Source organism: Lampris incognitus (assembly GCF_029633865.1).
Source record: "Lampris incognitus isolate fLamInc1 chromosome 5 unlocalized genomic scaffold, fLamInc1.hap2 SUPER_5_unloc_1, whole genome shotgun sequence".
NCBI classification, from domain to species: Eukaryota; Metazoa; Chordata; class Actinopteri; order Lampriformes; family Lampridae; genus Lampris; species Lampris incognitus.
This window is the reverse complement of record NW_026611071.1, coordinates 1-220,000: the sequence shown is the minus strand read 5'-3', so window position 1 is coordinate 220,000 and position 220,000 is coordinate 1. Positions and strand designations below refer to the sequence as shown.

Here is a 220,000-nt window from a genome sequence, read left to right as displayed (position 1 = left end):
AACAACAAAAAAAACCTGTCTCATCAAAATGTATGAGGTGAACAGCTCGTATAAGTATTTATATTTGGTATAAGTACTTTGTATGAACCTCTCTAACTTGTGTATCCACAGCTGGCCATGCTGGAAGTAGTCAGCAGTCTTGATCCAGACACTCATAACATCGTCCGCTTCCATGAAGGCTTTTTCTATCGCGGACTCACGTGTCTGGTGTTTGAACAGCTACACATGAGTCTCCTCGACTACATGAGACAGACACACTGTAAACCTCTGTCTCTGAATGAGATTCGTCCCATCACAGTACAGGTACAGTGACACGTTAAACTCTCGGGTTGTTCGTCTTGCACACCTTGAATCTACTAGGAAAATGAATGACAGAATATGACACGGTGCCCAACATTCAAAACTCTGCCAATGTGTGAGTGTGGAAAGTCACCTCTTATTTCTGCCTCTCCGTCTCCAGCTGGCCACCGCCTTCAAAGCTCTGAAGAGCATCGGGCTGATTCACACAGACCTGAAACCAGACAACATCATGCTGGTGGACCAAGTCAATCAGCCGTTCAGGGTGAAGCTGATTGATTTTGGTCTGGCTGTTCCCTCCTCTGAGGTTCAGCGTGGCAGCATCCTTCAGCCTATTGGTTACAGGTGAGTAGTGCTGAGACCTGAACTGTCCAGCAGTGTGTCTGTAGTTCTGCTGGAAACCAGAAGCTACAGTTGTGCTATTCTTCCATACTAATGAGGAGAAATGTTAGATCTGATCATTCTCAGCCGGTGAGGACATTAAGCACTGATTTTTGTTCATTTATTTATTTAACCTTATTTGACTAGGAAGGTCTCTTGAGATGGAAAATCTATTTTTTGAGGGAGACCTGGCCAAGACAGCACACCACAATCACAAAGTCATGTTAAAACATACAGCGGATACACAAATGGAGAAAATAGAAATATATCAAGCTTAGGAAAAGCAATTTCACTCTTCCCTACACCGTCTTTTATTACAGGTGTGAGTGATGGGTGAATTCATCTACAAATGTGTGATTTTGTTTTGTGGGTCCTTGGTAATGTTTGCTGTCTTTGGTCCTTGTCTCCCCACCTTTAGGGCACCAGAAGTTGTCTTGGGCCTCCCCATCTCAGAGGCAATAGACATGTGGTCCCTTGGCTGTGTAATGGCAGCGATGTTCTTGGGAAGAAACCTCTACCCTTCTTGGAAAGAATTTGACATGGTAAGTCACCTGGTGTCCCTCACCAGCTGCTTCATCACACAGACAGAATCTCACAAACCCATTGTTGAAGCTGAAGGTGGGTTAATGTGATGTTGCGTTGTCTCTCCAGATGAGAGCCATTGTGGCGACACAAGGCATGCCAGCAGATCACTTGTTGGATGCTGGTTTGAGGACGAGGTGTTTATTCACCAGGGACTCAAAACATCAAACCTGGAGGCTCAAGGTAGTGCATCATAACAACTTCCTGCTTCAGCCAGTCAGAAAACACATTAGATAAGTAACAAGTGAAATTGTTGAAAAGGTTTCAAAGACTTGTCACACGTTTGTTATTTCTTTTAGCTGCCATGGGAGTACTTCCGGGACACAGGAAAATCGCCCAGGTGCCCCAGCAGGTTTAGGTTGGGCTCCCTTGATGTCCTGTTGAAGGTAAGTGGTACCGCTGGTACCGGTTTATTCTACAAGTGATGACTCAGTTGAGAACCGTCACTTTGCTCCTTTAACATGAGCCAGGCATTTTCTTTTGACTTGACTGACTTGTGGTTTGTGTGGTCTCTAAATCCAGTGCAAACCTGAGGGGGCAGACGAGCACGAGGAGGAAGACATCCAGGCATTTGTTGATCTGCTCAAAAGAATGCTCAACCTGGATGCTGCCCAGAGAATCACCCCCAGCCAAGCTCTGAGACATCGCTTCCTCAGCATGACCCACCTTGCTATGGGCTACCACCACAGCTCCTAGTGAGTGACTGTGTGTGTGTGTGTGTTTGTGTGTGAAAACATATGTCCATTTTAAATGCTAATTCTCTTTCTTTTATAACACGGGTCTTATTTGTCTAGTTTGCCATCGTGCATATCAGTTGTGATATTTTTCTCACCAACTTCATTGTCAAGGTTTTGAACACGGGGCCACCACAGGCCTCAGCTTTACAACAGCGTCTTATGGGGCAAGTGAATATGAGCGCCAGACATGTTTTAACAAGTCCAGTTGAACCCGGTTATCTCACCACATATTCAAAAGTTAAAACTACCCCGAGATCCCAGAAAGTTGAGTCAGTTATTCTGGACACAAAGTTAGCAGGAGAAACGTGTCACCACTCATCTGATGCCGGGATCAGACTACACGAATTCAGCCCGATTTTGACACGACTCTGTCGTTGCCAGCAAGTTTCCAGCATCAGGCCTGATTATGAACATTGGGAACGACGAACAGGGGTCTTGACCCCGTGTAGTGTGACATGATGGAAGAACAGCGACGTGGCTTCTGGACGCTCCACGACACGCCGACATAAAGTCTAGCATGTCAGAATTTATTTTATGTTCCTGCCTCGTCTGACATCTCCTACCACGTGTTCCTTGAGTGTCGCCAGTCTCCGGGCTTTCAGGAATGACCAGCCTATTTAAATACCCTAGGTAGCAGTAACCATCAACTAACTACGCTGCCAGTGCAAATTAAAAGTCATAGATAATGGGAAATCATGAACACAGTGTAACTCAGGCACTAGGTCTTCTTTTGTTTTTTGTTTTGTAGCTTAAAGGACGGGTTCAAGCTTGTGTTCAGTTGTATCATAAGTGGCTGTTTTAAAGCTGCGTCTCGCTGTGGTCCCGTGTCCAAAATCACAAAAATGAAGCCGGTGATTAAAATATCATAACTGATATGCACAATGGCAAAAACTATAAAAGTAAGACCAGAAAGGATTGATCCTTTAAGGTGTTTAATTCATAAAGACATATTGATGTGGATTCATTCACTGATTTATTCACCAGTTGATTCATTGATTGATTGATACATTATTTGTTTTGTATCCAGCGTGATGGACTCCTTTAACATCATGTACATCTGCCCACTCTCGGAGTCGTCTTGGGGGTCTGAGATCGCTGAAACCTACAGCCAGCAAGACCAGGACCCCATGACCTCCCTCCCATATGCTAATGGAGGAGGAGATGATAAAGAGGAGGGTGACATCAAAGGAGATGATAAAGAGGAGGGTGATATCGAAGGAGGAGATGATAAAGAGGAGGGTGACATCAAAGGACAAGATGATAAGTTGGAGGGTGACATCAAAGGAGGAGATGATAAAGAGGAGGGTGACATCGAAGTAAGAGATGATAAAGAGGAGAGTGACATCGAAGGAGGAGATGAAAAAGAGGAGTGTGACATCAAAGGAGGAGATGATAAAGAGGAGTGTGACATCAAAGGAGGAGATGACAAAGAGAAGTGTGACATCGAAGGAGGAGATGATAAAGAGGAAGGTGACATCGAAGGAGTTGATGATGAATTGGAGAGTGACATTGAAGGAGGAGATGATAAATTGGAGGGTGACATCGAAGGAGGAGATGATAAAGAGGAGGGTGACATTGAAGGAGGAGATGATAAAGAGGAGGGTGACATTGAAGGAGTTGATGATAAATTGGAGGGTGACATTGAAGGAGGAGATGATAAAGAGGAGGGTGACATTGAAGGAGGAGATGATAAAGAGGAGGGTGACATTGAAGGAGTTGATGATAAATTGGAGGGTGACATCGAAGGAGCAGATGATAAAGAGGAGGGTGACGTCGAAGGAGGAGATGATAAAGAGGAGGGTGACATTGAAGGAGTTGATGATAAATTGGAGGGTGACACCGAAGGAGGAGATGATAAAGAGGAGGGTGACATCGAAGGAGGAGATGATAAAGAGGAGGGTGACATTGAAGGAGGAGATGATAAAGAGGAGGGTAACATCGAACGAGTTGATGATAAATTGGAGGGTGACATTGAAGGAGGAGATGATAAAGAGGAGGGTGACATTGAAGGAGATGATAAAGAGGAGGGTGACATTGAAAGAGTTGATGATAAATTGGAGGGTGACATCGAAGGAGGAGATGATAAAGAGGAGGTTGATATCGAAGGAGGAGATGATAAAGAGGAGGGTGACATTGAAGGAGGAGATGATAAAGAGGAGGGTGACGTTGAAGGAGTTGATGATAAATTGGAGGGTGACACCGAAGGAGGAGATGATAAAGAGGAGGGTGACATTGAAGGAGGAGATGATAAAGAGGAGGGTGACATTGAAGGAGGAGATGTTAAAGAGGAAGAGAACATCAAAAGAGATGGTGGTGTAGAGGAAGGGAACATCGAAAGAGAAAATGATGAAGATAAGGGATACACTGGGGACGGTGACAAAGAGGGGCTCACCCAAAGAGAAGATGATCAAGAGAAGGGAGACAGAAGAGAAAATGGTGGAGGGGAGCAGAAGAGAAGTGAAGGAGCAGGATGTAGAGACAAAATTGGTGGAGAAAAAGATGAAGGGTTGAAATGAGAAAGAAAAAGAAAAGGAGGAAGAGGAGTGATAGGAAGATGGAGAAAGGGTTGGAGAAGTAGGAAGAGGACAGGAAAAGATGAGGAGGAGGAGAAGGAGGAGAAAGCAGAGGAGGCGGAGGAGCAAAACAAAGAGGACAAGATGAAACAGAGCACATTGATATCCCCACCAACAAAAACTAATATTCTTCCTCCTCCTTCCCCCTCCTCACTTTCATCCCCTCTCCGTCGCCCCTCGGCCTGTCCTCCATGCTGCACACTCCTCTGACCCAACAGACATGTAACATAAATGTATAAATGTTAAATGTAAATATTGAGCCTACATATAAATGTTAAATAGTCATGTGAATGTTGGAGCTAGATGTGCTCGGTGTCAGCACTCTCATCAGAGCTCCTGAGTCTTCTTCCTGTGAGGACGTCCTCTGACATACCTGCACTGAGACAGCTGGACGCAGGACGCTGTATGTAAGAATGTCCAGTCAGTCCTGGCTCATCCTGGCCACCGCCTGTCCAAGGGCTTCAAGTTGCTTCAGTCTGGCCACAGATACAACCTGCCAACACGCAGGACCAATAGACTCAACAACTCATTTGTCCTGGCTACAATTAGCCTTTTATTTACTGTTATTTGTCTGATGGACAATTGTTTATAAACTGTATATAAGATAAATATGATGAATTAATTGATGAGTAGTGCAGAAAGGGTAGGCTTAAATAAGTTTACGCTTCCTCCTACTCCTTTGTGAACATGTTATATTTAATTTGTGTTGTTTATGATAATTTATTTATTGATTTTGTTGCATAGGTTTATTCATTTCACATTAATATTATTTTGCTTATATCCTTTTTGTGTTTTTTTTTGTTGTTGTTTGTAGAGAAAAGCACTTTACTGTTGTTTAATATTTTCATTCATGATTTTAGAAAAAAAAAGACTGGCCTGTTTAATTTCTTTCCTGTACTTATTCAGTCTATCCTTGTAGATTTCATGGTGAACCTGAAGTTTAGTCTTTCTGCACCGTCTTTCTGCCTGGCGACACGCTCTCTTGAGCTGCCTAACAACCATTCCATTTCTCCAGGGGGCTTTTTGTTTTACTATGTTTTTAGTTTTAACCGGTGCAATGTTGTGAAAAGATCTTTCGTATTTTTGAGTTGAAGTTGTTCACAAGATCTTCAGTTTGTGATGCCATGAACAGTGATAACTCATTTACAGTTTTCTTAAAGGTTTCAATTGTATTATTGTCAATGAAACGTTTTTTGTTTTTGGATTATTCAAGTGGTCTCATGGCACAAGATACATTAGAGGAAGTTAGAAAAATTAGGAACGAAATGAGTTAAATCCTGTTATACTCCCCACCCTGAACTGGGCTTTAAAAAAAAAGCGCAAATGCCACCTAGCTGGAAGGAGGCGATAATCTCAGCTATACCAAAAGAAGGCAAGGATAAAATGGAATGGGGGTCTTTTATGTCAATGTCTGTTCTTAATGTAAATTATAGACTATTTACCTCCTTCATGGCCAAATGATTAGAAGAGTTCCTACCCACACTGACACATAATGATCAGACAGAGCGATACACAATGCCCTACAAGACATTTTTAAATGTGAAATTCTTCTAGATAGTAAGACCATATATTTTGGGTATATACCCCAAGAATGGTTGAAAGGAGAGAAATATTTAATGAATATACTACTGGTGGCTAGTAAAAAGACTCTTACCAGGAAATGGTTATCACAGGAGAACCCAACTTTAAACACATGGATGGAAATTACAGTGGACATTTATAAAACGGAGAGGATAACAGCATCTGTCGATCATAAATTGGAACAATTAGCCTTATACTGGAAAAATGGTTTGACTATGTAGCACCCCATGGGCCTGATTTTATTTTCACAAATCAATGATTATGTTGTAAAGAAAAAAATCCCTCCCTACCTGTACATAATTTTTTCCTGTGTTCTGTTCTTCCTTTTCTATAAGTGGATAACAAAAAAATGTATAAATATATATATTTTAAAAAAAAAGTACCAGCATATAGACATTCCCATAAATGCTTTCCTAAATGAACCTGGTAAAGAATATTCACATCTATTTAATTTGTCAGACCAGCCTGGTTAAGGTGTGTCGTGGAATCTGTGTGGATGCATTGTTGCCCCAAAGCAAAACACCAAAATATGGAAGTCATTCTGGATGTTTAGCTGTTTGTACCAAGATTATTCACGGGACATTCAAGGACGTCTCTTGGGTTTCCAGATTTGAGCTGTAGAATGGGTCACTTGCTGACTCCTTCGAGGACTGATGATGTGCTGACGGACTTTACAATCATTAATGTCGCAAATGCTGCGCTGTGCTTTTGTTAATTCATTGCTGTTTTAGTTCTTGTTTATGTTTGGTTTTGTTTCTTCTCTTTTTTTTTTCTATTTTCCTTTTTTGGTCTTTTGTACTTTATCATTTGTATGTATGTTCCTTAAAGAAACTCAATAAAAACTTAAAAGAAAAGAAAATAAATCAAGTTCTCTTCTGTTGTACAGGAAAAGCAGACATCAAAAAACATGCAACAGTGACCAGAAATAGCAACATCCATGATACAGGGTACAGTAATATTAAGTTCTTTTGATATGACTAAGTCTATAGTATGCCCCCTATTGTGGGTGGGTCCAGAAACATGGTGAGTGAGAGCAAATGCCTCCAATAAGCCTTTAAGGTTTCTAGCATCAGGGTCTGTTTGATTGTCAACATGAGCATTAATGAAGCCGGGGGAATTACACACGGGACATTCAAAGATAAGTTTAGGGTCTTTATTCCAATAGTAAAACTATGGATAGATAAAAGGTAAGGGGTTCACGACATCACAACATCCCACTTTAGCTCTGTGGGAGTGAGAGGGTTTGTTTGTTTTTTGGAGGGAACAACCGCTTCAATTCAATGCAGCTCAAAAAAATACAAATACGAATAAATACGGCAGTGGCAGCCTCTATGGATAAAAATAAACAGTATTCTACACCACTCTTTGTATTCACAAATGAAAATACAAGGAAAAAATATAAAAATAAAACAATCTCTGTTACACTGTTGTATTAGCATTAGCCTATTCTCAAGGCTCAGCGTTTTTACCAATTTTCACCAAAAATACCCAGATTTTTTTAAAAGGAGCAGATCGGTTTAGAGTGATTTTCACCCAGATTTTATGTTTCCACGGATCCAAAAGTTGTTCCTGTTCATGTGAGGTTATGTAACAGTGTCCTCTTGTGGCGAAATTCGGCGTGCTGGATGGCTTTGAAAAATAAAAAACTGAAAACGCTGAGCCTTGCCTATTCTCTTGAAGTCTACAACAGCGAAACCAATTCGCCAACTCTTGTTCTTATGCACAAACATACATATGCGCCTCAAAGTTATACAAATAAACAAAACAAACTCTTATCGTTTGATTCACATTTGTAAACGGTTTTAACAAACCTCAAAGGTTGAAAGAGCTTATGGCGGACACAAAACCCTCGCCGCCATCTGGTCTGCCTTCTCTCACGTTGTGCCTGCTCTGTTCTGCATGGTCCAAAAAAAGCGTGTTCACAACAACCATTGTTCATGTCCTGACAGCGCGACACAATCAGCGATACGCGTTCCATACTTAAAGCGGCAGTAACATAAATGTCAATATAACAGAAATAGGGACTTAAACCGTGGTTCCCGAGTTTCTTTACATTCTACACTAACACTTCTTTACCACCGGGTTACACCACTCGCTCCTGCTTAATTATCGACGTCCTCGGTGACTGGATCAGTAGTCTTCACCTCTTTCAAAGCTTCTCTAAGGAACACTGAACCTATATTCGCTAGGATCTGAGATACAACTGCTGAACTTAGGGACAGTGACTCTAAAGCTGATTTTGGCTCAATCTGCGGGTTTGTATGCACAGCAGCATCGATTGTCTTACTCCTGCGAGGAGCAGAGATGGGAACCTGTACTACAGTTACAGGGACAGGTACGGGCTCTGAATCAACAGTTACCAACTGTCCCAGTTCAGGGTCCAAAGTATCAGTCTCCATAACACTGGGCTCTACATCAGACATTACTGCCTCAATAGACTGAGGGTCAGCAACAGGTAGGGGATTGGTTTCTGAATTATTCTTTACCCTAAGAGAAACCTCTTCAATCACAATTCCATCATCATGTTCTCCCATCTGACCTCTATTATTATGAACCTCCAGACTGAATAAACTCATGGACTGGTCTGGTAATCTTCTTTCTAAGCATAGAGCTAGGGAGAGTTGGATTTACACATGGCCTAATGTCTACACTGTTCACTCTCTTAACAGGCCCTCCCTCAACAGGTTGAACTGTGTACGTAGTTCCCTGTATCGCCAAAATCTGATACACAGTTGCACCCCATGCATTCTGTATTTTGTTTCTCCCCAAAGGTCTATGTCTTAAGTACACATGCTGACCTTCCTCTACCGGGGGGACAGGACACATTGTCATTGTGAACAGCAATCTGTTCAGCAGCTTTCTGCTCTGAGTATTCTTTTGCTCGTGCATGTGCATCTCTTAGCCTTTGATGATGAACAGCCAACCAGTCAAGTTTCTTATCCTCAGAATGCTCCTGTCCAAACAGGGCATCAATTAGGAGATGAGGATCCACACCATACAGTATGTAATGAGAATAACCTGTCGTTGAGTGTGGAGTCACATTGTATGCATACACCAATTCTGGTAAATGCTCAGGCCAATGCCTCTTTCTGTCAGCGGGCAGTGTGCGCAAAAACTCATGTACATTTCTATTAAAACGCTCACATTGTATAAAAACTTTAAAAAAAAACATTCACATTCTGCATTTCCCTTAGGATGATGGGGAGTAGTTCGCATTTTCTTTATCCCATACAACTTGAGAAGTTCACCTATTACCTGGCTCTCAAAATTTCGGCCCTGATCCGAATGCAACCGTTCAGGCACACCATACTTCATGAACCATTCCCTTATCAGCACCTATGGTGTCTGCCTTTTGGTCACGTGTGAAAAAACGTGTGTGAACTTTGTAAACACGTCTGTAATCACAAGAACATTTCCTCTGCCATCTGTAGCTGGCTCAAGCACTGTGAAATCTACAGCTACAACCTCCAAAGGTCTCGATGCAAGGAAGGATCTCATAGGGGGGTGAATTTTTGGATGCGGCATTTTAGTGAAACAACAGCGCTGACATTTTTTGACCCACAGCTCCACATGCTCATGCATCCCGATCCAAGAAATGTGGCCAACTGTGCTACCAACCTTTGCTCTTTGGCCCCTAGTTTTGCACTTTTGAGATCACATAAGGGGTTGTTGTCAGTCACTACCTTGAATTTTGAATCAAGCAGATATCCAGTAGTTCGAGCATCATGCTACTTTAGTTCGTGTCATTCTTTTCTGCATTTCTCAGCCTCCAACTGGCATAACGCAATTACCCTTTTTCTGTCATCCTGTTGCTGATATAGGACCGCTCCTAAGCCATGACTACACGCATTGGTCTCTACTATGAATGGACAGGTAAAATTAGCATAATCAAGTATGGGTGCACTGTACGTTTTTCTTTCAAGGTGTCAAAAGTATTTTGACATTCTGTGTTCCATAATGCACAAAGCATTTAGTTGACTTTAGTTGGGCTGCCAGTGTTAAGACACAAATTCACAACATCATGAAGTGGACCGGAAATCTTTGAAAAGCCCTTAACATATCTCCTATAATAGCTACAAAACCCAAGGAATGATCTAAGTTCCTTCAATGTAGCAGGGGCTGGCCATTGTTTTACAGCTGCTACGTTTCCAGGATCTGTTGCTATACCATCTGTGGAGATTTGACGCCCCAGTAACTTGACTTCTTTTTGAAGGAGATGCCATTTCTCCAACTTCACCTTCAGTCCTGTCTCTTTAAGGCATTTTAGCACTGTTTCTAGCCTCTCTTAAGTGTTTCTGGAAGCTCCACGAATACACTAGTATGTCGTCTAAATATACTACCATAATCTGGAAGACCAGGTCACTCATGGTTGCCTGCATTAACCGTTGGAACGTTGCAGGTCCATTGCAAACACCCATGGGCATGCAAAGACACTCAAAGAGACCAAAAGGCATTGCAAATGCTGTCTTATGCCTGTCACGTTCATCAATTGCCACCTGGTGGTATCCATTGGCAAGATCAATGGTTGAGAAAAACTTTGCGCCTTGTAAAGCATCAAAGCTCTCATCGATGCGGGGTGGGAACACATCTTTCTTTGTCTTCTGATTTCGCTTTCTGTAGTCTACACACAGACGTATAGTGCCATCAGCCTTTCGTACTATCACCACAGGAGAAGCATAAGAGCTGTCACTATCCTGAATGACACCTTTCCGCAATAGCTTTGAAATGTGCTCTTGGACCTCTCTGTACAGTTTCGGTGGAATGTGATGGCACGGTTGTGCAACTGGTTCCTCGTCAACCACCTTAATTTCATGCTTAACCTGATCGGTATAGCCAAGGTCATTATCATCATCTGTGAAAACACCTATGTACTTAGCTAGTAACTCACATTGTTTGTTTCTCTCTTCAACTGTGCCACCAATACCAAGATTGTCAATGACTGACTGTACTCTACTCTGAGCATCAGAATTATTTGTCTCTACTGTGACCAGCTAAACATCAGCAGAGATGCGTTGAAAATTTACTTCACAGGTCTGTTCACTGTCAACACTCTCAACTCGAGATACAAAACCCAGCCGGGTTCTCGGGCAGAGCCAACATCCTCTTGTGAGAAATTCACAACTTTGACTGGGACAGTTGGACGCTGACCACTCACCACTGTTGGAATGATTGCGAGACCTTGAGGGAGCGTTGTGTTTCCAGGTTCTACCAGCAGTTGAGCATCTTTCTCAGCCCCCTTAATGGTTCCTTTTACCATGACAGTGGCTAAGGATGATGAAGGTATGTGTACCTTATCTTTACCAGTGACTCTGGCAATGGCTCTCTTATCAACATTGCATTTCTGCATTTGTCGAAACACATTTCTCCATTCCGAATCTAATTTCCCACCCAGTGTAGTATCAAATTCAGGTTGCACTAACTGCCAACACTTGCGAATGATATTCATACCAATGATACGGGCTTCTGTCATCTGGGAGCTCTTAGAGTCCTTCATAACCAAAAAGCCACAATCTGGGATTTTCATACCCATTGCTTCAACTTCCAATTCAAGGTAACCTAGATAAGATATCTCTAGTCTATTTGCAGTAGTTAGTAGTTATTCAAAGCCAACTAGATATGGAATACACATCCTTCTGAAAGAACTTTTCAGTGATGGTGCTTACATTGCTACCAGTATCCACTAAACAATGTGCTGTAGTACAACCGATATTAAGCTCTTTTACTTGGCATTTTCCTATTGCACGCTCTATCACCTGCTTTCGTGTTTGGTTGTCCTGTCTGTGAGTTGTCTATCTAGCCCAAACTGTCCGACTCTATACAACCCGGGGAGGGGGGGGGGGTCTCGTTTCCCTGAGCATAGCTTCTGTCTGCAATTCTTGGTGATACGTCCCGCAGTCTTGCACTTTAAACATATCGGCTTACCATCGTCTGTGAATTTAGGCTGAGCTCTAGGTTTGCTATTTGAGAAGGCACCAGTGCCCTCCATTTTTGTGCTCTGTAGTGGACATAGCGTTTTTGCTCATCTCTCTCATACTATACATGCCACTGTATACAGTCCTGTTTTCCCTTAAAGAGGACAGGACAACTATGCCCTTACAATGACGTCACGTGTGTGTGTGTGTGTGGGGGGGGGGATTGTACACTACAGTGGACATGTTGTAACATTTGAAACAAATCAAGCTTGAATTTTTTTTGCAATGTGTTTTTTTTACCACTCAAAATTTAATTTATGTAAACAAAAAAAAAGAGAAAGAAATTAAACATTATTTTTCCTGGGTCTCATATTACAGAAATAGGGACTTAAATCATGGTTTCCGAGTTCCGAGTTTATAAGGATTTAAATGAGTTTCTTTACATTCTACACTAATATTCCTTTACCACTGGGGTACATTAACATCACCTGAGATGATGAACCAATCATAATAAGTGGAAACCCTAGACAGTACCTCCAAAAATTCATCAAGAAAGCCATGTTTAGATTTTGATGGCCGATAGTAATTTTTGTAACACCCGTCCCATATAGCTATATAAAAATCTGCTATGTGTAGTAGTACTGTGAGCGGGGCCTGGGTACGTTTTAAAATAAATGGCGCTATTACCTGTATGCTCTTAAATTATTTGAGTGGTTCTCTCTTTTAAACTAAAATAACTGGCGGTGCCTCCAAATAAATTTATGATATATAATAAAGACATATCACTTGGATTTTGGTTTTGTCTCTTGTCCTAATTCTATCTATCCTTTTAACAGTTATTAAATATGAATAACCTGTGACACAACAAGGTTTCTTGATGTAATGCCAAATTATGGTAGGCTATTTATTTACATTAAACAGAACTTCTCAAAATCACATTCATGAATAAAGACAAGTAGGACTAAATCCCAAATATGAATAAACACCAAATGATATCAAATAACATCAAGCATAGGTGCACACATACACACTCACACTCACACTCACACACACACACACACACTCTGCAACCTATGGTCAACCGGGGTCAGCCCTATGTTCCCACAGCCCAATGGTCCCACAGCCCTATGTTCGAACATTCTAAGAATTTTTTTTTCACTGAAACTGTTGAAAATTAGGCCCTATGTTCCCACAGCCCTATGTTCCCACATTTCTAAGATTTTTCTTATTTCTAAGATTTTTCTCAAATGAAACCCTATTGTCCCACATTTCTAGGACATTTTCAAAATGAGGTCTTGTGTTCCTACATTTCCCTTCAATGTAAGCCCTATCCTCCCACAAGATTTTTTGGAAGCACTTTATAGTAAATGAATGAGTAATTTTTTTCCACAATATTTGGTGAAGAGCTATAGCGGACAGGACCGACCCCCTGGTCCACAGTGTATGCTCAAATGGCTATTTTCATGGAGGTGAGTTAAATTTCGGTATGAGGGTTCATCACTCCACAGCAACCCCATGTTGGAGTAGCGGTGTTGAGCTCGAGAGAGAGTTTGGAAGCTAGCTCTCTCCTTCAAATCGCCAGCCGCGGGATTGAGTGGCGAACCCTCAACTACCAGGGGTAGAAATGTGGGAACATTGGGCCTAATTTTTTTTAAAAAAATCTTAGAAATGTGGGAACATAGGGCTGTGGGAACATAGGCACGCTCCTGGTCAACCCACTTGTAAACCAAACCCCCGTTGCAGGCCTGAGTCGTGGCTTGGGAGCGTAGAGGCCTAGAAACTGTAGTGGCCGCGTCACTTGGCCACACAAGCAAAATAAAAAAACAGGTGGTCAGTACTCACAGATCCAGGGGACATTTAGAAGGGGAGGACGAGGGGAAACTGGGTGATGGGCGCTCGGCAGGGCGCAGAAGAACAGCGGCGGAGAAAGAAACAGCAGCGACAGTCAACTAGCGCTCCAACAGGAAACAGTTCTCCAAAGGGGTCCAACGGAGCTGTCCTCTCTTACAGCCACACATCATCAGTCTCCTGAATCAAATAAATCAGCTAAGCAACAAGTCCATACACTATTTCGTGGCGAGCTAGTGATAGCTTGTCTTAACCAATTCTTCAAAGCTGAGCTAATTGTTATTATGCTAATGCTAACAGCTACTCGCGCTTAGCAACACGATGCGTTTTTACACCATAACATGTAGTCACAGTATGAAAAGCAATACACAATCTCATATTTACCTCTTGCAGATCACAAAAATCCAAACCCTTTGGATAACTGTTCGTCAACCACTAACATTTTGCTCTCGAACAATCTGCACTGTTCACTTGACGGTGACCATTCGCTTTTTTCCCCCCGTTCTCCAACACACCAGACCTAACAGCTTACAACCAAGCCCCGCCCCCTACCTGAGAACAGAATCTGGATTGGCTGTCATTTAAGAACATGACAATTAAACCAAAGGACAACATAGATTGACATAATGCGGCTAATTAAGTTAGGCTGTTAGACTGACTACACGTGCTTGGTCCTGTACATATTATGCAAACTATGCTCATTTGGATAAACTCTAACCCTTTAACTGCAAAGATTATGACTTCTCTATTTTATCCTTCCTCATATATCTTTAACATATTTAAACATTATGAACTTAATTTTTAAAACTATTTATATCCTAAATGAATTTTAACCAAATGTCTAAATGCATTTTAGCCAGGGCTACATTAGCGAGCTACCTGTAACTAGATGATGTACCACGGTTTGCCGAAACGTTTGCATTAACCAAACGGTCCAAACTCGACAAAGGCTACAAATTCTTCATCGAACGGTACCTGTTTGATTATGCTAAATAACTTATGTTAAAGGCAATAACTTTAAATCATAGTCAGAAAGAGAGAGATCTTGAGAGAGAGAGAGAGAGAGAGAGAGAGAGAGAGAGAGAGAGAGAGAGAGAGAGAGAGAGAGAGAGAGAGAGAGAGAGAGAAAGAGAGAGAGAGATCTTGAATTCAACTAAATAACTTATGGAAAGATCGCGCCATCTCAACCAATCTGAAAACTACAAACAGTCGTATGGCCAGTCATGTTATATGGAAGTGAAGGATGGACTTTGCCTAAAACAGATGAAAAGAAAACCAATGCTGCCGAAATGTGGTTTTGCCGCCGTTCGCTGAGAATAGGTTGGATAGAAAAACGAACAAATGAAAGTGTGCTACAGCAACTTGGAACAAATATGATCCTTCTGTCGACCATTCAGATACGACAACTAAAACATTTCAGCCACGCTATGTGTCATAAGACCTGCACTATTATGAAAAATAGAAAGATAGATACATAGATAGATAGTGATGGTGGTCGACAGTTGGACGCTGCCTGCCATTCCCCTCATCACCTTTTCTTTTTATTAATCCATATAATTTTATCATTATTATTTTTACATAATGATGCTGGTCGCGTGGCTTGGTCCTGGACTGTTCCGGCGACGTCTGGAACTGCTTGGCATCCTGCGTATCATATTCTTCATACTGTCGCGGGCTGATATTTACACCTCAGTGATGACGAGCGGCGTGGGCGAATACACGATGCCGCGACAGACCGGGTGGCCGTTAGCTACTGTTAGCTAGCAATAGCGGCTAGCGACCGCGCTATGCTAACCTGCTGTCCTGACGCTCGGTAGCATAACGTTAACTTTGTGTTGTAGACTCACCTTTTTGGTGTTCAGCGACGAAAGGGGGTCTAGCTGATCCCTCTCTGTCTCTCTGGCTCTTTGCTGGTACAGGGGTTTGCTTGGGCCTGTAACCTGGCGGGAGGAGCAGCTCGACTCACGTCTATACTTGTAGGACTCCAGATAACAACTGCCTATGCTTCCGGGTCAAGCTGGCTATCCCCGCGATAGCGCGTGCCCCCCACTCAATGGCAGCTTCCCTCTCTAGTAACCCTGACAACAGCCCCTGTCCTGACATCTAGCTCGGTATTCGCCACACTACCCCCCCCCCCCAGACTGCTGAGTCCCTTCAGCACCAAATCACTAACTTATTAAAATAACAGAACACGCTGCCTAGTAACTGCAGTAAATGTAAAAGTAAAAAGTCTGGCCTGAACCGCCAGCTATCTTCAATTGCCCAAACATAACTAACAGGGCCTCTCAAATATAAAAAAAAACAAACACTTAACTTATCTAACCCCAACTATCTCTGCAACTGACCTGACTAACCCTTAACTAATGTCAGTCAGTCGCGGTCTCCGTCAGTCAGGAGTCGTCTTGGTAGCGGGCAGGCCTGGTTATGGACCTGCCCCTCCTAGTAAGTTGGGCTGGGTTGGCAGCTTCTTCGTCTGACCCAGAGCTGGAGCCACTCGGGGGTGCCGGTTGGGTCTTTGCTCTTCGTCGGTGAAGACGTGCAGCAGGCTGTCCACGGCTCTGCGTCAGTCGAGGAGATATCCCGGGGAACGCTCCGACCTCCGGCGGTCGCTTCATGGAGAGGCCGGGGGCATCTGTGTCGTCCTTGGCTGGATTCCCAGGATGAGTGGGGGTACTTGCAGGAGAGCTGGTGCAGACAGGCGGTGTATGTGCATCCTCCACTGCGTCCTTATCTTCATCTTGGAACCCAAGTGGTGTGCAACGTGTAGGTTGTCTAGCAGGCTGTCCATCACCGGTGTCTATCCTGTGTTTGACTACATAGAACTGGCCAAGGTCTCCATCGGTTGCCGCAAAGATGGACTGGTACTTCAGGAGAAGAAGGAGAAATGCCTCTTGCTGTTCTTCACTCAGGCCCCCACTTGCTGAAGTGAACAGTTCAAAGATGGAGAGGCAGGTCTAGCACACTTGCTGGCTTCAGACATCGTATCTGCTGCGAGAGCTCAGGAGGCGGTGGTGGGGTTTTGGAGAAGAGATCAGGGGTTTCCTCCATGGCTTTGATGAGGATTCCAAGGCAGGTGCCTCCCGGAAGGTTCGTGGTGGAAGGAGACAGGTTGCAGATTCTTATAGGCACCCTTTCATCCATGTCTACGATGACGCTGCCTGGGGACACGCCGTCCACTAGTCCAGCTGGCTCCAGGACTGCTGTCACTCCAGGTTTGGGATCCTCCACCACACCCCATACGTTACATTCACTTTCCGGAGGAAGGGTTGATGGGTTCAAGAGAAGCACTCTGGAGACGGCATAGTTCTCCACTGACCTCCCAGCGATGAAGCTTGGCACTGGCTCGCCCTCGATGAACACCTTGCCTCCGCTGAGTACTGTCACATCTGCCGCCAGCATGAAGTGTAGTCCCATGAGGAGGGAGTCGCGGATAGGTGCTACGTACACATCCCAGTCCCGGCTTTTGCTGCCCATCTTATTTGTCACACTGTATCCTTGTGCAGTCCCCATCGCCTTTCCAGTCTCGGCGTTCAAGAGGCAAGCTGGTTTACCGTTCGAGTGGTCCGCTAACTGGAGCTGCTGGAACACTTCTTGTGACATTACAATGGCTTCCGCACCGGTGTTGATGACGCACTGGACAGGGATGTGATTAACTGTGATCGGGACCATTAGGCTGGGGCCTTCGCCCTTGGCTCAGGCTATATTGATGACTTATCGATGCTCAGCTTTTTCATTCTTGGGGGACTCCGTTTGGCCGCTTGTGGAGCTGGCCAGGTCCGGGCCATTGGACCTGGCCAGTTCTAGTTTCCAAATCCTCCTGGGGCTGGGTGACCTCGAACAGTCCCTCTTGAAGTGACCAACCTCCCCACAGTGGTAGTATGCGCCCTTTTGAGTGGTAGATGGGCTTGGCGATCTGAGTCAGGTTGTTGTGTTCGTGGAGCCCGGCGATCGTGTGGGGGACCTCCCGCGCTCCTGATCGACCTTGGTGTGGAGCCTGGAAGGGCTAGCTGCAGCTGTCGTTTCATTTCTTTAATCAAGTCTGCTACCAGGGCCTGCACTTCCTGCTGTAGCTGAGGAGCTTGTGTTGATGGCGTGGCCGAGGCTATCTCTCTTCCAGGATTCTCATCAGCCAAGGAAATGCGCCTGACTTTCCCTTTCCCCTCCGTATCTCGACCCAGGGTTGCTTTGAAGTTATACTCATGGGCCTCCGCAAGCTTCTGGGCTTCTGCCAGTGTTTTTGGATCAGCGTTCATGACTTCATAGGCAACCTGCTGATTTAGGAGCCCCTTGAGGAACGCATCCGCTTCCAGCTGTTCCTGGAGCTCTAGGTCGACCCCGGGGTAGGCTAGCGTGATGAGCTGGTGGACCTCTTCTGCGAACTCAGCCGAGGAGGCCTCCTTCTGCTGACGGACCTCGTTCGGGTTACGCCGCGTGGTGGAAGGTGGAATGTGCTTCCCATAGTGCTCTCAACTGCTCTGTGAGTCTTCTCTGGTATGTTCTGGCAGAGAACTGATAAACCGTACTGCAGGGCCTCTCAGCCGCTCGTGAAGCCTGTCCAACCAGTCTGCAATGGAACGCATTCCAGTCCTCACTTCCGTCGAAAGGGGCCAGAAGCTTCGTACTGGGGCAACATGCAGACGGATGGGGTTGACCAGTTGGGGGTGACTTTGGAAATGGCTGTTACTGCTTGGCGCAGAGCTGTGGTTTCCCAGACCATTGTCGGCCCGCCTATTAGCTGTGCTGGCAGGGAAGTTCACGTTGACAGGGGTGGTGATGAACCTATTAGATGTCGGATAATCAGCTCTTCTGTCTTTTCTGTGCCGTCGGCAGCCAGCTGATTCCACATCTGTGTATTCTTCTCTGTCCCAACTAACCAATGATGTGCTCTGGGAGTGTCGCTGGATCACGTCGAGGACAGGAGCGAACTCAGGGGCTTGTTGGGAAGCTGGGGTCGACAGCCCTCCAGCTGCAGTGTCCCCTTGGTGTGGGGTGCTGTTTGGAGAGAGGTCAGGAGGGCCCAGGACGGACGCAGACGCCGCTCCCAGGTGTACACTCACATCTCCACCACCATTGTCTGCGCCAACAGGTTGCTGTGTTGCGGTTCCAGCCCCCTCCTTCTTCATTATCCCCACCTGCTCCGTCCTTAGCTGCTCATGCATTTGTTGCACTTGCTGCATTTGCAGCATAAACTGCGTTTGTTGCGTTTGCATAAACTGTTGCTGTTGCGTTTGCATGCGTTGCATGAACTATTTCATTTGCAACATCATTGGCTGTAGCCATACCGGTGCCTGCTGCTGCGGCCTCCCTTCCCCTTCAGCTAGCTCTCCCTGGTCATTCTCTCCGTTCTCCCCCATCTTCTCTTTGCCTTCCCTCCTTTTCTTCCTCCGCGTATCCAGGTTTGAACCGGCGCCCGCGCGCGCGATAAAAGGCGCCGACACGCAGTGTTAGCGTTCCGAAGCTAGCTAGCTAACTAGCTGTTAGCACAAACGGCTAGGCTACTGGACTGTTCCGAGACTTCTTCTGACAGACACAATCCAGTTTCCTGGCACCATTTGTCGCGGGCTGATATTTACACCTCAGTGATGACGAGCGGCGTGGGCGAATACACGATGCCGCGACAGACCGGGTGGCCGTTAGCTACTGTTAGCTAGCAATAGCGGCTAGCGACCGCGCTATGCTAACCTGCTGTCCTGACGCTCGGTAGCGTAACGTTAACTTTATGTTGTAGACTCACCCTTTTGGTGTTCAGCGACGAAAGGGGGTCTAGCTGATCACTCTCTGTCTCCCTGGCTCTTTGTTGGTACAGGGGCTTGCTTGGGGCTGTAACCTGGCGGGTCCCGGCACAGACGGGAGGAGCAGCTCGACTCACGTCTGTACTTGTAGGATTCCAGATAACTGCCTACGCTTCCGGGTCAAGCTGGCTATCCCCGCGACAGCGCGTGCCCCCCACCCAATGGCAGCGTCCCTCTCTAGTAACCCTGACAACAGCCCCTGTCCCGACAATCTAGCTCGGTATTCGCCACAATACATTTTATAAGTCCATTATAATTGTGTTATCCTCTTTCAGTGTTGTATTGTGTAAATTGCGTAAACACAACATCCATTGCACGTTGTGCGTCTTGGGAGAGAGACCCCTCCTCTGTTGCTCCCCCCGAGGGTTCTTCCCATTTTTTCTCCCTGTTAACGGTTTTTTTAGGGAGTTGTTCCTTATCCGGTGAGAGGGTCTAAGGACAGGATGTTGTGTTGCTGTTCAGCCCACTGAGGCTAATTTGTAATTTGTGATACTGGGCTATATAAATAAAATTGATTTGATTTGATTTGATTTGATTTAGATAGATAGATAGATAGATAGATAGATAGATAGATAGATAGATAGATAGATAGATAGATAGATAGATAGATAGATAGATAGATAGATAGATAGATAGATAGACAAGACAGACAGAATCATAGCCATAATCATATGACTATGATTAGCTAGTCTTAAAGTTACCTTTACCAGTGGCCCTGATTGGTCTGCTGCGTCCTGTGGGCCCAAGAACCACGGCCTTGCCTGGAGCAGCGCCCGAGAGGGACGCACCGATCGAGGGCGTTCTGACAGGACGCGGAAGCGGAGCAAGCTAAGCTAACTGCTAGCCCATACAGACCGGAAGTTCCGACAGTCACGCTGCTTGGCTTCATTATCCAGACAGCGGAGTTTTTGGACTGTGTTGCACTGAACACACTGTGTTGTTAACTCCGTGTGTGTGTGTTTGGCTTTGTTTTCTGGTTTTGGTGCTTTTGGAAATGTGGATGTTTTTATCTTTTGTGTTGCACTGCTGTGGGCTGGTGAAAGGAACTTCCGTTACATGATAGAAATGACAACACATTGTTCTTGATTCTTCATTGATTCTTGTTATCTTTGTTTTTATTCATGTTGAAACAGATTATATGTTTCATATTCAGTAAATATGCATGTTTCTTGTTTTTGTAAGGAACGTCTAACACGTGGCGCTAATGAAACAGAAGATGACACGTTTCCTTCTTGAATGACCACCTTGTTCCTGTTGTGATGAAGAACAATATGTGGAGCCAGTTTCGTCCTCCATGAAGAGAAAAGGCAGGTAAAACGCTGACGTTGCTTTAAGCTGCTCCGATGGCGGTGAGCTTTCAATGAAGTGTGTGGGCGGCACGGTGGCGCAGTGGTTAGCGCGGTCGCCTCGCAGCAAGAAGGTTCCGGGTTCGAGCCCCGGGGTAGTCCAACCTTGGGGGTCGTCCCGGGTCGTCCTGTGTGTGGAGTTTGCATGTTCTCCCCGCGTCTGCGTGGGTTTCCTCCCGCAGTCCAAAGACCTGTAGGTCAGGTGGATCGGCCGTACTACATTGTGTGTGTGTGTGTGTGTGTGTGTGTGTGTGTGTGTGTGTGTGTGTGTGTGTGTGTGTGTGTGTGTGTGTGTGTGTGTGTGTGTGTGTGTCTGTCTCTCTCGGCCCTGTGATGGCCTGGCGGCCTGTCCAGGGTGTCTCCCCGCCTGCCGCCCAATGACTGCTGGGATAGACTCCCGCGACCCCAGTTGGATAAGCAGTTTGGATGCTGGATGGATCACTTCCCCCCCCCCCCCCACACACACACAAGTGTTCGCAACCACAGACAGTTGTCCCCCCCCCTCTCTCTCCCCTCTCTCCCCCCTCTCTCCTTCGACTGTTGCTGTTTGTGTTGTCCAGGAGGTGCTGCCCTGACTTCTGCCATTAGATATCTCCAGATGATTTCAAACCTGTGAGCATCTGCATACAGACCAGTGCCACTGCCACACATGACTTGACTTGTCTTTCACGTGGGGACAGACGAAACATTACAGCTGAAGATAAAATGGAGTTCGACACCTTCAGGTTCGGCACTTTGTACAAAAGGCTATCACCCTTTCCCAGAGCCACCTCCAAGCACCCCCTTAGATGCTCTTTTAGGATTTAACATTAGTCTCACAGGCGCCATCTCCTGGATGCATGATGTAATTAACACTTTTAACCCACAGTCTCTAAACAACCTAAGGACAGTTGGGGAACAAGACCTCGGCCTGTCTTTTGCAGAGGACCGGTGGACTTCAGTTCTCGACCTAGTGCACTCCTCATCTCCTTGTGCTAGACTCGGTCTAATACAATTCAAGATAGTTCACCGTCTTCATCTCACTAAGGAGAAACGGGCAAGGATGTACTACCCAAACACTGATCCCACCTGTGACCGGTGGAAGACCACCACTGCAAACTGGCTGCACATGTTTTGGTCACGCTCAAGCCCTCAGACTTTTTGGGAAAAGGTCTTTGAATCCCTTAGTGACGTGTATAATATGACAGTTGTCCCTCAGCCCATTAGTGCCCTGTTTGGACTAAGGCCAGAGGACGCAGTGTGGTCGACTGAAATGTGCCATGTGGTTGCCTTTACTACCCTGTTAGCTCGCCGTCTCATCCTCCTCAACTGGAAGAGAGCGGGGCCACCATCCCAGACCAGATGGCTTAAAGAGATGATGTTTCACCTGAAGCTCGAAACAATCTAGTTTACATTGAAGGGGAAAGCAAATACATATGAAAGAGTCTGGAGGCCTTTTCTTACCTACTATGAGAACCTAACCCAAATAACAGACTGGATAGTTCAGAACCTAATCTTTTCTTGGTTGGAGCAGAGCTGCAGCAGTCTAATGAAGAATTAGTTTAAAAAGATAAAAATTAGTGTATTTTTATTTTCTCCCTTGTGTGTTTATGTGAATGAGGTCATTGTATATGTCATATATTTATTTGTACTTGATGTTATTTCGAAGGATGTTGGTTGGGGGGGGTAGGAGACATGTTAGGGAGCAGAGGAGGGATGGGAATTATACTGGATTTATAAAACGCCAAGTCCAATAAATGTAAGTTTGAAAATGGGGTTATGGCTCCCTCTTGTGGATACTCTTGGTACAGCAGCGGTTAGACAAAATTGAAACTAATGCCTTGCATAGATGGTCCCGAGGAGTGAGTTGAGTGGTTTGTTTTGATATCAAGCAAGCAATCAAAGTGTTATTTATACACCACTTTTAATATCCTATCAGACACGGAATAATCAGCACGCCGACACACAAATTCATGTAAACAGTTTAATTCATTTCACGAGGTGAAAATGACACGTGACTGCATTTTCAATCATCAGCCATGACAAGTTAAATACAACTGTAATGTTTTAGTATTTGTGTTACTCTCTGCAATGTAGAAAGCGGCGAAAGCTGCGATGACAAATTGCCAATATGCACATTACTACACCAGATATGACACTGAAAAACTAATGAGATGACATAATTTGTTATACTCCGTCCATGCGTCCATTCATCCATCCACTGTCCAGTCACTGTCTTGACCTTATTCGGGGTTCTGGCTGAGGGTGGAAGTCAGAGAGGAACAACGGACACGTCCATTGTCACACACGCACATCCCACACACAATTAAGAGTTTCCACTTCATCTAAAATACACACCTTTGTGCAGCGGGAGGAGAGCATGTGTAACCCAACCCCGTGCACACACAGGGAGCACGTGGATCTCCACACAGATGGGCTGGGATACACAGGGGCCCTCTGGCTGGGTGGAAGCGGTGCTGACCACTTGGTGTCCACGTCACTAAATCAAGCTGAGTAGTATTGAAAGACAGGTCCGGAGAGACCGGAGTGGTCTAAGAGGGGTCTGGACTGAGCCGTTGTTGTTCTGGCATAAAGATGTGAACAACCCTCGAGTTGTCAGGCTGTTCTCCACTGAAGCGGGTTCGACTGTACAAGATGGAATTACTGAAATCAGCTTACATGAACAAACATCAAGAGAATGGGTAAACTTTATATATACGTATATATCTGCCCGTTAAAAAGGAAAGAAAAGGAAAGAAAAAAAATCCACATTTCCGGCCATAGACAGGAATCCGTTGGATCTGTCTTGGGATGTCATTTAGTCTGAAAGGAAAAATATATATTAAAAAATGTAAATGGTCTTTTGTAAGATATGTGCAGAAATGAACTAAAAATAACACATTTTTTGAAGTCACACACACTTTAGATATCATAAGACACCATATCAACATCTTGTTTGTCTTATTCTGATTTCATCTTGGTTCTGGCACAAAACTGAACAGCATGTGTAACTGCTGTGATACCAGAAAGTTCCAGCAGGCTGGAAACACATCAGGATGGGTGCTGTCTTACGTTTTAGACCATAATGAATATGGATAAATAGTTTACCTGCATATAACCAGCATGTATTCATGTTAACAGAGGTAAATCATACCAGTGACACAAAATGCTGCCAAAGCCCTTCAGAGCCGCTGCTCATATGCTCACCTTTATGAGGGTGACTGTCACTCCATAGAGAAGGGAAATGAAGAAGAGCAGGAGGAAAGTGAAGGCCATGTACCAGTCTTCTTCCTCCACATCTTGAATAACAACATCATGCTGGTTCTGGTCAACGTACACATGGTCTAGAAGTTCTGTAACAGTAGATGATGTTTGCTGAATTAAAGACCATCTTTAATGAAATGACTGCACCACAGACATAAAACCCCTGCCCAGATGTTTCTGAAGGGACATTTTACCCCTTGCAGGGGTAACATGCTCTCACAATGCAAGTCATCTGTCATGCAGCACACTGGTGTATGTACGTAGTCCATGTGTATAAAGTGGACGACATCGCCCGTCAGAGGCCTGGACATTCTGCAGAGCTTGCAGACGGGGTCTCGGTGTGTAGAGGGTCTGGAGTAAAATGCAGAACCCCTGAAACTCTGTGGTCATAAGTGCACCTTTCCATGTGGTCCAAGTGTGTCCTACATCTGAAAAGCGTTCAGCCTACAGTCCACGTGACCGACACTGGGTGCACCCTGATGCTGATACCGCTCCAGAACAGTGTCCAGAGTCACGTGTAGCCGCCATGTTGCTGCCGGTGTTGGAGGAACAATGGCTGCCGAAACGACGGACAAGAAGTGTTTTTAATGTAGGCTATCTTTTTAACACCTGTTATCATCTTAGCACAGCTTATTACACATTTACTACACCTCATTGTTGAATATTTGATGACTAATCAAAAAAATGAGGCTGAGGTAACAAACTCAGCCTTCCGAGCCGTCCCGCTTGCTGCTCCACCCTTCTGCTGATGCAGGGAGGGCTGCAGACTACCACATGCCTCCTCCGATACATGTGGAGTCCCCAGCCGCTTCTTTTCACCTGACAGTGAGGAGTTTCACCAGGGGGACGTAGCGCGTGGGAAGATCACACTATTCCCGCCAGTCACCCCCCCCCCCCTCTGAACAGACCAACCACAGGAGGCGCTAGTGTAGCGACCAGGACACACACCCACATCCAGCTTCCCACCCGCAGACACGGCCAATTGTGTCTGTAGGGACGCCCGACCAAGCCGGAGGTAACACGGGATTCGAACCGGCGAGCCCCGTGTTGGTAGGCAACAGAATAGACCACTACACTACCCAGACGCCTCGTGAGTCAGTAAGTGTGTTAAAGTTGAGAGCAGATGTCACTGAATAATCTTGAAGTCAGCAGCCCACAGCTTGCCGGTGGCTAAAACAAGTGTTTAGCTGTAGCGTGAGTGACGTGGTGACAACAACACCTCAGTGTGCGACTTTGTTTCACAAGTTCTGCACAGCCTTGGTCCACACTTGCCGTCTTACCACAGACAGGAAAATGCAAGTCAAGTAGGGCCTAGCTTACTAGGAACCCTGGTAACTTAGGTGCGGGTAATGGGACAGGCCCAGTATGGTCACGTGATCATTACAATGATCTGTCCTTGTCCAAGCAGTTGTGTGCTGGTGTGCCGGTGAAGTCCAGAAGCCACTAAGCAGCAGAACAAGAGGCGACGACAGAAGGAGAAGGCAGCAAGTGACCGCTGCAAGTCCCACTCCTGTCCATGGTGAAGTCCTGTGGTGCAAGATGTGGTGTTGTTACAGTAGTGCTGAGCCCATCGTCCCGTTAGAGAGCTCATTATTTTATAGAATACTGAGTTTGTCCTTTATCAGGTCGACTGTGTTAAGTCCACCCAGTCTCTAAGATTTGAAGCCCTTTTTGGAAGCATTTTAACATTTTATGATTGTTTTTATTGTCTTGTTTACATTTATTATACAACGATATCTTGTAAGAAACTGGTAAAATAAGTAAAAACTTAAATTTAGACAGTTAATCAGAACCAGCACTACTTTCTTCACCCCCGAGGGGACATGGGACAAGTGGCAGTGATTAAATGATTAAATCTATACAGTTAAACAAAGAAGAAAAGAGAGAATCCAGGAAAAAAGAAAACCGGAAATCCCGAAACTGGGAAAAAATAAAAGGGAATGGAGAAAAAAGTAAAATGGGTTTTATGAGGCCCTACTACCCCACAGTGCAGAAACCCACATCTCCCCCTTTCAACTCAGAGCAAGAAGAGTTCAAACTACCGTGGCTCACGGCCGGGGGCTACAGGGACCACATGGCGCCAGTGCACGAGACATCTTTCTGGTCGAGCTTTGATATTTTGTGGGAGAACCGTTTTATCTTCTTGTGTGACGTGTCAATGAGTCGTTTACTTACTTGGTTTGGTGAAATTTAAGGCCAGTGTCAGGGTAACATGTGTCACCCTGCAAGTGTAGACTGCCCCGAGTGGCCAGTCAACAGGGGGCAGGCGGAGTCGGCTCTGGACGCTGAAGTCCCCCTGTGGTCCTCTGTGTGGCTCACTGGTGTTGTAGCTCCACAACTCTGTAGTCTCATCAAGGAACCAGCTGATGTTCACCGGTGCAGGCCTGAAACCATTTGCCAGACACACAAGCTCGCCAGGGCCATGGAGGAGGGTGACTGAAGGTGGACTCGGTGTCACTGGAGCTGGGGAACACGTGTCACTTTTATAAATGTTCTTTGAATATAGAGAATTAAGATCAACTATGTATGACACCCATGAGAAAGTATGTTCAACCCAGTGAAATGAAACCTTCCGGCTGCTCCGGGAACGCCTTTTAAACCTGATGTCTGAGTCAATAAACCTTCACCTGCACCTGCCAGCAAACGGGTGGAAAGGTTCAAGTTGTACATATCCAGTTACGTCCACAATCCCGTCCGTCTGCTCGTCCTCATAATGGTGGCCGTAACTTGATATGTATTAAGTTTAGAAATCACGTCAGGACACAGCGCTGTCGCTTGACACAACCTCTCCGTGGCATTCTTTATTTAGACTGACACAGCATCAAAGGCAGACCCGATCAAACAACCCAGAGCCCGCAGGCATCACCAATCGATCCCAGCACAATAGAACAGCACCAAATCAAATGCAGCACTGTCGATGTGTGCATACATAACATTCCCCCCCCCCCCGGCAGGATTTCAAACATGAAAGGTTGACACAAAGTCCTCTAGGTGGCCAGGGCGTAAACGTGTGCGAACAGGTCGCGGGGCGGCCTGAGGTTGGGCAGGCCGAGGTGGGGAGGGGGAAGGCAGGGGAAGCTGAGGCCCAGGAATGTCTGGGGCCCGTGTAGGAGCTGCATGAAGCCCCGGGGCGTCTCGCCATGCTGAGGGAATGGCTATGGTTGTGTCACCAGCTGTGCGTGGCGGAGCTGACACCTTCCGTAGACGACTGGAGTGCCACCGAGTGCCATCGCTGAGGAGGTAAGTGGCTGGGCCCAGCTGACGGGTGACTTGGAGAGGAGAGGACCAGTATGAAGCCATTTTATTGTCCCTGTGGGGCCTGCGGACCCTGACCCAGTCTGACACATTGATGTCTGGCACCCTGGTTCGTTTTGACTGGTCAAACCGTTGCTTCATCCGCGTCTGCTGACGAGTGACTGAGGCTCTGACCCCAGAGGGAGGTGCCTGAGGTGTGGAGGGGCGGAGCCTGTCAAGGGGCATGCACAGTTCCCGGCCTAGCATGAGAGAGGCTGGGGAGACGCCTGTGGTCGAGTGCTGTGTGGCCCGATAGTGTAGCAGAGTGTGACGGATGGCCTGCGTGAAAGAGCACCCTTGGGCCATGTGTGCTCTGAGGCCGTTCTTCAGTGACTGGTGAAAACGTTCAACGCCGCCATTGGCCTGGGGGTGGTAGTACGCAGTGCGTATATGACGGATGCCCTTGCTGTCGAAATAAGCAGTGAACTCAGCAGAGACCAGCTGAGGGCCGTTGTCAGTGGTGATGGCCTTTGGGAGGCCCCAGCGAGAGAAAAGAGAGTCCAGGAAGTCGATGATGATCTGTGAGGTCACAGTGCCGGAAGTGGTGAGTTCAGGCCATTTTGAGTGTAGATCGTAGGCGACCACCATGAAGCGTTGGTGGTGGGGAACTCCATGGATCTCACCACAAATGTCCAACTGCAGGTGTTCCCAGGCCTGAGAGGGCCAGGCGAGAGGTTGCAGGGGAGGGGGAGCCTGGTGGCCGGTCTTGCCACTCACAAGGCAGGCAGAACAGTCCTTCACCAGAGCCTCAATATCTCTGTCTATCCCCGGCCACCACACCAGGTCTCGGCAGCGCTGTTTCAGTTTCACAATGCCCAGGTGGCCTTCATGCACCGTATTCAAAACACGTGCACGGAGAGCAGCTGGGACCACTGTGCAAAACCCACGTGCCACGCAGGTGTCGTTCCAGCAGGAGAGCTCCTGTCTGACTCGGGCGAACGCAGCCAGCTCCTCTGGGACCTTGTGAGGCCAGCCGTTCTGGATGTAGGTGCGGAGCTGGGAGAGGACAGGGTCCTGTTCGGAGGCTGCCCTCAGCTCCTGCAGAGAGACAGTGGCCTGGAGGGGTGTGTGTAGCATTTGGACAATGTCCTTTTCCACACAGTCAGTGTCCGTCTGTGGAGCTGGGGTGGAGACAGAGCGAGAGAGCAGGTCGGCGACAACATTGTCTCTGCCTGGGGTGAACTGCAGGCTGAAGTTGTACTGGCGGAGGCGGTCAGACCAGCGGTGCAGCCTCAGGGGTTTGTGGCCTGTCCCAGATGTGGACAGCAGCGCTGTCAGGGCCTGGTGATCTGTCCTGAGGGTGAAGGAGCGGCCATAGAGGTAGAGGTGCCACCTTTCACAAGCCCAGATACAGGCTAACGCCTCACGCTCACCCACGGAGTACCGCTGCTCGGTCAGGTTGAGGGCACGGGAGGCGAAGTCAATGGGCTTCTCCACACCGTTCTGGGTTTGAGACAGCACGGCCCCTATCGCTGTGGCTGATGCGTCACAGGTCACAAAGGTGGAGCTGGAGATGTTGAAGTGAGCCAACACTGGTGGTGAAGTCAGTTGAGTCTTGAGATCACGCACAGCGTCACTGCATGCCTTTGACCACACCCATGGCTCGTCCTTACGCAGCAGCTGGCGCAGGGGGGCTGTGGTCGCAGAGTACTGGGGAAGAAACCTCAGGTAGTAACTTGTCATACCCAGGAAGGAGGCGACCTGGGCGGCCGAGCTGGGCTCAGGTATGGCCTGAATGGCGTCCACGTTGGATTGTAGTGGAGTTACACCGCTCGCTGACAGCCGGAACCCCACGAACTCGATCGCTGGCACAGAGAGGACACATTTCTCAGCATTGAGAGTTAGCTTGTGCTTGGACAGGGCTGCGAAGACCATGTTAAGGCGCTTGTCGTGGATTTCACTGGTGGGCCCGTGTACCACTATATCGTCCAGATAAATGGCCACGCCCAGTATGCCAGCCAGCACGGAGACCATGATTTTCTGGAAGCAGCTAGGGGCGGAGCTGAGACCGAAAGGCATCCTGGTGTAGCGAAACACTCCTGCATGTGTCACAAAGGCTGTGAGGTTTCGGCTGCTGGGGTGGAGGGGCACCTGTAAGTACCCCTGTCTGAGGTCGAGCTTGGAGAACACCTCAGAGCCATAGAACTGAGCAGTGAGTTCTTCTGAGGTGGGCAGTGGATACTTATCCGGGACCACTGCCTTATTTACTGCACGTAGATCGACGCAGACACGCAGGCCCCCCGACTTCTTCTTAGCCACCACGAGGTTTGAGACCCAAGGTGACGCGTCCACCGGTTCAATGATGCCAGCTTCCAGCAGTTGTTGCAGCTCGGCGGAGACCCCATCACGGAGAGCCAACGGGATGCGGCGCAGTGGTTGGATGACAGATTTCACAGCAGGGTTGAGGAGAGGTTGATGGGTGAAGGCGGAGAGGCAGCCCAGCCCCATAAACAGCGATGGCCACTTCTGCTGCCAAGGTGTGGCGACAGTCAGGATTGCTGCCCCCCTTGTGTCTAAGAGGGAGAACCCCAGAGCGGAGAACAGGTCCAGGCCCATCAGGTTGGCCCCACGGCGTGCCACATGAAAAACTGCATTAGGCACCAGCTTGGTTCCATAGCGGACAGTCAGTTGGAGAGAGCCAACCAGATCGATTTTGGAGTCACCATACCCACAGAGGACAGCTGAGGGTGCGGACAGTGGCAGTGAACCGAAAAATTGACTGTAGGTATCAACATTCAGGAGAGACACACTTGCACCGGTGTCCAACAGCAGGGGAATGCACACATCATTAATGTTGACTGTGCATGATTTGAATGACACTGGCGCAGAGCTCACCTTGTGAATGACGGCGGTTGAAGACTGGGGGGTGTGGCCCTCTGACCCAGCCGGGGAAGATCGACAGACGTTGGCAAAGTGATTGTGCTTACCGCAGCTACAGCATGTCTGGCCACGGGCAGGGCAGTTCTGAGCCCTTGAAACATGAGACCGAGATCCACAGTTACCACAGGACTGTTGAGGGCGGGGCCGAGAACGCCGTCGTTGCAGTTGCAAGACGTCCCCAGTGGAGTCGGCGCCCGCCTCGCTCTGGCTGGGTTGCGTCCCGAGGGGCAGCCGTGAGTAGAGGGAGGAGTCGTTGGCAGCTTGACTGGAGGTGGCCACTTGCTGTGTATTTAGCATAGCAGCACACTCAGCTGCTACCTCAACCTGTAGTGCGATGGTAATTGCTGTGGACAGCAGCAGACCGTCTTTTTCCAGCAGGAGAGTCTCACGCACCTTTGCGTTGTTGGTGTGTTCGATTAGCTGGTCGCGAACCATCTCGTCCTGAAGCGCGCCGAACTTGCATGAGCTAGCTAGCCCTCGCAAATTAGCTACGTACTGCTGCACAGACTCACCAGGCAGTTGGTGTCGCTGACGGAATATAAATCGCCGAAGGAGGGCACTCTGTGGAGCAGCGAAATGGGTGCTCATAAGTCCCACAGCTTCATCAAAGTTTGTGACGTTTCCCAGAGTCCCGAGCACACGATGACCCTCTGCTCCCAAGCAGTGTAGCAACAGAGCCGTCTTCCTAGCCTGGCTCACGTCGTCGAGCCCTGAGGCGATGATGTAATTTTCAAAACTATGTAGCCAGCGAGTCCATGGTACCGGAGGCTCGCCAGGTAATGCCAGGAAGGGGGCAGGTGGTGGGAGGGAGACATCAGCCATCCTCGTCGCCAATATTAAGTTTAGAAATCACGTCAGGACACAGCGCTGTCGCTCGACACAACCTCTCCGTGGCATTCTTTATTTAGACTGACACAGCATCAAAGGCAGACCCGATCAAACAACCCAGAGCCCGCAGGCATCACCAATCGATCCCAGCACAATAGAACAGCACCAAATTAAATACAGCACTGTCGATGTGTGCATACATAACAATATGTACAACTTGAACCTTTTCACTCGCTTGCTGGGAGGTGCAGGTGAAGGTTTGTCGACAGTTGTGTGCATGTCGTTGACATTGATCCATGGCAAATCTTGCAGGCATCGCGGAAAATATGCCACTGTCAATAGCACGTGCCAACAAACAGGAAACTAGTATGACCACTGCAGTAGAAACCGGAATCGGCACTGTGCAGCTGTCCAGGTCGCTGCTCCACCCCCTCTGCCGATCCGGGGAGGGCTGCAGACTACCACATGCCGCCTCCGATACATGTGGAGTCACCAGCCGCTTCATTTCACCTGACAGTGAGGAGTTTCACCAGGGGGAGATAGCGCGTGGGAGGATCAGCTAATCCCCCCAGTTCCCCCTTCCGCCTTGACAGGCGCCCTGGCCGACCAGAGGAGGCGCTAGTGCAGCGACCAGGACACACACCCACATCCGGCTTCCCACCTACAAACACGGCCCATTGTGTCTATAGGGACGCCCGACCAAGCCGGAGGTAACACGGGGATTCGAACCAGCAATCCCCATGTTGGTAGGCAACGGAATAGACCGCCATGCCACCCGGAGGCCCTGTTATATCTGCGTGTAGTTTGAAGGTACGTTGAACGGTGAGTTTAGCCTAGCTTAGCTCAGCTGATGGATATCTACTTGGACCATTCGTAGAATGAAGAGAAATGGTGAATGGCAGGCTAGCGAGTAACAAGTATGAACACTCGGTTTCAGAGAAAGTGTGTTTCCCTTCTTTTAAGAGGATCCCGGTAGACCTGCAGCAGCTGAGCTCAGCGAGGCCAGACTCCCTGTCAACCTACCTTCACCCTGCAAGCACAGCCACATGCACCCACGAGTTGTCTGACTTTGTCTAAGTAGGATACACAATAGAAACCCTGGAAACCCAACTATTCTTTTAGACAACTGTACATTACAAGTGCTGATGCTTCCTTCTACTAAATGTTATTATTTACTGCTTACCAAACACAGGTTGTACTGTGCTTTTGAATAGTTCCTCATATGACTCGTGTTTTACTACACAGGAATATGCAGCTTCCTGGTCCCTCTCGGACCGCCGGGATATGTTCAGTCTGCTGTTCAGTGAGAAGGTGTTGCTGTCTGTGTATTTCCAGACAGGGCTGATAGTATATTGTAATACTGGCAGCCTCAAGGCGTCCTTCTCCCAAAACACTAAGATGCCAGAGGGGGAAAATCCAGTCACAAGGCAAATGAGCGTTTCCATGTTTGAGCCCGGCAGGTCCGTGTCATTCAGCCTTGTTATCTTCACAAATGGTGGCTTAGGATCTTTTGAAAGGAAAAAGGAAGACAACAATGAGCAGAGTATTTTGCTCTTTTCATTTCCATCATTTCATTTATGGGAGCACAAGCGACAGTTTAGATAATGGTGAGGTATTAATGCAGGGTTGATTATTGATGCCACCCGTTTGTCCTGCAATATTAAGGCCCTGGTCACACCAGCATTTACGACAGGGATGTTTCCCGCCAAAACCAACTACTCTGAATGAAACTGTTGCTATCAGTGGATTTGCATCCGGTAGCAAAGTAAATTTCTCGATGACGTCACGTAGAGTTCAGCTTTGGGGAACTCTGACATGCAAATTCACACCGTCAACCAGTAGCAGAACTGCTTGGACTGCGTTGGCATCTGATGGGGCAGTGGCTAGTGAGGATCCAAAATGGAGGAAGCTCCCTGTTTCACTAGCGTTAAATCATCCAGTTTTAACTATTGTGCTCTGCCAGAAGATAAATTACTACACAAGATTAATGCAGCGTGGTTTGCAGTTGGTTGTGAAGCAAGACTGGATGGTCTCACCATGTTCCATTCATTTCACTGTGCCGAGTGTTTTTTGGTCAGCAAGTTTGTTCCCACAGGAGCACGCAACATTCTTTTGCACTGCCAGTTTCTGGTGTGACCGGGGCCTGAGGCTGCAGGTCAACTGTATGCTTGTGTTGGTAAGGATACCTCTACTTCTGCTTATGTGCGTCTCGTAACCCTGTGTGGAGCATAGGTGCTTCCCCTCACAGGATACTTGTGTATATGTGAGCCAAGCCTTTGCTGATACGTTCAGGAAGCTACGAATGGTCTCCGTCCCATTGTCGTGACTCAGCCGTGGTTCAGTCAATGCCCTCTGAGACTTATTTCCACCAACTTTCCAAGTGATGGAGAAATCTTCAAGATTTTGACCAACCAGAAGACAGGTGAAAGCCAACTGTTCATCTGTCTGCAGTTCCTGGAGAGCTGGACCCTGAATGAAGACACCAGCTTTCCGAGATGATGCTGCTGTTATTGAAAATAAAATAAAAAAAATGTTCCTTGTCAAAGTGAACAAGACTATGATGTACATGTCTGACTGGCATATCATTAAATAAAGACCAAATTATATATAAAATACAGCTCCTTAATAATGGATGACTCATCGTGGAACTCTTATTGATCATGAAAATACATTTAGAAATATTCTGAATGTACAGTTATAAGTGGAATTATAAACACTATATTTTCATATTTACTTCGGGGTAGTGACTGTTATTCTACAGTTAGTGTAGGTTTTTACTTCCCTTTTTGTTTCACTTTACCTGAACAGAAGCCCATTTCATCGCGGACAGTTTTATTTAAAACCTTGTCAGAGACTTCACAAGTAAAGACCACTGCTTTTGTCCACTCGTTTTGAGGCACACTGAGATGACTGATTACTGCCACACGACCGTCTTCACCTAATAAGATGTCTTTAGTTGATGCCGATCTGTCCTGAGACCCAGAAAGCCATTTGATTTGGGGACTGAAACCCCAGCCAATGCACAAGAGTTTCTGTTGTCCTGAGTCTTTACTGGGGACCAGAAGAAGCTCCATTGACAGGTCACCTAAATGTCCCCACACAAAGTCATAAATTACTATTGAAAGAGTTTGACAAAGAGACATTGGACACCAACAGACTAAACACAACTGACAACAGAAGTTCAGCTGGTCACCTACCAAAAATCCGTCCGGTTGAGTCTGATACCGAGCTGTTGACGAAGCCTTGGTTCACTTTGCAGGTGAACGTGTTGTCTTTTCCCTGGTGGGTTTTTGGAACTGAGAACTGGAGAGTGGTTGAAGTGAGGCCTGTGGCTTTGGAAAGATCAACAAATTGTTTTTCAGATATGTCACTTCCGTTGGCCTGAAAGGTGACGTAGAGGTCGCTAGAGGAGAGTTGTCTGACATCACACTCCAGCACGGCATCGTCTCCATGAAGCAAGTGTGGCAGAGATCTTCTGATCAGCACCGACGGGGCCCTGTCCGCTGTAAGCCCTTTGAAACAAACACAGGGGTTGCTGCAGAGTTCAGTTGTATCAAATATCACATGAACATCATTTGGTACAGGTGACTTACTTATATCCACCGTCTTTTCAGCTGGAGGGGAGCAGGGGTGTTCAGCCCTACATGTCACGCGACTGTACGTCATCCACTTGTCTGTGGAAACAGTCAGGTTGCTGCTGAAATAGGTCTTGCTGCCGGTCCGGTTCGGCACGGTTCTTGTGGCTGAGATTTCTTCCCCATCGACATGCCAGGTCACCTTGGCATCATAGACAGTCTCAACCACACACGTAGCCGTCACCTCAGGCTTTGCCATCATCACTGTTTTGAAGCTGGGGGTCTCCAGGTGAATGCAAGGAGGGGAGGAAGGGTAAACTGCCAAAAGATCACTTGTTTAGCGAAGTCGTGTTTATCTGACTCCATAACAGCCATATCATATCTTTAAATCTTTATATCCAGTGGCAACATCTCTCATGATTATCGTTCAAATCATTTGCTGGTCAAACGAGTCAAAAATCAAGTTAATTTAACTTGAGAGCATTGATCAAGTCAGACCAAACATCCTGGATGTTACTTCTTGTAACTTCTTATCTTTAACTTCATCAATCAAACATGCATTTGCCAAGCTCAACATCTTCTCTCTGAATGTTTAGACTTTTGTCATCAGTTGTGTTCTGCTGACGCCCCTAAATGTACATTTTAAAGGAGTTGTAGTGTGAAACGCGTATGTTGAGAGGAGTGATGGAGCAACGACACTGCTGCATCGTCACTGAGAAGTAGCCGCACTTACTTGCACAAATACTGATTGATTTGCTCAACTCGGCGTCGTGGTGTTTGGACTTGCACGTGACATTTGAGCCATTTGTCCAGTTTTTCCGGTCCAACTCAATCTGGCTGCTTAGGCTGAACGTTTTTTCCTCCTTTTTCCCAGCTTGAAACTTCTTTTGGACCGGAACGATGTCGACAGCACGGCTGTCTATTTGCCACTGCACCTCTAGGTCGTCTGGGTAGTAACCGCTGTAGGTGCACACAAGGCTCACTTCTGCGGCCCCAGAGACCCACCTCCAGTCAGGGGACATGGTGACGGTCGGATGGACAACCCGCTGCACTGAGACACAGGAAGTATGTATAAGATAAGCGTTTCTTTTCATCTAGAGTGTTCAACGTGAATGTTTGATGGCTCGGGCCCTTTTTCAGAGCCGCTGGAGATACACATACCTGTTGTGACGTGTGTACATGTCACCAACTCTACCGTCAGTACTAAGTCTGTTGTCTTGTTACCCAGGCTAGAGGGCGCAGATGTACTGTCACAGTGGCAGGAGCTTAGTTTCGGGTGGAGCTGGATGGCTGTTGCACAAAAGCTAGAGCAGGGCAGGGCTGAGCGAAACAGGCAGGAAGCAGGCGGAAGCGTTGGATAACATGCTGGTACCAAAAAAAGCTCCCGAAAAACAGAAGTGAAAGACTGAACAGAGCAGCGGTGCGTCGCCAACAGCAGGTGTGAAGTTTGGCTCTGCCAGATAGGGAACTAAACTGTAACTCTAAATATCTCAGAAGTATTTACATGTGGGCTTCTCTCTCTGTTGTGCTGCTTGACTGAGTTCTCTGGCCTGTTTTTACCACCACACCGCAGTAACGGTCCATTTGAATATGGAGCTGGACATGGTCTGGTAAGTCCAGCTGCGGGGCGGTGCAAAGTAAAATACACATTTCAAAGCAAACAAGCTGCAGTTAAACACGTTTCAAAGGCAGAACCAGCACCAATATGAGAGGCAGATATTAAATTAGATCTGATCATTTAAAAGCCAACAGGACCCCAATGAGAACCTACTCGAAGAAGTAGGAGAGAAAAAGTACCAGTTCCCTAAATCATTTTCTTCAGTTACACATTTATTATTTTCAATGAGAATACAAAGCCGACATAGTGAATGAGAGAAATGACGGTTGTGAACACTTACATTCTGAACAAATGAGTAGACAAAGAACCAACATGTGAAACATTACTTTTTAAAGCAATCACTCGTCACCTTTTCCACGTTTTCATTTAATCTGGAAAGGAAAAAGAAGAGAAATACTGACTCAGAAACAGAAGAAGAATCACTATGTTGTGTCTCTAGTAATGACATGTGTTGTGTCTCAGCCATCTTTTATAACATCATCCTTCTTCTTTTCCTCACTGCCACAGGACAACAGCTTTGTGTGTTTTCATTCTTGATCGTTTCTCTTTGTTTAATTTAACCTTATTCAAACCCTGTTGTTGTGTGTAGTTGTACAGGATTGTGTTGCATTACCACATCTCCCGGACCACAAGGGAATCGCAGTATAAGTCTCACTCAGAGAGAAAAACATGTTGTGAGGGAACAACAAGTCTCTTCGGTGTCTATGTATACTCGGGGTGTAGACCCCTGCACGGCACTGTTTTCTTAATCCTGCTCCCACTGCATTTATTCCTTCCTTTTTTCTCTTTTGTGATTTCCCCCCTTTTCTCCCCAGTTGTATCCGGCCAATTACCCCTCTCTTCCGAGCCGTCCCGGTCTCTGCTCCCCCCCCCCCCCTCTGCTGATGCGGGGAGGGCTGCAGACTACCACATGCCTCCTCTGATACATGTGGAGTCACCAGCCGCTTCTTTTCACCTGACAGTGAGGAGTTTCACCAGGGGGACGTAGAGCGTGGGAGGCTCAAGCTATTCCCCCCAGTTCCCCCTCCCCCTGAACAGCCACCCCGACCGACCAGAGGAGGCGCTAGTGCAGCGACCAGGACAGCGCCGTGTGTATAGAGAGAGTCTGGCCATCCTTTGATCTTTGCAACACGCGCTGTGATTGGCTGAGATTGGCCCCTTTGGTCGAGCGGTTAGCGATTCCGCCTCGTGGTGCAGTACAACGCTGGTTCGAATCCCGCAGCGGGCGGAAGATATGCTCGGTTACATTAGTGGCAGCTGTGGTGTCCGGAAGGGTGCAGATCCTCATAAGTCTCTTCAGAGCGCGCGGGAAAAACTAAGCGCGAGGGCGCGCTTCCGGGAGAGGGGGACTACTGTAACCTACAAGAAGACTCGACCTCCTGCATCTGTGGTGTTACAGGACTGAGGTTTATTTGCTTCGGTTACATGTTCAGGTGTTCTGCTTGAAAGAGGGAGATGTGATGTGTAGTAACTAGGCTTAGCCTGTGGTGGCGCTGCTGCTGTAACGTACCTGTTGAATGACATGTAACACCACAGAAGAAGACCTTCAGTAAAAAGACAGTCAAGCTGAATCAGCGTGCTATCCGTCTGAGTTATTGTGTCGCCTCATTGTTAATCTAATTAACAATACGACTCTTTTTATGACTGCTGGGATAGGACCTTGTGATGGACTGGCGGCCTGTCCAGGGTGTCTCCCCGCCTACCGCCCAATGACTGCTGGGATAGGCTCCAGCATCCCCGCCACCCCAGTTGGGACAAGCGGCTTGGATAATGAATGAATGAAATGGCTTTGGAATATATATCGCAGGAGCAGCCAGACGAGTAAAAGAACAGCGACTTATAGTCCGGGAAATATGCTAAATCCAAGTTGCATGATATACCAATGCCAGATATTGAACTCTTAACTTATCAAACCATGCTGTCTCAGAAACTATTTCATCCTTAATGTTTTGTAATGGAGGCTCACTACCTTGATGGCAGTGGTTCCGACGCTATAGAACAGAGTGATGAGGAAGAGGATGATGAAGGTAATGGCTGTTTTCCCGGTGCTATCTTGCTCCGTCTCTGTGGTGTGACCCCACTGGTTGTCTGTCAGAAAAATAAATTCTGCATGAAGAGATTAACGTGGTGTTACATTGGCAGTTTTACCTTTGTCCTCCACTGAATTTCAAATAAATTAAGATTTCATACAATAGCCACCATATAGAGACTACACATCCTTACACGACCCAATATTATTACTTGATAGCTGTTCCTGGTGCCCTTTGTACACTCGCAGAAAATATACCCAGAAGCTGTCTTCTCATTCACACTGATTCTGTTGCCTTACAAAGAACATGGTTTATTCTGCAGCTTTAACGAGTGCACATGGTGTAAGGGTTTTGTGTGCTTCTTGTGTGCTTATTCTTTGGACTTGACTGTATTTGAAACTAATACTCAGGTGTGCAAGAGGCAGTGACCAGACTGCCTTACGTCTTTTCATTCCCAGCTCTCCAGTTGTGTATTATGGATTACTAACTGAACAATACGTTTGACCTTAGTCCTAAGTCCACAATACATATTTGTATAATAAAATGGAGATGTTGGCAAAAACAGTGATTCCTGACTTGCTCTAGAAAGACCCTTCTTTACAAAAGAAAAAGAAAAAGAAAAGATAATGGCATGCATGTGGCTTGGCTTGTGGAGTACTATTGTGAGTCCTTAAAACACAGTGATGTATTGGGAGCCCAGGCTAAGTGATTTAGTTCTTGAAAAGATATCTATTTTGACAGGCTGAAACCAAGAGGTAACACAGGCACATGAGACAAGACAATACAGTACAAATAAATGCACCATAACAACAGAAAACAACAACTAATAAGTTATTATTAGTCATCTAGTCATGTAGTTGTTAAGATTAGTGTCATTTAGGCTTTACTTGTTAGGCTGTTTGGGGGATTTTTCATTTTTATGGTCAGTGATGAGTATCAGACGCTTCATTTTAGAGCATTTAATTTTGCATATAAACATGTCTATGGCCTACTGGTCACTATACTTTAAGCTGCTGGTATGCTGATACCTCCATCTGATGTGTACTTTCTTCAACTTGTATGTTAACTAAACATATGGCATTGCAAAAATATTGAAATGAGGATACAAACTGAATTGAACATACATCAAAACAGTCCTGAAGTAAATCTTTTTTATTTTGATTTTAGTTCTGCATTTAAAGACAAACAGCATGTCATATCACAGGCAACAAACAAAACACACACATAGCAAAACACACATGGACACAACATCACATCTACTCGGCCTTGCAAATTTGAGGGATGTTAAGGCTGACGTTAACCAGGTTGGGTTTTTCATTGGTGTTTTGTACAAAGGACCTAATAATGACTCCTGTTGTTTTCATCATAGACTCGTGGTAGACAACGCAGCTGAACACCTTGTCATTTTTCTTCCAAAGGTCCAAGCTCAACGTAAGCTCACTATATACAGAGTAGAATCCGCTGTTTTCTAAAAGATTTGTGGTATTGAATGTATAGGTAGCTGGATCTGCTGCCACATCATCAACAAGCCAAGACACTACAAGCTCCTTGGGGTAGAAATCTTTCACATAGCAAGTCAGGATCACCACGTCATTACTAGTTTGTTCTACTGGACTCAGCAGAAAAACAGATGGACGCTTAATCGTTTCTCCTGCAAGCATGAGAGAACAATCACAACTTAGTGCCAGAACTGAGAATGCTTCACACAAACATATATATGTGTGTGTGTGTATATAAATAATCCAGTGATTCAAGTAAATTCTTTATGAGACAGACAGCACAAGCCTGTTTCCTGCCATAAGCAATCTTGTGTATATTTTATAGATATGTTAACATATTTGACATTTAATATTAAAATATATTATATGTAAAACATGCACTAAATGACAGCACAATACATTGTTAGTCTTTCATGTACTGTAACCAAAAACATTCTCACCTTTGTCCCTTTGAAAACGCTCCATTACAGGTTTAAATAAGTCTTTGTGTTCAACAACACAATAATATTCCATCCCCTCGCTCCACTCCTCAAACAGGACATCCACTTCAATTCTGTAGAGGTTGTGGGGTCCTCGGCTGCTCTTATGACTGTCCTTGTTTAAAGGTTTCCCATCTTTGTCCTGCCACTCAACAGACTCAACGGATCCTTGTTTTTCCAGCACTTCACACACAAGTTTTGCTTTTTTGTTCAGAAACAGGTCTTCCAAACTGAGGGGCAAGATCTCAATGTCAACATATACACATGGGTCAGTACATGTGGTGGAACCTGTAGAGAGAGGAGTGGTTAAGCAAGACTGAACTGTTACAGCTGGGAAATCATTAGAATTGCAATTATGATCATTTCTGCTTTCCATAGGTTTACTCACCCGGTGTGGTATTATAGGGCACAGATTTGTTGACATTTTCTTCTTTTTGCTTAAACACACATGTAATCTTGGCTTCCGATTCCGTCCAAGCACTTTTATCAACCTGGAGATAGTTTACGACACTGTACAAAGTCCCATTCTCATTACGTTTGGGCTCAAAGGAGGTCTGGATCTCAGAGATTTTGTCACGGATTTCCTCATCGTCTCTGAGCCATTTGATTTCATGAGCATTTGGTGAAAAATCAGTGGCAAAGCAGGAGAAGGAAGCTGATCTCTCATTCTTCATCTCAGGAGAGATCAACACGTTAAGAGTTGGCAACTGATGAAACTCGACTGAAAAACAAACATACACAGATATATGTATGCAGAAGCAGAGAATGATATATATGCAGAAGCTAAGGGCAATACATGTGCTAAAGTGGAGAGTAAGAGACTAAAACTATATTCATTAACTTTTTATGCCGTGTTAGTAAGAGCTTAAACTGGTCACCCCCCCCCCAACATGTTTGGTTGTCACTAGAGTGTAAATGTGGATTTTTTTTTAATTTACAACATACAAAATCAATAAGGGGGTGGGGCTTCAGTACATGCTTCTGCATATCCATTGACTGTACATACAAGCTAACACTGACAGAGTCCCACACAGCTGAAAACCTGCCCTTGACTAAACAGTCGGCCTGCAACAACAACCTCATCACCATCCTAGCAGCCTTTCCCATATTCTCTGAGAGCTTCACTGCCCAACATTGTGCACAATCTGCTCTCTTTGTCCTCTCAGTGTCCCTCATTCAGTTAACACTAAGAGGCTCAACTTCCTCTGAAACTACAACAGACAAACCAAATAGAAACCACAACTAAATGCACATCTGTGAGGAGGAAAAAAAAACAAGTAACAAGTCAAATTCAGCCTAACAACTAACTGTACCACATGCTTTTACATTATTGTGTGGTGCATTTCAACTGGACTACTTTAGCCTTCTGGAGAACTGGCTTGCCAAGCGGCTCCAAATACTTTCTTGACTTAAATCACACACTCCCCCAGTAAACATGGCTTTACTTTTTAGGCAATGCGATGCAACTGACGTACTAATTTGTTTTTACGATTTGCAAGTTTGATACCAACTGACTGACTTCTTGTGGTAGACCTGTTAAATATTCAGCATTTTGTGGTGTATTTGAGTTGCGCGTGCCATGAACACGCTTGTCGAATTATGACCAGAAAGTCCATCAGTTAGCCTGATAATCCCCTTTTGAATGGGGTCAAGCAGGGGGCAGGTAACACACATAACACAACTCCAAATCACAAATGATCTCTGCAATTATAAGAAATTACTGGGCCTCCCCAAAAATTAAAAGCCCCATGTGAACAGAATATAAATGAGCGGGTAAATAAGTATTTAGCTTAAGCCCGCTTGTTGTTGACATTCGATAGCTATCTTCTGCCTATTAACATTTCTTAAAGAGGGATTTTGACACTTGTTGATGTATGTGTTGTACATTCGTTGTACGTGTTGGTGTAAACGCGAGTCTGGAACGGCTGCACTGACCCCCCCACGACTTGTAATATTATTAAACCTGCAATATTACTCTCCTCTAATACTGCGGTAAGAAGATTTCCATGCCATGGCAGCTGTACTAAACAGGATTTTGAACTGTGATTGTTGGTGAAACAAAGTGCAGGAAGACAACAATAAGAAAACCAAAGGATTATGCAAGTAGATGGAAGGAAGCAGACATATTACTACACGGTGCATATGTTAAGTGCAGATGGCCTACGTTAGGATGGAAAGAGAGGAAAAAATACGAGCCAGTATCTCGGTTTGCATGGGCAAGCTTAAGCCTTTCCTTTCCAGCAATGTTCAGCTTGCCACAACCTGCCACTGTCGTAGTACAACTTGCTGCAACTTGTCACTGTCGCAGTACAACTTGCTACTGATACAGTACAACTTGCTGCAACCTGCCACTGTCGCAGTACAACTTGCTACTGATACAGTACAACTTGCTACTGATACAGTACAGCTTGCCGCAACCTGCCACTGTCGCAGTACAACATGCCGCAACCTGCCACTGTCGCAGTACAACTTGCCGCAACCTGTCACTGTCGCAGTACAACTTGCCGCACCCGGCTACCGATGTAGTAAAACTTGCCGCAACCTGCCACTGACACAGTACAACTCGCCGCAACCCCGCCACTGACGTAGTACAACTTGCCGCAACCCCGCCACTGACGCAGTACAACTTGCCGCAACCTGCCACTGTCGCAGTACAACTTGCCGCAAACTGCCACTGACGCAGTACAACTTGCCGCAAACTGCCACTGACGCAGTACAACGTGCCGCAAGCTGCCACTGACGCAGTACAACGTGCCGCAACCTGCCACTGACGCAGTACAACGTGCCGCAAACTGCCACTGACGCAGTACAACTTGCCGCAAACTGCCACTGACACAGTACAACTTGCCGCAAACTGCCACTGACACAGTACAACTTGCCGCAAACTGCCACTGACACAGTAAAACTTGCCGCAAACTGCCACTGACACAGTACAACTTGCCGCAAACTGCCACTGACGCAGTACAACTTGCCGCAAGCTGCCACTGACGCAGTACAACTTGCCGCAAGCTGCCACTGACGCAGTAAAACTTGCCGCAAGCTGCCACTGACGCAGTACAACTTGCCGCAAGCTGCCACTGACGCAATAAAACTTGCCGCAAGCTGCCACTGACGCAGTAAAACTTGCCGCAAGCTGCCACTGACGCAGTACAACTTGCCGCAAGCTGCCACTGACGCAATAAAACTTGCCGCAAGCTGCCACTGACGCAGTAAAACTTGCCGCAAGCTGCCACTGACGCAGTAAAACTTGCCGCAAGCTGCCACTGACGCAGTACAACTTGCCGCAAGCTGCCACTGACGCAGTACAACTTGCCGCAACCTGCCACTACACAGTACAACTTGCCGCAACCTGCCACTGACGCAGTACAACTTGCCGCAAGCTGCCACTGACGCAGTACAACTTGCCGCAACCTGCCACTACACAGTACAACTTGCCGCAACCTGCCACTACACAGTACAACTTGCCGCAAGCTGCCACTACACAGTACAACTTGCCGCAAGCTGCCACTGACGCAGTACAACTTGCCGCAAGCTGCCACTGACGCAGTACAACTTGCCGCAAGCTGCCACTGACGCAGTACAACTTGCTGCAACCTGTCACTGACGCAGTACAACTTGCTGCAACCTGTCACTGACGCAGTACAACTTGCTGCAACCTGCCACTGACGCAGTACAACTTGCTGCAACCTGCCACTGACGCAGTACAACTTGAATAACATGGAATTACAATTATCATGAGGTTCTTTGTGTTTCCTTTGTTCCTGTTCCAATCTTTCTTACAACAACATAGCTTTGTAACTTTGCAGATATTTCTAAGACACCTAAATCAGTTATTGATTTCAATACTGAACCTTGTTTTTACTTTGGTCACTTAAAAAAACAACTGGATGACATAAGATATTCTGTTTGTTACATTTTTTTCTTATATTTTGTCAAATCCAATATATCTATGAATTTTTTCTGCACATACACTTTTGCATTAGAAATCATTTCTGTTTAGAAACATAGAAGACAATTAAACATTTCTGTAAGGAAAAGATAATTGTAAAAAATACTTAACAGAAATTTCTTCATTATATGCGAAGTACTGATCTAATAAATGTAATTTAAACCAACTCACATGTTGGATTAAAAAAGTGTTTGAGTTTTTTATCATCTACAAGTAACTCACCTTTCTTCTGAAGGCGGCATTGTTTTTGTCCTGCTGAATGCTCAACAACACAGTTGACAACTTTCCTGGCGTCCCAGTAGTCTCGCTGCACGCGGACCCGACTGACTCCAAAGTAAGCCCTGTTTTTCTCAACAGCGGGGTACTGAAGTACATCAGTCAGGGCAACTCCCTCGGCGTTGGTGCATCTGAAGCCCAGTGAGGCGGGTGTAAAGTCGGTGGCGAGGCAGCCGAGAGTCACGGTGTCTCCGGTCTCGGGGCCACATTGCTCCAGAGGAAACACAGTAGGGGCCTTTGGTGTGGCTGACAGAGGAGAGACAAACCGTCCTTACAACAGCAATACACACATTACATGTCTCTCTTACTGACAAGTCCTCCTGCAGGAAGTCACACACATTCTAGTGTTGCTCGACTAGAACAGGGGCACAACAACCTCCCTGTGATAACAAAGGTCGTGTTAGTTTCACACCAGTAAGCAGTATATTGAAAGTAATATTTTTTACCATTTATGTACTCAACAAAGTCCCCTGAACATTCCTCAAACTACATAAAAAGTGTTGGTTAACTCAGGCTTTGGAAAACCAGAGAGGAATCTGTGACACTGTCAAATATTGGCTTAGGCATTGCTGTAGCTTATACTGCACATCACACAACCCATTTTAATTTCCACATTTTACACGGCTGAAACACTGCATTCTGCTTTTTAAACTGAAGTTTCCCCTGGATAAGCTCGGCTTTGGTGAAGGCTGTCTGGTAGCAAATACACAGAAAATACCTTTTGCTTTGATTTTACCAGCAATTAGATATAAAAGCGGAATATTTATCACTGCAAAACGCTTGCTAGAATATATTTAAAAAGAACTGTGAAAAATTGAACATTTATATGAGAAATGACACTGACTAAATTAATATCTAATTAAAATATTTGTTTGAATATTGAAATATTTCCAGACAACTATTTACTGTTATTTTTCATTATTATTTCTATCTGTTTGTATATTTTACTGTTCTGTTCATATCTTTTTAAAAACTTAATTGAGAAAAAAAAGAAAAACGCTTGCTAGTTCGTACTTTCCTAAGTAAGCTATTCTATAACGATAATAGTGATAATAATGACAGCACTGTGCTGCGTATCTTTACACTTAATTAACATTTTAAACACATTACGTTGCAACGGCAGAAATCTGGACCTGACATTTGCCAACTCAACACAACCAAACTGCCTCTGGCCGCTCAAACACAAAGTAGAGAAATCTAAATCCTGAGCAAATAATCAGTGTGGGTTTCAAACTGTGCATGATGTTAAAAGTCTTACCTGATGAAACGGTTACTAGTGAGTAGTTAACACCCAGCTATCATCATTACACAATTCATTTCACACGGCCAACCAGAACTACCGTTACCGGCATTATCACTACCTAGTATCCACATCGGTAGTGCCGTGGACCGGCAACTATAACAGCACAGAACATTTTGCAACTGCTGATAAATGAGATTGTAAATGAGCAGTAAAACTACTGTTTTACAGTAGCAACATGTGACCGCCAGATTATATAGGTGCAGTCGTTTCATTTCATCTCTACTTAATCCCAACAGAAAAACACCACAAATTCCAAACTTGCTTCTACCCTAAAATGTGTTATGTTGAAGAAATGAAGATGTGTGTGTGTTATCAGAAATAAGAGTTTCTCTTACCTGATGAGACCGTGACCACCGTGCCTTTTCCCCAGTAGTCAAAATAAGTGTCACAGTGCTGTAACGTCACAGTAACTCTGTACAAAAACCAGTGCCCACAAAAGACTCGACTCTACGTTATCCGTGGCACTTGGCCATTTCAGGAATGTGTTCTCGTTTACTTCTGTGTCTCTGATTGGGTCTATTTAGACACGTCACAAACTGATGTTTAACAAAATACAGAAAAAACACAGAACTAGAAAAACCCACACTGGATGTGCTAATGGCTTATTGTACAAAATATGAAGCTTTGAGGAAATTAACCGGTTTATTCCCAAATGTTTCTTTGCAATTTGAGTACATGTATTTTACTCCTTTGACCTCCCCAACACACAAACTTGATGCCCTTTTTGATTATTTGTTGGTTAAGTTGCTGAAATATTAGGTTTTATACTCGGTCACAATAGTGACCGGTGGAAAACAGTGTAGTCAGAATTCATACAAACTGTTCAGTTAGACCTATTTACACATTTAAAATCATAACAGCAACATATGCAACACAGAAGAATGAGACATGGTTAGAATTTACTTCATAACTATTACTGTTGTTCACGTAACACGTTTCAACTTACAATAACACAAAAACTGCCGTTGGCAAGCTCATGTGAGGGTGGCTCATTGATTTATGACCAACAGAAGCCGGGACATGGAAACTAGACACCACGTACAATCCAACACTGTAACAGTAAAATAAAAGGTGTCATCCATTATCCATACCGCTTATCCTGCTCTCAGGGTCGCGGGGATACTGGAGCCTGTCTCAGCAGTCATTGGGCGGCAAGCAGGGAGACACCTTGGACAGGCCACCAGGCCATCACACAGGGCCGATACACCCACATTCATACCTAGGGACAATGTAGTACGGCCAATTCACCTGACCTACATGTCTTTGGACTGTGGGAGGAAACCGGAACATCTGGAGGAAACCCACGCAGACACGGGAAGAACATGCAAACGCCACACAGTGGATGACCTCGGGCGACCCCCAAGGTTGGACTACCCCGGGGCTCGAACCCAGGACCTTCTTGCTGTGAGGCGACCGCGCTAACCACACCCCTTTGGAGCAATAAACAGTAACCCAAAACCCGAATAAACATTAACATTGAAATAGGCTACTACAGTCTGAAATTGTAAATTAGCTTACTTCTGATGATTACAGCAGGAGATGACGGGGCTTCGTATTGAACACTGAATTTATGTCATTATAGTCCAACGAGTCTGTCAGGATTTTTTTTTTGGAATTTTCTGCTTTCATTGGATAGTGATAGTAGAAAGAGAGGGGATGCCATGCAGCAAAGGGTGCTAGGCTCCACAATTTATATCCAAACCGGATTGTTTTGCCCCTGATGAATTGCTTGCAACATGCCTGCCACAATAAGTATCATAATTTCGTCAACAGATAACCATTTTGACTATGGCATCGTTTTATAAGACTCATTGAGTGCACTGAAGATAGGCTGTACTTTGTAGGAAGGGTCGCTGTTGGCCTTTGAGTCATCTATCAGATGGATTGACTGCAGGAGTGGGAGGTGGGGAACACCAATTAGTTCTCATGGACATCTGTCTCATCCTCCAGATGAGATACACCCGCCGGTCCAACGTCTCAGGGTCACGGTTTGCCTCGCTCAGGCGTGAAAAGTACACGCGTGTCTGAAGGTGCAGTGCCAGCAGGGGGCGATGATTAGGGTTAGGGGTCGACTCTCTACCGCCAAATGAAATGTAATTAACATGACAACACTCATAAGCAACAGAAAACATATTAAAAAAATATAGCAGCCAGGTATACCTGATGGGGAGGGATTTTGGAAAATGCTGCATGCTTCTTTTCCTCCGTGGGGAGTTGCTGGCATTGTGCTAATCATCGCCCCCTGCTGGCATTGCACCGTCATATACGCGTGTACTTTTCACGCCTGAGCGAGGCAAACCGTGACACTCACACGTTGGACCGGCGGGTGAATTACATGTTTTGGCGTGATACTGGGCTGCGGTCACAATTGGGACCATTAACAAATTTACACCTCTTACGACCAAAATATATATGCAGGAGTACAATTCTCAATATATTTCAGTAGTACAGCCTTTAAAGAATATATGTACCAAATATTATAGTTCTATCTGTTAATTAAGGTGTTTCACTTACTTCCTTTTGTAGAAGTCTGAGGAAGACATCTTCTTCCTGAGGCGCAAGCAGGAAGGGTAGAGGCTAGTTCCCATCGATGCAGAGAACGGAAATGGAGTAGAGAACGGTCAACTGAGCATGCGCGAAATGCCTCTACCATGCCTCCACACACCCCGCGTAGCATCCAGGCGCTAGGATTCTAGGAAGACCCACCCCTACTCTGCGTCTGATTAGTTAACTTTAACCCTAACCCCGCCCTAGCCCTAACCTTAACCTACCCAAACAACGGAGGCAACGAGTACTTGCGCATGCTCAGTTGACCGTTCTCTGCATCGATGGGAACTAGCCTCTACCAAGCAGGTAGTAAGCTGGTCTGGTCATGTGACCTTTCACACTCGTCACATGACATTGATAAGTTTTAGTCAAGACAATCTATTTTCCATTTAAAAGTTGAATTTCTTGCCCAAAGCCAACAACAACAGCACTTTTAGAGATTCCAGAAAAACAAAATCAATTCATGTTAACCGGGGCTGCAAGGCTGAACCCAATATGCCGACACAGACAGACTAACGACCGGAGACAGGGGCTGGGCAGAGCAGGCAGGACTGTGGGAAACATGGGGAGCCAGGTCTAGATGAGGAAACAGGTAATGTCGCAACATAAAGGCCAGAAGTGTAGGCTGAACTGCGCAGGCACTACGGTCTGACAAGGTGGATGTGGCAAGGCTGGGTACATAAGGGGTAGGGTTGATTGCTGTAGATGACATGCAGGTGGTGTACCTCTGCTCTGCTTGCCACACACCTGCCTCCAATCCTGAAGACACATACACACACAAACAGGAGACAGCGAAACTAGGGCAGGGGGAGTAGCCAAGATAAGGGAGACAATTAGGGAGACTGGGTCAAAGAGGGTGATCCTGGGAGGGCCGCACCCCACCCCCCCACAGGCTTGTCACCCCCCCCACGGGGTTGTCAGGATGGAGCTCATGGAAAGCTTGGATGAGCGGAAGGTCCAGGATGTGATTTTGAGGGACCCAGCAGCATTCCTCAGGACCATATCCCTCCCAATCCACCAGGTACTACAGGGTGGCCCCAATTGAGTACGTCCAGAAGCCACCGGATGGGATATACTAGGCTGCCATCCCATGCATGGAGGGGCCACTGCTGGGGGGAACAAGGGACTGGAGAAGACGGGCTTCAGATGGGAGACATGGAACATGGGGTGCACCTGAAGGAAGGCTGGGAGTTTGAGCCGTACTGCCACTGGGTTAATAACCTTGTCCACTGGGAAAGGACCAACGAAGTGGTGAGAGAGCTTCTTGGATTCCACCTTCAGCAGCAGGTCCTTGGTGGAAAGCCACACCTCTTGATCAGGGACATATGCAGGAGCTGGGGTGCGGTGACAGTTAACCTGGGACTGGGTGGAGACATGGAGCAGGGCAGCGCGGGCCTGATTCCAGATGCGCCAGCAGCCTTGTAGGTTGGCCTGCACCGATGGCACTGCAACTTTACCCTCCGACTTTATCAGGACTTGGAACACAGCAGGTGCATTCATCGGGCCGAATGGCATAATTAGGTACTTAAAGTGTCGGAGAAGTGTGTTAAATACCATTTTTCATTCATCCCCCTCTCGCATGCACACAAGGTAGTAGGCATTGCGGAGATCCAACTTAGAAAGAAAACACCACGGCACCGTGGAGGGAGAAAAAACCAGAGCTGATTAGTGGCAACGGATATTTGTTCTTAACGGTAATCTGATTAAGGCTGTGAAAGTCAATGCATGGTCTAAGTGGGCCATCTTTCTTACTTACAAAGAAAAACCCTGCATCCACTGGAGAAGAAGAGGGGCATATAATCTCTCCAGCCAGGGAGTCACAAATGTATGTTTCCATGGCCTCTTGTTCCGGCCAGGAGAGGTTGTAAAGCCAGCTGCTGAGCAGAGGCACTCCAGGTTGCAAGTCTATGGCACAGTTATAGGGCCGGCAGGGAGGTAAAGACAGAGCCTGGTGTTAGCTAAAAATTGAGGATAGATCATGATATACTGAGGGAACTGTGGAGAGGTCTAGTGGCTCAGGAAGATACTGCAAACTGGGGAGAGTTGGAGCAGAGGCTGAGTGCAAAAAGTTACGGTGGCAAAATTAACTCCATGCATTAACCCTACCCATGATCCAGTTGAAGTTTGGGCTGGGGAGTTTCAAGCACGGGTGCCCAAGAACTACAGGAAAATGGGGGCTGTCAATGATGTGAAAATTGATCTTTTCCTGGTGGTAGCCGGAGAGATGGAGGAGGACAGGAATGGTCTTCTCCGTGACGTGGGCAAGGCCATTTAGAGAGTTGGCCTCCAGAGGCGGGTCGATGGGAGTGGTGTCCAGAGTGAACTGCCTGGCCACTTGCTGGCCTAAAGAAACTCGCATCAGCACTGGAGTCAAGAAGAACAGACAGAGGACAATGCTGGCCCCGCCACACCAAAGTGGCATCCAGTTGATGGCGAGAGAGGGAGGAGTAAGTGGTTCAGCTCAGCAGTATCTCTCCCACAACTGCCGAGCTGACTCTTGCTGGGTGCACCGGCCAGCGGCTATAGACAACAGTATAGACAAGCAGTATAGACAACTCCTCAGGTTGAATGACCACTGACATTGCTCTGTGGAAAGGCGAGTCCGGCCCAGCCGCATGGGTTCCTGGTTGGGTGGAGTCTGGGGAACTGAAGCAATCAATACAGATGAAATAGGCATGGAGGAGACAAAAGCAGACTGCTTTTGCCTTCTCCCTTTGGTGCTCCTGAAGGCGGTTATCGATTCGGATGGCTAAAGCAATGAGTTCATTGAGCCCACTAGGCTCCTCCCGGGACATGACTCATCCTTGATGTTTTCTTTAAGCCCATGTTGAAACGTCTCCTGGAGAGACTCATGGATCCAGCTTCTCTCCACGACGAGAGCCCGGAATTCAATTTCGGCCACACTACAGTTACCCTGCCGGAGAGACATGAGCTGCCTTGTTGCATCCTTACCTCGAACTGGATGATCAAAAACCTTCCTCATCTCCAGAGTGAAGCTGGCATACATGGCGCAGACAGTGGTTTGCCTCTCCCACACCGCGGTTGCCCAGGCAAACTTGGGACCTCGGAGCAACCCAATCACGTAAGTGATTTTTGCTCTCTCTCACTGGCATACATACGTATGAGGTTGTTGTTCCAAAACTAGAGAACACTGCAACAGAAAGGCTTGGCAAACCCCTGAGATCACCATCATATCGCTCAGGAGCAGGGATAGATGGTTTGCGAGACAGGGGTGTGGAACTGGACACTACAGGGAAGTTCAGGGCAGCCACATTGCTTTGGAGGTCAATGAGGGACTGCACAATGGCACTGATTTGGTCCATAACAGGTCTCAGGGTCTTGTCATGCTACCCGAGTAGTATGTCCTGATTGGCGAGCGCTTGCTGGGGCCCGTCTGTGGTGGCTGCGTCCATACTGACCAGATCGTACCGTTAACTGGGGCTGCAAGACTGAACCCAATATGCCAACACAGACAGACTCAAGGCAGGGTTTCAGTAAAACAAGTCTTTTAATGCCAGGCAAGATGAGAGGCTGGCAGAGTGAGGAGCAGACAGGAAACATTGGGTCCACGGCAAGAGCTCATAGGGGAGGGGACCTTGACCAAACCGGGAAGCAGAAAGCCAAGCGGTGTTCCCTGGAAACAGACCAACGACTGAAGGCAGGGGCTGGGCAGAGCAGGCAGGACCAATATTTGATAAATAAACTGTGAATACCTCTCCTTGAATACCAATCTTTTCAAGATGGAGAAATTTAGTAAAATGCTTGGATGCCTGTAGCACACTAAGCTGTGCTAATATTTTGGATTTGCAGTCTGTTTATTATTACCTGAAGTTACATTTTAAAGGTTTATCTAATGGTTTTGTATGTTTACTCAGTCACTGCCCTCACACTCATGTACAATACACTGGTTGTGCAAACTCACTGCTTGCTAAGCTGACTGATAGTTTTGACAGGACTCTCTATACTAGTAGTTTTCAATCCATTCTTCAGCGATCTCCAGTACTGCTAGTTTTCTATTCTGCCCGGTGGTTAATTTGATTCAGCTGTAGTGTCAGGTATTCCAGTTTTCAATTAGGTAGATTTTAGATTTGGCACAAAGGCAATTAGCGAGAAAAGAAATCATAGGGATGCTTTCCAATAAGGCAACACAACCGATCATGTTACATGGAGATGAACTGCTAATGATCACTACGCTTGTGCAAAGAACTGAAATAGTTCAACTCACCAAGTCAGAGCACACTGCAGAGGCTTTAATTAATACATTTCCTTAACCCCCCAAAAAAGTCTTGTTTTGCAAAAGCCAGTCACTATAGCCAGTTAAACTGAAACTTGTAGATGAGAATGACTATAGCTACTCCACCACAAAGTTATTTAAAACAAATATTGCAGCAGAGTATGGGGTGAAACATTATCAAACGATCTCAAACTACGCCAGCTACTGAAATGAACGTATTTAGGTCAAGCTGTAGTAACAAAGCCAAAAACAACTGCACCCCTGTGGACACATTTTGGTTTTAAGCCAAATAAAAAAGGAGAGCTCAATAACTTGGAGGAAGTAATATGTAATTTCTTTGTCTAGTTCAGTAATGGGCTTTGTCTACAAAAGTGATTACAAAGCCTAAAAGGCAAAGAAAAATGTCATATATTTATATGTCCCAGTGTTTGATGTCAATAAATGGTTGTTCCTCGTAAGGTGTATGTGTATTATTACATTGTTATTAGGGTTATACCATAATCATTGCATAAAATGGATAAAAGACAGTTATCTGAACGACAATCAGTCGTCAGCTAAAACGTCATGATGGTGAAAGCACTAGTTAGAGTTACCATTAACAGTTAGCATGGACAGCAACCAGAGTAGCGCTAGTTAGAGTTAGCATTAACAGTTAGCATGGACAGCTAGAGTAGCATTAGTTAGAGTTAGCATTAACAGTTAGCATGGACAGCAACTAGAGTAGCACTAGTCAGCGTTAGCATTAACAGTTTGCATGGACAGCAACTAGAGTAGCACTAGTTAGCGTTAGCATTAACAGTTTGCATGGACAGCAACTATAGGGGAAAAGTATTGAATCATTGTCATTGATACCTGTCTCTAAAATCATTGTTGTCTTACAGTATATTGTCTTTCTTATGTGTATCCTGTTTGATGCACCTGACTTGAAAAACAATTTACTTTCAAGGACAATAAACCAACTATCTACTCAGGGCTCATATTGGTGTCCAGGCTATATCACACTCCTGTAGTCAGGGCATTACAGTTTAAGTGGATACGATCAGGTATGCCATAATATATTAACATGGTGATTTAACATACCTTATATAGTGAAAAGAACAATTGCAAAAAGTGACATAACATAAACAACCCACTAGCTTGCCTGTTGCAACAATGTGATTGGATAATTAAAATCACAATAAACTTGGTTGAGACAGATATTTGTAATATTTTCTGGTGTTGCAGCATTTTCAGTCTCGGAGTTAGAACCCTTGGTTGCTGCCTTTGTTTCAACGTGAAGTTCCAATTTGTTGACATGGAGCGGAAGCACCTGGTGTGGTGAAGATTGTTTCCTGTCTGTTACATAAACATTAACCAGTGAGGAAGTTGCCTTATGCCTTGCTCCCACAACCACAACGTATGCACACTTTATTCAGTTTCTGTTCCGAGACTCCATCATGTTTTGCCTGTTTTGACTTTGTAGCTTATTGCTTATGTTTCACTTAATATGCAGAATTGATATTGCACCTTCATACTTATAAATAAGTTAAACCTCATATACATATGAACATAACTTATGCATTTATTCCTCCCAGCCATGGCTGGGAGAAATAAATACAAAATAAATACAAGAGAGAAAGAAAGAAATACAAACACTCCTTCTTCAGCAGTTACTGTTAGGGTGACCACAAGTGATACCCAACAGCCCTCCAGCAGGGCATCATTGTAAATATGTTGCATGCTTGGTCCACATTCCCTGCATAAAAAAGCTAAAAATAAAACTTAAAACCTAAAAAAGATACGGATCTGTGCACTTCATGTTATTTTTGGTCATTATGGCATTTCAGTGTTTTCCACGGGTTGACCATTTACTTGTGGTGGTGGTTGTCTGACCTGTGGGATGGGGGATGGGGTTTGGGGGGATGCTACTGTAGTTTAGACAAGTAAAACACAAGTTTATGAATTACTCAGTAGTATTGTATGGATATTCATACAGATAAACAACTTCTAAGGCTGGGCCCGAATATCGATGTATTTTTCAATTATTATTATTTATTTTTTTGCTAAATGTAGGCTATCAATAAAGGTGAACTGCAAAATGTACACTCACTGGCCACTTTATTAGGTACACCTTGCTAGTACCGGGTTGGACCCCCTTTTGCCTTCAGAACTGCCTTAATCCTTCGTGGCATAGATTCAACAAGGTACTGGAAACATTCCTCAGAGAGTTTGGTCCATATTGACATGATAGCATCACGCAGTTGCTGCAGATTTGTCGGCTGCACATCCATGATGCGAATCTCCCGGTCCACCACATCCCAAAGGTGCTCTATTGGATTGAGATCTGGTGACTGTGGAGGCCATTTGAGTACAGTGAACTCATTGTCATGTTCAAGAAACCAGTCTGAGATGATTCGAGCTTTATGACATGGTGCGTTATCCTGCTGGAAGTAGCCATCAGAAGATGGGAACACTGTGGTCATAAAGGGATGGACATGGTCAGCAACAATACTCAGGTAGGCTGTGGCGTTGACACGATGCTCAATTGGTACTAAGGGGCCCAAAGTGTGCCAAGAAAATATCCCCCACACCATTACACCACCACCACCAGCCTGAACCGTTGATACAAGGCAGGATGGATCCATGCTTTCATGTTGTTGACGCCAAATTCTGACCCTACCATCCAAATGTCGCAGCAGAAATCGAGACTCATCAGACCAGGCAACGTTTTTCCAATCTTCTATTGTCCAATTTTCGTGAGCCTGTGCGAATTGTAGCCTCAGTTTCCTGTTCTTAGCTGACAGGAGTGGCACCCGGTGTGGACTTCTGCTGCTGCTGTAGCCCATCTGCCTCAAGGTTCGACGTGTTGTGCGTTCAGAGATGCTCTTCTGCATACCTCGGTTGTAATGAGTGGTTATTTGAGTTACTGTTGCCTTTCTATCAGCTCGAACCAGTCTGGCCATTCTCCTCTGACCTCTGGCGTCAACAAGGCATTTTCGCCCACAGAACTGCCGCTCACTGGATATTTTCTCTTTTTCGGACCATTCTCTGTAAACCCTAGAGATGGTTGTGCGTGAAAATCCCAGCAGATCAGCAGTTTCTGAAATACTCAGACCAGCCCGTCTGGCACCAACAACCATGCCACGTTCAAAGTCACTTAAATCACCTTTCTTCCCCATTCTGATGCTTGGTTTGAACTGCAGCAGATCATCTTGACCATGTCTACATGCCTAAATGCATTGAGTTGCTGCCATGTGATTGGCTGATTAGAAATTTGCGTTAACGAGCAGTTGGACAGGTGTGCCTAATAAAGTGGCCGGTGAGTGTATTTGTCTGCCCATTCTTTTCTCTTTTTCATTTTTGAACCCCCCCCTTTTCTCCCGAACTGTACCCATCCCCACTCTTTCCCCACCTTCTCTGCCGATTCGGGAGGGCTGCAGAATGCCACGTGCCTCCTCCGATACATGTGGAGTCACCATCCGCTTCTTTTCACCTGACAGTGAGGAGTTTCGCCAGGGGGACGTAGCACGTGGGAGGATCACGCTATTCCCCCCAGTTCCACTCTTCATCCTCTTCATAGCTGCCCTCACTTCTTCCTTGCTAATCCAAAGCACTTCCTGATTCACTATCCCCTCATCATCCAACCTTCTCTCTCTATCATGTTCTTCATTCATCAGCCCCTCAAAGTACTCCTTCCACCTCCTCAGCACACTCTCCTCGCTTGTCAGCACATTTCCAGCTCTATCCTTGATCGCTCTAACCTGCTGCACATCCTTCCCAGCTCGGTCCCTCTGTCTAGCCAATCGGTACAAGTCTTTTTCTCCTTCCTTAGTGTCTAACCTCGCATACGAGTTACCATACGCCTTTTCCTTTGCCACCTCTCTCTTCACTTTACGCTGCATCTCCTTGTACTCCTGTCTACTTTCTTCATCTCTCTGACTATCCCACTTCTTCTTTGCCAACCTCTTCCTCTGTATACTTTGCTGTACTTCCTACTCTACTGACCCACCTAAGCAAATCCCATCCTGCTCAACAATCCTCACAAAACGATAGCTTTTCACCATTCAAGTGCCACATTTGCAACAACAATCTTCTTTCTACTGAAACTATTTCGACACATTGGGAAACATTTGAAAATCATGACTCGGTCAGTTGTATATTGGCTGGTTGCTCATACCAAACAAATCCTAGTGGCGCTTTCAATACTCACAAATGGAGAAAACATACCCCCAAGGCCGGATTAAAGTAACATAAATATATATATATATATATATATATATAGAGAGAGAGAGAGAGAGAGAGAGAGAGAGACAAAGAGAGAGAGAGAAACAGGCATGTACTGTCTCAGGGAATTTACTTGAATCGCTGGATTATATATAAATTCTCATACACACACGCACACACACACACACACACACACACACAAACATATATATATATATATATATATATATATATTATTTTGTTAAAATAAATACTTATCAGTAGAGAAAGTGCTCAACAAATAAGGAGGAAAGTAAAAAAAATTGTTTACTTGACTCACTAGCATGTATATATATATATATATATATATATATATATATATATATATATATATATATATATATATAATGTTATCTAATAATTGTTGATATACAGCCGAAGCATGTACAGATCTTGGTCTCTCATGTGAGGTTTTTGTCATGGTGTTTATCACTGTGTGTATCCCCCAGTTCACAGTGATAAACACCATGACAAAAACCTAAGCTGCTGCAGTCTGTAGCATCCACAGGCTTTTCTGAGCAACCTGATCTGAACAACTTGTTATTTTTCTCATAAATCAGCCGGCCTTTACCTACAACACATTTTATACATTTATGCATAGACAAGAAAAACACAAAATCAAGGAAATAGTAATATAAAAACAAGTAGAAAATAATCAATACCAGAGCACTGAAAGATTATAATCAACCAAACAAGAAGAATAGGCTACGGAGTTTCAAGATTAAGTTAAATAAGAAACAGAGCCAATCAAAAGTCCCACTAAAATGTCACTGAGTGAAATCCAGACTGAAAAGTTTTTAGTTAGTAGTGAAATTCTGGCTCAGTGTTAAAGCAGCTCCACCTTACTTTTTATTTATTTATTTATTTATTTATTTATTGGAATATTAAGAAAAAGGGAGTTTACAGATATCAGTGACATACAGCAACATATTCTGGGAGCATATTATTTGTATCAACAGATCCATAGAGTAATATTAAAATGTATTTTGACACAGCTGGTAACTAGTATAAAGAGTATAAGACATGAGTCATATGGTCTCTCTTCTTCTTGCCAGTCTAAACCTTTGCAACTAAATTATGTACATGTTGTAGTTTTCCTATTTTCTTTGTGGGGAGGCTTGAAAGCAACACATTTTAGTGGTCCATTCTGCTCATAAAGAACAAAGTGTTTTGTGTCAGTGAGGCAGAAAATTTGAATTACTTCATTGATATATTTCATGTGGTAAAACACACTTTTGGTGGTATTTTCATCTGGTTAACCTCTGAAACAGTCAAATTGACAAATTGTTTGAAACAGGGATCAAGCAATAGCTATGTTCAAAAATGACTGAAAATTAGCCTTCTTCCACAAAAACCAAACAAGAAGACAAAAAAAAGCTCATTGGCTAGGCCTTAAAGAGGGCTTCCTTTTCCCCTCATCAGCTGTCAATCAATCAATCAATCAGTCACTCAATAAATAAATATATACATATCTATATATAATGTTATCTAATAATTGCTGCTATACAGCCGAAGCATGTACAGATCTTGGTCTCTCATGTGAGGTTTTTGTCATGGTGTTTATCACTGTGTGTATCCACCCCCCAGGTCACAGTGATAAACACTATGACAAAAACCTAAGCTGCTGTAGTCTGTAGCTGCCACAGGCTTTTCTGAGCAACCTGATCTGAAAAACTTGTTATTTTTCTCATAAATCATTCGACCTTTACCTACAACACATTTTATACATTCATGCATGGACAAGAAAAAAACAAAATCAATGAAATAGTAATATAAAAACAAGAAGAAAATAATCAGTACCAGAGCACTGAAAGATTATAATCAACCAAACAAGAATAGGCTATGGAATTTCAAGATTAAGTTAAATAAGAAACAGAGCCAATCAAAAGTCCCACTAAAATGTCACCGAGTGCAATCCAGACTGAAAAGTTTTTAGTTAGTAGTGAAATTCTGGCTCAGTGTTAAAGCAGCCCCACCTTACTTTTTATTTATTTATTTATTTATTGGAATATTAAGAAAAAGGGAGTTTACAGATATCAGTGACATACAGCAACATATTCTGGTAGCATATTATTTGTATCAACAGATCCATAGAGTAATATTAAAATGTATTTTGACACAGCTGGTAACTAGTATAAAGAGTATAAGACATGAGTCATATGGTCTCCCTTCTTCTTGCCAGTCCAAACCTTTGCAACTAAATTATGTACACACTGTAGTTTTCCTATTTTCTTTTTGGGGGAGGCTTGAAAGCAACACATTTTAGTGGTCCATTCTGCTCACAAAGAACAAAATGTTTTGTGTCAGTGAGGCAGAAAATTTGACTTACTTCATTGATATATTTCAGGTGGTAAAACACACTTTTGGAGACATTTTTCATCCAGTCAACCTCTGAAACAATCAAACTGACAAATTGTTTGAAACAGGAATCAAGCAATAGCTATGTTCTAAAATGACTGTCTTCCACAATAACCAAACAAGCAGACAAACAAATGAAAAAAAAACCAAACAATGTTAATTGCCTAGGCCTTAAAGAGGGCTTTCTTTTCCCCTCATCAGCTGTCAAATTTTTATATATATATATATAATCCAGTGAGTCAAGTAAATTATCTTTTATTTTGCTCCTTATTTGTTGAGTACTTTCCCTACCATTGAGTGTTTCTTTCAAATTATATATATATATATATATATATATATATATATATATATATATATATATATATATATATATATATTCAATTTATTGTCATTAAAAACAATGGCAGGCACCTGTTAAAAATGAAAATATATATGTGTTATCTAATAATTGTTGATATACAGCCAGAGCTTGTACAGATCTTTGTCTCTCATGTGAGGTTTTTGTCATGGTGTTTATCACTGTGTGTTCCCCCCAGCTCACAGTGATAAACACCATTACAAAAACCTAAGCTGCTGCAGTCTGTAGCTGCCACAGGCTTTTCTGAGCAACCTGATCTGAAAAACTTATTTTTCTCATAAATCAGTCGACCTTTACCTACAACACATTTTATACATTCATGCATAGACAAGAAAAAACAAAATCAATGAAATAATATAAAAACAAGAAGAAAATAATCGGTACCAGAGCACTGAAAGATTATAATCAACCAAACAAGAAGAATAGGCTATGGAGTTTCAAGATTAAGTTAAATAAGGAACAGAGCCAATCAAAAGCCTCACTAAAATGTCACTGAGTGAAATCCAGACTGAAAAGTTTTTAGTTAGTAGTGAAATTCTGGCTCAGTGTTAAAGCAGCCCCACCTTACTTTTTATTTATTTATTTATTTATTGGAATATTAAGAAAAAGGGAGTTTACAGATATCAGTGACATACAGCAACATATTCTGGTAGCATATTATTTGTATGAACAGATCCATAGAGTAATATTAAAATGTATTTTGACACAGCTGGTAACTAGTATAAAGAGTATAAGACATGAGTCATATGGTCTCTCTTCTTCTTGCCAATCCAAATCTTTGCAACAAAATTATGTACATGTTGTAGTTTTCCTATTTTCTTTTTGGGGAGGCTTGAAAGCAACACATTTTAGTGGTCCATTCTGCTCATAAAGAAGACTTTTTTGTGTCAGTGAGGCAGAAAATTTGATTTACTTCAGCAATATATTTCAGGTGGTAAAACACACTTTTGGAGACATTTTTCATCCAGTCAACCTCTGAAACAATCAAACTGACAAATTGTTTGAAACAGGAATCAAGCAATAGCTATGTTCTAAAATGACTGTCTTCCACAATAACCAAACAAGCAGACAAACAAATGAAAAAAAAAACCAAACAATGTTAATTGGCTAGGCCTTAAATAGGGCTTCCTTTTCCCCTCATCAGCTGTCAAAATTTTTTTATATATGTATAGATAATTATATATATATATATAAATAATCCAGTGAGTCAAGTAAATTATCTTTTATTTTGCTCCTTATTTGTTGAGTACTTTCCCTACCATTGAGTGTTTCTTTCAAATGAGATATATATATATATATATTCAATTTATTGTCATTAAAAACAATGGCAGGCACCTGTTAAAAATGAAAATATATATATGTTATCTAATAATTGTTGATATACATCCTGAGCTTGTGCAGATCTTTTGTCTCATGTGAGGTTTTTGTCATGGTGTTTATCATTGTGTGTATCCCCCAGCTCACAGTGAAAAACACCATGACAAAAACCTAAGCTGCTGCAGTCTGTAGCTGCCACAGGCTTTTCTGAGCAATCTGATCTGGAAAACTTGTTATTTTTCTCATAAATCAGTCAACCTGCACCTACAAAACATTTTATACATTTATGCATAGACAAGAAAAAACAAAATCAATGAAATAATATAAAAACAAGAAGAAAATAATCGGTATCAGAGAACTGAAAGATTATAATCAACCAAACAAGAATAGGCTACGGAATTTCAAGATTAAGTTAAATAAGGAACAGAGCCAATCAAAAGCCTCACTAAAATGTCACTGAGTCAAATCCAGACTGAAAAGTTTTAGTTAGTAGTGAAATTCTGGCTCAGTGTTAAAGCAGCCCCACCTTACTTTTTATTTATTTATTTATTTATTGGAATAGTTAAGAAAAAGGAGTTTACAGATATCAGAGACATACAGCAACATATTCTGGGAGCATATTATTTGTATCAACAGATCCATAGAGTAATTGTAAAATGTATTATGACACAGCTGGTAACTAGTATAAAGAGTATAAGACATGAGTCATATGGTCTCTCTTCTTCTTGCCAGTCCAAACCTTCGCAACTAAATTATGTACATGTTGTAGTTTTCCTATTTTCTTTTTTGGGGAAGCTTGAAAGCAGCTCATTTTAGTGGTCCATTCTGCTCATAAAGAACAAAATGTTTTGTGTCAGTGAGGCAGAAAATTTGACTTACTTCATTAATATATTTCAGGATGTAAAACACACTTTTGGGGACATTTTTCATCCAGTCAACCTCTGAAACAGTCAAACTGACAAATTGTTTGAAACAGGAATCAAGCAATAGCTATGTTCAAAAATGACTGTCTTCCACAACAACAAAACAAGCAGACAAACAAAAAACAAACGTTAATTGCCTAGGCCTTAAAGAGGGCTTCCTTTTCCCCTCATCAGCTGTCAAAAAAAAAAAAAATATATATATATACACACACACATTCAATTTATTGTCATTAAATCAATATGCAGGCACATTTTAAAAATTAAATGAATACATATGTATACATATGTATATATATATATATATATATATATATATAGATGTTATCTAATAATTGTTGATATACAGCCGAAGCATGTACAGATCTTGGTCTCTCATGTGAGGTTTTTGTCATGGTGTTTATCACTGTGTGTACCCCCCAGGTCACAGTGATAAACACCATGACAAAAACCTAAGCTGCTGCAGTCTGTAGCTGCCACAGGCTTTTCTGAACAACCTGATCTGAAAAACTTGTTATTTTTCTCATAAATCAGTCGACCTTTACCTGCAACACATTTTATACATTTATGCATAGACAAGAAAAAAAAATGTCTCTAAATTCTGACTTTTTTATAGAAGGCTGCCCTGTGTCAGACAACCATCGCTGAAACACCTTCCCTCTCAGCTGCACACACTTGTTATTTCATATCCTTATTATTAATAGCTCTCTATACAATTATTTTCTAGATGTTTTAATTCAAGTATCATTGTTCATTTTTACAAATCTATACAAATGTAGAGTTCACAAAGGTATGCAACTGTTTGTGTAGCTGAACTGAAGTGTTTAGTAATGGACTTTACAAATCTACAACATGTGAATTGATATTTATTGTTGAGTTTTAGACCTCTACTTTGCAGTGACATTTTTTGTTCATTTTTACAAACCTATACAAATGTAGAGTCCACAAAGGTGTGCCACTGTTCTTACATTCATGCGCTTTTGCGATTGTGTAGCTGAACTGAAGTGTTTAGCTGCAGTGGATGCTTGCATGCATGCTGTGCAGCCAGTATCATGTATTATGCTTTTGTCACTTTGTGTTTTCTAAGATACTGGCTAAATGTGAAATTGAGTACCGTTAGGTGCAGGAAAATAACTTTGTAGGTTCTGGTGACCATTCCACTACTGTCGACAATCCATTATCTGCATACCGACTAAGGTCTGTCACTGGTCTGCTTAATGTCAGTAGTCTCAAACAGCCCATGTCAAATCTTTTTGTAATACATGTGTGAATAAGTTAATCGTTGTAAATCACATTTCGGTGGCCTTGCAATACGACATAGGCAGCGATTGTACAGAAAATGGCTTGTAACAGGTGTCTGAAATTCAGACTTGACCAGAAATGAAAAGCGCTTCCAGTGGCTGTTGCAGCTAGAAAAGCGCTATATAAAATGCAACTTGATTGACTGATTGATTGATACTGTGAATGACATGAGTACATGGGTCATATATGGCTTCCCAAGTCACACTTTTTTTTTTACTTGTAGTTTTGCAGTTTTGTTTTGTTTTTTCTTTTCAGGCTGGCTCAAGGCATCATGTCACGTTTTCTTTTCATTGATTGACAATTCATCTCTCACTAATACATCAAAAACAGCCCTGAAAGTTGTCAACCATTTTGAAGTCTATACAGATTTGTGCAAGTCATCTCAGTTTGTCTTCCATTTCTACAAATCAGTGCAGTTACTCATAAATAATATTTACTGTTCACTTTCACTATACAACGTTTGTGATGATGTTGATCCACTTTTTAAAAGGTTTACAAGTTGTTACATGATGTAGTTGAACTGGACTGGGGTCTAACTGCACAGGAGAAGCATTAGTGATGGGATACATGCTGTTATAGTATGTTGACCTTCTCACCATTTGTCTCCCAATATGCTGTTGACACTTTGTTTCTTATAAGTTTGCTTCTAAATCGTTTTGGGTAAAAGCATGCCCTACGTGACTAACTGCTATTTTCACATTGCCCAAAAAATTAGCGTTTTAATTGATCTGTAGGTGACCTCAATACATATGATCTCATTGTTCTGTCACCTCAGCACCCAGTTTATTTGCATGAATTCACTCTCAGCTCTGCTATCAGTCATTTTATTATACATCATAATACTGGACATGAATTAATGAAATGGTACATCATTTAAATATATTTTACATATATAAATTACATATTTTTACCACAAATGTTGTGTCTTTGTGTGTGTTTGTGTTCTTCTTTTCAGGTGATGTTCCAACAATATTTACAAATAGTATCTCATAACTGCTGTTTGTAGTGAACACAATTAAATCCACAATGGTTTGGGAGCTCTGAGGAAAGGCAGCGGTGTTACTTGGTCAGTTCACAGCTATGATATGAACCAAGAAAAAAAGTACTTCATATATACTTTGACGATATTTGTGTTTAGGTTTTCATTTGGAATGTAGTTCAGCCAGGGGGCCACAGTATTCTAGAATTCTGTGGCTTTTGGAAGAATGAAGAAGGATCAGATTGTTATAAAACCTTAGCGAGCACCAAAGGATGTAATTTGGATTTGGGAATGCCCACTGCCTACCCAGCCACTGACCTCCCTCCACCTCACTGGACTGAACGCTGGATTGTTTAAATAAACACAGGCATGTTGCTACCTGTTCATACTCATACTCCCACCTGGTCATTTGCAACTAAAGCAGATACTGTGCCATACATCGCCCAATCATGAATCTGGGACAATTCAGTTTGCATATTGAAGGTTAAAAAAAATTAGGCCATGCCCCTAAGGAAAATCATGTTGAAGGAAAATAAATCCTGCAAGGGAAAATAAATTCTGAGATGACAGTGAACAACAAAATAAATAATGTGAAATAAATTAATTTACACATTTATAAATGTACTCAATTTCTTTGTGTTTTATTTATTTCCCAATTTATTGGAGCTTTTTTGAATGCGTGAAATATTTAATTAATTATTGCATTAACTCATTTACTTATTTCTCAATTTTTTTGAGCATTTTAAAAATTTAGTCATTGGTGGATTTATTTCCTAATAAGTCAGGTTTGGTCAACCATGTTACATAAGTTCACCACGTCATGGCTCTGGCACAAGGGAGAGCTGTTCACCTGTGGCTGGAGGGGCAAAAGACTTCTGAAACGCTGCTGACTCAATCACATTTGGGATTTAGTTGGAGTGGCATAGTTTTACTGGAGTCACAGAGGATGGGAAGTGTATCCCATGGTCTATAGCTGGCCAGTTTGTTCCCCCACTTAATTCTCCAGCATGTCTGTATCAAGAACAATGACTGAGTTATCCTTCCTGATAATCCTTGCCAGTTTCTTGGTGTCATCTGTGCTGATGTGTCACCCTCCCATCGCACAGCAACACATAATAAACACTTGCCAATACAGACAAATAAAGTGTAAAACATGTTTTACATAACATTGAAAGACTTGAGACAGGGGGCAATTGAAAAGATTCCATCACTGACATGTTTGAGCCAACATTCCAAAAGTTTAAATATAGACAAGTAACTTAGAAAAAGGTCTATAATCTGATGCCAAGGTATTAAAACAACCAGCCCATTCTAGTTGCAACAGGCTATAAAATGCCCTGGGTTTAAAATGTCTAATAATACTGCATAGACAGTTACTTTTCACTAGACCTCTACAATCAAAGAAATGTACTTTTTTGTCCTCTACTGTTGTTCCCCATTTCTAAATACTTCATGGCTTGATAAAGTCCCATAACAAGCCTTCCACCATTCATTTACACATTCAAAGATGCAACCACAACTCTACCCCACTAGATGCCAATGTTCACTTGTTAAATTTGTTAGATGTAGATTTTACCACTGACAATGTCAACATTGTGAAATCTCTTTCAAATTAAGTAAAGATACAGGTCATGGACATTTTTTTTCCAGTACATCACTGCGTTTCGGTGTTTATTGGGTAAAGTTTTGAGAAAGCCTCCTCAGCAACATACTAAAAACAACACCTTTTTCTTGATTTTGCTGTTTGGTTATAATAACAACAGCAAAAGTCAAGTCAGATTTGTATCGGTCATGGATGTAATAGTGGAACCGGATACGGCGGCGCCGCTCAGCCTTGCAACCAAGTTCTTTTCCAGTGGTCACTCGCGGTATTGCAGCGAAAAATCCTCTGCAGCCCGAAAAGCATTTTCCCTATAGACCACCATTGTAAAAGAGACGCCTGTAAAGCTGTTGACAGGACACTTGCAGCTATAATCATGGCCAATTATTACTCTTTGTACTGTATATTTTCAAGCCATGGGGTTTTAATCTTTTTAAAAATTTCCAAAGCCCAGAATGTTTTTCTGCATGACGTCACGGCTGTGTACGAGCACTCGTGTTGCCGTCTGTATAAATACATCCATGGTTTCAACTCGCAAATAAGTCCCGTAGTAGTCTTATTATGCACCCATGAAGTCCGCTCGCACAGCATTCATGAACGCGCTGCACCGGATCCTGAACGCGGTTCGCTCGTTCTCATAGCCTAGAGCAGGGGTTTTCAAAGTGTGAGACGCGCCTCCCCTGGGGGGCGCCAGAGAGCTTCAGGGGAGGCGCAGCGTGAGAAAAAAAACGTGAAGAAAAGGTAACCGTAAACATCTAGCTAAGTTTAGTTAAATTCAGCAATGCTTGGAGCAAAATGGATCGATTTTTAGTAACAGTATCTACAACATTTGAAAATGTTTGATAAAGGTGTTTATAAAGATGTTTAAAACGTTTAAAAATATGTTTAAAACATAAAGATAAAGATGTTTAAAAATGTTTGAAAAAGATGTTTAAAAAAAATAAAAGATCATCTTCAAAGATATATCATTTATTGTTGAAACCCGTTTTTATACCTGAGTGGAACATACATTATAGCAACAACAATAACAGTAATAACAGCAATAATAATTAGGAGGGGGGGGCGCAGGCGTTTTTATGTTCTCTGAGGGGAGGCTCACTTTCCTACACTTTGAAAACCCCTGGCCTAGAGGCATGATGGGAGTAACACTACTGCGCATGTACCCGGAAGTAACCCAGAAGCCAGAAACTTTTTCGGCATATGCACCAGGCGAGCAATTCTTATAGGAATGAACAGGCGCCATTTTTAGATCTGGCATCTTCTACTATAATTCATCCATGGTATCAGTCTAAACCATAATTCTGTCCCAGAGGGCTTTACAATCACATTACATTCTGTGCAATGAACAACGGCCTCTATCCACAGACCCTCAATTCAGATGAAGAAAAACTCCACAGAAAAAACCTTAACAGGAGAAAAGAAGGGCCATAACATAAAGGAGCCTTTACAAGATGCATCAGTCCTGTAGACATACTCTTGACAATTTTGTCATATTCCTTCTAAGAAAGGTCTGCACCAGTTTTTTGCATAACATCCTCATAACTGTAAAGTCGACCCTGGGAATTTATCAAATCCAATTCAAATATTATATCATTGTCCATCCAGTTCTCAAAAACTATAGACTTGTTTCTAAATACCACATACTGGTTGTTCCAAATAGTGTGGGTATGGGGGGGAGAAATTATGTTTGAATGCTAATTTCCAGGCTTCAAGAGTTTTTTTTTAAGTTTGTTAGTTTAAGGGGCAATTTACTACATTTATAATTGCAGGAAAGTAAAAATTTTAAACCACAACATTTCTGAAAAATCAGGTTGGGCATATAATACCATGGGGAATCATTATCAGCAAGGCAGTGCTTTATCCGTATGATTTTAAAGATATTATTAATAGTAATGAAGTCCAGAGCATCAAAGCCAATTTCAGAGTATCTTCTAATGATTGTTTTCCTTTTTACATAGTCAGTCTTATTTTTCCAAATACATTTAAATAAGAGTGAATTAATAGCTGCACACATTTTATTGTCAACATAAAGAGACAATGCCGGGTACACAAGCCTGAAAATGCCTTCCGTTTTAGATAGCAACACTCGGCCTTAAATAGTAAGATCTCTCTGTAACCAGCAACAAAACATGTTTTTTGCTTTTTCTAATTTGGGCCTGACGTTCCCTAAAATTCTATCAGAGGACACGTTGTCTGTCTTAATACCAAGGCATTGAACTGATTGTTTTACTGTTAACCCACATATAGATGTTTTGTCAGTGTCATGTACATACATTACTTCACTCTTGTTCTGACTGATAATTAGACCAGAGGGATTTGAAAAAACCTTTTAAAGACTCTAGGATGACTGGAACCTGATTTTCATTTTTTAGAAAAAGACATGTATCATCAGTCAGTTGGCTTGTCTTTACACAATTATCCCCAATTTGTATACTCTCAATATCTGAACAGTGAACAACATATAAACTAAAAAGTTCTGCAACTATCAAAAATAAATAAGCGGCTATTGGGCATCCCTATCGCATTCCTCTTTGAAATTCAAAACGCAGAGAGGTGCCTTTAAGCAGAGAGACATTACTATCGATGTTTTTATACAGAGTTTGGATTATTTTTTTTAAATTATTTTTTACCAAAACCAAAATGAGCTAAAGCTTCAAAAATAAAGGGGTGCTCAACAGTATCAAAGGCCTTGTAAAAATCTAGGCGTAAGTGTTACAGTTAAAATACAATAAGGTACATGCTCATGCATATAAAGGGCAGCCTGACACAACACTTGGGTCTTAACATTTATGATGAGAGAAATTATTTTCTTGCCATTGCTGACGAACCATACGGAGATTATTTCTTACAATAAAAGGTTTTCAAGTGCTGCATATATTATGTTAAAGGTCCATAATTGACGTCTGTAGCCAAAGCAGACAATCAAAATAAACTTTCAAAAGACTCTCAAGTACATAAGAACGGCCAACGAGTTCTCACAGACACAGGTCGGCTCTGTGAAACGGGCGTGACTGTCTGTGTTGTCGTGAAGACAGCTACAGTGAGAACTCGCCTGCTCAACACGGGTAGGAGAGACGACAAGATTGCAGCGGGTAACGACGCGACGAAGATCCAGCATATCAGATAAGCAAAGCAAATAACGCATTGTCAGCATAGCAACTGCAAGCAACGGTGATTAGACTGTGTTGAAAGCGCAACTTTTCATGCCAAATCCAAGAAGTGCTCCGCCGCAACCGTTAAGTTAAGGTGTTGTGAGAAGTGGTTCAACTTGGAAATTGCAACTAAGGACTCAAGTCTATTAACCTTGCATACTGTGCTTAGCCTATATGTTTGGGGATAAATCTAATGTGCCATTGTTCGTGGTTGTTACATGTCATAAGGTTTAAAGGGGAACGCCACCCCTTAAGCAAGGTATAATAACAATTTAACCCCATAAGCAAGTAAACACATTTTTAGTAAGGGTTAAAGAAAAGGACATTATTATAAATTGAAATTTAAGAATTGTTCAAATGTTGTATTTTATGAAAAGTAACCGAGCTTAAAAGGCAACTTAAGTGAAGCTTACCATTGATGTGAAAACCTTTCTTATGTAAAGGATAAGTGACTTAACGCATTTCTAAGCATATTCTCTCTGCAATTAAGGTTTATACTTGCATATTTGTGCCAAAGTAATTCCCAATCTTCTTATTTTTTGTTTTGAAATTGAAGTCAACTCGAAGTCTAGATAATTTAAATAATGGTAGTTATCTTGATGCAATATTGAAGTCTATATTTAGGAAATTAGGTTCCCCACATAGTCTTCACACAGTTGTCAAGGAATTCATAGTTATTAATAACCTTCCTAGCGACTCACATTTAGGCCTACTGTAGCTTACATTTACACACAGCCTAACAGAAATCCAATTCAAGCTCAATAGTTACATACGTTTGATAGCCATTCAAGTTATCTTAAGATGTCTGACACAAGCACTGAGACCTGCCGTGAACATGCCAAACCACCTGCTCAACCTGAAGCTACTGACACCAAATCTACAGAAGAAGTGGAAAGGCTACATAGAAGTGAAAGAACCCGAACCCTAACAGAAAAGGGAAAAGAGCTTCAAAAAGAAAGGCTGAAGAGTGTACAACGTCGGTATAGAATCATCTATGAGAAATTGAGGTATCATGTAAGAATAGGTAAGGAAATACTGACTGATGAGGCCTCCGAAGACGAATTGAATGAGCTGACTGAGAATATGAAAAGCACCTGTTCTGATGTAAAGGTCATTTATAAAGCGTTACGTCGAATGCAGACTCCTGAACCAGACCAGCAGCGCAGAGTTGACACGTGCATATCACTTTCAGCATTCATTATTTGAAAGGCAGAAAGGCAACTTGAAGGGCGTACAACAGATGAAGAGGAAGAACCACCTTGGCCTGATGTTGGATCGATCCTAGACTCACTGAGTTCTTTATCAAAGCCATTGTCTCATCGATCAAAATATGGTTCTATCCACTCTAGCATCCACTCAGTCAATAAAAAGGAGGCTCTGGCTGAAGCTGCCGCATCCCATGATGTTTTGGCAGTGTTGGGTGAACAAGAAAGGGAAGCGACAGAACTTCAAAGGCTAGAGGCTGAAGATAAACAACGGCTGGCACAGTTTGAATCTGAGAAGCTAGTTAGACAACAAGCAATGCAAGACAAGCGTAGAAAGCTTAAACGCCTAGAAGAACTGAAGAAGTTGAACGCTGCAAGAGCTCGAATAAAGGCCTACGATCAAGTCGAAGAAAATTTTGAACCAATCGATTTGCTGCATGATGTTGAACCAGCAGGAGAACTTCAAGTTCTTAACCTCACAATTCCTCCAGTTATTCCTCAGTCTCTGCCAGTCATAACCCAAGCCCTCCATGCATCAAATCCCCCATTCATTCCTCAATCTCTACCAGTTACAAGTCAAGCTCCTAGTCCCCAGAGTCTGCAACTGGTACCTCAAGCTCCACCAACTTTGATGCCTATGCCCCAAGTACAAAACATCTCTGATTTGGTCAACATACTAGCAGAAGCTATAAGTGCCAATCGTCTTCCAACACCAGAGCCTGCATTATTCACTGGAGATCCTTTGAAATTCAAAGACTGGCGACTATCTTTCGAAACATTGATGTTACGGCTTGCCCATCCCGCGCCTGCAGCCAATCAGCTCGTCAGGGCTGGGCTTAAGTTTGCTGGTCTCCCGGAGCCCATTGCCAGTTCGTGCCGTAACATCCTCGTTGAAGTGGTTACGCTTCCCTCCCTGTGTATTCTCTCCGAGTTTATCTCGACCCGTGGATTTGCCATTTTCTCTGCGGAGTTTTTTTCCCTGCGGAATCATCCTGCCGCGTCCGTAATTTGGATTACCTGTGAGTTTTCCCGTATTTTCTCTGTTTGTTGGTGACTACCCACAAAGCAACTCGCCAGACTTTTTGTTGCCGTGCATGTTGTCCCGTTGGACCTTTGTATGAACTGTTAACAAAGTACGCCAGTTTCGGCGAACTCTATCCCTGCTTGGTGTCGTGCGCTTGGGGTCTTCCAGGGTCACGCCATGGTGGACTGGCCCGATCCCACATCCCGGAAGGAATTGCAGAGCTTCCTCGGGTTTGCGAACTTCTATAGGAGGTTCATCAGGAACTACAGCCACGTGGCAGAACCTCTCACCAGGCTGACCTCCCCCTCCCAGCCGTTCATCTGGTCCCCAGCTGCCTGCTCGGCGTTCCAGTCCCTCAAGGAGAGGTTCACCAGCGCCCCGGTCCTGCTCCACCCCGACCGCAAGAGGTAATTCATCGTGGAGGTGGACGCTTCGGATACCGGGTTGGGGGCTGTCCTCTCCCAGTAGTCAGCATCTGACCAGAAGGTCCATCCATGTGCCTTCTTCTCTCGCCGGTTCCTCCCCACCGAGGAGAACTACGATGTCGGGAACCGGGAGCTGCTGGCAGTGGTGGCTGCTCTGGAGGAGTGGCGCCATCGGCTGGAGGGGGCGGAACAGCCGTTCACCATCTGGACTGATCATAAGAACTTGACGTTCGTCCAAGCAACCAAGCGTCTCAATGGTCGGCAGGCATGGTGGGCCAGCTTCCTCAGTCGGTTTGACTTCAGGCTGACCTATCGCCCCGGGTCTCACAACACGAAGGCAGACTCCCTGTCCCGACAACACCCGAGGAGGGAGCCAGCTACAGTGAAGCCGGCTCCCATCCTTCCTGAGGCCAGGGTGGTGGGCGTGGTTACCTGGGGCATCGAGACCGTGGTCGGGCAGGCGTTGCGCTCCCATCCAGCCCCGAGCCACGTGCCTCCACGCCGTATGTTCGTCCGGGACTCAGTCCGGCCCCGGGTTCTTCAGTGGGGCCATGCCAGTCAGTTTGCGTGCCACCCGGGTGTCCACCGCACCTTCACCTTCCTGGCTCAGCGTTTCTGGTGGCCCACCATGAAGAACGACGTCAGGGACTTCGTAAAGGCCTGCTCCGTCTGTGCTCGCAGCAAGGCCTCTCACCAGGCAACCGCGGGTCTGCTGCAGCCACTCTCAACTCCAAGCCGGCCCTGGTCCCATGTGGCGTTGGATTTCGTCTCTGGACTGCCTCCCTCCTAGGGTAATACTGTGATCCTGACAGTGGTGGACCGGTTTAGTAAGGGCGTGCACCCGGTGGCCCTCCCCAAAGTCCCATCGGCTTCTGAGACGGCGGATTTCCTGATGAGCCACGTGTTCCGTCTTCACGGCCTTCCCCTGAACGTCGTCTCGGACCGAGGGCCCCAGTTTGTCTCCCAGGTATGACGGGCCTTTTGTAAGGGGTTGGGTGCCTCTGTTAGTCTCTCCTCTGGATATCACCCACAGACTAACAGGCAGACGGAGAGGATGAACCAGAGCATGGAGTCCGCCCTCCGGTGCGTTGCCGCCAAGAAGCTCAAATCATGGAGCCGGTTCCTCCCCTGGGTCGAGTATGCCATCAACTCCCTGGTCAGCTCTGCCACCGGCCACTCACCTTTTGAGGCATCCCTGGGCTACCAGCCGCCTCTCTTTGCTGCGCAGGAGTCGGAAGTGGCAGTTCCCTCCGTGCAGGCCCACCTGAACTGGTGTCGTTGTATCTGGGAGGTGACTAGAGCTGCTCTGCTCCGGGCAGCTGAGCGCGCCAGTCGGGGAGCCAACCGACGCCGGTCCCCAGCGCCTACGTACCAACCAGGCCAAAGGCTGTGGCTGTCCTCCAAGGACCTCCCGCTTCAGCCCACCGCGAAGAAGCTGAACCCCCGGTTCGTCGGGCCCTTTGAGATCAGGAAGGTGCTCAGTCCCGCGGCGGTGAATCTGAAGCTTCCGGCTTCCATGAAGATCCATCCTGTTTTTCATGTGTCTCGGGTTAAGCCTGTCTCCCACAGTCCTCTGATGCCTCCGGCCCCAGCTCCGCCTCCCCCTGAGATTGTGGATGGGCACCCCCAGTGGAAGGTCCGCCGGCTGATGGACGTCCAGAGCCGAGGACGGGGGTTCCAGTATTTGGTGGACTGGAAAGGCTACGGTAGCTGGGTATCCCGCCAGCTCATCCTGGACCCTGGGCTGCTCACTGAGTTTCATCGTTCCCATCCCGACATGCCTGGCAAGTCACCTGGTCGCTCCCGTGGAGGGGGGGGTACTGTTACGGCTCGCCCATCCCGTGCCTGCAGCCAATCAGCTCATCAGGGCTGGGCTTAGTAGTCAGGGCTGGGCTTAAGTTTGCTGGTCTCCCGGAGCCCATTGCCAGTTCGTGCCGTAACATCCTCGTTGAAGTGGTTACGCTTCCCTCACTCTGTATTCTCTCCGAGTTTATCTCGACCCGTGGATTTGTTATTTTCTCTGCGGAGTTTTTTTCCCTGCAGAATCATCCTGCCGCGTCCGCAATTTGGATTACCCGTGAGTTTTCCCGTATTTTCTCTGTTTGTTGGTGACTACCCGCAAAGCGACTTGCTGGACTCTTTTCGTTGCCGTGCATGTTGTCCCGTTGGACCTTTGTATGAACTGTTAATAAAGTACGCCAGTTTCGGCGAACTCTATCTTTGCTTGGTGTCTTGCGCTTGGGGTCTTGCACAAACCCTAACAATTGATAGGCAGGAAAAACATTCCAAAGAATGAAAACTGTATTATCTAAGAAAGTACTTACGTGGCGCTGCAAACAAAGCCATTGAAGGATTTTTCCTACTAGGCACCGAAGCAGCATATGACTCAGCCTGCCGGCTGTTGGAAAAACGTTTCGGAGACCCATTTATTATTGGGAAGTCCTTCAGAGACAAGCTGCATGGATGGCCAAAAATACGCTCTAAGGATGGTTGTGAAATAAGAGAATTTGCAGACTTCCTCAAGAGCTGCGAGGCCGCAATGCCCCACATCAAGACATTGGAAGTCCTCAATGACTACAATGAGAGTCAAAAAAATTCTACTGAAATTGCCAGATTGGTTGGTATCCAGATGGAACCGCAAAGCGATAGAAGCTAGACAAGCAAACGCTGGGTACCCACCATTCAATGAGTTTGTAGACTTCCTATCGAAGGAAGCAGATCTCGCTTGCGATCCCATATCCTCAATACAAACGCTCAAGAGTGTGGAAAGCGAGAAAACAAAGCATGTACAAAGCCAACCCATTCAAGCAAAGACACTGTCCACAAACACAACACAGAGTAACATCCCACCATGCATGTTCTGCAGAAGAACAGGACATATCCTTGCCAAGTGCAAAAGGTTCTGTGAAAAGACAGTTCAAGATTGTGTCAAGTTTGTACATGCAGAGAAGCTTTGCTTTGGCTGTTTGAAGACTGGTCATCACTCATGAAGTTTTAATAACAAGAGCACATGCGAAAAGTGTCAGAAGAGACACCCTACATGTTTGCATTATGACAAGTTCAAAGAACATCAAATGTCGACACCTATGAAAGGAGACGACAACTCAAAGGATAGAGCAGACACCCAAGAAATGGCTGCAACAGCAACTACAAACAGAGTCATACAAGAAGGCCTAAGCACACAAATGTCCTCAATCATACCAGTCTTGGTCCCATCCACAGAACAACCAGATCAAGAAGTTCTTGTCTACGTGCTCTTAGACATGCAGAGTGATACGACTTTCATCCTAGATGATGTGGCCAAAGACCTCAACACAAACGAAGAGAATGTCAGTTTGCGGCTATCAACAGTCATACCCTGTCAGAAACTGTCAAATCTACAAGTGAGAGGATACAACTTAGAGAAAAGGATTCCATTGCCATCAGTTTTCACACAAGAGTTCATTCCAGCAGACAGGTTGCACATTCCAACTTCTGAAACGGCTCTGATATGGCCTCATCTGGAACAATTGGCAGACAAGATTCCACCACCATTGGATTGTGAAGTAGGCCTTCTGATAGGCTATAACGGCCAACAAGCACTTCTTCCAAGGGAGATCCTGTCCAGTGAAGGAATTCATCCGTATGCACTGTGAACTGATCTCAGCTGGAGCGTCATTGGCTGTGTGACTCCAGCAAGTGACTATGGCAATGCAATAGGAACCAGTCATAGAATCATAGTGCGACAAGTAACACCTGCTGTGCTGTGCAGACTTCATGTGCAGAACTCAAGTCAAAGAGCTCAATCCAACAGACATAATCAAGGCTCTCGAATCTGATTTCACAGATATCACTGCAGATGATAATCCAATTTCTCAGGAAGACCTTCTCTTCTTGTCCAAAGTGAAAGAAAACATAAGGCAGAAGGAAGATAGCCACTACAAACTCCCACTTCCTTTCAAGATGGACAGCCTAATCTCCCAGATGATAAACAAAGTTCAGTTCAGCTGAAAGAGTCTAATTGGTTGAAAGGGCCCGACTTTCTTTGGCAGCAGAATCTTCCACATGAAGAGGAAATGGCGGGAGAAGTAGAAATGACTGACCCTGAGGTTCGCAAAGCCCATGCTCATGCAGTCAAGACAAAACTGAAGCTACTAATCAGTGACACTACACTAGATAAGGGAAAACCACTTACTGGATCAGTTCACCTCGAAAGACCTATTCACATGGTAGTTACCTTACTTGAAGCCAACTAAATCACATACTTAAAGTCAAATTCATTCAGACTTAAACCATTTGATAAATTCCTTTCATAATCTTTGTTTAAAAGTAAATCCCACATTCCAAGTTAATGAGTGATTTTGGTGGCAGCGTAAGTGTGACAATGAAAATACAATAAGTCGCACGCTCAGGCATATAAAGGGCAGCCTTACACAATACTTGGGTCCTAACATCTACGATGAGAGAAAAGCTTTTCTTGCCATTGCTGACGAACCATATTTTATTTCTTAGAATAAAAGGTTTTCAAGTGCTGCATATATTATGTTAAAGTTCAATTACTGACATCTGAAGCCAAAGCAGACAGTCAAGAGAATCTTTCAAAAGACTCCCAAGGACGTAAGAACCTCTTTTCATGACAAGCGGCCAACGAGTTCTCACTGTATCTCTCTTCACGACACCACAGACACAGGTCGGTTCTTTGAAACAGGAGTGACTAAGGCGTGGATGTATCAGAGAAACAAGACGTGTCCAAGCAATAAACGCCCGTTTCAAAGAACCGACCTGTGTCCATGTTGTCGTGGAGAGAGCTACACTAGGAATAGTATAATAGCATTGTCATGGATTAGATCTGGATTGTCGATAATATCCAGGACCAGGCGGATATTGTTTGCGATGTGTCTACCCTTCATGAAGCCTGACTGTAACAGAAATTATTTCTTCCAAACAAGGCTTTAATCTATCGGCAAATAATGCAGCAAACCATTTGTAATCTGAGTTGTGCATTGTTAATGGATGCCAGTTATCTAAAAATAGAATATCTTTGTTAGGTTTTGGTATTAATGTAATAAATCCTTGCTTCATTGACTCAGACAGTTCACCCTTTTTGGAACATTCCTCAAACAAATCTAAAACCAGCTCTCTAATATCATCCGAGACAGTTTTGTAAAACTCCAGGGGTAGACCGTCAGGGCCAGGGCTTTCATTAAGGGGGGTCCTTTTTGACTACTTCATCTAATTCTTCTAAATTATGTGGGCACTCACAAAAGTCAACACTGACTAATTCTAGGGATAAATGATTTAACTTTATCAAAGAAGGACTTTTTCCTCTAATTTAAAAAAAAGTAAGCAGAATTATTTTCTCCAAATTCTAGCCACTTTGCCCTGGACCTTATGAAGGCACCTTTTGCTTTCTCAACATAAAGATTATTCAGATTCCCCTGTAGTGAATATAGTTCTGTTTATCATCTTCAGTGGGTTGATCTAAATATAACATGGAACTTATTTCCTTTAAAATGTTAGAATTTCTAGAAGCATTCGTTTTTGAGAGTTCTTTGCTATATTTACAAAACAATACGGCATTCAAATTTTAATAGTTCCTATTTCAAAACAGGAGATATATTCTTAAATACTATTATTTTTTTCCTAATATTTTCACAGTAAGAAGGCTGCTGTAAGAGCGAGCGGTTCAATTTCCAACACCCCGGATGTCTACGCCATCTATTAGCTGAATTAGAAATAACAAGGTCAATGTAGGCATGATCTGTTAAGGGAGCATGAGAGATTTCACTGGAAAGTAGCAAGGGTGTAAGACAACCACATATAAGCCAAAAATCTATCCGTGACTTCTTTGATAAATCTTTCTTAAACCATGTAAATGAATCCATATTGGTTGGATGAGTACATCTATAAGCATCTAACAAGGAAAGGTTTCCAACAAAACTAATTACTGGATAAAGGTTGTTCACACTATCTCTTGGGGGGGAATCTGTCTAAATATAAATTGGGTGCCTCATTTGAGTCCCCACCTGCAATTACTGAGACAGAGACATATTTTTGTTTTAAGGAAGACATTTTGGCGGGTACATTCTCAGGAAATACAATGTTCAAAGGAGATCTATTAAACTCATAAATACTTGCTAAAATAAAGAAATAATCCTCACTTTGTAAAACCAAAATTATCCATCTTCCTTCCCTAGGAAAATGTGTTTCAACCGAGCTTCCACTAAAGTTGCCATCAAATAAAATTGCTCCCCCACCAGAGTGATTTGATCCATAAAAAACAATATTTTACCTCCCCACTGACTTCGCCCGAATTTTTCATCACTTTGGCATGAGTGAGTTTCCAGTAAAAAATAAATATCCCTTTTCTAAGATTTGCAAAATAAAAACAAAGCTTTGCATTTAGTGACTTCACGAATCCCCCGCACATTAAGAGAAAAACAAGAAAAAATATTAAAAATGGAACAATATGAAATTGAATTGAATGAAAAGAGAATTAAAAAAAACCTACCCTTTTGGTAGATATGGAATATGTTTAAGTTTGAGAGTTAGAGAGAGAGAGAGAAAAAACAAAGCGCAAAATATAACTTAATCTTATACCCTTTCAAAAACAATAACTTTTGTCAGCACTGGGCTATCTCAACATGGACCCAAAAAAAATTTTTTTTTAATCACCCTAAAACTTACACTGTAAATTCTAAAAGCCAAGTCCACCCAAAAAAAAACAATAACCAGGAAACTGACCACACCCGGGAAAAGCAAGCAAATTAATCCAACCGTGCCAAATTAATTTCACATAAAATAATTTCACATAACTTGACACAATTAAATTCATTCAACCCCCCGACCCCCAGTGCAATCGGCCCCTCAAGTAAACTCAACCCCCAGACCCACAGTGCAAGGGGATAAACTAAATCAAGAGCTTGCTACAGTATAAAGGGAGATAAAGATTTTTTTATAAGTGACAATGGAACTGAACATACAATAACGCACCCCCGTTGTTTTGCACTCAAGAGGTAAAGCAAGCAAGCGAAGGGGAGCGAGAAATCCTTTAAACCCAAACCAGCACAACATGGAACTTATTAGCATGTGAGAGGCATACCAAACAACATTATGTTTGAAAATTTACCTGCCTACCAAGTAGTAATAACTGGAACATTTGTTCATCATTTGAAGGCAGAAGCCATAAAAATGTTAGATATCGTCTGCCGAGACTCTTTTCCCAGCGATGATTGCATAAGGTCCACTGCAGCCAGCCTGCTTTCCCTCCTCCCTTGCTTGCTCCAAGAGCGGCCATAGTTTGCTTTGGTCATCCTTTGTACGCTGAGTTAGGTCTTCCATGATCCTGATCTTCTTTTGTTTGAGCGCTTCAGAGTTCTTGGCATCTTTCCAAATGCGATCGCGGTGAGACCGTGAGGTGAATTGAAGAATGATGCGACGTGGCTGCCCATTACCATTCTTTGGTCCCAGTCTATGGACGACACCAACGGATCCCTGAAGGGTGTCGGCTAATCCAGGGGACACACACATGTAAATACACCAATCATAGACATTTTCACATTTTCTCCTTCGCGCTCTGGGATACCTGATATTCGTAGGTTCCATCGTCTTTTGCAGGCATCCAATTCGTCCACTCGGTCCTGAAGCTTTTTGTTCGCTCCCTCCAACTTTTTAACTTCTCTTCTAGAATAGCAACTTTATTGCCAGCATCAACTGCCTGCTTTCCTGTCTCATACACCAAGGCGGTAAGATCCTGGATGGTCTTGGTATTGGCCCCCCCAGTAGCTTCGATTGATTGCAGCCTCTCTAGAAACTTGTTCTGTCTTTCACCAATCTGTTCAATTGCGGCAAGGAGCATGGAGTTTGTCAAGTCAGATTGATTGTGATCAATTTTACCCATTTTTTCAGATGAGTCCTCAATTGAAGTTGAGGTACATTCAGTAACATTAAATCTGAATGCAATACCCTTGTTGCTGAGCCCTAATCAGAGTTTCATCAGGATAGCCAATAGATGGTCCTCGAGGGTCAGAGAGCCACGCACAACCTCAACACTGTCTTTAACTGTTTGGAGCAACCACTCAAAAATGACACTGGTCAGACTTGTGAAAAACAGAACCCGTGCTGCTTTGCATTTGATAGCGCTAAAGGAAAACTGTGTGTTCCTGAGTGTTGCATTTAGTTGTTCATTCTCGGCTTTGAGTTTGTTGATGTCCAAACGCAGGTTATCACATTCGGTAGAAAGTTGGCTGTACTTCTGTTTGAGGTCATCATGGAGAGCCTTCGGGACCGTGGCTTCTGAAAAAGAGATTAGCTACAAAGATAAATAGAAATTTCACAGTCCTATTTTTCATATCTGGGAAACGGCTATACTCTGGGTGATCATTCAGAGTGTGCCAAACAGAATCATGGCCAAATACTTTTTCACAACAAATATATAAACAGGACAACCTGATTAATCCTGGTAGTGCATGTCCTACTGTACAATAGTTAAGATGTTAGAAGTTCTTACCCGTGCAAGGACCAGCACCAGGCTCCATTCCGCAATCATTTGGGGAGAGGGAAGCGCGTGTGGATTCCGATGCAGCCTCATAAACAACTTCTGTGGACTTATGTCTATTGTCTGGCTGTCTGGGGGGGGGGGTTATCCCTTCTACTTTTTCTCTCATATCTAATACACACAGAAGAGAGCAAGTAGTTAGTACAAAAACAGTTAATTTACTCAGCTGACCACAGGTTTATCACATCCTCAATTCAAGTCAGTGGAAATCACATAGCACGCCTCAAAGGGCTTCATGAGATAATAAATACATAACAGAAACTACCTGGCCTAACAGATAATCCTTACAAAAATATAGCTACATTAAATTACTCACCATTTCTTCATTTCGACTACTTCGAGTTATGCTAGATCGAGTCACGGTGGGTGATCACAGTGAACAACAAATCACAAGGAAGTGACCATATTTACCTTTCATGTTTTGCATCACCTTTGCTGGACTGGGTTGAGTAGACGACAGACGGGGCAAAGTCAGGACTGTCGAAGTCCTCAGATGCCTCTTCTGTACAAATAAAGTGTGACTAACAGTAACTTACAGTAACGTTAACACACCAAAACAGGTCATTGGCCTACCATTACTACGTTAACAGTTACTAACAACACAACTTTAGCAAAATTGAACCAAGGTACACTAGCTTCTAAGCTAGTTCAACTCAAACTTGAACATAATTACTCTATTGCTTGCAACCATTGTTAGTTATATATGCACATGACTCAATAATTACATTATTTAACGTTTGTTGTTCTAAGTTAAAACAAGCGATTTAACGTTATGTCTGATTAGCCTGTTAGCTGAGGCCTAACGTTAACTTACCTGTTATGATGTGATCACTGTAAATGTAGGCATTTTTAATTAGTTCCTCGCTCCAATCGCCTCTTCTGGTTGCTTGCAACCAAAGACGTCTCCGGTTAGTCTTAAAAGGGGTGTGAGTTGATGGAATTCGGTAAAACTTGAGCGTTTTGTTTGTCAAAATGATTCTGGCAACCGACTGCACAACACAACACGATGATGCCGGCCGCTTCCTTGCTGCAGCCGACATGCGCAGTAGAACCTGCGTGACGTTAGAGTGACGTAGACTGATAATTCCCCCCTAGGTTCTCTCACTCACTGCCAGAAATGCTAAACACACAGAGAAAAGCTGAAGAAGGAACTCAAGACATTTGGGTGGGAGTATTTAATCTTAGAAATGTATTCAGCATTGAGGGGGAGAAATATAAGCCATTGTTTGTGTTCTTAAAAGAAATTGGCATAATGAAGAGGATCTAGCGCTATAATTATTTATTATTATTAGGGTTTTTTTTCTCTCTCTCTTGCCTTTCATCCTTTAATATTCTGGCTCACACTCCAGCATAGTAGGTGGCAGTAATGCACCTTAAACGCTAGTTGCCACCCGCCATTAAATACAAAAAGGAGGAGGAGGAGGAGGGGGGGTTCTCTCACTATAATCCAATACGCCCATTTCACGCCGTGGCCATCTTGGATTAAAAAAAACCAAGTGGTGGTAACTTAGCCACGCCCCCTTCTTAATCAATGGGAAATCAGTGCAGCCGGGGCCAGCAGCAGTAAACATGGTTTGGACTACCAACCTCGAGCACCTACCGTCATTTACCACAATATGAAAACTAAGCTGGATCTTTTCTTTTTCGAGTACTTTCTGCCTCTCCTGTGCCAGTGAGGAGAGACACACACAGGGCTGTATTCAACGAAGCTGTTTAATCACAATAAAATAAAAAATAAGATACATTTCATTTTTATACTGTACATTCAATATTTATACATTAGATTGTCCCACCTACAATATTTTCATTCTTTGTCCTTTAACTTTAACAAAACTGTTGGTTCATTTTAAACTAAAATATGTTCGGTCAACTGTCATTTTGTTGTAGCAAAAAACTGGAACTCGCTAAAAAAATGGGACTGTACTGAAATGAAGTTAAATATGTTTCAATCTATCTAAGGTTTGTGTGCACTATTTTCTTGTCAGCTGAATTTAACAAAGGTTTAAAACATGGGTCCCTGAAAATGTGTTAGGAGAGCACACACAGTCCACAGTTGGGTGACTGTTCCACTTAGTGGAAGGGGTATGACTCCATCAAAAATGTGGTAATCCTTTACGCGTCTTATTGACCGTTCGACGTGTATTCTCAAGCCAGCAGTACTCTGTGTGTCTGTGAGCTCATCACAGCTAAACTGTCCACTTGGGCCTAAAAATGCAGGGATGACAAGTTTTACATCTATTTCATCGAGCAGGTCTTTGATAAGGAAGCCCTTATCGGCCATGACCTCATTACCTGACTCTAAGAGGTCCAGAACACCTGACCTCTTAGTTATCTCCTTATCAGAAATGCATCCTGTGTATAGATTACTTACCAGGCTAACTGACCCTGAGGGAGTGATCCCAATTAGGGATTTCAGTGTAGTGTTACTTTTATGATGGGAGTATATCATGGTGTTCAAAACCTTCAAACTAGCTCTCTCGATGTGGATCTCTGTGCAGTCTAGTATCACTCTTGCGTTTGGGTTGAATTCCCTGAATACTGGTGGCATTAGCTCATCTACTGCTGCTCTACTAGGCCATATTGGGAGGGTCCCTAACATAAAGAGCAAATAGTTGGCCCACGTCGTACAGTTCCTGCTGACTGTGGCCGGCGACACATTGAATCGTACAGATAAATCCAGAGCAAAAAAGCCCTGCCTCACACGGCACAAGAACAGGAAAAACTGATCAATCAGCGATAAATGCTCTGCATGGAAGCCAGACACAGAAATGTGTTCTAGGTTATGGCTGTTCCTTTGCATTTGAGTCCATCGCACCATGGACTCTGCAGTAGGCTGTAAAGCTAGGAAGAGTGCTTTGAGGGTGCGGTAATCCTTAAAACCAGTGTAAAACCTGATCAGATTGGGTGCACACTGGAAGCGTTCTAGACCGAAACGCTCACTTTTCAGCTTTTTATTTTTGTCCTCCAGGAGAGCGACACGTTTCTTCACTGCGTCAAGCTGGTCTTCCACAGAAAGGGGCTTCACGTCGTAGTCATGATCAGGTAGAGTCACCCAAACCTCACTGGACACATGAGGATATGTCATACATGTGGGAAGCAATATAAATCCACACATTTTCCTGTTATCAAGATGATGTGTCAAAACAGAGCTATCCACTATTGAAAGATTAGTGAATATATATATACATATTATACAATGCAGTAATCTACATGTTTGAAAAATTGTATTGTACTGACAGTAACAACTCACCTATCTCCCTCATGTTCCTCTTCATGTTCCTCTTCATCTTCTTCCGCTATTAAGTCACCAATGTGACTACAAACGGGAGCAAACATTTTTCAACGTCAAACTTCTGTCTCCCTTGTAATGTTGTAGTCACAGTGAAACTGGTCACCCCAATATTATTTAACTGGCTGTACATGGTGCAACCTCTGCAGCTCAATGCATACAGTAGGCCTACATGTACATAATGTCTGTTGCAATAATAGCAGGAGGAGTAAACATTTAGCCATATGGCATCTTAATGTGGAATTTAGTTGTAAACATGAGTGCACAACTGTAAACGTTACTCACTCATCTGCTGACTCAGGTGTCACCTCCCCAGCAGGTTGACCACCACGAACAGGAACCCTAAAAATACAAGCTATTAATGGCAGGTATTATGTTTCATTTCATCAACATCCTAAAATCATTTTCATGACAACATCCAGCTAACGTTATTATAGCTCTGCATGACCTACCGTGATGTCTGTCTGCTAGTAAAGTTAGTAAACTTAGCTACCTCCTCGGCGTAGGTTGATTTGACCATGGGAAAATGGTCGGTAGAGTTCCGGGTTTCAGTTTTGTCAGCCCAACAAACGTCTTGCGAAAACAGTCCACGGTGAAGTGCTATGAGCACACCCTGGTGTTGTCTGTGATCTATAATGACAAATTATATCTGACGTTACTGTCAGCAACATGTTAACTGTCATGGTCGTAGCTAGCTAACAACGTTGCTAGGGCGCTAGCTAGCTAGCTATCCAGCCAGCTAGCTAGGTAAAGGTGAAGGTATTGGTAGTTACCTGAAAATGTGGCCCTGTATCCCTCTTCATTTTCACCACCCATGCCTTACGGGTGTGCAGGCGTTTGGGGAAGCGGTGAAACGTCAAGGATTTATCTCTTTCCCTTCTTTGATAGGAGTTGCAGGATGGTACACAGCAGTACGACATGTTGCTTCCAGCAGCGTTTTCAACGAAGTAAGAAGGGGGCGTGGCTAAATTCCCACCGCTTGTTTTTTTTTTAAAAAAATCCAAGATGGCCGAGGCGTGAAATGGGCGTATTTACATTAATCTTAGTTTGGGTTCCCTAAACATACAAATTCCCATGAAATTAATAACCTTTAGATGAATAATCAAACAAGACAAAGTTGCAACTCGAAATGTTTAGTTATTGCAACAACAACAAAAACCAACACAACAAAACAAAACAAAATAAATAGTGCACTTTCACTATATCAAGCTCAATACGGTTCAAATACAAAATTAAAGTAGGGACCTTTTTCAGTATTCCAAACCAAGCACATTAAACATTAACTAAACTAAAGCCGGCATCTATCAAACTAATGAAGAGGTCCTCAACAACCCACCCTCGCTGCAGGTCTGGTTTCACGTGTCCCACCGATGTTACCGTCCCTCTTGCGAGCTAAACGGACAACCGTACTCACTCAGGTCAGGAGAAGGGCAGTTCCGCAATGGTCAGGAGGTGGCGCTGCGCACGAATGGCCCAGCAGGCGCGGTGGGGACGAGACAAAGGCCTGCTGCTGGTGACTTGTTCCAGCGTGAGAACCCCACGTAGCCGGAGGAAGGGGGAGCAAACCCTGGCGGCGGCTCCACCCGCTCTCTGGTGTGTCTGATCCCGTACGAGTCTTCTTTTAACAGCTGCGTATGTTCACGGAACTAGCAAACAAGGCTACTATAGCAGCTGCTAGCTTAGCTACCTAGCTGGCTAACGAGTCACGGCGAACTGGAGAAGGACGCAGCAACATCTAACCGACGTCCACTTCACATCCACCGGTATCACACTTACAGCTTACGCCTTCGAATATTGTGCGATTAAACTTGTAAATTATAAAACTGACGTTTGCTACGTTTTCCAACTATCTCCTCTTCACCGGCCTTGAATCTCTCGTCTCCCCGCTTCTCTTCTTCTGCGTTTTCTTCTGCTCCTTCTTCTGCGTCTTCTTCTTTTATAAATGCTATGTAGAGGATTTGAGGCCGCTTATGCAACAAACAGCTGTCAAAGCTGGAAAGGTCCTTTCCCGAGGAGCTTTATTGACAGCTGGCTGCTTATGGCATGATACAGGCTTGTACTGTCTCATAAAGAATTTGCTTGACCCACTGAGTTATTTTTCTCTTTATTTGTTGAGCACTTTCCCAGCCGTTGAGTGTTTGTTTTAACAGTTGTATTTATTTTATGGCGAATGTGAAAATAGTGACAAAGGTAACTTTTCAGTCTCCTATATTGAACTCATGCAGACAGGAACTTGACAGAAACACGAAACAATACATGGGGGTCATCTACCTGAACAACAATGTTGATCATGGTTTCAGTACCAACGTTACACAACATAACAGAACGATAACTACAGTTATACTACACTAAATAGGAATCACATAAACACATAAAACCACATAAAACACTTGCAAAACATTTAATAACATAACTGACCATCTGAACGCAGTACCTGATGGGTGAAACAGGAGGGCACAATTCTAACGGGGTAGCCTCTTCGCTACATTACCCCCCTTCAGCGTGTCGCCTGTCCTCAGCCGACAACAAAGTCCCTATAGCGAAGGGGAAGGCACGGGTCCCTGTTCCCCACTGTCCGTCCGGTTGGTAGGGCCTGTGGGTGTAGGAGGGACCGTCCCGGGTTGGCTAAGCTGATCTGCAGGTTCTTCAGCCAAGGGGCGGTAAGGTGCCAAACGGTCCCGGTGCAGAACTACCACCCGCCCCCGGACACACATTTTCACCCGGTACACAACACCCGAAAGCTGCTCCAACACCTCACAGGGCCCCACCCACTGGCTGGCGAGCTTGGGGGAGACTCCTCTCTTCCGAGTTGGGTTGAAGACCCACACCTTCGCTCCTGGGGTAAAGGAGCGGCCCTGTCAACGAGTGTCATACGCCCGCTTTTGTTTGCCGAGCAAAATCGTGTGCCTTGGCCAGACGTTGTTGGAGGTCCCGCAGGTACTCGAAGCCAGATATCTTGGGAAGGTCAGTGCCAGGGGGCGTGCCAAAGGCTAAGTCCACAGGGGTCCGCAGTTCTCTCCCGAACATGAGCGCGGCCGGTGAACACCCAGTACTTTCTTGTATTACCGACCGGTACGGCCACAGGACCAGGGGGAGATGACAGTCCCAGTCTCGCTGGTGCCGTGAGGTGACAATCGCAAGTTGTGTTGTGAGCGTACGATTGAACCTCTCCACCAGTCTGTCGCTCTGGAGGTGGAGGGTCGTTGTCCTGGTCTTCTTCACCCCCATGCGTTGACACACCTCAGCGAACACCTGTGCCTCGAAGTTCCGCCCCTGACCGACAGAACATCTCACACACCAGCCACTCGGCTGTAGTGGCAGCGCTCTGGTCTGGGACCGCATACGCCTCAGGCCATTTGGTAAAGTAGTCCATGGCCATAAGGACGTAGCGGTTTCCATTGTCTGTGGTGGGAAATGGGCCAAGAAGGTCAACACCGACCCGCTCCATGGGGCCCCCCACCTGGTATTATTGTAGAGGGGCATGAGAGCGTCTGGTTGGTCCTTTCTTGGTGGTGCAGGCATCACAACAGTGCACAAAAAGTTCAGTGTCGTACCTGCATCCGGCCCAGTAGAACCGTTAGCGCAGTTTGTTCAGCGTCTTGGCCACCCCATAGTGACCCGCCCCCACCGAGCCGTGGGCCACCCGTAGCACTCGTTGACGCTAGTCCTTGGGCACCAGTAACTGCCACACACTTCTTCCCCGGCCCGGCGCTTGCCAGACCCGGTACTACAGTCCAAGGTGGCCCACTGGGAAAAGTAGGCCTTGGTCTCCACTGACATGGCAGAGACAGCTTGCCAGTGGGGGCGTGCCTTGGTGTCGACCCACTATCCTGCGCTGCTTGCCACTCCTGGTTGTCAATTGCCATCAGCCACGCCTCCTCTGGCTCAACCTGCCACATGGTGGACACTTGGAGGATTGCTTTGTCTTGCTCCTCTTGGCACTCACAGTGTCTGCAGTCCTTGCAGGGATGACGGGAGAGGGCAACTGCATTGCTGTGCAGGTGCCCGGCTCGGTGCTGGGTCTCGAAAACGTAGCTCTGCAGCTCCTCAATCCACCTAGCCACGTGGCCTTTGGGCTCCTTAAAGCTGAGCAGCCAGATCAGGGCCGCATGATCCGTCTGCAGGAGAAAGGCCTGGCCACAGAGATAGGGGCGAAAATGATCGAACACCGCGACTACCGCCAGGAGCTCGCATCGTGTAACGCAGTAATTGCGTTCGGGGCAGCTCAAGGCACGACTGTAGTAGGCCACCACTCTCTCTCTCCCAGCAAACCTCCTTAGACAAGACGGCCCCCAGCCCCACATCTCTGGCGTCTGTGTCCACAATGAAGCGGCACTTAGAATCAGGAAGGGACAGGATGGGTGCAGTGATCAAGGCGGTGTGGAGCCGCGCAAAGGCGGCTGCACAGTTGTCGATCCAGTTGAACTCCCGTCCCTTCTCGGTGAGACGTTGTAGGGGACTGACAATGGAGGCAAAGTTGCGGACAAAACGTCGGAAGTAGGAGACGAGCCTCGTGAAGCTGCGCACCTCGCTGACGTTTCGCGGAACTGGCCATTTCTCCTCCACCTTAGTAGGATCAGGGGCCACGCCCTCTGTCCCCACCACATGCCCCAAAAACTTGGTCTCACGTCAAAGGAGGTTGCATTTCTTGGGGTGCAGGCGCAGACCCGCCCCCTGAATGGCTTGGAAGACCTGACGGATGTTCTCTAGGGCCAGCTCGAAGTCAGCGGCATGAACCAGAAGGTCATCAAGGTAAACCACGCACCGGTTGTGGGGGATGTTAGCCAGCACCCTCTCCATTAGTCTCTCGAACGTGGCGGGGGCATTGCAGAGACCAAAGGGCATCACGCGAAACTGCCAGAGTCCCTGGCCGATGGTGAAGGCTGTCTTGGGTCTGGCTTCTGGTGCCAGCTCCACCTGCCAGTAACCGCTCCGTAGGTCAAGTGAGCTGAACCACTGCGACCCTGCGATGTGGTCCAGAGCGTCGTCAATGCAGTGCAAGGGGTAGGAGTCCTTACAAGTTGCATTATTCAGTTGACGAAAGTCCAGACAGAACCTCCAGGTGTCATCCTTCTTTTTGGCCAGGATGGCAGGGGCGGCCCAAGGGCGGTTGGATGGCTCTATCATCCCGGCCGCAGCCATCTCTAGACTCATCCTCTCTGCAGCTTCACGCTTGGCAAGCGCTAACCAGTAGGGTCGCAGTCTAATGGGCAGAGTTGTGCCAGTGTCAATTGTTTGCTGCACCAGGTTGGTCTGGATGCACTCCTCCTCGTGTGCAGCGAAAATCTCAGTGAACTGTTGGAGCAGGTCTCTCAGCTGTTGGCTCTGCTGAGGGTCCAGCCCTTCACTGCTCCGCTGATACAGATCCTGGATGGTGGCAACAGTGTCCGATGAGGGTGTCTGAGGAATGGTAGCCTCAATAGGGGTTGTCGTCATTGCTGGTGGGCCGGGCAGTGTCGTCATCACCTTGGGTGGCAGTGGTGGTGACAGTGGGGGTGGGGGTGGGGGGGGCGGCGGCGTGGTGACAGGTGGAGTTGGCTGGATGTGGATACATCCCACCTTCCCTGGCCCTCCGGCGCCGTCCAGAGAGGTCTCTGTGCCGAGGTGAATGGCATTACTCGACACATTGACCAGAGCCCCCCAGCGAGTCAGCAAGTCCAGCCCGATGATGCAGGGTCTTGTATTTCAGCCAACCAAAACTCGTGGTTGGCTGCGGCTTTCCCTGCCTGCACCTGCAGTGCTCTCTTCCCCAGCATGCTGGTTAGTTCCCCAGTCACAGTTCTGATTTTACAGGTGGTGGGCCTCCACTCTGTCTCTGGCAGCACCCCTGGATGCACAATGGAGATGGTGGACCCTTTGTCCACAATGGCCCAGTAGTGGTGTCCATCAATGGAGCAGCAAAGATAGAGACCGTGTGCGTGGCCCACTCTGCCGATCTGGGAAGAGTTCTCAATGGGGGATATGGTCGGTTGGCTGGGTGGCATTCTCACTGCGGTTACACCCCACTCTAGTTTTCCGACTGGGGAGCGCTTCCAATGGAGGGAACCGTCGCAGCCGGGAGGCAATGCCTGTATATCCCACTCCACATCCCCAAGCTGGCCACCGAAGTCACTGCCATATATACAGTGCTGCTTGAAAGTTTGTGAACCCTCCAGACATGGTCACTGTTTTTGTAAAAAAACATTAAAATAAGCTTATTACACATACATCCAAATCCCAATTTGTAAAGCACACCTTCCAAATAATGGACACACACACACAAAGAGATATATTTTCATTATTTAATTCAACAAAGGTAGTTTATTTCACAAAAACTGAAAATTTAACATGTGCAAAAGTATGTGAACCCTTGTATTAGTAGCTTGTGGCTCCTCCTTTTGCAGCCATTACTTCAACCAAACGTCTTCTGTAACCACTAACCAGTCTCTTGTATCTGCTTATGGGGCTTTTTGCCCACTCCTCCTTGCAGAACTCAGCCAGTTGAGAGAGGTTGGAGGGACATCTGGTATGTACCAACTTCTTCAGGTCTCACCACAACATTTCAATTGGAGTAAGATCCGGACTTTGACTGGGCCTATACAGAGTACGAATCCTCTTTCTCTGAAGCCGTTCCTTTGTAGTTTTGCTGGAATGCTTTGGGTCATTGTCTTGTTGCATAATCCATTTTCGTCCCAGCTTCAACTCCCTGACTGATGGCAGGAGATTCTGGTCAAGAATTTGTTGATATGCCGGAGAATTCATGGTTCCTTGGATAATATGGAGTCGTCCAGGTCCAGAAGCAGAAAAGCAGCCCCAGACCTTCACATTTCCACCACCATGCTTCACTGTTGGGAGGAGGTTCTTTTCTTCATATGCAGTGTTGGCTTTTCTCCAAACATGTTGGTTTTGATTGTGACCAAATAATTCTATTTTGGACTCGTCTGTCCAGAGAATGGACTTCCAGAAGGTCTCTGGTTTGTCCAAGTGCTCTCTGGCAAAGTTGAAATGGGCAGCTTTGTTCTTTTTTGAGAGCAGAGGCTTCCTTCTAGCAACCCTCCCATGAATGTCATGGCTATTCAATTTCCGTCTGATTGTAGATGCATGCACATTTGTCCCAGATGCTACCAGAGAGGTCTGCAACTCTCTAGAGGTGATGTGTGGGTTGGCCTTTACCTGATTTATTATTTTTCTGGTGCTTCTGGGTGATATTTTTGATGGGCGTCCACTTCTAGGCAGAGTTGCTGTCATGTTGAAGGCCCTACATTTGTAAATTATTTGTCTTACAGTAGATGGATGGAGCTGGAATCTTTTGGAGATGGTCTTATATCCCTCCCCAGACTGATGGGCTGTCACTACCTTCTTCTTCATGTCCTCGGATATCTCCTTTGCTCTCGGCATTGTTGATTTGTATGGGACCACAGTGGTTTGGTTGGTTTCCTCTGTCTTTTAATTAGTGCAGGCCAAACCCTTTCCCAAGGATGTCTCATTTCATTGGCCTGCTTAAATGATTAATTAAGCACCCAAATGTGTTTCACCTCAGTCTGTTACCTGCTTGACTTAACCAGTGCAGCTGGGGGTTCACTTACTTTTGCACATACACTAATTCCATGTTTCATGTAGTTTTTGGGCTACTTAAACAAGTCCCACTAAACAAGTACATGCAACTGATAAACATATATCTGACATTTCATACATAAAAACTGGTGATGATAGAATAAGAAAATCATGGTAAAACAACAGAAACATCTAAACTGCTCAAGGGGATCACATACTTTCAAACAGCACTGTATATATCAACACAGATACAGGAAAAAAAAAGTTTTAATACATTGCAGTACAGCCCTGTTTCGTTCGTCGCGCACTCGCCAGCTGCTAATGAGTGCGCGACGCACGAAACGGGGCTGTACTGCAATGTATTAAAACCTTTTCTCCTGTATTTGTGTTGATATTCCGCTCCTCATTGTGTGTGTGTGTGTGTGTGTGTGTGTGTGTCACGGTGGGTAGCGCGCTCGCCTCACAGCAATAAGGTCCTGGGTTCGAGCCCCGGCATAGTCCAACCCTGGGGGGTCGTCCTCTGTGTGGAGTTTGCATGTTCTCCCCGTGTCTGTGTGGGTTTCCTCCCAGAGTCCAAAGACATGTAGGCCAGGTGAATCCAAATTGTCCCTAGGTATGAAATGAATGTGTGTGTGTGTGTGTGTGTGTGTGTGTGTGTGTGTGTGTGTGTGTGTGTGTGTGTGTGTGTGTGTGTGTGTGTGTGTGTCACGTCCCTCGGTCCGATGAGGGTGCAACAATTAGTGTACTGGGTAACATTGAGGTGAAGGTGCAACACATGAGACATAAACGTTTATATATAATAAAATATAAATATTTATTAACACCATGACAGGACAAGGGAACCGAACGGTTGCCAAAACAATACACTACTAACAAAAGTACCCCCCCCCCGACAGTGCTGAAAAGCACCAAGCCTAAAGACAAAAAGTGGCAGCCACTGCTAACCTAGTGTGTCTAACAGAGGTAAGCTACGTGATGGGGGGTTTGCTCATGGGCATCTTACCTTGACCCCCTTGCCCAAAAGAACTAAACAAATTAAAGGCTAAACACAACTCAAAATACTCAAGATTTAAACAATGCAAAACTTAAATGAAAACGGGCCAGACATTACAAACACAAAGTAGCTACAGAGACAAAGACATAAACACAAAGTAGCTACAACACACAAAAGAAAATCACACAAACTAAACCAGCTGGCCGGGGACCTGAAGACACGTGGGGGGGGGGGGGGGGTTTACATGGGACACTGGACAGCTGATGGAACTGGACGATTTGTTGCCCGGTTGGTGAGGTGAGGAGGAGCACCTGGAGGATACCTGGATGTAGAGTCAGAGGGAGGGTTAGATACAGGAGGCAACACAACACACAACTATACGGACACGGACACACCCGTGGCCGTAACAGTCGGCCCTGTGTGATGGCCTGGCGGCCTGTCCAGGGTGTCTCCCCGTCTGCCGCCCAATGACTGCTGGGATAGACTCCAGCATCCCCGTGACCCTGAGAGCAGGATAAACGGTTTGGATAATGGATGGATGGATGGAAGATATAAAACAACCCAGATATACACTAATATAAACATTTTATTAGGAATGTTTGCTGTTTGGAGATCAGTAAACCTTAGACAGGTAGCACATCTCTTCATCATGCCTATATCTCTTGATAATCACACCTTGGTGCTTCTTCTTGAACTGTGTAGTGTTTGTACGTTGTTTGAGTTCCATGCTCACACTGCTCCACAATTTTACCCCACAGATAGAAATGCCCATGCTCTTCAAAGCTGGACAAACAATAATGTCTTGAAGTTTAATTTCCCTCTCAAATTATATTCCCCTTCTCTATCTGGGAATATTTGTTGTACATTGCTCGGTAGTAGATTGTTTCTTGCTTTGAACATTATTTGTGTTGTGTTAAATTCTACTAAATCCCTGAACTTCAAGGCACTTGACTTTAAGAATAGCTTGTTGGTGTGTTCATGATATCCTACATTATTAACTATCCTTATGGCTCTTTTTTGTAGTGTACATAATGGTTGTAGGTTGGTGTTGTAGGTGTTACCCCATACCTCCACACAGTAGATCAGGTATGGTAAAATAAATGAACAATACAGAGTGTACAATGACTTATGATCCAGAATGTGTCTTGCTTTTCTCATGACTGCAATGCTCCTTGCCAGCTTTGCTCACACATATGTTATGTGAGGTTTCCAGCAGATGTTCTGGTCTAGTATCACACCTAGACATTTATTTTCATATACTCTTTCTAGCAGGACATTGTCTATCATTAATTTTACTTTGGTATTTTTTATTTTATAATTTCCAAACAACATAAATACATAATGTAGAGCAAAATATAAAGTTTCTTATAGTCCCAATATGGAAACCTTTTATTTGGACAACAATAAGATGCAAATCTAGTTAAGATTAGTAATTTTTTAGATATTTAGATATTTCTTCATGAATAGGGTTATATAGGAACTCTCAATAGAATGCTATTTTCCCTCCACTTTTTTTTTTTGGTCTAGTATCACACCTAGACATTTATTTTCATATACTCTTTCTAGTTGGACATTGTCTATCACTACCTTTACTTTGGTGTTTTTATTTTATAATTTTCCAAAACACATAAACTTTGTTTTGTCCAGATTTAACGATAATTTATTTTTGTCAAACCACAGTTTTAATTTTTCCATTTCTATTGTGGTCACCTCCAAAAGCTGCTGTAAATTCTCACCAGAACAAATATATATTCGTGTTATTCACAAATAAAACAAATATTAATATTTTTGGTATGTTGCATTTATCACTTAAGTAGAGAATGAACAGTTTTCGGCCTAAAACCAACCCCTGGGGTACACCACATGTAATAGCCATGCATGACAATTCATGTTTGCCTATCAAACTGCTGCCTGTTACTTAAATATCTTCTTAGCCAATTCTGTACCACCCCTCTGATACCCTACCTTTCCGATTTGTCTATTAATCTATTATGATAATTCGTGTCAAAAAGAATTTTTTTTTTAGATCTATAAATATTCCCTCAGCAAACTTGTTTAGTCTATGCAATTAGTTATTCCTTCAATTAATTCATTGAATGCCAGAGATGTCGATCTGTTTGGTCAAAACCTGTACTGTCTACCGGTCAACATATTGTGCTTCTCAATGAATTGAGGTTAAATGTGAGGTTTCCAGCAGATGTTGTGGTCTAGTGTCACACCTAGGAGTTTATTTTCATATACTCTTTCTAGTTAGCGATTGTCGATCACTTCTTTTACTGTGGTGTTTATCTTATAATTTCCAAACAACATAAATACATAATCTAGAACAAAATATAAAGTTTCTTATAGTCCGAATATGGCAACCATTTAGTTGAACATTAATAAGATGTAAATACGGATAAGATTAGTATATTTTTAGATATTTCTTCATAAATAGGTTTATCTAGATACTCTCAATAGAATGCTATTTTCCCTCCACTTTTTTACTTTTACATTTATTCAAAGGGTGTTTTTGTGTTTCATCAGGAAACAGTGGTTGAAGTTTTTAGTGAGTTGAGGTTGTGTCATCTGGTGGATCATCTCTTAACTGTTCAGGGACAGAGAGGGTTTTTGTACAGGTCTACCAGTGGTTTGTGTTACTGTGTGTCTCCGGCACAATAATACACAGCTGAGTCTTCAGGCTGCATATTCTGTCCTGTTAGAGTCACTATCTTACTGGAAGCTTCTAAAGAGATACTGAACTTGTTTTTTAGTGAATCTTTGTAGGATGTGTCCCCGGTATATATCATTCCAATCCACTCCAGTCCTTTTCCTGCAGGCTGTCTGATCCAGGCTGTCCAGTAGCTACTAACAGAATAAGAGACCTGACAGGTGATGGTCAGTGGTTGTCCTGGCTGGACAGTCAGAGACGCTGGTTGATTCAACTGCTGACTGTTCACACCTGTAGAAGAGAGAGAAAAAAGTTGAAAACTCAACTTTGTACCTCAGTGCAGAAAGGATAAACAGAAGAAGCTTTGTGGCCCTGAATGTTTCTCCCTCAAAGAGACTCACAGGATCCAGCTGCCAGCAGCAGCAGCAGCAGCAGAGCTACAGACAACATGGTTTGTGTTGAAGTTGAACTGCTGGGAGCTGCTCTTCTTCTGGTCCATCTAAGAGCCTGGTATGAACTTCATATAGTGGACTAACAAGGAAGTATACTTTGCATAGAAAATCACCCCGCCACAATAATGTATTCAAAGAACGTGGAGTACTTATTTACAAATATTAACAGATTGCAATTGCTGTATTTTATGATTAATCAATAAACACGTTTAAGAGAGGGTCATAATCATTCAAATGGTTATGTCCTGGTTTTGGAGTATATCCAGTATTGTGAACTATGGAGTCTAGTTTCACAAACAAAGTGTCCAAATTTTCTGCATTTAACAGCAAACCTTACATTTCTTTCTGAAGGTAGATGTGGACAGTATGCTAGTTGGTTAATTAAGATGAATATGGAAGTGCTCCTTTTGGTTTCATCAAATCTTTGATTTCGGTGAAAATTTCTTTGTCGCGATCATTTCATTTCCGACCATGAAAAAGTCAGTAGGAAGGTTTACTTTGTAGGTGGAGGACATTTGGGCTGTTTTGGTGCATTTGTCTCAGACAATAACAAGTCTGATTCATTCAGATAACTTAAAGGTGGAGGTCCTGACCAGCATGGTAAAAGAACAGGTTTTAAAGTGTTTTTGTTTATCTTCTACTGGATTATATATTGCAGTAAATCCTATACACTAATCGGTCACTCAGATGTACTCAGCAACTTGTACACAAAAGATAAGATCAGATTTGTGTCACAAGTTGGCTGCTTCTTTGCTTATTGTTGTTCTTGGTTTTCATACAATATTGCTTACAGTTATAAAAAATCAAATAAAATATTAGAGCATTAGAAATTAGAATTGTACTACACTAACTTTGCCATGGCCCAAAATTAGACAATCTAAAAGGTTAATGTAAGCATACTTTAAGGATAATTTAAGTTAATGGCATTCATAATTAAAACCAAATTACGACTTACACGAGCTTCAACTGGCTCTTTTAGTTGCCCTCTCTTTATAAATTAAATCACCAATGTGTGTGTGTCTGTGTGTATGTGTGTGTGTTGGGGGATTGGTGCCACTTATAGGTCCCAGGTATTTTTGTTCAGCCCTTCCACTCACTAGTACCAAAAAATACAGGGCAGTACAGTGGGACAACACTTGAGTTAAAAGTATGTCCACCTCCAGCAATGACTGTTATGCGACACAGTTTGCAGAGTATAGTTTTCTGTTTGGTGTTGGGTTTTCTAAATCCAAACCATGTCCACACAACAGAAGTTGCAACCCTTTTAGTAACAAATTCATCTCTCCCATCTTGGGTTGGTTTGGATGCCTCCTCTTGTTCTGTATTTGTAATTTCACTCACCTCCATGTTTCCTCGTCACGTCATCTACTTCGTCTTTATCATCTTAACTTTTATGGTGGTTGGGGAAGGACCAAGATAGCATCGTAGGAACATCTCTATTTGGTAGCTCTACAAAAATGTGCATTAATCTCTGCAACAGACATGTTACAATCTACTAGGTCAAGTCCAAGTACTTAACAATCAACGTTAACTACTTTTGCCCTATCAAAGCCCTATCAAAGTTTGGTTTCGTGGACTTCTTTTGTAAAACTATCAAACTCTTTATAATAACGGTAGTAGCTCAATTAAGTTAAAATATAGTACTTCTCCAAGTTCAACCTTTATCGCGGAGTTAGACAAGGCTGTCCCATTTCCCCTTATCGCTTTTTGATCACTGCACAACTTCTTGCTACTTACAGTTTCAACAGTGATTTGCAGGGTGTAGTGGTTGCGTACAAACAGGTCTTCATCAGTCAGCTGGCAGACGATACAGCCCTCTTCTTAAAAGATGCTACTCAAATTCCTCGTGCTTTGGACCTTATTAAGAATTTTCCAGTGCTTCCAGTTTATGTTTAAACACGTACAAATGTGAATTAATGCCTATCAAGACATGTGAAATGTCATCTGTATGTGGTATTCCAATTAAGAATCAAGTTACATATTTGGGTGTAAATATTAAAATAGATGAATCTGTAAGATGTTCTTTGAATTTTGAGCCAGTCATTGAAAGGCCAGGCAAAGAATGTAATATATGGTTACAGAGAGAGCTATCATTAAGAGGGAGACGTCTTCTCTCAAAAGCTGAAGGCATTTCAAGACTAACTTATGTCTCTCTTTCCTTCCCTGTTGAGAATTCAACTGCAAAAAATATTGATAACCTTTTGTTTGAATAACAAGACAGATTTTGTAAAAAGAACTTTTATTATGAATACTACTGATTGTGGAGGATTAAACATTTTGGATTTTACAACATTAAACAATACATTTAAGAGTAATTATATAAGACAGCTGGTGAAAAACACCCCTTCCTTATGGAATTTCATCCCTAATTATATTTTTTTCTATAATAGGTGGCCTGAAATTTGTTCGACAATGCAATTATGATATTCTTAAAATACCCGTAAAATTATCAAACTTTCATAAGCAATCTGTTGGCTTGGTCTCTCCTACATAAATACAACGTCTCTCCTCGTAAATACTTTATATGGAACAACAGGAATATCGTTTATAAAAATCACTCATTATTCTTTGGAAACTGGTTTAACAATGGTATTAGGTTGGTGGGTGAACTGCTTAACTCAGAAGGTCACTTGCTGAATTACTCTGAATTTTTATCAAAATTTAAAATCCCAGTAGCTCCAAAGGAGTATGCAGTTGTTTTTGATGCCATTCCTTCCGCTGCTCTGATGCTGATAAGAGACTCAAAATTAAGTGTTTTTGTTGTTCCCTCTATAGAGCTGGATGGATCTGTAATCAGTAAACTGTGTTTCAAATTATCGTAAAAGTAGAAATAGATGTGTTAGAGCTTCATTCCAAAGACATATAGTATCAATACCTTATGTAAAATATTTCTAGGAAAAATTTGTGGAGAACATTCCTTGGAAAAGAGTTTGGACTTTACCTCTCAAATACCTGTTAACTAATAAAGTGAGAGAAATCACGTTTAAACTAACTCATAGATTCTACCCTGCTAAATTATATCTTAAAAGGCTTAAAAATGATGTTGATATTGGTTGCTCGTTTTGTGTTACTATGCCTGAAACTGCTCTGCATCTGTTTTGGTATTGTACACAAACTAAAAAGTTTTGGTCTGACGTCCTTTATTTTATTCAAATACACATTATTGCTGATCTTTCCTTTACCTTTACCTCTCTGAGCATCACATATTGCGGCGGATGTGTTCAATTTAAAGTCAGGTGAAAGCCTGGTGCGTCTCACACAGACGCTAAGGGTGCGTCGTGCGTCAGTAATTGATGCCAAACATTTCCCATGACGCCAGCATCCTTCTTCTCGTAACTGGCTACATCTTGGACCCTGGCTGGTCTACATGGGACTCGGAGGAGGTCTGGCACCTAGACGTGCAGTACGCAGGCCCGCCGGGGTGTGTGGAGATTCCCTGATGCCCACCACCCCGCCCCCAGCTATGGGGCAAATAGTGCCACCTAGTGGATACCTCGGGTCTGTGGGGGTAAACCCCTACACAACATCAACGTCTACACTGCTGTGGTTTTTTGTTTTTCTTGCCCTTTTGTGAGTGTTTAAGTGGGAGAGTACTGCTGCTGCCGTGTGTGGCTGCTGCTTCTCCCTCTCGTAGCCCCCCTTCCCCTCCACCCCTGTATGTCTGTTGTGTTTATCTGTTGTCTTCTTTCACCCCGTTTATTGTAAAGCCACTTTGAGTGTTAGAGAAGCGCTATAGAAGTTTAACTTAGTGGTATTATTATTAAAATATAAAGTTTCTTATAGTCCTAATATGGCACCCATTTATTTGGAGAAGAATGAGATGTGAATTTAGATAAGATTTGTAAACCTTTATATATTTCTTCATTAATAGGTTTATTTAGATACTCTCAATAGAATGCTATTTTCCCTCCACTTGTTTACTTTTACATTTATTCAAAGGGTGTTTTTGTGTTTCATCAGGAAACAGTGGTTGAAGTTTTTAGTGAGTTGAGGTTGTGTCATCTGGTGGATCATCTCTTAACTGTTCAGGGACAGAGAGGGTTTTTGTACAGGTCTACCAGTGGTTTGTGTTACTGTGTGTCTCTGGCACAGTAATACACAGCTGAGTCTTCAGGCTGCATATTCTGCCCTGTTAGAGTCACTGTCTTACTGGAAGCTTCAAAAGAGATACTGAACTTGTTTTTTAGTGACTCTTTGTAGTATGTGCTGCCACCACTTCTTCCATATCCAATCCACTCCAGTCCTTTTCCTGCAGGCTGTCTGATCCAGCCTGTGTAATAGCTACTAACAGAATAAGAGACCTGACAGGTGATGGTCAGTGGTTGTCCCTGCTGGACAGTCAGAGACGCTGGTTGATTCAACTGCTCACTGTTCACACCTGTAGAAGAGAGAGAAAAAAGTTGAAAACTCAACTTTGTGCCTCAGTGCAGAAAGGATAAACAGAAGAAGCTTTGTGGTCCTGAATGTTTCTCCCTCAAAGAGACTCACAGGATCCAGCTGCCAGCAGCAGCAGCAGCAGAGCTACAGACAACATGGTTTGTGTTGAAGTTGAACTGCTGGGAGCTGCTCTTCTTCTGGTCCAACTAAGAGCCTGGTATGAACTTCTTATAGTGGACTAACAAGGAAGTATACTTTGCATAGAATAGGACACCTACATACTAAAGTGTTCCAGGAATAGTCACTAGTCTTATGTAAATATGAATAGAGCTTGATTGCTGGTTTTCTAATAATCTTCCCTGAACACACACAGCAAAACCTTACATTTCTTTCTCAAGATAGATTTGAATAACAACTTGGTGACCTGACACAGATACAGAAGTGGACATGTTCTTTGTGCCAGTCTTAGATTTCAGTGAAAGACTGGATTGCTGGATCATTTTAATTCCAGCTTGAGAAAGTGAATGTGAAGGATTACTTTGTATGTGGAGTACATTTGGGCTGTTTTGATGTGTCCGTCTTGCACAATAAAACACCTGCTTCACTCAAATAACTGACAGGTGGATGTCCTGAGCAGCAAAGCAGAGGAACTACAAGGTGTTTTGTACTGTATATACCAACTAGTAAAATGCTCCACACAAGTACATAACTCATGTGTACTTAGTATTGTTACATAAATGATAAGATCAGGTTTTACTGATCAGCAAGACTCTTTTTAGTCATCTTTTTTGTTCTTGCCTTCATGCAATAGTACCAGCACTTATTCTACTTTGGTCCCTTTTAGCCCATGGTGTTATCGACAGTTATTTTCTGCTATTTTCTAGTGTACTTCTCTTCTCCAGCAAATATTCATATTTACCCAAATTACTGTTGACAGCAGGTGTTTCCTTCACAGTAAATACTATGTGTTAAGTCCCCTTTGCTAACATTACTGACTGACCTCTTACTTCTTCAAAAAGTTGTCTTAGTGTCATGTGGGACATATTCCTCCCCACTACTGTCTGAGTGTACAGCAACAAAAAGACACAACACCCCATGCTATTTACAGTAACTTGAGACATTACCCATCTTTAATGCTCAGTATCATGTTTCTGCTTTGGCTGCTTCTGTCCACTGCTTGTATGTATTCTAAGAGGGGTTTATGCTCCATGTTTGGTGGATATAACGCTTTCACTATTGTAGACAGTAAGCGTATATATATATATATATATATATATATATATATATATATATATATATATATATATATATATATATAGCTGCACAGCAGTATGCCAACCAGCAATCTAAAAATCAAAATAATGCTTCCAAAACACTCAACATTCTATTTCTACAACTTAAACTACAGCTACATAGAGTCCAGAGACCTTTCGTTTGTTCGCTTAGGCTCCCATCTACAGGACTACCTGCGTAATAGCACTTAACTAGACTCAATGTTCGGGTCTAATCAGTGAATAGTGAAAATGAATCTGGTAAGTAAATAAACATAAATTAAGAAAGGAAAATAAAAAACGAAATTGAAGGGGGTTTGTTTTTATAACCCAATATTTCCCAGTCCTCTACATTAACACAACTCTTCATCATCCCTATATCTCTTGATAATCAGACCTTTGTACTTCTTGAACTGTGTAATGTTTGTACTTTCTTTGAGTTTCACGGTGACACTGTTCCACAATTTTACCCCACAGATTGAAATCCCCATGCTCTTCAAAGTTGTACGCACACATCATTTCTTAAAGATTAATTTCCCTCTCAAATTATATTCCAGAGGGTGTGCTCCAATTAACAGGGCATCACATTGTTCAGCTTCCCTGGGAAAGTGTACTCTAGGGTGCTGGAAAGGAGCCTCGAACCGATTGTCGAACCTCGGATCCAGGAGGAACAATGCGGACTCCATCCTGCCCTGGAACAACATACCAATTCTTTACCCTTTTGGAAGTGCTCAGGGAGGCATGAGAGTTTGAGCAGCCAGTCTACATGTGTTTTGTGGACTTGGAGAAGGCTTATGACCATGTACCCCAGGGCACTCTGTTAGGGGTACTGCGGGAGTATGGGGTACCGGCGCAGTTGCTACAAGCCATCTAGTCTTTGTATAACCAAAGTGAGAGCTGTGTTGTCCCTTGTCTCTCCGATTCCGTTTGAGATATTTGTGGAAAGGATCTCAAGGTGCAGTCAAGGTGAGGAGTGTGTAAATTTTAGGAACCTCAGAATTGCATCTCTGCTCTTTGCAGATGATGTGGTTTTGTTGGCTTCATCAGAACACGACCTCTGGTGCGCATTGGGATAGTTTGCAGCCAAGTGTGAAATGGTCAGGATGAGAGTCAGCACCTTCAAGTTTGAGGCCATGGTTTTCTACTTGAAAATGGTGGATTGCTGTGTAGGGGCTGGGGATGAGTCGTTGCTTCTAGTAAAAGAGTTCCAAGTATTTCGGGGTCTTAGTCACAAATGAGGGTAGGATGGAGCGAGAGATTGACACGCGGATTGGTGCAGCATCAGCAGTAATTCGTACGTTGTACCGGACCGTTGTGGTGAAGAGGAAGATGAGCCGGAAAGCAAAGCTCTCAATTTACCAGTCAATCTTTGTTCCAACCCTCACCTATGGTCATGAGTTTTGGGTAGTGACCGAAAAGGGGAGATCACGGATACAAGCGGCTGAAATGAGTTTCCTCTGTACGGTGTCTTGGCTCAGCCTTAGAGATAGGGTGAGGAGCTCGGACATCCGGAGGCAGCTTGATGTAGAGCCACTGCTCCTTCGTGTTGAAAGGAGTCAGTTGAGGTGGTTCGGGCATCTGATTAGGATGCCTCCTGGTGCATTCCTTTGAAGGTTTTCCGGGCGCGCCACCTGGGAAGAGACCTCAGGGAGACCGAGAACTCACTGGAGGGACTACATGTCCAATCTGGCCTGGAAATGTCTTGGTATCCCCCAGGAGGAGCTGAAGGACGTTGCTGGGGAGAGGGACGTCTGGAGCGCCCTACTTTGCTTGCTGCAACCGCGACCCGACCCCGGCGAAGCGGTTGATGATGAGATGAGATGAAATTATATTATCCTTTTCTATCTGAGAATATTTGTTGTATATTACTCAGTAGTAGATTGTTTCTTGCTTTGAACATTATTCGTGCTGTGTTAAATTATACTGAATCCCTGAACTTCAAGGCACTTGACTTTAAAAATAGCTTGTTGGTGTGTTCACAATATCCTACATTATTAACTATCCTTATGGCTCTTTTTTGTAGTGTACATAATGGTTGTAGGTTGGTGTTGTAGGTGTTACCCCATATCTCCACACAGTAGATCAGGTATGGTAAAATAAATGAACAATACAGAGTGTACAATGACTTATGATCCAGAATGTGTCTTGCTTTTCTCATGACTGCAATGCTCCTTGCATGCTTTGCTCACACATATGTTATGTGAGGCTTCCAGCAGATGTTGTGGTCTAGTATCACACCTAGACATTTATTTTCATATACTCTTTCTAGTTGGGCATTGTCTATCACTACTTTTACTTTGCTGTTTATTTTATAATTTCAAAATAACATAAATACATAATGTAGAGCAAAATATAAAGTTTCGTATAGTCCCAATATGGCAACCATTTATTTGGAAAAGAATGAGATGTGAATCTAGATTAAGTTAGTAAATATATAGATATTTATTCATGAACAGATTTATCTAGATACTCTCAATAGAATGCTATTTTCCTTCCACTTTTTTCTTTTTACATTTATTCAAAGAGTGTTTTTGTGTTTCATCAGGAAACAGTGGTTGAAGTTTTTAGTGAGTTGGGGTTGTGTCATCTGGTGGATCATCTCTTAACTGTTCAGAGACAGAGAGAGTTTTTGTACAGGTCTACCAGTGGTTTGTGTTACTGTGTGTCTCTGGCACAATAATACACAGCTGAGTCTTCAGGCTGCATATTCTGTCCTGTTAGAGTCGCTGTCTTACTGGAAGCTTCAAAAGAGATACTGAACTTGTTTTTTAGTGACTCTTTGTAGTATGTGCTGCAACCACTACATCCAGTTCCAATCCACTCCAGTCCTTTTCCTGCAGGCTGTCTGATCCAGGCTGTGTAATAGCTACTAACAGAATAAGAGACCTGACAGGTGATGGTCAGTGGTTGTCCCTGCTGGACAGTCAGAGACGCTGGTTGATTCAACTGCTCACTGTTCACACCTGTAGAAGAGAGAGAAAAAAGTTGAAAACTCAACTTTGTGCCTCAGTGCAGAAAGGATAAACAGAAGAAGCTTTGTGGTCCTGAATGTTTCTCCCTCAAAGAGACTCACAGGATCCAGCTGCCAGCAGCAGCAGCAGCAGAGCTACAGACAACATGATTTGTGTTGAAGTTGAACTGCTGGGAGCTGCTCTTCTTCTGGTCCAACTAAGAGCCTGGTATGAACTTCTTATAGTGGACTAACAAGGAAGTATACTTTGCATAGAATAGGACACCTACATACTAAAGTGTTCCAGGAATAGTCACTAGTCTTATGTAAATATGAATAGAGCTTGATTGCTGGTTTTCTAATAATCTTCCCTGAACACACACAGCAAAACCTCACATTTCTTTCTCAAGAGAGATTTGAATAACAACTTGGTGACCTGACACAAATACAGAAGTGGACTTGTTCTTTGTGCCAGTCTTAGATTTCAGTGAAAGACTGGATTGCTGGATCATTTTAATTCCAGCTTGAGAAAGTGAATGTGAAGGATTACTTTGTATGTGGAGTACATTTGGGCTGTTTTGATGTGGCCGTCTTGCACAATAAAACACCTGCTTCACTCAAATAACTGACAGGTGGATGTCCTGAGCAGCAAAGCAGAGGAACTACAAGGTGTTTTGTACTGTATATACCAACTAGTAAAATGCTCCACACAAATACATAACTCATGTGTACTTAGTATTGTTACATAAATGATGAGATCAGGTTTTGCTGATCAACGAGACTCTTTTTAGTCATCTTTTTTGTTCTTGCCTTCATGCAATAGTACCAGCACTTATTTTACTTTGGTCCCTTTTAGCCCATGGTGTTATCGACAGTTATTTTCTGCTATTTTCTAGTGTACTTCTCTTCTCCAGCAAATATTCATATTCACCCAAATTACTGTTGACAGCAGGTGTTTCCTTCACAGTAAATACTATGTGTTAAGTCCCCTTTGCTAACATTACTGACTGACATCTTACTTCCTCAAAAAGTTGTCTTAGTGTCATGTGGGACATATTCCTCCCCACTACTGTCTGAGTGTACAGCAACAAAAAGACACAACACCCCATGCTATTTACAGTAACTTGAGACATTACCCATCTTTAATGCTCAGTATCATGTTTCTGCTTTGGCTGCTTCTATCCACTGCTTGTATGTATTCTAAGAGGGGTTTATGCTCCATGTTTGGTGGATATAATGCTTCCACTATTGTGGACAGTAAGCGTATATATATATATATATATATATATATATATATATATATATATATATATATATATATACACATACAGAGAGAGAAAGAGAGAGCGAGAGAGAGAGAGAGAGAGAGAGAGAGAGAGAGAGAGAGAGAGAGAGAGAGAGAGAGATCCTTTCTTCGTTAAAAAAAATCATTGGTATCCAGTAAATATCCTAACAGACATACTAACATATCTAATGCATTAATATCTCAGTTGGGTATTTATCTTGACAGAATATAAAGTTTAAAAACCAGCCATCATTTGACCGCCCATGGTGGTTTTAGGTAGGAGTGAAATCCCGGTCGTTCTAGTGTTAAACAGGTAAAGTCAAACACTACAGGCAAGTATCCATGAGAAAGGTCCACCAATCAGCAAACACAATCCTAAACAATCAAACCCAAATACATTGAAAATAAACCAACACATCGTGCAAAGCATTAGTAGCCATTGGTCTCTCCTTTATCATGACAGTTACTTAACTGAACACACAAACGCATTAGAAGTTAATCACACACATAAACATAGTAGTATGTGTCTCCTACTGAGCTAAACGCCACCAAAATTCAGGTGATGCATGCTGCACCTCCGCTGGCCACATGCCACCCCACGCCGGCCACTGAGAAAACGGAGCCCAGCCAGCTGCACAGTAGTATGCCAACCAGCAATCTAACAATCAAAATAATGCCTCCAAAACACTCAACATTCTGTTAATACAACTTAAACTACAGCTACACAGAGACCAGAGACCTTTCATTTGTGGCCGCAGTCCCCCATCTACAGGATTTACTGTGTAATAGCACCTAAACTAGACTCCCTGTGCAGGTATAATCAGTGAATAGTGGAAATGAATCTGGTAAGTAAATAAACATAAATTAAGAAAGGAAAATAAAAAATAATCAGACCTTTGTACTTCTTCTTGAACTGTGTAATGTTTGTACTTTGTTTGAGTTCCATGGTGACACTGTTCCACAATTTTACCCCACAGATTGAAATCCCCATGCTCTTCAAAGTTGTACGAACACATAATTTCTTGAAGTTTAATTTCCCTCTCAAATTATATTCTGGAGGATGTGCTCGAAATATCGGGGCATCACATTGTCCAGCCTCCCTGGGAAAGTGTACTCTAGGGTGCTGGAAAGGAGGCTCGAACCGATTGTCGAACCTCGGATCCAGGAGGAACAATGCAGATTCCGTCCTGGCCGTGGAACAACATACCAACTCTTTACCCTTGAGGAAGTGCTCAGGCCAGTCTACATGTGTTTTGTGGACTTGGAGAAGTCTTACGACCTTGTACCCCGGGGCACTCTGTTAGGGGTACTGAAGGAGTATGGGGTACCGGGGCAGTTACAACAAGCCACCCAGTCTTTGTATAACCAAAGTGAGAGCTGTGTCAGCATTCTCGGCACAAAGTCAAACATGTTTTCGGTGGGTGTTGGACTCCGCCAAGCTTGTCCCTTGTCTCCTATTCTGTTTGTGATTTTCATGGACAGGATCTCAAGGCGCAGCCAAGGTGACAAGTGTTTCCATTTTGGGAACCTCAGAATTGAATCTCTGCTGTTTGGAGATGATGCTTTTTTTGTTGGCTTCATCAGAACGCGACCTCCAGCACCGCAGTGGGGCAGTTTGTGAAATGGCCGGGATGAGAGTCAGAACCTCCAAGTCTGAGGCCATGGTTCTCTACCGGAAATGGTGGGTTGCTCCCTCCGGGTTGGGGATGAGTTGTTCCCTCAAGTGGAGGAGCTCAAGTATCTCGGGGTCTTGTTCACGAATGAGGGTAGGATGGAGAGGGAGATTGGCAGGTGGATTGGTGCAGCATCAGCAGTAATGTTGACGTTGTACCGGACCGTTGTGATGAAGAGGAAGATGAGGCGGAAGGCAAAGCTCTCAATTTACCAGTCAATCTTCGTTCCAACCCTCACCTATGGTCATGAGCATTGGGTAGTGACTGAAAGGGTGAGATTGCGGGTACAAGTGGCTGAAATTAGTTTCCTCCGCAGCTACAAATTCTCTTAATGAGCGCACCAAATCAGCGGCGTGACATAGGTCAGGCTCCGCAGCCTGGAGGGAAGTGCTTGTCTTTTGAAATGGTTGGAGAAAAGTATTCCACAAGCTGCAAAGGAAAGCCGTCTCGAGACGTTCCATTTTCTTGTTGAGTGCTCGTGCCTCATTACGAGTGGTCACATTTTGGTTTGGGTCATCAGATATTTTTTTAATAGTCTGCTGGATATTAACATAATTCAGGCAGAGTGCCTTTGTAGCTTGGGCATGCGCGGACCACCGCGTATCGGACAGGCTGTTAAGCGTCTCAGTTGGCTTGTTATCGTCTGGCTGTAACCCCGAGGTAACCATCTGCCAGCGCGAGGTTGACTTGGAACAAACATGGAAAAGGCGCCGCACCAAAGACAAACACTCGTCTGTCTCAAGACAGCAGGTAACACGTGTTACTCCCCCTAAACTGAGCGCGTGGGCAGCGCACGGAAGCCACTCCACTCGTGGATTAATCTCCCGTATGCGTGACTGCAACCCTTTGTACGACCCTGCCATATTGCCATTATGGTCATAGCGCTGGGCTCTGCAGTTGGCTATATCGAGATCCATCTCCTGCAAAGCAGCGAGAACTGAACTGCACGACGCTTCTCCTGTGCGACTTGCTGTTGGTAAAACTTCAGGAAACGCTCCTCAATGGATCCGTCGGGCGACACGTGACATAACGCATAATGAACGTAAGGTGATCTACTGCGAAACATCCACACCGGTCTCCTCCTCTTTACGTGTGTATGGACACGCTTCTGCAAGTCACTTATACGTGTTCATTGACACGTATCTTACAGATGCCGCTAGGGGCGCCCTGTAGCCTACTAGGTCTGTCGTGACCATGGTCATGACGCAATAGAATGTCGAAAATGTTGAACAAAGATGGCGGAGCGAATGTTCCTGACTGCTGTCTTTGCCGACTTCTCCCAGAAAGTACAGCTGTTTAACCTCTTCAGTGACGCCTGTCACCGCTTTAGAGTGACATACACGCTCCCAATGTCCCTTTTTATGACAGTTGTTACACTTCCTGTTCATTGCAGGACACTTCCGCTCATCGGTGTGCTGCGTCTTGCCGCACCTCCCGCATTCGTCTACTATGTTGGTTGCAGGACTGCTGCCACCATGACGCTGTCCGCCCTTTTTGTTGCGCCCCCAGTGGCCAGAAGACGGGATTGCGGCCCCAGTGGCAACTAATACGTGTCCATATACACGTATTTCGGTCTCGCAAAAACGTGTCCTCTGACACGTACGTATTGCGAAACATCAGGAGTCGAGTCGACACTGATGGAGAAGTACTTTGCGATCTTCAGTTGACTTATTATTTCTGAAAGCACCTTTTGTCCCATCAGCCCGATAAATTCTTCACAAATATTTGAAGAAAGCTAGGAAGGATTTGCTCGGCCAGCGCTCCCGTATTTATTGATGTGTGCTTTTAGAAAAGGATCAAATTGGCTTATCACTTCTAACATGCCTAAATAATTGCCATTACTTGGAAGACCAAATAACTCGCTGTCACCCCTAAAAGGCAGCCCACGCTCAGATAAAAACTTAATAACTGCCACCACCCGTTTGAGCACATCTTTCCAGCAATCACATTCACTCTCCAATTGTTTTTTCAGGTCTGAATCGATCTGTCCTTTATCTGCCGTCCTAGCAATCCACGCAAGCATCGCCTTCCTGTGAGAGTCAGAGCCTTCATGCTCAACTAGGCCATCATGGGCATGTGTCCAATCATTATAGCCATTATTAACAAATGGCTTTGAATGTGATGTTATGTCCCCGAACAAGCGACGGACGAAACAAAACACCACTCCTTTAGATGGGGAGTAAAGGAGCCACTCACGGGGCACATATTCTCCATTAACAGGCCTTCGATTGAATAACGTTTTTGAAAAACACCGCTTTTGATGTTTATATTGTCTCTCAGAAGCTGAGAAATCCACGTTTTTATTCTGGCATGATTCTGGCCCTTTTCTCGCCCAATAAGTCCGCACATCTTCATTAATGTTACCCCAGCATGCTGCATCTGTACTGTATGGATCCTCATCCACGTTTGACCTGGCAGCTTGATCGGGGTGGCTACTAATGCTGCTGCTGCTGCTACACCATCAGCATTAGTAGCCAAGGGCTCTGCGGTCGATTCTCTAGGGTCGGCTGTTGTGATATTGAAGTCCGCGTTCTCGTCGCTAGGCTGTTTGACCGGATCTTCGCCTGGGTCGGCTGATGGTGTGCTATTGGGAGCAGCAGGGCTAGTGAGTGCTGCTGCTGCTGCTGCTGCTGCTGGGCCTGGAAGTGCTGCTGCTGCTGCTGCTGCTGGGCCTGGAAGTGCTGCTGCTGCTGCTGCTGCTGGGCCTGGAAGTGCTGCTGCTGCTGCTGGGCCTGGAAGTGCTGCTGCTGCTGCTGGGCCTGGAAGTGCTGCTGCTGCTGCTGCTGCTGCTGCTGCTGCTGCTGCTGCTGCTGCTGGGCCTGGAAGTGCTGCTGCTGCTGCTGCTGGGCCTGGAAGTGCTGCTGCTGCTGCTTCTTCTGCTGCTGCTGATTAGCAGCGCTGCCACTTGTAGCTGGGTCGAGCTCTTTGGCAGCGGCGCTCAATTTCTTCCCCACGGGCAACTGATCAGCAGGAGCCTTACCGAAATATCCAGTAAGTTTCGGAATCTTTTTAAGCAGTTCTTGCTCACGAAGCTCCTTGAGTTTCTGTGTCTTTCTTTTTTGATAACCACTTTCAAATTCACGCGGTGGCTGAGACTCTGACATTTTGATTGCATCGATTTGAATTGGTAAACTAGCTGTCGTTTACCCACAATCTCAAAACCAACGTGCACCTGCGCATTGCATACCACTTTTGAAGAGAACATGGCCCCTGATTGGTTATAAACGAGGTAGGCTAAGGTAGCATTTAGATACACGTACAACCCAGGGTCAGCTAAGGTAACGTGAACACGAAAGACACACATTGCCATTTCGACGATAGACTAAAAGCACCATTTGGAGGGGGGAGGGGGCTCGGATTCGGGGGAGATTTCGGACTTGGGGCCTATAAAAAAATTAAAGTATATATGTTTTCCCCTTCTATCATAGGCCCTCTCTCCTGATTGGCCCCTGGGCTCAAGCCCAGGTAAGCCCGTGCATAGTTCCGTGCCTGATCGCTCGGTAGTAGATTGTTTCTTGCTTTGAACATTATTTGTGTTGTGTTAAATTCTACTAAATCCCTGAACTTTTAGGCACTTGACTTTAAAAATAGCTTGTTGGTGTGGTCACTATATCCTACATTGTGAACTGTCCTTATGGCTCTTTTTTGTAGTGTACATAATGGTTGTAGGTTGGTGTTGTAGGTGTTACCCCATACCTCACACAGTAGATCAGGTATGGTAAAATAAATGAACAATACAGAGTGTACAATGACTTATGATCCAGAATGTGTCTTGCTTTTCTCATGACTGCAATGCTCCTTGCCAGCTTTGCTCACACATATGTTATGTGAGGTTTCCAGCAGATCTTGTGGTCTAGTATCACACCTAGACATTTATTTTCATATACTCTTTCTAGTTGGACATTGTCTATCACTACTTTTACTTTGCTGTTTATTTTATAATTTCCAAACAACATAAATACATAATGTAGAGCAAAATATAAAGTTTCTTATAGTCCCAATATGGCAATCATTTATTTGGAAAACGAATGAGATGTGAATCTGGGTAAAATTACTACATACATAGCTATTTATTCATGAATAGATTTATTTAGATGCTCTCAATAGAATGCTATTTTCCCTCCACTTTTTTACTTTTACATTTATTCAAAGGGTGTTTTTGTGTTTCATCAGGAAACAGTGGTTGAAGTTTTTAGTGAGATGAGGTTGTGTCATCTGGTGGATCATCTCTTAACTGTTCAGGGACAGAGAGGGTTTTTGTACAGGTCTACCAGTGGTTTGTGTTACTGTGTGCCTCGGGCACAATAATACACAGCTGAGTCTTCAGGCTGCATATTCTGTCCTGTTAGAGTCGCTGTCTTACTCGAAGCTGCTAAAGAGATACTGAACTTGTTTTTTAGTGACTCTTTGTAGTATGTGTATGAAGCACTTTTCTTTCCAATCCACTCCAGTCGTTTTCCTGCAGGCTGTCTGATCCAGGCTGTGTAATAGCTACTAAAAGAATAAGAGACCTGACAGGTGATGGTCAGTGGTTGTCCCTGCTGGACAGTCAGAGACGCTGGTTGATTCAACTGCTCACTGTTCACACCTGTAGAAGAGAGAGAAAAAAGTTGAAAACTCAACTTTGTGCCTCAGTGCAGAAAGGATAAACAGAAGAAGCTTTGTGGTCCTGAATGTTTCTCCCTCAAAGAGACTCACAGGATCCAGCTGCCAGCAGCAGCAGCAGCAGAGCTACAGACAACATGATTTGTGTTGAATTTGAACTGCTGGGAGCTGCTCTTCTTCTGGTCCAACTAAGAGCCTGGTATGAACTTCTTATAGCGGACTAACAAGGAAGTATACTTTGCATAGAAAATCACCCCGCCACAATAATGTATTCAAAGAATATGGAGTACTTATTTACAAATATTAACAGATTGCAATTGCCGTAGTTTATGATTAATCAATAAACACGTTTAAGAGAGGGTCATAATCATTCAAATGGGTTTGTCCTGGTTTTGGAGTATATCCAGTATTGTGAACTATGGAGTCTAGTTTCACAAACAAAGTGTCCAAATTGTCTGCATTTAACAGCAAACCTTACATTTCTTTCTGAAGGTAGATGTGGACAGTATGCTAGTTGGTTAATTATGATGAATATGGAAGTGCTCCTTTTGGTTTCATCAAATCTTTGATTTCAGCGAAAATTTCAGTGTCGTGATCATTTCATTTCGACCTTGAGAAAGTCAGTAGGAAGGTTTACTTTGTAGGTGGAGGACATTTGGGCTGTTTTGGTGCATTTGTCTCAGACAATAACAAGTCTGATTCATTCAGATAACTTAAAGATGGAAGTCCTGACCAGCATGGTAAAAGAACAGGTTTTAAAGTGTTTTTGTTTATCTTCCACTGGATTATATATTGCAGTAAATCCTATACACTAATCGGTCACTCAGATGTACTCAGCAACTTGTACACAAAAGATAAGATCAGATTTGTGTCACAAGTTGGCTGCTTCTTTGCTTATTGTTGTTCTTGGTTTTCATACAATATTGCTTACAGTTATAAAAAAAATCAAAATAAAATATTAGAGCAGTAGAAATTAGAATTGTACTACACTAACTTTGCCATGGCCCAAAATTAGACAATCTAAAATGTTAATGTAAGCATACTTTAAGGATAATTTAAGTTAATGGCATTCATGATTAAAACCAAATTATGACTTACAGGAGCTTCAACTGGCTTTTAGTTGCCCTCTCTATATAAATTAAACCACCAATGTGTGTGTGTGTGTGTGTGTGTGTGTGTTGGGGGATTGGTGCCCCTTATAGGTCCCAGGTATTTTTGTTCAGCCCTTCCACTCACTAGTACCAAAAAATACAGGGCAGTACAGTGGGACAACACTTGACTTAAAAGTATGTCCACCTCCAGCAATGACTGTCATGCGACACAGTTTGCAGAGTATAGTTTTCTGTTTGGTGTTGGGTTTTCTAAATCCAAACCATGTCCACACAACAAAAGTTGCAACCCTTTTAGTAACAAATTCATCTCCCCCATCTTGGGTTGGTTTGGATTCCTCCTCTTGTTCTGTATTTGTAATTTCACTCACCTCCATGTTTCCTCGTCACGTCATCTACTTCGTCTTTATCATCTTAGCTTTTATGGCGGTTGGGGAAGGACCAAGATGGCATCGTAGGAACATCTCTATTTGGTAGCTCTACAAAAATGTGCATTAATCTCTGCAACAGACATGTTACAATCTACTAGGTCAAGTCCAAGTACTTAACAATCAACGTTAACTACTTTTGCCCTATCAAAGCCCTATCAAAGTTTGGTTTCGTGGACTTCTTTTGTAAAACTATCACACTCTTTATAATAATGGTAGTAGCTCAATTAAGTTAAAATATAGTACTTCTCTAAGTTCAACCTTTATCGCGGAGTTAGACAAGGTTGTCCCATTTCCCCTTATCGCTTTTTGATCACTGCACAACTTCTTGCTACTTACAGTTCCAATAGTGATTTGCAGGGTGTAGTGGTTGCGGACAGACAGGTCTTCATCAGTCAGCTGGCAGACGATACAGCCCTCTTCTTAAAAGATGCTACTCAAATCCCTCGTGCTTTGGACCTTATTAAGAATTGTCCAATGCTTCCGGTTTATGTTTAAACATGAACAAATGTGAATTAATGCCTATCAAGACATGTGAAATGTCATCTGTATGTGGTATTCCAATTAAGAATCAAGTTACATATTTGGGTGTAAATATTAGAATAGATGAATCTGTAAGATGTTCTTTGAATTTTGAGCCAGTCATTGAAAGGCCAGGCAAAAAATGTAATATATGGTTACAGAGAGAGCTATCATTAAGAGGGAGAAGTCTTCTCTCAAAAGCTGAAGGCATTTCAAGACTAACTTATGTCGCTCTTTCCTTCCCTGTTGAGAATTCAACTTCAAAAAATATTGATAACCTTTTGTTTGAATAACAAGACACATTTTGAACTTTTATTATGAATACTACTGGTTGTGGAGGATTAAACATTTTGGATTTTACAACATTAAACAATACATTTAAGAGTAATTATATAAGACAGTTGGTGAAAAACACCGCTTCCTTATGGAATTTCATCCCTAATTATATTTTTTTCTATAATAGGTGGCCTGAAATTTGTTCTACAATGCAATTATGATATTCTTAAAATACCCGTAAAATTATCAAACTTTCATAAGCAATTTCTGTTGGCTTGGTCTGTCCTACATAAACACAACTTCTCTCCTCGTAAATACTTTATATGGAACAACAGGAATATCGTTTATAAAAATCACTCGTTATTCTTTGGAAACTCGTTTAACAATGATATTAGGTTGGTGGGTGAACTGCTTAACTCAGAAGGTCACTTGCTGAATTACTCTGAATTTTTATCAAAATTTAAAATCCCAGTACCTCCAAAGGAGTATGCAGTTGTTTTTGATGCCATTCCTCCTGGTGCTCTGATGCTGATAAGAGGCTCAAAATTAAGAGTTTCTGTTGTTCCCTCTACAGAGCTGGATGGATCTGTAATCAGTAAACTATGTTTCAAATTATCGTAAAAGTAGAAATAGATGTATTAGAGCTTCATTCCAAAGACATATAGTATCAATACCTTATGTAAAATTATTTTGGGACAAATTTGTGGCGAACATTCCTCAGAAAAGAGTTTGGACTTCTCAAACACCTGTTAACTAATAAAGTGAGAGAAATCATGTTTAAACTAACTCATAGATTCTACCCTGCTAAATTATATCTTAAAAGGCTTAAAAATGATGTTGATATTGGTTGCTCGTTTTGTGTTACTATGCCTGAAACTGCTCTGCATCTGTTTTGGTATTGTACACATACTAAAAAGTTTTGGTCTGACGTCCTTTATTTTATTCAAATACACATTATTGCTGATCTTTCCTCTATCTTTGAAAATGTACTTCTTGGCTTCTTTGATTTTAAGGAGTAAGCTGACAATTTTTTTATTATAAGTCTTATATTTTTACTTGCCAAATGTCATATTCATAAGTGTAAATTTAGAAATTCTAAGCCTTCTTTCACCACATTCAGAAACGAACTTGAACCTTATTTGGATGCTGTTAGGTCATCTACCAATGTGAAAGCAGTGAAAACTATACATCTGTACTTATCTGTGGTCTCATAATATTGAGTTGGTATTTGTGGCATCTTTATAATGTGCATTCCCCCCTGGCAAGTGTTTTAATTGTATCTGTTTATCAGATGTGTGTATTTTTGTGTATAAATATATCGGTTGGCAAACAACTTAATGGTGTGTATTATTACCACCACCATCTGGTATATGGACATGAGCTGCTGCCCAAATCACATGAACCAGCTCCCGTGGTTGAAACAAACACTTCCGGGTGACAAAGCGTCTCCTAATGCTGCGGTTGGGGTACTACTGGAGCTGCTGGATGGCCGGAGCAGTTGCTCTGAGCATCACATATTGTGGCGGATGTGTTCAGTTTAAAGTCAGGTGAAAGCCTGGTGCATCTCACACAGACGCTAAGGGTGCGTCGTGCGTCAGTATCAGACGCCAAACATTTCCCATGACGTCAGCATCCTTCTTCTCGTAACTGGCTACATCTTGGACCCTGGCTGGTCTACAAGGGACTCGGGGGAGGTCTGGCCCCTAGACGTGCGGTACGCAGGCCCACCGGGGTGTGTGGAGATTCCCTGATGCCCACCACCCAGCCCCCAGCTATGGGGTAAATAGTGCCACCTAGTGGATACCTCGGGTCTGTGGGGTAAACCCCTACACAACACCAACGTCTACACTGCTGTGGTTTTTTGTTTTTCTTGCCCTTTTGTGAGTGTTTAAGTGGGAGAGTACTGCTGCCGCCGTGTGTGGCTGCTGCTTCTCCCTCTCGTAGCCCCCCTTCCCCTCCACCCCTGTATGTCTGTTGTGTTTATCTGTTGTCTTCTTTCACCCCGTTTATTGTAAAGCCACTTTGAGTGTTAGAGAAGCGCTATAGAAGTTTAACTTAGTGGTATTATTATTAAAATATAAAGTTTCTTATAGTCCTAATATGGCATCCATTTATTTGGAGAAGAATGAGATGTGAATTTAGATAAGATTTGTAAACCTTTAGATATTTATTCATGAATAGGTTTATTTAGATACTCTCAATAGTATGCTATTTTCCCTCCAGTTTTCTACTTTTACATTTATTCAAAGGGTGTTTTTGTGTTTCATCAGGAAACAGTGGTTGAAGTTTTTAGTGAGTTGAGGTTGTGTCATCTGGTGGATCATCTCTTAACTGTTCAGGGACAGAGAGGGTTTTTGTACAGGTCTACCAGTGGTTTGTGTTACTGTGTGTATCGGGCACAATAATACACAGCTGAGTCTTCAGGCTGCATATTCTGTCCTGTTAGAGTCGCTGTCTTACTGGAAGCTTCAAAAGAGATACTGAACTTGTTTTTTAGTGACTCTTTGTAGTATGCGCCCCCAGTGTATTTCATTCCAATCCATTCCAGTCATTTTCCTGCAGGCTGTCTGATCCAGCCTGTGTAATAGCTACTAACAGAATAAGAGACCTGACAGGTGATGGTCAGTGGTTGTCCCTGCTGGACAGTCAGAGACGCTGGTTGATTCAACTGCTCACTGTTCACACCTGTAGAAGAGAGAGAAAAAAGTTGAAAACTCAACTTTGTACCTCAGTACAGAAAGGATAAACAGAAGAAGCTTTGTGGTCCTGAATGTTTCTCCCTCAAAGAGACTCACAAGATCCAGCTGCCAGCAGCAGCAGCAGCAGAGCTACAGACAACATGATTTGTGTTGAAGTTGAACTGCTGGGAGCTGCTCTTCTTCTGGTCCAACTAAGAGCCTGGTATGAACTTCTTATAGTGGACTAACAAGGAAGTATACTTTGCATAGAATAGGACACCTACATACTAAAGTGTTCCAGGAATAGTCACTAGTCTTATGTAAATATGAATAGAGCTTGATTGCTTGTTTTCTAATAATCTTCCCTGAACACACACAGCAAAACCTTACATTTCTTTCTCAAGATAGATTTGAATAACAACTTGGTGACCTGACACAGATACAGAAGTGGACATGTTCTTTGTGCCAGTCTTAGATTTCAGTGAAAGACTGGATTGCTGGATCATTTTAATTCCAGCTTGAGAAAGTGAATGTGAATTACAAAGTATGTACTCCACATACTTTGTATGTGGAGTACATTTGGGCTGTTTTGATGTGTCCGTCTTGCACAATAAAACACCTGCTTCACTCAGATAACTGACAGGTGGATGTCCTGAGCAGCAAAGCAGAGGAACTACAAGGTGTTTTGTACTGTATATACCAACTAGTAAAATGCTCCACACAAATACATAACTCATGTGTACTTAGTAGTGTTACATAAATGATAAGATCAGGTTTTGCTGATCAACGAGACTCTTTTTAGTCATCTTTTTTGTTCTTGCCTTCATGCAATAGTACCAGCACTTATTTTACTTTGGTCCCTTTTAGCCCATGGTGTTATCGACAGTTATTTTCTGCTATTTTCTAGTGTACTTCTCTTCTCCAGCAAATATTCATATTCACCCAAATTAATGTTGACAGCAGGTGTTTCCTTCACAGTAAATACTATGTGTTAAGTCCCCTTTGCTAACATTACTGACTGACATCTTACTTCCTCAAAAAGTTGTCTTAGTGTCATGTGGGACATATTCCTCCCCACTACTGTCTGAGTGTACAGCAACAAAAAGACACAACACCCCATGCTATTTACAGTAACTTGAGACATTACCCATCTTTAATGCTCAGTATCATGTTTCTGCTTTGGCTGCTTCTATCCACTGCTTGTATGTATTCTAAGAGGGGTTTATGCTCCATGTTTGGTGGATATAATGCTTCCACTATTGTGGACAGTAAGCGGATATATATCTATATCTATATCTATCTATATATACAGAGAGAGAGAGAGAGAGCGAGAGAGAGAGAGAGAGAGATCCTTTCTTCGTTAAAAAAAATCATTGGTATCAAGTAAATATCCTAACAGACATACTAACATATCTAATGCATTAATATCTCAGTTGGGTATTTATCTTGACAGAATATAAAGTTTAAAAACCAGCCATCATTTGACCGCCCATGGTGGTTTTAGGTAGGAGTGAAATCCCGGTCGTTCTAGTGTTAAACAGGTAAAGTCAAACACTATAGGCAAGTATCCATGAGAAAGTTCCACCAATCAGCAAACACAATCCTAAACAATCAAACCCAAATACATTGACTATAAACCAACACATCGTGCAAAACATTAGTAGCCATTGGTCTCTCCTTTATCATGACAGTTACTTAACTGAACACACAAACGCATTAGAAGTTAATCACACACATAAACATAGTAGTATGTGTCTCCTACTGAGCGAAACGCCACCAAAATTCAGGTGATGCATGCTACACCTCCGCTGGCCACATGCCACCCCACGCCGGCCACTGAGAAAACGGAGCCCAGCCAGCTGCACAGCAGTATGCCAACCAGCAATCTAACAATCAAAATAATGCCTCCAAAACACTCAACATTCTGTTAATACAACTTAAACAACAGCTACACAGAGACCTTTCATTTGTGCGCGCAGTCCCCCATCTACAGGATTTACTGTGTAATAGCACCTAAACTAGACTCCCTGTGCAGGTATAATCAGTGAATAGTGGAAATGAATCTGGTAAGTAAATAAACATAAATTAAGAAAGGAAAATAAAAAATAATCAGACCTTTGTACTTCTTCTTGAACTGTGTAATGTTTGTACTTTGTTTGAGTTCCATGGTGACACTGTTCCACAATTTTACCCCACAGATTGAAATCCCCATGCTCTTCAAAGTTGTACGAACACATAATTTCTTGAAGTTTAATTTCCCTCTCAAATTATATTCTGGAGGATGTGCTCGAAATATCGGGGCATCACATTGTCCAGCCTCCCTGGGAAAGTGTACTCTAGGGTGCTGGAAAGGAGGCTCGAACCGATTGTCGAACCTCGGATCAAGGAGGAACAATGCAGATTCACCATGACGCTGTCCGCCCTTTTTGTTGCGCCCCCAGTGGCCAGAAGACGGGATTGCGGCCCCAGTGGCAACTAATACGTGTCCATATACACGTATTTCGGTCTCGCAAAAACGTGTCCTCTGACACGTACGTATTGCGAAACATCAGGAGTCGAGTCGACACTGATGGAGAAGTACTTTGCGATCTTCAGTTGACTTATTATTTCTGAAAGCACCTTTTGTCCCATCAGCCCGATAAATTCTTCACAAATATTTGAAGAAAGCTAGGAAGGATTTGCTCGGCCAGCGCTCCCGTATTTATTGATGTGTGCTTTTAGAAAAGGATCAAATTGGCTTATCACTTCTAACATGCCTAAATAATTGCCATTACTTGGAAGACCAAATAACTCGCTGTCACCCCTAAAAGGCAGCCCACGCTCAGATAAAAACTTAATAACTGCCACCACCCGTTTGAGCACATCTTTCCAGCAATCACATTCACTCTCCAATTGTTTTTTCAGGTCTGAATCGATCTGTCCTTTATCTGCCGTCCTAGCAATCCACGCAAGCATCGCCTTCCTGTGGGAGTCAGAGCCTTCACTCTTAACTAGGCCATCATGGGCATGTGTCCAATCATTATAGCCATTATTAACAAATGGCTTTGAATGTGATGTTATGTCCCCGAACAAGCGACGGACGAAACAAAACACCACTCCTTTAGATGGGGAGTAAAGGAGCCACTCACGGGGCACATATTCTCCATTAACAGGCCTTCGATTGAATAACGTTTTTGAAAAACACCGCTTTTGATGTTTATATTGTCTCTCAGAAGCTGAGAAATCCACGTTTTTATTCTGGCATGATTCTGGCCCTTTACACGCCCAATAAGTCCGCACATCTTCATTAATGTTACCCCAGCATGCTGCATCTGTACTGTATGGATCCTCATCCACGTTTGACCTGGCAGCTTGATCGGGGTGGCTACTAATGCTGCTGCTGCTGCTACACCATCAGCATTAGTAGCCAAGGGCTCTGCGGTCGATTCTCTAGGGTCGGCTGCTGTGATATTGAAGTCCGCGTTCTCGTCGCTAGGCTGTTTGACCGGATCTTCGCCTGGGTCGGCTGATGGTGTGCTGTTGGGAGCAGCAGGGCTAGTGAGTGCTGCTGCTGCTGCTGGGCCTGGAAGTGCTGCTGCTGCTGCTGGCCTGGAAGTGCTGCTGCTGCTGCTGCTGCTGGGCCTGGAAGTGCTGCTGCTGCTGCTGCTGCTGGGCCTGGAAGTGCTGCTGCTGCTGGGCCTGGAAGTGCTGCTGCTGCTGCTGCTGCTGGGCCTGGAAGTGCTGCTGCTGCTGCTGCTGCTGCTTCTGCTGCTGCTGCTGCTGCTGCTGCTGCTGCTGGGCCTGGAAGTGCTGCTGCTGCTGCTTCTTCTGCTGCTGTATGATTAGCAGCGCTGCCACTTGTAGGTGGGTCGAGCTCTTTGGCAGCGGCGCTCAATTTCTTCCCCACGGGCAACTGATCAGCACGAGCCTTACCGAAATATCCAGTAAGTTTCGGAATCTTTTTAAGCAGTTCTTGCTCACGAAGCTCCCTGAGTTTCTGTGTCTTTCTTTTTTGATAACCACTTTCAAATGTACGCGGTGGCTGAGACTCTGACATTTTGATTGCATCGATTTGAATTAGTAAACTAGCTGTCGTTTACCCACAATCTCAAAACCAACGTGCACCTGCGCATTGCATACCACTTTTGAAGAGAACATGACCCCTGATTGGTTATAAACGAGGTAGGCTAAGGTAGCATTTAGATACACGTACAACCCAGGGTCAGCTAAGGTAACGTGAACATGAAAGACACACATTGCCATTTCGACGATAGACTACAAGCACCATTTGGAGGGGGGGGGCTCGGATTCGGGGGAGATTTCGGACTTGGGGCCTATAAAAAAATTAAAGTATATATGTTTTCCCCTTCTATCATAGGCCCTCTCTCCTGATTGGCCCCTGGGCTCAAGCCCAGGTAAGCCCGTGCATAGATCCGTGCCTGATCGCTCGGTAGTAGATTGTTTCTTGCTTTGAACATTATTTGTGTTGTGTTAAATTCTACTAAATCCCTGAACTTCAAGGCACTTGACTTTAAAAATAGCTTGTTGGTGTGGTCACTATATCCTACATTGTGAACTGTCCTTATGGCTCTTTTTTGTAGTGTACATAATGGTTGTAGGTTGGTGTTGTAGGTGTTACCCCATACCTCACACAGTAGATCAGGTATGGTAAAATAAATGAACAATACAGAGTGTACAATGACTTATGATCCAGAATGTGTCTTGCTTTTCTCATGACTGCGATGCTCCTTGCCAGCTTTGCTCACACATATGTTATGTGAGGTTTCCAGCAGATCTTGTGGTCTAGTATCACACCTAGACATTTATTTTCATATACTCTTTCTAGTTGGATATTGTCTATCACTACTTTTACTTTGCTGTTTATTTTATAATTCCCAAACAACATAATACATAATGTAGAGCAAAATATAACGTTTCTTATAGTCCCAATATGGCACCCATTTATTTGGAAAACGAATGAGATGTGAATCTGGGTAAAATTACTACATACATAGCTATTTATTCATGAATAGATTTATTTAGATGCTCTCAATAGAATGCTATTTTCCCTCCACTTTTTTACTTTTACATTTATTCAAAGGGTGTTTTTGTGTTTCATCAGGAAACAGTGGTTGAAGTTTTTAGTGAGTTGAGGTTGTGTCATCTGGTGGATCATCTCTTAACTGTTCAGGGACAGAGAGGGTTTTTGTACAGGTCTACCAGTGGTTTGTGTTACTGTGTGCCTCGGGCACAATAATACACAGCTGAGTCTTCAGGCTGCATATTCTGCCCTGTTAGAGTCGCTGTCTTACTGGAAGCTGCCAAAGAGATACTGAACTTGTTTTTTAGTGACTCTTTGTAGTATGTGTATGAAGCACTTTTCATTCCAATCCACTCCAGTCCTTTTCCTGCAGGCTGTCTGATCCAGGCTGTGTAATAGCTACTAAAAGAATAAGAGACCTGACAGGTGATGGTCAGTGGTTGTCCTGGCTGGACAGTCAGAGACGCTGGTTGATTCAACTGCTGACTGTTCACACCTGTAGAAGAGAGAGAAAAAAGTTGAAAACTCAACTTTGTGCCTCAGTGCAGAAAGGATAAACAGAAGAAGCTTTGTGGTCCTGAATGTTTCTCCCTCAAAGAGACTCACAGGATCCAGCTGCCAGCAGCAGCAGCAGCAGAGCTACAGACAACATGATTTGTGTTGAAGTTGAACTGCTGGGAGCTGCTCTTCTTCTGGTCCAACTAAGAGCCTGGTATGAACTTCTTATAGTGGACTAACAAGGAAGTATACTTTGCATAGAAAATCACCCCGCCACAATAATGTATTCAAAGAACATGGAGTACTTATTTACAAATATTAACAGATTGCAATTGCCGTAGTTTATGATTAATCAATAAACACGTTTAAGAGAGGGTCATAATCATTCAAATGGGTTTGTCCTGGTTTTGGAGTATATCCAGTATTGTGAACTATGGAGTCTAGTTTCACAAACAAAGTGTCCAAATTGTCTGCATTTAACAGCAAACCTTACATTTCTTTCTGAAGGTAGATGTGGACAGTATGCTAGTTGGTTAATTAAGATGAATATGGAAGTGCTCCTTTTGGTTTCATCAAATCTTTGATTTCAGTGAAAATTTCAGTGTCGTGATCATTTCATTTCGACCTTGAGAAAGTCAGTAGGAAGTTTTACTTTGTAGGTGGAGGACATTGGGGCTGTTTTGGTGCATTTGTCTCAGACAATAACAAGTCTGATTCATTCAGATAACTTAAAGATGGAAGTCCTGACCAGCATGGTAAAAGAACAGGTTTTAAAGTGTTTTTGTTTATCTTCTACTGGATTATATATTGCAGTAAATCCTATACACTAATCGGTCACTCAGATGTACTCAGCAGCTTGTACACAAAAGATAAGATCAGATTTATGTCACAAGTTGGCTGCTTCTTTGCTTATTGTTGTTCTTGGTTTTCATACAATATTGCTTACAGTTATAAAAACAATCAAAATAAAATATTAGAGCATTAGAAATTAGAATTGTACTACACTAACTTTGCCATGGCCCAAAATTAGACAATCTAAAATGTTAATGTAAGCATACTTTAAGGATAATTTAAGTTAATGGCTTTCATGATTAAAACCAAATTATGACTTACACGAGCTTCAACTGGCTTTTAGTTGCCCTCTCTATATAAATTAAACCACCAATGTGTGTGTGTGTGTGTGTGTGTGTGTGTGTGTGTTGGGGGATTGGTGCCCCTTATAGGTCCCAGGTATTTTTTTTCAGCCCTTCCACTCACTAGTACCAAAAAATACAGGGCAGTACAGTGGGACAACACTTGACTTAAAAGTATGTCCACCTCCAGCAATGACTGTCATGCGACACAGTTTGCAGAGTATAGTTTTCTTTTTGGTGTTGGGTTTTCTAAATCCAAACCATGTCCACACAAAAAAAGTTGCAACCCATTTAGTAACAAATTCATCTCCCCCATCTTGGGTTGGTTTGGATGCCTCCTCTTGTTCTGTATTTGTAATTTCACTCACCTCCATGTTTCCTCGTCACGTCATCTACTTCGTCTTTATCATCTTAACTTTTATGGCGGTTGGGGAAGGACCAAGATGGCATCGTAGGAACATCTCTATTTGGTAGCTCTACAAAAATGTGCATTAATCTCTGCAACAGACATGTTACAATCTACTAGGTCAAGTCCAAGTACTTAACAATCAACGTTAACTACTTTTGCCCTATCAAAGCCCTATCAAAGTTTGGTTTCGTGGACTTCTTTTGTAAAACTATCACACTCTTTATAATAATGGTAGTCGCTCAAGTAAGTTAAAATATAGTACTTCTCCAAGTTCAACCGTTATCGCGGAGTTAGACAAGGTTGTCCCATTTCCCCTTATCGCTTTTTGATCACTGCACAACTTCTTGCTACTTACAGTTCCAATAGTGATTTGCAGGGTGTAGTGGTTGCGGACAGACAGGTCTTCATCAGTCAGCTGGCAGACGATACAGTCCTCTTCTTAAAAGATACTACTCAAATCCCTTGTGCTTTGGACCTTATTAAGAATTTTCCAATGCTTCCGGTTTATGTTTAAACATGAACAAATGTGAATTAATGCCTATCAAGACATATAAAATGTCATCTGTATGTGGTATTCCAATTAAGAATCAAGTTACATATTTGGGTGTAAATATTAGAATAGATGAATCTGTAAGATTTTCTTTGAATTTTGAGCCAGTCATTGAAAGGCCAGGCAAAAAATGTAATATATGGTTACAGAGAGAGCTATCATTAAGAGGGAGACGTCTTCTCTCAAAAGCTGAAGGCATTTCAAGACTAACTTATGTCGCTCTTTCCTTCCCTGTTGAGAATTCAACTGCAAAAAATATTGATAACCTTTTGTTTGAATAACAAGACACATTTTGAACTTTTATTATGAATACTACTGGTTGTGGAGGATTAAACATTTTGGATTTTACAACATTAAACAATACATTTAAGAGTAATTATATAAGACAGATCGTGAAAAACACCGCTTCCTTATGGAATTTCATCCCTAATTATATTTTTTTCTATAATAGGTGGCCTGAAATTTGTTCTACAATGCAATTATGATATTCTTAAAATACCCGTAAAATTATCAAACTTTCATAAACAATTTCTGTTGGCTTGGTCTCTCCTACATAAACACAACTTCTCTCCTCGTAAATACTTTATATGGAACACCAGGAATATCGTTTATAAAAATCACTCATTATTCTTTGGAAACTGGTTTAACAATGATATTAGGTTGGTGGGTGAACTGCTTAACTCAGAAGGTCACTTGCTGAATTACTCTGAATTTTTATCAAAATTTAAAATCCCAGTACCTGCAAAGGAGTATGCAGTTGTTTTTGATGCCATTCCTTCCGGTGCTCTGATGCTGATGAGACTCAAAATTAAGAGTTTCTGTTGTTCCCTCTATAGAGCTGGATGGATCTGTAATCAGTAAACTGTGTTTCAAATTATTGTAAAAGTAGAAATAGATGTGTTAGAGCTTCATTCCAAAGAGATATAGTATCAATACCTTATGTAAAATTTTTCTAGGAAAAAATTGTGGAGAACATTCCTTGGAAAAGAGTTTGGACTTTACCTCTCAAACACCTGTTATCTAACAAAGTGAGAGAAATCATGTTTAAACTAACTCATAGATTCTACCCTGCTAAATTATATCTTAAAAGGCTTAAAAATGATGTTGATATTGGTTGCTCGTTTTGTGTTACTATGCCTGAAACTGCTCTGCATCTGTTTTGGTATTGTACACAAACTAAAAAGTTTTGGTCTGACGTCCTTTATTTTATTCAAATACACATTATTGCTGATCTTTCCTTTACCTTTGAAAATGTACTTCTTGGCTTCTTTGATTTTAAGGAGAAAGCTGACAATTTTTTTATTATAAGTCTTATATTTTTACTTGCCAAGTGTCATATTCATAAGTGTAAATTTAGAAATTCTAAGCCTTCTTTCACCGCATTCAGAAACGAACTTGAACCTTATTTGGATGCTGTTAGGTCATCTACCAATGTGAAAGCAGTGAAAACTATACATCTGTACTTATATGTGGTCTCATAATATTGAGTTGGTACTTGTGGCATCTTTATAATGTGCATCCCCCCTGGCAAGTGTTTTAATTGTATCTGTTTATCAGATGTGTGTATTTTTGTGTAAAAATATATGGGTTGGCAAACAACGTAATGGTGTGTATTATTACCACCACCATCTGGTATATGGACACGAGCTGCTGCCCAAGTCACATGAACCAGCTCCCGTGGTTGAAACAAACACTTCCGGGTGACAAAGCGTCTCATAATGTTGCGGTTGGGGTACGACTGGAGCTGCTGGATGGCCGGAGCAGTTGCTCTGAGCATCACATATTGCGGCGGATGTGTTCAGTTTAAAGTCAGGTGAAAGCCTGGTGCGTCTCACACAGACGCTAAGGGTGCGTCGTGCGTCAGTATCAGACGCCAAACATTTCCCATGACGCCAGCATCCTTCTTCTCGTAACTGGCTACATCTTGGACCCTGGCTGGTCTACAAGGGACTCGGAAGAGGTCTGGCCCCTAGACGTGCGGTACGCAGGCCCGCCGGGGTGTGTGGAGATTCCCTGATGCCCACCACCCAGCCCCCAGCTATGGGGTAAATAGTGCCACCTAGTGGATACCTCGGGTCTGTGGGGTAAACCCCTACACAACATCAACGTCTACACTGCTGTGGTTTTTTGTTTTTCTTGCCCTTTTGTGAGTGTTTAAGTGGGAGAGTACTGCTGCCGCCGTGTGTGGCTGCTGCTTCTCCCTCTCGTAGCCCCCCTTCCCCTCCACCCCTGTATGTCTGTTGTGTTTATCTGTTGTCTTCTTTCACCCCGTTTATTGTAAAGCCACTTCGAGTGTTAGAGAAGCGCTATAGAAGTTTAATTTAGTGGCATTATTATTAAAATATAAAGTTTCTTATAGTCCTAATATGGCACCCATTTATTTGGAGAAGAATGAGATGTGAATTTAGATAAGATTTGTAAACCTTTAGATATTTCTTCATAAATAGGTTTATTTAGATGCTCTCAATAGAATGCTATTTTCCCTCCACTTTTCTACTTTTACATTTATTCAAAGGGTGTTTTTGTGTTTCATCAGGAAACAGTGGTTGAAGTTTTTAGTGAGTTGAGGTTGTGTCATCTGGTGGATCATCTCTTAACTGTTCAGGGACAGAGAGGGTTTTTGTACAGGTCTACCAGTGGTTTGTGTTACTGTGTCTCTCGGGCACAATAATACACAGCTGAGTCTTCAGGCTGCATATTCTGTCCTGTTAGAGTCGCTGTCTTACTGGAAGCTGCTAAAGAGATACTGAACTTGTTTTTTAGTGACTCTTTGTAGAATGTGTATGAAGCACTTTTCATTCCAATCCACTCCAGTCCTTTTCCTGCAGGCTGTCTGATCCAGGCTGTGTAATAGCTACTAAAAGAATAAGAGACCTGACAGGTGATGGTCATTGGTTGTCCTGGCTGGACAGTCAGATACGCTGGTTGATTCAACTGCTCACTGTTCACACCTGTAGAAGAGAGAGAAAAAAGTTGAAAACTCAACTTTGTGCCTCAGTGCAGAAAGGATAAACAGAAGAAGCTTTGTGGTCCTGAATGTTTCTCCCTCAAAGAGACTCACAGGATCCAGCTGCCAGCAGCAGCAGCAGCAGAGCTACAGACAACATGGTTTGTGTTGAAGTTGAACTGCTGGGAGCTGCTCTTCTTCTGGTCCAACTAAGAGCCTGGTATGAACTTCTTATAGTGGACTAACAAGGAAGTATACTTTGCATAGAATAGGACACCTACATACTAAAGTGTTCCAGGAATAGTCACTAGTCTTATGTAAATATGAATAGAGCTTGATTGCTTGTTTTCTAATAATCATCCCTGAACACACACAGCAAAACCTTACATTTCTTTCTCAAGATAGATTTGAATAACAACTTGGTGACCTGACACAAATACAGAAGTGGACATGTTCTTTGTGCCAGTCTTAGATTTCAGTGAAAGACTGGATTGCTGGATCATTTTAATTCCAGCTTGAGAAAGTGAATGTGAAGGATTACTTTGTATGTGGAGTACATTTGGGCTGTTTTGATGTGTCCGTCTTGCACAATAAAACACCTGCTTCACTCAAATAACTGACAGGTGGATGTCCTGAGCAGCAAAGCAGAGGAACTACAAGGTGTTTTGTACTGTATATACCAACTAGTAAAATGGTCCACACAAATACATAACTCATGTGTACTTAGTATTGTTACATAAGTGATAAGATCAGGTTTTGCTGATCAACGAGACTCTTTTTAGTCATCTTTTTTGTTCTTGCCTTCATGCAATAGTACCAGCACTTATTTTACTTTGGTCCCTTTTAGCCCATGGTGTTATGGACAGTTATTTTCTGCTATTTTCTAGTGTACTTCTCTTCTCCAGCAAATATTCATATTCACCCAAATTACTGTTGACAGCAGGTGTTTCCTTCACAGTAAATACTATGTGTTAAGTCCCCTTTGCTAACATTACTGACTGACATCTTACTTCCTCAAAAAGTTGTCTTAGTGTCATGTTGGACATATTCCTCCCCACTACTGTCTGAGTGTACAGCAACAAAAAGACACAACACCCCATGCTATTTACAGTAACTTGAGACATTACCCATCTTTAATGCTCAGTATCATGTTTCTGCTTTGGCTGCTTCTGTCCACTGCTTGTATGTATTCTAAGAGGGGTTTATGCTCCATGTTTGGTGGATATAATGCTTCCACTATTGTAGACAGTAAGCGTATATATATATGTATATATATATGTATATATATATATATATATATATATATATATATACACTACCGTTCAAAAGTTTGGGATCACCCAAACAATTTTGTGTTTTCCATGAAAAGCCACACTCATTCACCACCATATGTTGTGAAATGAATAGAAAATAGAGTCAAGACATTGACAAGGTTAGAAATAATGATTTGTATTTGAAATAAGATTTTTTTTACATCAAACTTTGCTTTCGTCAAAGAATCCTCCATTTGCAGCAATTACAGCATTGCAGACCTTTGGCATTCTAGCTGTTAATTTGTTGAGGTAATCTGGAGAAATTGCACCCCACGCTTCCAGAAGCAGCTCCCACAAGTTGGATTGGTTGGATGGGCACTTCTTGCGTACCATACGGTCAAGCTGCTCCCACAACAGCTCAATGGGGTTCAGATCTGGTGACTGCGCTGGCCACTCCATTACCGATAGAATACCAGCTGCCTGCTTCTGCTCTAAATAGTTCTTGCACAATTTGGAGGTGTGTTTAGGGTCATTGTCCTGTTGTAGGATGAAATTGGCTCCAATCAAGCGCTGTCCACTGGGTATGGCATGGCGTTGCAAAATGGAGTGATAGCCTTCCTTATTCAGAATCCCTTTTACCCTGTACAAATCTCCCACCTTACCAGCACCAAAGCAACCCCAGACCATCACATTACCTCCACCATGCTTAACAGATGGCGTCAGGCATTCTTCCAGCATCTTTTCATTTGTTCTGCGTCTCACAAACCTTCTTTGTGATCCAAACACCTCAAACTTGGATTCATCCGTCCACAACACTTTTTTCCAGTCTTCCTCTGTCCAATGTCTGTGTTCTTTTGCCCATCTTAATCTTTTTCTTTTATTGGTCAGTCTCAGATATGGCTTTTTCTTTGCCACTCTGCCCTGAAGCCCAGAATCCCGCAGCCGCCTCTTCACTGTAGATGTTGACACTGGTGTTTTGCGGGTACTATTTAATGAAGATGCCAGTTGGGGACCTGTGAGGCATCTGTTTCTCAAACTAGAGACTCTAATGTACTTATCTTCTTGCTCAGTTGTGCAACGCGGCCTCCCACTTCTTTTTCTACTCTGGTTAGAGCCTGTTTGTGCTGTCCTCTGAAGGGAGTAGTACACACCGGTGTAGGAAATCTTCAATTTCTTAGCAATTTCTCGCATGGAATAGCCTTCATTTCTAAGAACAAGAATAGACTGTCGAGTTTCAGATGAAAGTTCTCTTTTTCTGGCCATTTTGAGCGTTTAATTGACCCCACAAATGTGATGCTCCAGAAACTCAATCTGCTCAAAGAAGTGCCCATCCAACCAATCCAACTTGTGGGAGCTGCTTCTGGAAGCGTGGGGTGCAATTTCTCCAGATTACCTCAACAAATTAACAGCTAGAATGCCAAAGGTCTGCAATGCTGTAATTGCTGCAAATGGAGGATTCTTTGACGAAAGCAAAGTTTGATGTAAAAAAAACCTTATTTCAAATACAAATCATTATTTCTAACCTTGTCAATGTCTTGACTCTATTTTCTATTCATTTCACAACATATGGTGGTGAATAAGTGTGACTTTTCATGGAAAACACAAAATTGTTTGGGTGATCCCAAACTTTTGAACGGTAGTGTATATATATATACACACATACAGAGAGAGAAACAGAGAGCGAGAGAGAGAGAGAGAGAGAGATCCTTTCTTCGTTAAAAAAAATCATTGGTATCCAGTAAATATTCCTAACAGACATACTAACATATCTAATGCATTAATATCTCAGTTGGGTATTTGTCTTGACAGAATATAGAGTTTAAAAACCAGCCATCATTTGACCGCCCATGGTGGTTTTAGGTAGGAGTGAAATCCCGGTCGTTCTAGTGTTAAACAGTTAAAGTCAAACACTACAGGCAAGTATCCATGAGAAAGGTCCACCAATCAGCAAACACAATCCTAAACCATCAAACCTAAATACATTGACTATAAACCAACACATCGTGCAAAACATTAGTAGCCATTGGTCTCTCCTTTATCATGACAGTTACTTAACTGAACACACAAACGCATTAGAAGTTAATCACACACATAAACATGGTAGTACGTGTCTCCTACTGAGCTAAACGCCACCAAAATTCAGGTGATGCATGCTGCACCATCCCTATATCTCTTGATAATCAGAGCTTTGTACTTCTTGAACCGTGTAATGTTTGTACTTTTGAGTTCCATGGTCAGACTGTTCCACAATTCCACCCCACAGACTGGAATCCCCATGCTCTTCAAAGTTGCACGAACACGTCATTTCTTGAAGATTAATTTCCCTCTCAAACGATATTCCGGAGGATGTGCTCCAATTACCGGGGTATCACATTGCTCAGCCTCCCTGGGAAAGTGTACTCTATGGTGGTGGAAAGTGTTGTGTTCAGTAATGTAGTTACCCTAGTGCTATGCTGCCAACCGCTAGGGGGCGCTGTATTATTAGGTCACTAGTAACAATAGGTTAGGTTGACTCTTTGAATGTTGTTGTGAGTTGCTGCTGAGAACCTGTCGGAGTATGTTGGAAGCTAACGGTCTGCCTTGCAATTCTTTTAGTAAGGTTATTAAGCAATACGTCGTGTGGTTATTCTACCAAAGAATAGAACAAATTGGCGACGAGGATGGGATGACTCGAGATCAGCTCGTGGAGCGTGTAGCTAACCCTCGCATTAGAGAGAGGTTATTGCTAAAGACAAGCCTGACGTTAGCCGATGCTATGACCATAGCTACTCAATGTGAAGCAGCTACCCTACAAGCTAAGTCTATGGCAGGTCAGCAGCAAATACCAGTACAAGTTGTGCAGACCCAGCAAACGGCACGCGGCCAGGGAAAGCCACACAAGGGTGCATATGCAAAGTCTGCTCAGAAATCTGCTACAGCCTCGTCCTCGCGTACCTGCTACCGGTGTGGTTCAGAGAAACACCCTGCTAACTCACAGGAATGTCCAGCTGCTAAAGCAACATGCAGAGGTTGCAATAAAAAAGGACACTTTGCCCGTGTGTGTAAACAGTCTCAGCAGACTCATTCAGTGAAGGAGGTTGAAATGCCTGAATATACACTCCTGCTTGTGGAAGGAACAGACACCCCTGATAAGATACAGTGTTCAGTGGACATTCAAACAGCGAAAGTGGTGAAGACAGTGAAACTAACGGTGGATACGGGTGCTTCAGTGTCTGTTTTACCTCGATGCATCTACGAGGAGCACTTCAAAGAAGCTCCTCTACAACAATCCTCAGTCCGTCTAGTGACATACTCACGGACCCCTATCAACGTGCTGGGCTGCATGGAAGCGACCGTTCACATGGATGGCATAAAAGGGCTTCTATGTAGTGGACTCAGGGACTGCACTTATGGGGAGAGACCTCATATCCGCTCTCTGCCTGCGCATCGAAGGTAACGCGGTATATCCACCATCCGCAGCACCTCCATCTCTGCCCGCTGCTGCAGTGTCAGTGGGATGTCTCACCACCCAACCAGCCTCACCTGCAACCGTAGGCTGTGCAAAAGGTTTCATGCATAAAGTGACAGTGTCACCGGACGCTGTGCCAGTGCGTCAGAAACTGAGACGCATTCCTTTCTCCGTGCGAGCTGATGTGTCAGCGGAGCTGAATCATCTCCTGTCAGCTGGTGTGATAGAGCGCATCGATGCTTCGCCGTGGATCTCACCTGTCGTGGTCACACAGAAGAAAACAGGAGGGGTTCGAATGTGTGTGGACCTTCGAGAACCCAACAAAGGGATTGTAGTGGATAGCTACCCCCTTCCTCACATGGAGGAACTACTCTCTACACTGACAGGTGCTACTGTGTTCTCAACTATTGATTTGGAGAGTGCATATCACCAAGTACCGCTGCATCCCGAAAGTCGGGATTTAACAGCTTTCATCACACATGATGGGCTGTTTCGGTTCTGCAGAGTTCCCTACGGCCTGGCTTCAGCCCCTTCAGCCTTTCAAAAGTTGATGGAGACAGTGTTGAAGGGTGTGCCTAATGTTCAGAACTACCTGGATGATGTCATCTGCTACGGGCGCACAGCACAGGAGCATGACACAGCTCTGGAAACTGTCCTACAACGGCTGGAAGGAGCAGGCCTGCGGCTGAACGAAAAGAAATGCCACTTCCGCCAAGCCGGTCTGAAGTTCCTGGGACACCTGGTGACAGCAAAAGCTATCGAGCCTGACACAGAGCACTTGCAGGCCATTACTCAAGCCCCAGCTCCCAAAGATGCGGGCAGCCTCCGCTCCTTCCTAGGTATGCTCTCGTGGTATGCAAAGTTTATACCCAACTACGCTACAGAGGTAGAGCCTCTCCGTGCCTGTCTGCGACAAGAAGGCACATTCGAGTGGACTGAAGAGACTCAGAAATGCTTCCTGAATGTGAAACAGCTGCTGCTGGACAGCCCGGCGCTTGCTCTAATCAATCCGGGCTTCCCAACCATAATTTCGACTGACGCCTCCGACTACGGACTGGGAGCTGTGTTCTCCCAGATGCATCCAGACCACACAGAACGCACAGTGGCGTTTGCATCACGTTCACTGACTTCAACAGAGAGGAAATACTCTACTGTAGAGAAAGAGGCTCTTGCGTGCGTCTGGGCAGTGGAGAAATGGAGGACTATGAGACTTCATAGAAGAAAAAAAAAACAAAAACATGTTCTTACTGTGAATGAAAAATATTGTGGTTATCTGGTAAAATGGGTGATGAAAAAATACTGAGATTATTTGGTTAAATGTGAGCACTTTTAGATAATTGTGATTGCCATCTGGAAACCCCTGGTTATTGTGAAAAAAAACTAATAAGCATTTTTGTTGTTAAAGCTTATACATTGTGATAGCGTAAAGAAATAATACAAGTAGATGTTATTATTACTGATACAGTGTTATGCAAAACCGAGCAATTATTTTAAGTAAAGGGGGGATGTTGTGTTCAGTAATCTAGTTACCCTATATTACATTGAGTTCTATACTGCCAACCGCTAGAGGGCGGTGGATTCTTAGGTCACTAGTAACAGTAGGTTAGGTTGACTCTTTGAATACAGCGCCCTCTAGCGGTTGGCAGTATAGAACTCAATGTAATATAGGGTAACTAGATTACTGAACACAACAGAAAGGAGCCTTGAACCGATTGCCGAACCTTTAATCAGGAGGAACAACGTGGATTCCATACTGGCTGTGGAACAACATACCAATTCTTTACCCTTTTGGAAGTGCTCAGGGAGGCATGGGAGTTTGAGCAGCCAGTCTACCTGTGTTTTGTGGACTTGGAGAAGGCTTATGACCATGTACCCCAGGGCACTCTGTTTAATGTCCTCCGACAGTCTGTGCTGATAAATGGCGAGGAGGGAGGTAGTGTTCCACCCGCTCTCTACTGCCAGCATGCGGAACTTGACGGTGTAGTCAGCTACTGTCTACCCCTCCTGCCGCAGGGTTTATAGTCAATTGGCTGCCTCCTGCCCCGTCACAGGTGGTCGAAAACTCGGCGCAGCTGCTCCACGAAGGTTCGGTAGGACTGGCAGGTGGGCATATGCTGCTCCCACAAAGCAGTGGCCTATGCCAAGGGAGGGCCAGACAGGAGATGTATAATAAACGAGACCTTAGCCGTCTCGTTTACAAACTTGGAGGGCTGAGCCCCAATGTTGTCTGTGAATGTTCTCATTCATCCAGGTCATGGTTATCCAAAGGAGTTGAATCAAGTGCAACTGGACTTGGTATATATCCGTGAAGACGTTTTGCCTCTCATCCAAGAGGCTTCCTCAGTTCGTGCCTTTCTGACTAGACCAAGCTAGCCCCAATGGCTAGCTCACATTGGACCAGGAACTGGCAGCAGGTCTCAGAGTTCCCAGTATACTTCTCTGGGGGGGGGGGCAGGTTCGGTTCTGGGCGTCGGGATGGAGTAGAAGGCTGTTCAGCAGAGGTGGTCGAGTTGGGCGTTGCTGACACAGGTGGTGCTGTCTGGGAAGGCTGTAGCTGCTGGAGAGCGGTGGTGAGGCTGGTGATGGCGGTCATCATCTGCTGTTGTTGAGCCTGGTCCTGCTGCAGCTGGGAGCAATCTGCTGTCAGCTGCTGAAGCACGAGGTTGATCTCTCCAATTAAACTGGATATGGAGTGGACACTCGCCTCCAGTGACTGCAGCTTGGTGTGCCGTTCACCAAGAACTGCACCTTGGGTTGTAATGGCAGTGCGCAACTGCTCTAACTCTGCTGGGTCCATGTCTGGTCGAGTCTTGCTGTAACACCGTGTATTTGGACCCAATTACAGAGAAGAGGCAGAGGCAGTTGCTAAGTACTAGTCGCTTTACTGGCATTCAGCACAGCACACGACAAAAGGCTACTGCCACACAGGGCAGGCAAAAATGCAAACTAGAATCTACTACTACTACTACTACTACTTTCGGCTGCTCCCGTTAGGGGTCGCCACAGCGGATCATCCGTTTCCATTTCTTCCTGTCTTCTGCGTCTTCTTCTGTCACACCAGCCACATGCATGTCCATCCTCACCACATCCATAAACCTCCTCTTTGGCCTTCCTCTTTTCCTCTTTCCTGGCAGCTTCATATTCAGTATCTTTCCCCAAATATACCCAGCATCTCTCCTCCACACATGTCCAAGCCATCTCAATCTTGCCTCTCTTGCTTTGTCTCCAAACCGTCCAACCTGAGCTGTCCCTCTAATATAATCATTCCTAATCCTGTCCATCTTCGTCACTCCCAGTGAAAATCTTAGCATCTTCAACTCTGCCACCTCCAGCTCCACCTCCTCTCTTTTCGTCAGTGCCACTGTCTCCAAACCATATAAAATAGCTGGTCTCACAACCGTCTTGTAAACCTTCCCTTTAACTCTCGCTGGTACCCTTCTGTCGCAAATCACTCTTGACATTCTTCTCCACCCACTCCACCTGGCCTGCACTCTCTTCTTCTCCCCTCTCCTGCACTCCCCGTTACTTTGGACAGTGACCCCAAGTACTTAAACTCATATGCCTTCGTCACCTCCACTCCTTGCATCCTGACCATTTCACTGTCCTCCCTCTCATTCACGCGTAAGTATTCCGTCTAGACAATAAACATACTAAACTAAACTATGCAAAATCCTCTCTCACAGAGGAGGCAGATGAGGGTCAGGATCCAAGCGCTTACACAGACCTACGTGAAGCCTTTCCAAGACTTGACCGGGAATGTCTGCAAAACACCCAGTCAAATAGTCCCCAGCACAGGTGCACAACATCTCAGGGCAATCAAGGAGCCTGGGCGCAGGTGACCGTAAGCACCATTCAGGAGACGGGAGAACCCAGATCACAGACCATGACAGGTGCACCTAATCACAGGCCAAGCAGTACGCAGGAGCCACTCATACTTGCTAATTGCATGCCGATAGGGAAATGTCACCTGTTGGCTGCTGATCGTGTCACAGAGTGTACAATGACTTATGATCCAGAATGTGTCTTGCTTTTCTCATGACTGCAATGCTCCTTGCCAGCTTTGCTCACACATATGTTATGTGAGGATTCTAGCAGATTTTGTGGTTTAGTATCACACTTAGGAATTTATTTTCATATACTCTTTCTAGCTGGACATTGTCTATCACTACTTTTACTTTGGTGTTTATTTTACAATTTCCAAATAAATAAATACATAATGGATGGATGGATGGAATATGTAAAACAACCCAGATCTATACTAATATAAACATTTTATTAGGAATGTTTGCTGTTTGGAGATCAGTAAAGCTTTAACAGGTAGCACATCTCTTCATCATGCCTATATCTCAAGATAATCACACCTTTGTGCTACTTCTAGAACTGTGTAGTGTTTGTACGTTGTTTGAGTTCCATGCTCACACTGATCCACAATTTTACCCCACAGATAGAAATGCCCATGCTCTTCAAAGCTGTACAAACAATAATGTCTTGAAGTTTAATTTCTCTCTCAAATTATATCCCCCTTCTCTATCTGAGAATATTTGTTGTATATTGCTCGGTAGTAGATTGTTTCTTGCTTTGAACATTATTTGTGTTGTGTTAAATTCTACTAAATCCCTGAACTTCAAGGCACTTGACTTTAAAAATAGCTTGTTGGTGTGTTCATGATATCCTACATTATTAACTATCCTTATGGCTCTTTTTTGTAGTGTACATAATGGTTGTAGGTTGGTGTTGTAGGTGTTACCCCATACCTCCACACAGTAGATCAGGTATGGTAAAATAAATGAACAATACAGAGTGTACAATGACTTATGATCCAGAATGTGTCTTGCTTTTCTCATGACTGCAATGCTCCTTGCCAGCTTTGCTCACACATATGTTATGTGAGGTTTCCAGCAGATGTTGTGGTCTGGTATCACACCTAGACATTTATTTTCATATACTCTTTCTAGTTGGACATTGTCTATTACTACTTTTACTTTGCTGTTTATTTTATAATTTCCAAACAACATAAATACATAATGTAGAGCAAAATATAAAGTTTCTTATAGTCCCAATATGGCAACCATTTATTTGGAAAAGAATGAGATATGAATCTGGATAAGATTAGAAAATATATAGATATTTATTCATGAATAGATTTATTTAGATACTCTCAATAGAATGCTATTTTCCTTCTGCTTTTCTACTTTCACATTTATTCAAAGGGTGTTTTTGTGTTTCATCAGGAAACAGTGGTTGAAGTTTTTAGTGAGTTGAGGTTGTGTCATCTGGTGGATCATCTCTTAACTGTTCAGGGACAGAGAGGGTTTTTGTACAGGTCTACCAGTGGTTTGTGTTACTGTGTGTCTCTGGCACAATAATACACAGCTGAGTCTTCAGGCTGCATATTCTGTCCTGTTAGAGTCGCTGTCTTACTGGAAGCTGCTAAAGAGATACTGAACTTGTTTTTTAGTGAATCTTTGTAGTATGTGCTGTAACCGATTCTTCCATATCCAATCCACTCCAGTCCTTTTCCTGCAGGCTGTCTGATCCAGGCTGTGTAATAGCTACTAACAGAATAAGAGACCTGACAGGTGATGGTCAGTGGTTGTCCTGACTGGACAGTCAGAGACGCTGGTTGATTCAACTGCTGACTGTTCACACCTGTAGAAGAGAGAGAAAAAAGTTGAAAACTCAACTTTGTGCCTCAGTGCAGAAAGGATAAACAGAAGAAGCTTTGTGGTCCTGAATGTTTCTCCCTCAAAGAGACTCACAGGATCCAGCTGCCAGCAGCAGCAGCAGCAGAGCTACAGACAACATGATTTGTGTTGAAGTTGAACTGCTGGGAGCTGCTCTTCTTCTGGTCCAACTAAGAGCCTGGTATGAACTTCTTATAGTGGACTAACAAGGAAGTATACGTTGCATTGAAAATCACCCCGCGACAATAATGTATTCAAAGAATATGGAGTACTTATTTACAAATATTAACAGATTGCAATTGCTGTAGTTTATGATTAAGAGAGGGTCATAATCTTTCAAATGGTTTTGTCCTGGTTTTGGAGTATATCCAGTATTGTGAACTATGGAGTCTAGTTTCACAAACAAAGTGTCCAAATTGTCTGTATTTAACAGCAAACCTTACATTTCTTTCTGAAGGTAGATGTGGACAGTATGCTAGTTGGTTAATTATGATGAATATGGAAGTGCTCCTTTTGGCTTCATCCAATCTTTGATTTCAGTGAAAATTTCAGTGTCGTGATCATTTCATTTCCGACCTTGAGAAAGTCAGTGGGAAGGTTTACTTTGTAGGTGGAGGACATTTGGGCTGTTTTGGTGCATTTGTCTCAGACAATAACAAGTCTGATTCATTCAGGTAACTTAAAGGTGGAAGTCCTGACCAGCATGGTAAAAGAACAGGTTTTAAAGTGTTTTTGTTTATCTTCTACTGGATTATATATTGCAGTAAATCCTATACACTAATCGGTCACTCAGATGTACTCAGCAACTTGTACACTAAAGATAAGATCAGATTTGTGTCACAAATTGGCTGCTTCTTTGCTTATTGTTGTTCTTGGTTTTCATACAATATTGCTTACAGTTATAAAAAAAATCAAAATAAAATATTAGAGCAGTGGAAATTAGAATTGTACTACACTAACTTTGCCATGGCCCGAAATTAGACAAAAATTAAAATGTTAATGTAAGCATACTTTAAACATAATGTAAGTGAATGACATTCATGACTAAAACCAAATTACGACTTACACGAGCTTCAACTGGCTCTTTTAGTTGCCCTCTCTTTATAAATTAAACCACCAGTGCGTGTGTGTGTGTGTGTGTGTGTGTGTGTGTGTGTGTGTGTGTGTGTGTGTGTGTGTGTGTGTGTGTGTGTGTGTGTTGGGGGATTGGTGCCCCTTATAGGTCCCAGGTATTTTTTTTCAGCCCTTCCACTCACTAGTACCACCACAGTATTGGTATTGAGTGGAAGGGCTGAACAAAAATACAGGGCAGTACAGTGGGACAACACTTGAGTTAAAAGTATGTCCACCTCCAGCAATGACTGTCATGCGACACAGTTTGCAGAGTATAGTTTTCTGTTTGGTGTTGGGTTTTCTAAATCCAAACCATGTCCACACAACAAAAGTTGCAACCCTTTTAGTAAAAAATTCATCTCCCCCATCTTGGGTTGGTTTGGATGCCTCCTCTTGTTATGTATTTGTAATTTCACTCTCCTCCATGTATCCTCGTCCCGTCATCTACTTCGTCTTTATCATCTTAACTTTTATGGCGGTTGGGGAAGGACCAAGATAGCATCGTAGGAACATCTCTCTTTGGTAGCTCTACAAAAATGTGCATTAATCTCTGCAACAGACATGTTACAATCTACTAGGTCAAGTCCAAGTACTTAACAATCAACGTTAACTACTTTTGCCCTATCAAAGCCCTATCAAAGTTTGGTTTCGTGGACTTCTTTTGTAAAACTATCAAACTCTTTATAATAATGGTAGTAGCTCAATTAAGTTAAAATATAGTACTTCTCCAAGTTCAACCTTTATCGCGGAGTTAGACAAGGTGGTCCCATTTCCCCTTATCACTTTTTGATCACTGCACAACTTCTTGCTACTTAAAGTTCCAATAGTGATTTGCAGGGTGTAGTGGTTGCGTACAGACAGGTCTTCACCAGTCAGCTGGCAGACGATACAGCCCTCTTCTTAAAAGATACTACTCAAATTCCACGTGCTTTGGACCTTATTAAGAATTTTCCAATGCGTCCGGTTTATGTTTAAACATGAACAAATGTGAATTAATGCCTATCAAGACATGTGAAATGTCATCTGTATGTGGTATTCCAATTAAGAATCAAGTTACATATTTGGGTTTAAATATTAGAATAGATGAATCTGTAAGATGTTCTTTGAATTTTGAGCCAGTCATTGAAAGGCCAGGCAAAGAATGTAATATATGGTTACAGAGAGAGCTATCATTAAGAGGGAGACGTCTTCTCTCAAAAGCTGAAGGCATTTCAAGACTAACTTATGTTGCTCTTTCCTTCCCTGTTGAGAATTCAACTGCAAAAAATATTGATAACGTTTTGTTTGAATAAGAAGACACATTTTGTAAAAAGAACTTTTATTATGAATACTACTGATTGTGGAAGATTAAACATTTTGGATTTTACAACATTAAACAATACATTTAAGAGTAATTATATAAGACAGTTCGTGAAAAACACCGCTTCCTTATGGAATTTCATCCCTAATTATATTTTTTCTATATTAGGTGGCCTGAAATTTGTTCTACAATGCAATTATGATATTCTTAAAATACCCGTAAAATTATCAAACTTTCATAAGCAATCTCTGTTGGCTTGGTCTCTCCTACATAAATACAACTTCTCTCCTCGTAAATAATTTATATGGAACAACAGGAATATCCTTTATAAAAATCACTCATTATTCTTTGGAAACTGGTTTAACAATGATATTAGGTTGGTGGGTGAACTGCTTAACTCAGAAGGTCACTTGCTGAATTACTCTGAATTTTTATCAAAATTTAAAATCCCAGTACCTCCAAAGGAGTATGCAGTTGTTTTTGATGCCATTCCTTCCGGTGCTCTGATGCTGATAAGAGACTCAAAATTAAGTGTTTCTGTTGTTCCCTCTATAGAGCTGGATGGATCTGTAATCAGTAAACTGTGTTTCATATTATCGTAAAAGTAGAAATAGATGTATTAGAGCTTCATTCCAAAGAGATATAGTATCAATTACCTTATGTAAAATTTTTCTAGGAAAAATTTGTGGAGAACATTTCTTGGAAAAGAGTTTAGACTTTACCTCTCAAACACCTGATAACTAATAAAGTGAGAGAAATCATGTTTAAACTAACTCATAGATTCTACCCTGCTAAATTATATCTTAAAAGGCTTAACAATGATGTTGATATTGGTTGCTCGTTTTGTGTTACTATGCCTGAAACTGCTCTGCATCTGTTTTGGTATTGTACACATACTAAAAAGTTTTGGTCTGACGTCCTTTATTTTATTCAAATACACATTATTGCTGATCTTTCCTTTACCTTTACCTCTCTGAGCATCACATATTGCGGCGGATGTGTTCAGTTTAAAGTCAGGTGAAAGCCTGGTGCGTCTCACACAGACGCTAAGGGTGCGTCGTGCGTCAGTATCAGACGCCAAACATTTCCCATGACGCCAGCATCCTTCTTCTCGTAACTGGCTACATCTTGGACCCTGGCTGGTCTACAAGGGACTCGGAGGAGGTCTGGCCCCTAGACGTGCGGTACGCAGGCCCGCCGGGGTGTGTGGATATTCCCTGATGCCCACCACCCAGCCCCCAGCTATGGGTTAAATAGTGCCACCTAGTGGATACCTCGGGTCTGTGGGGTAAACCCCTACACAACATCAACGTCTACACTGCTGTGGTTTTTTGTTTTTCTTGCCCTTTTGTGAGTGTTTAAGTGGGAGAGTACTGCTGCCGCCGTGTGTGGCTGCTGCTTCTCCCTCTCGTAGCCCCCCTTCCCCTCCACCCCTGTATGTCTGTTGTGTTTATCTGTTGTCTTCTTTCACCCCGTTTATTGTAAAGCCACTTTGAGTGTTAGAGAAGCGCTATAGAAGTTTAACTTAGTGGTATTATTATTAAAATATAAAGTTTCTTATAGTCCTAATATGGCACCCATTTATTTGGAGAAGAATGAGATGTGAATTTGGATAAGATTTGTAAACCTTTATATATTTCTTCATAAATAGGTTTATTTAGATGCTCTCAATAGAATGCTATTTTCCCTCCACTTTTTTACTTTTACATTTATTCAAAGGGTGTTTTTGTGTTTGATCAGGAAACAGTGGTTGAAGTTTTTAGTGAGTTGAGGTTGTGTCATCTGGTGGATCATCTCTTAACTGTTCAGGGACAGAGAGGGTTTTTGTACAGGTCTATCAGTGGTTTGTGTTACTGTGTGTATCGGGCACAATAATACACAGCTGAGTCTTCAGGCTGCATATTCTGTCCTGTTAGAGTCGCTGTCTTACTGGAAGCTTCTAAAGAGATACTGAACTTGATTTTTAGTGAATCTTTGTAGTATGCGCCCCCAGTGTATTTCATCTCCAATCCACTCCAGTCCTTTTCCTGCAGGCTGTCTGATCCAGGCTGTCCAATGGCTACTAACAGAATAAGAGACCTGACAGGTGATGGTCAGTGGTTGTCCCTGCTGGACAGTCAGAGACGCTGGTTGATTCAACTGCTCACTGTTCACACCTGTAGAAGAGAGAGAAAAAAGTTGAAAACTCAACTTTGTACCTCAGTGCAGAAAGGATAAACAGAAGAAGCTTTGTGGTCCTGAATGTTTCTCCCTCAAAGAGACTCACAGGATCCAGCTGCCAGCAGCAGCAGCAGCAGAGCTACAGACAACATGATTTGTGTTGAAGTTGAACTGCTGGGAGCTGCTCTTCTTCTGGTCCAACTAAGAGCCTGGTATGAACTTCTTATAGTGGACTAACAAGGAAGTATACTTTGCATAGAATAGGACACCTACATACTAAAGTGTTCCAGGAATAGTCACTAGTCTTATGTAAATATGAATAGAGCTTGATTGCTTGTTTTCTAATAATCATCCCTGAACACACACAGCAAAACCTTACATTTCTTTCTCAAGATAGATTTGAATAACAACTTGGTGACCTGACACAAATACAGAAGTGGACATGTTCTTTGTGCCAGTCTTAGATTTCAGTGAAAGACTGGATTGCTGGATCATTTTAATTCCAGCTTGAGAAAGTGAATGTGAAGGATTACTTTGTATGTGGATTACATTTGGGCTGTTTTGATGTGTCCATCTTGCACAATAAAACACCTGCTTCACTCAGATAACTGACAGGTGGATGTCCTGAGCAGCAAAGCAGAGGAACTACAAGGTGTTTTGTACTGTATATACCAACTAGTAAAATGGTCCACACAAATACATAACTCATGTGTACTTAGTATTGTTACATAAGTGATAAGATCAGGTTTTGCTGATCAACGAGACTCTTTTTAGTCATCTTTTTTGTTCTTGCCTTCATGCAATAGTACCAGCACTTATTTTACTTTGGTCCCTTTTAGCCCATGGTGTTATGGACAGTTATTTTCTGCTATTTTCTAGTGTACTTCTCTTCTCCAGCAAATATTCATATTCACCCAAATTACTGTTGACAGCAGGTGTTTCCTTCACAGTAAATACTATGTGTTAAGTCCCCTTTGCTAACATTACTGACTGACATCTTACTTCCTCAAAAAGTTGTCTTAGTGTCATGTGGGACATATTCCTCCCCACTACTGTCTGAGTGTACAGCAACAAAAAGACACAACACCCCATGCTATTTACAGTAACTTGAGACATTACCCATCTTTAATGCTCAGTATCATGTTTCTGCTTTGGCTGCTTCTGTCCACTGCTTGTATGTATTCTAAGAGGGGTTTATGCTCCATGTTTGGTGGATATAATGCTTCCACTATTGTAGACAGTAAGCGTATATATATATGTATATATATATGTATATATATATATATATATATATATATATACACTACCGTTCAAAAGTTTGGGATCACCCAAACAATTTTGTGTTTTCCATGAAAAGCCACACTCATTCACCACCATATGTTGTGAAATGAATAGAAAATAGAGTCAAGACATTGACAAGGTTAGAAATAATGATTTGTATTTGAAATAAGATTTTTTTTACATCAAACTTTGCTTTCGTCAAAGAATCCTCCATTTGCAGCAATTACAGCATTGCAGACCTTTGGCATTCTAGCTGTTAATTTGTTGAGGTAATCTGGAGAAATTGCACCCCACGCTTCCAGAAGCAGCTCCCACAAGTTGGATTGGTTGGATGGGCACTTCTTGCGTACCATACGGTCAAGCTGCTCCCACAACAGCTCAATGGGGTTCAGATCTGGTGACTGCGCTGGCCACTCCATTACCGATAGAATACCAGCTGCCTGCTTCTGCTCTAAATAGTTCTTGCACAATTTGGAGGTGTGTTTAGGGTCATTGTCCTGTTGTAGGATGAAATTGGCTCCAATCAAGCGCTGTCCACTGGGTATGGCATGGCGTTGCAAAATGGAGTGATAGCCTTCCTTATTCAGAATCCCTTTTACCCTGTACAAATCTCCCACCTTACCAGCACCAAAGCAACCCCAGACCATCACATTACCTCCACCATGCTTAACAGATGGCGTCAGGCATTCTTCCAGCATCTTTTCATTTGTTCTGCGTCTCACAAACCTTCTTTGTGATCCAAACACCTCAAACTTGGATTCATCCGTCCACAACACTTTTTTCCAGTCTTCCTCTGTCCAATGTCTGTGTTCTTTTGCCCATCTTAATCTTTTTCATTTATTGGTCAGTCTCAGATATGGCTTTTTCTTTGCCACTCTGCCCTGAAGCCCAGAATCCCGCAGCCGCCTCTTCACTGTAGATGTTGACACTGGTGTTTTGCGGGTACTATTTAATGAAGATGCCAGTTGGGGACCTGTGAGGCATCTGTTTCTCAAACTAGAGACTCTAATGTACTTATCTTCTTGCTCAGTTGTGCAACGCGGCCTCCCACTTCTTTTTCTACTCTGGTTAGAGCCTGTTTGTGCTGTCCTCTGAAGGGAGTAGTACACACCGGTGTAGGAAATCTTCAATTTCTTAGCAATTTCTCGCATGGAATAGCCTTCATTTCTAAGAACAAGAATAGACTGTCGAGTTTCAGATGAAAGTTCTCTTTTTCTGGCCATTTTGAGCGTTTAATTGACCCCACAAATGTGATGCTCCAGAAACTCAATCTGCTCAAAGAAGTGCCCATCCAACCAATCCAACTTGTGGGAGCTGCTTCTGGAAGCGTGGGGTGCAATTTCTCCAGATTACCTCAACAAATTAACAGCTAGAATGCCAAAGGTCTGCAATGCTGTAATTGCTGCAAATGGAGGATTCTTTGACGAAAGCAAAGTTTGATGTAAAAAAAACCTTATTTCAAATACAAATCATTATTTCTAACCTTGTCAATGTCTTGACTCTATTTTCTATTCATTTCACAACATATGGTGGTGAATAAGTGTGACTTTTCATGGAAAACACAAAATTGTTTGGGTGATCCCAAACTTTTGAACGGTAGTGTATATATATATACACACATACAGAGAGAGAAACAGAGAGCGAGAGAGAGAGAGAGAGAGAGAGAGATCCTTTCTTCGTTAAAAAAAATCATTGGTATCCAGTAAATATTCCTAACAGACATACTAACATATCTAATGCATTAATATCTCAGTTGGGTATTTGTCTTGACAGAATATAGAGTTTAAAAACCAGCCATCATTTGACCGCCCATGGTGGTTTTAGGTAGGAGTGAAATCCCGGTCGTTCTAGTGTTAAACAGTTAAAGTCAAACACTACAGGCAAGTATCCATGAGAAAGGTCCACCAATCAGCAAACACAATCCTAAACCATCAAACCTAAATACATTGACTATAAACCAACACATCGTGCAAAACATTAGTAGCCATTGGTCTCTCCTTTATCATGACAGTTACTTAACTGAACACACAAACGCATTAGAAGTTAATCACACACATAAACATGGTAGTACGTGTCTCCTACTGAGCTAAACGCCACCAAAATTCAGGTGATGCATGCTGCACCATCCCTATATCTCTTGATAATCAGAGCTTTGTACTTCTTGAACCGTGTAATGTTTGTACTTTTGAGTTCCATGGTCAGACTGTTCCACAATTCCACCCCACAGACTGGAATCCCCATGCTCTTCAAAGTTGCACGAACACGTCATTTCTTGAAGATTAATTTCCCTCTCAAACGATATTCCGGAGGATGTGCTCCAATTACCGGGGTATCACATTGCTCAGCCTCCCTGGGAAAGTGTACTCTATGGTGGTGGAAAGTGTTGTGTTCAGTAATGTAGTTACCCTAGTGCTATGCTGCCAACCGCTAGGGGGCGCTGTATTATTAGGTCACTAGTAACAATAGGTTAGGTTGACTCTTTGAATGTTGTTGTGAGTTGCTGCTGAGAACCTGTCGGAGTATGTTGGAAGCTAACGGTCTGCCTTGCAATTCTTTTAGTAAGGTTATTAAGCAATACGTCGTGTGGTTATTCTACCAAAGAATAGAACAAATTGGCGACGAGGATGGGATGACTCGAGATCAGCTCGTGGAGCGTGTAGCTAACCCTCGCATTAGAGAGAGGTTATTGCTAAAGACAAGCCTGACGTTAGCCGATGCTATGACCATAGCTACTCAATGTGAAGCAGCTACCCTACAAGCTAAGTCTATGGCAGGTCAGCAGCAAATACCAGTACAAGTTGTGCAGACCCAGCAAACGGCACGCGGCCAGGGAAAGCCACACAAGGGTGCATATGCAAAGTCTGCTCAGAAATCTGCTACAGCCTCCTCCTTGTGTACCTGCTACCGGTGTGGTTCAGAGAAACACCCTGCTAACTCACAGGAATGTCCAGCTGCTAAAGCAACATGCAGAGGTTGCAATAAAAAAGGACACTTTGCCCGTGTGTGTAAACAGTCTCAGCAGACTCATTCAGTGAAGGAGGTTGAAATGCCTGAATATACACTCCTGCTTGTGGAAGGAACAGACACCCCTGATAAGATACAGTGTTCAGTGGACATTCAAACAGCGAAAGTGGTGAAGACAGTGAAACTAACGGTGGATACGGGTGCTTCAGTGTCTGTTTTACCTCGATGCATCTACGAGGAGCACTTCAAAGAAGCTCCTCTACAACAATCCTCAGTCCGTCTAGTGACATACTCACGGACCCCTATCAACGTGCTGGGCTGCATGGAAGCGACCGTTCACATGGATGGCATAAAAGGGCTTCTATGTAGTGGACTCAGGGACTGCACTTATGGGGAGAGACCTCATATCCGCTCTCTGCCTGCGCATCGAAGGTAACGCGGTATATCCACCATCCGCAGCACTTCCATCTCTGCCCGCTGCTGCAGTGTCAGTGGGATGTCTCACCACCCAACCAGCCTCACCTGCAACCGTAGGCTGTGCAAAAGGTTTCATGCATAAAGTGACAGTGTCACCGGACGCTGTGCCAGTGCGTCAGAAACTGAGACGCATTCCTTTCTCCGTGCGAGCTGATGTGTCAGCGGAGCTGAATCATCTCCTGTCAGCTGGTGTGATAGAGCGCATCGATGCTTCGCCGTGGATCTCACCTGTCGTGGTCACACAGAAGAAAACAGGAGGGATTCGAATGTGTGTGGACCTTCGAGAACCCAACAAAGGGATTGTAGTGGATAGCTACCCCCTTCCTCACATGGAGGAACTACTCTCTACACTGACAGGTGCTACTGTGTTCTCAACTATTGATTTGGAGAGTGCATATCACCAAGTACCGCTGTATCCCGAAAGTCGGGATTTAACAGCTTTCATCACACATGATGGGCTGTTTCGGTTCTGCAGAGTTCCCTACGGCCTGGCTTCAGCCCCTTCAGCCTTTCAAAAGTTGATGGAGACAGTGTTGAAGGGTGTGCCTAATGTTCAGAACTACCTGGATGATGTCATCTGCTACGGGCGCACAGCACAGGAGCATGACACAGCTCTGGAAACTGTCCTACAACGGCTGGAAGGAGCAGAACTGCGGCTGAACGAAAAGAAATGCCACTTCCGCCAAGCCGGTCTGAAGTTCCTGGGACACCTGGTGACAGCAAAAGCTATCGAGCCTGACACAGAGCACTTGCAGGCCATTACTCAAGCCCCAGCTCCCAAAGATGCGGGCAGCCTCCGCTCCTTCCTATGTATGCTCTCGTGGTATGCAAAGTTTATACCCAACTACGCTACAGAGGTAGAGCCTCTCCGTGCCTGTCTGCGACAAGAAGGCACATTCGAGTGGACTGAAGAGACTCAGAAATGCTTCCTGAATGTGAAACAGCTGCTGCTGGACAGCCCGGCGCTTGCTCTATTCAATCCGGGCTTCCCAACCATAATTTCGACTGACGCCTCCGACTACGGACTGGGAGCTGTGTTCTCCCAGATGCATCCAGACCACACAGAACGCACAGTGGCGTTTGCATCACGTTCACTGACTTCAACAGAGAGGAAATACTCTACTGTAGAGAAAGAGGCTCTTGCGTGCGTCTGGGCAGTGGAGAAATGGAGGACTATGAGACTTCATAGAAGAAGAAAAAAAACAAAAACATGTTCTTACTGTGAATGAAAAATATTGTGGTTATCTGGTAAAATGGGTGATGAAAAAATACTGAGATTATTTGGTTAAATGTGAGCACTTTTAGATAATTGTGATTGCCATCTGGAAACCCCTGGTTATTGTGAAAAAAAACTAATAAGCATTTTTGTTGTTAAAGCTTATACATTGTGATAGCGTAAAGAAATAATACAAGTAGATGTTATTATTACTGATACAGTGTTATGCAAAACCGAGCAATTATTTTAAGTAAAGGGGGGATGTTGTGTTCAGTAATCTAGTTACCCTATATTACATTGAGTTCTATACTGCCAACCGCTAGAGGGCGGTGGATTCTTAGGTCACTAGTAACAGTAGGTTAGGTTGACTCTTTGAATACAGCGCCCTCTAGCGGTTGGCAGTATAGAACTCAATGTAATATAGGGTAACTAGATTACTGAACACAACAGAAAGGAGCCTTGAACCGATTGCCGAACCTTTAATCAGGAGGAACAACGTGGATTCCATACTGGCTGTGGAACAACATACCAATTCTTTACCCTTTTGGAAGTGCTCAGGGAGGCATGGGAGTTTGAGCAGCCAGTCTACCTGTGTTTTGTGGACTTGGAGAAGGCTTATGACCATGTACCCCAGGGCACTCTGTTTAATGTCCTCCGACAGTCTGTGCTGATAAATGGCGAGGAGGGAGGTAGTGTTCCACCCGCTCTCTACTGCCAGCATGCGGAACTTGACGGTGTAGTCAGCTACTGTCTACCCCTCCTGCCGCAGGGTTTATAGTCAATTGGCTGCCTCCTGCCCCGTCACAGGTGGTCGAAAACTCGGCGCAGCTGCTCCACGAAGGTTCGATAGGACTGGCAGGTGGGCATATGCTGCTCCCACAAAGCAGTGGCCTATACCAAGGGAGGGCCAGACAGGAGATGTATAATAAACGAGACCTTAGCCGTCTCGTTTACAAACTTGGAGGGCTGAGCCCCAATGTTGTCTGTGAATGTTCTCATTCATCCAGGTCATGGTTATCCAAAGGAGTTGAATCAAGTGCAACTGGACTTGGTATATATCCGTGAAGACGTTTTGCCTCTCATCCAAGAGGCTTCCTCAGTTCGTGCCTTTCTGACTAGACCAAGCTAGCCCCAATGGCTAGCTCACATTGGACCAGGAACTGGCAGCAGGTCTCAGAGTTCCCAGTATACTTCTCTGGGGGGGGGGGCAGGTTCGGTTCTGGGCGTCGGGATGGAGTAGAAGGCTGTTCAGCAGAGGTGGTCGAGTTGGGCGTTGCTGACACAGGTGGTGCTGTCTGGGAAGGCTGTAGCTGCTGGAGAGCGGTGGTGAGGCTGGTGATGGCGGCCATCATCTGCTGTTGTTGAGCCTTGTCCTGCTGCAGCTGGGAGCAATCTGCTGTCAGCTGCTGAAGCACGAGGTTGATCTCTCCAATTAAACTGGATATGGAGTAGACACTCGCCTCCAGTGACTGCAGCTTGGTGTGCCGTTCACCAAGAACTGCACCTTGGGTTGTAATGGCAGTGCGCAACTGCTCTAACTCTGCTGGGTCCATGTCTGGTCGAGTCTTGCTGTAACACCGTGTATTTGGACCCAATTACAGAGAAGAGGCAGAGGCAGTTGCTAAGTACTAGTCGCTTTACTGGCATTCAGCACAGCACACGACAAAAGGCTACTGCCACACAGGGCAGGCAAAAATGCAAACTAGAATCTACTACTACTACTACTACTACTTTCGGCTGCTCCTGTTAGGGGTCGCCACAGCGGATCATCCGTTTCCATTTCTTCCTGTCTTCTGCGTCTTCTTCTGTCACACCAGCCACATGCATGTCCATCCTCACCACATCCATAAACCTCCTCTTTGGCCTTCCTCTTTTCCTCTTTCCTGGCAGCTTCATATTCAGTATCTTTCCCCAAATATACCCAGCATCTCTCCTCCACACATGTCCAAGCCATCTCAATCTTGCCTCTCTTGCTTTGTCTCCAAACCGTCCAACCTGAGCTGTCCCTCTAATATAATCATTCCTAATCCTGTCCATCTTCGTCACTCCCAGTGAAAATCTCAGCATCTTCAACTCTGCCACCTCCAGCTCCGCCTCCTCTCTTTTCGTCAGTGCCACTGTCTCCAAACCATATAAAATAGCTGGTCTCACAACCGTCTTGTAAACCTTCCCTTTAACTCTCGCTGGTACCCTTCTGTCGCAAATCACTCTTGACATTCTTCTCCACCCACTCCACCTGGCCTGCACTCTCTTCTTCTCCTCTCTCCTGCACTCCCCGTTACTTTGGACAGTGACCCCAAGTACTTAAACTCATATGCCTTCGTCACCTCCACTCCTTGCATCCTGACCATTTCACTGTCCTCCCTCTCATTCACGCGTAAGTATTCCGTCTAGACAATAAACATACTAAACTAAACTATGCAAAATCCTCTCTCACAGAGGAGGCAGATGAGGGTCAGGATCCAAGCGCTTACACAGACCTACGTGAAGCCTTTCCAAGACTTGACCGGGAATGTCTGCAAAACACCCAGTCAAATAGTCCCCAGCACAGGTGCACAACATCTCAGGGCAATCAAGGAGCCTGGGCGCAGGTGACCGTAAGCACCATTCAGGAGACGGGAGAACCCAGATCACAGACCATGACAGGTGCACCTAATCACAGGCCAAGCAGTACGCAGGAGCCACTCATACTTGCTAATTGCAGGCCGATAGGGAAATGTCACCTGTTGGCTGCTGATCGTGTCACAGAGTGTACAATGACTTATGATCCAGAATGTGTCTTGCTTTTCTCATGACTGCAATGCTCCTTGCCAGCTTTGCTCACACATATGTTATGTGAGGATTCTAGCAGATTTTGTGGTTTAGTATCACACTTAGGAATTTATTTTCATATACTCTTTCTAGCTGGACATTGTCTATCACTACTTTTACTTTGGTGTTTATTTTACAATTTCCAAATAAATAAATACATAATGGATGGATGGATGGAATATGTAAAACAACCCAGATCTATACTAATATAAACATTTTATTAGGAATGTTTGCTGTTTGGAGATCAGTAAAGCTTTAACAGGTAGCACATCTCTTCATCATGCCTATATCTCAAGATAATCACACCTTTGTGCTACTTCTAGAACTGTGTAGTGTTTGTACGTTGTTTGAGTTCCATGCTCACACTGATCCACAATTTTACCCCACAGATAGAAATGCCCATGCTCTTCAAAGCTGTACAAACAATAATGTCTTGAAGTTTAATTTCTCTCTCAAATTATATCCCCCTTCTCTATCTGAGAATATTTGTTGTATATTGCTCGGTAGTAGATTGTTTCTTGCTTTGAACATTATTTGTGTTGTGTTAAATTCTACTAAATCCCTGAACTTCAAGGCACTTGACTTTAAAAATAGCTTGTTGGTGTGTTCATGATATCCTACATTATTAACTATCCTTATGGCTCTTTTTTGTAGTGTACATAATGGTTGTAGGTTGGTGTTGTAGGTGTTACCCCATACCTCCACACAGTAGATCAGGTATGGTAAAATAAATGAACAATACAGAGTGTACAATGACTTATGATCCAGAATGTGTCTTGCTTTTCTCATGACTGCAATGCTCCTTGCCAGCTTTGCTCACACATATGTTATGTGAGGTTTCCAGCAGATGTTGTGGTCTGGTATCACACCTAGACATTTATTTTCATATACTCTTTCTAGTTGGACATTGTCTATTACTACTTTTACTTTGCTGTTTATTTTATAATTTCCAAACAACATAAATACATAATGTAGAGCAAAATATAAAGTTTCTTATAGTCCCAATATGGCAACCATTTATTTGGAAAAGAATGAGATATGAATCTGGATAAGATTAGAAAATATATAGATATTTATTCATGAATAGATTTATTTAGATACTCTCAATAGAATGCTATTTTCCTTCTGCTTTTCTACTTTCACATTTATTCAAAGGGTGTTTTTGTGTTTCATCAGGAAACAGTGGTTGAAGTTTTTAGTGAGTTGAGGTTGTGTCATCTGGTGGATCATCTCTTAACTGTTCAGGGACAGAGAGGGTTTTTGTACAGGTCTACCAGTGGTTTGTGTTACTGTGTGTCTCTGGCACAATAATACACAGCTGAGTCTTCAGGCTGCATATTCTGTCCCGTTAGAGTCACTGTCTTACTGGAAGCTGCTAAAGAGATACTGAACTTGTTTTTTAGTGAATCTTTGTAGTATGTGCTGTAACCGATTCTTCCATATCCAATCCACTCCAGTCCTTTTCCTGCAGGCTGTCTGATCCAGGCTGTGAAATAGCTACTAACAGAATAAGAGACCTGACAGGTGATGGTCAGTGGTTGTCCTGACTGGACAGTCAGAGACGCTGGTTGATTCAACTGCTGACTGTTCACACCTGTAGAAGAGAGAGAAAAAAGTTGAAAACTCAACTTTGTGCCTCAGTGCAGAAAGGATAAACAGAAGAAGCTTTGTGGTCCTGAATGTTTCTCCCTCAAAGAGACTCACAGGATCCAGCTGCCAGCAGCAGCAGCAGCAGAGCTACAGACAACATGATTTGTGTTGAAGTTGAACTGCTGGGAGCTGCTCTTCTTCTGGTCCAACTAAGAGCCTGGTATGAACTTCTTATAGTGGACTAACAAGGAAGTATACTTTGCATTGAAAATCACCCCGCGACAATAATGTATTCAAAGAATATGGAGTACTTATTTACAAATATTAACAGATTGCAATTGCTGTAGTTTATGATTAATCAATAAACACGTTTAAGAGAGGGTCATAATCTTTCAAATGGTTTTGTCCTCGTTTTGGAGTATATCCAGTATTGTGAACTATGGAGTCTAGTTTCACAAACGAAGTGTCCAAATTGTCTGTATTTAACAGCAAACCTTACATTTCTTTCTGAAGGTAGATGTGGACAGTATGCTAGTTGGTTAATTATGATGAATATGGAAGTGCTCCTTTTGGCTTCATCCAATCTTTGATTTCAGTGAAAATTTCAGTGTCGTGATCATTTCATTTCCGACCTTGAGAAAGTCAGTGGGAAGGTTTACTTTGTAGGTGGAGGACATTTGGGCTGTTTTGGTGCATTTGTCTCAGACAATAACAAGTCTGATTCATTCAGGTAACTTAAAGGTGGAAGTCCTGACCAGCATGGTAAAAGAACAGGTTTTAAAGTGTTTTTGTTTATCTTCTACTGGATTATATATTGCAGTAAATCCTATACACTAATCGGTCACTCAGATGTACTCAGCAACTTGTACACTAAAGATAAGATCAGATTTGTGTCACAAATTGGCTGCTTCTTTGCTTATTGTTGTTCTTGGTTTTCATACAATATTGCTTACAGTTATAAAAAAAATCAAAATAAAATATTAGAGCAGTGGAAATTAGAATTGTACTACACTAACTTTGCCATGGCCCGAAATTAGACAAAAATTAAAATGTTAATGTAAGCATACTTTAAACATAATTTAAGTGAATGACATTCATGACTAAAACCAAATTACGACTTACACGAGCTTCAACTGGCTCTTTTAGTTGCCCTCTCTTTATAAATTAAACCACCAGTGCGTGTGTGTGTGTGTGTGTGTGTGTGTTGGGGGATTGGTGCCCCTTATAGGTCCCAGGTATTTTTTTTCAGCCCTTCCACTCACTAGTACCACCACAGTATTGGTATTGAGTGGAAGGGCTGAACAAAAATACAGGGCAGTACAGTGGGACAACACTTGAGTTAAAAGTATGTCCACCTCCAGCAATGACTGTCATGCGACACAGTTTGCAGAGTATAGTTTTCTGTTTGGTATTGGGTTTTCTAAATCCAAACCATGTCCACACAACAAAAGTTGCAACCCTTTTAGTAAAAAATTCATCTCCCCCATCTTGGGTTGGTTTGGATGCCTCCTCTTGTTATGTATTTGTAATTTCACTCTCCTCCATGTATCCTCGTCACGTCATCTACTTCGTCTTTATCATCTTAACTTTTATGGCGGTTGGGGAAGGACCAAGACAGCATCGTAGGAACATCTCTCTTTGGTAGCTCTACAAAAATGTGCATTAATCTCTGCAACAGACATGTTACAATCTACTAGGTCAAGTCCAAGTACTTAACAATCAACGTTAACTACTTTTGCCCTATCAAAGCCCTATCAAAGTTTGGTTTCGTGGACTTCTTTTGTAAAACTATCAAACTCTTTATAATAATGGTAGTAGCTCAATTAAGTTAAAATATAGTACTTCTCCAAGTTCAACCTTTATCGCGGAGTTAGACAAGGTTGTCCCATTTCCCCTTATCGCTTTTTGATCACTGCACAACTTCTTGCTACTTAAAGTTCCAATAGTGATTTGCAGGGTGTAGTGGTTGCGTACAGACAGGTCTTCACCAGTCAGCTGGCAGACGATACAGCCCTCTTCTTAAAAGATACTACTCAAATTCCACGTGCTTTGGACCTTATTAAGAATTTTCCAATGCGTCCGGTTTATGTTTAAACATGAACAAATGTGAATTAATGCCTATCAAGACATGTGAAATGTCATCTGTATGTGGTATTCCAATTAAGAATCAAGTTACATATTTGGGTTTAAATATTAGAATAGATGAATCTGTAAGATGTTCTTTGAATTTTGAGCCAGTCATTGAAAGGCCAGGCAAAGAATGTAATATATGGTTACAGAGAGAGCTATCATTAAGAGGGAGACGTCTTCTCTCAAAAGCTGAAGGCATTTCAAGACTAACTTATGTTGCTCTTTCCTTCCCTGTTGAGAATTCAACTGCAAAAAATATTGATAACGTTTTGTTTGAATAAGAAGACACATTTTGTAAAAAGAACTTTTATTATGAATACTACTGATTGTGGAAGATTAAACATTTTGGATTTTACAACATTAAACAATACATTTAAGAGTAATTATATAAGACAGTTCGTGAAAAACACCGCTTCCTTATGGAATTTCATCCCTAATTATATTTTTTCTATATTAGGTGGCCTGAAATTTGTTCTACAATGCAATTATGATATTCTTAAAATACCCGTAAAATTATCAAACTTTCATAAGCAATCTCTGTTGGCTTGGTCTCTCCTACATAAATACAACTTCTCTCCTCGTAAATAATTTATATGGAACAACAGGAATATCCTTTATAAAAATCACTCATTATTCTTTGGAAACTGGTTTAACAATGATATTAGGTTGGTGGGTGAACTGCTTAACTCAGAAGGTCACTTGCTGAATTACTCTGAATTTTTATCAAAATTTAAAATCCCAGTAGCTCCAAAGGAGTATGCAGTTGTTTTTGATGCCATTCCTCCTGGTGCTCTGATGCTGATAAGAGGCTCAAAATTAAGAGTTTCTGTTGTTCCCTCTATAGAGCTGGATGGATCTGTAATCAGTAAACTGTTTTTCCAAATGATCGTAAAAGTAGAAATAGATGTATTAGAGCTTCATTCCAAAGAGATATAGTATCAATTACCTTATGTAAAATTTTTCTAGGAAAAATTTGTGGAGAACATTTCTTGGAAAAGAGTTTAGACTTTACCTCTCAAACACCTGATAACTAATAAAGTGAGAGAAATCATGTTTAAACTAACTCATAGATTCTACCCTGCTAAATTATATCTTAAAAGGCTTAACAATGATGTTGATATTGGTTGCTCGTTTTGTGTTACTATGCCTGAAACTGCTCTGCATCTGTTTTGGTATTGTACACATACTAAAAAGTTTTGGTCTGACGTCCTTTATTTTATTCAAATACACATTATTGCTGATCTTTCCTTTACCTTTACCTCTCTGAGCATCACATATTGCGGCGGATGTGTTCAGTTTAAAGTCAGGTGAAAGCCTGGTGCGTCTCACACAGACGCTAAGGGTGCGTCGTGCGTCAGTATCAGACGCCAAACATTTCCCATGACGCCAGCATCCTTCTTCTCGTAACTGGCTACATCTTGGACCCTGGCTGGTCTACAAGGGACTCGGAGGAGGTCTGGCCCCTAGACGTGCGGTACGCAGGCACACCGGGGTGTGTGGATATTCCCTGATGCCCACCACCCCGCCCCCAGCTATGGGGCAAATAGTGCCACCTAGTGGATACCTCGGGTCTGTGGGGTAAACCCCTACACAACATCAACGTCTACACTGCTGTGGTTTTTTGTTTTTCTTGCCCTTTTGTGAGTGTTTAAGTGGGAGAGTACTGCTGCTGCCGTGTGTGGCTGCTGCTTCTCCCTCTCGTAGCCCCCCTTCCCCTCCACCCCTGTATGTCTGTTGTGTTTATCTGTTGTCTTCTTTCACCCCGTTTATTGTAAAGCCACTTTGAGTGTTAGAGAAGCGCTATAGAAGTTTAATTTAGTGGTATTATTATTAAAATATAAAGTTTCTTATAGTCCTAATATGGCACCCATTTATTTGGAGAAGAATGAGATGTGAATTTGGATAATATTTGTAAACCTTTATATATTTCTTCATAAATAGATTTATTTAGATACTCTCAATAGAATGCTATTTTCCCTCCACTTTTCTACTTTTACATTTATTCAAAGGGTGTTTTTGTGGTTCATCAGGAAACAGTGGTTGAGGTTTTTAGTGAGTTGAGGTTGTGTCATCTGGTGGATCATCTCTTAACTGTTCAGGGACAGAGAGGGTTTTTGTACAGGTCTACCAGTGGTTTGTGTTACTGTGTGTATCGGGCACAATAATACACAGCTGAGTCTTCAGGCTGCATATTCTGCCCTGTTAGAGTCACTGTCTTACTGGAAGCTTCTACAGAGATACTGAACTTGTTTTTTAGTGACTCTTTGTAGTATGCACCCCCAGTGTATTTTATTCCAATCCACTCCAGTCCTTTTCCTGCAGGCTGTCTGATCCAGGCTGTCCAGTAGTAACTAACAGAATAAGAGACCTGACAGGTGATGGTCAGTGGTTGTCCCTGCTGGACAGTCAGAGACGCTGGTTGATTCAACTGCTCACTGTTCACACCTGTAGAAGAGAGAGAAAAAAGTTGAAAACTCAACTTTGTGCCTCAGTGCAGAAAGGATAAACAGAAGAAGCTTTGTGGTCCTGAATGTTTCTCCCTCAAAGAGACTCACAGGATCCAGCTGCCAGCAGCAGCAGCAGCAGAGCTACAGACAACATGATTTGTGTTGAAGTTGAACTGCTGGGAGCTGCTCTTCTTCTGGTCCAACTAAGAGCCTGGTATGAACTTCTTATAGTGGACTAACAAGGAAGTATACTTTGCATAGAATAGGACACCTACATACTAAAGTGTTCCAGGAATAGTCACTAGTCTTATGTAAATATGAATAGAGCTTGATTGCTTGTTTTCTAATAATCTTCCCTGAACACACACAGCAAAACCTCACATTTCTTTCTCAAGATAGATTTGAATAACAACTTGGTGACCTGACACAAATACAGAAGTGGACATGTTCTTTGTGCCAGTCTTAGATTTCAGTGAAAGACTGGATTGCTGGATCATTTTAATTCCAGCTTGAGAAAGTGAATGTGAAGGATTGCTTTGTATGTGGAGTACATTTGGGCTGTTTTGATGTGTCCGTCTTGCACAATAAAACACCTGCTTCACTCAGATAACTGACAGGTGGATGTCCTGAGCAGCAAAGCAGAGGAACTACAAGGTGTTTTGTACTGTATATACCAACTAGTAAAATGCTCCACACAAATACGTAACTCATGTGTACTTAGTATTGTTACATAAATGATAAGATCAGGTTTTGCTGATCAGCGAGACTCTTTTTAGTCATCTTTTTTGTTCTTGCCTTCATGCAATAGTACCAGCACTTATTTTACTTTGGTCCCTTTTAGCCCATGGTGTTATCGACAGTTATTTTCTGCTATTTTCTAGTGTACTTCTCTTCTCCAGCAAATATTCATATTCACCCAAATTAATGTTGACAGCAGGTGTTTCCTTCACAGTAAATACTATGTGTTAAGTCCCCTTTGCTAACATTACTGACTGACATCTTACTTCCTCAGAAAGTTGTCTTAGTGTCATGTGGGACATATTCCTCCCCACTACTGTCTGAGTGTACAGCAACAAAAAGACACAACACCCCATGCTATTTACAGTAACTTGAGACATTACCCATCTTTAATGCTCAATATCATGTTTCTGCTTTGGCTGCTTCTATCCACTGCTTGTATGTATTCTAAGAGGGGTTTATGCTCCATGTTTGGTGGATATAATGCTTCCACTATTGTGGACAGTAAGCGTATATATATATCTATATATATATATCTATATATATCTATATATATATATATATATATATATATATATATATACACATACAGAGAGAGAAAGAGAGAGAGAGAGAGAGCGAGAGAGAGAGAGAGAGATCCTTTCTTCGTTAAAAAAAATCATTGGTATCCAGTAAATATCCTAACAGACATACTAACATATCTGATGCATTAATATCTCAGTTGGGTATTTATCTTGACAGATATAAAGTTTACAAACCAGCCATAATTTGACCGCCCATGGTGGTTTTAGGTAGGAGTGAAATCCCGGTCGTTCTAGTGTTAAACAGGTAAAGTCAAACACTACAGGCAAGTATCCATGAGAAAGGTCCACCAATCAGCAAACACAATCCTAAACCATCAAACCCAAATACATTGACTATAAACCAACACATCATGCAAAACATTAGTAGCCATTGGTCTCTCCTTTATCATGACAGTTACTTAACTGAACACACAAACGCATTAGAAGTTAATCACACACATAAACATAGTAGTATGTGTCTCCTACTGAGCGAAACGCCACCAAAATTCAGGTGATGCATGCTGCACCTCCGCTGGCCACATGCCGCCCCACGCCGGCCACTGAGAAAACGGAGCCCAGCCAGCTGCACAGCAGTATGCCAACCAGCAATCTAACAATCAAAATAATGCCTCCAAAACACTCAGCATTCTGTTAATACAACTTAAACTACAGCTACACAGAAACCAGAGACCTTTCATTTGTGCGCTTTGACTGCCATCTACAGGACTACCTGTGTAATAGCACCTAAACTAGACTCCCTGTGGAGGTATAACCAGTGAATAGTGGAAATGAATCTGGTAAGTAAATAAACATAAATTAAGAAAGGAAAATAAAAAATAATCAGACCTTTGTACTTCTTCTTGAACTGTGTAATGTTTGTACTTTCTTTGAGCTCCATGGTCAGACTGTTCCACAATTTTACCCCACAGATTGAAATCCCCATGCTCTTCAAAGTTGTACGAACACATAATTTCTTGAAGTTTAATTTCCCTCTCAAATTATATTCCAGAGGGTGTGCTCAAAATATCGGGGCATCACATTGTCCAGCCTCCCTGGGAAAGTGTACTCTAGGGTGCTGGAAAGGAGGCTCGAACCGATTGTCGAACCTCGGATCAAGGAGGAACAATGCAGATTCCGTCCTGGCTGTGGAACAACATTCCAACTCTTTACCCTTGTGGAAGTGCTCAGGCCAGTCTACATGTGTTTTGTGGACTTGGAGAAGTCTTACGACCTTGTACCCCGGGGCACTCTGTTAGGAGTACTGAAGGAGTATGGGGTACCGGGGCAGTTACAACAAGCCACCCAGTCTTTGTATAACCAAAGTGAGAGCTGTGTCCGCATTCTCGGCACAAAGTCAAACATGTTTTCGGTGGGTGTTGGACTCCGCCAAGCTTGTCCCTCGTCTCCTATTCTGTTTGTGATATTCATGGACAGGATCTCAAGGCACAGCCAAGGTGAGGAGTATTTCCATTTTGGGAACCTCAGAATTGAATCTCTGCTGTTTGGAGATGATGGTTTTTTTTTTGGCTTCATCAGAACGCGACCTCCAGCGCCGCAGTGGGGCGGTTTGTGAAATGGCCGGGATGAGAGTCAGAACCTCCAAGTCTGAGGCCATGGTTCTCTACCGGAAAATGGTGGGTTGTTCCCTCCGGGTTGGGGATGAGTTGCTCCCTCAAGTGGAGGAGCTCAAGTATCTCGGGGTCTTGTTCACGAGTGAGGGTAGGATGGTGTTGATTGATATTAAATATAATCCGAGTGTATTTTGTATTACTCAGTATGTAACCAATGTATGTAACCAGAACAGAGGGTGAAGAAGACACATTCATGTAGACCAATATATTACAGGTCTCCCACAAGAATGTGGGTAGGGGAGGGGGTTGCCCTCCCCTGGGGCCTTAGGAGAGACACCGTGTCTGGTACGAGGAGGACCCCCTGCTAAGATCAGTAGGTTAAAACAGGATGAGCACTTCTTAAAGCTCAACCACCAAAAGGTTCTATTGATAGGATAATCAAGACCAGAGGTGTCGTGAAGGAGAAGCAGGGGGGTCTATATAACCCACCAGGACACACAAAGAAGTCAGACACACACGACGGATTGGCAGTGTGTCTCCAGATCTGTACTCAATAAAATCATTTTAATCTCCTAAGACGTGGTGGCTGTTTTCTTCACATCAACGGACCCGGGGACGAGGACCACGAAGGTGATTCTCAATAAATTGGGGGCTCGTCCGGGATGTGAAGAAGCGGTCCTAATTGGACAGTGTGGCTGCCCGCCGACACCTCCCGAGCTTGGGGTCGACCCACAATACGAATAAGGTAAGCAGAACCTGTTTTAACGAAATCTGCATATTGGACTGAATTACTAATTTGTACTAAGCTCGGGAAGGAGAAGGCGGCCAGTTTAACAAAAGAGGAGGGGTTGGAGTCCCCTACGGTAAGAGTAAAAAGGAGATTATCGGTAGAAGAGGTTAGAGTCCTCTGTCTAAGATCCTAGGTAGTGGCGCACCCACTCACTCTCTGACGAGGGGGTGAGGTTAAGGCTGGGAAAGACTCTCCCGGGGAATTGAGGACCCCCAAAGGAGGTACACGTCAAATAGAGTAAAGGGTTGGAGTCCCTAAACAATAGGTTAAATAGAGTAAAGGGTTGGAGTCCCTAAACAATAGGTAAAGGGTTGGAGTCCCTAAACAATAGGTAAAGGATTGGAGTCCCTAAACAATAGGTAAAGGGTTGGAGTCCCTAACAGATAGACAGGAGACGTAAAAGGTAGAATGGAAAAAGAAGAAGGAGAAAAAAGCGGGGGCGGACCGCAGTGGAAGTCCCTGCAGAAGCAGAGCGACATACTGATACAAATGATGACGAACCAAAAAAATGAGGGTCCCAAGGCAAAGGCGAGACGAAGGGAGGAAGAACAAAGGAGGTTAGAAGAAGCTATTATATTGGGAGAGAGAAAGGCGGAGGACGCCGTTCCGTTGGGAAGGTATTTGTGGCGGGTGAAAAGGGTGAAGAGAAGCCCCGGTGGAAGTCCTTACGGGAACAAATAGATGTACTGGTCAGAATAATGTTGAATACTCGGAAAAGAAAGAGTGTGAAAGTAGGGAAAGAAAAAGCTACAGAGGACTATGACACAAAACCATTGGTACCCAACCGCACTTTGACTGACCCTGACTGACTTTTGTGTTTGACATGACTTGTCTGTGTGTGTGTTCATAGTTTGTTTTGTGGTGTTTGTCCATCTGGCCATTTTGTGTTGTTTAGAAGTTGCAAGTCCTTGAGAGTGGCTTAAATGGGGATATAAAAGCTGGGGGAGGTTTTGTTTTGGCTTTTCCAAACCTTTTGTTTTCCTGACAATTGGGGTGTGAGAGCAGTCTTCAGAGACCACCTCGTTTAGCATCCTTATCAGACCCAACCCTGTTTTTGTTCCTGTTTGATTGGCAACTGGCTTTAGAAAGTCACCAACCTAAAGCATTAATTATTTAAATCCTTTCAAGAAATCTATTTCTTTTCTTTCTGAGGTACCTCATATAAAATGTGATATATCCATTTGGTTTTTGTTTTTTTGTTTTTGTTGCACTGAAAAGTTTTTGTGGTGTATTTTTCACGTTAACTTGATCCTGTCCTCACTTCTTTTAGGATTCCCCTAAACCGAAGGATTTCCTGTCCCTATTTTATTTTCTGAACTGTTAAGCAGAACTCTATTATGTCCAACGCCACAGTTGCAATATTTTTGATTTTACCTATTCTGTTTTTCTTTCTGTTACTGGGATTTTTTTTAAAGAATAACTGGTGGGAACCAACTGCCTACCCACTTCACACCTTGGGGGGATGGATGGGGGGTTGCCTTGAGAGTAACAGGGACAGTGTAAACCACAGTTATGTTGTTTTAAGCTGTTGTTTTTCTTTCCATTAGAAGACACCCTAGGGTTCATTTGTTTTTATGTTGACTTTCCTCTGTGTTATATTGAACTTGTTTTGTTTTTCAACACTAAGGTGTGAATTTTATGATGTTGTTCTTTTTTTTTAAAGAGGGTATTCATTTCTTTGACAACTTCTTGTGAGGAGGACGATTACATTTTATTTGAATATGAATGAAACCTACTGAGTCCTGCGTTTTAAAGGTCTATGCTATGGCTATGTTTATGTTATTTTTTACCATGAGTTTGAGCCTCCTCATAAGACTCATTTTTGGTTTGATTTATTTGGTTTTAACTGATTACATCAATTTCTTTGTATTGTTAATTGAGCATTTCTTTTCTTTGAAACCCCACCTCCCTCTTTTTGGGGCCTTGAAAAGGGGCTTCTTGTTGTTTCATTTGGTTAAGGGGGGGGCATTTGTTTCTTGTCTTCAAACAGCTCATTGTTTCAATGATTTACAAGATACCTTATGATTTTATTAATTTAGGTTTTATTTGAACGTTCAGGATCTGAGACAACTATCTTTATCATCCCTCATCTGTTTTAGTTTTAAAGAGAATTTATTTCAGATAAGTACAACAGTACAGACTTCGGAACATTTGTGGACAGCTTGTATGGAATGAAAGTCCGATTCATTCGACTGCATGAAATTGTTTTTGGTTTACTAACAACTAACATACAAACTGATCATATCATATTTTCATTTTTTTTCTCTTCTCCTTCATGGTTAAATGGGTTGGCACAATGTGTTCTGTTCTTGTGTAAAAAGAGGGGTAGTGGGAATGAGGAATTGAAATTTAGAATGGTTGTGAGCCTTCTTCTGTACAGCTTTCTTTGATTTTTTACTTCATAAGAAACAAACGGATACAAACTTAGATCATAGCGGAAGTATCTGAAGAACACTGAATCAAGTTGACTACGAATCTTCAGAATCCTAGAATGACAGTGTTTTCAGTGTTGTGCAGTTTCTCTCTGAAAGTTTTTCCCTCCAGATATTGTCATCACCTGCTCCTCCCCCTCCTCCAGACGGGCTGAGTAACACCCCCACTCCCGTGGTACCGGGTCCAGGGGCCCGGGGTATGCTCCACGGGAAGACAACCTCCCGGCTGGACAGAACTAAGAGCAACCCGCCACATAACGTGGCTGTAGGAGCCGTGTCTGTGTAAGGATGGTCTCCATGGTGTCCCAGTTAGCTTCCGGGTGAGAGAGGAGGTGAGGGTGGTCTGCTCCTGGCCCAGCCAATCCTCCAACATGAAGACCCCTCTGGTTGTCTAGATGAGACTAGCACCAGCTTCCTAGCTCTGGAGACCATAGAATTGGGTTTGGCTTTGAGAGTCCGAAATCGCCTTGCCTCTGTGGAGTCTGTAACCAGTGACAACTTTGAACGTTTAACTGCAGCTGAGTCCACCATCAAAATGGTCCGAACCCAAAACCTGTCTCTGCAGGACAAAATCGACGACCTCGAGAACCGTTTTCGGAGGGCCAATCTCCATGTACTAAACATTTTTGACGGCAGTGAGGCCGGTAGAGATCCGGTGCAGTTCATGTCGGAGATGCTGATGCTAATACTGGGTCCTGATGTCTTTTACTCGCCTGGCCGAAGCAGCATCACTTTTCCTGGGTGTCCTGCTACTCCTCACCTGCTGCATCGTGCCCATAGTTCGGCGTGTGATACGCGGCCTTATTGCTACTCAGCTCGTGTATTATCACCTCCTTGCCCAACAGGACGGGGACCTTGTTTCGTCTTCCCCCTCTCCACCACTGATTTTCCTCGCCCCCCCACAAGGACTTCGGTTCTGAATCCTCCTACACATCCTCCAATGACAGCGACTCCCCCGTCTGAATGATACTTTATGACGAACACTGGTTAACCCTTTCGATTCCGGTTGTTCTCATGGCGGTTTCTTATTTCTGTATATGCATGTTATGTGTGCTGATTGGTATTATTTCTATGTTACCTTTTGGTGTTAAATGATGAACAAAAGGGGGGAATTGTGGAGTACAAATAGTACTCCATGTGCACTCCGTAGGTACTCTGTAGTTTTCCACTTCTCTGTGTGTATGAAACTTCTCATTCACTGCAGACACACACACATGGCCACTAAATCCCACACACTGCAGACGACAAATGGTCACTAACACATGAGGGCCTCCCCAGCCTTGGGCAGTAAAGATAACAACTAGGGGTCACTAAAACATGAGGGCCACTCCGGCCTGGGGCAGTAAAAGAATACATCTACTGACACTCACCAGGCACAGAACATGACTGATGTTTTCCTGCATTCCTTTGTAAGACAACACCTTGGTTAATGCAGGAAACTGTTAGAAGACTAGGCTAATGCTTTATGTCTATCTCTGCGCAGATGAAGTGGATTATTAAACCGTTATAAAGAATCGTACTGACTACCGAACTTCTGCTGGAGGGAAAAATGCAGCCTTCGTTTATTCGGTAGTTTTGGGAGAAGAAGAAAATGAACAGCGTCTCAGTGACGTAATCAATCCGCGCATGCAAGCGCAACACCGCCCACTTGTGGACAAACAAAGTCGTAAACAAAATAATAGTACACAGTAACACATAGTCATACAAATACACTGGTGTTATATCTCAACACTCCCACTTATGAATCATGAGCTTACTGTATACCTTTTCATATTTATAGAACAAAATAAAAAAAACTTGGTATAACCCATACCACTCACATTTCACACACCAAACATTGCCTTAGCAAATGTCTTCAGTTTTACCTTGGATGCGGGCTTCGTCATTACATCCGCAACCATTTCGTCTGTAGGGCAATACACCAATGACATCCTTTCCTCTCTTATGGTAGACCTTATAAAGTGGTATTTGATATCCACATGTTTGCAGCGTTGCCTACACACCGGGTTCTTCGCTAAAGCTATTGTCCCCTGGTTGTCCTCATAAACCACTGTTCTCTTGTATTCATATGAATCAATACCTCCCAGTAACTGTTCAACATAAATACCTTCCTGGATGGCTAAAGCCAGAGCCATATACTCCGCCTCGCACGTAGAAAGTGCCACAGTAGCTTGTTTCTTGGCTTTCCAAGAGATAAGTGCACTTCCCCTGCTCATGCTCACACAGTAACCTGATGTGCTGCGTCTATCCGCAGTATCTGAAGCCCAGTCGGCATCACTATATGCCTGTAAGCCAAGCTTCTCGTCGCTCTTCCTGTAACAGAGCTGTTTGTCTGTGGTGCCCTTAAGGTAACGAAACACATGTTTTACTGTCACCCATTGCTCTTCAGTAGGCTCTGCAAAATGCTGAGATAGCTTGCTCACAACAAAACGTAAATCTGGACGTGTACATGTAGCTAAGTATATTAGACTCCCGACCACCTCTCTGTACTTTTTCACATCTAACATTTTTGGTGCATCTTCTGAGTAGTCTAATTTCTGCTCACATGGGGTTTCTCTTACCTTGCACTCCTGCATATCAAAACGCTCCAATATTTTCTCAGAGTACCTTTGTTGTGAAACTGTTACACAGTTGGCGGACTGAGTGAAGTCCATCCCAAGAAAGCACTTTAACCTGCCCAGATCTTTCATCCTGAATTTTGTGGACAGCATCTTTTTCACTTTACTCAGCATCTCTTTGCTGCTTGATGCTATGATAAGATCATCTACCCAGGTTATAATGATCGTTTTCCCTTCCTTTGACTCCTTGGAGTACACACAATGGTCTGATTGGTTTTGTGTAAAACCATCACCTGTCAAACACTCGTGTAACAGTAAATTCCAATTGCGGCCAGACTGCTTGAGGCCGTAGATTGACTTCTCTAGTTTACGCACTAGTTTTTCTCCCTTCTCAATATAACCCTCAGGTTGTTCCATGTACACTCACCGGCCACTTTATTAGGGACACCTGTCCAACTGCTCGTTAACGCAAATTTCTAATCAGCCAATCACATGGCAGCAACTCAATGCATTTAGGCATGTAGACATGGTCAAGACGATCTGCTGCAGTTCAAACCGAGCATCAGAATGGGGAAGAAAGGTGATTTAAGTGACTTTGAATGTGGCATGGTTGTTGGTGCCAGACGGGCTGGTCTGAGTATTTCAGAAACTGCTGATCTACTGGGATTTTCACGCACAACCATCTCTAGGGTTTACAGAGAATGGTCCAAAAAAGAGAAAATATCCAGTGAGCGGCAGTTCTGTGGGCGAAAATGCCTTGTTGATGCCAGAGGTCAGAGGAGAATGGCCAGACTGGTTCGAGCTGATAGAAAGGCAACAGTAACTCAAATAACCACTCATTACAACCGAGGTATGCAGAAGAGCATCTTTGAATGCACAACACGTCGAACCTTGAGGCAGATGGGCTACAGCAGCAGAAGACCACACCGGGTGCCACTCCTGTCAGCTAAGAACAGGAAACTGAGGCTACAATTCGCACAGGCTCACCAAAATTGGACAATAGAAGATTGGAAAAACGTTGCCTGGTCTGATGAGTCTCGATTTCTGCTGTGACATTTGGATGGTAGGGTCAGAATTTGGCGTCAACAACATGAAAGCATGGATCCATCCTGCCTTGTGTCAACGGTTCAGGCTGCTGGTGGTGGTGTAATGGTGTGGGGGATATTTTCTTGGCACACTTTGGGCCCCTTAGTACCAATTGAGCATCGTGTCAACGCCACAGCCTACCTGAGTATTGTTGCTGACCATGTCCATCCCTTTATGACCACAGTGTTCCCATCTTCTGATGGCTACTTCCAGCAGGATAACGCGCCATGTCATAAAGCTCGAATCATCTCAGACTGGCTTCTTGAACATGACAATGAGTTCACTGTACTGAAATGGCCTCCACAGTCACCAGATCTCAATCCAATAGAGCACCTTTGGGATGTGGTGGACCGGGAGATTCGCATCATGGATGTGCAGCCGACAAATCTGCAGCAACTGCGTGATGCTATCATGTCAATATGGACCTAACTCTCTGAGGAATGTTTCCAGTACCTTGTTGAATCTATGCCACGAAGGATTAAGGCAGTTCTGAAGGCAAAAGGGGGTCCAACCCGGTACTAGCAAGGTGTACCTAATAAAGTGGCCAGTGAGTGTATATGTCATAGTCTATGGGGGCATGAAGATAGGCCGTCTTTACATCCATCTGGTGTAAAATCAAGTCATACTGAGCCGCCTTCTGTAGAAGCACTCGAACACTTGTGAGGTTGGCTGTTGGCGAAAATGTCTCCCCATAATCCACCCCAGCTCTCTGGCTATATCCCTTTGCTACAAATCTAGCCTTGTACTTGTCGTGTCCATCTATATCTGTCTTTATCGAATACACCCACCTTCCTCCCACTGTTTTCTTGCCCTCTGGCAATTTCGTAAGGGTGAATGTTTTGTTGTCTCTTAGAGACTCCATTTCCTCGTCCATTGCCCTGGACCACTTTTCTGATTCTGGCGATTCCATGGCCTCTTTAAAGGTCAGAGGGACACCGCACACTGCCCTGTATATATAATCTATAGTAGTGAGTGAGCTGTCATTACTGTCGCCCTGACTATAGTCAATCAGGTATCTCGGAGGGTTGCGTTCCCTTTGGGGGTACCTCCCACTGGCTGAGGCTTGTGATGTCACCCTTGGGTGCTCCTCGTCATCATCCTCGGGTGCTGACTGTGTACCGTCAGTCTGTACATTTTTCTGTACTCTAGGCTGAGTTGCAGCTGTCTCAACAGACTTTCTCTCTCTTACCCAGTCTTCTGGGTGCAGACCTGGTGTCTGAGTCTCATTTTCATTAGTTGCCTTGTGTACAAATTTAACTAGTCTGTGTTTCTGTACTTTCTCTTGGTCAGGGTAGTAGACTAGGTAGGCCGGGCTGTTCTTGTCGTGTCCTACAAAACGCCCCCTCTCACATCTAGAATCTAACTTTCCCTTGTCCTGCTGGTAAGCATAGCATTCTGTCCCGAACTTTTGCATTCTAGCCATGTTGCACTTTTTTCCTGTCATTGCCGTGTATGGCGTAGTGCCTGTGTGCTTGTTGAAGCATCTGTTTCTGGTGTGGGCTGCCTCCTGTACAGCATAATGCCAGAGGCTCTTTGGTAGACCACTATCTATTAGCATACACCTTGCCATCTCGAATAGTGTGCATCCTTCTCTCTCTGCAACGCCATTTTGATGGGGAGAGTATGGGCAGGACGTCTCATGTCTTATTTTGTTCCGTCTCAACAGGGTTTGAAACTCCTTGCCTGTAAACTCAGTTCCATTATCTGACCTTATGCATTTCACTGTCCCATAGGGAGCTACATCTGCCAGAAATTTCTCGGTCGCTTGCACTGTGTCACTCTTTGTTTTTAAGAAATAAACACACACAGCCCCTGTGCACACATCTGTAAATGATTGCATGTACCTGAAACCATTAATGGACTCGTTTGCCACAGGACCGGCTAAATCAGTGTTTACCAACTCCAGTGGTGTCTTGGCTTTGTCTGTAGATTTCCTGTTCCTGTTTTGGGTAAACTTCCCTTCTATGCATACTGCACACTCTTTGTCAGGTTTACACACTTTACCCTTTATATGCATACCATTAGTGATATCCTGTAGCTTTATGATATCGTCATAGTTGCAGTGGCCCATTATCTCATGCCAAGTTTCTATATCATGGCTCACATGGCACTTTTCAACAACACATTCAGTTTGCAAATAGTACATTTTCCCCTGTACAAAAATGTCAAACCTGGTACCATCCGGTGACATCAGGGCATCTCTGCCCTCTTCGAAGAACACACTGGCTCCGTGTGCTGTCGCAGACTTCACAGAGAAGAGCTCTTGGGGGTACGATGGAATATATAGTGCGTTCCGCAGTGTCACTCTACACCGTCGCCCCTCACTGTCGAGCAGACATACCGTAGCATCTCCCCTGCCCTGCACCACACCAAAGGTGCGCTTACCGTCCGCCAGCTCCATGCAGTGTTTCTCTGGCTCGAACGAGCTGTCAAAGCTCTTGAACTTCTTCTTATCATTGACTATGTGGGAAGACTCCACAGTCCACAATCAATCCTGGTTTGAACTGTTGCCGTCGTCCTGGTCCTGCTGAGCTGGTCTCTCCAGCCTGCACTCTGAAGATGTAGTTCTCTTCTTCCGCAGCATTCCCCGGTCCCTGACCTCGACCTGCTCCGTGACCACCACCGCCGCCGCCACCTTGCTCGCGTGCACACCTGGCTCCATCAGCGAGGTCCTTCTTCTTGCACACTTTGTCCGTGTGACCATTGACCCGGCAGAAGCTGCACCACAAGCTGCGTGAACAGTCCGTTTTCCGATGGCCTTTGTCACCGCATCGCCAGCACACCGTTTGTTCATCATCTCCCTCACAGCGTTTCACTGGCTTTTTCTTAGGCGCTGCGTGGGCCTTCATCACCCTCTCGGACGTCTCGTCCAATGCTGTAGCATTATCTACATCTTCAGCCGCCTCACAGTTTCTCAATTTGGCCTTAAATTGTCCCAATGTCAACTCACTGTCGCCATGTGTCACCATTAGAGTGAATGGCTTATATCTCTCGGGTAACCCCCTCATCACCATGGCCATCATTAGCCCCTCACTCGGTGCTTCTCCCGCCCCTTTGAGAGCCGTAATGATTTGTTCAGCTCGGATTTGGTTATCGTCTCATTATCAGCTTTCTTTAGAACAGTCAATGTTACATACAGAGTGACAATCTGGGGTCTGCCCTTACCAAGGTAATGTTCCCGCAACACCCGTAGACTCTCTCTACCGTTGTTCTTCGTTTCTCTGAAGATCAGTCCCAAGCTTGTGTTGTCCAATAAAGGCGCCAATGCGCAGTAGGCGTCCGCGTTCCGCTCTTCGTCTAGGGCCTGCTCTTCCGCTGTCAAAGGTCCCGCGGGCTCGGTAAGGATGGTGGTTTTCAGCCCCACACCATGCATGCAACAGAGCATTCGCTCTTCCCACAGTTCACACTCATCGGCCTGTCCGTTGAATGTGGGCCACCTGCTCTTCTTTCGCTCCATCTCCCTAGGTAGCGTTAGCTTAGCTTAGCGTTCCGTTAGCTTCCCGATAGCTTCTCTCGATGCTAACTAGCTTCACACTTGCTAACTTGCTACTCCGTGCTAACCTGCGCGCATCCCGCCATCCGAGGTTATCACACTTCGTGTACTTCTTTTATCAAACTACTAAATAATCCAACGTTATCTGGGCCCATAACCTGTTAGAAGACTAGACTAATACTGTAATGAATGAAAGGTCACGTGTTTAACTTGACCTACTCACGGGTGTACGTGCAGTGCGCGTGACGTATACAGGAAGTGAGACGCGCATGTGATGAAGGTTGTATGTCGGATGAACGCTAGTAAAAGCTACACAGTTAAGAACCTACGAAGTCGGCTCGTTCTTGAATTATTCTTATGTCAGTAAGACAAGGCGTCTACGGACATTACATGGTGTCAGAATAGTCTGTGTATCTGAACACGAGCGGTCATGCCGAAGTTTAATCCGCCGAGTGAATTCAAGTTTGACTGCCCCGTTGAATGGCCGGAGTGGAGACAACGGTTTTCGCGCTTCAGGCTCGCGACAAAGCTGGATAAAGACGACGGGGAGATTCAAGTGAGTTCGCTGATTTATGCAATGGGCAGCGAGGCTGAAAAGATATTCAGCTCGTTTGACTTCGCGGCGGAGGGTGATAAAGTGGACTATGATATCGTACTGAAAAAGTTCGACGACTACTTTATTCCCCGCCGTAACATCATACATGAGAGGGCGTGCTTCTATCAACGTAGCCAGCAGCCAGGAGAGACAGCGGAGATGTACATCCGGACATTGTACGAGCTGTCTGAACACTGTGAGTTTGGGGACAAGAGGGATGAACATATCAGAGACCGTCTGGTAGTGGGCACAAAAGACAAGGTGCTCTCCCGTCAGTTCCAGCTCACAGCGGACCTTACTCTGGTGAAAGTCATTGAACAAGTGCGCCAGGCGGAGGCAATAACAAAGCAGCTCAGCCTCCAAGCTAACCAACCAGAGGCCCTGCTGGCTAACGTCAATGTTGTCCGATGGCGGGACGAACGCCAAAACAAAAAGGGCGGACAGCGTCATGGTGGCGGCAGTCCGGCAACCAACAAAGTAGATGAATGCGGGAGGTGCGGCAAGACGCAGCACACCGATGAGCGGAAGTGTCCTGCAACGAACAGTAAGTGCAACAAGTGTCATAAAAAGGGACATTGGGAGCGTGTATGTCACTCTAAAGTGGTGAGAGAAGTCACTGAAGAGGTTAAACAGCTGTACTTTCTGGGAGAAGTTGGCAAAGAGAGCAGTCAGGAAAATTGGACTGTTAGTTTAACAATAAGTGATGTACCAATAACCTTTAAAATTGACACGGGGGCTGACGCTACTGTTATCAACCAAGGGACATTTAAAAAGCTGAAGCCAAACATAAAACTGGGACCTCCTGACACATGCTTCATAAGCCCAGGTGGAAACATCAGCTGCATAGGACAGTTTCAAGCCACAACCAACTACAAGGAGAAACAATACTCCTTTCCAGTGTATGTGATCAAGGGGAGAGGCAGCTGTCTGCTGAGTCGTCCAGAGGCAGTGGAGATGGGTCTAGTGAAGCGGATGAATGAGGTCAGTGGAGTTTTCGGTTCAAGTGGACTGCTGAAAACAGACCCAGTGAAGATAGCTCTGGTGGAGGGTGCCCAGCCATACGCGGTGCATACAGCCAGACGGATACCGCTGCCACTTGTACCACTGGTTAAGAAAGAACTGCAGCGCATGGAAAATGAGGGCATTATTGAAAAAGTGACTCAGCCCACAGAATGGTGCGCCGCTATGGTGCCGGTGCTGAAACCGAACAAGAAAGAGGTTCGCTGCTGCGCTGACCTCAGGAGGCTGAATCGAGCGGTGAAACGTGAGAAATACGTGCTGCCCACTATGGAGGAAATAATGCCAAGGCTCGCAGGGTCAAAGTTCTTCACAACGTTGGATGCAGCAAGTGGGTTTTACTAGATCCCCTTGCATGAAGACAGCAGGGGGCTCACCACTTTCATCACCCCATTTGGGAGGTATGCTTTCTGCCGCCTTCCATTTGGTATAACGAGTGCTCCAGAGATTTTCCAGAGAAAGATGGCGGAAACTCTGACCGGGCTAGAGGGCACAGAGGTGTACATGGATGACATCCTTATACATGGAGAGACTGAGGAAATCCATGACCGGCGCCTAGCAGAGGCGCTGGGGGTCATTGAAACAGCAGGTCTCAAACTGAACCAAGCGAAATGCAAGTTCAAACAGAAACAAGTCCGCTTCCTTGGTCATATCATCAACGAGGCAGGCATCAGACCTGACCCGGACAAAGTGGCCGGAATAGAGAACTTTCCTCAGCCCCAGAACGTGACGGAACTCAAGAGGTTCCTCGGGATGGTGAACTATTTGGCAAAATACGTCCCAGAGCTGTCCACTGTAGGTCAGCCGCTTTATGGACTGCTTAAAGCAACGACAGAGTGGCTGTGGGGACCTGCACAGAACACAGCATTCCAAGACCTTAAAGCAGCACTCGCCACCGCCCCAGTACTCACCTTTTATGACGTCACTAAGGCCACGGTGGTGTCAGCAGATGCCAGCAGCTACGGGCTGGGAGGCGTTCTGCTCCAGCAGCACGGGGAACACTGGAAGCCCGTGGCCTACTGCTCCCGACGGCTGAGTGACGCAGAGACAAGGTACGCACAGATCGAGAAAGAGTGCTTAGCCAGCGTCTGGGCATGTGAAAGGTTCGAGAAGTACTTGTTTGGGCTTGACAATTTCAGACTTGTCACCGATCATAAACCACTAGTGCCTCTCATGAACAGCAAAGACTTGGATAATGTGCCCATTAGGTGCCAGAGACTGTTAATGAGGCTGATGCGTTTCAATGCAGTGGCTGAATACGCACCAGGCAAAACTTTAGCTGTGGCTGATGCACTCTCCAGAGGCCCAGAGCAGCACTACGGAGATGGTGCTTCTCATGAGTGATGTACCAATAACCTTTAAAATTGACACGGGGGCTGACGCTACTGTTATCAACCAAGGGACATTTAAAAAGCTGAAGCCAAACATAAAACTGGGACCTCCTGACACATGCTTCATAAGCCCAGGTGGAAACATCAGCTGCATAGGACAGTTTCAAGCCACAACCAACTACAAGGAGAAACAATACTCCTTTCCAGTGTATGTGATCAAGGGGAGAGGCAGCTGTCTGCTGAGTCGTCCAGAGGCAGTGGAGATGGGTCTAGTGAAGCGGATGAATGAGGTCAGTGGAGTTTTCGGTTCAAGTGGACTGCTGAAAACAGACCCAGTGAAGATAGCTCTGGTGGAGGGTGCCCAGCCATACGCGGTGCATACAGCCAGACGGATACCGCTGCCACTTGTACCACTGGTTAAGAAAGAACTGCAGCGCATGGAAAATGAGGGCATTATTGAAAAAGTGACTCAGCCCACAGAATGGTGCGCCGCTATGGTGCCGGTGCTGAAACCGAACAAGAAAGAGGTTCGCTGCTGCGCTGACCTCAGGAGGCTGAATCGAGCGGTGAAACGTGAGAAATACGTGCTGCCCACTATGGAGGAAATAATGCCAAGGCTCGCAGGGTCAAAGTTCTTCACAACGTTGGATGCAGCAAGTGGGTTTTACTAGATCCCCTTGCATGAAGACAGCAGGGGGCTCACCACTTTCATCACCCCATTTGGGAGGTATGCTTTCTGCCGCCTTCCATTTGGTATAACGAGTGCTCCAGAGATTTTCCAGAGAAAGATGGCGGAAACTCTGACCGGGCTAGAGGGCACAGAGGTGTACATGGATGACATCCTTATACATGGAGAGACTGAGGAAATCCATGACCGGCGCCTAGCAGAGGCGCTGGGGGTCATTGAAACAGCAGGTCTCAAACTGAACCAAGCGAAATGCAAGTTCAAACAGAAACAAGTCCGCTTCCTTGGTCATATCATCAACGAGGCAGGCATCAGACCTGACCCGGACAAAGTGGCCGGAATAGAGAACTTTCCTCAGCCCCAGAACGTGACGGAACTCAAGAGGTTCCTCGGGATGGTGAACTATTTGGCAAAATACGTCCCAGAGCTGTCCACTGTAGGTCAGCCGCTTTATGGACTGCTTAAAGCAACGACAGAGTGGCTGTGGGGACCTGCACAGAACACAGCATTCCAAGACCTTAAAGCAGCACTCGCCACCGCCCCAGTACTCACCTTTTATGACGTCACTAAGGCCACGGTGGTGTCAGCAGATGCCAGCAGCTACGGGCTGGGAGGCGTTCTGCTCCAGCAGCACGGGGAACACTGGAAGCCCGTGGCCTACTGCTCCCGACGGCTGAGTGACGCAGAGACAAGGTACGCACAGATCGAGAAAGAGTGCTTAGCCAGCGTCTGGGCATGTGAAAGGTTCGAGAAGTACTTGTTTGGGCTTGACAATTTCAGACTTGTCACCGATCATAAACCACTAGTGCCTCTCATGAACAGCAAAGACTTGGATAATGTGCCCATTAGGTGCCAGAGACTGTTAATGAGGCTGATGCGTTTCAATGCAGTGGCTGAATACGCACCAGGCAAAACTTTAGCTGTGGCTGATGCACTCTCCAGAGGCCCAGAGCAGCGCTACGGAGATGGTGCTTCTCATGAGTGATGTACCAATAACCTTTAAAATTGACACGGGGGCTGACGCTACTGTTATCAACCAAGGGACATTTAAAAAGCTGAAGCCAAACATAAAACTGGGACCTCCTGACACATGCTTCATAAGCCCAGGTGGAAACATCAGCTGCATAGGACAGTTTCAAGCCACAACCAACTACAAGGAGAAACAATACTCCTTTCCAGTGTATGTGATCAAGGGGAGAGGCAGCTGTCTGCTGAGTCGTCCAGAGGCAGTGGAGATGGGTCTAGTGAAGCGGATGAATGAGGTCAGTGGAGTTTTCGGTTCAAGTGGACTGCTGAAAACAGACCCAGTGAAGATAGCTCTGGTGGAGGGTGCCCAGCCATACGCGGTGCATACAGCCAGACGGATACCGCTGCCACTTGTACCACTGGTTAAGAAAGAACTGCAGCGCATGGAAAATGAGGGCATTATTGAAAAAGTGACTCAGCCCACAGAATGGTGCGCCGCTATGGTGCCGGTGCTGAAACCGAACAAGAAAGAGGTTCGCTGCTGCGCTGACCTCAGGAGGCTGAATCGAGCGGTGAAACGTGAGAAATACGTGCTGCCCACTATGGAGGAAATAATGCCAAGGCTCGCAGGGTCAAAGTTCTTCACAACGTTGGATGCAGCAAGTGGGTTTTACTAGATCCCCTTGCATGAAGACAGCAGGGGGCTCACCACTTTCATCACCCCATTTGGGAGGTATGCTTTCTGCCGCCTTCCATTTGGTATAACGAGTGCTCCAGAGATTTTCCAGAGAAAGATGGCGGAAACTCTGACCGGGCTAGAGGGCACAGAGGTGTACATGGATGACATCCTTATACATGGAGAGACTGAGGAAATCCATGACCGGCGCCTAGCAGAGGCGCTGGGGGTCATTGAAACAGCAGGTCTCAAACTGAACCAAGCGAAATGCAAGTTCAAACAGAAACAAGTCCGCTTCCTTGGTCATATCATCAACGAGGCAGGCATCAGACCTGACCCGGACAAAGTGGCCGGAATAGAGAACTTTCCTCAGCCCCAGAACGTGACGGAACTCAAGAGGTTCCTCGGGATGGTGAACTATTTGGCAAAATACGTCCCAGAGCTGTCCACTGTAGGTCAGCCGCTTTATGGACTGCTTAAAGCAACGACAGAGTGGCTGTGGGGACCTGCACAGAACACAGCATTCCAAGACCTTAAAGCAGCACTCGCCACCGCCCCAGTACTCACCTTTTATGACGTCACTAAGGCCACGGTGGTGTCAGCAGATGCCAGCAGCTACGGGCTGGGAGGCGTTCTGCTCCAGCAGCACGGGGAACACTGGAAGCCCGTGGCCTACTGCTCCCGACGGCTGAGTGACGCAGAGACAAGGTACGCACAGATCGAGAAAGAGTGCTTAGCCAGCGTCTGGGCATGTGAAAGGTTCGAGAAGTACTTGTTTGGGCTTGACAATTTCAGACTTGTCACCGATCATAAACCACTAGTGCCTCTCATGAACAGCAAAGACTTGGATAATGTGCCCATTAGGTGCCAGAGACTGTTAATGAGGCTGATGCGTTTCAATGCAGTGGCTGAATACGCACCAGGCAAAACTTTAGCTGTGGCTGATGCACTCTCCAGAGGCCCAGAGCAGCGCTACGGAGATGGTGCTTCTCATGATGATGTTGCAGCGCACATTGATGCCATCGTGTGCCAGGTGCCTGCCACACCTCAAAGGATGCAGGAGATAAAACAGAGCACGGATGGGGATCTGCAGCTCCAGACAGTGTTGGGCTTCATCAGACACGGCTGGCCTGAGTATGTCGATAAAGTGCCGGACACAGTCAGAGACTTTTATCAGGTGAGAGGGGAGTTATCTGCGGTAGATGGTTTAGTCATCAGAGGCAGTTGTATCGTCATTCCCACAGAGATGAGGGAGGTGATCTTAGACAGAATACACGACGGGCACGAGGGGATAGTTAAGTGCAGAGAGAGAGCTAGCCAGTCAGTGTGGTGGCCCAAAATGACAGAGCACATTACAACAAAGATACAGCAATGTCAATTCTGCAGAGAACACAAGAACACACAGAGAAAAGAGCCTTTAATGTCAAGTGAGCTCCCATCCAGACCATGGCAGAAAGTTGGCATAGACCTGTGTGAGTACAAAAAGCAAAACTACTTGATAGTGTCTGACTATTATTCCAGGTTTTTGGAGATCCTAAATCTACCAACAACTACTAGCAGTCAGGTTGTAGCTAGGCTGAAGGCTACATTTGCACGTTTTGGTATCCCTGAAATTGTAGTTAGCGATAATGGGCCACAGCTAGTTTCAGAAGAGATGAGGAGGCTCAGTGAGGATTATGATTTCATCCATGTGACTTCAAGCCCACACTACCCCCAGAGTAATGGACAGGCAGAGAGGGCTGTTCAGATAGCCAAAAGCATATTAAGGCAGGAAGACCCTCTCCTCGCCCTGTTGACATACAGAGCTACACCCTCTTCTTCCACTGGAGCCAGTCCAGCAGAATTGCTCATGGGTAGGAGACTCAGAACCACCTTACCCACATTGCAGCATAACCTGAAACCGGCCTGGCCTAAAGAGGAACTGATCAAAACCGCTGACGCCGCAGCCAAATCGAGGCAGGCTTTCTACTACAACCGCAGGAACGGCGTGCGGACACTGCGCCCACTGAACTCGGGTGACGCAGTACTCACCAAACCTGATGGACAGAAAACATGGACAATGCCAGCAGTTGTTCACAGTCAGAGCTCCACTCCCAGATCCTACATAGTGGAGACAGCTCAAGGTGAACATTACAGAAGGAACAGGCGCCACCTGTTGGCCACACCTAAAACACTCACCTTTGTCAGCAGGGATCCTGACCATGTCACTCCAGGGGAGAGTGGAAACACGGATGAGTCCCGAGCAGCAGAAATGCCAACTTCCACACCATATGTTACTCGCTCTGGCAGGGTGAGCAAGCCAGCAATCCGGCTGGATTTGTGAGGCGTATGGACTTGTGTACTGTGGGGGATTTTTTATTTTTTTTGTGAAAAGGGGGGTGATATACAGGTTAGAAAATCATCTTAGAGGGGGAGATGTAATGAATGAAAGGTCACGTGTTTAACTTGACCTACTCACGGGTGTACGTGCAGTGCGCGTGACGTATACAGGAAGTGAGACGCGCATGTGATGAAGGTTGTATGTCGGATGAACGCTAGTAAAAGCTACACAGTTAAGAACCTACGAAGTCGGCTCGTTCTTGAATTATTCTTATGTCAGTAAGACAAGGCGTCTACGGACATTACAAATACTTTGTCTATCTCCGCGCAGATGAAGTAGATTATTAAACCGTTATAAAGAATCGTACTGACTACCGAACTTCTGCTGGAGGGAAAAATGCAGCCTCTGTTTATTCGGTAGTTTTGGGAGAAGAAGAAAATGAACAGCGTCTCAGTGACGTAATCAATCCGCGCATGCAAGCGCCACACCGCCCACTTGTGGACAAACAAAGTCGTAAACAAAATAATAGTACAGTAACACATTAGTCATACAAATACGCTGGTGTCATATCTCAACAGAGACAACGGCGGCCGGCGATGACATGGCGTCGGCCGGCGGTGGAATGACGCCTGTTGGTAGTGGGTGGGTGGTGGCCGGCGGTGACGTGGTCGGCGTTGAAATCAGAGTGGGCCGCGACTTTTCGGCGGCAGTTGCCACCTCCGAATCGCTGAACCGGCCGGCGGTGTCAGGTCCTGAAGGACGGGGGGCGTTGGCTCCGTCGGCCCTTCCTCCGCGGGACATCTCCTTCCGAGCGGCGATGCTCTTTCCCCGGGAAAGCTCTTTTTCCAGACACTCGATGAAGTTCTCAGTCTGGCGGAGCTCTACATCGAAGCTTCTTCTTGACGTTGCCATCTTCCATTTGTGGGTATTGGCTGTAATCCCGCTTCTGACTCCAGTGTGGCGAACGTAGAAGCAACGACAAAGGTAACGTTGCAGCCCCTTTATTAAACTCTCGCAGAAACTAAAACCTACGAGAAATGTGACACAATACATGGTGGTCATCTACTCGAACAACAAAGTTGTTCAGGGTTTCAGTACCAAGGTTACACAACACAACAGAATGACAACTACAATTACACCACAACAAATAGTAATCACATAAACACATAAAACCACATAAAACACTTACAAAACATTTAGTAACAACTGACAATCTGCACGCAGTGCCTGATGGGTAAAACAGGACGGCACAATTCTGACGGGGTAGCGACTTCGCTACAATATCAATTTTAACACATTCTTGAATTTCAGATGGTCAAAAAATGTCCCGGATTGGATTTGCTGCTGTCCGGGAGACTTCCGGGCCAACCCGGGAGGGTGGGCAACCCTGCATGCAACTGAACAACCGCGTGTTTTGCTCAGCTTTTCTAAAAGAACCAGAAGAATAAATGAGGAAAGTGACAGCAACTGTCTGCCAGCAGCAGCAGCACAACTACACAACACATGGTGGTGTTTGAGGTAAACTGGACGAAACTTCAGATGGCAAAAAAAATAAGGACTAAATTAAGAAACAGATATAAGATGTTTAATGATTAAATGATCCTTTCTAAAATAATTGCAAACATGATAGAACTTCATGAATACGTTACAATAACTGTTCATAAGCATGACTTGTGCATATCATTAATGTTAATATAGCTATGTTATGTTAGCATAGATATGCTAAATACACAAAGCTATGCTAACATAGCAATGCAGTCATGCCATATAAGTCCTGTTTTAGTGAAGACGTAGTGTGCTTTGGACCTCAACATCAAATCATTACTGGAAATGTAGAGCAAAATATAAAGTTTCTTATAGTCCTAATATGGCAACCATTTATTTGGGCAAGAATAAGATGTGAATTCGAGTAAGATTAGTACATTTTTACATATTTGTTTAGATACTCTCAGTAGAATGCTATTTTCCCTCCACTTTTTTTACTTTTACATTTATTCAAAGGGTGTTTTTGTGTTTCATCAGGAAACAGTGGTTGAAGTTTTTAGTGGGTTGAGGTTGTGTCATCTGGTGGATCATCTCTTAACTGTTCAGGGATTGAGAGGGTTTTTGTACAGGTCTACCAGTGGTTTGTGTTACTGTGTGCGTCGGGCACAATAATACACAGCTGAGTCTTCAGGCTGCATATTCTGTCCTGTTAGAGTCGCTGTGTTACTGGAACTGTCTACGGAGATACTGAACTTCCCTCTGGGTGTATTGTCTTCATCTCCAATCCACTCCAGTCCTTTTCCTGCAGGCTGTCTGATCCAGCCTGTGTAATAGTCACTAACAGAATAAGAGACCTGACAGGTGATGGTCAGTGGTTGTCCTGGCTGGACAGTCAGAGACGCTGGTTGATTCAACTGCTCACTGTTCACACCTGTAGAAGAGAGAGAAAAAAGTTGTAAACTCAACTTTGTGCCTCAGTGCAGAAAGGATAAACAGAAGAAGCTTTGTGGTCCTGAATGTTTCTCCCTCAAAGAGACTCACAGGATCCAGCTGCCAGCAGCAGCAGCAGCAGAGCTACAGACAACATGGTTTGTGTTGAAGTTGAACTGCTGGGAGCTGCTCTTCTTCTGGTCCAACTAAGAGCCTGGTATGAACTTCTTATAGCAGACTAACAAGGAAGTATACTTTGCATAGAATAGGACACCTACATACTAAAGTGTTCCAGGAATAGTCACTAGTCTTATGTAAATATGAATAGAGCTTGATTGCTTGTTTTCTAATAATCTTCCCTGAACACACACAGCAAAACCTTACATTTCTTTCTCAAGAGAGATTTGAATAACAACTTGGTGACCTGACACAAATACAGAAGTGGACATGTTCTTTGTGCCGGTCTTAGATTTCAGTGAAAGACTGGATTGCTGGATCATTTTAATTCCAGCTTGAGAAAGTGAATGTGAAGGATTACTTTGTATGTGGAGTACATTTGGGCTGTTTTGATGTGTCCGTCTTGCACAATAAAACACCTGCTTCACTCAAATAACTGACAGGTGGATGTCCTGAGCAGCAAAGCAGAGGAACTACAAGGTGTTTTGTACTGTATATACCAACTAGTAAAATGCTCCACACAAATACATAACTCATGTGTACTTAGTATTGTTACATAAATGATGAGATCAGGTTTTGCTGATCAACGAGACTCTTTTTTTTCTAGTGTACTTCTCTTCTTCAGCAAATATTCATATTCAGCCAAATTAATGTTGACAGCAGGTGTTTCCTTCCCAGTAAATACTATGTGTTAAGTCCCCTTTGCTAACATTACTGACTGACATCTTACTTCCTCAAAAAGTTGTCTTAGTGTCATGTGGGACATATTCCTCCCCACTACTGTCTGAGTGTACAGCAACAAAAAGACACAACACCCCATGCTATTTACAGTAACTTGAGACATTAGCCATCTTTAATGCTCAGTATCATGTTTCTGCTTTGGCTGCTTCTATCCACTGCTTGTGTTACGGTTTCACCCTCTGAACCCCCGCAACCTACCTCTTCCGTTCCCTCTGGACCTCCACAGCACTCGGCTTTGCCTGAGTGTCCGCTCCTCACCACCAGAGCCGGGGCGCGGTCACGTTCCCCATCACCGGACTTAGACCCTGAGGTCCCCAGCACCTCCCAACGGGCACTGCGCGTCCTTCGGCGCCACTGCTCCCATCTGCTGGCAGACTGGCAGCACGGCTCTGTTTTTCCCCGGTCACTCGTTCCCTCAGCTGTTCCCCATCTGCAATCATCTCAGCTGTTCCCCATCTGCAATCACTTCTACCTCTACAAGAACCTGGCCTTCTCTCAAACTCATCGCCAGATCTTCCCTCTGACCTGTTGCGCAGAGCCGGCTCGCCTGCCAACCACCCTCCCTCCCTCCCTCCCTCCCTCCCTCCCTCCTCGGGCTACCAGTTAGACGTTGAACTCGGACTACTCCTCGATTCCCCTTTGCCCTCGGACTTGGAACTTTGGCTGATACACTTGCACAACATCCAACGCCCCATTCACATTTTACACACACTTAGGATAATTTACACTAACACATAGCTAGACACATTACCGCCTGTCACTACACACAGCGTATTCACCCCCCCCCACAAACAAAACTACCTGAGCACCATACACATCCTGCATTTCCCTCTCCCCTGTTATGTTTTCCCTTTGTTAATTGTCATGAAACGTTACTAAGAGTCCTCCGCCTCCTGTGTGGTCGTCTGGGTCCTCCTGCACAACCCGTAACATATCAGGTCCCAAATCCAGCCTGGCCCTTGCATTCTTTCCATTCCTCACGTGAATTCTGCCTCTTTTCCCCAGTTTCAACCAATTACAGTGTCAGTGTTAGAGAGTACAGTCTCTGGTATGAACTCCTCCTCCTGTATCTTAGACAACATTCCCACCAAACTGCTCACGGAGGGATTTTCAACCGTTACCCCCATTGTTCTGCAAGTTCTTAATAATTCTTTGGCCTCTGGTTCTTTTCCAGATAGGTTTTATCATGCCATTTTCCACACAGCAAATACATGAGTGTTGAAATTGTAGGGGCAGTGTTGAACAGAGTGTTGGTGTTGCTATAAAGTGGCGCTGCCAGTGGTGCCTGCGATTCGTCTCCGTTGTCAGAATGGAGCGCGTTCTCCATACGCCCATTTCACGCAGCGGCCATCTTAGATTAAAAAAAAAGAAGCGGTGGAAACTTAGCCACGCCCCCTTCTTCATTGAAAACACTGCTGGAAGCAACATGTCGTACTGCTGTGTACCATCGTACAACTCCTATCAAAGAAGGGAAAGAGATAAATCCTTGACGTTTCACCGCTTCCCCAGACGCCTGCACACCCGTAAGGCATGGGTGGTGAAAATTAAGATACGTGGATGCATACGTTACTGTATGCATTGAGCTGCAGAGGTTGCACCATGTACATTTAATGTTACTGTATGCATTGAGCTGCAGCGGTTGCACCATGTACAGCCAGTTAAATAATATTGGGGTGACCAGTTTCACTGTGACTAAAACATTACAAGGGAGACAGAAGTTTGACGTTGAAAAATGTTTGCTCCTGTTTGTAGTCGCATTGGTGACTTAATAGCGGAAGAAGATGAAGAGGGACATGAAGAGGAACATGAGGGAGATAGGTGAGTTGTTACTGTCAGTACAATACAATTTTTCAAACATGTAGATTACTAAATTGTATAATATATATATATATATATTCACTAATCTTTCAATAGTGGATAGCTCTGTTTTGACACATCATCTTGATAACAGGAAAATGTGTGGATTTATATTGCTTCCCACATGTATGACATATCCTCATGTGTCCAGTGAGGTTTGGGCGACTCTACCTGATCATGACTACGACGTGAAGCCCCTTTCTGTGGAAGACCAGCTTGACGCAGTAAAGAAACGCATCGCTCTCCTGGAGGACAAAAATAAAAAGCTGAAAAGTGAGCGTTTTGGTCTAGAACGCTTCCAGTGTGCGCCCAATCTGATCAGGTTTTACACTGGTTTTAAGGCTTACCACACCCTCAAAGCACTCTTCCTAGCTTTACAGCCTACTGCAGAGTCCATGGTGCGATGGACTCAAATGCAAAGGAACAGCCATAACCTAGAACACATTTCTGTGTCTGGCTTCCATGCAGAGCATTTATCGCTGATTGATCAGTTTTTCCTGTTCTTGTGCCGTGTGAGGCTGGGCTTTTTTGCTCTGGATTTATCTGTACGATTCAATGTGTCGCCGGCCACAGTCAGCAGGAACTGTACGACGTGGGCCAACTATTTGCTCTTTATGTTAGGGACCCTCCCAATATGGCCTAGTAGAGCAGCAGTAGATGAGCTAATGCCACCAGTATTCAGGGAATTCTACCCAAACACAAGAGTGATACTAGACTGCACAGAGATCCGCATCGAGACAGCTAGTTCGAAGGTTTTAAACACCATGACATACTCCCATTATAAAAGTAACACTACACTGAAATCCCTAATTGGGATCACTCCCTCAGGGTCAGTTAGCCTGGTAAGTAATCTATACACAGGATGTATTTCTGATGAGGAGATAACTAAGAGGTCAGGTGTTCTGGACCTCTTAGAGTCAGGTGATGAGGTCATGGCCGATAAGGGCTTCCTTATCAAAGACCTGCTCGATGAAATAGATGTAAAACTTGTCATCCCTGCATTTTTAGGCCCAAGTGGGCAGTTTAGCTGTGATGAGCTCACAGACACACAGAGCATTGCTGGCTTGAGAATACACGTCGAACGGTCAATAAGACGCATAAAGGAGTACCACATTTTTGATGGAGTCATACCCCTTCCACTAAGTGGAACAGTCACCCAACTGTGGACTGTGTGTGCTCTCCTAACACATTTTCAGGGACCACTGTTTTAAACCTTTGTTAAATTCAGCTGACAAGAAAATAGTGCACACAAACCTTAGATAGATTGAAACATATTTAACTTCATTTCAGTACAGTCCCATTTTTTAGCCCACACCTTGAGATGAGCAATCACTATCTTAGTTTAGTAAACAATTGATGATTTGAGTTGGTAGCGAGTTCCAGTTTTTTGCTACAACAGAATGACAGTTGACCGAACATATTTTAGTTTAAAATGAACCAACAGTTTTGTTAAAGTTAAAGGACAAAGAATGAAAATATTGTAGATGGGACAATCTAATGTATAAATATTGAATGTACAGTATAAAAATTAAATGTATCTTATTTTTTATTTTATTGTGATTAAACAGCTTCTTTGAATACAGCCCTGTGTGTGTGTCTCTCCTCACTGGCACAGGAGAGGCAGAAAGTACTCGAAGAAGAAAAGATCCAGCTTAGTTTTCATATTCTCCCATTCCTCCGCATCAAAGTAGATTCGCTCCAGGTGGTAGTCAGCAGTACATCCCTTGGGATCCGACGCCCCTTCTCTGCCCATTTTTTGATGTCATTTGTGGTAAATGACGGTAGGTGCTCGAGGCTGGTAGTCCAAACCATGTTTGCTGCTGCTGGCTCCGGCTGCATTGATTCCCGATTGAGTAAGAGGGGGGCGTGGCTAAGTTCCCACCACTTTTTTTTAAATCCAAGATGGCCGCGGCGTGAAATGGGCGTATGGATGGCCGGATCAGTTGCTCAGAGCGTCACATATTGCGGCGGATGTGTTCAATTTAAAGTCAGTTGAAAGCAGGCACGGCGTTATGGGTGGGCCTGACGGTCCTAGGCCCGCCCACTTTTCACCAGGCCCACCCTACCATTTTCCTACCCAAAAAAAATATATATTAGTTTTTACAAATTTTAATTTGGTCATAAATGATACGAAATCAGCCAATAATCACATGATTTTGTGCTAAAAATAGTTTTTATAAACAATTTTGTATGTTGATGTTCATGCGCAAGCAAGTTCATGAGACACGTGATGTGATGTTCGACGCCGGCGGGATAGGCTAGGCTAGGCTAGGCTAGGCTAGTTCCAACTGGCATACCAAGCGTTGTTTAAGTTCTTTAAACGTGCACGAACGGTGTCAGACTCGGAGTCGTCACTGCAACCAGGAGATGACCAAGAGTTGGTATCCACAACCCCACGCGCTTCCTCTCCGCCACCGTCTTGTGATCATAGAGATTTGTTGACTGTGATTGACAGTGATTGATAATGAACTCTAGCAGCATGTCTTTACATGACAGATGACGTTATGAGCGAGTTCTGAATACTGGCTCGCTGCTCTGCTCGCGTTACTCAGGCGTCCCAATTCAATGCATTTAAACCTCCTTCCCAAAGGGGACTTTGCATGCCCTACGCAACGCTGTAATACCAAACTGCACCACTCTAGGTAGCTCGTAGGGTGGGTATTGGGACAGGGCCTTTGATTGGGCTGTAGTTGCTTGGTCACAGACCTGTTGCGCCCTCTATTGGTCGGTTAGTGATAGAATTATAGTTCAAAATGGTCACTGACTGGCTTTCAACGTTGGCTAGTGATGGTACTGCTGCTGTTCAAGCAATATATATTTTGCACTGAGTAATTTTTAACATCTTGGCTCATTTTGTCAATGTTGCATGAATTATGAGGGGTTTTTGTGATTACATTTGTTATTCTATCTAGCTCGATTTTGGTCTCAAAATGCACCAAATTGATGCATTTAAATTATCAATATTGAACAATTTTCTTCCGGGGGAGCATGCCCCCGGACCCCCCTAGGGAATTCCACGTCCATCCATAATAGGCCTGGCCCACCCAAAACTGAAATCCTGGAGCCGTGCCTGGTGAAAGCCTGGTGCGTCTCACACAGACGCTAAGGGTGCGTCGTGCGTCAGTATCAGACGCCAAACATTTCCCATGACGCCAGCATCCTTCTTCTCGTAACTGGCTACATCTTGGACCCTGGCTGGTCTACAAGGGACTCGGAGGAGGTCTGGCCCCTACACGTGCGGTACGCAGGCCCACCGGGGTGTGTGGATATTCCCTGATGCCCACCACCCAGCCCCCAGCTATGGGGTAAATAGTGCCACCTAGTGGATACCTCGGGTCTGTGGGGTAAACCCCTACACAACATCAACGTCTACACTGCTGTGGTTTTTTGTTTTTCTTGCCCTTTTGTGAGTGTTTAAGTGGGAGAGTACTGCTGCCGCCGTGTGTGGCTGCTGCTTCTCCCTCTCGTAGCCCCCCTTCCCCTCCACCCCTGTATGTCTGTTGTGTTTATCTGTTGTCTTCTTTCACCCCGTTTATTGTAAAGCCACTTTGGTTGTTAGAGAAGCGCTATAGAAGTTTAATTTAGTGGTATTATTATTAAAATATAAAGTTTCTTATAGTCCTAATATGGCACCCATTTATTTGGAGAAGAATGAGATGTGAATTTAGATAAGATTTGTAAACCTTTATATATTTCTTCATATATAGGTTTATTTAGATACTCTCAATAGAATGCTATTTTCCCTCCACTTTTTTACTTTTACATTTATTCAAAGGGTGTTTTTGTGTTTCATCAGGAAACAGTGGTTGAAGTTTTTAGTGGGTTGAGGTTGTGTCATCTGGTGGATCATCTCTTAACTGTTCAGGGACAGAGAGGGTTTTTGTACAGGTCTATCAGTGGTTTGTGTTACTGTGTGTCTCTGGCACAATAATACACAGCTGAGTCTTCAGGCTGCATATTCTGTCCTGTTAGAGTCGCTGTCTTACTGGAAGCTTCAAAAGAGATACTGAACTTGTTTTTTAGTGAATCTTTGTAGTGTGGGCTGCTACCACTTAGTCCAATTCCAATCCACTCCAGTCCTTTTCCTGCAGGCTGTCTGATCCAGCCTGTCCAGTAGGTACTAACAGAATAAGAGACCTGACAGGTGATGGTCAGTGGTTGTCCTGACTGGACAGTCAGAGACGCTGGTTGATTCAACTGCTCACTGTTCACACCTGTAGAAGAGAGAGAAAAAAGTTGAAAACTCAACTTTGTGCCTCAGTGCAGAAAGGATAAACAGAAGAAGCTTTGTGGTCCTGAATGTTTCTCCCTCAAAGAGACTCACAGGATCCAGCTGCCAGCAGCAGCAGCAGCAGAGCTACAGACAACATGATTTGTGTTGAAGTTGAACTGCTGGGAGCTGCTCTTCTTCTGGTCCAACTAAGAGCCTGGTATGAACTTCTTATAGTGGACTAACAAGGAAGTATACTTTGCATAGAATAGGACGCCTACATACTAAAGTGTTCCAGGAATAGTCACTAGTCTTATGTAAATATGAATAGAGCTTGATTGCTTGTTTTCTAATAATCTTCCCTGAACACACACAGCAAAACCTTACATTTCTTTCTCAAGAGAGATTTGAATAACAACTTGGTGACCTGACACAAATACAGAAGTGGACATGTTCTTTGTGCCGGTCTTAGATTTCAGTGAAAGACTGGATTGCTGGATCATTTTAATTCCAGCTTGAGAAAGTGAATGTGAAGGATTACTTTGTATGTGGAGTACATTTGGGCTGTTTTGATGTGTCCGTCTTGCACAATAAAACACCTGCTTCACTCAGATAACTGACAGGTGGATGTCCTGAGCAGCAAAGCAGAGGAACTACAAGGTGTTTTGTACTGTATATACCAACTAGTAAAATGCTCCACACAAATACATAACTCATGTGTACTTAGTATTGTTACATAAATGATGAGATCAGGTTTTGCTGATCAACGAGACTCTTTTTAGTCATCTTTTTTGTTCTTGCCTTCATGCAATAGCACCACCACCCTTTGAAAGTGTACTCTAGGGTGCTGGAAAGGAGGCTCGAACCGATTGTTGAACCTCAGATCCAGGAGGAACAATGCGGATTCCGTCCTGGCCGTGGAACAAGGAACCGACTCTTTACCCTTGCATAAGTGCTCAGGGAGGCATGGGAGGTTGACCAGCCAGTCTACATGTGTTTTGTGGACTTGGAGAAGGCTTACGACCATGTACCCCGGGGAAATCTGTTAGGGGTACTGTGGGAGTATGGGGTACCGGGGCAGTTACAACAAGACATCCGGTCTTTGTATAACCAAAGCGAGAGCTGTGTCCGCATTCTCGGCACAAAGTCAAAAATGTTTTCGGTGGGTGTTGGACACCACCAAGGTTGTCCCTTGTCTCCAATTCTGTTTGTGATATTCATGGACAGGATCTCAAGGCGCAGCCAAGGTGAGGAGTGTGTCCGTTTTGGGAACCTCAGAACTGCATCTCTGCTCTTCGCAGTTGATGTGGTTTTGTTGGCTTCATCACAACGCGACCTCCGGCGCGCAGTGGGGCGGTTTGTGAAATGGCCGGGATGAGAGTCCGCACCTCCAAGTCTGAGGCCATGGTTATCTACCGGAAAATGGTGGGTTGCTCCCTCCGGGCTGGGATGAGTTGTTGCCTCAAGTGAAGGAGTTCAAGTATCTCGGGATCTTGTTCACGAGTGAGGGTAGGATGGAGAGGGAGATGGACAGGCGGATTGGTGCAGCATCAGTAGTAATGTGGACATTGTACCGGACCGTTGTGGTGAAGAAGAAGATGAGCCGGAAGGCAAAACTCTCAGTTTACCAGTCGATCTTCATTCCAACCCTCACCTATGGTCATGAGCTTTGGGTAGTGACTGAAAGGGTGAGATCACTTATTCAAGTGGCTGAAATGAGTTTCCTCCGTAGGGTGTCTAGGCTCAGCCTTAGAGATAGGGTGAGGAGCTCAGACATCCGGAAGGAGCTCGGAGTAGAGTCGCTGCTCCTTCGCGTTGAAAGGAGCCAGTTGAGGTGGTTCGGGCATCTGATTAGGATGCGTCCTGGGTGCCTTCCTTTGGAGGTTATCCGGGCACGCTAACTGGGAAGACACCCCGGTGTAGACCCAGAACTCGCTGGAGGGACAACATATCCAATCTGGCCTGGGAACGCCTTGGTATCCCCCAGGAGGAGCTGGAGGGCGTTGCTGGGGAGAGGGACGTCTGGAGTGCCCTACTTAGCTTGCTGCCATCGCGACCGACCCGAACCCGGAGCAGCGGCTGATGAGATGAGATGAGCTGAAAATATATCCCCCTTCTCTATCTGAGAATATTTGTTGTATATTGCTCGGTAGTAGATTGTTTCTTGCTTTGAACATTATTTGTGTTGTGTTAAATTCTACTAAATCCCTGAACTTCAAGGCACTTGACTTTAAAAATATACTTGTTAGTGTTTTCACTATATCCTACATTATTAACTATCCTTATGGCTCTTTTTTGTAGTGTACATGATGGTTGTAGGTTTGTGATGTAGGTGTTACCCCATACCTCCACACAGTAGATCAGGTATGGTAAAATAAATGAACAATACAGAGTGTACAATGACTTATGATCCAGAATGTGTCTTGCTTTTCTCATGACTGCAATGCTCCTTGCCAGCTTTGCTCACACATATGTTATGTGAGGTTTCCAGCAGATGTTGTGGTCTAGTATCACACCCAGACATTTATTTTCATATACTCTTTCTAGTTGGATATTGTCTATCACTAATTTTACTTTGCTGTTTATTTTATAATTTCCAACCAACATAAATACATAATGTAGAGCAAAATATAAAGTTTCTTATAGTCCCAATATGGCGCCCATTTATTTGGAAAAAAATGAGATGTGAATCTGGATAAAATTACTAAATACATAGCTATTTATTCATGAATAGATTTATTTAGATACTCTCAATAGAATGCTATTTTCCCTCCAATTTTTTACTTTTACATTTATTCAAAGGGTGTTTTTGTGTTTCATCAGGAAACAGTGGTTGAAGTTTTTAGTGAGTTGAGGTTGTGTCATCTGGTGGATCATCTCTTAACTGTTCAGGGACAGAGAGGGTTTTTGTACAGGTCTACCAGTGGTTTGTGTTACTGTGTGCCTCGGGCACAATAATACACAGCTGAGTCTTCAGGCTGCATATTCTGTCCTGTTAGAGTCGCTGTCTTACTGGAAGCTGCTAAAGAGATACTGAACTTGTTTTTTAGTGACTCTTTGTAGAATGTGTATGAAGCACTTTTCATTCCAATCCACTCCAGTCCTTTTCCTGCAGGCTGTCTGATCCAGGATGTGTAATAGCTACTAAAAGAATAAGAGACCTGACAGGTGATGGTCAGTGGTTGTCCTGGCTGGACAGTCAGAGATGCTGGTTGATTCAACTGCTCACTGTTCACACCTGTAGAAGAGAGAGAAAAAAGTTGAAAACTCAACTTTGTGCCTCAGTGCAGAAAGGATAAACAGAAGAAGCTTTGTGGTCCTGAATGTTTCTCCCTCAAAGAGACTCACAGGATCCAGCTGCCAGCAGCAGCAGCAGCAGAGCTACAGACAACATGATTTGTGTTGAAGTTGAACTGCTGGGAGCTGCTCTTCTTCTGGTCCAACTAAGAGCCTGGTATGAACTTCTTATAGTGGACTAACAAGGAAGTATACTTTGCATTGAAAATCACCCCACGACAATAATGTATTCAAAGAACATGGAGTACTTATTTACAAATATTAACAGATTGCATTGCCGTAGTTTATGATTAATCAATAAACACGTTTAAGAGAGGGTCATAATCATTGAAATGGTTTTGTCCTGGTTTTGGAGTATATCCAGTATTGTGAACTATGGAGTCTAGTTTCACAAACAAAGTGTCTAAATTGTCTGCATTTAACAGCACACCTTACGTTTCTTTCTGAAGGTAGATGTGGACAGTATGCTAGTTGGTTAATTAAGATGAATATGGAAGTGCTCCTTTTGGTTTCATCAAATCTTTGATTTCAGTGAAAATTTCAGTGTCGTGATCATTTCATTTCGGACCTTGAGAAAGTCAGTGGGAAGGTTTACTTTGTAGGTGGAGGACATTTGGGCTGTTTTGGTGCATTTGTCTCAGACAATAACAAGTCTGATTCATTCAGATAACTTAAAGATGGAAGTCCTGACTAGCATGGTAAAAGAACAGGTTTTAAAGTGTTTTTGTTTATCTTCTACTGGATTATATATTGCAGTAAATCCTATACACTAATCGGTCACTCAGATGTACTCAGCAGCTTGTACACAAAAGATAAGATCAGATTTGTGTCACAAATTGGCTGCTTCTTTGCTTATTGTTGTTCTTGGTTTTCATACAATATTGCTTACAGTTATAAAAAAAATCAAAATAAAATATTAGAGCAGTATAAATTAGAATTGTACTACACTAACTTTGCCATGGCCCAAAATTAGACAATCTAAAATGTTAATGTAAGCATACTTTAAACATAATAATATTAATTTAAGTTAATGGCATTCATGATTAAAACCAAATTACGACTTACACAAGCTTCAACTGGCTCTTTTAGTTGCCCTCTCTTTATAAATTAAACCACCAATGTGTGTGTGTGTATGTGTGTGTGTGTGTGTGTGTGTGTGTGTTGGGGGATTGGTGCCCCTTATAGGTCCCAGGTATTTTTTTCAGCCCTTCCACTCACTAGTACCAAAAAATACAGGGCAGTACAGTGGGACAACACTTGACTTAAAAGTATGTCCACCTCCAGCAATGACTGTCCTGCGACACAGTTTGCAGAGTATAGTTTTCTGTTTGGTGTTGGGTTTTCTAAATCCAAACCATGTCCACACAACAAAAGTTGCAACCCTTTTAGTAACAAATTCATCTCCCCCATCTTGGGTTGGTTTGGATGCCTCCTCTTGTTCTGTATTTGTAATTTCACTCACCTCCATGTTTCCTCGTCACGTCATCTACTTAGTCTTTATCATCTTAACTTTTATGGCGGTTGGGGAAGGACCAAGATGGCATCGTAGGAACATCTCTATTTGGTAGCTCTACAAAAATGTGCATTAATCTCTGCAACAGACATGTTACAATCTACTAGGTCAAGTCCAAGTACTTAACAATCAACGTTAACTACTTTTGCCCTATCAAAGCCCTATCAAAGTTTGGTTTCGTGGACTTCTTTTGTAAAACTATCACACTCTTTATAATAATGGTAGTAGCTCAATTAAGTTAAAATATAGTACTTCTCTAAGTTCAACCTTTATCGCGGAGTTAGACAAGGTTGTCCCATTTCCCCTTATCGCTTTTTGATCACTGCACAACTTCTTGCTACTTACAGTTCCAATAGTGATTTGCAGGGTGTAGTGGTTGCGGACAGACAGGTCTTCATCAGTCAGCTGGCAGACGATACAGTCCTCTTCTTAAAAGATACTACTCAAATCCCTTGTGCTTTGGACCTTATTAAGAATTGTCCAATGCTTCCGGTTTATGTTTAAACATGAACAAATGTGAATTAATGCCTATCAAGACATGTAAAATGTCATCTGTATGTGGTATTCCAATTAAGAATCAAGTTACATATTTGGGTGTAAATATTAGAATAGATGAATCTGTAAGATGTTCTTTGAATTTTGAGCCAGTCATTGAAAGGCCAGGCAAAAAATGTAATATATGGTTACAGAGAGAGCTATCATTAAGAGGGAGACGTGTTCTCTCAAAAGCTGAAGGCATTTCAAGACTAACTTATGTCGCTCTTTCCTTCCCTGTTGAGAATTCAACTGCAAAAAATATTGATAACCTTTTGTTTGAATAACAAGACACATTTTGAACTTTTATTATGAATACTACTGGTTGTGGAGGATTAAACATTTTGGATTTTACAACATTAAACAATACATTTAAGAGTAATTATATAAGACAGTTGGTGAAAAACACCGCTTCCTTATGGAATTTCATCCCTAATTATATTTTTTTCTATAATAGGTGGCCTGAAATTTGTTCTACAATGCAATTATGATATTCTTAAAATACCCGTAAAATTATCAAACTTTCATAAGCAATTTCTGTTGGCTTGGTCTGTCTTACATAAACACAACTTCTCTCCTCGTAAATACTTTATATGGAACAACAGGAATATCGTTTATAAAAATCACTCATTATTCTTTGGAAACTGGTTTAACAATGATATTAGGTTGGTGGGTGAACTGCTTAACTCAGAAGGTCGCTTGCTGAATTACTCTGAATTTTTATCAAAATTTAAAATCCCAGTACCTCCAAAGGAGTATGCAGTTGTTTTTGATGCCATTCCTCCTGGTGCTCTGATGCTGATAAGAGGCTCAAAATTAAGAGTTTCTGTTGTTCCCTCTATAGAGCTGGATGGATCTTTAATCAGTAAACTGTTTTTCCAAATTATCGTAAAAGTAGAAATAGATGTATTAGAGCTTCATTCCAAAGAGATATAGTATCAATACCTTATGTAAAATTATTTTGGGACAAATTTGTGGCGAACATTCCTCAGAAAAGAGTTTGGACTTCTCAAACACCTGTTAACTAATAAAGTGAGAGAAATCATGTTTAAACTAACTCATAGATTCTACCCTGCTAAATTATATCTTAAAAGGCTTAAAAATGATGTTGATATTGGTTGCTCGTTTTGTGTTACTATGCCTGAAACTGCTCTGCGTCTGTTTTGGTATTGTACACATACTAAAAAGTTTTGGTCTGACGTCCTTTATTTTATTCAAATACACATTATTGCTTATCTTTCCTCTACCTTTGAAAATGTACTTCTTGGCTTCTTTGATTTTAAGGAGTAAGCTGACAATTTTTTTATTATAAGTCTTATATTTTTACTTGCCAAATGTCATATTCATAAGTGTAAATTTAGAAATTCTAAGCCTTGTTTCACCACATTCAGAAACGAACTTGAACCTTATTTGGATGCTGTTAGGTCATCTACCAATGTGAAAGCAGTGAAAACTACATCTGTACTTATCTGTGGTCTCATAATATTGAGTTGGTATTTGTGGCATCTTTATAATGTGCATTCCCCCCTGGCAAGTGTTTTAATTGTATCTGTTTATCAGATGTGTGTATTTTTGTGTATAAATATATCGGTTGGCAAACAACTTAATGGTGTGTATTATTACCACCACCATCTGGTATATGGACATGAGCTGCTGCCCAAATCACATGAACCAGCTCCTGTGGTTGAAACAAACACTTCCGGGTGACAAAGCGTCTCCTAATGCTGCGGTTGGGGTACGACTGGAGCTGCTGGATGGCCGGAGCAGTTGCTCTGAGCATCACATATTGCGGCGGATGTGTTCAATTTAAAGTCAGGTGAAAGCCTGGTGCGTCTCACACAGACGCTAAGGGTGCGTCGTGCGTCAGTATCAGACGCCAAACATTTCCCATGACGTCAGCATCCTTCTTCTCGTAACTGGCTACATCTTGGACCCTGGCTGGTCTACAAGGGACTCGGAGGAGGTCTGGCCCCTAGACGTGCGGTACGCAGGCCCGCCGGGGTGTGTGGAGATTGCCTGATGCCCACCACCCAGCCCCCAGCTATGGGGTAAATAGTGCCACCTAGTGGATACCTCGGGTCTGTGGGGTAAACCCCTACACAACATCAACGTCTACACTGCTGTGGTTTTTTGTTTTTCTTGCCCTTTTGTGAGTGTTTAAGTGGGAGAGTACTGCTGCTGCCGTGTGTGGCTGCTGCTTCTCCCTCTCGTAGCCCCCCTTCCCCTCCACCCCTGTATGTCTGTTGTGTTTATCTGTTGTCTTCTTTCACCCCGTTTATTGTAAAGCCACTTAGAGTGTTAGAGTAGCGCTATAGAAGTTTAATTTAGTGGTATTATTATTAAAATATAAAGTTTCTTATAGTCCTAATATGGCACCCATTTATTTGGAGAAGAATGAGATGTGAATTTAGATAAGATTTGTAAACCTTTATATATTTCTTCATAAATAGGTTTATTTAGATACTCTCAGTAGAATGCTATTTTCCCTCCACTTTTCTACTTTTACATTTATTCAAAGGGTGTTTTTGTGTTTCATCAGGAAACAGTGGTTGAAGTTTTTAGTGAGTTGAGGTTGTGTCATCTGGTGGATCATCTCTTAACTGTTCAGGGACAGAGAGGGTTTTTGTACAGGTCTACCAGTGGTTTGTGTTACTGTGTGTCTCTGGCACAATAATACACAGCTGAGTCTTCAGGCTGCATATTCTGTCCTGTTAGAGTCGCTGTCTTACTGGAAGCTTCAAAAGAGATACTGAACTTGTTTTTTAGTGACTCTTTGTAGTATGTGCTGCTACCACTTTGTCCATATCCAATCCACTCCAGTCCTTTTCCTGCAGGCTGTCTGATCCAGGCTGTGTAATAGCTACTAACAGAATAAGAGACCTGACAGGTGATGGTCAGTGGTTGTCCTGGCTGGACAGTCAGAGACGCTGGTTGATTCAACTGCTCACTGTTCACACCTGTAGAAGAGAGAGAAAAAAGTTGAAAACTCAACTTTGTACCTCAGTGCAGAAAGGATAAACAGAAGAAGCTTTGTGGTCCTGAATGTTTCTCCCTCAAAGAGACTCACAGGATCCAGCTGCCAGCAGCAGCAGCAGCAGAGCTACAGACAACATGATTTGTGTTGAAGTTGAACTGCTGGGAGCTGCTCTTCTTCTGGTCCAACTAAGAGCCTGGTATGAACTTCTTATAGCGGACTAACAAGGAAGTATACTTTGCATAGAATAGGACACCTACATACTAAAGTGTTCCAGGAATAGTCACTAGTCTTATGTAAATATGAATAGAGCTTGATTGCTTGTTTTCTAATAATCTTCCCTGAACACACACAGCAAAACCTTACATTTCTTTCTCAAGAGAGATTTGAATAACAACTTGGTGACCTGACACAAATACAGAAGTAGACATGTTCTTTGTGTCAGTCTTAGATTTCAGTGAAAGACTGGATTGCTGGATCATCTTAATTCCAGCTTGAGAAAGTGAATGTGAAGGATTACTTTGTATGTGGAGTACATTTGGGCTGTTTTGATGTGTCCGTCTTGCACAATAAAACACCTGCTTCACTCAAATAACTGACAGGTGGATGTCCTGAGCAGCAAAGCAGAGGAACTACAAGGTGTTTTGTACTGTATATACCAGCTAGTAAAATGCTCCACACAAATACATAACTCATGTGTACTTAGTATTGTTACATAAATGATGAGATCAGGTTTTGCTGATCAACTAGACTTTATTTTTCTAGTGTACTTCTCTTCTCCAGCAAATATTTATATTCACCCAAATTAATGTTGACAGCAGGTGTTTCCTTCACAGTAAATACTATGTGTTAAGTCCCCTTTGCTAACATTACTGACTGACATCTTACTTCCTCAAAAAGTTGTCTTAGTGTCATGTGGGACATATCCCTCCCCACTACTGTCTGAGTGTACAGCAACAAAAAGACACAACACCCCATGCTATTTACAGTAACTTGAGACATTACCCATCTTTAATGCTCAGTATCATGTTTCTGCTTTGGCTGCTTCTGTCCACTGCTTGTATGTATTCTAAGAGGGGTTTATGCTCCATGTTTGGTGGATATAATGCTTCCACTATTGTGGCCAATAAGCGGATATACTATATGTGTATATACAGAGAGAGAGAGAGAGATCCTTTCTTCGTTAAAAAAAATCATTGGTATCCAGTAAATATTCCTAACAGACATATCTGATGCATTAATATCTCAGTTGGGTATTTATCTTGACAGATATAAAGTTTAAAAACCGGCCGTCATTTTGACCGCCCATGGTGGTTTTAGGTAGGAGTGAAATCCCGGTCGTTCTAGTGTTAAACAGGTAAAGTCAAACACTACAGGCAAGTATCCATGAGAAAGGTCCACCAATCAGCAAACACAATCCTAAACCATCAAACCCAAATACATTGAAAATAAACCAACACATTGTGCAAAACATTAGAAGCCATTGGGCTCTCCTTTATCATGACAGTTACTTAACTGAACACACAAACGCATTAGAAGTTAATCACACACATAAACATAGTAGTATGTGTCTCCTACTGAGCTAAACGCCACCAAAACTCAGGTGATGCATGCTGCACCTCCGCTGGCCACATGCCACCCCACGCCGGCCACTGAGAAAACGGAGCCCAGACAGCTGCACAGCAGGATGCCAACCAGCAATCTAACAATCAAAATAATGCCTCCAAAACACTCAACATTCTGTTAATACAACTTAAACTACAGCTACACAGAGACCAGAGACCTTTCATTTGTGGCCGCAGTCCTCCATCTACAGGACTTATTGTGTAATAGCACCTAAACTAGACTCCATGTGCAGGCCTGATCAGTGAATAGTGAAAATGAACCTGGTAAGTAATTAAACATAAATTAAGAAAGGAAAGTAAAAAATGAAATAGAAGGGGGTCTGTTTTTACAACCCAATATGTTCCAGTCCTCTACATTAACACAACTCTTCATCATCTCTATATATGTCGATAATCAGACCTTTGTACTTCTTCTTTAACTGTGTAATATTTGTACTTTGTTTGAGTTTCATGGTGACACTGTTCCACAGTTTTACCCCACAGATTGAAATCCCCATGCTCTTCAAAGTTGTACGAACACGTCATTTCTTGAAGATTAATTTCCCTCCCAAATTATATTCCGGAGGCTGTGCTCCAGGCACGGCGTTATGGGTGGGCATGACGGTCCTAGGCCCGCCCACTTTTCACCAGGCCCACCCTACAATTTTCCTACCCAAAAAAATATATTATATATATATTATTTTTTACGAATTTTCATTTAGTCATAAATGATTCGAAATCAGCCAATAATCGCATGTTTTTGAGCTAGAAATAGTTTTTATAAATGTAACCCGCACTTTGCGTTCGGCCGTCGTCTCCTACACGCCCTGGGACTCTGCGTTGTGTTTGTTGTGGTATGATGTTTGCGTGGAAAAGGAAGGAGGCGGAGGCTTGGGATCGTGGCTGAGACCTGGACACTTTACTGGCACTCGCTTACACCTCACCTCTCATCAATCAGCTGGCCGCTGGCCTCCTCATACTCACAGCTTCCGGCTTCCGGCAGAAGAAACAAATAAACATTTTTCTTTCTCAATAAAATTAAAATAAAAAGTGCAAATGTGCAAATAAACACATCTCATATCAAAATGCTACCTTACGGCAAAACCAAAGCAAATGTCATCCATTATAAATTAAATAAGGCACTTATTACCCATAAAATTAAACAAAAAAACCATGGATACTCTGCTCAAATAATACTGCATCCTGCGTTATATGCCATGCTAATGCTCAACAGGCTAGCCAACACTTTCTGTCACATTTCTCTTGCCAAATACAATGTTCGACATCAAACTTTAACTAGGTTATAAGCAAACTTGTCTATTAACACCACAGAATAAACAATTAGACATTATGTGCGATATAAATCAATATCTTTATGATAATGCAGACCGCCAGTAACACTGCTCACCTTCCGGCAGAAGAAACAAAAAACATGTGATCAACGTAGCCTTTTGCCCGGGACAAGAACTAGGGGTACGGTGTTACAAAAGGGACAAACATCGCCATTTGCGGCATTCCCAGGGGAACATACAGCGTAACAGTGCCACACTGTGGTGTATTTCCATTACTACCTTACATCTACCCCTTCTTTAATCGATGGCGTCCCAGCCATCAGACCAAACAAAACAAAACAAATAAAACTTATGAGCATAAACATTAAAACAGATCACACTGAAAGTGACGTATTAATGCATATGAAATGTAGATGTGTAAATGCAATCAAAGTAAATAAACCATTAATAAAACTTGTTTGTTTATTTGTTTTTTTTTCCGTGGATTATACGTGCCCTGCTACTCTCTATGCTATGGCCCTCTGCCACAATGTCCAGCCCCTCTCTATCTTCTGCTGTTCCTCTTTTGATCTCACCACCTGTGACTCGTAAGACAGTTTCTTTGGGGGACGTCGAGTTCTCTGTGGGTTCCTCCTCAGGCTGGGGCCATCAAGTGCATTGGTGTCACTGACATTTATGTCCTCTTTCCTCCCTTGACTCACTTTTTCGGCTTCCTCCCCCATTACCTCCATGCCATCCACCTCCCAGTCCCCCATGTCAGACTCAACTCCTGCACTTGTTGCTGCACCAGCCCGCTCCACCGGAAGAAACATACACTGTGTAAGAAGGTTGCGGTGAACCACTCTCTCTTTTTCACCATCCTCTGTTCGGACCACATACACAGGTATACTGGGTTGTTTCTTCACCACAATGTATGGGCGTGACTCCCATCTGTCTCCCAGTTTCTGCCATCCCTCCACATGACATATTTTGACCAAGACTCTGTCCCCTGGGCTGAAACCTTGACTCTTTGCCTTTTGATCATAGTACCTTTTCTGTTGCTCTTTTGCATGTCGTGAGGCCTGGTTAGCCTGAGTATAAGCTTCCGACAGACAGTCATGCAGGGTCTGGACATATTCACTATACTCACATGGCTCTTTGGTGGTAGAAAGCCCAAAAATCAGGTCGACTGGGAGTCGTGGATGTCTACCAAACATTAGGTAATACGGTGTGTACCCAGTAGAGTCATGTTTGGTGCAGTTATACGCATGTGTCATTGCATCCACATACTCATGCCAGTGGGGTTTCAGGTGAGGCTCTAGTGTCCCCAGCATGTCCATGAGAGTCCGGTTGAACCTTTCGGTGGTGCCGTTACCCTGGGGGTGATAGGGGGTTGTGTGTGTCTTAGTGACACCAGTACACTTACACAGCTCTTTCACCACAGCACTTTCAAAATTACGCCCCTGGTCTGCATGTAGTTTTGCTGGGAATCCAAACCGACAGAAAAAGTTCTTCCACAGTACCTTCGCCACTGTACAGGCTTTTTGGTCTTTAGTGGGATAGGCCTGGGCGTACCGGGAGAAGTGGTCAGTGACAATAAGCACATTTTCTATGCCTCCCTTTGATTTCTCCAGAGTCAGAAAGTCTACACACACAAGTTCCATAGGAGCGCTGCTGTGAATACTGACCAGGGGAGCCCTGAGGCCTGCAGTTGGAGTCTTTCTGAGGCAGCACCTTTCACACTGCTCACACCAAGCCTTGATTTCCTGGAACATCTTAGGCCAGTAAAATCTCTCCCTTATCATCTGCAGCGTTCTCTCAAACCCTAAATGCCCTGAGTCATCATGAAGTGCAGTCTTGATGGATGTGTGAAATCTCTCTGGTAGTACCAGCTGCTCTACTACTCCCCTTTGACAGTCTTGGACCTGACAATACATTATTCCATCCCTTACTAATAACCTCTGCCACTCTTTTAAGAGAAGGCAAACCTGCCTGCCACCACCAATCCTCTCGCTGCGGCTCGGTTTTTGGTTCACACTTTTAAAGTGCAAAACGGGACCGATTACAGCATCCTCTTTTTGCCCTGCACGAATCTCCTGTTTTGTCAATGCAGGTAGAGAGTCCATTCCCACATCTTGATAGGATTCACCGAGCGTGTGTGACAGAGGTTCTTGATGCTCAGGTCTCTCTGAAGCGGAGCTTTCCAGTTGTTGGGGAGATTGTTCCTCAACACACCTTGGTACTTTGGCTGATACAAGCGGAGGGCAGGTTTGCAGGACTTGGGTGACCTCCTGGTTAGACAGCCGGGAGAGGGCATCCGCGTTCGCATTATTCTGTCCCCTTCGATACTGCACATCAAAATCAAATGCTGACAGCCGAGACACCCACCGCTGACCTGTAGCATCCAATTTTGCAGACGACATGACATACTTGAGGGGGTTATTGTCTGTCTGGACTGAGAACTTGCGCCCATATAGATGGTCATAGAACTTGTCGGTCACTGCCCATTTCAGAGCGAGGAACTCTAGTTTGTGTGCAGGATACCTCGTCTCTGCTGGGCTCAAGCCTCTGCTGCCATAAGCTATGACTCTCTCGACTCCGTCCTGAACTTGGGCTAATACAGCACCAAGCCCCTCCCCCGAGGCGTCAGTCTGGAGCAGAAAGGGTAGGCTGTAGTCTGGATAGCCTAACACTGGAGTAGTTGTCAATCTTTCTCTCAGTGACTGAAAAGCCTCCTCACACTCATCAGTCCAGACAAAGGGCGGGTCAGGCACTAACCTCTTCTTCCCCCCTCTCCGTTTCTTTCTAGGGTCACCAGTGGTAAAGCGGTACAGGGGCGCGGCTAAGGTGGAGTAACTGCACACAAACCGCCTGTAATGTCCGGTGAATCCCAGGAACTGAAGCACCTCTTTACGATTCGTGGGCCTCGCCCAGTCCTTGACTCTGCCGATCTTCTCTGGGTCTGTCCTGATGCCCTCCGCAGACACCAGGTGACCCAAGTAGTGCACCTCCTTTCTCACAAGCTGACATTTGGAAGGCTTCAACTTCAAGCCATGCTCCTTCAGTCGATCGAACACCAGCTGCAGCCTCTCCAGATGCTCATCAAAGGTTTTAGAGAATATGATCAGATCATCAAGGTAGATCAGGAGATGGGTGAAGTTCAGATCGCCGAAGCAGCAGGTCATGAGTCTCTGGAAGGTGGACGGAGCGTTTTGAAGGCCGAAAGGCATTCTGTTGGCTTCAAACAGCCCCATGGGAGTACTGAATGCTGTTTTGTGTTTGTCCTGCTCCGCCACCTCTACCTGCCAGTATCCAGATGTGAGATCAAGTGTTGAGAAATACTTTGCTTGACCCAGAGCCTCCAGGGCCTCCTCTATTCTGGGCAGTGGAAATGCATCTCTTGTGCTGCAGGCGTTAAGCCTTCGGTAATCGATGCCTAATCTTAGTGATCCGTCTTTCTTCGTAACAATCACTACTGGCGAAGCATATGGACTCTTACTAGGCCTGATAACCCCTGCTGTTTCCATTTCTGTCAGCAACTTCCTCACATCCTGCCACTGTGAAGGGGGAATCTTGCGGTACGGGAGTCGAAAGGGCTTGAGTCGACCAGGGGGATTTCGTGCTGCACTGTTTTTGTGTGGCTGTAGTCCATTGAGTGCTGTGAGAACACCCCCATATTCCTCTCCACAAGCTCTTTTAGGAGGGCGCGCTGGTGCTCATTCTCCACTGCTGCTTCACTTATGTCCACCCCACCACTGCTCACAACTTGGTTCAGACACAGGTATGTCTCTTTGTTCTCCTCATTTTGATGACAACCCTGTTCCGTGGCTGAAAAATCCACAACACTGTCCACCAGGAAGGCGCTGGCCAGCTGTGTGTGTGGTTTGATTGTGACAGTTTGTTGGGACAGGTTCATCACTCTGACAGGAGCACAGCCTTTCTTCACATCTGCAAGAACTTTGGCGACCATAAGGTCCTGGGGAAGCCGAATGGAGGCGTGGCCTTCAATTAGCGCTGTGTATGTCTTTCTTTGTGGGCCAGCTTTGTTTTGCACATTAAGTCCATCTCTTTCCCTCCCGGGATGCGTATTTTACGGCCAGTGTACACAGCAGGGCCCACCATGTCGTCTGCTCCTGTATATTCAGTGTCGCCAGTTTCCAGTAAAGCTGTGTACCACTCTGGATGACTTTCCTTCACCCGCTGAAGATATTGCTCCCCATAGGTTGCTTGGAGGTGCCTCCTGGCGGCACGGACGACATTCGTTCCCACAAGCAGTGGGACGGAGGAGCGATACTCGGAGTCAGGGACAACAAAAGCCGGCACACTCTGGAACTCTTTCCCCAGCACTATCAACTTAATGCGCAGGACACCAGAGTAAGGCACATCCTGACCTGCTGCACCTGCTATGGGTATTTTAGAGGGCCGTAGTTTCTGTCCATGGAGGTCAGGGTGGTTGCACCAGTATCCGTGAGTAATACTGGTTACCTGAGAGCCGGAATCGATAAGAGCCCTGCACTTTAATCCATTGACTTCCACCTCACCCTCATTCCTGGGACCCACAATAGGAATGTCCTTTACTCCATCATCAGTATCGCTCACCTGCAGTGGGGGGTCTTGCTGCTTGCCCATGGTTGCCCCAGTTACCACAGGCTCTAGGCATTTAAATGCTGCGTTGAGTGGGGTGTGGTGCTCTCCACGGAGGTTGCAGGCTGGGGTCGGTGAGTCCAGGGCGGACTGGGATCTGGGAGCACCGCTCGACATACTCGGGCTATATGCCCTTGCTTCCCACTCCGGTAGCAAACAACACTGGAGCCCTGAGTAACTGTTCTGGGAGATGGTTGGGGCCTTAGTGGGGGTGCAGGGGCTGGTGCAGGGGTAGGTGCAGCAATTCTCAACTCAAGGTGAGCCAACTTGGTCATCTGTTCTTCTTGGCTAAGAGCTAATTTCTTGACCATATCTTTAAGCTCTGTCCACTCTGAAGTGTGTTTTGACCTCTCTGACCTCATATTGGTATCACATTCTGATGTGACCTGCACCTGGGTGAGCGCTTTCTTTGTCTTGTGTTGTGACTGGAACTTCTGAGTCTCTTTTGCAAGGTTTCTAAGCTCTGCTTGCAGCTCCCGGAAACTCAAAAGCCTGGGCTTCATTGGTGCGATCCTTGCATACACCATCTCATCCATAAGCCCTCTTAGAAACTGTCGAGTGAGTTTACTATCACGATCAGGAAATTGCCTGCCCCCTCTCTGACTTTCCTCTACCGCTCTCAGTGTTGCCTCCAGAGCAATAGCATAAGCGCAGGCAGACTCTCCGGACCTCTGGCCGCGCTCATAGAAGTCGGCTAGTGGATCAAGTGAGCCTTGTGTGTCGCTGTATTCAGCCCTGAGCTCCTCATACGCCTTCTCTGGAGTCTGGTCGTGGGGGGGTAGGTTCAGGACTAGCTTCCTGGCCTCACCGCTCAGGTGTCGCACAACAGTCGAAAAGCGGAGGTGTGTGGGGAGCTCGATTGCCTCCAGAAGGTACTGCATATCACGAACCCAGTCTTCTACAAGTATTTTGCTGTCTGGATTGCCAGTGAAGATTTGGAAATTTTTTACCTGATGAGTTTGCATGAACCCACCATATGCAGCTGGTGGAAGGGTTGTGTTGGCTGCGGCTCTGACGGCAGCATTCATTGGGGGCTCATACGGACGTGGGTGCATGTGCAGGGTGGTGGATGGGTGTGGTGGAGGGTGTTGTGGGAGTGTGTTGTGGTACATGACAGCTCGAGGGTCTGAGGCAGGGGCTGTGTGGTTAGGGGCTACATGTTGCACTGCTAGTGGGGTGGTCACCTCTTGGGGGTAGAGGGCAGCAGGCTGTGACATATGCACCTGGGGGATTGATCCATGCTGCAAACTTTGAAGGGTCTGGCCAGTAGAAGAGGGGTAGCTCATAATGTTCATCATTGGTGGCATTTGAAAGCTTGGCATGAGGGCCTGGGGCACAGGGGGATTATATGCAGGACCAGTGTAGACCTGGGGTTTAGGCTCGGCAGCAGGGCTTTGGTAAGGAGGGGTGTCTGGGTGAGTCATGGTAGGCCGCTGTACAGTTTGCATTTCTGTGGAGGTGGGGCACGAGAGGCTGTGAATGGGCAAAGGGTGTGTGTGCTGGTTCACACTGGCTTGGGCCGGGGGATTAGGTTCCACTAATATCTGTACAGCTGGAAGGGATGCACTGGGCAGGCTGTAGTCTGGCCTGCTGTTTCGGTGGATTGGTTTGGCCGCTGGGCTGCTGTCAAAACATAGTGAGGGTGCTTGCATTGGAGCTCTAGAGGCTGGCAAGGTGGGTGGATGAGCTGGAGTGGAGTAGTGAATAGGGTAAGGTGACAGTATTGAGGGTGGTGGAGTGAGTGGTGCACTTAGTCCTGGGTATGGGGGCTGCTGACTGCTGTGGTGGTCTTGAGGGAGGATCAGCTGTTGGGTGGTGGTGGGACTAGTGAAGTAGTTGTTAAGCTTTGGCCTCACTGATTGCTGTTGATTTGCAGCACTGGTGGTTGTTACGCCCTTGCTTGAAAGGTGGGGTTGTGTCTGGGCTGGAGTGTCACAGTTGTGGCTGGCTGTGGGCATCGGGGGCAGTTGGGAACCCGGTGTGGCAGCAGAGGCACCTTCTTGCTTTGACTGATAATCTGCATAGTCACTGAACATTTTGATATATTTTTTTCTAAAACACTATGACTGGTGTAACTGTTGGTGTCAAAACAGATGACTATTAATGATTCACTGTGTTCACAGAATAAGTTTAGCTGTGTATGCAAAATCTCCCCTTTTTTCCAGTAACTATATCAAAAAACAATAATCACTATCAACTCAAAACTCACATTAAACTTGAGTCAAAATCAGATGGTCAATACACAGCCCTTAACCAAAACCAAAAAATTATGAATGATATATATCAGCATAATGTTAAACACAGTGTTCCTATAGCAGGATCTCACATAGCACACTTTTACACAACTCAAATAACAGTTAAGTTTATCGAAATATCATAAAAAGTCCTCAAATGGATATAGCAAGCTTTCAACAGTCTTTAAAGGATATTTGAAGAGGTGAGTATCTTGCCAATGCTGCAGCGCCGATGACAGTAGTTCAGTCCACCACACTGTCCAGTCACTGAAGGTCACGCAGCTCAATGCAGAAGCAAAGGCGAGGACGCGAGTCTCTGTATCTCCTTGGATCTCGAAGCACCACGATCCGGGTCACGGCACCATGATGTAACCCGCACTTTGCGTTCGGCCGTCGTCTCCCTACACGCCCTGGGACTCTGCGTTGTGTTTGTTGTGGTATGATGTTTGCGTGGAAAAGGAAGGAGGCGGAGGCTTGGGATCGTGGCTGAGACCTGGACACTTTATTGGCACTCGCTTACACCTCACCTCTCATCAATCAGCTGGCCGCTGGCCTCCTCATACTCACAGCTTCCGGCAGAAGAAACAAAAAAACATTTCTCTTTCTCAATAAAATTAAAATAAAAAGTCCAGATGTGCAAATAAACACATCTCATATCAAAATGCTACCTTACGGCAAAACCAAAGCAAATGTCATCCATTATAAATTAAATAAGGCACTTATTACCCATAAAATTAAACAAAAAAACCATGGATACTCTGCTCAAATAATACTGCATCCTGCGTTATATGCCATGCTAATGCTCAACAGGCTAGCCAACACTTTTTGTCACATTTCTCTTGCCAAATACAATGTTCGACATCAAACTTTAACTAGGTTATAAGCCAACTTGTCTATTAACACCACAGAATAAACAGTTAGACAATATGTGCGATATAAATCAATATCTTTATGATAATGCAGACCGCCAGTAACACTGCTCACCTTCCGGCAGAAGAAACAAAAACATGTGATCAACGTAGCCTTTTGCCCGGGACAAGAACTAGGGGTACGGTGTTGCAAAAGGGACAAACATCGCCATTTGCGGCATTCCCAGGGGAACATACGGCGTAACAGTGCCACCCTGTGGCGGATTTACATTACTACCTTACATGTATATTGGGAACTGATTCTCTGTAGAATCTTTATTATGCATGTAGTTCTAGCACACGGCATACCATGGTGAAACTACAGTTGTGATCAGAGGTGTTTATTACCTTAAGACTACATTTGTATATACACAATGACACGTTTCATTTTTAGATTCTTAATTTCGATTTTTTTACTGTTTTCTGTTGAATGTCTGAATAATTTGATCTCTGCAGTAAAATGCTTTGTGCCATATAGCTTTTCTAGTGTTGCTTTCGAAGCATGTGAAATAAATGATTTAAAAAGACTCTGGAGTCAGTGACTTGAAGAAAGTTGTGTTGATATAAGACTAAGAATCACTGAAGACTTGGCCTACCATTCACACGCTGACGGCATGTCCTCCGGTTGGACGTTGAGACTGTTTTCACGATGACGCTAATTAACTTCCGTAGCAGGTCATCGTCACTTCCGTTTGCGCCGTAGACGACTCGTGGATGTAGAGACGACTTCTGGAAATGCAGGAATGCTCGAGCTGAATTTCCAAAGGTAACTTTAAGACTAGTGTAACGGGGGCAGTCCTATGCTGTTCTATGCTGGTCAGCCTGCTGCATGCCCGTCACTCTCATCATTAGCTCTGCGTTGTGTTCTAGTTGGGTGGGGCCCCAGGTGTTGTGGGGGGCCCTCAGTCTCTCATCATCATCATCATCATCATGATCAAGGAAGGAGCGGGGACACACAGGACTCTATTTGGCCCACCTTGCCATTTATTTTGGTTTCAAGCCCTTCGACAACCGTCCAGTCCTCCAGCGGGAGCGGTGTTTCTTACGGACGTGGGGGTCGAAGTTCAACCACTGCCCGGACTCCACTCGTGTGCGTTAGAAGTAGAAACCGTCCACGGGACTCCGATGTAAGAAAGGATAAACAAGTATTTTATCCCACAGCTTGCAGTATCTTCTTACAGGGATACTCAAGGTTACGTTCTCCTCAACCAGCAAAACTGTCCCACGGTAAGAAACACGTGTGGCTCGGCTCGATTGCTGCTTGAGACTCCTCCCACAAAACAAAAATGGCCTCTCCCGCGTTCCGTCTTCCGTGTACCCATAAGACCTCTTTCTTAAAACGACAGTACACGTATATGACGGTCGTTGTAAAACACATAAAAGTAAATAATGACATAAAATAAAATGTAGTAAACACAAATAACAGCACACAGACAGGATTTGGTGATATTTCATACTCAAACAAAATAAAATAAAAACAATTTTAACCTGGTTACATTCACCCCTCCTGAAATTCACCAACATCCTGACAGCAGGATAAAAAGAGAAAGAGGAAAGGAAAAGCCCATCACTGACTACTGGCACGAGTGAAAAGAAGGACCTAGTCCTCCAGTCAACTTAGGAGCTACCTCGGTTACGAGGTCCAGAAAATAATGAGGTTGATCAAGTCTCAGAATTCCCTTAGATCAATGTGACGCCTGATACGCCACACCATGCACTTGGCCCAAAACAACCCTGTCTGATAGACACCTAATAACTCACATTAAACTAGTTTGAATGACTCCAACCTCCATCAAAGTTCAAACCCTCACACTCCGTAGAAATGGCATCTGAGCCATAGATTCTATTAACCTGTTCACTGACCTCACCACCCTCCCTGTGCGTGTCCTAACCCGACCATCGCTCTCTACTTGTGTGCGTGAGACAGTGCGAGCTGCAACATCTGTATCGAGTGAGGGTGGTGCCCCTGTGTGCGAATCAGTGTGAGATATAACACCTACATCGAGTGAGTGTGATGCCTCTATGTGTGGTGCATGTGTGTTGTGTGGTGCGTGTGTGTTGGGTGGAGACTGAGCAGTGGCCCCCACAGGACTGACTACCAGACTAGACGGAATGAACTCTTCCGCTTCTGCCCACTCAGATCTAGGTGAGTCTCCAAGTGATGAGACTGCTAGCCCCACTGCATCCCCTGAGACCGTCAGGCCATCTGCACTGTCCTCCTCATTGGACCCTGCGCAGTCAAGCAACTGACTGGTTGTACTGGACTCCTCACCCTGATCTAACTCAGGAAGGGGCAAGAAGTTGACCTCCAACAAACGGTTCCTGTGCACCACCCTGGTGTGCCCCTCTGCATCCTGAATCTTGTAGACGTGGATATTGGGGTTGACACCGACAACCGTGTACACTCCGTTCTCCCATTTGTCAGCCAACTTTCTCTTCCCTCGCTCACTCTGGTTCGCAACCAAAACACGATCCCCGACAGACAGGACAGTGCCCTTGGCATGTCTGTTGTACTGTCGCGCTTGATGCTGCTGCTCAGCCGTGGAGTGCTTCTGAGCGATCTCCATTGCACTCCTTAGACAGGAAAGCAGAGACTGAGCATAAGAGTCATAATCAACAACGTGAGGGTCATGCAAAACCTGCCTGAACATAACATCCACCGGCAGTCTTGGGACACGCCCATACATCAGGAAGAAAGGCACGTAACCCGTGGTCTCGTGAACAGTGGCATTGTACGCGAGCGTGAGAGAATGGATCTGCTGAGGCCACTGTTGCTTCTGCTGAAGCGGAAGGGAACGGAGCATATTCCCCATCGTGCGATTAAACCGCTCTGTCCCGCCATTACCCATAGGATGGTAGGCCCTGATGACCAGCGTGATCGTGGATGCCAGACAGTGCCTTGTCTTTCAGACTCAGAGGTAAAACATACTGAGACCTCCTCTGCTTGGACACTGGGTCCTTTGTCACCCTGTACAAGACACCATCATTGACGTCCAACTTCTCCCACTGTTTCAGCAGCCTGAGGACCTTCTGGTCAGCACCATGCCTCTCACGCCTCGATGGCCGCTTCCGAACAGCGACAAAGGGCAACACCTTGGAGATGCAGGGGTCCTGCTCCTGACTCAACCTGAGCTCCTCGGTGGATAACATTGGCAGTGTATCCTGACCACCCGACAGATGCTGAACGTGCTGGACCAAACTGAGTGCTGTGAATACTGATGCATCAGGCCAGTCACATTTGGCTTGACAAAAAGCCCTGACCTCAGCTGCATCACAAGCAAACCCAGATCGCGCACTACTCAGTGTTTGGGACTGGCAACTGAGTCTGAAAACATCCTGCACAGAGTCCCCCTCAACCCCGTCGGCTTCTTGAACAAGGGCTGGGTAGGGCTCCCTAAGTAGCCTCTGACTGACGGGCTTGGAAAAAGGGTCGCGACTCAATGCATCCGCCACCACGTTTTTCTTCCCTGGCAGGTGTTTGAGATCGAAGGTGTAAGACGCCAACTTAGACACCCAGCGGATCTCACACGCGTCAAGCTTCGGCTTCGTTAGGAGATAAGTCAGCGGATTATTATCTGTCCAAACGGTGAAGCTTTGACCCTTCAGCCAGTGGCTGAACTTTTCACAAACACTCCACTTCAGCGCCATGAACTCCAGTCTATGAGCTGGATACTTCCGCTGTGAGGCACTGAGGGACTTGCTTGCAAAACCAACAGGTCTGGCCTTGGACTCTCCTCGGGGCACTTGAGACAGCACCGCGCCGAGTCCGTCCAAAGACGCATCGACCGACAAAATGAAAGGCACCTCAAAGTCTGGATGGGCAAGCACCACACACTCCAGTAACATCGTCTTCAACAGATCAAATGCTTCCCCACATTCCACCGTCCAGTCTGCGGAGGTAAGTTTACGGAAGCTGCCATGGGGCTTCTTATCCTTAGCCGACCTCCCCCTCCTCTTTTGTCCAGCTGTAAGGGCGAACAGGGGCTTAGCCACGGAGGAGCAGTTCGGGAGGAAATGCTGGTAGTAAAATACCATACCAAGGAAAGATTTGATCCTACGAACAGAAGGCGTGCACCCATCACCTTCCATGAGATCCTGCACTGTCATGTTGGAGATGACCTCTACTTTGGAGGGATCGACAGACACACCTCCGCCATCAACCACGTGGCCCAAAAACCGCACCCGCTTCTGCAGCAGATGACACTTCTTCGGAGCCAGTTTCAAGTTGTTCTCCCTCAACCTCTGAAACACAGTGCGGAGCCTCGACAGAGCCTCAACCTCTGACGGCGCGAAGACAAGAAGATCATCAAGATAGCACAAAAGCTTCGTGAAGTTCAGATCCCCAAAGATCCCAATCATCATTCTCATGAAGGCTGCAGGGCTATTACAAAGGCCCTGTGGCATGCGATTGTATTCATGCAACCCAAGGGGAGTCGTGAAAGCAGTGTACTTCTTGTCATCTTCATGCATTGGGATGTTGAAGAAGCCAGAGGTGAGGTCCATCGTACTAAAGAGGCAGTTACCACCCAGCGCGGCAAGACAGTCCGACTGGTGTGGCAAGGGATGAGCGTCTTTCAAGGTCCGAGCATTCAGCCATCTGAAATCAGTGCAGATCCGAAGCCCGCCATCCTTCTTCCATACCATAACCAGCGGTGAAGCGTATGCGCTCGAGGACTTCCGGATAATCCCTTTCTCCTCCATATCAGTGAGAACTTGTCTCAACTTCTGATAGTGGGCTGGGGGAACCCTCCTGTAGGGCAAGCGAAAGGGGCGCTCATCCACCAGATGGATGCGATGTGTGTATCCTGTGACCTCGCCACAGTCCAGAGAGTCCCTGGAGAAGATGTCATGGTACTCGGTGAGCAGCTGAGTGAGCTGGGACTTGCATGCCTCACTAACCTGACAGGAGCTGAGGTCAATGTCACTGAGTCCGAGCTCTGACAAACTCCTAGCCGGCTGGACAGGGGGACAGGCACTATCTGTGGCGTTGGACTCATGCCTCCCTGCAACTGATTGCAGTCCCTGGAAAACATTAAAGTCCTCAATCGCCAAGCATGGAAACACATCAGCCAACTTGCAGTTCCTTTTCAGTGTGATGGCTTTGTCAGATGGATTGACAACAGTCATGGGTACCCACCTATCACCCCAGAGCGGTGTGACAAGTCGACCTACGAGGACACTGCGTGGCATGGCCTTGGAGTCTGTCGGCTCCACAACAACAGTGCTTCCAGCTGACATAGGCACCTTAGCAGGAAGTCTGCCCCAGACTAAGTGCTCGTGCCTCGGTAAGAGTGTCATGGCCTGGGTGAGCTTAACAGTACCTATCTTCTCAGGAACTGCACCACCCCTCCAGCGCTCTACATTCGTGAACATGGACAAGAACTGTTCAACGTCAGGACTAGACGGATGTTCCTGTCTGGACGCGATGTCCCAGTACTCAGTACCACTCTTGAGTACATGGGCCACATGTTTAATGACGTTTGTGCCGACTATCAGATCATCATGCTGACCGGGCACGACCAGAGTGGGTATGACAAAGGAAACACCATAAAGCTGCATGTTGAGGTCATAAAAACCATCAGGCCTAGTCTCCAGACCACCGCAGCCAATCAAGACAATGTTCTCTTCAGGCTGCTGCTTCTCAGGTAAAACACCCCCAGAGCGGAGCTTCTCTACTGCATTTTCACTGATACTGCATGACATAGAGCCAGTATCCAACATGCCATTAAGCTGCACACTCTGGTTGATAAGAACAGGAGCATGGAACAAGTCACTGAAAGCCTGAATCCTCTGTGTCGCCTGAATGACCATACGCGAACCCTGAGGTGCTTTGGCACACTTGTCTTCATACAAGTGAGCCAGGTCAGAGACATCAGTGAGGGATACATCTACATTACCCACACCATCCCTCTCTAGGTGTGGGTTTAGTAGTTTAACGGACGAGACTGACGACCAGCTCTTCCACCAGGCTGAGAACGGAGCTGGTTGGGCGGCTGAGGGTGAGGACAGTCCCTCTTCCAATGACCAGGAGACAAACAGTTTATACATCGGTTCTCCCGGCTGCAGTGGGAAAATGTGGAGTGATCCGGAGACTTACAAACCCTGCACAACCTCTGCGGTGCGTCTGACACCTGCCCTGCGGCGCTAGCTGGCAGTTGAGTCTGCGTCGGTGTCCGGACTGCAGCGCTAACTGGAACCTGAGTCTGCATTTTGACCAAACGGTCTAGCAAGCTCACCAAACTCCTCATATAATCATCACCGCCAGAGACAGGTGCAGGAGACGGTGTAGGAGACCTTGCACAAAATGGTATAGGAGATGACGCATGAGCCGGGACGGGAGATAGCACCACCGGCACGGTCGTGTTCAAGTCGGGAGCCATGTTGACTACAGGGACATGAACCTGTGAATGGAACCTACGCTCTACCGCGCCTGCTTCACGTTGTCCACCTGCAGCAACACGGGACTTCCTCTCCAGCATGTGCTCATCAAGCCTCTCCTGGATCTCGCTAGCAGACCATTTCCCTGCGGACTTGAACTTAAAAACATTGGCAAGAGACTGATCTGGACAGTGTTTGATAAACATCATGCTTACCTCGTGGCTTGGCTCTTCAATACTACGGCCCTGCCACTTCAAGCATTCATCAGCCACCTCCACTGTCTTATTAAGCCTAATCCAATACTCCATAGCGTCCTCACCTGGCTTGGGCAGCGTACTGTAAAAGTCCGCCAGGGGCATGCTCGAGTATGTGAAGTCACTAAAGTGTTGCTTCAGTACATCAAAAATAATGTGGGGGTTCGCTATGTGGTCGACAGATGTGTTGCGCAGCTTTATCCTCACCACGTCCCTTGCTTTCCCCATAAGCTTAGCTAGAATCTCATGTGACTGCTCACTAACTGGAATGGCTCGCTTCCTCAAATACAAAGTCATAAGGCTCTCCCACTCATGAACTGTAAACTTATCAGAGCTGTCGCCCCTGAAAATAGGAGGCTCCCTAGCGTCTGTCTACAAACCCTGCACAACCTCTGCGGTGCGTCTGACACCTGCCCTGCGGCGCTAGCTGGCAGTTGAGTCTGCGTCGGTGTCCGGACTGCAGCGCTAACTGGAACCTGAGTCTGCATTTTGACCAAACGGTCTAGCAAGCTCACCAAACTCCTCATATAATCATCACCGCCAGAGACAGGTGCAGGAGACGGTGTAGGAGACCTTGCACAAAATGGTATAGGAGATGACGCATGAGCCGGGACGGGAGATAGCACCACCGGCACGGTCGTGTTCAAGTCGGGAGCCATGTTGACTACAGGGACATGAACCTGTGAATGGAACCTACGCTCTACCGCGCCTGCTTCACGTTGTCCACCTGCAGCAACACGGGACTTCCTCTCCAGCATGTGCTCATCAAGCCTCTCCTGGATCTCGCTAGCAGACCATTTCCCTGCGGACTTGAACTTAAAAACATTGGCAAGAGACTGATCTGGACAGTGTTTGATAAACATCATGCTTACCTCGTGGCTTGGCTCTTCAATACTACGGCCCTGCCACTTCAAGCATTCATCAGCCACCTCCACTGTCTTATTAAGCCTAATCCAATACTCCATAGCGTCCTCACCTGGCTTGGGCAGCGTACTGTAAAAGTCCGCCAGGGGCATGCTCGAGTATGTGAAGTCACTAAAGTGTTGCTTCAGTACATCAAAAATAATGTGGGGGTTCGCTATGTGGTCGACAGATGTGTTGCGCAGCTTTATCCTCACCACGTCCCTTGCTTTCCCCATAAGCTTAGCTAGAATCTCATGTGACTGCTCACTAACTGGAATGGCTCGCTTCCTCAAATACAAAGTCATAAGGCTCTCCCACTCATGAACTGTAAACTTATCAGAGCTGTCGCCCCTGAAAATAGGAGGCTCCGTAGCGTCTGTCTGCATTACTACTCTAACACTAGGAGCTGTCTCCGAACACGGTTCAGCAGACCTAGCACTGTCTGTGTGTGTGTTTCTAAGCACTTGTGTTTCCTGCAGCTTAGCAGTGATTGACTCTCCTATCTTCTCTGCTAACGGAGTAATGAGCATGGCTAACTCACCCACTGGCTGCTCGCTGTTACCCAGCACAGCCCTTTCGCTGATACCTGGCCTGGCCCGTTCTACGTAGCGTGTGGAGGTGAACTGAGGAGTGCCAAATGTGGTCGGGTCTCTAGGTCCTGGTGCTCTGGTGTCTGGTTCCCCGCCCTCTAAGAGCTGCCCGAAACTCCTACCTACACCTAGCCGTAAACCCCCACCCACATCTAACTGGTACCCCCTCTCCATAGCACACTGGCGATCCAAAAGATCCTGATCAGCAATGTTACCCCCACCTACGTACGAACCACCCTCTGCCATGTTCCTACCTCTAACACTCAGATAAAATAAAAAATAAAATAAAAAAGTGAAAAGCTCAATTCATTTAAATAATTGAATCTAGAAATCACTAAGAGATTGAAACAATCACACACAATCAACAAATTCACCAATAGATTAATCACATATGCACATATCCAGTAGTTTAGATCAATAGATTATTCACACGAGTCCTTCAATCACATCAACATTAACCTTTTTTTCCTTTTTTTTTTTTCGTGTGTTTTTCTTCCTTCAGTATATACAAATGTCCTGTTCACAAGCCCAGTCCATGGTAACCACAGCTATGACTGTCCAGTGTCCACACAGTTCAACTCCAGTCCACTGTAACATGAGTGTACAGTCTGTAGAAATACCTGAGGACGTCTGGGGCTTGATGACGACAGCAGCCTCCCGCGGCGAGCAACTGATGTCACTCTCAGGATCCAGGAGGGTCACGGCACCAATGTAACGGGGGCAGTCCTATGCTGTTCTATGCTGGTCAGCCTGCTGCATGCCCGTCACTCTCATCATTAGCTCTGCGTTGTGTTCTAGTTGTGTGGGGCCCCGGGTGTTGTGGGGGGCCCTCAGTCTCTCATCATCATCATCATCATCATGATCAAGGAAGGAGCGGGGACACACAGGACTCTATTTGGCCCACCTTGCCATTTATTTTGGTTTCAAACCCTTCGACAACCGCCCAGTCCTCCAGCGGGAGCGGTGTTTCTTACGGACGTGGGGGTCGAAGTTCAATCACTGCCCGGACTCCACTCGTGTGCGTTGGAAGGAGAAACCGTCCACGGGACTCCGATGTAAGAAAGGATAAACAAGTATTTTATCCCACAGCTTGCAGTATCTTCTTACAGGGATACTCAAGGTTACGTTCTCCTCAACCAGCAAAACTGTCCCACGGTAAGAAACACGTGTGGCTCGGCTCGATTGCTGCTTGAGACTCCTCCCACAAAACAAAAATGGCCTCTCCCGCGTTCCCTCTTCCGTGTACCCATAAGACCTCTCTCTTAAAACGACAGTACACGTATATGACGGTCGTTGTAAAACACATAAAAGTAAATAATGACATAAAATAAAATGTAGTAAACACAAATAACAGCACACAGACAGGATTTGGTGATATTTCATACACAAACAAAATAAAATAAAAACATTAATTTTAACCTGGTTACACTAGCTAATCATAGTCATATGATTATGGCTATGATTCTGTCTGTCTTGTCTATCTATCTATCTATCTATCTATCTATCTATCTATCTATCTATCTATCTATCTATCTATCTATCTATCTATCTATCTATCTATCTATCTATCTATCTATCTATCTATCTATCTAAATCAAATCAAATCAAATCAATTTTATTTGTATAGCCCAATATCACAAATTACAAATTAGCCTCAGTGGGCTGAACAGCAACACAACATCCTGTCCTTAGACCCTCTCACCGGATAAGGAACAACTCCCTAAAAAAACCTTTAACAGGGAGAAAAAATGGTAAGAACCCTCGGGGGGAGCAACAGAGAAGGGGTCTCTCTCTAAAGACGCACAACGTGCAATGGATGTTGTGTTTACGCAATTTACACAATACAACACTGAAAGAGGATAACACAATTATAATGGACTTATAAAATGTATTGTGGCGAATACCGAGCTAGATTGTCGGGACAGGGGCTGTTGTCAGGGTTACTAGAGAGGGACGCTGCCATTGGGTGGGGGGCACGCGCTGTCGCGGGGATAGCCAGCTTGACCCGGAAGCGTAGGCAGTTATCTGGAATCCTACAAGTACAGACGTGAGTCGAGCTGCTCCTCCCGTCTGTGCCGGGACCCGCCAGGTTACAGCCCCAAGCAAGCCCCTGTACCAGCAAAGAGCCAGGGAGACAGAGAGTGATCAGCTAGACCCCCTTTCGTCGCTGAACACCAAAAGGGTGAGTCTACAACATAAAGTTAACGTTACGCTACCGAGCGTCAGGACAGCAGGTTAGCATAGCGCGGTCGCTAGCCGCTATTGCTAGCTAACAGTAGCTAACTGCCACCCGGTCTGTCGCGGCATCGTGTATTCGCCCACGCCGCTCGTCATCACTGAGGTGCAAATATCAGCCCGCGACAAATGGTGTCAGGAAACGGGATTGTGTCTGTCAGAAGAAGTCTCGGAACAGTCCAGTAGCCTAGCCGTTTGTGCTAACAGCTAGTTAGCTAGCTAGCTTCGGAACGCTAACACTGCGTGTCGGCGCCTTTTATCGCGCGCGTGGGCGCCGGTTTAAACCTGGATACGCGGAGGAAGAAAAGGAGGGAAGGCAAAGAGAAGATGGGGGAGAACGGAGAGAATGACCAGGGAGAGCTAGCTGAAGGGGAAGGGAGGCCGCAGCAGCAGGCACCGGTATGGCTACAGCCAATGATGTTGCAAATGCAACAGTTCATGCAACGCATGCAAACGCAACAGCAACAGTTTATGCAAACGCAACAAACGCAGTTTATGCTGCAAATGCAGCAAGTGCAACAAATGCATGAGCAGCTAAGGACGGAGCAGGTGGGGATAATGAAGAAGGAGGGGGCTGGAACCGCAACACAGCAACCTGTTGGCGCAGACAATGGTGGTGGAGATGTGAGTGTACACCTGGGAGCGGCGTCTGCGTCCATCCTGGGCCCTCCTGACCTCTCTCCAAACAGCACCCCACACCAAGGGGACACTGCAGCTGGAGGGCTGTCGACCCCAGCTTCCCAACAAGCCCCTGAGTTCGCTCCTGTCCTCGACGTGATCCAGCGACACTCCCAGAGCACATCATTGGTTAGTTGGGACAGAGAGGAATACACAGATGTGGAATCAGCTGGCTGCCGACGGCACAGAAAAGACAGAAGAGGTGATTATCCGACATCTAATAGGTTCATCACCACCCCTGTCAACGTGAACTTCCCTGCCAGCACAGCCAATAGGCGGGCCGACAATGGTCTGGGAAACCACAGCTCTGCGCCAAGCAGTAACAGTCATTTCCAAAGTCACCCCCAACCTGGTCAACCCCATCCGTCTGCATGTTGCCCCAGTACGAAGCTTCTGGCCCCTTTCGACGGAAGTGAGGACTGGAATGCGTTCCATTGCAGACTGGTTGGACAGGCTTCACGAGCGGCTGAGAGGCCCTGCAGTACGGTTTATCAGTTCTCTGCCAGAACATATCAGAGAAGACTCACAGAGCACTTGAGAGCACTATGGGAAGCACATTCCACCTTCCACCACGCGGCGTAACCCGAACGAGGTCCGTCAGCAGAAGGAGGCCTCCTCGGCTGAGTTCGCAGAAGAGGTCCACCAGCTCATCACGCTAGCCTACTCCGGGGTCGACCTAGAGCTCCAGGAACAGCTGGAAGCGGATGCGTTCCTCAAGGGGCTCCTAAATCAGCAGGTTGCCTATGAAGTCATGAATGCTGATCCAAAAACACTGGCAGAAGCCCAGAAGCTTGCGGAGGCCCATGAGTATAACTTCAAAGCAACCCTGGGTCGAGATACGGAGGGGAAAGGGAAAGTCAGGCGCATTTCCTTGGCTGATGAGAATCCTGGAAGAGAGATAGCCTCGGCCACGCCATCAACACAAGCTCCTCAGCTACAGCAGGAAGTGCAGGCCCTGGTAGCAGATGTGATTAAAGAAATGAAACGACAGCTGCAGCTAGCCCTTCCAGGCTCCACACCAAGGTCGATCAGGAGCGCGGGAGGTCCCCCACACGATCGCCGGGCTCCACGAACACAACAACCTGACTCAGATCGCCAAGCCCATCTACCACTCAAAAGGGCGCATACTACCACTGTGGGGAGGTTGGTCACTTCAAGAGGGACTGTTCGAGGTCACCCAGCCCCAGGAGGATTTGGAAACTAGAACTGGCCAGGTCCAATGGCCCGGACCTGGCCAGTTCCACAAGCGGCCAAACGGAGTCCCCCAAGAATGAAAAAGCTGAGCATCGATAAGTCATCAATATAGCCTGAGCCAAGGGCGAAGGCCCCAGCCTAATGGTCCCGATCACAGTTAATCACATCCCCGTCCAGTGCGTCATCGACACCGGTGCGGAAGCCATTGTAATGTCACAAGAAGTGTTCCAGCAGCTCCAGTTAGCGGACCACTCGAACGGTAAACCAGCTTGCCTCTTGAACGCCGAGACTGGAAAGGCGATGGGGACTGCACAAGGATACAGTGTGACAAATAAGATGGGCAGCAAAAGCCGGGACTGGGATGTGTACGTAGCACCTATCCACGACTCCCTCCTCATGGGACTACACTTCATGCTGGCGGCAGATGTGACAGTACTCAGCGGAGGCAAGGTGTTCATCGAGGGCGAGCCAGTGCCAAGCTTCATCGCTGGGAGGTCAGTGGAGAACTATGCCGTCTCCAGAGTGCTTCTCTTGAACCCATCAACCCTTCCTCCGGAAAGTGAATGTGACGTATGGGGTGTGGTGGAGGATCCCAAACCTGGAGTGACAGCAGTCCTGGAGCCAGCTGGACTAGCGGACGGCGTGTCCCCAGGCAGCGTCATCGTAGACATGGATGAAAGGGTGCCTATAAGAATCTGCAACCTGTCTCCTTCCACCACGAACCTTCCGGGAGGCACCTGCCTTGGAATCCTCATCGAAGCCATGGAGGAACCCCCTGATCTCTTCTCCAAAACCCCACCACCGCCTCCTGAGCTCTCGCAGTAGATACGACGTCTGAAGCCAGCAAGTGTGCTAGACCTGCCTCTCCATCTTTGAACTGTTCACTTCAGCAAGTGAGGGCCTGAGTGAAGAACAGCAAGAGTCATTTCTCCTTCTTCTCCTGAAGTACCAGTCCATCTTTGCGGCAACCGATGGAGACCTTGGCCGGTTCTATGTAGTCAAACACAGGATAGACACCGGTGATGGACAGCCTGCTAGACAACCTACACGTTGCACACCACTTGGGTTCCCAAGATGAAGATAAGGACGCAGTGGAGGATGCACATACACCGCCTGTCTGCACCAGCTCTCCTGCAAGTACCCCCACTCATCCTGGGAATCCAGCCAAGGACACAGATGCCCCCGGCCTCTCCATGAAGCGACCGCCGGAGGTCGGAGCGTTCCCCGGGATATCTCCTCGACTGGCGCAGAGCCGTGGACAGCCTGCTGCACGTCGTCGCCGACGAAGAGCAAAGACCCAACCGGCACCCCCGAGTGGCTCCAGCTCTGGGTCAGACGAAGAAGCTGCCAACCCAGCCCAACTTACTAGGAGGGGCAGGTCCATAACCAGGCCTGCCCGCTACCAAGACGACTCCTGACTGACGGAGACCGCGACTGACTGACATTAGTTAAGGGTTAGTCAGGTCAGTTGCAGAGATAGTTGGGGTTAGATAAGTTAAGTGTTTGTTTGTTTTTTTTATATTTGAGAGGCCCTGTTAGTTATGTTTGGGCAATTGAAGATAGCTGGCGGTTCAGGCCAGACTTTTTACTTTTACATTTACTGCAGTTACTAGGCAGCATGTTCTGTTATTTTAATAAGTTAGTGATTTGGTGCTGAAGGGACTCAGCAGTCTGGGGGGGGGGTAGTGTGGCGAATACCGAGCTAGATTGTCAGGACAGGGGATGTTGTCAGGGTTACTAGAGAGGGAAGCTGCCATTGAGTGGGGGGCACGCGCTATCGCGGGGATAGCCAGCTTGACCCGGAAGCATAGGCAGTTGTTATC

The 220,000-nt window shown here is 44.3% G+C and overlaps 1 protein-coding gene and 1 gene segment (V, D, J or C); both read right to left on the bottom strand.

Moving 5' to 3' along the window:
• Positions 1-23,057: 23,057 nt before the first annotated feature.
• Positions 23,058-137,396, bottom strand: LOC130131911 (uncharacterized). The gene is made up of 17 exons (XM_056301643.1): positions 137,332-137,396; positions 136,916-137,221; positions 46,359-46,409; positions 44,667-44,966; positions 40,884-41,216; positions 40,457-40,783; positions 39,788-40,168; positions 36,031-36,159; positions 35,603-35,920; positions 34,888-35,187; positions 34,492-34,806; positions 34,095-34,379; positions 33,481-33,804; positions 32,478-32,801; positions 26,468-26,755; positions 24,236-24,381; positions 23,058-23,674 (listed from the first exon to the last, which is right to left on the bottom strand). The coding sequence occupies exons 1-17, from the start codon at positions 137,375-137,377 to the stop codon at positions 23,645-23,647; spliced, it is 4,203 nt and encodes a 1,400-aa protein (XP_056157618.1). The 5' UTR covers positions 137,378-137,396; the 3' UTR covers positions 23,058-23,644.
• Positions 137,397-186,662: 49,266 nt separating this feature from the next.
• LOC130131916 (Ig heavy chain V region 3-like) lies at positions 186,663-187,126 on the bottom strand. The segment is given in 2 exon segments: positions 186,663-186,970; positions 187,081-187,126. Coding segments are annotated over 2 exon segments (354 nt in total).
• Positions 187,127-220,000: the final 32,874 nt, after the last annotated feature.

Coding starts and splice junctions, on each gene's coding strand:
- LOC130131911 (XM_056301643.1), bottom strand. CDS start 137,377: ATGTTGTCTGTAGCTCTGCTGCTGCTGCTGCTGGCAGCTGGATCCT. Junction 44,967..46,358: donor GGTGGTCACGGTCTCATCAG/GTAAGAGAAACT, acceptor CTCCTCTGTCAG/CCACACCAAAGGCCCCTACT. Junction 40,784..40,883: donor GCCCTATAATACCACACCGG/GTGAGTAAACCT, acceptor CTCTCTCTACAG/GTTCCACCACATGTACTGAC.